The 288358-nt window shown below is 41.2% G+C and overlaps 12 protein-coding genes and 1 long non-coding RNA gene across 29 annotated transcripts in view; 7 read left to right on the top strand and 6 right to left on the bottom strand.

The window, feature by feature from the left end:
- The first annotated feature begins 9537 nt into the window (after positions 1-9537).
- Positions 9538-10755, top strand: LOC143476108 (uncharacterized). Its single transcript, XR_013121228.1, has 2 exons — positions 9538-9651; positions 10256-10755. It is a non-coding gene; the product is annotated as an uncharacterized LOC143476108 (long non-coding RNA).
- Positions 10756-19606: 8851 nt separating this feature from the next.
- Positions 19607-26991, bottom strand: LOC143476107 (uncharacterized). 2 transcript variants are annotated; one of them, XR_013121227.1, is made up of 3 exons: positions 26750-26991; positions 25860-26508; positions 19607-25784 (listed from the first exon to the last, which is right to left on the bottom strand). XR_013121227.1 is itself a non-coding variant. In XM_076974094.1 (2 exons), exons 1-2 carry the CDS (start codon positions 26001-26003, stop codon positions 25524-25526), a joined length of 405 nt encoding a protein of 134 aa, XP_076830209.1. In that variant the 5' UTR covers positions 26004-26989; the 3' UTR covers positions 19607-25523. The 2 variants fall into 2 exon arrangements, 1 of the variants encoding a protein (XP_076830209.1); XM_076974094.1 differs by having other exon boundaries at positions 25860-26989.
- A 5860-nt stretch (positions 26992-32851) lies between these two features.
- On the bottom strand, positions 32852-130529 carry eif2ak2 (eukaryotic translation initiation factor 2-alpha kinase 2). 9 transcript variants are annotated; one of them, XM_076974076.1, is made up of 20 exons: positions 130037-130526; positions 118388-118529; positions 118057-118190; positions 117794-117929; positions 117651-117703; positions 117325-117477; positions 117108-117240; positions 116955-117010; positions 116728-116839; positions 111808-111996; positions 96139-96179; positions 96019-96061; positions 94198-94280; positions 66569-66688; positions 66339-66464; positions 62273-62477; positions 59220-59363; positions 59006-59107; positions 34578-34640; positions 32852-34306 (listed from the first exon to the last, which is right to left on the bottom strand). In XM_076974076.1, the coding sequence occupies exons 1-20, from the start codon at positions 130147-130149 to the stop codon at positions 34181-34183; spliced, it is 2274 nt and encodes a 757-aa protein (XP_076830191.1). In that variant the 5' UTR covers positions 130150-130526; the 3' UTR covers positions 32852-34180. The 9 variants fall into 9 exon arrangements, with proteins under 9 accessions (XP_076830191.1, XP_076830190.1, XP_076830192.1 ...); XM_076974075.1 differs by having other exon boundaries at positions 116955-117022; XM_076974077.1 differs by having other exon boundaries at positions 111808-111930; positions 116955-117022; positions 130037-130525.
- On the top strand, positions 103628-109446 carry LOC143476767 (uncharacterized). The gene is made up of 4 exons (XM_076975108.1): positions 103628-104085; positions 104181-104366; positions 105305-105535; positions 105815-109446. Exons 1-4 carry the CDS (start codon positions 103628-103630, stop codon positions 107139-107141), a joined length of 2202 nt encoding a protein of 733 aa, XP_076831223.1. The 3' UTR covers positions 107142-109446.
- A 3570-nt stretch (positions 130530-134099) lies between the features above and the next one.
- LOC143475956 (uncharacterized) lies at positions 134100-150152 on the bottom strand. The gene is made up of 21 exons (XM_076973836.1): positions 149528-150152; positions 145734-145833; positions 145517-145647; positions 145245-145292; positions 139018-139214; positions 138633-138704; positions 138326-138559; positions 138132-138209; positions 137942-138058; positions 137627-137785; positions 137273-137552; positions 136979-137106; positions 136781-136900; positions 136632-136679; positions 136461-136492; positions 135518-135578; positions 135346-135396; positions 135210-135254; positions 135068-135132; positions 134817-134970; positions 134100-134709 (listed from the first exon to the last, which is right to left on the bottom strand). The coding sequence occupies exons 1-21, from the start codon at positions 150150-150152 to the stop codon at positions 134437-134439; spliced, it is 3018 nt and encodes a 1005-aa protein (XP_076829951.1). The 3' UTR covers positions 134100-134436.
- A 29170-nt stretch (positions 150153-179322) lies between these two features.
- On the top strand, positions 179323-184199 carry gpatch11 (G patch domain containing 11). Its single transcript, XM_076974093.1, has 8 exons — positions 179323-179437; positions 181490-181716; positions 181940-181981; positions 182088-182208; positions 182975-183065; positions 183150-183260; positions 183890-183971; positions 184062-184199. The coding sequence occupies exons 1-8, from the start codon at positions 179388-179390 to the stop codon at positions 184118-184120; spliced, it is 783 nt and encodes a 260-aa protein (XP_076830208.1). The 5' UTR covers positions 179323-179387; the 3' UTR covers positions 184121-184199.
- Positions 184200-184350: 151 nt separating this feature from the next.
- On the top strand, positions 184351-236575 carry LOC143476104 (uncharacterized). Of its 4 annotated transcripts, XM_076974091.1 has the most exons (8): positions 184351-185405; positions 186738-186884; positions 186970-188664; positions 189211-189348; positions 196517-196657; positions 206943-207036; positions 207138-207340; positions 207427-208361. In XM_076974091.1, exons 3-8 carry the CDS (start codon positions 188532-188534, stop codon positions 207618-207620), a joined length of 903 nt encoding a protein of 300 aa, XP_076830206.1. In that variant the 5' UTR covers positions 184351-185405; positions 186738-186884; positions 186970-188531; the 3' UTR covers positions 207621-208361. The 4 variants fall into 4 exon arrangements, 2 of the variants coding, with proteins under 2 accessions (XP_076830206.1, XP_076830207.1); XR_013121225.1 differs by lacking the exon at positions 196517-196657 and having other exon boundaries at positions 186738-188664; positions 207427-207762; XM_076974092.1 differs by lacking the exon at positions 196517-196657 and having other exon boundaries at positions 186738-188664; positions 207427-208356.
- On the bottom strand, positions 207966-210159 carry LOC143476101 (uncharacterized). The gene is made up of 6 exons (XM_076974089.1): positions 209932-210159; positions 209714-209842; positions 209414-209607; positions 209162-209309; positions 208868-209072; positions 207966-208605 (listed from the first exon to the last, which is right to left on the bottom strand). The coding sequence occupies exons 1-6, from the start codon at positions 210145-210147 to the stop codon at positions 208301-208303; spliced, it is 1197 nt and encodes a 398-aa protein (XP_076830204.1). The 5' UTR covers positions 210148-210159; the 3' UTR covers positions 207966-208300.
- LOC143476972 (uncharacterized) lies at positions 218046-226614 on the top strand. 2 transcript variants are annotated; one of them, XM_076975396.1, is made up of 5 exons: positions 218046-219746; positions 219833-219893; positions 219966-220006; positions 220098-220262; positions 220560-226614. In XM_076975396.1, exons 2-5 carry the CDS (start codon positions 219856-219858, stop codon positions 224828-224830), a joined length of 4515 nt encoding a protein of 1504 aa, XP_076831511.1. In that variant the 5' UTR covers positions 218046-219746; positions 219833-219855; the 3' UTR covers positions 224831-226614. The 2 variants fall into 2 exon arrangements, with proteins under 2 accessions (XP_076831511.1, XP_076831510.1); XM_076975395.1 differs by having other exon boundaries at positions 219833-220006.
- Positions 227254-228546, bottom strand: LOC143475957 (uncharacterized protein F54H12.2-like). The gene has a single exon (XM_076973837.1). It carries the CDS (start codon positions 228544-228546, stop codon positions 227254-227256), a length of 1293 nt encoding a protein of 430 aa, XP_076829952.1.
- A 7448-nt stretch (positions 236576-244023) lies between the features above and the next one.
- Positions 244024-248622, bottom strand: dnajc12 (DnaJ (Hsp40) homolog, subfamily C, member 12). 3 transcript variants are annotated; one of them, XM_076973915.1, is made up of 6 exons: positions 248508-248622; positions 246635-246766; positions 246248-246326; positions 245930-246069; positions 245451-245598; positions 244024-245303 (listed from the first exon to the last, which is right to left on the bottom strand). In XM_076973915.1, the coding sequence occupies exons 2-6, from the start codon at positions 246710-246712 to the stop codon at positions 245221-245223; spliced, it is 528 nt and encodes a 175-aa protein (XP_076830030.1). In that variant the 5' UTR covers positions 246713-246766; positions 248508-248622; the 3' UTR covers positions 244024-245220. The 3 variants fall into 3 exon arrangements, with proteins under 3 accessions (XP_076830030.1, XP_076830032.1, XP_076830031.1); XM_076973917.1 differs by lacking the exon at positions 248508-248622 and adding an exon at positions 248305-248469; XM_076973916.1 differs by lacking the exon at positions 248508-248622 and adding an exon at positions 247337-247471.
- On the top strand, positions 247501-285424 carry sirt1 (sirtuin 1). 2 transcript variants are annotated; one of them, XM_076973914.1, is made up of 10 exons: positions 247501-247825; positions 248466-248579; positions 249026-249264; positions 250900-251052; positions 251759-251906; positions 268123-268202; positions 279028-279211; positions 283572-283795; positions 283871-284231; positions 284389-285424. In XM_076973914.1, exons 1-10 carry the CDS (start codon positions 247501-247503, stop codon positions 284664-284666), a joined length of 2106 nt encoding a protein of 701 aa, XP_076830029.1. In that variant the 3' UTR covers positions 284667-285424. The 2 variants fall into 2 exon arrangements, with proteins under 2 accessions (XP_076830029.1, XP_076830028.1); XM_076973913.1 differs by having other exon boundaries at positions 283572-284231.
- Positions 285425-287486: 2062 nt separating this feature from the next.
- The window catches only part of LOC143476705 (uncharacterized), a 26013-nt gene continuing 25141 nt past the window's right edge, over positions 287487-288358 (top strand). The window contains exon 1 of the mRNA XM_076975024.1: positions 287487-288107. The gene's annotated coding sequence lies outside the window, so the exon portion shown is untranslated. The remainder of the gene's footprint in view (positions 288108-288358) is intronic.

Raw genomic sequence — 288358 nt, forward strand, 5'->3', positions numbered from 1 at the left:
ATAGGAATAACAGGGCTATATGTTTTAAAAATCTAATTAAAATTAAATTAAATAATCAACATGAAGTGAGCAGCAATATTAAGCTAAGGCTAGGACTTCTAAACATTAGATCGCTTGCATCAAAAGCTGTGATAGTAAACGAAATAATCTCAGATAACAGACTAAATGCACTCTGTTTAACAGAGACATGGGCTAGAGTAAACGAATATGTAAGTTTTAATGAAGCAGCTCCTCCTGGATACAGTTATGTTCATCAGCCCCGTATCACAGGGCGTGGAGGTGGAGTAGCCACAATATATGACACAGATATAGGTTTTACTGTAATACCAACCACTTCTATTAACTCATTCGAAGCTTTGATAGGTGAAATAGGCAATAATCTCATAGGCAATAAAACAAAGATTAAACTAGTGACCATCTATCGACCACCGGGTCCTTACTCAGAATTTCTTAAGGAATTTGCTGAGTTTCTTTCGGAATTAGTCCTAACAATTGAAATATTTGTAATTGTGGGTGATTTCAACATTAATTATAAAAATGAATCAGACCCACTGAAAACCGTGTTCGATTCCATCCTAAACTCAGTAGATATAGCCCAAAATGTGACAGGACCTACTCACCGCTACTCACCAAAATGACACCATTTCAGATTATTCCCTACTGATATATGAAATAGCTTTATACGATTTACATCAGATGCGCCATATAAAAACCACACGCACCATCACATCCGACACCGCAGCAACATTTATTAACATACTACCAAAGCTACCGAGCACTATGCCATTGCAGCCCAATGAATTACAACAGGCAACACAACAGTTTTATTCCACACTCAGCAATACCTTAGACAGTGTAGCTCCAGTTAAAACAAAATTAATTAGGGAGAAAAAGCTTGCACCATGGTATGACGACCACACTCGTCTTCTAAAACAGGCAGCTCGAGCAGCGGAGCGCAAATGGAGCTCCACCTCACTAGAAGTTTTTAGAATCGCATGGAAAGACGCTGTAGTCAAATATAAACATGCCCTAATAAAAGCTAGAGCCTCATATTATTCGACACTAATAGAAAACAACAAAAATAACCCTCGATTTCTCTTCGCGACTGTATCAAAACTAACAAGAAATATCAATGACCCTAGTTCTAATACTGCACTTACACACACTAGTGATGAATTTTTAAACTTTTTTAGTAATAAAATAGATATTATCCGACTACAGAGTCATAATACATCACAGCCTAACCTCCAATCCAACCCCAGTAGTATAGGTATTAGTAACCACGCATCCGAAAATATTACTGAGCTAAATGGCTTCGATCCTACACTGTAAAAAAAAATCCGTTAAATTTACGGTAAAAGACTGGCAGCTGTGGTTGCCAGAACTTCACCATAAAAAAATGGTGACAATGTAAAAAACACTACGGTATCTTTTTTGACAACCGTAAATTTCATCATTTAGAACTGTTCTTTTTACAGAAAATGACTTTACAGCTTACAATAATTCGCTGTAAAATTAACAACTTTTTTAAATAAACCTATTTACGGTGAATAATTTTAAAAACAACTGTTTTACTGTTTATGTCACGTTGAGGACCCCGGCCCCTCCCTTTTGGGTGTGTGTCAATCAATCAATCAATCAATCAAATTTTATTTATATAGCGCTTTTTACAACAGTTGTTGTCACAAAGCAGCTTTACAAGTGCCGAGTCCTAGCCCCCAGTGAGCAAGCCAAGGGCGACAGTGGCAAGGAAAAACTCCCTAGTTTTTTGCATGAGGAAGAAACCTTGAGAGGAACCAAGACTCAGGGGGGGAACCCATCCTCCTCTGGCCGACACCGGTCACCATGACAACAACAACAACAATTTAGACAGAAAGAAGAGAAAGAAAATGAAAAATATGTAATAATGTCCATCATGATGTATGCATCCGGTTAGGCAGGAGGTGGCTGGCTCAGGATGGATCGCTGGTCTCCTCATCTCATTATTCCTCAAACAGGCGGGCAGCCATGTGGAGAAATGAAACAGGGAAAATTAGCTCTGTATGAGGACATATACAGGACAGGTAAAATTATAAACATTTCCGGAGTGTGGCAGCAACTCCGGCATTTAGTTAAATTATTACAGCCTAGCTAAAAAGGCAGAACCAGAAGGTAACATAGGCTTGGGGGTATTCTGAGACAATGGCATCCGTCCACTGCACTGTCAACAAACTTGAGTGACCACGAGCAGTGACAGGACGACAGCACCAGCGCCCCAGTCTACCATAAAACCCTTTGTCTATGAACCCCTGGATCTGTACTTTTATCTAAGGGGGATATTAATTATCAAACGCTAAACTAAATAAGTGGGTTTTCAACCTAGACTTAAAGATTGTGACTGTGTCGGAGTCCCGGACGCATTTAGGAAGATTATTCCAAAGCTGGGGGGCCTTACAAGAAAAGGCTCTTCCCCCTGCGGTTACCTTATTAATTTTTGGAACTAATAAAAGACCAGCACCCTGTGATCTTAGTGGGCGTGGGGGTTCGTAATAGGAAATAAGTTCCTGAAGGTACTCAGGAGCAAGCCCGTGCAATGCTTTATAAGTTAATAAAAGAATTTTAAAGTCAATACGGAATTTAACTGGGAGCCAATGCAGGGCTGATAGGACTGGACTGATATGCTGAAATTTTCTAGTTCTGGTCAGAACCCTGGCTGCGGCATTTTGATGCATTTTGGCTGTGTCAACGTTGTCCACGTGCTTTGTCTGCGTCAGTGGATATTCGTGGTTAGGGTTATGGCGTGTGATTAATAAGTCTCACCTGTGAATCGTCTCGTGATCACGTGGGGCTAATGTGGTTTGTCTATTTAATGTGCGCTCGCGCAGTGTCCTGTGCTCGTCGGTGTCTATGTCTACACGTTGCTGTGTGTGTGTTTTGCTGTTCAACGTGTGCTATTGCGCAATATCAGTGGAATAAAGCGTGACGTCTGTCGCAAACACGGATTCTGTGTCTCGTCCGTCTGTCGCCGCCCAGCGTCACACAACGATGAGCCGTTTTGAGACACCGAAAGAATGCCAGGCTATGCCACCCGGCCGAAGAGGGCACAGCGCCCCAGCAGGCGGCATCACCGCGCGTCTTCCTCCCCGCCGACTCTGGCGCAGCTCCAAGAAGATCCGGAGTGCGCCTACCTGTTCTGCGCGGCTCGGGAGACGGCTATTCCCGAGTTAGCGGAGGAATACCGCCGGACAGCTGTGCGGGTGTGGCTGGAAAAGCGCCCCTCTCCCTCCCGGGAACTCTCGCCCCTGCGGGTGGGCGTCCACGAGGTGGAGGTGGAGCCTCCCCATCGTGAGGAGAGGAAGAGGACTCCCTCCCACGCCAAGAAGCAACGCCTACGTTGAAGCAGCTGGAGAGGGACCCGTCATGTGCCAAACTGCTGAAGTTGGCTCGGGAAACCTCCAGCCCCGAGTGGGCTGTGGTGTTCCGACAGGAGGCGGTGAGGGGTTGGCTAGAGCGACACCCCTCTCCTTCCCGCGACATCTCGCCTCTGGGGGTGGGTGCCTGCACGGTCGGCACCACGGCGTCCACCCCAGAGAACGAGTTCGGAGAGGGGGAGTCTGAGGAAGAGGAGGAGTACCTCCCTCCGTCCGTGGATCCCTCTCCTACCTTGGACCACGGCGGGGAGGAGGCGGAAGACCCGTCTCCCTCGGTCTGTCACACCCCCACTGTGGATTATGGAGGGGGCGACGAGGACGATGCTTCTACCGTATACTACGGTGGAGGGGAGCAGGAGAACTATCCCCCGTCTGAGGACGATGCTTCTACCGTATACTACGGTGAAGGGGAGCAGGAGGACTATCCCCCGTCCGTGTGCTCGGGAGTGTTCGAGCTCACGGACAGCGACTTCTACACGGAGGAGGAGGGCTCCTACACGGAAGATGACGAGGAGAGCCTTCCCTCCTCCGTGGGAACTGTGAAGGGGCGGGGGATTCCTGGCGAGAACGCGTCCTCCAGACCCTCCAGGGCTAACTCCATGGACTATTCTCGGGGTGAGAGCCCGGTAGAGTCCATGGAGGGGATCCTGGATGGTGAAGAGGAGCCTATGGAGACCGACGGAGGAGTCTCGCGCGCTGCACCGGGCACGTCTGCCCGCCGCGCTGCACTGGGCACGTCTGCCCGCCACGCTGCACCGGGCACGTCTGCCCGCCCCGCTGCACCGGGCACGTCTGCCAGCCGCGCTGCACCTGGTGGAGGGTTCGCAGGGGGACTACACAATGCAGCACCCGCAGCTCCGGACCTCTCTCCCCTACTCGCTCTCCTCCTGGCGCGAAGCCTGGCGCCTGTTATGTGTTTGTCCGTCCCAGTGTTCGTAAGTCTGCCCGTGTGTCTACCTAATCCCCTTTTCCCGTTTGTGCCTTTGTGTGTGAGTGTACCCGTTTGTGTGTTTGTAACTGTCCCGTTTAGTGTGTCTAACGTCTTTTCCCCGTCTTCCCAGGGAGGGTGTGCTAGGCGATTCGTAACGGACGCTTCGCCAAGGGCAGTCACCTCCCAGACGCAGGACTGAGCACGTCGGATCCGCCCATCATCGTGGGTTCGGGGCACTCAGTCCTGTTGGCACCCCGGGACGGGACGTCTGTCACGTTGAGGACCCCGGCCCCTCCTTTTTGGGCGTGTGTCAACGTTGTCCACGTGCTTTGTCTGCGTCAGTCGATATTCGTGGTTAGGGTTATGTCGTGTGATTAATAAGTCTCACCTGTGATCACATGGTGCTAATGTGGTTTGTCTATTTAATGTGCGCTCGCGCAGTGTCCTGTGCTCGTCGTTGTCCATGTCTACACGTTGCTGTGTGTGTGTTTTGCTGTTCAACGTGCGCTATTGCGCAATATCAGTGGAATAAAGCGTGACGTCTGTCGCAAACACGGATTCTGTGTCTCGTCCGTCTGTCGCCGCCCAGCGTCACAGTTTATCACTATGATGAACACATTACAACCATTATTATTTTACAGTATTTGATTATAAAGTCCAAATTCACAGTAAATTACTGGCAGGCCGCCATCACTCGGGCCTCCCAGTTGTTGCCACATTTTAAGACAATATGGCACTTTTATTTTGCCTTAGCAACGTAATCACGCATGAAGCCGTGATCACGCGTATTAAAGACAATACGTGAAACATGAGGGCAGGTCATTAGCACTATAACATTACACAAACACGGTAGGTAGACTCAGACAATGTACAACTACATAAACTAATACACGGAGACTTAAACTAACAAAACATATAATCAAATACATAATCAACAACAGCATGTCCTAACACTTACACATAACGTGTATCAATAACGGAGCCGCGGGGGCTCATGGGAAGTAGCGCCGCCCCCAGTGGACCGACGCTACACAATTTTCCAGACTTTAAGAAGAAAAGCCTTAAATTTTCTCAAAAATCAGCAGTGCGCCTTGTATGTGCACTGAATTCAAAAATCTGTCCCTGACACAGATACGTAATGTGTACGCTGGCAGCGATAAACTAACCAGAGAACATTACGTAAAACAGTAAAGAACAGCCCGGAGAAGCGTCTCTACAGTCACCATTCGACTGAAGGCAGCAATGATAGCACAAGACTTGAATATCGAAAACTTTTAAGTGCACCTTATGGTCCAGAAAATACGGTATTCCTTATATGTATAAATATTTGACCCATACTTACAAAGACAATTTCTAAAATGGCAGTACATTCAGCACTGGCCATATTTTTAGCATTTTCTTTCTGTAGAAATCAAGGTGCGATTTTGCTGATTGATGAATGGTTTTCACTGTAAATTGAAATTTAGGCTAAATCTGTAATTTAGACTGAATATTTTTTTTTAGGGTAATTCCTTGTTTACTACATTACGGGATTTTTCAATATATTTTGCCTAAAATATTGAAATTAACATAAAAAATGTGTGCTTTCTACATATTATGACTGTAAAAATAAATTTTATATACTGTTTATTTTTTTTAAATAAACTATTGCATCTGTTACAGTAATATACTGTTTTCTACTTCATGATATTTTACTGTTGCTATTTTATAGTTTATTACCGTAAATTCAACAAACATTTTTTACAGTGTATATCGCAAAAGAGCTCATAACACTAATTCATTCGTCTAAGCCTACGTCATGTATATTCGACCCAGTTCCAACCCATCTATTCAAAGACATACTCACTATTGCAGGGCCCTTACTTAATATGATTAACAGTTCCCTTAACCTAGGATATGTGCCCAAACAATTAAAATGCGCCGTAATTAGACCCTTGATTAAAAAACAGAATCTCGATCTGCAGATTCTAGCTAACGATAGACCAATTTCTAATCTCCCATTTGGGTCATTCTACAAAAATGTCTACTTTTGACAGGTGGAAATTTTTCCTACATACATTTCTTTTTTTAGGATTTTAAATTATACTACATTATTACTGTACTAATTGGCTATAAGAACATACATAAGGTACACCTAAATGGCTTTTTGCCTTTTTTGAAGATTTCATGTACCCTTACCCATCAGGATTGTTACACCAGTGACGGTAATACCAGTGACAACTGTTATAACAAACCTATTTTACAAAATAGCTGCCACAGGGAATCAAACCACATGTTGACAGTCATGAACTACTCACTGAATTATGTATAAATTAATCAATTTTTTTAAAATTCTATATTCATTTTCCAAAGAATAAAGTAGGGCATACCAGTGACTTGCACTAAAGCTTCGAAGGAAATCTTAGGGTAGATGATAAAATTTATAAAAAATGAAAAATGACATTGAACTTACAATGTGTCTGTTTTCAATAAACTTCAGAGAGGAAACAAAATGACTTCCTGTGATGTCATCAACATGGCTTTGTATATTAAAATAATAGTCTTTTGTCATACGGTAACACCAGTGACATGAATATTGGGGACGTACACATTTATTATGTATTTTATTATATTTATTTGCAATATTGTATTTTTTAATATTTTGTGTGATACATTGGACCTTTATGGACACATAACCACAGCTGAGTTAATAAAGTATATGTTTTCCATTAAGAAATAAAGCCCTTCGTTTCCCAGCATGACAGCGAGGACAGGTATTTTTGGGCATACTTGGAAAACCACCCAAATGTTTGAAAAGAAAAACTGACTCATAAGTGGTTCAAAACGGTATAATTGTTCAAATATCATGTTGTTTTGTCTTAAAATGTAAATAAATCCCTAAATGTGAGGGCTTTTAAAATGCAACAGCCCTTTAAAGTCTAGGGACACAAGACTGGACATTTCTGTAGAATGACCCATTTATCTCTAAAATTCTAGAAAAAGCAGTTTACAATCAGTTAAACCATTATCTCCAATCAAATAGTATCCACGAAAAGTTCCAATCAGGATTTAGACCGAACCACAGCACTGAAACAGTTTTACTCAGGGTAGTGAATGATTTACTCATATCGTCAGATAATGGGCTCATCTCGTTCATTATACTGTTAGATCTTAGCACAGCTTTTGATACTGTAGACCACAACATTTTGCTGGATTGACTAGAAAACACAGTAGGTATTAAAGGAGTTGCACTCTCCTAGTTTAGCTCATATCTGACCGACCGCTTCCAATGTGTTAATAATAAAACATCTAAATCTGTTCAGGTTAAATATGGTGTCCCACAAGGGACAGTCCTAGGACCACTTCTATTTACACTTTACATGTTACCCTTAGGCGAGATTATGCATAAGCACGACATCAGTTTCCACTCCTACGCAGACGACACCCAACTATATTTATCGGCTAAACCCGATGATTCAGGTGTAAACAGTAAAATCGAGAAGTGTGTAGAAGAGATAAAACATTGGATGGCGTGTAACTTTCTAGCACTAAATCCAGATAAAACAGAGCTAATAATAGTTGGGTCTAGGGCAGCGAGAGACAAGATACGTAATGTAGCATTGAATCTACATTCCTTTACTATAACCCCCAGCGCAGAGGTAAAGAACTTAGGCGTCACAATAGACCCAGATCTCTCGTTCGATTCACACATTAATAATATAACTAGGGTAGCGTTCTTTCACTTATGCAACATTGCTAAAATTAGAAACATATTAAATACTAGTGATGCAGAAAAACTAATCCATGCATTCATATCCTCTCGCCTAGATTATTGCAATAGTCTTCTAGCTGGATGTTCTGGTAAAAATCGATAAACAAACTCCAGCTGGTTCAGAACGCAGCAGCACGAGTTTTAACGAAAACTAAAAAATTTTTATCACATTAGTCCCGTACTATCGTCATTACATTGGTTGCCATGTAATGGCAATACTTTTATTAACATATAAAACACTGCATGGCTTAGCTCCAGAGTATCTTAGTGAACTTATTGATCATTACAATCCAGCACGTTCACTTCGTTCACAGGACGCAGGCTTATTAACTTTTCCTAGGATCAAAAAGATCACAGCAGGTGGAAGAGCCTTTTCTTTTAAAGCTCCACAACTGTGGAATAATCTTCCTGCCTTTATTCAGGACTCAGACACAATGTCTCAATGTTTAAAACTCAACTAAAGACTTATCTGTTTAGTTTGGCCTTTGAATAATCTGTTAATATTTACCACATCACATATCTTTTTTTCTCTGAGGTTCACTTGGGGAGTAACACTGCAGTTGGAGCCTACAATTCCAGTATCATCGCGCCGACACGAAATGAAAACCTGGCGTTCATCATAAGACATTTACTTGAACAATATCAACACCCAGAACTTTCATTCTAGTTACCTTATACTTAGCCTGATTGTGTGATTTATTTGTAATTTGTGTATTAGTCTGTATAATTTGTTTTTGTGTAATTTGTGTGTTAACTGGCCGCCCAATGGAGGATGGATTCCCTTTTGAGTCTTGGTCTTCCCAAGGTTTCTTCCTATTCCCTACCATCTAGGGAGTTTTTCCTTGCCACTGTCGCCTTTGGCTTGCTCATTAGGGATTTGGACCCATAGTATTGTTAACCTTGTAAATCCTGCAAAGCGCTTTGTGACAACATATGTTGTGAAGGTTGATTTTGACCAGAAGTCTTATAGAGCCTCTCTCCCGAGCCCAGGAGGTCAGATAAGGTCAGAATTCTAAGCTAGGGGAGACAAGCACCATTGTGAATGTGGAACCTTTGGAGTCTGTTGCTGGGTAAATAATCAGTGTTTATCTTTACCTACAATCAAAGAGACTTGGGTGAGTCAGTCTCTCACGTTCAGCAGGCAAAGATTCCACTTTGGGTGTCATAGTGAAATGGCTTTTAGCTGTCTCCACTACAAGCTGCAGAGGTTACTCACTGAATGAACAATGTAGGTTTCAGTAGCTTTCCAGTTGTTTTTCCCCTCTATTTTGTCAGGGTCAAGCTGTTAGGTTTGTTAGTTATTTTATGTCACTATGCGGTTTTGTAATCCTATTATTGCTGGAAGTAATATAGTAATATTGTCCATATGACAATAAAAGCTGTCATATACACCACAGCCCTATAGAGAGAGAGTCGCGTCAACTCCGTTCACTCCAATGGACCAGTTTTTACAGCAATGGCGGATCGTGGAGCCTGTCAATAGTTCCCGGAAGTTAGCAGCAAATACGAGCAGCGCAGTCAAACTGGAGCAGTGGACCATCTGTGATACACTTTTACAGGTTAGTACGCTTAAAAAATCACATTGTGTATTATAAGGACATCAGAATCAAATTAGCATGTGCATTAAAATGTGAATTAAAGCATTTTAGTGAATTATCCACCTCTTAATAAGCAGATTTAGGGAACTAAATCTATGCTAAGACAACGCGAATACGGTTAGCGAGATTTCACATTAACGACCGACAGCCTATTAATTGTAAATTCCTCTCTTAATGTCATTTCACCTAAACGCGATGTTTTTGCGGGGTAGCTAGTATTGGTTAAATATAACATTTGAATGTGATTGTTGGGTCGAGGAGGTGAAATGAGGATATCCATTTTGGAGTACCAGCTAACGTTTTATTTCCTTTTATTTTATTTATTTATCCTTTTATTTATTTTATTTTCCTTTTTATTTCATTTTATTTATTTTTATTTTATTAACGTATTTCCTCAGTTTTTGAAACTGCTGGATATAAAAGACGTATAGCCTACTATTTAGTGTGATTAAGTTTTAAATATTCTATCACTTAAAGTAATAATATAATTATTAGGAGTTCATACTTATTATACCTGTGTCAACACTATAGCTGTGATCAGCAGCTAAGGGCCCTGTCTTTACAGGTCCAGTGGTGCGTCGTATTGCAGGGGGCTTCCTCTTTCTGAGTGCGGGGCGATGCACAAAAATGGTGGGAACAGCATCTGCTCTCAGTCTAGTCTTGCCCTGTTTGGTTTTGATGAACTGGTCTGCCTCAAAATGTGCCTGCAGAGTGATGTGAGTTTACTCCTCACACATGACAACTCAGTTTTGTCTACCCATATACATATCCCATAGTGGGTGAATACACAGTATTAGAGAACACTTACTGGATACGTATACACTCATTACACGTATAAAAAACAACCAAGGATGTGCAACAAGTTCAAATTCATATCACATCAATACTCATAATAATCATTTTCTCCTGTCTTTTTCTCCTCTCTCTCTTTAAGCCAAAGAACCATAGGGGATTCAATGGAGCCTGCAACTAGATAGCACCCTCACCCTGCACCCGAGTCTGTCTGGAGTCTTTGATTTTTTTTGTTCACTATTCTGTATTTTAATAAATCAGGCATTAAGCTTTCCAATAGTGTGTTTATTGTGAAAAGTGCAAATGCAGTGTTTGATGATTACCTCACATATATATTTGCTGTTGTAATCTTTAGTGAGGGTAAGATTGCTCCTGCTTAGTTGAGACAACCATTTTTTTCTCCTCTCAGTATCAGTGGGGAAACCATACATTTTTGCTCGATTGGAGCATCCCCATGCAACACAGCAAACCATGGTGGACACTACACAAACAACATGGAGGAAAGGACACAGAAAAACTGCTTGACATGATATTCATATTTGAGATTATTAGAGATTTATTTAATGAATTAATTGCTGTAAATAAGTGTGTATTAAAAAGACAAGATATATATATAATTTATCAATGTATTTTAATGTCATATACTGTCTGGATGTAAATGTAATGTGTTTTAATGTACCCTTTTAAAGCATATTTCTGCACAATGAAGTCAAAGAAAATTTTCCTTCTGTCAGAAAATGTACATTAGTCATTTAGATTACTTAGGTCACCAATACCTATCTACATATCTAATCTGAATTTCTCACCCCTTCCTGTCCCTCTAAATATATAAATGTATAACAATTATAAAACAATCAAAGCATTAAACAGCAATGTGCTCTAAAATTAGCCTAAAGTTGGTCGTTATATGTTCACAATAATCCTCAAATCGCAGTTCTGTCTCTGTGTTTATGCACTCAAATTGAACTTCCTGGTTCATGTCAGTGTCTCATGCGTTAAATGCGTTAATTTTTTTAGTTCGTTAATTTTCCTGTAATTAATTAATCGAAATTAATGTGTTAAAGTCCCACCACTAATATATATATAGAGTGTGGCAGTCTGTCGGGATATAGTGGGCCAGTCTGTCAGGAACTCCCGAGCCACTTTTTTTCCCCAGTCCGCCCCTGCCACCCCCTGCTTCTCTCACAGAGCTGAATAGGAATCTAAATAAACTTCAAATAGTTCAAAATACCGCAGCCATAGTTCTGACTAGAACTAGAAAATTTGATCATATCAGACCTGTCCTATCAGCCCTGCATTGGCTCCCATTAAAATTCCATATTGATTTTAAAATTATTTTATTGACTTATAAAGCATTGCACGGGCTTTCTCCTGAATAACTCCAGGAACTTATTTCCTATTATGAACCCCCACGTCCACTAAGATCACAGGGTGCTGGTCTTTTATTAGTTCCAACAATTAATAAGGTAACAGCAGGGGGAAGAGCCTTTTCTTGTAAGGCCCCCCCCAGCTTTGGAATAACATTCCAAAATGCGTCCAGGACTCTGACACAGTCTCAATCTTTAAGTCTAGGTTAAAAACCCACTTATTTAGTTTAGCATTTGATAACTAACTGATCCAGGGGTTCATAGGCGAAGGGTTTTATGGTAGACTGGGGTGCTGGTGCTGTGGTCCTGTCACTGCATGTGGTCACTCAAGTTTGTTGATGGTGCAGTGGATGTTTGCCAATGTCTCAGATGCTCCCAAGTCTATGTTACCTTCTGGTTCTGCCTTTTTCAAGTTCAAGTTTTCAAGTTCAAAGTGTTTATTGTCATATGCACAGAGAAAACAGGTTTTCTTTGATACAATGAAAATCTTACATTGCTCCTAGCTAAGAATGCCAAATATGTCCTTATCAAATACCTAAGAAAATATATATACAAGCACACATAAAACATAAATAAAAGAATAAATATAAGCTACTACAGGATCTTAAATTTACACCAGGGATGAATGAATTACAGTAAAAAAAAATTACAATGTATAAATGTATAAATTACAGTGATATGGATAGTGTTGTAAAGTTCAGCTAGGCTGTAATAATTTAACCTAATGTCGGAGTTGCTGCCACACTCCAGAAATGTTTATAATCTCATCTGTCCTGTATATGTCCTTATACAGAGCTAATTTTCCTGTTTTATCTTCTCCACATGGCTGCCCACCTACTCGAGGAACACTGAGATGAGGAAAGACGAGCCTTTCCAGAGATCCATCCTGGGCCGGCCACCTCCTGCCTAACCAGATATGATGGAGGACCAACCCACTGTCCTGACTAACCAGATATGATGGAGGACCAACCCACTGCCCTGACTAACCAGTGTGGATGATGGATAAAGGATGATGGATAGGACTAAACAGGAATTACATAAAGGACTCATGTATAACATTACCAACCATCAAGACGTTTGGGACTGTACAGGAATTACATAAAGAACTCATGTTTATAAATCTACACCAAGATGGACTTTATTCCTCACATCTTTTCCTTTTTTCTCTCTCGCTCTTTAAATTGTTGTCATGGTGACCGGCATTGGCCAAAGGAGGATGGGTTCCCCCCCTGAGTCTTGGTTCCTCTCAAGGTTTCTTCCTCATGCAAAAAACTAGGGAGTTTTTCCTTGCCACTGTCACCTTTGGTTGCTTTGTAACAACAACTGTTGTAAAATCGCTATATAAATAAAATTTGATGATTTGAGCTGTTGAGATGAAACATTTTGCTTTGGCTTTAAGGGTTTCTGACCTCTTACAGCTCTCAGACAAAAGCAAACTTGTGACATTTGCAGGGAGAAAACCTTGCTTTGTTTTTGTCATGTTAGTTATTACTTAGTAATTGACATGTTTAATTTCCAATATTTTCAGATGAATTTGGCAGATTATTTAAAATGTATTTTAAAATGATATATTTTTCAATTTAAGGTACAGTTTTTAGTTAATAAATGATTATTAAATCTGCTGTAGGAAATATCTATATGATGATATGAACCTATATGATATATTTTTTTTACATTTGAACTGCTATAAGGTAAATCCTATGGCCATTTATAGTTTTTATTTGTTTTCTGAGAGGGTGTTGCAATTTTTTTCAGAAACAGTGCAGCATTTTCACTGCTGTTTGTAACAATTACAAAATATGATTTTGGCAATTTTTTGTAAAAGGAAAAAGATTTTTCCTTGTTACTTTGGGAAACCATGTTGCTATGTTGAACTCAATATAACTCCCTCACTATTATTAAGAAGTTAATGTGGCCCTAGTGGCCAAACAAACCTCTATGACTGCATATTGTTTAAAGGGAAAGGACAAGTATAGGGAAGAGACTTGCATATTTGCACTTCACTCAGTTGGCAGTTAACATGCAAAACACATGCGGGCAGTTATGTGTAATCATTAATCTAACGACTGACTATAACAAAAAATGGCATATATACAAAGAGAATAAAAATTTTTTTATACACCTTAATGATATAACATTAACATTTATTTCCATACCATAGTTGGTTAAAAAAATTGTAATAAAGGCTATTTTAGCATTTGTCATAAGATAACATACCACAGATGCTGGCTCGACTCTAAATATTAAAACAAACGTGCAGTAAACCAAAGTTCAAAGGAGAGATGTCTAAAAGGTCTACCAGAGGGAAGTCAATAATACATAGAAATATACACACAATATTACCACCATAACAATAAGGAGAAAAATAAAAAGTGCCTGACTCCTCTCAAATGAGTCATGGCTCTTCAGTTCAGTAGAACTCCCCTTCTTCTTTTTCATCATAATTCTACCTGTTGAGCTTTACAAATTTGGAAACGCGATCCGGCTTGACAGCAACTCCAAAAAAACCCTGATACCCAGCTCCTGATCTGCTTTTGGTTCCTTCTTCTTTTGCCAATTTCAGTCTTAGTGAAGTCTCAAAGGAAGAACAGCTTCTGGAATTAGCTTGAGAGAAAAAAAAATCAGAAAAGGGAGAAAGAAAGAAAGAAGTTCTATGCTGGTTACGTTAGCATTTTGTATAGACTGTATTCAGAACAGGTATGGTGTTTACAATGGCTGTAAATAAGAGCTCCAGAGGATATCTATTCCCACATGATCCTGAGGCATGGCTGATGCAATGCAGTTCATTTATGGATTTGTCAGACCTATTGCTGTAAACTAATGTAATCTATACATTCAGGGAGTTTCTGTGTCATCCTTCTGGACTGTACACAACGTATAAGCTTTATATGCTACTAACTTATAAGCTTTAATGGTGTGGTGATTAAAACCAGGTATTTTGTTAACCCAGTGTGTTAGAAATTCTGAAACCCTTAAATGGTGAGTACAATAAAAGTCAGAAGCAGTTGGGTTAAATAATAAAGTACAATGATTTATTTTAACAAAGCATGGATTAACCCCTGAGATCCCCGTTACAAACACGCCAGGTGTCTGTCACAGAGAGAGCTCAGAGACCCTTCTCCAAGAGATCCCTGCTACAAACGCACAAGGCGTCTGCAAGAGAGAGCTAATTCCCCATTCCGAACTCTCATCTTTTATACGTTTAATCATCAACACACACGGTGTCCACGAGGTGAACACGAGGTGATCAACCAAATGTGATTGGACAATACAGGAAATAATTAACGTTGATTTGACAGATGCATGTGACGCATGCCCCCTCCACGAACACACACACACACATCTGAGGCCTACTGAAGTCATGAGAATGGCTTCAGTGCCATGATCAACACATGTATATGTAAAAAGATCTCTAACCCCTATATCTAATGTGTTTAATGTATACTAAGAAAGCCTGACATAAATGGAAATCATCAAATTTCCACCACACCCAGCATTTAAAGATTTGTTATTTCAACATATCATGTTTTAATTTAATCTGAGTATATATTTATGAGTAAACATTTTTACCTATATTAAAATGTATAAGTTTGCTAGGGCAATGTGTTATATCAAGACCAAAGTGAGCGCAGCCATCTACCAGGAAATTTTAAGCACTTCATGCTACCTTCTCTCGATAAGCTATTTGGAGATGGACATATAATTTTCCAGCAGGACTTGGCACGAAAGGCTTGATGATATTGTCCCAACTTCAGACACCGGTTCATGCCTTTATTAATAAAGAACATGTCTTTTTTTCCACATTTACGCTAGTTTTGTGACTTTTTTAAGGACCGGAACCAATTACAATACTTTACATTGTTAAATTGCTTCCAGAACCGAGCAGTTCGAGATACGAGCACGGGTCTGGAACGGATTAAACTCGTATCTCGAGGTACCACTGTGTGTGTATATATATATATATATATATATATATATATATATATATGATATCTCCTGAATTTTATATTTAGCCTACTGTGTTCTTGGGCCAGGACCCCTTCATCAGAAACATGCAGATGAAATGGAAGTTCATAGATTTAGTGTAGGCCCAGAGGTGGGCAGACATGGCCTGGTGGTTAGGGAACTGGTCTTGTGACCGGAGGGTCGTGGGTTTGATCCCCAGACCTGAGGACATGACTGAGGTGCCCCTGAGCAAGGCCCTAACCCTCAATTGCTCACTTGTATAAAAAAATAAGATAAAAATGTAAGTCACTCTGGATAAGGGCGTCTACAAATTGCCATAAATGTAGTAACACATTTAATTATATTCAGACATATTATGTGTAATACCTTATTGGGAGAGATCTGTTCAAAGTGTTTCCATACAGGGGAAACTCTTCTCTTCTTACCAGTCTCCATGAAAACAAGTTCATCTATATCACGGACAAATTGGAGAAACTCCAACATGAATACTAACACGCAACTTTTGCGGGAATCCATTGCGCTTTATATATGTTTAAAAATCACGCCAATACTCGAATCACGTTCTGAACCGGCGAGGCCGTCACTCGCCCTAAACGAAGCAAGCCTCGATACGCGCTTCATAAACGACTTCCTGGATTTCTCGACACAAGCTCCGAAGCTTCGGTATCATTTTGCCCATCACTAGTATAAACGCCTCCACCATTCGCGCAGGTTCATAGATGTATATTTCTATTAGTGATGTTACCCTTGAACCTGAAGCTTCGAAGCTTGTGTCACAAAAGCGACACCCACTGCTTCGAACCACTGTATCGATGCTTGAGTCGTTCCACAATGATCACGTGACCGCTGACGTCTGAAGCTTCGTTTCGGCACACAACCCCGTGACTGCTTCAGGGACTGATTTAAAAGAGCAAATCTTCGCGGGCACTTCGAGGGTCGTTCGAGGATTGGGAGACAGCGATAGACAGAGACAGCGCGAGAGAGAGAGAGAGAGAGAAAGAGAGAGAGGGAGAAAGAAAAAGAGAGAGAAATAGAGTGTGTGTGTGTGTGTGTGAGAGAGAGAGAGAGAAATTAGCGAGTAGAATGAAACCATTGCCAAAAAGAGGCCGTTCTGAAGTCTGGAAACACTTCGAACTTTTGCCATCAAATAAGGTTATTAAAAAAATTATAATAAAGACAATTACCTTATTAATAGCAATTAATGACACTTTGTAAGTCTGTTAGATAAATAGGCTGTGCACCAATTATGAATTATATTTTAAATGTATAAAATCCATCATATTTTTGTGTGTAGTGTTTCATGTCATCAAATCACTAAAACATTTTTAATTGTTTTGGATACTAAGATGTGCACCATTATCAAATGTTCTCTTTCATACTTTTAAAATCATTGTGTGAATTTTAAGTTGTAAAATGTTCTGTTTCAGGTGAAGTGCCTGGTCTGCTCTCAGCAGTTGGCTTACAACAATAACACCTCATCAATGCTAAGACATTTTCGAGCAAAACATGAAAACATCACTTGCCAAAGCCAAGCAGCCTTGTCAAGTAGCCAAGGTATTATCTGCATTGTTTTATCAGCTTACGTATTCTTTCCTCTTTCCTGTCAGTGCTGTGCAAAACCAGTACACTGTTTGAAAAAGTTAAAGCATATTACGTTGGTGGGTATGCACATATTAAGCCAAAATTTCCTGGATGTCTTATATAATTGGACTATGCATATGGAACAACAACTTTTTTGTTCCAGGACCCAGACAACAAATGATTGACAAGGCTTTGGTGAATATGATTGTTAAAGATTCACAGCCTTTCACAATTGTAGATGATGCTGGATTTAGGGAGTTTGTAGGTATTTTAGATCCTACTTACATCCTCCCATCTCGAAAAGCATTGAAAGGTATGGTGGAATCTTATGAAGAGGCAAAAGAAAAGGCCAAAGATGAGGTGCAGAAAGCAGAAGCTGTGAGCCTTACTGCTGATATGTGGACATCTATACACATGTATGCATACTTAGCCATCACTGGTCACTTTATTAATGAGAATGATGAGCTGTCAACTGTTCTGTTGGGAGTGAGAAAATTCCCAAAGGCTCATTCTGCTGAGAACTTGGCTGAAGCGAAGACAGCTGTGATGGCAGAGTGGGGCGTTCAGAAGAAGGTGAGATGTCTTGTAACGGATGCTGCACCTAACATGGTGGCATGTGCAGGTATATTAAAAATGCGGCACGCAGTCTGCATTGCTCATGCCTTAAATTTGGTTGTAAAAAAAGCCATTGATCAAACACCTGGTTTTGAAGACATCAGATTAAAGGCCAGAAAGATAGCTGGATACTTCAGGTCCAGCACTACAGCCAAAGAGAGACTATTTCAAGTCCAAGAGCAGATGGGTAGGTCTACACTTAAACTCATTCAAGAAGTGGAGACCCGCTGGAACAGTACTTTTGCCATGCTGCAGAGATTATATCAAGAACGAGAGCCAGTAGGTGCTGCTTTAGTCACTTTGAAGACAGATCTGACACTTTTAACCTCTGAGGAATACCACACCATAAACGAGTGTCTGGGGAATACCACACCATAAACGAGTGTCTGAGGAATACCACACCATAAACGAGTGTCTGGGAGTGCTATCTACTTTCCATGAGGCAAAAACCGAATTATCAGAGGAAAGGAGAGTATCTGGATCAAAAGTTATTCCTCTCGTTCGTATGCTGAGACATGCCATTAACATAAAGCAGTCACAAATGCACCATGAAAAGGCTTTGCAATTGTGCAGCAACCTTTTAATACTGTTAACTGAAAGGCTGTCTTCATATGAGACAATGAGCATCATGACACTGGCCACACTTTTAGATCCATGATATAAAACTGTGGGTTTCTGTAGCCAAACAAATGTACAAACTGCTGTAAAACGTCTCACAGCAGAATGTACAATATGAATCAAGATTAAAGAAGCACAAATCACCCCTTCAACGTCAACTGATATGAATCAGCCACAGTCAGAAGCAGCAGGAACCTCATCCCATACTGCATCTTCCTCAGGTACTCATTTTTATGTGACTTTTGTTTCCATTGACAACTTAACTTTGATGTGGAAAGGGATATATAAATAGCAAATTGCTGTAATCTGTTATTTGACCATTATGTTTGTTCATTCTTTCTGTTGAAGGTCTGTGGGATTTATTGGACAGCCATATGGTAGAAACCAGGAGAGTAAGAAATGCCACAGCAGATGCCACTGTAGAGGTTCAGAGGTACCTCGCTGACCCAATAATCCCACGGTCTGAGGATCCGTTGAAATTCTGGTCTTCACAGAAGACTGTTTATCCCCACCTTTACCAGCTTGCCCTTGAGTTTTTATGCACTCCAGCCTCCTCAGTCCCATGTGAGCGGGTATTTTCAAAGGCTGGAGAAATTGTTAATAAAAAAAGAAACCAACTTAGCCCCAGCACAGTAGAAAAACTTTTGTTCCTGAATAAAAACTGAGTTATGCACAATCATGACCCATGTTCACAATCATGACCACCCACCATAAAATAAAATGTTCAATGCCCCACTGAAAAAGCACTGACTACTTCCACATCCATGATCATAAAATTGTTAACAACCTCATACAGCAAACCCACATGAGTGATAAATATAAATAAGTTATCAAAAGACCTGCTCAAATGTATTTCTAAGATGTTTTGAAGTTTACAGTGTGATGGAATGCATTTTATTATTCAGCCATCATTCCTTTTTCTCAGCATTCTGCTCAACCCAGCAGTTAGATTTGGAAAACATGCACAACAAACAATGTAGTTTTATCAGTTGCCTTTATTGAAACAACAAATCTAAAAATTTTAATGCATTTAAACAGTTTATGCTGTAAAAAAAACAGTTCCCTTGTCTTCAAACCACAAGATACATGAAGCACTTCAAACCACATAAACCCCACGTGATGACGAGACGAGCCACAGGTGAGACGAATTATCACAAGACGCACCCGCACCCACGGAGATCCACAGATGCAGACAACGTAAACACACACCCAAAAGGGAGGAGTCGGGGACTGTAACAGTTCTGTTCTTATATTCTCACTTTAAAGAAAAATACACGTTTACATTTTATCCTTTCAGTTTATTAAGTGTAAGCACTTTGAAATAATTAAGAATTCACCTAAAAGCTGTTGCTACTAAATGCATTTTTATTTTTAATCATAATAATAATGCACTGGTTAGTGTCCCAGTAGGAGTCCACTGTTGCAGATATAGACACCTCAAAGATGTCCTTTGTTTATTGTCCTGGATTACCTTTCTTGAAGGTAGATTTATGATTACCCTTTTCACCAGTCTTCCAGCCATCAGTAACAACCAACTACCAGTAACTATTTGCTGATTAATATCGATATAATGCTAGTTTTAACATGTTGCTTCTGTACAGTCAGGAAACAGCTCAAATACATTTTTAACACTAGAAGCGCCAAAGCTCCGGTCATTTGACCGCTGTGACGTCTACTAGAAGCGCCGCCTCTGGTCGACCTACTTATACCTAGAAGCGCCGAGCACCGGTCACTTGACCGCAGCAGCACAAAAAAAAAAAAATCTCTTTGCACTGGATCCAATTTCAGAACCCTTCTTTCATGACTTTCCCCAGAATTGTCCTTTTAATAAACTAGTATTTTTACATTGTTAAAAGAAACCCTGCACATGCTAGTTTCAATCGATTTCGCTCGTATCTCTGTAATATTGTCGTCGTCGCCTACACTTCAAGACTGTGATTCTCTTTTCTGCCAGCGGGTGTTGCAAAGATTCGTATGTGATTTAATATTTAGTATAACTAAATAAAGATCAATAGTTTTCAAAACTAAATTATTCACAAAGTTCAAACTGATTATTGTGTAAAGACAAAACGGAATTCGTCCGTTGAACGAAAGTGAAAGTGTTTCACTTTCCAAAGTCTTAAAATACATACTTTATTTATTAATATTATTTAATATATACTATATATAAGTTTACATTAGGGATGCACCGAAATGAAAATTCTTAGCCGAAACCGAAAACCGAAAATGAGGAAACCAAGGCCGAAAGCCGAAAACCGAAACACATTATGCCAATTATTAGTAACATTGGATTTATGGCTAACCTCACTAAAATCAAGGCATTGCTATTCAAAGAATAAATCAACTACAAAATTTGATTTGAAAATATTTATTTAGCACTGACATTACAGTAATGCATATTATAAAATAAAATTAGTGGTGGGCCGTTAACAGCGATACCGCTGACAACGGCCGACCACTAATTAAATTAAACTCGCTTGCAGACCGTTTTTATCTGAGAGGATAAATATATGTATTTTATACGAGTTAAATTTAATTATAACTGACTGGCCTGAAAGATAAATATAAATTCTCTCATAAAAACGTGACGCGAGTTGCAACAACATTAAACAGCTCAGGTAAACACACTTCTGAGAAATGTCGTCTGCTCGGCAAAACATAACGGGGCTCAATGTGCTCTATTAGCCTACGAAATCCCTACGACAGAGAACGGCTGATCGTCTAAGGCAACGAGTTCCATAATGTTTGGTGTAATGTCCTTTGCCTCGGCGCCATCAATGGAAATTTTTTTTGCTAGCTTTATCCAAATAAGCGCGTGCAGGTGGCGATTTTTGCTTGCGTCATCACAGCACACTGTTTCGGCCGTGTTGTTTCGGTGATGAAAGTATTTCGGCCGAAAACCGAAAATGCAAATTTAAGCCATTTCGGCCGAAAATTTTCGGTGGCCGAATTTTCGGTGCATCCCTAGTTTACATCAATGGTTTCAAACCGTGAGAGAGTCTTGCTTTGCCTAATTAATGCTTTAGTAGTTTGCAGGAATTCTGCGAATGGTAATTAGCCTACCTATCAAGTCAATATCTCAAAGGAATGATCTTTCGGGTATAATCCCTCTTCGCCAGGGCTAGCTGTTAGATACATACATTATGTATGGCTGCTTTTGACACACTGGCATTACAAATGAATGAATTAGAATGCGTATGTAAATGCATACCTTTGCGAGCGAAACTGAGATGATGGCATGGGCGGTGCTGTTATGAACACTATTCACAATAGCATTCATGAGGCAACGCGAGCTATAAATTCGTCGGGATGCGGCTACACAGTTTGAGTGAAAACTCTGCTTGGGCGATCGAACAGCAACACAGTTTGCTTGAAAGCTCGGTTTTGGCGTTTGAACAGCAACATAGTTTGCGTGACTCCTCGGTTTGGGCGTTTGAACAGAAACACAGTTTCCTTGAGAGCTCGGTTTGCGTGACTCCTCGGTTTGGGCGTTTGAAAGGTTGCATAGTGCATTATAAAAATGGCACAGAGAATCATGTACACCCCAAAGCAAGTGCTGGACATGCTGTGCAATATTGATGAGATGGAATCGGAGGGCGAACAATATGAGGTGTCTGATGGAGAGGGCGAAAGTGAAATGGATCTGAATCTTGAATCTGATTCAGAATCGGACTCTGAAACAGAGTGTGGTGGTGACTCATTTCAGGCCAAAGACGGTACGGTGTGGTTTGAACAAACTGCTGGCAAACCTCGGAGTAGAGCACAAGAGTGCAATATTGTGAGAGAAACCCCAGGGCCTACGTGTTATGCCAAGGACAAAATTAAAAGTCCACTGACCAGCTTACTGTGTTTGATTGACACAGAAATGTGGGGCGCAATTCTGAAATACACAGAGGCAGAGGCTGAACGAAATAATGCTCAGTTCAAACTAACAGCTGACGAACTGAAAGCATTTGTGGGTCTCGTTTATTTGAGAGGTATAACAGCCGGTAAAAGCATGAAACTTGATGAATACTGGTCTGCTGACTTAGGAAATCCCATTTTCAAAGAGACAATGTCTAGACAGACATTCAGAGATATCATGCGCTCTCTGCGCTTTGATGACAAGAGCACAAGGGCTGCCCGCCTTGCGACTGATAAATTTGCTATGATCTCGGAGATATTTGATAAATTTGTGAAAAACAGTATTGCTTCTTACACGCCCGGTGAGAACATAACTGTTGATGAGCAACTGTTCCCAACTAAAGCTCGCTGTCGTTTCACTCAGTACATGGCCAATAAACCCGATAAATTTGGGATTAAGTTCTGGGTGGCCGCTGATGTTGAAACAAAATATATGTTGAACGCCATTCCCTATCTAGGGAAAGATGAAAGCAGGCCGGCTGGTCAACGGTTGTCTGAAAATATTGTGTTGCGTTTGATGGAGCCTTTCACGGGTAAAGGAAGAAATGTAACGACTGACAATTTCTTCACTTCATTGGCACTTGCAAACACCCTTTTGGCGAACAAAACCACTATTGTTGGAACGATGAATAAAATCAGACGTGAAATGCCCCCATGTACACAGGCACAGTCTGAAAGATTTTCCACCAAGGTATTGCGGGCTGGAAAAATAACTAACAATTTACCAGGCAAAACCTAAAAAAAATGTATGCATCCTGAGCTCAATGCATCAGACAGTTTCAATTGATAATGGCGCAAAGAAACTGCCTGAAACTGTTTCATATTACAACACGACTAAATGTGGCGTTGATGTTATGGATCAAATGGCACGACTGTATTCGGTGAAAGGAGGCACCCGTCGTTGGCCTGTCGCGGTTTTCTACAACCTCCTAGACCTGGCTGCAATAAATGCACATATATTGTTCAAACAGTGCATGAACGTTAACCTGAGCAGACGAAGGTTTATTCTCGAGTTGGTAAAGGAGCTGTGTGCACAGCAGAAAATGGCGAAAGCGGCTAGGGCAGTGGCACAAAAGCGAATTTTACCTGAAGCTCCTTGCCCGCCCTCAAAAAGAAAACAATGCCAAGTCGGCAGATGTTCAGGGAACAAAACATATGACATCTGCCAGACATGTAAGCGACTGGTCTGTGGCAAATGTGCAAAGACTGCACCTAAGCTGTGTTTTGAATGTTGAGTTGTGTGAAGCTGACACACAAATCAAAACAAAGGGAACTTAATTTGAGGTGGTGAACGAAACTTATTCAATATACGCTAAAGAGAGACGGGATGCACCCGTTGTTGGCCTGTAGCTGTGTTCTACAACCTCCAAAACCTGGCTGTAATTAATAAATATTGTTCAAACAGTGCATGAACATTAACCACAGCGGTGGAGGTTTATTCTCAAGTTCACAATTCACTACATAAATGGAACTTAATTTGAGGTAGGGAACGAAATTTATTCAATATACGCTAAAGAGAGACGGGATGCACCCGTTGTTGGCCTGTAGCTGTGTTCTACAACCTCCAAAACCTGGCTGTAATTAATAAATATTGTTCAAACAGTGCATGAACATTAACCACAGCGGTGGAGGTTTATTCTCAAGTTCACAATTCACTACATAAATGAAACTTAATTTGAGGTGGTGAACGAAACTTATTCAATATACGCTAAAGAGAGACGGGATGCACCCGTTGTTGGCCTGTAGCTGTGTTCTACAACCTCCAAAACCTGGCTGTAATTAATAAATATTGTTCAAACAGTGCATGAACACTAACCACAGCGGTGGAGGTTTATTCTCAAGTTCACAATTCACTACATAAATGGAACTTAATTTGAGGTGGGGAACGAAACTTATGCAATATACGCTACATGTAAATCACCGAATGGTGATAACACGGTCGTTAGGACGTGGGATCACACATCGGCTATTCACCGATCAAACACCTCATTTGAAACGGCAACACAATACGCCAAGATAAAAAAGTGAACATTAGAGAGGAGAAAGGCAACTATATTCGTGAAGCCATCCGTATCATTTTAATAAGTTTGCGTTTTGTTACGCAAAGGTACATAGCCTACCTTTTATAATGATATTTTTGTAATTATTTTGCCTATTTATGCTTTTTTTCTTTGTCTAACACAAAACATTATAGACATTTATTTGTAGATTTGTTATGTTCACCATAGCCTACAATTCACTAACATACAACTTTTAGACATTAAAACTTGAAATGGCGTAACATTGAGTATACAAACAAACTTGCTTTAGCTCGGTCTACGGGCTTCACTTTGCTACTCTGAGTATCGAACAAGCTTTCTGTGGATGTGGGGGTGGAAGGCTGCAGCGCAGTCTGTTGCATTAGCAAGACAAAAGACGTGAACGCTTCACAGTGGGGGTGCGGGCCAGTGGGTTAGTGGTGTGGCGAACGAACATGATAATCTAGTGACATATATGCCAACAGAATAACACACAGACAAATAAGCAAACTATTAAACTAACCAAGCAAACTATTACACTAACCAAGAAACAAAACTGAAACTATATTTTGCATTTGCGTTTTCGCACAAACCAGGAAATGCAATATTAAACTAAACAAAACTGGCAATGGGGAAGCTACTGAGAACAAGGTCACAAGGCACTGATTCTAAAAGGTTTAGTCATTAATTTGTTAACATATTGACGTTACGTGCAAATGTCACCATTACGAATATTTTGTTTGGGCAGCTCATTCTTCCTTTTGTGCAAAACGCCATCTAGCGTTAATTATGTGTCAGTACCAGCTCCCCTGTGTAAAGACTCAGCGGTCTTTTGACCGCCCGAGGCGCGCTTTAAGTAGGTGAAAACAACACGGCGCTAGTAGGAGGTGGTGAAAGCGGTCAGATGACCGGCCCTCCGCGCTTCTAGGTATAAGTATGTAAATGAGGCGCGGCGCTTCTAGTGTTAATAACACTAAACCCCGAATTGGATCGAATCGATTAGATAGGACTCAAACCACTTCCATGCAGAGCCCGCGATTCCCAGGTCAGCGAGGACAGATAGGAGGATCTTGTGGTTCACCGTGTCGAAAGCTGCAGAGAGGTCCAGAAGGATCAGAACCGATGACAATTTGGATGCTCTTGCAGTCTGGAGCTTCTCAGTCACCGCTATGAGGGCCGTTTCTGTTGAGTGTGCTGGTTTGAAGCCCGACTGGTTGGGGTCCTGGAGCAGGTTCTGAGTGAGAAAGAGAGACAGTTGGTTGTATAAAGCATGCTCAAGAATTTTTGATAGGTAAGAAAGGAGTGATACCGGTCGGTAGTTGCAGACATCTGAGCTGTCCAGGGTGGGCTTCTTCAGAATTGGGACCACTCTGGCAGTCTTGAATGCAGCTGGGACCTGGCCTGATGACAAGGAGCTGTTCATGATGAACATGATGAAGGGTAACAGATCCATGGAGACTGTCTGGAAGAGTGTGCATGGAATGGGATCCAGTGGGCAGGTTGTTTGGTTGCTGGATTTAAGTAGCTGTAGGACCTCATCTGTGGAAAGAGGAGAAAAACATGTTAAGGAATTAATGGCAAGAGGATGAGTATTGGTGAAGGAAGTAGAGAAAGAGGAAAATGACTGACGGATTTTGTTAACCTTCTCCTCAAAGAAGGTAACAAAATCCTCCGGGGTAAGTGAAGAGGGTGGTGGGGGAGAGGGGGGTTTGAGAAGAGAGGAAAAGATCCTAAAGAGCCTGCGTGGATCCGACGCTGATTCTTCCAGTTTCTCTTTGTAGAAGGATGACTTTGCAGCAGTAACCTCTGTTGAGAACTTGTAGAGGAGAGCTTGATAGGAGTGTAAGTCAGAGTCAAGCTGGGACTTCCTCCACTTCCTCTCTGCCTTTCTTAGCTCTCTCCGGTTGCTGCGTAGGACTTCAGTCAGCCACGGGGCAGGTGGGGAGGATCTGGCTGGCCTGGAGGAAAGAGGACAAAGAAAGAAAGAAATGTATCTGTGGCTGTATCCAAGGAAAGAGATAGAAAGGAATCAGGATGTGGAAGGGTAGTAAGGATAGTTGAAGCTAGAGATGAGTGAGAGATGGAGTGCAGGTTACATCGATAGAATGATGAGCCTGAAGGAGATGCATTGACAGGGAGAGCAGTAAGGCAGAATGTGAAAGATAGAAAGTGATGATCTGAGCAGTGCATGGGGGTTACTGTCATATCCAGCGCTGGGGCCGGTCTGCTGAAGATCAGGTCTAGGATGTTGCCTGCTCTGTGCGTTGGAGGGGTCAGGTTGAGATAGGGCTGAACGATTTTGGAAAATAATCTAATTGCAATTTTTTATCTATAAATTGCGATTGCGATTTAAAATCGCGATTTTTTCCCATTGTTCCACTTCAGGAAACTCCGTTTCGGCATTTTTTATACAGCTCAGATACAGGGTTGCGGGGGGGGGGGGGGGGGGGGGGTGTAAACAAAGGCGGTCTTTGCATAGAGGCGTTGCTAGGCAATTGCCTTGGGCCCCTCCCACTGTAGGGCCCCCTTGTCTAGCTAAAGCCAGGTTCACACTACACGACTTTTCAGTCATCAGGTTTTTGTGCCGTTCGCACTACACGACTGGTTGTGCTGTAATCGCAAGTCTTTCAGTTGTTGTGGCTTTCACACTACATGACTGATCGGTGATGTGGGCTCACGAATTAAACGACTGGGGAATCGCCGACTCATCTGGCTGCCGTCCAAAAACACGAGAACACGAAAATGAAACACTCGCGAGAACCAGCAACACCACGAAGAAAATAAAAACAACGTACATGTGCTCCACGTTTTCGTTATTATTATTATTTTTTTTACCGTTTAACCACTCTATAGTCCCAAATTGCCAGAATTATTTCATCTCTCCGTTGCGGTGAACATAGATATAGTCAATCGCACTTCATAAAGTTGTATGAAGCTAGACGCTGCTGTTGACTCACAGTCGCCGACTGGGCTAGATATGAAACATGCTAGATATCTGCCGGTCGTCTGCGATGAGTTGGCGGCCACTCGGCGACGGCTCGGCGAGCGTCTTTCAGCAGTTCACACTACACGACTGAGCGAGCGCCGAATGATCCCCGATTTGCGTCCGACCACAGTTTCTGTCGGCGATCTACAAAAACAGTCGGTGACTGAAAAACCAGCCTAAAATCTTGTAGTGTGAACCTGAACTTATTTCTCGCATATTAATGTTGATGGGCCCCCTAGCTAAATTCGCCTTGAGCCTCCAAATTGCTAAGTCCGCCACTGGGTGTAAAATGGACTAAATTTAAGTATTATTATTATATCGTGATCGATCGATCGCCTGTGGTTGGCGCCAGAGCGAACTACTAATTTTTTAGTCTAAGACGCTCAATGCGTGAGAGTTGGCAGCCCTGCAGGTATAGCAACTTGGCTAAAATATGTGCATATCCAGTGTGTTTAACAAAGCCATGAAGCCGGGCTTGTTCACTATATTAACGGGCATCATGTCTTTCAATATGAACTCCGTTACTGCCCGAGTTATTTCAGCGTGCCGCTTCGAATTACATCCATAAGGAGTTACACTTTCAAACGGTTCGGTCAGTGAACCCTGTCTGCTGGACCGCGGTCAAGCTATCCGCGCTTTCGCGATTCATCCGTGCTTTAAATCTTATTGTGCCTATATGCGTGATTTTACGGTATTTCGCTGCTCACCGCATACTAAAGCTGTATAAGCGCAGAGAAACACTTTGGCGTATTTGAAGATGCAGCACTGGTCGTTGGCATTTTAGCCTTACAAATATCATACGAGGCTTTGTGGTGTTTTTTTAATGCTGAAGGTTTGTAGTGTTTCCTCGCGTAGTAGCGACAGTAGCATGGCATGTTTTGCAGGGTACCTGACGTTGAGCAGCATCTTTTTAAAAGCCAAAGTAATTTCACACAACTTATGTGCTGCCCCTCTTTGGTATTAGACTTTCAGTTGTGTCAGCTTCTGTCGAGCCTGAAGCCGTTGTGCAACAAGTTAAAGTGCGCTGTGTTAACTTCACTTCTCCACCTCCCTGCCTCCTGCTCGGGTTTGCTCCGTTCGTCCTCGGCTCGGCTCGCTCCCAAGTCACGTGACCAGTTTAAATCGCAGCCTGTGCGATTAGACAATCGCGTTTTAAAAAATCGCGAAATTATCGCAAATGCAATTAATCGTTCAGCTCTAGGTTGAGAGCAAGGTTGAAGGATGAGAGCAGCGGTTCGAGACATGATGACTGCAGCTTGTTCGATGGAAGATTGAAGTCACCAAGGAGAATCAATGGGGTTCCATCAATGGGGAAGAGACTCAGAAGAACATCCAACTCGTCTAGGAAGTTACCTAGAAGAGAAGGAGGGCGGTAAATGACAATTATATGCAGTTTAGTGGGGAAAGATACAGTAACAGCATGATATTCAAAAGAAGATATAGAGAGATGTGAGAATGAAAGTGAAGTGAAGTTCCACTTCCTAGACAAGAGCAAACCTGTACCACCACCCCTGCCAGTCTGTCTCGAAGAGTGGGAGAAGTTAAAGGCAGAGGATAGGGCTGCTGGAGTCGCAGAGTTCTCAGGAGTGATCCAGGTCTCAGTCAAAGCCAGGAAGTGCAGTGAATGATGAGATGCTAAGGCTGAGATGAAGTCAGCTTTCCGAACCGCAGATTGGCAATTCCAGAGTCCACCCATCACCCTGGTCTGAGAATGTGACGACCTTGGGGGATGGATGAGATTCCTTGCATTACGCTTCTTGCAGTAACAATGGGAACGTCTGGCTCTGTGGGATGAAAGAGCAGGTATTGAAAAACACGTTTAAAGTGCAGCAGTGAAGTAACTTGATGGTAAAGTAGTAGAGTGAGAGAAAGAAATACTTAGCCAAATTTGAAGGAGATTGCCTCTGTGTTGATGTAGAATGGGACGAGGTAGAAGAAGTAACCTGTCTAGTCGCTGTATACCGCTACAGGTAGCGGACACCTCTCAATATATCTGCCTGGTGGCTAGTAAGGCCACTCCCAGCAGTTTCACACCTTGGGCTAACCTGAAACCACACCTGAAACTAGTAATAGCAATTAGCTCTATAACCAGCAAAACAACCTGGTAACAAGCAGTCTAAGCCCAAAAGTAAATTGGAATACTCAAGCCTACCTTACCAGCAGAGAAGACAAATCTAATCAGGACACACTTGCACAACAAACACACAATGTAACTCCTTCTGTCCTTCCCTATACTTTTCCATTAACACTCTCAAAGCAAACATAGCATCTGTGGTGCATTTAGCTGGCATGAAACCATACTGCTGCTCACAGATCTCTAGCTCTCCTCTATCAATCAATCAATCAAAGTTTATTTGTATAGCGCTTTTAACAACTCAAGTTGTCGCAAAGCAGCTTTACAGGGTTTACAAGGTTAACAATACTATGGGTCCAGAACCCTAATGAGCAAGCAAAAGGCGACAGTGGCGAGGAAAAACTCCCTATGATGGTGGGGAATAGGAAGAAACCTCGGGAGAACCAAGACTAAAAAGGGAACCCATCCTCCATTGGGCGGCCCGTTAACACACAAATACACAAGCCACACATAATTCCACAATCAGACTAGGTAAAAGGTAGAATTGAAAGTTCTGGGTTTTGATGTTGTCACTGTAAATGTCTGTTGATGAATGCCAGGCTTTCATTCAGTGTCGGAGCAGTGATGCTGGTATTGTAGGCTCCGACTGCAGTGTTACTCCCCAGGTGAACCCCGGCATCAGCACATCCACCGGCAGCCAGACCATCCCCCAGGTGCCTGTATCCAATCGTCTTGGGTAGAGCCATGCAAGAAGATAGACAATACAGACTGAGTGGACATGAATTTAAACCACCATTGATTTAAATGTACGTGGCTCCGGCAGACTAATCTATAGCAGCATAACTAAAGGGAGGGGTTCAGAGGTGACCACAGGCATGAGGGCTCACTAAGACATTGCTTTCCAGTCAAGTCATAGTCACAAATAGACTACATACAACGACCACATACAAATAATTAAGGTAGAGTTTGCAAATCTATGTGTTAAGCTGAACGTCTTCTGTTGTATAGGTTTTGCTAGGCAACATAAATTAACACATTCGTTTGTGAAAGAAGAAACGGGAAGTTCCCCATTACATGTGAACAATGCCCATCTGCATTCATGTAATGACAACACTCAGAAGCCTATAACTCCTTCTCCTACTTTTTGGTCTTTTTACTGTCCTAATTGTAGGCATATATTGATTTACTAATTGCAAAATATATGCAACAAGGCCTGCAGACAGTGGAGGGTAAACAGAAGTTAACTGAAGGACATGACTGTATATAGTTAATATTGGATATGAATTTTATCAGTTGGCTGCGTGACTTTTCTCCATTGAAAACTCATGTTTAGAGAATGTTACAAATAAAATGTAACAAGCCACTGGGCTTGAGCGTCACCTGATCTGAAAGCGGTGTCATGAGCCTAAAGTAATAATAATCTATAATAATAATCATCTTTATTTGTATAGCACCTTTCATACATACATGCAATTCAAAGTGCTTTACAGAATAAATAAAAAAAGAAACGTTAAAAGGAAGCAAAGATAAGAAGACAAAAGGAAAATATTAAGACATTTAAGATAAAAAGGAAACAAACAATAAAACAATGTAATAAAGAGAATAAAGTAAATAAGATGGAACAGATTTAGGGTTGCTTTTAACTAAAAGAAGATCTAAACAGGAAGGTTTTGTGTCACGGTGGGTCAGCCCAGACGCCACCAGAGGGCGCGCGCACACACTCCTTTCCTCTCACACGCCCACTCTGACTTTGCGCACACCCTCTCACTCCTGGACACTCCCTCAATCCCAATCACCAGAGTATTAGGGCCTGGCACTATTGGACTCGGGCTCTTTAAATCCTCACAGGTCGCACCGTCCAGTGCTACGCATTCAGCCTGCACCCCTTGCCTCGCTAGGTGGGATAGCCTGCTCTGTACTGGACCTGCCATATGCCTGTGGCTGCGTTACTTACCTGCATTGCCTTAAGTATTCTGTTATGTTTGATCTGCCTAGTGACCTGAGTATTTCTGTTCCAACCATGGATAATAAAGCCTTTTCCTCACAGCCTCTGCCTCCTGCTGCCTCTGTCATCACTTGAGGTCCTGGCGATCCAAGGTAGGACGATCGGGAAGCAACAACAAGACATACTCGAAATGAGGAATCTGAGGCAAGTAATGTCCAGTTGTCTGCAAAGCCTCTCTTCACAGGCGAGTACCTCTTCTTCCGCTGTAAGGGAGGATAAAGTTCACATTGCACCACCAGAAGCCTACAGAGGGGACCCAAACAAATGTGAGGGCTTCCTTGTACAGTGTGGTCTGTACTTCAAGTACCACTCACATTTGAGGAGAGGTGGGTAGAGTATTCAACAATTTTACTCAAGTAAAAGTACTGTTACTTGAACCAAATGTTACTCAAGTAAAAGTATGCATCCAAAAATTTACTTGAGTAAAAGTAAAAAAGTACTTTGATAAAAAGCTACTCAAGTAGTGAGTAAATGCATGAGTATTGTCTCGTGTCAATAAATTACATCATGGGAAATTGAATTACTGGAAACAATGACTTTTAATGATAACAAAAATAATTTATTATAAATAAATATAATATATAAAATTTATTTATTAGAAATAATTTGTATTTTTGTTTGGTCCTAATTATTAGGCCTGTGTATCTTTAAAGGCACAAAGGCACTAACTGATGAGACCGTCAGCCAATACGTGTAGCTACAACTTGATGCCAACTGAATCAATTTGTAGCAAACTTTGGTTCAACTAAATCATCATATATTGCTAGTGTGTACACTCAGAGTGTGAATTGGTTTTTAGTATTGCACTGCGTTACATTTAATACATCATACAAAAGTATACCTCAGAGATATAGCATTACACAAAATTATACATACGGCAAACTTATCGCATCGTGTTTCCTCAAATTTGATGAGTTCTTGTAGGCTGAAATGTCCACACGTTGGCATGACTGAAATTGGCAGACACAACTGACAGCGCATTATATAACTGTCTTTTTTCCACTCCTATCTACGTACGACAGTTTCATCAACGAACTCAAAGAAGTGTTTCACCATCCGAGGCAGGGAAGGGCCTGCGGACAGAGCCTTCTGAGGATGCGTCAGTAAAATTAAGTAAAGTAAAATTACCCATCTCAAAATTTACTCGAGTAAAAGTACAAAATTACTTCATTTAAAATGAAATTTGAGTAAAAGTTACTTTCAGTTATTTAATGCATGGATGAATCATGAACCAAATTCAGCACCAAATTAAAGTTGTTTTAATCAATTTTAAAGTGTATTTAAGTGCACATCCACACTTGCAAAAAGATCAGCTGGGCTCAGGAACATACTTCCTCACAGCACAAGGACAGTCACAACCTGTACCATAAAGTGAAAACAATTTTCAGTCCTATTGTCCAACGGACAACACCAGGATAAGAATAAAGAAATTTAAATTACAAATTATTCAAAAAACAAAATGCACACAAAATTAAGTGCCCACAAGATGCCACAAATCAAACTAAAATGCAACAGGATCCCACTAATCACAATGAAATGCCCACAGGATCCCACATCAAAAATTTAAAAATGCTCATAGGATCCCACAATTTAAAAGTAAGTGCTCACAGGATCTAACTATTCAAAATACAGTGCCCACTACTATTCACAATAAAATGCCCAAAGGTTGCCACAACTCAAAATAAAATATAAAATGACCACAGGATCACACATCTAAAAATAAAACAAAATGCGCACAGGATTCCACTATTCAAAATTCAGTGCCCACAGGATTCCACTTTTCACAATAAAATGTCCACAGGATCCCAATCTCATCCTTTTGGAAATAAGTGCACCAGATTACGACCCGATTATGAGACAATGGAAAGGGCGCGCACAAGGCAAGGCCATGCAATTGGCCTTCAGTTCTGGGACTCAGAAGTTTAAATTTCTGCCTGCATTTAATTTTTCACCATCAATATTTCTTTACTCAGTAATGTGAGGGCATTCAAATGTAGTGAAGTAAAACTACTTGGGTCAAAATGTACTCAAGTAAAAGTAAAAATTACATATTTCAAAAACTACTCAGAAAATTACAAATTACTCATAAAAAGTACTCAATTACAGTAATGTGAGTAAATGTAATTAGTTACTTTACACCCCTGTGGGGGAGCCAAACTTGACATAACCATTTAGACACTTTTTGTTAATTTAACTGCTTGAGTTTGACTAATTTATTCAATGCTTAGGCTTTTTTTTTAAACATGTTGAAGAATTAACAAAATAAAAATATAAAGATTATAAAAAGATAAATAATAAGTAATTTTTTTCACTGTATGTTCCATGTTTAAAAAATGTTCACTAAACCACCTTTTCTAACATGAAGTAACATGAAGTGAACATTTGGTCCATAATTTGGATATATTCAGATATCTCATTTTTACCTTTTTACCTGGGATATGTTTTATCTGTTTTGTTTGTAATGGTTTTAATGTTACAATATAATGTATATTTGTATAAGATTTGCAGATGTACACTTCTTCAAATATTCTGAAGTGTTGTTCAGATGACAACAAAATCTGTTAATCAGCATGTCATGTTTTGTTTGTGTGTACTGTAGTCCATGGTTATCTGTTCCAGCTCTGATAACAGCTCATTGGCGTCCGGTCGCTCCTCAGGATTTGTGGAGAGCATTTGCTGAATTAGCTTGTCCTGTTTTACATCAGTGTTGACAAACGGATTAGTTACATAAACAAACCTTTAGTTATTCTACAGATAAGAAAATTTTACTGCAAAAAAGACTATTTACACAACCAAAATAATTTAAAATAAATTATCATAAATTACCAGTCAGAAAACATGCAAAACAGTCAGAGCATACAACAAAGTCAGAGTATACAACAATATATTTTTTTATACAAAAACAAAAAAAAGAATTTTAAAATTATTCAAAAACAAAAATTATGAGAGGAAAGACACTGACCTCAAAGCCAAACATCTGATGGAATGCTTTTGGAAGGTCCTTACTTCTTATATTTGCCCAGATCTAAAGATTATGGTAGATGTAAAAATAAAAGGGCTTTAATGGTATCATAACTGAAACCAATATTTAACTTTTGTGCAGAGGCCATTTTGAGCCTATTTTGAGATATTTTGAGTCATGTGTACACTTTAACAGTAGTTATCTCAAGTAGGCCTGTCACGATAACAAAATTTTCAGAACGATATATTGTCCCAGAAATTATTGCGATAAATGATAATATTGTCATTTTAAAGTGCCATTATAGAATTTTTTCTTGCTTCTGGGCTCCCCAAAAGAGCTTTAAGACAATGTGCCACAGTAATAATATAGTAGCATAATAATACAATTACACCAGTTTGCAGTAATGTAATGTAAAGCTCATGTATGGAGTCATATTTGAGCTTGACCACATATCTGTAGTGGCAGAGTAAAATGAGATGTCTTTAATCTCCTTCAGAATGCCATCTTTCACTTCATTATATAAGGTTGGAATGGCAGTTTGGGAGATATAGGTTTTCTTTGGCAGTTCATACTGCTTGTCAAATATTTGCGTGTCAAACATTAATTGTTTATAAATGTTTTCTTTTTGACCGTATTAACGGCAGCAACTATTTGGCTATATTGCAAGTTAAGCCTGGTTTATACTTGACGTGTTGCGAGGGTCCGTGCGGCAAAAATTATGTAATCGCGGTGGCCCCACACGTGCGCGAGGGTCTCGTGCGCCGAGATGTCGTGCACCTCTCGAATTTTGTAACTTCGCGCACGCCGCTCCTCAGCGCAATGAACAAAGTCACGTTTGCAGGGTTCATACACCTTTACAAGGTGGAATTCAAGCACTTGTACGTCACTTTCAAGGTCCATTTCAATATTTCCCAGCACGTTAGACTTAATGAAGTTAAATATTTATACATATACTCAAAAGGATTCGAAATAATTAGCTTTTTATCACATTATTTTATTTAATGGTTGTTTATTTTCAAAACGCCCAATCTTAATGTCTTCATGTTCTCTCATGTTTCGTCCTGGAATTACAAGAGGCTCATATATGTTAACGTAATACAAGAGAACTGTTCAGTCAGACAGCTATTTGTTATGAAACGCACAAATTCCTGCACTTTTCAAACCTGAAACACAAGGCAACATTAAAATTTGTCATGTAAATGTTCAGTCCCCCGTTTCTGAGGGGTATTTCTTTATACTACCACATATCGTTTTGAGCAACACTGCGAAAAATGTGATGCGGCAAGTATAAACGCTTCCACTGTTCGCGGAGGTTCGCGCGAGGTGGACGTATTCGTGCGCTACAGTCACAATAATAAACAACCATTAAATAATGTGAAAAAAGTGAATTATTTCGAATCATTTCGAGTCCTATTAGCCTCGAATAAGTTCACGAGCTAACACATCTCCACCAGTGTTGCGAATAGCCCTGCCCAGGCTAGTGAGGAGTAACAGATCTCGATAGGTCACAGTTCTCGGTGTAACACCTGTTTAACACTAATGCTCCAAGAGCTACGGAAAAGTTCGTAAGGTTTCCTATGGAGCTATTTTAGTGTCACCAGAACCTGAACCTGAAATCATTATTAAGTTGGCTTGACAAAGCCAACTTACTGTTCTTCTTATTCTTCTTATTATTATTCCTCCTCCAAAAAGTTTGTCCGCCTATTTCGTCCACAGCTTTTAAGATAGAACCACCAAACTTTGTAGGAACCTCCGCCCCATAGCAGAATAGTGTGCTTGTGCTTTATAGAAAGATACACCACCTGCATCCACCCTTTTTATGCCTCCAACCAAGCCATTTTTCCGATAGACTTGCATTGGGCCAATTTTCAAACTGCTCTCATTTTGTCAGATTTCAAGATAAATCCACCAAACTTGATATACATGGTCCAGTGATGGAAAAAACGAAAACAACAACTTTTCACAACTCTATCACTCTTTTATCCCTTCTTTTTCATCCCTTCTTTTTCACCCATTCACTTCCATTCATTTTTCACTGCCTTGTAGCTCGTATGTTTTACATGCTATTACCACCAAAATTACTAGATATAGTACATCTGGTCTGATATCAGTAAAGATAAAACTATTTTTCACCACTCATTTTGTATTCATCCTTTTTTCATCCCTCCATTCTCCCATAGAAATACATTGATTTTATAACTACATCAGCTTTATAGCTAGTACAACTAGATCTGCTGTACTGACTAACCTGTATATATGCTACACATGGTGGTATATGGACTTATATGGTCTAAAACAGCTTTTTATTTTCTTCTATTCATTCTTTTTTCATTCCTTCATCCCTCCATCCTCCCATTGGAAACAACTAATATAACTCAATCAGCTGTTTAGATAGAACAACTAAAAATGCTATACAATTTCAACTGTATATATGCTGTTATATGGTCTAAAACAACTTTTTATTTTCTTCCCTTTGTTCTTTTTTCATTCCTTCATCCCTCCATCCTCCCATAGGATCACATTGATTTCATAACTACCTTAATTTTCAAGATACAGTGATCAAACTTGGTGAAATGACTCAGTAGCTGATCCCTAGCACCGCACTGAATAGCATATTGATGCCATTTGTCTATCCTCCCATTCTATCATTTCATTCATCCCTCCATCCTCCCATTGGAAACCATTGATTTAATCAAATCCTTAATTTTCAAGATACAGTGATCAAACCTTGTGACATGACTCAGTAGCTGATCCCTAGCACCGCACTGAATAGCATATTGATGCCATTTGTCTATCCTCCCATTCTATCATTTCATTCATCCCTCCATCCTTCCATTGGAAACCATTGATTTAATCAAATCCCTAATTCTCAAGATACAGTGATCAAACCTTGTGACATGACTCAGTAGCTGATCCCTAGCACCGCACTGAATAGCATATTGATGCCATTTGTCTATCCTCCCATTCTATCATTTCATTCATCCCTCCATCCTCCCATTGGAAACCATTGATTTAATCAAATCCTTAATTCTCAAGATACAGTGATCAAACCTTGTGACATGACTCAGTAGCTGATCCCTAGCACCGCACTGAATATCATATTGGAGGGATGAATGAAATGATAGAATGGGAGGATAGGCAAATGGCATCAATATGCTATTCAGTGCGGTGCTAGGGATCAGCTACTGAGTCATTTCACCAAGTTTGATCAATGTATCTTGAAATTTAAGGATTTGATTAAATCAATGGTTTCCAATGGGAGGATGGAGGGATGTCTATCCTCCCATTCCATCATTTCATTCATCCCTCCATCATCCCATTGGAAACCATTGATTTAATCAAATCCTTAATTTTCAAGATACAGTGATCAAACTTGGTGAAATGACTCAGTAGCTGATCCCTAGCACCGCACTGAATAGCATATTGATGCCATTTGTCTATCCTCCCATTCTATCATTTCATTCATCCCTCCATCCTCCCATTGGAAACCATTGATTTAATCAAATCCTTAAATTTCAAGATACATTGATCAAACTTGGTGAAATGACTCAGTAGCTGATCCCTAGCACCGCACTGAAAAGCATATTGATGCCATTTGCCTATCCTCCCATTCTATCATTTCATTCATCCCTCCATCCACCCATTGGAAACCATTGATTTAATCAAATCCTTAATTTTCAAGATACAGTGATCAAACTTGGTGAAATGACTCAGTAGCTGATCCCTAGCACCGCACTGAATAGCATATTGATGCCATTTGTCTATCCTCCCATTCTATCATTTCATTCATCCCTCCATACTCTCATAGTAACCCATTGATTTACTAACTGCTTTTAATTTTCAAGATACAGTGATCAAACTTGGTAAAATTACTCAATAGCTGATGCCTGTCACTGTATTGAAGATCATATTGATGCCATTTGTCTATCCTTCCCTTCTATCATTTCATTCATCCCTCCATCCTCCCTTATGATTCAATTGGTTTTATAACTCCACCAGATGTATAGATAGAACAACTAAAACTGCTGTACTCACTCAACTGTAAATATACTAAATATGGTCTTACATGGTTTTAAACAGTTTTTTCTTCTATTCATTCGTTTTCATCCCTCCATCCTCCCATAGGAAACCATTGATTTTTTAACTGTTTCAGCGGGTAAGATAAAACAACTATATTTGCTGTCCTTATTGAACTACTATGCTTTTCTGGGACCAACTAATATCATTTAACATACTTAACATTGTTTTCATGCTGTTACAACAAGCTTTGTCAAGCCAACTTAAAGTTTGTTCACAAACTTTACTTTCTAGTTACTTGATGATATTACTTGATGTCTCGCAGGTATGCAAAAATTCAAGTTAAAATTCAGGTTCAGGTCGAAATTCAGGTTCGGGTCGAAATTCAGGTTCGGGTCGAAATGCGGTTCATCCGGGATACGTAGGATGAGCAAACAAACTCAGAGCTAATCGAACTGCATCTGGCCAATCACAAAACATATCAGAGGTCATTGGGAGGCGCGTCTTTCTGCTTAATTTCCTGTAAGAGTGCGGTCCCTGTTTGGCGTGTAAGTAGCATGTAAGCAGCACGAAAGTGACCACTGTGCCACCCAGAAATGGCACCTTGTGGCATCTGCCACATAATCGTGGCACTTAGTGTGGCCAGTGCTGCGTGACTGTGGTCTCCGTTGTCCAGAAACGCCGCCTGTCTCTGCTGACAGACATCTAAAGACTCTTGGGTGACTCTGCGTATCGGCCACTCGCTTCAATCATTCCGACGAGCTCCAAATCGCCATTTGTTGAAATGAAGATGGTTCATAACTTTTGTTTGAAAATTATGTTGAGTGAAATACTAGCCGACATCCAGCTAGACAGCTCTATATTACTAGTTCAGAATACTGTTTAGCGGTAACGTCGAATTAAGATTATAGGAGGGTACGTGAATCTACAGTGGTAGACCGTTAACAACAGCACTAAATTTAAAGGGTTTATTATTATAGATGTATGGTTATCAGTGAATGTTCCTTCACGCCATCAGCGTCATTTAAACCTCTGCGAGCGAGTGGCATCGCATTTAGTATTTGTGCAATTTGTAGTATATTTCGCTTTGTATTGGTTTCTATTGTTAGTCTAGATTGTCAGCCGAGCGACTCCCGACAATCGTTAAACAGCATCCTGAACTCGTAGTTTGGAGCTGTCGGTTAGCTCAGAATCGTTCACCCAACATAAATTAACAACAAAAAATATAAACCATCTTCATTTCCACGAATCCTACAAATGCGATGTCACTCGCTCGCAATGGTTTAAATGACGCTGATGGCGTGATGAACGTTCACTGATGAACAATCTGTAATAAATCTGTTTTATGTTGTGACGTGGGGGTGAAGTGTTATCAATGGGAGGACACACTTGCTGAGAAGAGCATTTTATTTAACTTAACTATGTTAATATAATAGAAGACACACGGACAGCACGATCATGATGAGGCATGACTATACTAGACGACACCACAAACCACTACAGCGACACAACACGGATGACTAAAGCGAACATACCAGAGAACGAGTACAGATAAACATGAAAACACTCAAACTTACCCATGCACAGTGGCGTGCACACTTAGTGCACGTCGTGCTAAAGCACCATCAACTCTGCCCTTTATCAACGAAAGTGCCCTTTTGAAACTTCGTTTTTTATTATTATTATTATCATTTTACTGAGGTCGGTTTGAAATGATCTTTTGAAAACCTGAGCGATTAAAAACAATGCCCTGAAATGAGCCACCACCTCACACACATCCGACCTCTCTCTTCCTTTAACACCAGATGTGCTGCAGCAGCAGTTCAGTTCAGCGAGTGGAAGGAAGCGTCTTCAGCACAGCACGACCGGTCACAGATAGACTTCTTCTCCCGTCCACACCAGCCAGGTCACATACACATCAAGTAAAAACGTACAGTTTGCCCTCTAAGACCAACGTGAAATCATTTTGTTGTGCAGTAAAATGTCTCATACAGCACCAAACTACTAAGCATTTTTAGCCGATGGTCACCTGATAAACTAGTCGCTCTAACCCAAATCAATGATAGATAACGTGAGGACGACCACATACAAATAATTAAGGTAGAGTTTGCAAATCTATATGTTAAGCTGAACGTTTTCTGATGTATAGGTTTTGTTAGGCAACATAAATTAACACATTCGTTTGTGAAAGAAGAAACGGATCAATCAATCGATCAAATTTTATTTATATAGCGCTTTTTACAACAGTTGATTTCACAAAGCAGCTTTACAAGTGCCGGGTCCTAGCCCCCAGTGAGCAAGCCAATGACAACAGTCAGTAGCCTATAACTCCTTCTCGTACTTTTTGGTCTTTTTACTGTCTTAATTGTAGGCCTATGATTTACTAATTGCAAAATATATGCAACAGTGCCTGCAGACAGTGGAGGGTAAACAGAAAAGTTAACTGAAGGACATGACTGTATATAGTTAATATTGGATATGGATTTTATCAGTTGGCAGTGTGACTTTTTCCATTGAAAACTCACGTTTAGAGAATGCGCTTGTAATTTTTTTTATAATGAATTGTTCCACGTGCGCAAAAAAGTGCCCCCCCCCCCGAGCACTTGCCCCCCAAAATGTCTGTGCACGCCACTGCCCATGCACACACCACATACTCTCATACAGAACACATACTCTTTAACGATAATGTCGAATTTAGATTAGTGGTAGACAATGAGTGGCAGTAGCCGCTCGGTGGTTGATGGCTGATGCTGCGGTGTTACGTGAACTGTGGATTTTGGGGAGGTTGTTTTCTCTTTCGGTTAATTTTGGTTTAACAGATGGATTGCCTCGTTACGGGTGGATTCTGTCGGCCAATCGAAGATCGTGATTTGGATGAGGGGGCGGATCTTCGACTTCATAATCTGCATGACAGAGTTGCTGGAAGTTGCCGGGAGGCGACACAAGCATTTTCTGCCTTTACGGTTGTGTGTGTGACTTTTGAGAAACTGTAGTTCATGATTCTCATGTGAGAGGTGAGGGTTTGTGCGATGGCCTTTGTCATGAATTGTCATGAATAGCGGTGTGAAAATCGCCACCATAGAGTAAGAACGTAGTAGCATGTGCACACTTATATAGACACCCATGCAGATACGTATTATAAGAAACACCAGTATAGGAGGTGTGCACCGTGTATATATATTTGTTTGAGATTATCGTCGTAGATATATTTTCTTTATTTATGTTAGTAAGGTGTGAGTCTTGCTTTGTTAACTTAGTGTAGTATATTTAGTTTTCTTTTCTTTGGTGCCGTCTACTGCTCCTTTCCTTGGTTGGTTTATGGTTAATCGTGTATTTTTGTACGTACGTGTCTGTTCAGTGTTTTGCCATTACCACTCTGCAGTAAAGAGTTTTCTTACGTATCCGTCTGGTTTTCGCTTCTTCTTTAATTTCATCTTGTCCACTATGCACATGCTACTACCCCACACCCCAAACCTAGACCCATGACATCGTGGGGTCGTAATCTAGACTAACATTAGAAACCAATACAAAGCGAAATATATTACAAATTGCACAAATACTAAATGCGATGCCACTCGCTCGCAGAGGTTTAAATGACGCTGATGACGTGAAGGTACATTCACTGATAACCATACATCTATAATAATAAACCCTTTAAATTTAGTGCTGTCATTAACGGTCTACCACTGTAGATTCACGTACCCTCCTATAATCTTAATTCGACGTTACCGCTAAACAGTATTCTGAACTAGTAATATAGAGCTGTCTAGCTGGATGTCGGCTAGTATTTCACTCAACATAATTTTCAAACAAAAGTTATGAACCATCTTCATTTCAACAAATGGCGATTCGGAGCTCGTCGGGATGATTGAAGCGAGTGGCCGATACGCAGAGTCACCCAAGAGTCTTTAGATGTCTGTCAGCAGAGACAGGCGGCGTTTCTGGACAACGGAGACCACAGTCACGCAGCACTGGCCACACTAATTATGTGGCAGATGCCACAAGGTGCCATTTCTGAGTGGCACAGTGGTCACTTTCGTGCTGCTTACACGCCAAACAGGGACCGCACTCTTACAGGAAATTTAGCAGAAAGACGCGCCTCCCAATGACCTCTAATATGTTTTGTGATTGGCCAGATGCAGTTCGATTAGCTCCGAGTTTGTTTGCTCATCCTACGTATCCCGGATGAACCGCATTTCAACCTGAACCTGAAATTCGACCCGAACCTGAATTGCGACCCGAACCTGAATTTTAACTCAAATTTTTGCACACCTGCGAGGATTTTACAGACTGTTTTTTTCAAGTAATAATGATTTCAGGTTCAGGTTCTGGTGACACTAAAATAGCCCCATAGTTTCCTAAGGTCCATGTAGACCACTCCCCTGCTGTGAAGCGATTAACGCCCATTGTTTTGGTAATGATCTAGAATGCGGTAGAAGCGGCTCACCCCCCAAGCTCAGACGACTCCTAAAGCACCTAACGTGATACAACTTCACGATAAACGAAGTTACAAGCAGACTGTATATGTTACCGATCCTACAACAAACAGCAGAAAATTTGTAACTCGTGTTTCAAAAGTTAAAATTCAAGCGCACGTAGCAGCAGACGTAGAGACGACTGTTTCTCTAATGAGTCCTGTAAAACAATAAAAATAAATAAATAAAATTGTTTGAATCTTGCTCTTTGTATATTTAACAATTGGCTAAGGCAGCGTTATGGTAGCCAATCAGAGCCAGTGTTTTTACACGCGTGCCGAAGCACACCAGTGACACACGACACAAATGGAGAAGAGGCAGAAATGGTGAGTCAGGAGCAAGCCGAAAAAAAATTAGCATTTTCAAGGTGGCAATATAAACATTATTTAGGAAAATACTTGAAGTTCCTGAATGTCTACCAGACTGGGTATTTGATTTAATTAAGAATAGAGGTTTTATTGTTAAGTTTACTTCTGTTGTGAACAAACCAGTTGTCTCAGGTTGCAAGAATTTAATTTAATTTGATAGATGCAAATGCACTTTATATAGTGTAACTGTTTACTTTTGCTTTTTTATACAAAGATTTGGGATTTTAAAGGATTTTATCCTGCACTGGTCTGTTGATGTGCAATAAATATCAAAAGTTAAACACCTTTCTGATCTACTCATTTCAACTGACCATGAAAACTGCTTTTTCAAAAAAATCCTTATTCATTGGCATATAACTTTTTTTAACTAATGCAAATAGTTACTTTCCCTGGTAACGAGTTTGTTATAGAGTAATTCAGTTAATTTTTTTGAACAAGTAGTGAGTAACTATAACTCATTACATTTTTAAAGTAACATTCCCAACACTGATCTCCACCTGTGTGTGTGGAGGCACTGTTATTGATGCATACACTCTCCATGTACTGCACTCATTTCCTAACCGGTAGATGTCGCTTTCTGATCATAGATTCATCTTCCCTTGCAAGAGGGGTACAAGAGAGCAGCACTGCGTGCCTTTCTGAAATCTAACGTAGTTGCGGTTTATTCTCATGTAAACAAATTTGTGTGGAAACCCAATGGCCAATTATCGACATCAGACATCAGCGGTTAAAAAAATTATCATAAGTCGATAATGTGAGTGCAGTACACGGAGAGTGTATGCATCAATAACAGTGCCTCCACACACACAGGTGGAGATCAGTGTTGGGAATGTTACTTTAAAAATGTAATGAGTTATAGTTACTCACTACTTGTTCAAAAAATTAACTGAATTACTCTATAACAAACTCGTTACCAGGGAAAGTAACTATTTGCATTAGTTAAAAAAAGTTATATGCCAATGAATGAGGATTTTTTTCTCCAACACACAGAGCAGGCAATGTCTTAGACCTGGTCTTCACCAGACCACCTGCAGTGATGGACATTGCAGTAACTCCTCTCCACTGTTCAGATCATCACCTTGTATGTTTTTCCTTATCTCTTCCTCCCCACCGTCACACCCTTACTGCTACAGGCACTACCACCATCCGTCGTAACCTTCATTCCATCTCTCCATCAGTACTTGCCTCTATCACCACAGCCCTCCCGTCCCATGACTCTTTCTCTTGTCTCTCCACAGACACTACCACTGACACTTTATTGTCCTCCCTCTCTTCATCTATTGACCTCTTATGTCCCCTCTCTTCCAAACCCACAAGATCCTCCCCACCTGCTCCTTGGCTCTCGGACACCCTACGTAACAACCGAGGGGGACTGAGGATGGTTGAGAGGCGATGGAGGAAATCGAAGCCTACTGCTGATCTTAGCATGTATCAGTCTCTCCTGTCCCTATTCTCCATGGAACTAACTGCTGCCAAGACATCATTCTACAGAAGTAGAATACAGTAGAAGCTGGAGGCATCTACATCAGATCCACGCAAGATGTTCAAAATCTTCTCTTCTCTCCTCAAACCCTCCCCCCTCCAACTCCCACTTCTCTTACTGCAGATGATTTTGTCACCTTCTTTGAAGAGGTCAATATGATTTGCAGCACCTTTTCCCTAGTCCCTGTGCCCACTGTGTCCCCTCCTACTCCTCCCTTTTCTCTAACCACCTCTTCTCTTCTCTCAGCTGAGATGGTGCTTCAGCTGCTGACATCCAGCAGTCCCACCACATGTCCTCTGGACCCCATCCCATCCACACTCCTCCAGACAATCTCCCACGAACTCCTCCCTTTCATCTCGACCATTATCAACAACTCCTTATCTTCAGAAATTGTGCCATCATCATTCAAGGCGGCTAGGGTGGTGCCAATCCTAAAGAAACCCAACCTTGACGCCACCAACATCAGCAACTACAGACCGATATCTCTCCTCTCATTCCTTTCTAAGATCCTTGAACGGGCTGTACACAACCAGCTATCCTCTTTTCTCTCACAGAACCAGCTTCAGGACCCCAACCAATCTGGCTTCAAGCCAGCACATTCTACGGAAACTGCACTCATTGCAGTAACTGAGAAACTCCATGCGGCTAAAGCAACTGGACTATCATCAGTTCTGATTCTGCTTGACCTTTCGGCGGCCTTTGACACAGTCAATCACGAGATCCTCCTGTCCATCCTCTCAGGCCTTGGTATCACTGGCAATGCATGGACGTGGTTTGTATCCTACCTGGAGGGTCGTTCCTACCAAGTAACATGGGGAGGATCAACATCCATGCCATGCAAACTCTCCACTGGTGTTCCACAAGGCTCAGTGCTGGGTCCACTTCTTTTTTCCCTTTATACCCGCTCACTGGGTGAGTCAATCTCTGCACATGGCTTCTCTTATCACTGTTATGCGGATGACACTCAGCTCTTCTTTTACTTCTTACCTTCTGACACACAGGTTTCAGCTTGAATCTCTGCATGTCTAAAAGACATTGCCTCTTGGATGGCAGCTCACCATCTAAAGCTTAACCCAAGCAAGACAGAGATGCTGTACATCCCTGCAAGAGCCAGTCCTCATCGTGATCTTTCTATCTCATTCGAGAACACCGTGATCACTCCATCCATGGAAGCGCGTAGTCTTGGTGTAGTTGTCGACAATCAACTCTCCTTCACGGCCCACGTTGCTAACACAACACGATCATGCAGATTCGCCCTTCACAACATTCGGAGGATTCGACCATTTCTCTCTAGGGAGGCCACTCAGGTCCTTGTCCAGTCCCTTGTCATCTCAAGACTGGACTACTGCAACTCCCTACTGGCTGGTCTTCCTATGCATGCCATCAAACCCCTGCAACTGATCCAGAACGCTGCAGCTTTCTAGTTGAGAAATAGAGCTCTTTGGAAGAACAGATAGAAAAGCGTTACAATAATCTAGCCTTGATGTGATAAATGCATGGACAAGTTTTTCACTATCAGCAGGAGAGAGAATATCTCGGACCTTAGCGATGTTTCGGAGGAAATATAAATGAAAATAAGCTGTCTTGCATGTAGTCATGATGTGTGATTTGAACCTGAGCTCATTATCAAAGGTGAAGCCCAGGTTCTTAACACATTGCCTGGCATTCAGATTCATTTGATTTAAATAAGTCTGGACATCATTTCTTTGTGAATCACTGCCAAGAACAAGAACCTCTGTCTTCTCTTTATTTAATTGCAGAAAATTGTCAGACATCCATGTCTGTATATCATCTATGCAGTCAAACAGTGAGCAAATAGATTTTAGGGCTTTAGGTTCTAGAGAAATATAAAGTTGAGTGTCATCTGCATATTGATGATAACTAATACCATGTTTATTAATGATATGTGGTAACGGAAGCATATATAGGTTGAATAGTAACGGCCCAAGAATTGATCCTTGGGGGACGCCACAAGTTATTTTTTGACGTGTGGAGGAAGAGGTACCTAATGCTACATAGTAATCAAGCCCATTTAGATACGATCTAAACCAGTCTAAGACTAAGCCACTAAGGCCTACCCAGCTCTGTAGTCGATCAAGAAGTATTTCATGATCAACCGTGTCAAAAGCGGCGCTTAAATCCAGCAAAAAAAGGACTGAGAGTTTGCCTGCATCCTTATTTCAATCTCAAGTCATTTACTACCTTAACTAGGGCTGTTTCAGTGCTGTGGAGAGCTCTGAAACCAGATTGAAAAGTGTCATTTATTTTATTTACTTTTACATAATCATTCAACTGGATTGACACAACTTTTTCAATGATTTTGCTAAGAAAGGAAAGGTTAGATATAGGTTGATAATTATTGAGAATTGTGGGATCAAGATTTCTGTTCTTTAATAGTGGTTTAACCATTGCTGTTTTAAAAAAGTTAGGGAATTCACCCAATTGCAGAGACTGATTAACAATCGTTAGAACTTCATTTGCTAATGAGCTCAGAACCTGCTTGAAAAAGCATGTAGGTAAAGGGTCCAGTTCACAAGTAGAGGATTTTAGTGATGAAATCACATCAAGTAGTGTTACCATGTCAACTTCTTGGAAATAAGACATATTAAAGTTAGGCTGAGTAACTGATGTAAGGTTTGATAGTCTATTAGTGCTTGTTGCTATGTTCTGCCTTATACTAGTAATCTTGTCCCTAAAAAATATAGCAAACTCCTCACATTTTTCAACTGAAACCGTCTCAGGGAAGACACAGGAGGTGGGGTTTACTAGCTGATCAATACTTCTGAACAGGACAGCCGAGTTATTATTTGATGAATTGATTAAGGTAGAGAAATAGTTTTTCCTTGCTGATTTCACTTCACTGTTGTAATTGTGCAATGTTGTTTTATAAATATCAAAATGTACTTGCAATTTTGACCTTCGCCAACATCTCTCAGCCTGCCTACAATCTTGCCTAAATTTTACAATAGAAGGAGTGTTTCTCCAGGGCATCCTAATTTTACCAGAGATAATTTTAGTTACCTTTGGTGCCACAGCATCAATACAGTTCTTAACTCTCTGTGTGAATGTTTCAACTAGCTCATCCCCATTTTCTGAGAGGGGAGGGAGGGACTGTATCATGTCTGTGAAGGCCACGGCACTGCCAGCACTGAGATAACGCTTGGTTATTGTGCGCTTTTCACTGAGTCTTCTAGTAGATAATGACATATTGAAAAATACACCAAAATGGTCAGAGATTGCAACATCAATAATTTCAGTATTATTAACCTCTATGCTTTTAGAAATGATCAAATCTAAAATGTGGCCATGTTTATGAGTTGGGCCTGATACATGCTGTATGAGATCAAAAGAGTTAAGCATCCTCATGAACTCTGAAGTGATTGGATTTGTGGATATATCCATGTGAATATTAAAATCCCCAGCAATTAAAACATAATCAAAATCAATTAAAATCCTTGAGAGCATTTCTTCAAAATCTTCAAGAAAGTCTGCATGTAGGCTGGGAGGATGATAGATAACAATCAAAAGAACTGAATAAGTACTGTTGAGTTGTACTGCCAGATATTCAAACGTAGGATGTTCCCCTAATGAGATCTGCTTACAGCGGAATGCTTTATGGTAAAAACATGTAACACCACCACCTCTCTTATTTACTCTAGAGAATTTAAAATAGTTAAAGTCAGGAGGCAAAGCTTCATTTAGCACTATTGCTCCATTGCTATCAAGCCAAGTCTCTGTTAGAAAAAGAAAGTCCAGACAATAATCTTCAATTAATTTAGCTATTATAAAAGACTTGTTTGTGAGTGAGTGGACGTTTAGTAAGGAGACTTTGAAGACTTGATGTGTTTGATCGGCATCACTTACATCACTTGTGCATTTCACTGGGATCAAATTTTGTTTGTTACAATGTTTTGTGCCCTTGTGTTTTCTTCTGATTACATTTTTATTTCGATTCTGAGAGCCATGCCACCGGCTATTTAAAATAACTGGAATGTAGCACTGACTAGGAGCATGGGTTCCAGTGTGTCAGACCTGAGTCACTGAGTGTGCAGGAGAAGTAAGTGAGTTCCTACAAGACTGCAGACTGTAGTGTTGCGGAACCTCATCAATCTCCTGGAGTTTACCTCTGAGACTGTGGACAGATTCTCTGACAGGAGATGGTGGGCTCCTGGCTCCTTGACTGACATTACTGACGTTGCTACTGGCGGTTGGGTGCAGGTTCCGCATGTGAGTGATTCCATGCATTAGATTATCCACAAGCATTTGAGTCCCAACCCTGCAGAGAAACGTCTCTTTCTTTGCCAGTTACAGGGACGGTTTTATCAGCAGCTTGTGTGGCAAGAATCGAGTCCAGATATTCCTCATCCTCCCTTATAGAATGTAAGGTATGGATTCTTTCCTGAAGTTCTGCGACCCTCTGAGACAGTTTGATACACTCAGAGCAAATAGATGATGTGGAAGCATGAGCCATAATCGAGGCAATATCAAGAGAACCGGGCACACAAGGCTCAAATATCCAAGTTAAAAATCCAAGTGCAAAATTAACACCCAAGAAGTTCTGGCAGATATTTCACAGCTGGAAAAATATCAGCTACTGATAAAACGGTGCACTAAAACCACTAACTCACAAGGTTGAGGCACAAAAACAGTTCACTCGCAGTGTCGGACTGTCAGAGTATCAAAAATGCTAAATTATCCTTTACAGATAAATGTAAAAAAGCTTACTAAGTGAAGTAATGAGTAATGGATCCTTTTAACTTGTAAAAATAACTTAACTTGTAGATATAACTCCAATAAATGAAAAAAACAGTAAAGGACAGGCAGAGCTAGCAGAAAAGCTTCTGTACAGGAGGAAAGCAGGAAGCAGCAATCATAAAAGCTAGAGCCGCATACTATTCGACACCAATAGAAAACAACAAAAATAACCCTAGATTTCTCTTCGCGACGGTATCTAAACTAACAAGAAATATCAACGACACTAGTTCTAATACAGCACTTACACACACTAGCGATGAATTTTTAAACTTTTTAAATAATAAAATAGATAATATCCGACTAGAGTCATAATACATCGCAGCCTAACCTCCAATCCTGAGCTAAATGTCTTCGATCCTATATCGTCAAAAAGAGCTCACAACACTGATTAATTCGTCTAAGCCTACATCATGTATATTCGACCCAGTTCCAACCCGTCTATTCAAAGACCTACTCCCAACTATTGCAGGGCCCTTACTTAATATGATTAACAGTTCCCTTAACCTAGGATATGTGCCCAAACAATTAAAATACGCCGTAATTAGACTAAAATTAATTCTGATTAAAAAACAGAATTTCAATCTGCAGATTCTAGCCAACTATAGACCCATTTCTAATCTCCCATTTATCTCTAAAATTTTAGAAAAAGCAGTTTCCAATCAGTTAAACCACTATCTCCAATCAAATAGTATCCATGAAAAGTTCCAATCAGGATTTAGACCAAACCACAGCACTGAAACAGCTTTACTCAGGGTAGTGAATGATCTACTAATATCGGCCGATAATGGGCTCGTCTCGTTCCTTATACTGTTAGATCTTAGTGCAGCTTTTGATACTGTAGACCACAACATTTTGCTGGATAGACTAGAAAACACGGTAGGTATTAAAGGAGTCGCACTCTCCTGGTTTAGATCATATTTAACTGACCGCTTCCAATGTGTAAGTGTTAATAATAAAACCTCTAAATCTGTGCAGGTTAAATATGGTGTCCCACAAGGGACAGTCCTAGGACCACTTCTATTCACACTGTACATGTTACCCTTAGGTGAGATTATGCATAAGCACGACAGTTAGCACATCAGTTTCCATTCCTACGCAGACTACACTCAGCTATATTTATCGGCAAAACCCGATGATTTAGGCGCAAACAGTAAGATTGAGAAATGTGTAGAAGAGATAAAACACTGGATGGCGTGTAACTTTCTAGCACTAAATCCCGATAAAACAGAATTAATAATAGTTGGGTCTAGGGCTGCGAGAGACAAGATAAATAATGTAGCATTGAATCTACATTCTTTTACTATAACGCCCAGCGCAGAGGTAAAGAACTTGGGCATCACAATAGACCCAGATCTCTCATTCGATACACATATTAATAATATAACTAGGGTAGCGTTCTTTCACTTGCGCAACATTGCCAAAATTAGAAACGTATTAAATATTAGTGATGCAGAAAAATTTATCCATGCATTCATATCCTCTCGTTTAGATTATTGCAACAGTCTCCTAGCTGGATGTTCTAGTAAATCGATAAACAAACTCCAGCTGGTTCAAAACGCAGCAGCATGAGTTTTAACAAAAAGTAAAAAGTTTGATCACATTAGTCCCGTACTATCGTCATTACACTGGCTGCCAATTAGATTCCGTATTGACTATAAAATACTTTTATTAACATATAAAACGCTGCATGGCTTAGCTCCAGACTATCTTAGTGAACTTATTGAACAATATAACCCAGCGCGTTCACTTCGCTCGCAGGACGCAGGGTTATTAACTGTTCCTAGGATCAAAAAGATCACAGCAGGTGGAAGAGCCTTTTCTTTTAAAGCTCCACAATTGTGGAATAATCTTCCTGCCTCTATTCGGGACTCAGACACAGTCTCAATGTTTAAAACTCGATTAAAGACTCATCTGTTTAGTTTGGCCTTTGATTAATCTGTTACATATTTACTACATCTCTTTTCTCCGAGGTTCACCTGGAGAGTAACATTGCAGTCAGAGCCTACAATACCAGCATCGCTGCTCCGACACGGAATAAAAGCCTGGCGTTCATCAACAGACATTTACAGTGACAATATCATAACCCAGAACTTTCATTTTTACCTTTACTTAGTCTGATTGTGTGATTTGTCTGTGACTTGTGTATTTGTCTGTATTTTGTGTAATTTGTGTGTTAACGGGCCGCCCAATGGAGGATGGGTTCCCTTTTGAGTCTTGGTTCTCCCGAGGTTTCTTCCTATTCCCCACCATCATAGGGAGTTTTTCCTCTCCACTGTCGCCTTTGGCTTGCTCATTAGGGATATGGACCCATAGTATTGTTAACCTTTTAAATCCTGTAAAGCGCTTTGTGACAACATGTGTTGTGAAAAGTGCTACACAAATAAACTTTGATTGATTGATTGGTCTGATATTCCCTTTACCCTAGATGCTTTTTCAGTAACACCTAAATCTACAGCAAAAAGCTTAGGTGTCACTATTGATTCAGATCTTTCATTTGACACACATATATGCAATGTCACTAAGGCTGCCTTTTTCCATTTACGTAATATCGCCAAGCTGAGACACTTACTTTCATTAGCTGATGCAGAGAAGTTGGTCCATGCTTTTGTCTTGTCAAAATTGGACTACTGTAATGGTCTTCTAATTGGATGCTCTAAATAGTTCATAAAGAAGCTACAACTTGTACAAACTAAGGCTAGAAAATGTGATCATATTAGTCCCACTCTCACGGCATTACACTGGCTTCCAATTAAATATCGAATAGAATTTTAAATTCTTCTTGTAACCTATAAGGCATTAAATGGTCTTGCCCCACAAAATCTGAGTGAACTCATTGGTTACTAAATCCCATCTCGCCCTTTGCGCTCCAAAAATGCTGGATTACTCCTAGTTCCAAAAATGTGCAAGACTACAGCCGGAGGCAGTATAAATATTTAAATCTAGACTTAAGACTCACCTATTTAATCAAGCCTTCAGTTAATATTCCCCTTGTAAGGGGTGGGGCTCTGGGGGCCCCCAGACGTTGAGATTTCTGGTAATCTGAGATGTTGATGTTGTCATCCAGCTGTATCATGGCATCACTCTAATTGTGACAATTACTTGACTGGAAAGCAATGTCTCATTGAGCCCTCATGACTGTGGTCAACTCTGAACCCTTCCCTTTAGTTATGCTGCTATAGATTAGCCTGCTGGAGCCACATGCTAATCAATGGCATGTGAGCTATTTACGTTTAAATCAATGGTGGTTTAAATTGATGTCCACAAACTCAACCTGTATTGTCTATCTTTTTGCATGCTTCTACCCAAGACGATTGCATGCAAGCACCTACAAACACCTGGGAGATGGTCTGGCTTGCCGGGGTTGGATGTGCCATTGCCGCAAGAGGACGTGCTGATGCTATCTACCACCTGAGGCTCACCATCTGCACTGAAGGGACTGTGACTTGGCGGGGGAACAAGAACCTTAACTATAAATGTAGAACCACCTTTTGTCCACAAATACGGGCTTGTGCTAACGGGCCGCCCAATGGAGGATGGATTCCCTTATGAGTCTTGGTCCTCCCGAGGTTTCTTCCTAATCCCCACCATCATAGGGAGTTTTTCCTTGCCACTGTCGCCTTTGGCTTGCTCATTAGCGATCTGAACCCATACAATTTTAACTCTGCTTTGTGACAAAAAAAGCACTATATAAAAAATATATATATTTTTAAAGACCTTTTGTTTGTTTCACTGTCACACACTCAGAGAAGGGAATTTCGCATCCTTTCAGATGCTTCAACAATGGCAATAACAGCTGTAGCATACCTTAAGGTCAACATAAATACAGGTAAAGTAGCTTGGATCACACCAGTTTGGACATTTTTCAAGCTGGAAGTACCTGGTTAGAATATTTTAATACTTCACTTTGCTAAGTCATTCTCAAAAGCTTCAAGCTCATGTAAAGGTTGGTACAGTTGCAATCTTACATATACTATGGAAATCAAAAACAGCAATAATTCAGTACATTCAAACTGAAAGGAGAAAATTGAGTGCCTTAAAAAAGGAGAAGAGATCCCATCTCACAGTCCTCTTGAAAGACTGGACCCCTTTGTTGACAGTGAGGTGCGGGATGCCTGCAGTCAGCAGATCTTTCAGAAAGGTTGAAACACCCCTTGGTAATTCCAGATCCTCAGCATGTAGCCATTCTTTTAGTTACATATTACCACAATCACGTATCTCACCAAAACTGACTGACGGTTCACTGAAGGTGCTCCACGCACAGGAGGACTATGGGTAATTGGGGGCAAGAGACAGATTTCCAGCACACTCCACAAATGTGTAAAATGTAGCAAACTCGATGCCATGTAGCGCAACAAAAAAATGGCCAGTTTGCAGTCGACACGCCATTTGCTCATGTAGGCCTGGGTGTTTTTGAAACGTCACATCCCACTTCACAAGAGCAAATTGTGCTACTAAGAAAATGTTGCGCTGATAGCAAAAGGGCTATAATGTTTACCTGTCTGTGTATCAGGGCTGTGCATATAGAAGTTACAGAGACAATGTCAACCTCTGTTCATAAATGGCTTATGTTGTTTCCTGTTAATCAGAGGACATCTGGCACTATCTTCATCAGTGGTCAAAAAGGGCTATTTACAAAGCTGCACCTGGACATTCAATGTCCCACATTCATCCCACATGGGAGGAGTGTGTATGAGAGAATGATTCATGACACATCCTTGATGGGTTGCTATTAACAACCTCAACCACCCGCCTCTCTCACGAGGTATTGGTCACCCTTATGGCAGAGGTCAGGTAACAAGAGCCAGGTATTGACTGATTGGCAACCCTGACATTTAACAGATGCTTGTTGGGGTCACATTGGGCTATTACCTCATATAACGTTAGTTAGTCCAGCTAACAGCAACCAAGAGACAATGCGAAGCAATGAACATTCAGACAAAAAGGCTTGTTTCAGAAGTAAATGCACTCGCAATCATCAGATAAATCAAGAAAGAAGTGGAATGCAGCACAATCTACATGATTCAGGCAAATACATGTTTCAATTAGAGAGGGCAACAGTTTGCATAGTGCAACTTGCCTATTGCAGCTTTAAATAACTACACTGTAAAAAATTTCAAGTCTCACCAACACAAAAAATCTTAGTGACCTGTTGGACCTATTTTTTTTAGTTGGTCTAATTTAAGGTCTGCAAATTGCAAATTTTAAGTTCTGCTGACAGATTAGAATTCAGTCTAATTAAAGAAAATAAGTTGAGTCAACAAAATGTTATATATTAACCAAATACACCTAGTGAGTCCAACAAAATGTTTTATGTTGTTCCAGCTACAATTGTTTAGTTCAGGTAATTATTTATTAGTATCCAAGTTGCCTAAACTATACATTTAATGCTTTATGAAGTAAATAAAAAATATACATAATATAATTAAGTGCATTTTATTTGCATGTCAAAAAGTAAACATAAAACATCACCAAACAGGCATATGAGAGCTGCTTTATAAATGTAATAAAAATCGAAACGGTGCTGAGTCAGGAGGACAAGAATGAGCCATGATACCAACGTTAGCTCAATGTTATTTTATTAGCAATACGCTAACGGCAAAAACACACTGATTCTAAGGGAGGGGGACACACTAGCATGCATACAGCACACATCCATGGAAATGGGGAACTTACCACTGAGCTGTATGTGGTTGGAAAAAGCATTAAATTAAGCATCTAATTAAGTACTTAATTAGAAATCAGTGGTGGACAGTAACAAAGTAAATGTAATTTGTTACTGTACTTAAGTAACATTTCCATGTATCTGTACCTCACTCAAGTGCTTTTATTTGGTAAGACTTTATACTTTTACTTCACTACATTTAAAAGTGAAACTTTTTACTTTTCACTTCGTTACTTTTACAGAAAGATCTTGTTCCTTTTTATTTTTAAATCAACACTTAATAAAATCCGAAAGGTCAAAATGTACCATGTTACAGATTATAACCAATCAGCGCTCAGTAAGAGATTAAGATTTGTACGCTGAATTGCTGAGGATCTGACATGGCTGCAACAGATGGCTTTCCCCCAACTGCATTCCGAAGAACACATCGCTGTCATCATTTATAAACTCGCCGTCAAACTTGAAAAAACACATTGAGGTAAGTTCACCATTAGATGAGTACTACAAACAGGGTGGTTTATATACCCTGGTTAATTATATCACATTGAAATACACTACATTTAAGGACCCGTGGGTACCCTGCTAAGACAGGCTTTTCTGATAGTTCAGCCGATTGCGAGGTGACCTTTGTATGCTGGAATGTAAAGTCCTTGAACCACCTCATCAAACAAAAAAAGTATTAACCCATTTGAGTAAATTAAAGGTGGGAATCGCCTTTCTCCAGGAGACACACCTCTGAACCTCTGACCATTTTCGACTCAGAGAAGGATGGATTGGACAATCATATCACTCTAAATTTCACTCCAAATCTAGAGGGGTGGCATCCTTATTAATAAGAACATCCCATTTGTTATGTCAAAGGTTGAAACAAACTCCTCAGGCCAATACATAATCTTAGTAGGCAGACTGTACAACACACCGGTTGTCCTGGCCAATGTATATGCACCACACTGGGATGACAACTTCTTTTTATCACCCCTGGCGTTTTAACACTTTACTTCTTTCAGATGCAGAATTCACTAAATTTATTTCCTCTGAAATAGCCTTCTTCCTGCAACATAATCAAACTCCAGGAACGTCCTCTTTAATGGTGTGGGAATCCATGAAGGCGTATCTGATAGGACAAATAATATCATATAGCGCACAACAAAGGAAACGTCACAATATGAGACTTGAATAGCTAAATGACATTCTTAAATGATATAAAATGATATAAAGGGAATACAGAGATATGACTCAGATAATAAGGTGTCCTTGTATGCTGACGACATGCTTCTATATCTGTCTCAACCTTCGACTAGTCTACCTATTACTCTGAACCTTCTTGAAGAATTCAGCAAAATATCAGGATACAAAATCAACCTAAAATTTCTGAAATTATGCCAGTGAATTTAACAGCAAAGCAAATTGACTTTATTGTGTTCCCCCTTTAAAGTCAGTTCACACAAACTCAAATACCTAGGAATCTGGATAATGCATGACTTCAAAGACATATTCAAAACCAATTTTTTGCAGCTATTAAACCACCTTAAGAAAGACTTACAATGCTGGAGTTTTCTTTCCCTGTCACTGGGAGGCAGAATTAACATAATTAAAATGAATGTATTGCCTAAATTTTTTTATGTATTCCAGGCTTTATATGGAATAAGAAAACCCCTCGTATACTGAAGAGATTCCTACAACAACATCGCCGCCATGGAGGATTATCCCTCCCTAACTTCCAGTTTTACTATTGGGCAGCTAACATAAGGACCATGTTGTGGTGGAAGGATCCTCTATCTGCCACTAACCCTGAGTGGTTATGAATGGAAGCCTCCTCGTGTCTCCATACCTCTTTACATTCACTTCTATCCTCAAAACTCCCCCTCCTGGAATCAATACCTAAATACACCTCGAATTCAATTGTGAAGCATTCTTTTAAAATACTGACACAATTCAGACGCAGCTTTGTTCATAAGGATTTGCCCATATGTGCCCCTATAATAAAAAACCACCAGTTGACACCATCAGTTATGGACGGGGCTTTTCATGAATGGACTAATAGAGGAGTTGCCACAATAGAGGATCTATAGATAATATCTTTGCAACCTTTGATCAGTTAAAGTCCAAATTCAACATCCCAAACTCTCCATTCTTCAGATTTCTGCAGCTCCATAATTTTATATCAAAAACACTTACACATTTCCCATTCCAGTCTCCTGACTCCCTCTTAAATCACATTTTGAAGTTTAAATCAGGCTCCAAAGGGGTGATTGGGAGCATATACTCCCTACTAAACTCACACAACTTAGAACCGTTGACATCAAGACTCAGTGGGAGGCTGATTTGGGGTCTCAACTTCCTGATAATATCTGGGAAAGGGCCTTAGATAGAATACATTCTTCCTCAATCTGTCTACGACATACAGTCATCCAGTTCAAACTTGTACATCGCCTTCATTGGTCCAAAGTGAGGTTAGCAAAATTCACATCTAATGTTGACCCCATTTGTGATCGATGCAGACAAATGCCAGCCACCCTCTCACATATGTTTTGGTCTTGTTCGAAATTAGACAACTTCTGGCAGTCGGTGTTTAAAACGTTTTCAGATGTTTTACGAATACCAGTAGAGCCTTCTGCCATTACAGCCGTATTTGGAACAACTCCTTATGACACTCACCTTAATCATAAGATGACAAACATGATAGCCTTTGGAACTCTCATAGCCAGGCAACTGATACTATTTAAGTGGAAGGAGAAACTTCAAAATGTGGATCAATGACCTTCTACACCATTTGGTATTTGAGAAGATTCGTTACTCCACAAGAGGGTGTATTCAAAAATTTTATTCAATATGGGAACCATTTTTGAGTCATATAGAAAAATTGGATGTCTGACATTGGTGGTGTTGTATGTGATGGATGCTGACCTGAAATGATCTGGAGCTTGTTTATTTATTTATCCCCCTTTCCCCCCTTTTTTTTTCTTCTTGTATATGGATGATGGTACAGGGCTATTGTTGTAGGAATGGGGCTCTGTTGGAGCGAGGGGGGGTGTTGTTTATATTTGTAATGTTTGTAATCATCTGGATTTTCGTACTCTGTACATTATTAATGCATAAACATCAATAAAAAGACTTGGAGTAAAAAAAAAAACACTGAAAAACAACTTGTTGGCTAAGTTGGCGCTAGTTTTGATAGCTATACATTTGGAAAATATGTTGAAATACGACCTAGTTCAACAAGTTAGTTGTGTTACCTTAGTAAAGTTAACTTCACTCAGTGAACGTTTGAAGTCTTCTAGATAAATGGTGAAATGCTGGGTCTTCATTTTAGTTTTGGTGCAGAAGGCGGCAAGAAAATCGCCTCTCTTTAACATGCGCATTAGTTTCACCACTAGCACTATTGCTCGTTGCTCGAGTTTTTTTCTTTGGACTTGACATGTTGACTGAGAACCATAATGCTCATTAACTGAACACGAAAAATTAAGTTGAATGATAAAAATGCAGCAGTTGATGGCATAACCCATTTTTTGTTTTTGGAGTAACTATTTTTATGTTTCATGCTTTGCCCACATTTATTTTTATATTCACAGAACATAAGCAAACAAATTTTTTTTACAGTGTATACAGTATTTTGGTACAGTATTTTATTAAATATTTCACAATGAGAGTTCTTTAATTTCACTAACCTTTTGCTTTTCAGTCTTTGTTCCAAAGTGCCAAAGAAGCTCAAAGTAAATAAGGCCTAAAGCAAAAATATCCACTTTGCTGTCATAGGAAGATTGGTTAATCTAGTCACATAAAAGAGAGTATAATTACAATCTTTGTTTTTACCTACCAACCTGAATTTGTATAGAGTACATAATACACAGTGACTCACAATTATCTAAATGACCTACTCACTTGTTCTGGGCTCATGTAAGAACGGGTTCCTGTCCTGATAGTCCGTTCCAGTGGACCTCCATCATTGTCTGCATCTGCTGCAGTAACAAGTCCAAAGTCCACAACTTTCACTCCTTCCTCATGCCCAATCATGATGTTTTCTGGCTGATATAAATGAATGTACCTTGTGAGTAACAAATCAGTAATCTGAACAACAGAAAGTTTGGTGGACCTAGCTTAATAAACTGTAGACCAGGGGTATCAAACATACGGAACAAACCTGCATTATTAAGGAAGAATAAACTACATTTTATTTAATTTATTTATTTAATTAAATATTTATTTAATATCTACAGTTCCTATATTTGCGTGTTTTAGTCAGAATTGCTTCCCAGATGTAGAAAATGTCACTGTGATCAGTTTTTATGCATAATGCACTGAAATAAATGTTTAACTGAGAAAAAGTGAGGTTGAAATTGCACATAATTGCACTTTTTTCTTAAAAAAGTAAAAAGTTGTTCATAATAATATTAGTAAAAGGACAATTCATTTCATATAAAGCTTTTTTTCCTATCGTGTTGTGGGTCAATTTGACCCTACAAGTTTGAAGATGTAGGAAAACTATTTAAAATAATTTTTTCAGTATGAAACTTCTTCTGCTTGGGTTAATTAGTGTAATCAACATATTATATGAAAATAATTCATGTCAGTTATTTGCAACCACCCCCTGCATGTTTATATCACATAGATACTGTTCGGGTAAATTTGACCCTTTTTTAAATTTTTGACCCTTTAAAAAAAAAAATTATTTTTATTTTTTTTATTTGTGTGTGCGTGTGTGTACAATTGTGTGTGTGTGTGTATGTGTGTACAATTGTGTGTGTGTGTGTATGTGTGTACAATTGTGTGTGTGTGTGTATGTGTGTACAATTGTGTGTGTGTGTGTATGTGTGTACAATTGTGTGTGTGTGTGTATGTGTGTACAATTGTGTGTGTGTGTGTATGTGTGTACAATTGTGTGTGTGTGTGTGTATGTGTGTACAATTGTGTGTGTACAATTGTGTGCGTGTTTGAGTGTGCGTGTTTGAGTGTGCGTGTGTATGAGAGTGTGCGTGTGTATGAGAGTGTGCGTGTGTATGAGAGTGTGCGTGTGTATGAGTGTGTGCGTGTGTATGAGTGTGTGTTTGTGTGTGTGTTTTTGTGTGTGTGTGTTTTTGTGTGTGTGTGTTTTTGTGTGTGTGTGTATAAGTGTATGAGAGTGTTGTGTGTGTTTGGTATCATAGTTTGAACATGGAAATTTTCACATTTTTATGAAAAACGATCCTAATTGAACCATTACCTGTTACAAGTAAGGAACACCATTGCACTAAATATTGATAGAATAATTAGTAATGTAGTTAGTAATTAAATATTCACACTGTTTATCAGGATTTTTTTGGTTTCAGACATCTTTTGAACAATTAAACATGCACCAGGGTTAAAGTGACCCTAAAGAGTACGGCTGTTTTACAAGGATGCACATAATAGGAGGGTTAACTTCTTTGCAAAGAAATACAAAGGAAAAAAGTGGACTTAATCTGCTCTGGCCCCATCCCAATACGGCGCGGCGATGAGCAATACAGCAGGCTTATGTCGCTAAACCGCTGGATGTCCAAGTGGTGCTCCGAAAATCAAGTGGGCTTTAATAATAATTGTAAAGAGTTCGAGGGCAAGCCTGGTCTTTTAGGCAGGGACGGTGTCCACCCCACCCGGGATGGCGCCGCCTTGTTATCCTGCAGCATAGCCCATAGCCTGTTAGTTAGTGGGCAGAGTAGTACTAGGAGCTGCTGACTGTCCAGAGTCGTGACCAGGCCGCAGACAAACAGGCTAAACCTGTCTGCGAGCTGCTTAGAAGCGTCACCAAGTTCCCACAGAATTGAGACCGTGTCTGTGTCCCGGGTCAAATTCAATCATAGGAAAATAATCCGTCCTAAGATCTTAACTAATATTCAAACCTCACATCCGATTATTGTTCCTGCCGGAACAGGATCCGGGAACTCTTTAATTTTGAAGCGTGCGTTCCGGTAACTGTCTGCCTCAATCCGGTAACATTTTATGTTGTCCGCTGTTTGCGTTCCGGCATCGTTTGATTTCCAAATTAAGCACTGGCTATAGCTATATACATAAACCTAGATTGTCAGGCAGAGGTGGAGGAATATGTATAATCTATCGAAATTGTTTAGAAATTCATCAGAAATATCTCTAATTCATTTGAGATGATAATTAATGTAATTAGTCCATCCGTAAATAAAAGCACATTTTCCCTGACAAATGTATACAGACCACCAGGGCCTTACTCAGACTTCTTAAACGATTTCACCGATTTTGCAGCAAATTTTGCAGTATGTAGTGACAAAAATAATAATGGTAGGAGATTAACATAATTAGACAACAGAATTAGAGAAAATAATTTCTTCCTTAAATTGTACTACTTGCACACTAGACTCAGTTCCCTCAAAGTTATTAAAAGAGGTATTAGCAATTGTAACTGAACCTCTTCTAACTATAGTTAACTCATCCATTACAATAGGTCACATGCCCAAATCATGTAAATTAGCAGCTATTAAACATCTGATCAAGAAACCAAATCTTGATCAGACTGTGCTATCTAATTATAGACCCATTTTGAACCCATCATTTATATCCAAGATCATAGAAAAAGTTGTTGCCCAGCAATTATGCCTATATCTGCATAGGAATCACATATTTGAAAAGTTCCAATCTGGATTTAGGCCCCATCACAGTACTTATTTACATTATATATGCTACCATTGTGGACAGTTATAAACAAACATGGTGTTGGTGAAAAAATTACCATGTTATGTACAAGTCTACTGGAAAAAGAGAATATAGAAGGATGAAAAAGCTGGATATTAAAGGATCACTTTAAAAAGTACCTTTCAGGCACAAAATGTTTCTGAAAGGTTTGTTCTATAAAAAAAACTGAAGATGCAACATTTGGAAACTTTTGTGTAGGAAAATAAATTATATATAATACACACATGCAGGCACAGTGAAGTTAGTGAGTGCTCTACCTTGAGGTCTCTGTGTATACGATTCTTGAAATGGACATATTTCACTGCCTCCAGGACCTGTTTCATGATGCATAATGCTTCTTGTTTTCGTGTTTTGTTATGGTTTGGTTGAGAGTTCCTTTCCTCAATCCACACACTCAGAGTTTTCCCCTCACAGAACTCCATCTGAATATAGAGGAACTTCGGTACTACATCACTGCCTGAACTAAAACAGAAAACATTTTTTGTTACATCCTGTATTAGGTAATACAGAGTCCCTATTTGTAATATCAGATATGTAATTCATGCCATGTGTTTTAAAATGTCAAACATATAACACAGAACAGATACAGAGCAACACACAGTGAAATCAACAAAGATGAGCATGGAACACAACCAAGATGCACATTAAATACTTACCACATAACAAGGCCAGTGTGTGACACATTCGTATAATGAGACAAAGTGAACACACACCCACAAACCGCGTCCGTAAGTGGTACAATTCTGGTTACGGACAGACACAAACTACACTTAAACATACCCAAAAGGAGGAGTCCGGGGCTGTAGCATGACATTCAAATGATTAACTCATAATTTCGTCTTGGTTTTTCATTATTTTGATTAATAAACAGCAGCATTTTAAATAGCCTTAAATATTCCTTATGTCACTACTGATTATAATGGTCTCCCTTGCTTTGAAGTTCCTATACTGTTCATGCCATGCATATCTAACAAAATAAACCCAGTTTTTTACTGTAACAGGCAGAAATTAAGAAATATGAACTGGAAAAATGTGCTAAATTACAGAAATTTAGGTGAAGATCTTAGTTGTAAATCTTGTGAAGGTGTTGAATATTACATCATTATGTAATGATAGTTTGTCGCAGGGATGATAAACATTAAACAGTCTCATTAGCATGCCTATTTGGCAATAAGAGCATAGATGGACATTTGACAGCAATTCTAGGACAAACAGGAACATAGGTCTAATGGCATGGCTTGTACACTTACTAACATTTCAAATTGCACCACACAACCCTCAGCTACCATCCACTACAATTCCCAGAATGTCAACCTTAACCACTGGCGTAGGGGAGGGGCACGCAAGGCACGCACTGCGGGGGGGGCCCCGAACACAGATGGGCCCCGCCTTAAGCCTGGTTTATACTTTCGGGAGCGACCGTAGCGCGCGACCCTGCACGAGCGGTGTAGGCGTTTATACTTTCGCAAGCGTCACTGCAGTGTTCTCCGACACTATAGGTGGCAATAGGTGGCAGTCGAGAATAAAAAACCCCTGCAAAACCGGTGAAAGAACATTTTTACCTGACCAGAGACCGTATATATACACATCAGGCATCAAACGTAAATTTGGCTTTGCAGTGTTGTCCGAAACGATACGTTAACAAATACGAGCCTCTTGTAATTCCAGGACGAAACATGAGAGAACGTGAAGACGTTAAGATTGGCCGTTTTGAAAATAAACAACCATTAAATAATGTGATAAAAAAGCAAATTATTTCGAATCATTTCGAGTATATGTATAAATATTTAACTTAATTAAGTTTAACGTGCTGGGAAATATTGAAATGGACCTTTAAAGTGACGTTCAAGTGCTTTAATTCCACCTTATAAAGCTGTATGAACCCGGCAAACACGACTTTGTCCATTGCGCTGAAGCGCGGCGCGCGCGCGAAGTTAGGACGAGTTTGTTGTTTAGTCTTCCTCCTGGGTGATGTTAGGGCGCTAAAACTCTAATCTTAAGATGTTTTTAACTATCCCCGTCACTGTGGCTAGTGCAGAAAGGTCATTTTCAAAACTGAAAATGATCAAAAACTATCTGAGAAGCACAATGTCTCAGGACAGACTTTCCGGACTTGCTATTCTCAGTGTGCTCGTCGAATGGATCTGACAGACATTGTAAAGGAATTTGCACAGAAAAATGTCAGAAGGAGAGGACGTTTTGGGCATTGTTAAAGGTAAGAACCTTTTTATTGCATTGTATCTATTAGTAAGCTTGAATACAGATCACTGCATATTACTAAGTGCTAGCTTGAGCTATGAAGCATATGCCAGGCATGTCAGTGAGATTTTAGCTCACGCACGGGCCTCCTCATTGCCTCCTTGTGGTGGGGCCCCAGAATTTTGCGCTACGCCTCTGACCTTAACCCAGAAGATCTCTCAGCCAATCACTGAACATTCACATGCTGAGCAATCATTTTGATCTAATAGAGTAACTGAGAAAGGAACGTGCCACGTGAATCATGGAACATAAATGGCGAAATTCTAAATTAGAAGTATAAAGAATCATAGAAAAACAGCCTTACTAGATATAAGCAGGTCCTCAATAAGTCTTTATACTTTTTATGCAGAAGCACCCTCTGCTGGGGCCACCGAATTTGACTTCAAATCAGGTATTAAACATCAAAAACTTATCAAAAAGATAAATTGAAAAATTCCTATGCCGTCTACATGCAGCCGATCATGAGAAATCCGGCTTTGAAGTGGTCCACGTTGGTTTCTTTTAATGTCCGTTTAAAAAGCAGATTTACGATGTAAGATGAATTCATATTTCATCACCTAAAATTAATTTACTAACAAAGCTTCAATATCACACTATAAAATATCACACTTTATTTGCATGTTCACTTCATTGCAAAAAAATTGCACAATCCTCTCCTTTGCTGAGAACAACAAACAATTCTTGACCTCTCAGCGACATCACAGCGTTGTTACACGTCATCTGTTCTCGAATTGCAAAGCTACATGTGTCTATGCTTGAAATTCATCGTTTTTATTGGAGCGCGAATGTGCTTGTCAATTTGAATGACAGCTTTTCTCACCTCTGCCTGGCGAGGTGTGAAAGGGGGAGGGGTAGTGGGCCAACCAAGAAGCCTCGACAGCAACAAGCTGATCCCTTTGAAGAGATTGAAAGCTGTTCTAACCAATAGTTCACTCAAAGCTGAAACTTCACTTGCCATGATTCGTGAACGTATGTCTTTGACAAGGACATGTGCAAAACAACGAGGCAGTTGGGTTGTAAACATGCTAGCCTAAGGTAGGCTAAGCCAAGATTAGCTATGTACTCCAGAACAATGGGCGAAACTGAAGCAGTTGTGGATTATTTTGTTAGTTGATATTTTGATTGCGTATACTTTTGGAGATCACATAAAAGAAAAAGCTTACTTTGGATGGAGTTTATGTAGTTGTTTGGGTACAGCATTGAACCGGAAGTTAGCATGAACAAGATCTACGAAGGACTTGTTTGTGAGTATAAATAAACAGTTGTGCATACGACAACTCATACTAAATATCACCTAAATATTAGATGATAAACAGTTTTAGAGCATTCAAGTACTGCATCATTTAGGGTCTTAGCTTAGCTAAGCCATCGTTCATGATTAGCTTAGCTAGCCTCTTAGACTCTGACATCGCTATACTATTATTAACAATTTTTTTCTGGTCTTTCTGTAAGATGTCCAACATTGTTGTTTTGTTTTAGCAAAAAAATATATGTTGCTGTCGTGGAAATTTCCTGAAATAGATGAGGACTCAGACATGGTTAAAAGAGAAATGTATTAAAAAATAAAAAAGCATGAAAGTCTCATCTAGAACAAGAACTCTGAGGAGAGAGGGAAGTTCTATCTCCTTCTTATACCCAATTCTAGCAGGCAGGTTAAAATGTCTTATCTAAGCACAGCATGTTCCAACATATTGACACACAGTAGGTTGTTTTCATTTCACATGTGTATTCCTCCTAATATGGAGCATTCCTGTTTTTAGCAGAAGAAACCAACGTATCAGTTGTACACATAAATAGCTGATGGTTCAGCTCTTAGCAGAGGGATGAAAGGCAGATAACATAGTGCTTTCTGTCTCTGCACATTCTTCTGACACCAGTTACAATAATGAGATATTACATGAAAACTACAGGATATGTTGAAATATGTTTTAAGTTGTTAGATATTAAGAAATAATATCTCATTTTAGAAATGTTAAGGAATAATGATGCACCAAAGATTTGTAGTTGAGGGTTTATGTAAAATGAGATGATGAAGGAAGATTCATATTAAAGTTCATTCATTACTTTGAAGTGCTGGAGCTGTCTGGGGCTTCATCACCGTATGCAGTGTCTTCAATCCATGCGGTATAGTATCGCACTATGTTAGTGTGCTCAAGACTTGCCAAAGCATTCACCTCTCTGGGAGCTTTGCTGTGGAATTTTTTAGCACATAAATAAATCACATGAAAAAAAGACACATACGAAACATAAAATATACAATTATAATGACAAATAAAAAGTATGTATTTGCTTACCTTGTATACTTCACCATCTTAACAGCATAATATTTATCTTCCAGTTTTCGTTTAGCCTTAAAAACACGACCAAAACCTCCTTTCCCAATTCGTGTTATTGAATCAAACTCTTCTAAAAACCTACAAAAGAACATACGCATGTTGGGGTCATATATGTAAGATCAAAAGTTAATGAAATACTGAAAATAATCTATAATAAGGAAGTAATTTTGTGGTAAGGTTTTACAGTGATCTAAAATCAATGATTATAACAATTGTAATAACTGACTATCTTGTTAGAACAGATGAAAATACAGCTTCAAAAACAGAGCATGCTGTTGTGGACATTTGTGTCTATACACCATATGCATATGTACTGAAAATTGTAAGTGACAAAGTATATTTACTTTGCCTAAATCATGGGTTAAAGTTCTGTGTCACTACGACGGATTTCCGTCATGTTTTTTTGGGGGAAAAAAATCCGTCAAATCATAATAAACCACACAAGAGCGTGCTATCTGTTTTGAGGCCGAAATATGATCCTGTCACTGGCGCTCATCAGCGCTGGATGGATGACGGCGGTGTCATTTGATTGACTTGCAGGTCATCCCACCTTCTGATTTTCGGACATTACGTAGAAAAGTTACCTCCCTCCTGCCTGCGTGATTATACTTTCGCGAGTGACCGTAGTGCGTGACTCCGCACAAGAGTGCTGGAATTTAGGCTAAAGTACTTGAAAATGCTTGAAATTGTAACTACTTCGTTTCACAACACATATCTGTCTGACTGAACAGTTCTCTTGTATTACGTTGTAATTCCAGGACGAAACATGAGAGAACGTGAAGACGTTAAGATTGGGCGTTTTGAAAGTAAACAACCATTAAATAATGTGATAAAAAAGCGAATTATCTCGAATCATTTTGAGTATATGTATAAATATTTAACTTAATTAAGTTTAACGTGCTGGGAAATATTGAAATGGACCTTGAAAGTGACGTACAAGTGCTTGAATTCCACCTTGTAAAGGTGTATAAACTCCGCAAACATGATGCGCATTGTCAATTCGCAAGGTCATGCACCTCTCCAATTTTGTAACTTTGTGCACGCCACGCCTCAGCGCAATGAACAAAGTCATGTTTTCAGGGTGCGTTTCTTCCATTTAAAATGTCAACTTTTTATTTCTAAACCAATTTAACATGGATGGTACAGTTTGTATTTAAAAGCTCTATCCAGGTGTGAGATTTAATTTGCCATTTTTGGACATTTAATTTTTTTGTAACATACCTACTTAGCAGGTAATCTTATGGCTTATGTTTTTGCGATAGTGAATCTGATAAAAACAAGAGAGCTTCATACCTTTTAAAACTCACCAGTTTTAAAACCACTAAATTTGACTTGATCTTTAAATAATTTTCTGGAAGAGGACCCCCAGATACAGTGGGGAAAATAAGTATTTAGTCAGTCACCAATTGTGCAAGTTCTCCCACTTAAAAAGATGAGAGAGGCCGGTAATTGACATCATAGGTAGACCTCAACTATGAGAGACAAAATGTGAAAAAAAAATTGAGAAAATCATTTTGTCTGACTTTTAAAGAATTTATATGCAAATAATGGTGGAAAATAAGTATTTGGTCAATAACAAAAGTTCATCAATACTTTGTTGTATATCCTCTGTTGGCAATGACAGAGATCAATCGTTTTCTGTAAGTCTTCACAAGGTTGGCACACACTGTTGCTGGTATGTTGGCCCATTCCTCCATGCAGATCTCCTCTAGAGCAGTGATGTTTTGGGGCTGTCGGCGGGCAACACGGACTTTTAACTCCCTCCAAAGGTTTTCGATGGGGTTGAGATCGGGAGACTGGCTAGGCCACTCCAGGACTTTCAAATGTTTCTTACGAAGCCACTCCTTTGTTGCCCTGGCAGTGTGCTTGGGATCACTGTCATGCTGAAAGACCCAGCCACGTTTCATCTTCATTGCCCTTGCTGATGGAAGGAGGTTTGCACCCAAAATCTCACAATACATGGCCCCATTCATTCTTTCATGTACACGGACCAGTCGTCCTGGTCCCTTTGCAGAGAAACAGCCCCAAAGCATGATGTTGCCACCCCCATGCTTGACATTCACTAGATCCCCCCTTGTGGTTCTGGGATTTTTCCTCACCGTTCTTGTGATCATTTTGATCCCACGGGCTGAGATCTTGCGTGGAGCCCCAGATCGAGGGAGATTAGTAGTGGTCTTGTAGGTCTTCCATTTCCTGATTATTGCTCACACAGTAGATTTCTTCACACCAAGCTGCTTGCCTATTGCAGATTCAGTCTTCCCAGCCTGGTGCAGGTCTACAATTCGGTTTCTGGTGTCCTCCGACAGCTCTTTCGTCTTCACCATAGTGAAGTTTGGAGTGTGACTGAGGTTGTGGGCAGGTGTCTTTTATACTGTTAACGACTTCAAACAGGTGCCATTAATACAGGTAATGAGTGGGGGAAAGAGGAGCCTCTTAAAAAAGAAGTTACAGGTCTGTGACAGCCAGAAATCTTGCTTGTTTGTAGGTGACCAAATACATATTTTCCACCATTATTTGCAAATAAATTCTTTAAAAGTCAGACAAAATGATTTTCTCAATTTTTTTTCACATTTTGTCTCTCATAGTTGAGGTCTACCTATGATGTCAATTACAGGCCTCTCTCCTCTTTTTAAGTGGGAGAACTTGCACAATTGGTGACTGACTAAATACTTATTTTCCCCACTGTAACTCCATTATATAAACATTTATGTACATTTATTGCTCAGGTGTTGCATTTTGTCGCTTCATAGATTCTCTCTTCTCACACAGGCTGTTTAGATAAATATATTTTATAAATGTGTTTATTGTGTAGAGTTAGGCAAAAGAGGCCTTGACCCAACTACACCACATTGTCAGTAATTGCTGGCATTGTCTTTTGCTAGGAAAGATTTTCAGTCAAATGAAAATTTCTTGCTTTAACCCATGGCCTAAATTCTACTCAGAGTAAAAGTAAAATTACCCATCTGAAAATTTACTCGAGTAAAAGTACAAAATTACTTCATTTAAAATGTAATTTGAGTACAAGTTACTTAGTTACTTTCAGTTATTTAATGCAAAAAAAGGATGTCATGAATCATATTCAGCACAAGTTTGTTAAATGTTTTAATGTTTAAATGTTTTAATCGATTTCAAAGCATATTTAAGTGCACATCCACACTCAGGAACATACTTCCTCACAGCACAAGGACAATCACAACCTGTACCATAAAGTGCCACGCATGTAACGTTGAGTGTACCAACAAGTACACACCACATCAAAACCAAGAGAGTAGTAGACCCAAGTGCCGACAAAATGCAAAGAGCAAAATGTGCGTGCGTCCACACACACACACACACACACACACACACACACACACAAGCAGCAAAACCAAATCACACAAGACGCGGAATAAACTCAACGCGTAGAAAATAAACTCTACTACAAAACACGGGAGAAAATGCAACAGAAAAGACGAGGAGACAACTCAACGTGAGAAAACGAAACTTGCCTGGATGCCTGGGGAAGTAACTGGGGCAGCAGGCAGAACACCACGATGAAACAAAAACCCTTCCCAAAATAAACGAAGAATGGATAGGAAGAAATAAAGCAGGGGGGAAACTTGAGGTAGGCTAGTAAGCAGCGCAGGAGATAGTTACTCGAATAAGTAGTAGAAAAGCAAGAGAGGAGAGAGAGAGAGAGAGAGAGAGAGAGAGAGAGAGAGAGAGAGAGCATAAGGTGGTGAGACACCTAAACACAAGAAACGCAACCAGAGATCACAGAGAAAGGGCTGAGGATGTGAAGACGAGCCAAAACGATTCAGCAGTGATCCGTTTCACTAAGCTTCCTTAAGAAGCCATAGAGACGGCTAAAACGGCTCACTGCTGATTGCGCCTGGAGAGTCTAGGACTGACTCGGGTGCCTCTAGTGTTGTTAGGAGGAGCAGCAGCCGAGCCAGCCCTGACAACGCAATTGACTTTGAGTTCCGGGACTCAGAAGTTTAAATTTCTGTCTGCATTTAATTTATCACCATCAATATTTTTTTACTCAGTAATGTGAGAGAGTTCAAATGTAGCGAAGTAAAACTACTTAGGTCAAAATTTACTCGAGTAAAATAAAAAATTACATATTCTAAAAACTACTCAGTAAATTACAAATTACTCATTAAAAGTACTCAATTACAGTAACATTGTGACGCTCGAAATATGAGGCATGACGAACTTCGAACTGTGCAACACGTAACGTTTAATGTGACAAAACAAACACGTGAAGCTCCGTGCGGAGTGCAAACAGAAAACACACCTCTCACACAGGCATGAAACTTTAGACAAAGACGAGCACAAGACATTGCGCGAACGCACATTTTATAGGTGATTAACACAGACCCTCGTGATCTCGAGACAAGGCACAGGTGCGACTACGAACACGCTCACAAACAACCCACACCCACGGAACTACAAACAAGGACATAACTGCACGCAGACGACATAATGACACGCCCACAGGGAAGGGTCTGGAGCCGTGACCGTGACAAACATGAGTAAATGTAATTCGTTACTTTCCACCCCTGATCAATATACAGTATAGTTTTGAATACACATTAACCACAGAAAAGCAGAAATGGACATTACAGTTACACAGTAACTATTTCCATTCAGTGGAGATGAACATTTATGGCATTTGGCAGACGCCCTTATCCAGAGCAACTTACATTTTATCTCATTTTTATACAAGTGAGCAATTGAGGGTTAAGGGCCTTGCTCAGGGGCACCTCAGTCATGGCCTCAGGTCTGGGAATCGAACCTACGACCCTCCGGTCACAAGACCAGTTCCCTACCACCAGGCCATGACTGCCATGAACACAACTTAAGAATTTGTTTTGTCTTTTAAAAATCTACACAGTAGAGTGAATATGAAGTAGTTAAATTGAGCCTTTCTGAAATGTCCCATGAGACAGACAATAGCTTTGGAGACCTGTGAGTAATACTTTGAAACATGTGCTGAGTTGGGACTGGATAGTGTAGGGGTTTCACCCACTAATCCTTTAAAAGTAGATACAATTTGTTTCACCTTAATTATTAAATCAGTCTCATTATTTTAGAATCAGTCTCATATTCTAATTATACCAGAACCACAGTGTTTAGTTATCAACTAAAGACAATTAATGGTTTGGTATCTGAATGATTTAACTATGAATTCTTTGGAGATTTTGGCAACAACCACTTTTGAATGACATCAACACAGACAATTTGGTGAAAATAAATGATACATTTATTTAAAACCAACTATTCTAAAACAGCATCAACAAGGCACTGGCGTAGGGGAGGGGCACGCACTGCGGGGGGGGCCCGAACACAGGTGGGCCCCGCCTTAAGCCTGGTTTATACTTTCGCGAGCGACCTTAGCGCGCAACTCCGCGCAACTCCGCCCACCTCGCGCGAGCGGTGTAGGCGTTTATACTTTCGCGAGCGTCACTGCAGTGTTCTCCGAAACGATAGGTGGCGATAGGTGGCAGTCGAGAAAAAAAACCCCTGCAAAACCGGTGAAAGAACATTTTTACCTGACCAGAGACCATATATATATACACACATCAGGCATCAAACGTAAATATGGCTTTGCAGTGTTGTCCGAAACGATACGTTAACAAATACGAGCCTTTTGTAATTCCAGGACGAAACATGAGAGAACGTGAAGACGTTAAGATTGGGCGTTTTGAAAATAAACAACCATTAAATAATGTGATAAAAAAGCATTTCGAGTATATGTATAAATATTTAACTTAATTAAGTTTAACGTGCTGGGAAATATTGAAATGGACTTTTAAAGTGACGTTCAAGTGCTTTAATTCCACCTTATAAAGCTGTATGAACCCGGCAAACACGACTTTGTCCATTGCGCTGAAGCGCGGCACGCGCGCGAAGTTAGGACGAGTTTGTTGTTTAGTCTTCCTCCTGGGTGATGTTAGGGCGCTAAAACTCTAATCTTAAGATGTTTTTAACTATCCCCGTCACTGTGGCTAGTGCAGAAAGGTCATTTTCAAAACTGAAAATGATCAAAAACTATCTGAGAAGCACAATGTCTCAGGACAGACTTTCCGGACTTGCTATTCTCAGTGCGCTCGTCGAATGGATCCGACAGACATTGTAAAGGAATTTGCACAGAAAAATGTCAGAAGGAGAGGACGTTTTGGGCATTGTTAAAGGTAAGAACCTTTTTATTGCATTGTATCTATTAGTAAGCTTGAATACAGATCACTGCATATTACTAAGTGCTAGCTTGAGCTATGAAGCATATGCCAGGCGCGTCAGTGAGATTTTAGCTCACGCACGGGCCTCCTCATTGCCTCCTTGCGGTGGGGCCCCAGAATTTTGCACTACGCCTCTGCAACAAGGATCAGTATATTTACAGTGAAGACTGGGTATCTAGTGTGTGTGTGTGTGTGTGTGTGTAAAAAGGGGAGGAGAATAAATGTGTGCGTGAGCTTGTGCGCGCGTGAGGATGGAGTTGTAGTCTCAGTTCTCCTATGGAGAACAAAGCAACTAAAATGGCGCCGACTTTAAACAGTAGAGCAGCGCGACTGTATGTTAATGAGCTCAGCTGGTTTATTCCAACATGGTCAGAACAAAGAGTAATGGCCCTGGCTTAATAACTAAAAATTAATGTAGTGTGTCTGAGAATGGGCACTACAAGTTGTCAAATAATCAGAAGATAAAAACATGGAGAGATTGCATGCAAGGTGGAGAACTTGTGTACAAATCTTAATGAAGATTATGAAAATAAAGTTAAACACATTCACAGGGTTGCCAACTTTTGACGTTCGCTTGGAGTGAGATTTTAACCTGGAGCCGGGGGGGTGGGGTGGCGAACGTAAAATGGACACAGATTCAGTAGTGTTATATTGCCGGTGGATGGCGCCAGAGCTAGCGAACTAGTAACGTATTGAATCATATATGTGGATCTGAGGTAAATAAACTGGATATTTTTTTTCGGCGTGAGATATCGGAAGTGTGGCGTGAGAGCGTGTGAAAACGGTCAAATGCGTGTGTCTCACGCTCAATGCGTGAGAGTTGGCAACCCTGCATTCAGAATGTATTAACAGAAAATGTAGTTAACTCTACAGTTCAAGTAACTATGCCCATTTACTAAACTAAGCCCAGCAGTAAGAGTCTCACGTGTTGAGGGTTTTTGGGTGGTTTCGTCGTCCTCTCTGAATTATCCTGGAATTAGGAATTAATTTCCACCACAGGTTCCTCGTTGATAAAAAGCGACGTCGTCCAGGTGTGCTGGGAATCGTCCTTCTGGATATGAAGTGCAGGAATGAGAGTCTCGTTCATGGTATAACAGGGAATTGATCGCCTTTGTTTCAGTCTGTGTGGCCGCGTCATCAAGCTTGATTGAAATAAATCGGTGAATCTGTTGTCGCGGTACCGTTGATCAGCTGATGGTTAGATTGCACCGTAACTCGGGCTCGTTAATGAAGTAATACAACTTTCAGCTGTTTGCTGTTAGTCGTACCAATGTTCACGTGCTCTCAATAAAGAGAACCGGATAGAGAGAAATGGCGGAGCCTCTCTTTAATAGGTCTAACCTTGTTGTCAGTCAAACCAGAGAGCAATTCTCATATGCTCTCTCCGGTCACTAGAGGGCAGTAAATGACAGCATGCAGCACCGACACGAGTTAGTCACTGTGGCAGACGCAGCAATCCAACTGTAACACCGCGCATTTCTCTTGTCTCAGAGCTGTGCGTCCGAAGGCACCGGAACTTCCCGATAATGATTTGGATAATTATAAAGACAACATAACAGATCTGCTGCGAGAGTGTGAGCAGAGGTTTCAGGTATTCAGTAAACTTCAGAACAAATTTGCCTTTTTTCGTTCGCCATTTACAGTGAAGCCTTCTGATATGCAGTGTTGGGGAGTAACAAATTACGTAATTTAATTACAAAAAAAGTGTAACTAATTCAGTTACAGTTACTTCTGGAAAAATTAAGAATTACAATTTTAGTAAAACTTTTTAAATATAAGCAAAAACCTTTGTGAAATATTTAATGATATTTTTATTGCTTTGCGCCCTATATCGCCGTTTCCCGCTTGTTTCTGTGCTGGAGCAGCAGGCGCGCGTTTCAGTTTCAGCTCAAGCAGCAATTAGGGCTGCACGATGAATCGTATTTTTATCGTTATCGCGATGTGATGTTTCACGATAAACACATCGAAAGAGCCACGATAACTCCTTGAATAACAGCAAACTCAAATTGCATTATCCTCGTCCAGCAATAGAGGGAGCTATTCGCGCTGCAGACTATGATCACGTGACGTAAGTAGGCAAGAGGCAGAGTGAGGTGAACACGCTCATCAGACACGCAATTTGGTTTAAGCCTGGTTTACACTTGATGCAGCGCGAGGGTCCGCAAGGCGAAAATAACGTAATCACGGTGGCTTCGCCCTTGCACGATGGTCTCGCTCGCTGTCGATTCACGAGGTCGTGCACCTCTCGAATTTTGTAAGTTCGCGCGCGCCGCGTCTCAGCGCAATGAGAACAGTCATATTTGCCGGGTTCATACACCTATACAAGGTGGAATTAAAGCACTTGTACGTCACTTTCAAGGTCCATTTCAATAATTCCCAGCTCAATAAACTTAATTGAGTTAAATATTTATACATATACTGTACTCTAAATGATTCGAAATAATTCGCTTTTTTTATCACATTTTTTAATGGTTGTTTATTTTCAAAACGCCCAATCTTAACGTCTTCACGTTCTTTCATGTTTCGTCCTGGAATTACAAGAGGCTCATATTTGTTAATGTAATTACAAGAGAACTGTTCAGTCAGACAGATATTTGTTGTGAAACGAAGTAGTTACAATTTCAAGTACTTTAGCCTAAATTCCAGCACTTTTCAAACCTGATACACAAAGCAACATTAAAATTGGTCAGGTAAATGTTCATTCCCCTGTATTTGAGGGGTGTTTTTTCTATACTACTAGGCCTACATATCGTTTCGGACAACACTGCAAAGATAGTGACATGGCAAGATTAAACGCTTCCGTCGTTCGCGGAGGTTTACGCGAGGTGTGCGGAGTCGCGCTACAGTCACTCGTGAAAGTATAAACCTAGATTGAATCTATTGTTGAATAAACCTGCAAAATATTTGGAATTATTCTGGATTCATTACACAGTAAAAAAAAACTAATTAACGTGCTGCTGTTCAGAGAGACACTACATCTCTGTATTTTAATCTTAATTTATCGTGGTTCACATCGATATCGGGATATCCAACAATGTTATCGCACATCGTAATTCTAGTCCATATCGTGCACCCCTAGCAGCAATAATGACAGACGCCTTCAAGCACTGGACATTTAAGGAGCATTTGTTTTGTTTTCGTGTTGTCAATAAATGTGAACCATGTGCCACCATCAGCAACTATTTTTGATTATGCCAAGCCTTTGTGTAAATTTCGGAGTTTGGAGGTTTATTTCCAAACAGAAGGCAATAGGGTTGCCACCTAGGTCTGACAAAAAACAAGGACACTGTCATACGCGAACGTAAATTGTTGATGGGGGGCGAACGTAAAATGGACACAGCGAGAAAAAAAGACGGATTTAAAGTGTGCAGAAACAGTCTAAATCAGCATTTCTCAACCGGGGTGCCGTCTGTCTTCATCGGGGGTGCCATCAAAATATTCTGATGTGAAATAAAAAACTATAGTTTTAAAAATTGAAGTTATTATACGCTTTAAAAATCATTAAAATGTATTTCATATGACCAGATCTCTCAAGTTTGGTGGGCGTGAGCTTTTTTTCAGGCGGGGGGGATTGGAATCTGTCGCGATGGTTAGTGTAGCGGCTGTGTATGTGTGTGTGTGTGTGGTTGGGGAGCGGGCTGGCTAAAGTCTACCAAGAAACAGCGCAATCTATATTCTGATTGGTTCAACCTGTTATAATATACAACTAGAGCTGGGCGATATGGCCCTCCAAAAAAATCTTCGATTAATTTTTTTTTAATCCGATTTTCGATTTTAATAGATTTATTTTCCTCTACTAAAAAACTACAGATGATAAAGGAATGGTAAAAAAAAGTTTTAATTTATTTTTCACTTAAATTTCCCCTTTGAGGTTAAAGTGCAAGCAGAAACAAATTGTAAACAAGTGAGAACATTCAGTAACTTTTAGAAGGTTTTCTCCAACATACTTTAAGCATTGACACAATGCAACCTCAAACTTAAAATAAATAAATAAAACACACCCTCAAAAAATAAATAGATATAAATAATTTGGTGCCCTTTAATAAAATGGAAAACAAATACAATTGAACAATTCTTGCATGTTGTACTGACAGTCACGCTGTCTACATTCTGATTAAGAACAGGGCTCCCCTCACTTTAGCCTAAATTCCAGCACTTTTCAAACCTGAAACACAATGTAACATTAAAATTCGTCAGGTAAATGTTCCTTCCACTGTTTCTTTATACTACCACAGTTTATACTTTATACTACAATAGTTGCCAGGTTCGCTTTTTCACGCCAAATTGGGCTTGTTTGGAAAATCCAGCCGCGGGTAAAAATTATGGGGTCGCGGGGTGCGGTTTTTTGGTCTACTTTTGAGTTGGGCTACCGCAGGAGTTACAAGTCAACACTAATAATGGATCGCGATATAATACTTAATTTGTCTCCATTTTACACACTCGCGAGGTGCCCGGAGCCGCGCGCTACGGTCACTCGCGAAAGTATAATCCATTGAAGCGGGTTCGGTGACCGAGGCAGAAACTGCTTAATCCAAAATATCCCGCGGAGGGAAACTTTATTGACAGCGCAACTGAATAGCACTCTTCGCTCTCTCCCTCTATCGGTTTCAAACACCTTACAGCGAGGACTTGTTTGGTCTACATCTGACGCCGCAAAACCGAACCAACTCCAGATCACGGAGCTAGTTGCTCTTTTCTTGGACACAAGTTCCGCCGTCATGTTTGTGTGTGTGTGTTTTGAGGGTGGATGGGTGGGAGGTGCTAAACTCACTGAACTACGGGAGCCCACAGTGCAGCGTCGGTGGTGAAAATTAAATCTCAGAAAATCGATTTTCTTAAAAACACATCGTCCTTAACTGTAAATTCGAATTAATAGATAATATCGATTAATCGCCCAGCTCTATATACAACCGATGGATTGGCTGAATATGCTGCGGTGTGCGGCGATTAGATTATTTAAAAAATAAATTAATAATAATAATATTCAAGCATGAGAAATTCCATGTGTGGCGTGAGAGAGTGTGAAATCGCTAAATATGCGTGAGTCTCACGCTCAAAGCGTGCATATGACTTGCATATGACCAAGGTCAGCACGTGATTACGCAGGTTTCCCACTGACTGTAAGTCACATTTATCTGCTCTCTTAATAATCACTTTTTTTGTGTTATGTTGGCCGGGAGATGGTTGCAGAGAACGCTCACGCATTTAGCATGAGACACACGCATTTGACCGTTTTCACACGCTCTCACGGCACACTTCCGATATCTCACATCCGAAAAAAAAATCTTGTTTATTTATCTGATCCATATCTATGATTCAATGAGTTACTAGTTCGCTTTGGCGCCAACCACCCGCGATCGATAGATTGCGATATAATACTTAATTTGTGTCTATTTTACGTTCACACCCCCCCCCCCCCCCCCCCCCCGTCAACAACTTACGTCTCCACCCCCCCACCCCCCAAAGCCTGTGTTTGTAACGCATTGTAAACTGGGGTGCCTTAAAATTTTGCATGCATATAAAAGGGTGCCACAACTGAAAAAAGGTTGAGAAACACTGGTCTAAATAGTCGTTTGAACTAACTTAGTGAAAACCGGGACATTAAATGATTTTTTTTTTTTGCCGGGACCGAATATTAAAAAGAAGGAAAACCGAGACAAACTGGGACAGCCTGGGAAAACCGGGACAGCGAGGTGCAAACCAGGACAGTCCCGGGATAACCGGGACAGGTGGCAACCCTAGAAGGCCACCAGTATTGAGGTTGTAAGCGAGCTAACAGCAAGGTATGCTGACCGTCACACACACACACACACACACACACACACACACACACAGTGGTTTCCATAGTTAGCTACCTGCTGAGCTAGCTACTACCATTCACTTGAATGTGTTTGTCCTTTAGCATGCAAGCTTGATTTACAGGCTAACCAAATTAGCTGTTTAAAGTTCTAAACAGGTATTCGTTGGAATCATACATGACTATTATAGACAATGACAGATGGTATCAAATGAGTATTTATGACTGTTTGGTGTTGGAAAAACATTTGTTGATGTCTATGACACGACCTAGCCTACCTAATTGGTTTCATTGGACCCATCTTAGACCTACCGTTCGACAAGCAATACATTTAAATGAAATTTGTATGAAGTAATGAAATGCAGTTTGGTATCTAATCAAGTGCAACACATGCAGATTGTATAGAATGCAGTATTTAGAGATACAATGCAGTTATTTACAGCTAGTCTAAGTAAAGATGGTTAATAGATATGTGCAGAGTAGATACATTACCTAGGGAAATGCATGTGTGTGTAATGTAGTTATGGCAGCACAATGCACAGGGCAAAGAAAAATATATGATATAAATGTGATAAATACAGATGGAATCATACAGATAATATACAGATTATCCTATACCACTGTAGATAGGGCTATACAGACGTGGATTGAAGAGGAACACTATTCAGATTTTGTGTGGATGGTAAGGTATGGATAGAGAAGGAAAGAATGGTCTTTGGGAAGAGTTCAATAAGGTGACCGCTGTGGGAAGGAAATGGTTTCTGAACCTGCTTGTGTTAGTCTGCAAACTGTGAAAATGGTAGAGTATGGCCCGATGACAGTAGTCTGAGAATCTTACATGCCTGGTGCAGGCATCTCTTCTTGTGGACCTCCTGTGATTGCCTGTCAGCAATTCCCTCTCAGCTCTTTTAAGTTTCACACTGTCAGTTCTCAAAAATTAAATGTTGATCATGGGTCAATACTCATTTAAACCTTAAAGTAATCAAAAAGTAATCCAAAAGTAATTAGTTACATTACTTTTCAAAAGTAATCAGAAAAGTTACACTACAATTACATTTTAACCTTATACTGCATCGTTACTAGCCTTTGACGCTTGACACTTGTTGGCAGCCATCTTTGAGCGAATGGTACTAGTACACTTCAACACTAGATATCTCAAGTTGAAAATTATCATTCATGGCTCAAACTGAAGTAGACAGTTGGGGGAACATACTGATTCACTTCAATATCATATTCACATAATTTGGTTTATTTTAGAGCCTCTATTAGAAATGCTAATATGCCAGGAATGTCAAAAATGTTGACTTGAACATGAACATGACTGGAATGTATATTCACATAGTTATTCAAATCTCTTATTGGAAATTGCAAAAAGTTTCGCTAGGGTCTTTTCTAACAACACAGAAAAAATGAAGCAAATCCATGCAAGCATTGCAAAGTTATTCCACTTTGTTCCAAGGAATGTCAAGTTCACCACACCCTGTCCAAATGTGCCAAGTATGTGCCACACCCGGTACACACCCTTAGCCAACCAAGCTAACATCCTAACAAATTCCATACACGAAACCGATGAGCCATTTCAAACAACAACGTTGCACATATTACAGAAAGACCAGAAAATTCCAATGAATAAATTCCATGTCCAAATATGGACGTTATGATATCATATTTATGTCCAATATAGTCCGAAAGCATAAGCTAGGTTACCGTAGCCAACTCCGGTAGCATTCAACACGATACAGAGTACTCCAGCACTCAAAAGCTCCAAAACTGTTTATAACCTAACGCTTAGTTAATGTTTAGTATTAGAATATATATTTTGTACAATATCGCTTATGAAAAATTATCCATTGTTACTCACAGTACGTAGAATCGCGTCGTAGCCGGTGTACCGTCTCACTTCCGGGTTGGCGAAAATTCCGAAAATTGCCCATATGTTCCACACAAAGTAATCCGTTTATGTTCAAGAGTAATCCGTTTATGTTCAAAAGTATCCACAATCCGCATAAAAACGAACAAAATAATCCATGGCTGCTTCAGTTTCGCCGAACAGTGTGTTCTGGGGAGCTTAGCTTAGGTTAGCAAAGGGTTAGCTTATGTTGCTATGCTAGCGGCCGAAATTGGAAATGAAGCGCCAGTTTCCGAGGGCTCAATTTAAAAATATACTTGACCAATCATGTCATATGAGGGCTGGTTAGCTTCGGAAGGAAGTAAACTATTGGTTAGAACAGCTTTCAATCACTTCTGAGGCTCCAGCTTGTCTCTGTGGGCTTATTGGTTCACCCTCCCCCCTCCCCTTCGCACCTCGCCGTGGGAGAGGTTGTAAAACCTGTCATTCAAAGTCACTACCCCACTTTAGACCAATAAAAACCACTCAAATCAAAGCAGAACCGCTGCAGCTTTGTAATGAGGGGTCAAATCAGTGTTAAGAATGCTTCTGTGACGCTTAGGGGGCAGATTTGTCGGAGTGTCTCATTCAGGAAGCGGATTTCAGAAAATTTTGCAGTGAGGTGAGCAAGCTTTTTAAGGTACTTAACCACAACGGATCTACGCTGTTAACACTAGAAGTCCCTGAAATTTCAACCACCCCCCTGAAGTCCCAAAAGAGGGTCCAAAGAACCTTAGTCCAAACTGACACCTCTGGTGGCTCCAATTAACATCCATTCATTTGCAAAAGTGCCCATTGCCTGAGGAATCAGCAGGGGGGAGAAGAGCTGAACTTGCCTCCAGTGTTATGTAAATGAGGCGTGTGTCAGGTATGGGTGGTTGCTGCTGAAAGCTTGCACCTCCTTGGCTGCCATATGAGACTGTGCAAGATCTCTTGCAAGAAGTCTCCTCATCTACAGAACCATATGTTTGAGATTTGATTTGTGAAAGGTTGAAATAATGTGAAATTGACACAAACATAATATTTGAATTATAATGGCATATAAGTGGCATATTGATTAGTCAAAATGGCTCTGATATTTTAACCTTATTTTAAGTAGTTTTGTCTTTTGAAAAACTGCTAATAGGTAAAAATGTTTTTACATAAATGTATACAAAAAACCCTCAGCTACTTGAAATAGAATAATATTATTGAGCAATTTTAACTTCAAGATCAAGATTTCGCATGTGTGTCTCTTCCAAACACAGCCATAACCAGCAAACAAAAATAGGAAATTTAGGAAATCTTACCAAAAGAGATATCACTACTACAGAATTTCACTACTCTTTGAAAACTAACAATGTGTTGTGTGTGACGTTTGTGACCCTAGGCTTGAAAATTGCTTCATATGGGCTTTTCAAACTTTTTTTTTGGCCCACCTCCACCCTTTCACCTTTGGAGGACAACTTTGTTTTCATGTAAGGATCAAAAGAAAACAATTCTGTATAATACAGTACAATAGTGATAAAAACAATTGGGGTTAGGTGAACCATACAGGACAGGAGAGAAAAGAGGGGGAGAGAAACTAAAAAGGGAAAAGACAGAAGAGCAGAAAAAACAGCTCAAATGATTCACCAACTGCTGCTACTAAATGAAGAGCAGAAAGTAAGACATACAGCACAAATGACTGATGTATGTGTGTGTGAGTGTGTGTGTTTATGTAAGTGCAACATAGGATAAATGTACAGAATGTACTTATTAGCAAGGCCCCAGAGGCAGGCAGAGAAAGACCAGGGAACCCCACCCGCCCACAGCCCCTCCAGGATCATGTCCAAAGCCTGCTGTGTACTGGAAACCTTTGCTATCCTTGCTTCTCAGTCAACAGAGTAAGTGAAATGTGTGGTGACATGAATTTTCATCCACATGTAGGTGGCTACAGTCATCTTTCTCTTTATTATAAAACTGACAGACATTATTTGAACTATAATTCCAAAACATCTCAAGTCTGCCTCCTTTGTACTAATTTTGGATTTTTTTCTCACTGCAAAAGGTGACATGATTATTGGTCAAAATAGCTAAAGTTCAGATTTCTCTGAAAGGGTCTTTTCTTCTCCGTCTGAGTCAATGGATCAACATAGCTCACACTATCACCCATCCCCCCGTCTACCTAGAAGTGGCTGCATGACAAAGGATGGCCTCATGGCCTCATGATCCAAAATACCTCAGCACTGGCTTTTGGCAGGCTCAGGTAGAAATGTAGTAATGTTAGTAATGTTTTTCTTTCAAAAAAAGATAAGTGGGTTCAAAATAACAATTTTGAAAAAAATTACCAAATTAATTGTGTTGATCCACCTCAAAAAAGGTCATGCAAAAGTCTGTAAGCTGGTCCTGAGTGTGTCTGCCCATCCCCCAGCTGCATTGTTGTGCAGGGGACATGCATAAGGTGAGAGAGGCAGTCAGAGGGCCTGGCTGAGAGCAGAAGCTACAGAGGACATGATGTAAGTTTAGAAATATATACAATAAAGTTGAAATGTTCTCAACAGAGCACTCACATACAATTATCCACTCAGTCTGCCACTCCCTCATTTGGGGAGAAACCTACACTATTGTGGCTATTACCAACTTTAGACAATTTAGACAATTTTTAATCATGGAGGGGTCTGAAATTTTCGTCTTAGGTGCATGTCCTCACTGTATTGGAATATTTTATTGTCTGAGTGAAAGAGAAACAAAATGGGGTCACTAAAGTGGGAATAGCCACAATACTGTAGCTTTCTCCCCAAATGAGGGACTGGCAGACTGGGTAGATAGTTGTATGTGAATGCTCTGATGAGAACACTCATGAACAATTGTGCAAATGTGACATGTGTGGACTGGTACAGATACACGTGTGGCAAATGTACCAGGGATATACCCTGGCAGTGCCAGGCATGTTCTGACAGACTGCTGAGTGACTGCTAAAGTGCTAGTCACACAAGAAGGACATGCCACTCACACACACACACACACACACACACACACACACACACACACACACAGCCCTGCACTGCAGCCTATTGTAAATATGTGTGGAATTGTTTTATTCCTTGTATTTTTTGTATAATTTTATGGCAATAATAAAAAGCATGGAACATAAAAAAGCATGGAAACATAACAGTTGTTCTTTTGTATGTTTCTCATGCTGAAATTTCAGTCCTCCTGACTTAGACACAAATGCTTCTGGTCATTACTCACATGTACCTGGCTATAAAATTTCTAATTTTCTATTTAAAATATAAAAAAATAATTTATTGTTTGTGCTTTGTTGCTCAGATAAAACTAAACTAAATACAATATATATAACCTTTATATTATAAAATACAATAAACTGAATAGAACTAACTAGAAACTAAATGGCCAAACTCAATGAAAAACAACAATTAGTTGTGAGCTGAAGCATGCCCCCTCCTGTGGTGCGCCAGTAATGGCCTTATTTACAGAACAAAAGTGCCTGCTTACAGCTGATAATAGGGTGTTAGCTAAAATCCTTCAGTTCTCTCGACCCTTCTCTGGGTTCCGATAGTAGAAGTGTTGAAAGACCCTTCTCTGGGACTTCTAGTGTTAAGGTCTTAAATTAAAGCCTTATTAGTAAACGATTTTTAGGTGACAAAACATTAAGACATTTCACAACATAAATATGTTTTGTAAACGGATATGTCGGGAGACCCCCTCGCGGGGTGCACTTTTGTAGTCAACTTCAAAGCCGGATATCTCGCGATCGGCAGCACGTAGACGGCTGAAACTCGGTAGGCATGTAGATGGGATAGGAAATTTTGATTTAAGCGCTTTTGTTCGGAGATTCATTAATGTTTAAAATGTTTTATATCGCCGTAAAGGAGCTGGGGGCGCTTCTGCATAATAGGGTAAACAAGGTAACTTGTAACTGTAACGAATTACTTTTTTTAAGTAACTTACCCAACACTGCTGATATGCCAGCTGACATTCAACTCGAGCTTATTGACGTGCAGTGCGATTCCGCTATGAAGGATAAATTTGGGTTCGTGGAATTGAATACGTTTTATCAATACGTCATGCCAGGTTACCCCAAATTAATAGCCTTGGCTGCAAAAGTTCTATCTATGTTTGGGACTACTTATCTTTGTCAACAGGTGTTCTCCATAATGAACTATAATAAAACAAAGCAGCGCTCAAGGTTAACAAACACTTGAATGACATTGTTAAATGTGCTGCTACTCAGGATTTGACACCTAATATCGATGCACTTGTGAAGGCAAAAAGATGCCAAGTTTCAGGAGCCAGCAACAGCAAGTAGACTGCAGGAATGCAGTGAGAGAGAGAAAAAAAAGTGTGATGACACGAAATTTGTTTGCACTCATGAATACAGATCATTAAAAATAAGATTAATCTGGTTTCATATTAAAGATAATTAATATTGTGCAGTATGTTCACAGCTTCAGTAGGCCCAGCCTAGATCTGATGTAGTCTAATCTTATTGCCCATGCACTGCTATAACTTTTATTTTACTTTTACTGATCCGAGCCAAACTGAGTTTGACATGCCTGCTCTAGACAATCTCTGTTCAACCCTGCTCCAGCTTGGCATGACAGCGTTTTTAGTTGCTTGAAGGCAGGGCATATCTTTCTGATGGAGCAGCGGTGTGGCATAACAGACACCTTCTACATCCACTCGTGAAGTACGCATCTCAAGGAGACTTACTGCCTTGTGATCCCATTTGGAGCAGGTCACCAGCTTCTCACTTCAAAAATTAGTGTAGGGGTTTCGACTACTAATCCTTTAAAGTAGATATAATTTGTTTTACCTTAATTATTAATCAGTCTCATTAACTTAGAATCATATTCTAATTATACCAGAACCACAACTTTAATTATCAACTAAAGGTAATTAATGGTTTGGTATCTGAAGGATTTAACTATGAATTTATTGAAGGTTTTGGCAACAACCACTTTTGGGTGACATCAATACTTTGGTGAAATTTGGTGAAAATAAACAATACATTTATTTACAACCAACTATTCTAAAACACAAACAGCATCAACAAGGACCAGTATATTTACAGTGAAGACTCGCTAGAGCATCTAGTGTGTGTGTGTGTGTAGAAAGGGGAGGTGAGTAAATGTGTGCGCGCTAGGGATGGGGAGATTCACCGATTCACATCGGTGATTCGGCACACATGTCTGCAATTCGACTGCACCGGTAGATTCAACGTGCATCGGGTTTAATTTGTGGGTGAATTTACGGTGCATCTCCTCTAGCCTTTTTGCATCGGCAAATACCATGGTTAAATCGGGTGTTTTGTTTTCCAGTATCTATTCCTTATTCTAACGTATTTACAGAGGCAAGATACTTATTTTTATTGATTTCTTTTTTTTTCGAGGCAACATAAATGCACCATCGTGTCCTCAGGTACTAACGCAAACACGCAGACGTACACAACAAAGATGGAGGGATACGAGAGCATTAGCAACGACAAAGATATTTAATGCACCAAAAAAGACACACAAAACAAACGTGTGGCAATATTTCGGGTTTTTTAAGCGAGGTGGTCAACTTGACAAGACGCACGCAATCTGCAAACAATGCCGTGGGGCTATGAAATACGTTAGTAGCACAACGAACCTGGCGACACACATTAAAAGACAGCACGGTGTGGACATCTCTGCGGCCGCTACCTCCTCGTAAGTCTAGCAGACAGTAGTGTTGCAGATTTTCACTATGTTAATACAGTACTTTAAAAAACTGTTCATCTTATGTTTTAAACGTTTTGTATAAATTTAGATGGAGAAAATAACTGAATAATAAACCAGGGGTGAGTTTCCCGAAACGTTCGCGCTAAGTACTTCTTAACCTCATACGTTTCATACGAGGTTACAAAGTACTTAGCGCTACGAACGTTTCGGGAAACCCACCCCAGATGCATACATCCCTTAAATTGTTAGAGAGTAAAGTAGAATTGTGCTATTGAGTTAAGAAAACTGATGGGTTAGGCCAATACATCCTCAAACCTCAACTAACCTCAATTCGATAAGTGTATCGAATGATCACTTATCAAACCGAATCCTCATATAATAAGTCATATCGTTATCAAATCATTTTGAATCACATCATATCGTGAACAGGAGTGATTTGTATCGCATCGTATCGACAAGGGGTTTCAGAGTATCGCAGTTATATCGTTTCAGTGACAGTGTATCGAGATGTGTATCGAATCTACATTAGTGGTGAAGATGTACATCCTTAGTGCGTGAAGGATATCTTAATAGTTGTAATTTCAATGCATCACCTCTAAGTGTTGCTAATTGACGAAAACACATTAGAAACATGCGTACGCCTGAAGTGAAAGTGTCGGGGGTGTACGCACTTTCTCACGTTCAACTCACATTTCGTACATTGACCGTTTGTGTGAAACATAGCGTACGCAATGGTTTTGTGCGTATGCACCGTTCGTACATGAGGCCCCTGGATACCACGTACTATAGACACACCCCTTCCATCAAAGCAAGCTAGTTTAATGTGTTGCCAGTGGTACTCCCACCTGCTGGTTTAGCATGGTACACACAACAGTATCAACTTGCCATCATTTTTCCATGCAGCCCATTAGCTCATTCACTTGAGTCTGTACTGATGGCACCAAGCACTTGCATGGGCAGGCCATTTGGTGTGGTCTATTCTAGCAGGCCCCTGTAGCACGAATTGCAGCAGGACCTCCCGGAGGCCCTAACTGGACTGGCTCCACAGGAATAATGAGGTGTAGGTGGTCACTCCCAATGAGCAGAAGGGGTCTGATGGTCTTGAAGGGCTATATTGGCAGACCAACCAAGTGCTTGTATTTCTGCTGAAGCTGCTCCATGAGGTAGGTATGATCTGCTAGATCTATGCTGCAGTGAATGCTCATGTAATGCACTACTTCCTCTTGGAGTTGGCAGGATAGAGAAGGACACTGATGTACCACGGAGAGTCTGCACATCTCGTCATATGGTATGCAGTGCTAAGATTTCTGGGACACCCTGCAGACTAAGCCAGTCTGTGGCAACAGGTAACAGCAACAGTCCAACATCATCTAAAACAGTGAAACAGCAAAAGTATCAAGTACACGGACAACCTTTAACAGGACTCTAGACCCACTGCAGGCAGTATCGATGTAGAGTACCTTGGTGGTCAAACTCTCACTATGTTTCTGCCTTGCTGCGAGCTTGGCTGGTCCCTTTAATGATCTGGCATTGACATCATGAAGTACCAGTAACGCAAGCCTTCTTCATGTTACACTGCACTGCCTGATGCTGGCATGCACATCGCCAGCATCTCCTGTTGGTCCTTATCCAGTCTGCTACCTACCCTGCGGTGAGCTTAGATATCACAGTACACTGACTAAAGTAATGCTCTGAATTGTCACAGAAGGAGCAGTATGGCTGGCTCTTGCAAGGGAGCTCGCTTGGAAGTTGAAGATCTCTCTTTCTTCCTCTTCGCCAGCGCCATGCAGCACTGTGACTGACTGCCTTCCCTGACATGGCTCCAACCTTGGCTTCTGTCCTTCCTTGGTCCCCTTTGCCGGTAGCTGGCCGTCAAAGTCTTGACACCGGGCCTCGTAGTTCAGCCACGCTGCAAGATCATGCAGGGTTAAGCTGGTCCTGGAGTGGTGAAACATGCGATGGTGAAATACTGCCTACCAGTGACTGGATCTGGAGTGCAAACTTCTCAAAGGCAGTGGTGTCCCCATGTCTCATGTCTGGGGAGTCCATCACTGCAGTTATCCACTTCAGTGCTACCTGATGTGGCTGGCTGAACTTTACACTCAGCACTGCCACAGTCTCTGTGTAGGGCGTTATGGAGTGCAAATAGGCATCTGCAATAAGCATAGCTTCCTCCAGTTTCAGGTAATCTACCAATACCTGATATTTGAATAGCTCAGTCCGACTCACTAGGGTTCCGGTTTGTGAAGTTGGGGATAGTGGGATGAGGCACAGACAGATAGTAAGATGTCTCCGACATGGAGGAGCTGTGGGGGAGGGACTGTATGTGAGGAGGTGGCTGCGATCAGGTGGGAACTGAAGGCTGTGGGACTGTTGTCGTTCAAGGTGTTGCTGCCTCATCATTAGAGTCCAAGAACTAGTAGAGGGTACTGAGTCCTTCGCAGTTAATACCAGAGGTGAGTGAGTAGTCCCACGTGTTCATGTGATGAACTGGAGCATGGGTAGATGTCTTCTCCTCAAAGTGTATACTTTTGTCAGTTGCTGGTGCCTCCATCTTAATGGCCTGAAGCTCTCTCATTATCTGTTCGAGGCAGTCCGTTAGCGCTTGGTCACTAGGTTGTTGCACCTCTTCTGAGTTGTCTGGCCAGGGAGGCAGCACAGGCCAGTCATCTTCCTCACTATCTGGTTAGCTTTTGCAGGATAGCCACATCTGTGTTGTGGTTGGGTCCTGCTGTCTAGCACGGGTGTCTTGTTTCAATTGTGTGCTATGAACAGGACCTCAGTCAGACTGGAGGTGACTAGCTGTATCCACAAGCTCCTTCATATCTGCTCTGATTGAGCAAAGTTCAACTAGGTTAGATGGATGTAGTGTTGGTGTGACTGACGTAGTAGGAGGCGTTCATGTTGAATCTCCTCCAGCTCTCCTCTGTAGTCTCGCAGCGCTCCCCTATATCCTTGATCTGAGCGTAGCAGAGATGCCCATTGGTTCTCTACTTCGAGCATCAGTCTGCTGCCAGGATAGCATGCATCTGCCTCTGTCCAGGCCTCATCACATCCCATGGGCTGGTGGGATGGTGAACCGTGATTGAATTTAAGGGGGGTCATTTTGGTCCCTCCCTCTTATTGCTGATTCTGCCCATCATGCCCATGCCTGTTGGGATGATAATCGGCTAAGGCTACCTCCATAATCCTCATAATCTGCTTGAGCTTCTCTGTAGCTTCTGGTGTGTATTCAGGTTTTTCAACTTGTCCTGATGTTTTTCTCGAAGTGCCATCTTAGATTAAATTCCTTAATTACAGCCACATTAGCTCCACAAATAAGACACACAGGTTTACCCGAAATGTCAATCAACATATTGTGGCGAAGTGAAGAAGCCAGAGGCATTGCTAATTTTAATGTTTTTTTAACCCACCACAATACCAGCTCTTATAAATAAAGATCAATAGTTTTCAAAACAAAATTAATCACAAAGTTCAAACTGATTATGTGTAAAGAAAAAACGGAATTAGTCCGTTTAACAAAAGTGAAAGTGTTTTACTTTCCAAAGTCTTAAAATATATACTTTATTTATTAATATTATTTAATATATACCAGGCGTACTCAACTAAATTTGTCTGCGGTCCAATTTTGGCAGATACCTGTGACCTGAGGTCCGTTGCGGGGGTGGCGAACGTAAGTTGTTGAGCGGGGGGGGTGGCGAACGTAAAGCCTGGTACTTTCGCGAGTGACTGTATCGCGCGACTCCACCCACCTCGCGCGATCACCCAAACCAAGATTTCAAGCAAACTACGTTGCTGTTCGATCACCAGCAGAGTTTTCACTCAAACTGTTTAGCCGCCACGACGAATTTATAGTTCGCATTGCCTCATGAATGCTATTGTGAATAAAGTGTTCATAACCTGCGCGAACGGTGGAGGCGTTTATTTTTTATACTTTCGCGAGCGTCACTGCAGTGTTCTTCGAAACGATAGGTGTTTTGTCCGAAACGATATGTGGTAGAAACACCCCTCAAAACAGGGGAATGAACATTTACCTGACCAATTTCTATGTTGCTATGTGTTTCAGGTTTGAAAAGAGTACTTTAAAATGCTTGAAATTGTAACTACTTGGTTTCACAACAAATATCTGTCTGACTGAATAGTTCTCTTGTATTAGGTTAACAAATACGAGCCTCTTGTAATTCCAGGACGAAACATGAGAGAACGTGAAGACTGGGCGTTTTTAAAATAAACAACCATTAAATAATGTGATAAAAAGCGAATTATTTCGAGTATATGTATAAATATTTAACTTAATTATGTTTAACATGCTGGGAAATATTGAAATGGACCTTGAAAGTGACGTACAAGTGCTTGAATTCCACCTTATAAAGGTGTATGAACCCTGAAAACGTGACTTTGTTCATTGCGCTGAAGCGCGGCGCGCGCAAAGTTACAAAATTCGAGAGGTGCACGACCTCGCAAACCGACAGCACGCGAGGCACACGCGGAGCCACAACGATTACGTCATTTTCGCCGCGCGGACCCTCGCGCCGCTCGCGAAGCGTCAACTAGGCAGGCTTATTTTAAGTTGTTGAGGGGGTGGCGAACATAAGTTGTTGAGCGGGGGTGGCAAACGTAACACTCGTGACGGAGTGTTTTGTCAATAGCCCTGAAATAAATGCTCCAGTTTTGTTTTGGTCCGTATCCAGTTAATCAGGAATGAGATTGGGTCAGGACAGGACTGCGTTCGGGTCCGGATCCGGACCGCGGTCCGCCAGTTGAGTACCCCTGATATATACTATATAAGTTTACATCAATGGTTTTCAAATCATGAGTGAGTCTTGTTTTGCCTAATAAATGCTTTAGTAATTTGCAGGGATTCTGCCAATGGTAACCTACTTATCAAGTCAACATCTCAAAGGAATTATCTCTCGGGTATAATCCTTCTTCACCAGGGCTAGCTGTTAGATACATACATTATGTATGGCTGCTTTTGACACACATTACAAATGAATGAATTAGACTGCAAGTTACACATATAAATGCATATCTTTGCGAGCGATGTAAAACTGAGATTACGACATGGGCGGTGTGGTTATGAACACTTTATTCACAATAGCATTCATGAGGCAATGCGAACTATAAATTCGTCGTGGCGGCTAAACAGTTTGAGTGAAAACTCTGCTGGTGATCGAACAGCAACGTAGTTTGCTTGAAATCTTGGTTTGGGTGATCCGTTGTGTTGCGTTTGATGGAGCCTTTCATGGGTAAAGGAAGAAATGTAACGACTGACAATTTCTTCACTTCATTGGCACTTGCAAACACCCTTTTGGCGAACAAAACCACTATTGTTGGTACGATTAATAAAATCAGACGTGAGATGCCCCCATGTACACAGGCACAGTCTGAAAGATTTTCCACCAAAGTGTTGCGGGCTGGAAAAATAACTAACAATTTACAAGGCAAAACCTAAAAAAATGTATGCATCCTGAGCTCAATGCATCAGACAGTTTCAATTGATAATGGCGCAAAGAAACTGCCTGAAACTGTTTCATATTACAACACGACTAAATGTGGCGTTGATGTTATGGATCAAATGGCTCGACTGTATTCGGTAAAGGGAGGCACCCGTCGTTGGCCTGTAGCGGTGTTCTACAACCTCCTATGGCTGCAATAAATGCACATATATTGTTCAAACAGTGCATGAACGTTAACCTGAGCAGACAAAGGCTTATTCTTGAGTAGTTAAAGGAGCTGTGTGCACAGCAGAAAATGGCGACAGCGGCAAGGGCAGTGGCACAAAAGCGAATTTTACCTGAAACGCCTTGCCCGCCCTCAAAAAGAAAACAATGCCAAGTCGGCAGATGTTCAGGGAACAAAACATATGACATCTGCCAGACATGTAAGTGACTGGTCTGTGGCAAATGTGCAAAGACTGCACCTAATTGAGTTGTGTGAAGCTGACACACAAATCAAAACAAAGGGAACTTGACTTGAGGTGGGGAATGAAACTTATGTAATATACGCTAAAGAGAGAAGGGCAGTCATGGCCTGGTGGTTAGGGAACTGGTCTTATGACCAGAGGGTCCTGGTTCAATGACCAGACCTGAGGCCATGACTGAGGTGCCCCTGAGCAAGGCCCTTAACCCTCAATTGCTCACTTGTATAAAAAATGAGATAAAAATGTAAGTCGCTCTGGATAAGGGCGTCTGCCAAATGCCATAAATGTAAATGTAGATGTAAGGGAGGCACCCGTCGTTGGCCTGTAGCTGTGTTCTACAACCTCCTAAACCTGGCTGTAATAAATAAACAAATATTGTTCAAACAGTGCATGAACGTTAACCACAGCGACGGAGGTTTATTCTCAAGTTCACAATTCACTACATAAATGGAACTTAATTTGAGGTGGGGAACGAAACTTATATATATGCAATATAAGCTAAATGTAAATCGCCGAATGGTGATAACGCTGCTTGTAAACCTCTATACTGTAATGGAAACATCTTCAAACAACTGGTCGTTAGGACGTGGGATCACACATCAGCTATTCACCGATCAAACACCTCTCCATTTGAAATGGCAACACAATACGGCAAAAGAACAAAGTGAACATTAGAGAGGAGAGGCAACTATAATCGTGAAGCCATCAAAAGTATCAAGTACATAGCCTACCTTTTATAATGATACTTTTGTAATTAATTTTGCCTATTTGTGCTTTTTGTTCTTTGTCTAACACAAAACATTATAGACATTTATTTGTAGATTTGTTATGTTCACTATAGCTTGCAATTCACTAACATACACAACTTTTAGACATTAAAACTTGAAATGGCGTAACATTGAGTATACAAATAAACTTGCTTTGGCTCAGTCTCCAGGCTTCACGTTTGGTACTTTGAGTACTGAATAAGCTTTCTGTGGATGTGGGGGTTGAAGGCTCCAGCGCAGTCTGTTGCATTAGCAAGACAAAAGACGTTAATGCTTCACAGTGGGGGGTGCGGGCCAGTGGGTTAGTGGTGTGCCGTACGAATATGATAATCTAGTGACATATATGCCAACAGAATAACACACAGAGAAAACAAGAAACAAAACAAACAATACAATATTTTGCAATTACGTTTTTGCACAAACCAGGAAATGCAATATGAAACTAAACAAAACTGACAATGGGGAAGTTACTGAGAACAAGGACCTGATTCTAAAAGGTTATTTAGTCACATTAATTTGTTAACATATTGACGTTACGTGCAAATGTCACCATTACGAATATTTTGTTTGGGCGGCTCATTCTTCCTTTTGTGCAAAACGCCATCTAGCTTTAATTATGTGTCAGTACCAGCTTCCCTGTGTAAAAACTCAGCGGTCTTTTGACCGCCTGAGGTGCACTTTAAATAATGTGATGAAAAAGCAAATTATTTCGAATCATTATGAGTATATGTATAAATATTTAACTTAATTAGGTGCTTTAATTCCACCTTCTAAAGGTGTATGAGCCCAGAAAACATGACTTGGTTCATTGTGTTGAAGCACGGCACATGCGAAGTTACAAAAACTCTGCACGGGCGGAGCCACCACGATTACGTCATTTTCAGCACGCAGGCCCTTGCATCGTATCTAGTTTAAACCAGGCTTTACTTTGCATAGTGTGGGTGCTTGCGTAGCTTAGAGGGCGGGATCGTCGATCCTCTTTTTGACTTCAAGGCTCGAGATCGTGACAATTTCGATCGATTTCGATTTAATATTGAAATCGTGACACCCCTAATGTTCATTGATTCATTCATCATTCAAACTTAAATTAATATTTCTCATGTTAAATACTGAAATGCGATTAATTTCGATTGATTAATTAATTACAAAGCTTCTAATTAATTCGAAAAAATTTTTTTTTCGCGTCCCACCCCTATTAAATACATATAATAAAATAATAATATCAAGTTTATAATATCTTGAAAATATATACAGATACAAGAGACTAACTAATTTGTGTATTTGAATTCAGAGAACTTCACCTTGATTTTGCTGGTTGGTTGAAAGCAGAGTTTTCTTTTGTTGATGGCTTCACAATGTCTTGAGTATTCATACTGGGTGTCTCCTTTGAGGATTGGAGGCAGGGGATGAATAAAAAAAGGTAATGAACTGTAATGAAATTTCCTACCTTTAACGCATGGCCCAACCTCCCTGTCAATCATTCCTCACTTTCCCATCACTTCCGAGTTTTTCGATTCCCACGTACTCCCTGTCTTGGTCCTACCCTTCGTTTCTGTCATGTGTTTCGCCTTTGTTTTGTCCCCACCCCCATTGTGTATTTAAACCCTTCATTCCACCCAGAGCCGGCCCTGACCAATGTGGTACCCCCTGCATCATCAATCGTTGGGTTGATTGTATCACTATTAAAGAAACAAATAAAAAGCAAATTACTTAATAATTGTCCATTTGTAAAAAAAAAAATAAAATAAAAAAATAAATTTTTAATAAAAAAACACATTCACGTGAGCGCACCCGCTGGACTGACGGAGCCCCTAGCAATTGCCTATATTGCCTAATGGAAGGGCCGGCCCTGATTCCACCACAGTCTTTGTCTGTCTCCCTGTGTTTTTCCTCTAGCCTGGCGATTCCTATGCCCACGTCCATCACCGAGTTCCTGTTCTCTGTTCCTGGATGGTTCTTCTCTCCTTCCCTGTCGTTGTTCTCCCCATTTCCTAAGTTGGCTCCCAGTTAAATTTCGTATTGATTTTAAAATTCTATTATTAGCATATAAAGCACTACACGGGCTTGCTCCTGAATACCTCCAGGAACTTATTTCCTACTATGAACCCCCACGTCAACTAAGATCACAGGGTGCTGGTCTGTTATTAGTTCCACAAATTAACAAGGTAACAGCAGGGGGAAGAGCCTTTTCTTATTAGGCCCCCCAGCTTTGGAATAATCTTCCTAAATGTGTCCGGGACTCTGACACAGTCACAATCTTTAAATCTAGGTTGAAAACCCACTTATTTAGTCTAGCGTTTGATAATTAATATCCCCCTTAGATAAAGGTACAGATCCAGGGGTTCATAGACGAAGGGTTTTATGGTAGACTGGGGTGCTGGTGCTGTCATCCTGTCACTGCTCGTGGTCACTCAAGTTTGTTGACAGTGCAGTGGACGGATGCCATTGTCTCAGAATGCCCCCAAGCCTATGTTACCTTCTGCCTTTTTTTAGCTAGGCTGTAATAATTTAACTTAGTGCCGGAGTTGCTGCCACACTCCAGAAATGTTTATAATTTTACCTGTCCTGTACATGTCCTCATACAGAGCTAATTTTCCCTGTTTCATTTCTCCACATGGCTGCCCGCCTGCTTGAGGAATAATGAGATGAGGAGAGACAAGCGATCCATCCTGGGCCGGCCACCTCCTGCCTAACCGGATGCCTACACCATGATGGACATTATTACATCTTTTATATTCTGTCTAAATGGACATTATTGCATCTTTTACATTGTCTACATTCTGTCTATATTGTTGTTGTTGTCATGGTGACCGGTGTCGGCCAGAGGAGGATGGGTTCCCCCCCTGAGTCTTGGTTACTCTCAAGGTTTCTTCCTCATGCAAAAAACTAGGGAGTTTTTCCTTGCCACTGTCGCCCTTGGCTTGCTCACTGGGGGCTAGGACTCGGCACTTGTAAAGCTGCTTTGTGACAACAACTGTTGTAAAAAGCGCTATATAAATAAAATTTGATTTGATTTGAAGTTCATTTAGGGGTTGCCACAGCGGATCAAACTTATTTTCTATTAAATTTATTAAGAACACAAAAGTAGCTGTTCAGTTTGTAAATAGGTAATGACATAATACCTCTTTACTCCTGTTTGGTGACATTTGGAAATTTGCTGCCAATCTAAAACAAAATGGAAAACAAGACTTATTTAATGGGACTGTGAATCTCAAAAAGGGGGTAAAAATACATATACTTACTTTCGTTTTGGCCTTACATCCACAAGGTGTTGTTCTGACACCTAAAGATTGCATAAAGATATAAAAATCACATCATCCGTAAAACTTTCCAGTAAAAATGATGGTAAAAAAAAGTACTGGGAATGGACACGGTCTCAAGAAAGTGAAAATCTAGTTCTTACTCTGTGCCCCTGAACCTTTCTGTGTGTATATACTGTGTGTGTATATTCGGCATATGTAACATGTAAGCAAATGTCAAAATGTTTTTGCTGATTATTAAGGTTCAAAGTTATGCAAATTTTATTTATTTATTTATTTATTTGGAACTTCTTTTTATTTTCAGGTATAAATTGCAGTCATACATTACATTGAATCCACAGCACAGAACAAAACAGAGCAGGTATATCCACAGGTATAAATATCTTTAGGGTATTTTCAGTCTCTTGATTGCTGGTCTTGGTTATGTTTGACTTCCAATCAGTATGTCAACCGTAGTTGAGTCACAACTCACAACATACCATTGCAGATGGGGGAGATGGAGAAGATGGGGCAGATAGAGCAGAGGGGGAGATTGGGCAGAGGGGCAGATGGGGCAGATAGAACAGAGGGGCAGATGGAGAAGATGAATCTCATTTAGCAGTGATAACATTTAAACAAACTTTACCATCATTTAGCAGATTATCAACATTTAAACAGCCTTCAACATAATTTAGCAGGATGTCAACATTTAAACAACCTTTAACATAATTTAACATTAATAACATTAAAACAACCTTTAACATTAGGTCATCAACATTCAAAACAGCCTTTTAGCTGCTTTGTCAAGCCAACAAAGTTTGTTCACGAACTTTGCCTTTCTAGTTATTCTTCTATTCCACTTTTCGGTAACTTTCACAGGTCGCAGTTTTTGAGCTAGAGCCTTGAAAATTGGCAGGTTCACAGATCCCATATGGAAGAAGTGTGCTTGTGCTTTTGGGACATGTCGGACATACGGTGTCCTCAGGACAAGTCCTCAAAGTTGACTTTTTCCCATAGAGAATGAATGGTAAGGGAGATCCCCACAGGCTCACACAACACACGCACGGAACCTCTTCTCTCCCTCAGTCCCTGCAGCAGTATTAACTGTATAACTGAACAACCACTCAATTTTAACTAACCCACAACTAATTACCCCTCAACAGTAATTGCCCCATAACAGTAATTACCCCACCACAGGCAAATACCCCCTCAACAAAAAAATCCACATCTAAGCAAGCTTTTAACAGGAACTACACAGAAATCTTAATAGCTATCAACAACAATAACCCCAACAGGTCAATAACCCCTCAATATCAACTACCCCACAGCCAATTACCCCTCAGCAGTAATTGGCCCAAACAGCTAAATTACCTCTTAACCGCAAATAATACCCATCAACAACAATAACCCCAACAGGTAAATAACCCCTCAATATCAACTACCCCACAGCCAATTTCCCCAGGTTATCAACATTTAAACAACCTTTAACATTTAACAACAACCTTTAACATTAGGTCAATGGAGCAGAGGGGCAGATGGAGCAGAGGGGCAGATGAAGCAGGGGGCGATGGGGCAGAGGGAGCAGATGGGGCGAAGGGGCAGATGGAACAGAGGGGGCAGAGGGAGCAGATGGGGCAGAGGGGCGAAGGGGCAGATGAAGCAGGGGGCGATGGGGCAGAGGGGCAGATGGGGTAGATGGAGCAGAGGGGCAGATGGAGCAGAGGGGAAGATGGAGCAGAGGGGCAGATGGAGCAGAGGGGCAGATGGAGCAGAGGGGAAGATGGGGCAGAGGGGCGATGGGGAATCAGAATCATAATAAGAATCCGGCTTTATTGGCCAAGTATGCTCACACATACAAGGAATTTGTGTTTGGTTACAGTAGCTCCCAGTGCACAATAACTAACAATAACGTCACCGACATAAAACATTTACTCACACAAACACAAAACATAGCCTTCAATTGTAAACTGTGTGCAAAGTAGTATATCTACAATAAAGTGTTGCTGTAGTGTATATAGTATAGTTATACTACTATAGTAGTATATCTACAGTAAAGTGCTGAGTGCAGCAGTAAAAAGGCACTGAGGTGCAGACTGAGTTAAACAGATAAATTAAACTGAATTAATATAAGGCATGTAAGTAAGAGGAAACTACTGGCAGAGACAATAGGTGCAGTGGTTCTTAGGGACTATCACCAGATTAATAAAGTGCAGTACAGGAGGTGAACAGGGTGAGAGGGACGAGCTGCATGTGGATTGTAAGTAACAGTCTTGTGTGTGTATGTGACAGACTGTATCCTGTATGTTGTGTTGTAGTGTTCAGCTGTTCATAAGAGTGATGGCATGTGGGAAGAAGCTTCTCTTTAGTCTGGTGGTCTTAGTCTTCAGTTGTCTAAAACGCCGTCCTGAGGGGAGACAATGGAACAGGTGGTGTCCAGGGTGTGAAGCATCAGACACAATGTTCTCTGCATGCTTCCTGGTTCTGGAGGTGTGTAGGTCTGGCAGGGTGGGTAGTGTCACACCGATGGTCCTCTCTGCAGACCTGATGATGCGATGCAGTCGGTGGGTGTCGTGTTTGGTAGCTGAGCTGCCCCATACTGTGATGGATGCAGTGAGGACAGACTCAATGGTGGCGGTGTAGAACTGCACCATCAGCTCCTGGGGCAGGTTGAACTTCCTCAGCTGATGCAGGAAGTACAGTCTCTGCTGAGCTTTCTTGATGATGGTGCTGATGTTGTAGTCCCATTTCAGGTCCTTGGAGATTGTTGTGCCAAGGAACTTGTTGGAGTCCACAGCCATCACAGTACTGTCCAGGATGGTGAGTGCTGGAAGGGTTGGGGGGCTTCTCCTGAAGTTCACTTTCATCTCCACTGTTTTTGTTGTGTTCAGCTCCAGGTTGTTGTATTTGCTCCAGAGGACCACCTGCTCAACAGCCCGTCTGTAAGCAGACTCATCGCTGTCAAATCATCTGCAAACTTCAGGATTTTGACTGGGTGGTCTGTGGAGGTACACTCGTTTATGTAGAGTGAGAAGAGCAGAGGGGAGAGAACACAACCTTGTGGAGCTCCTGTGCTGGTGGTCCTGGTTCCTGAGGTGATCTTTCCCAGCCTCACCCGCTGCTCTCTGCTAGTGAGGAAGCTGGTGATCCACTGGCAGGTGGAGGCTGGCACACTGAGTTGGGTCAGTTTGGTGTGTAGATGTCCGGGGATGATCGTGTTGAACGCAGAGCTGAAGTCCAAGAACAGAACTCTTGCGTATGTACTTGGATGGTCAAGGTGCTGGAGGATGTGATGAAGACCCATGTTCACCCATGTCCACTGACCTGTTGGCTCGATAAGTGAACTGCAGGGGGTCTAGCTGGGGGTTGGTGATCTCCTTCAAGTGGGTGAGAACCAGCCTCTCAAAGGATTTCATGACCACAGAGGTCAGTGCATCGGGTTTGTAATCGTTCAGTCCTGTGATGGTGGGCTTTTGGGGATGGGTATTATTGTGGAGCATTTGAAGCACAATGGTACGGCACACAGCTACAGTGATTTGTTGAAGATCTCTGTGAAGACAGGAGCCAGCTGGTCTGCGCAGATCCTCAGGCAGGAAGGTGACACTCTGTCTGGGCCTGGTGCCTTCCTCACTCTTTGTTTTTTGAAGAGTCGGTGCACGTCTCCTTCACTGATCTTCAGGGCAGGCTGGATGGGTGGCTGAGAGTCAGGGGGGTGTGAATTGGTGCTGTCCGGTTGGGTGGAGCTGGGCTTTTCAAACCTGCAGTAAAAGCTGGTAAGGTCATCAGCCAGTTGAAGACCCCCCATTGTCTGGTGGGGGGTTCTTTTGTAGCCTGAGAGACTGTGCAGGCAACTCCAAACGGCTGATGGCTCATTAGTGGACATCAGTCTGCTCAGCTTGGTGCAGTAGCTCTTCTTAGCAGCTCTGATCTCTATGTTGAGTGTGTTCCTAGCCTTGTTGTAGAGTGCTTGGTCCCCGCTCCTAAATGCTTCCTCTTTAGACCGGTGCAGCTGCTTCAAATTGGTATTGAACCAGGGCTTGTCATTATTGTATCTAATGCGAGTCCTGGTTGGAACACAGATGTCCTCACAGAAGCTGATGTAGGACGTCCCTGTGTCAGTGTATTCATCCAGGCTGCTTGTAGCGTCGTCAAACACACACCAGTCTGTTGACTCCATGCAGTCCTGAAGACTTTCTTTTGCCTCACTGGTCCACTTCTTCAAAGTACTAGCCTCAGGATTGGCCCGCTTGAGCATCTGTCTGTAGGTTGGGAGAAGGTAGACCATAGAGTGGTCAGATAGGCCCAGAGCAGCTCGGGGAACAGAGTGATATGCACCCTTTAACATTACTCCTCTGACAGCCGCGGAAAATGTCGTAAGGTCCATGTAGCCCAAATGTAGTTTTGGTAATGATCTGGAATGCAGCGGAAGCGGATCAACCGCCATGCGACACAACCTCACGGTAAACTCAGTTACAAGCAGACTGTATATGATACCGATCCTACAACAAACAGCAGAACATTTGTAGACTCGTGTTTCAAAAGTTAAAATTCAAGCGCACGTAGCAGCAGACGTAGAGACGACTGTTTCTCTAATGAGTCCCGCCAAACAATAAAAATAAATAAATAAAATAGTTTGAATCTTGCTCTTTGTATATTTCCTTTACTACACTATACTATATAATATTTGTAGTAATCAAACACTTTCTGTTTCCGTGTAATTAGCTAAGAAATTATATGGCACGATTAGCTTGATGCTAATGTTATATAGGAAATCCCATAGACTTGCTAGTGGAAATTAGCATTATGATGCCGTTGCTAATTTACTTTCTAAAACATCAAGTACACCTTACTTTCTCATGTAGGAGCATCAAAGCACTTGAATCTTGCTCTTTGTACATTTCTTATACTATCTATCTATCTACCTATATTCAGTGTTCTCTATCTATCTATCTACCTATATTCAGCATTGAGCGTGTGACACACGCATTTCACCGTCTTCACACGCCACACTTCCGATTTCTCACGCCGAAAAAAAAATCTAGTTTATTTACCTCTGATCCATATCTATATCGCCCTCCACTGGTGATCGATCGCGATATACAACTTACGTTCGCCACACCCCCCGCTCAACAAACGTTCGCCACCTCCCCGCTCAACAACTTAAACTCGCCACCGACTCCAGGTTCAAATCTTACCCTGACAAGATCTCACTCTGAAATGAATTCTAAACTTGAGAGCCCTGCTATATTTGTGTTAGAAGCATTTGTTTCTGCTTGTTTGTGATCTAAACAGCAGGCTTGAATCTTGCTCTTTGTACATTTCTTATACTATCTATCTATCTATCTATCTATCTATCTATCTATCTATATTTGTGTTAGAAGCATTTGATAGAAGCATTTGTGTTTCTGCTTGTTTGTGATCTAAACAGCAGGCTTGAATCTTGCTCTTTGTACATTTCTTAAAGAAGCATTTGATAGAAGCATTTGTATATAATATATTTACAGAGGATATTAGTAGCAGTAGTTTTAGACTTTCTGGGTGCAGAGACTTTCTGGGTGAGGCTTCTGCCTCAGTCTTGCTCTGTGAATTAACATAATAAAGCGTGATGTTTGGTCTTGCTAATTGCTGCCAAGAAGGAGGGGTGATGTCCTGAGAATCCTGAAATCTCAGGAGGACAAGTGTTAATACAGTATAGCAGTGATCGAGGATATTGCTGTCTGTATTTAGGCAGCTCACTAGTGAGTTTCGCTCTGTTGAAGTCCCCTAAAATTATGAAAATGGAGTCTGTGTGTTTATGCTCCGCGCTGATGATCTGGTCAGTGAGAGCGCGCAGTGCCTCGCGCACACACGAGCTTGGCGGGATGTAAACTCCGCCGAGCACCACAGAGGAGAACTCGCGCGAGCGGTAGAACGGTTTACAGTTGATGAACACAGACTCCAGATCAGGACTGCAGGTCTTCATGAACACAGTGACATCTGTACACCAGCCGCGGTTAATATAAAAACAGATTCCGCCGCCTCTGAGTTTTCCCGAGGTCTCCGCGCTGCGGTCTGCTCTGTAGAGGTGGAAGCCGGCGAACTGCAGCGTGCTGTCTAGGGTGTCCTCGGTGAGCCAGGTCTCGGTGAAGCACAGCACCGCAGAGAGAGAAAAGTCCTTGGTCCGGTTCAGAAGTAAAAGTTCGTCCATTTTGTTGCCTAGCGAGCGGAGGTTGGCCATATGAATGCTTGGTAGCGCTGTGCGGTGTCCGCGCTGACGTAGTTTAATGAGCGCTCCCCCGCATCTCCCATGCCTTCGCGTCCGCCTGTGTCTCCGGCCGAGCGCGGCTGCTCCGCTCACTAAAACTTCCAAAAAGCAGTCCGAAAACGGGAAATCAGTAGTAATGCCGTATGGCATGGACTGCCTGATGTAGAGGAGATCCTCTGCACTGTATGTGGACGTATTAGGTTCACATGTAGCGGCACAAACAAACAAAAACAGACAAAGCGCAACGGAGCTTCTGACCAGTGTCGCCGTCTGCGGCGCCATCTTGATCTTGATTTGATTGGAAGATGGGGCAGATGGAGCAGAGGGGCAGATGAGGTGCAAATGACATTTGATATGAAACCGATCATGTCATTTTTTTCCTCGCCCTCCTGTATTCTGTAGATTTGAAGATTATACCATCTTGCCCTCGACTCCAAGTCCTTGCATTTAGCTACAAGATTAGCCTCTCTGTGTAATAAGTAGCAGAGGGCTCGTTGGTGCCTTTGTGTTGTATTTTCTGTATCGCAAAGTCTCTGCTCGGCTTCTGTCACACGGCCCTCCAGTTCGGTTGTTCTTTCTGTCACTTCTTTCAATGCGGATTCAACTCTTGCTAAGGCAGCTTTAGTTTCTTTAGAGGCCTCTGCATGCTCTCTTCGCAGTGCGTGTTAACTCCACCACGCCCGCCATGTTGTCTACATCAACGTTTATGTCGTTCTGGATTTGGTCTTTTTCGGTTATTTTTCCACGTCCTTTCGAGTGCTAGACATCCTATTTATTTCCTGTGAGCAGTAAAACTCATATTTCTTAAAAACAAGAGTTTGGCTGTGTTATGGCTGTGCTCTGTGTGTGTTTGCTGTCTTGTTGTTGTGTCTGCCTGTTTGTTCCTCCGTGTCCCTAGGTGGTGCTGTCCTGGAGGTCATACCCTGCCATCCAGGAAATCCCCAAAAGGGCATGGCAAGAGGCCAGAAAAAGAGAGAGAGAGGAAGGGGGAGCAGGCTGGAGAGATGGCTTGGTGTGCATATGTGTTATCTTTGTATATTATATATAAATGTAAATACACGATTGACTAAATACCCTTGTGTGTTGGTTCTTGTTAACTTTCCTGGTCTGGTTCCCTTTGGAGGGGAAAACGTAACATTTGGGGGCTCATCCTAAGCCTTTGGTGTGTGAGTCTCGGTCTTCCTTCTTTTTTGGGTGTGGGCAGGTGTGGTGTGTTTTGTCGTGTTTGGTTTGCATTTCCTTTGTTTTAAGATGGAATTTGATTTGGAGCAGTTTGTGTTGTCTCCATCTGTTGAAGCTCTAGCGCAGTGTAGAAAGGCCGACCTATTGTCAGTGGCTGGGTTTTACAATGTTTCAGTGGCACGTTCTGCCAGAAAGGCAGAGATCAGAAAGACTATACTTGAGAGGCTGCGTGAGGAGCGGAGGTTGCCTGTGTCCCCTGATACAAGGATTCCTGCTGTGGCCCAGGCTGCGAGGTTACATGGGTTGGAGAGGGCTAGTGTTGCTGTAGGGGGTGGTGGTTTACTGTTTGCTGCGGAGGTTACAGGGCATTCACCAGGCACTTCCCCAGGCATGGATGTAGATTCTCCACCAGCAGCTGGTTCTCTCAGTGACATTGATTTGAACATGGCTGTAAGGCTGAAGGAGTTGGACCTCGCTATTAAGCAGGAGGAATGGCAGACCCAGTTGTTGCGTGTCCGGGCTCTTGAGTTAGAGGCCAGCAGGAGTGCTTCTTCCAGACAACCTGCCTTGCGCTCTTCTGAGTTTGATATAAGCAAAATGTTTCTCTTATGCCCCCTTTCAGGGAATCAGAGGTCGATTCCTATTTTACTGCTTTTGAGCGTGTAGCAGCCACTCTGCACTGGCCCAAAGACATGTGGTCTTTACTGCTACAATGCAAACTGGTGGGTAAGGTGCAGGAAGTATGCTCTTCCTTAACTATTGAGCAGAGCCTGGATTATGACAGAGTCAAAGCAGCTGTACTACGAGCGTACGAGTTGATACCTGAGGCTTATAGGCAACATATAAAGTAACTAGAATGAGAGTTCTGGGTGTTGATATTGTCAATGTAAATGTCTTGTGATGAACGCCAGGTTTTCATTCCGTGTTGGAGCGATGATACTGGAATTATAGGCTCCGACTGCAGTGTTACTCCCCAAGTGAACCTCGGAGAAGAAAGAAAGGTGTGTTTCCTGTGACGACACTCCTGTTTCCTGTTTCACCGGCGCACGGCAGCACGCTCGCACGCAAACGCGGATTCACGTATCACATTAGCATAGCTTAGCTATAGCCTAATACACTTACATTAAACACTACAATTCTAAATGAGTATAATACACTTACCGACATCTAATTATTTTATCTCGTTTCTGTTTTCTCCCCGTCTCTTTCTTTCTCCCTCTGTTTTCTCCCCCTGTTTCTTTCTTTCTCCCTCTGTTTTGTCTCCCCTGTTTTTCATGGCTACCGCGGAGGAACGGGCTCTCGTCAAGCACGGCTCGGAGCTGGACAAGTTGGGTCGGCAGATCCAGCGTCTTCTGGAGAAGCAAGCGGAGCTCACCCAGGAGAAGACCAGGCTCGAGGCCGCCCGCAACGCTGCCTACTCGGCCGTCTCCACTCCCTCGTCACGGCGGCTCAGCGCGACCGCCATCTTGACCCGGGCACCAGGCTGGGAGCGCCAGCGAGGACGCAGAAGGCAGCCAGCGTCGTCACCCCTACCTCAGCCGGACTTCTCCTCTGCGAATCCGTTCGAGGTGCTCAGCTCCAGGTCCTCCGCTTCGCCCTCACCCCTGCGTCCGACACCACCCTCACAACCGCCGGCACCGAAGAAGAATAAGGGCGGTATCCTTGTTATCGGCGACTTGATAACACGGCACATAAAGATTAGCCTGCCAGGCGATAAAAGAACCCCCACTGTGTCCTGTTTTCCAGGCGCTCGTGTCCTGGACGTGGCCAGGCGGCTTCCCTCGGCGCTGAAGCAGCGAGACGACTTCGGCACCGTCAATGCCGAACAGCCCCCAACCTTCACGTGGGGGCTGTCGACACCTTCGCCCGGCGCAGCAAGATCCTGAAGGAGCACTACCGCTCGCTTCTGGACACCGCGCGGAAGAAGCCGTCGGCCAGGCTTGTTGTCTCCGGTCCGTTTCCAACATTCCGGCGAGGGTGCGAGTTATTTAGCCGTCTTTTCTGTCTTCACAGCTGGCTCCGGGACACCTGTAGCAGCGCCGGCGTGGACTACGTCGACAACTGGTAGAGTTTCCGAGAGCGTCCATCACTCTACCGCCGAGATGGACTTCACCCCAGTCGCCTAGGCTCGGCAGTCCTCTCCAGGAACATCGAGGACGTGCTACGCCGGGCCTGACCAGCCACAACAAACCACGCAAATCAGCTAAGTAGAACTTACTTCCATAACTACCAAACCATTGAGACTGTGTCTGTTAGCCGTGGCAGGTATAAGAATAACAGGGCGATACGTTTTAAAAATCTAATTAAAATTAAATTAAATAATCAACATGAAGTGAGCAGCAATATTAAGCTAAGGCTAGGACTTTTAAACATTAGATCGCTTGCATCAAAAGCTGTGATAGTAAACAAAATAATCTCAGATAACAGACTAAATGCACTCTGTTTAACAGAGACATGGGCTAGAGTAGACGAATATGTAAGTTTTAATGAAGCAGCTCCTCCTGGATACAGTTATGTTCATCAGCCCCGTATCACAGGGCGTGGAGGTGGAGTAGCCACAATATATGACACAGATATAGGTTTTACTGTAAAACCAACCACCTCTATTAACTCATTCGAGGCTTTGATAGGTGAAATAGGCAATAATCTTATAGGCAATAAAACAAAGCTTAAATTAGTGACCATCTATCGACCGCCGGGTCCCTACTCAGAATTTCTTCAGGAATTTGCTGAGTTTCTTTCGGAACTAGTCTTAACCATCGAGAGATTTGTAATTGTGGGTGATTTCAACATTCATTATGAAAATGAATCAGACCCACTGAAAATTGCGTTCGACTCCATACTAGATTCAGTAGGTATAGCCCAAAATGTGACAGGGCCTACCCACCGCTGTAAACACACCTTAGACTTAATACTTACTTACGAATTAAACATAGAACATTTGGCAGTCATCCCCCAAAATGACGCCATTTCAGATCATTCCCTACTAATATATGAAATGGCTTTATACGATGTACATCAGATGCGCCATACAAAAACCACGTGCACTATCACATCCGACACTGCAGCAACATTTATAAACTTACTGCCAGAGCTACCAAACACTATGCCACTGCAGCCCAATGAATTGGAACAGGCAACACAACAGTTTTATTCCACACTCAGTAATACCTTAGACAGTGTAGCTCCAGTTAAAACAAAATTAATTAGTGAGAAAAAGCTTGCACCATGGTATGATGACCATACTCGTCTTTTAAAACAGGCAGCTCGAGCAGCGGAGCGAAAATGGAAATCCACCTCATTAGAAGTGTTTAGAATCACATGGAAAGACACCATAGTCAAATATAAACATGCTCTAATAAAAGCTAGAGCCGCATACTATTCGACACTAATAGAAAACAACAAAAATAACCCTAGATTTCTCTTCGCAACGGTATCTAAACTAACAAGAAATATCAACGACACTAGTTCTAATACAGCACTTACACACACTAGCGATGAATTTTTAAACTTTTTTAATAATAAAATAGATAATATCCGACTACAGAGTCATAATACATCGCAGCCTAACCTCCAATCCTGAGCTAAATGTCTTCGATCCTATATTGCAAAAAGAGCTCACAACACTGATTAATTCGTCTAAGCCTACATTATGTATATTCGACCCAGTTCCAACCCGTCTATTCAAAGACCTACTCCCAACTATTGCAGGGCCCTTACTTAATATGATTAACAGTTCCCTTAACCTAGGATATGTGCCCAAACAATTAAAATACGCCGTAATTAGACTAAAATTAATTCTGATTAAAAAACAGAATTTTAATCTGCAGATTCTAGCCAACTATAGACCCATTTCTAATCTCCATTTATCTCTAAAATTTTAGAAAAAGCAGTTTCCAATCAGTTAAACCACTATCTCCAATCAAATAGTATCCATGAAAAGTTCCAATCAGGATTTAGACCAAACCACAGCACTGAAACAGCTTTACTCAGGGTAGTGAATGATCTACTAATATCGGCCGATAATGGGCTCGTCTCGTTCCTTATACTGTTAGATCTTAGTGCAGCTTTTGATACTGTAGACCACAACATTTTGCTGGATAGACTAGAAAACACGGTAGGTATTAAAGGAGTCGCACTCTCCTGGTTTAGATCATATTTAACTGACTGCTTCCAATGTGTAAGTGTTAATAATAAAACCTCTAAATCTGCAGGTTAAATATGGTGTCCCACAAGGGACAGTCCTAGGACCACTTCTATTCACACTGTACATGTTACCCTTAGGTGAAATTATGCATAAGCACGACAGTTAGCACATCAGTTTCCATTCCTACGCAGACGACACTCAGCTATATTTATCGGCAAAACCCGATGATTTAGGCGCAAACAGTAAGATTGAGAAATGTGTAGAAGAGATAAAACATTGGATGGCGTGTAACTTTCTAGCACTAAATCCCGATAAAACAGAATTAATAATAGTTGGGTCTAGGGCTGCGAGAGACAAGATACATAATGTAGCATTGAATCTACATTCTTTTACTATAACGCCCAGCGCAGAGGTAAAGAACTTGGGCATCACAATAGACCCAGATATCTTGTTCGATACACATATTAATAATATAACTAGGGTAGCGTTCTTTCACTTGTGCAACATTGCCAAAATTAGAAACATATTAAATATTAGTGATGCAGAAAAATTAATCCATGCATTCATATCCTCTCGTTTAGATTATTGCAACAGTCTCCTAGCTGGATGTTCTGGTAAATCGATAAACAAACTCCAGCTGGGTCAGAACGCATCAGCACGAGTTTTAACAAAAACTAAAAAGTTTGATCACATTAGTCCCGTACTATCGTCATTACACTGGCTGCCAATTAGATTCCGTATTGACTATAAAATACTTTTATTAACATATAAAACGCTGCATGGCTTAGCTCCAGACTATCTTAGTGAACTTATTGAACAATATAACCCAGCGCGTTCACTTCGCTCGCAGGACGCAGGGTTATTAACTGTTCCTAGGATCAAAAAGATCACAGCAGGTGGAAGAGCCTTTTCTTTTAAAGCTCCACAATTGTGGAATAATCTTCCTGCCTCTATTCGGGACTCAGACACAGTCTCAATGTTTAAAACTCGATTAAAGACTCATCTGTTTAGTTTGGCCTTTGATTAATCTGTTACATATTTACTACATCTCTTTTCTCCGAGGTTCACCTGGAGAGTAACATTGCAGTCAGAGCCTACAATACCAGCATCGCTGCTCCGACACGGAATAAAAGCCTGGCGTTCATCAACAGACATTTACAGTGACAATATCATAACCCAGAACTTTCATTTTTACCTTTACTTAGTCTGATTGTGTGATTTGTCTGTGACTTGTGTATTTGTCTGTATTTTGTGTAATTTGTGTGTTAACGGGCCGCCCAATGGAGGATGGGTTCCCTTTTGAGTCTTGGTTCTCCCGAGGTTTCTTCCTATTCCCCACCATCATAGGGAGTTTTTCCTCTCCACTGTCGCCTTTGGCTTGCTCATTAGGGTTCTGGACCCATAGTATTGTTAACCTTTTAAATCCTGTAAAGCGCTTTGTGACAACATGTGTTGTGAAAAGCGCTATACAAATAAACTTTGATTGATTGATTGATTGATATGTGATGTGGTAAATATGTAACAGATTATTCAAAGGCCAAACTAAACAGATAAGTCTTTAGTTGAGTTTTAAACATTGAGATTGTGTCTGAGTCCCGAATAAAGGCAGGAAGATTATTCCACAGATTCAAATCACATTTCGTACATCTGACCGTTTGCGTGAAACATAGCGTACGCAATGTTTTTGTGCGTATGCACCATTCGTACATGAGGCCCCTGGTGGTCGATAGATGGTCACTAGTTTAAGCTTTGTTTTATTGCCTATGAGATTATTGCCTATTTCACCTATCAAAGCTTCGAATGAGTTAATAGAGGTGGTTGGTTTTACAGTAAAACCTATATCTGTGTCATATATTGTGGCTACTCCACCTCCACGCCCTGTGATACGGGGCTGATGAACATAACTGTATCCAGGAGGAGCTGCTTCATTAAAACTTACATGTTCGTTTACTCTAGCCCATGTCTCTGTTAAACAGAGTGCATTTAGTCTGTTATCTGAGATTATTTTGTTTACTGTCACAGCTTTTGATGCAAGTGATCTAATGTTTAGAAGTCCTAGCTTTAGCTTAATATTGCTGCTCACTTCATGTTGATTATTTAATTTAATTTTAATTAGATTTTTAAAACATATCGCCCTGTTATTCCTATATCTGCCACGGTTAACAGACACAGTCTCAATGGTTTGGTTGGTAGGGAAGCAAGTTGTACTTAACGAATGGCCGTTGGAAACCGTTTTTTTTTTTTTCATTTTTGGGTGATATTGTCCTTAACCGTCTGTCTGTTGTCAGTTGTATGTATCGGCACCGTTATTTTGTTGTTTTTGTTTTGTTGTGTTAGCGCTTGCTAACAACTGTCCGGTCGCTGCTACTTTGTTGCCGTTAGAAACGCAGAGCCGTTGCTCTGCCTTACCGTTGCGCTGCTGAAGTTCCGCTCAGTTTCGGCTATAGTTAAAAATAAACTCTCTGTTTTGTTCTTGGAAGATGCTCTGGTGTTTCTTCTATCCTTATCACATCGATATATCTTTCAAATTTCTCTAGGTGAAAATCTCCTTCTCCCGTATGTTCTCCTCCACAGCGCGGGGTCTTGCACCCTCACACGCCGCGAGTCAACCATAGAATTTTCGGACTCACCAGAGATTTGCAGACCAAATGTTTGTTGAGTTTACTCATGAGAAAACAGTTTTATTTGAGAAGTGGTGTTCTGCCTCAAAAAACAACTAGCTTTCAAAAGAGCTAGTCTTGCTAGAAGATTTTAAACATTCTGTGCCTGAGATGGTGGTAGTCCATCTGAATGAGCAAAAGGTTGCCACCCTTTCAGAAGCGGCAGTGTTGACGGATGAATATGTCTTGACTCATAAGACAGTGTTTCCTGTGAAAGCTTCATGTTTGCCTTCATGTTTGCCTAATGGTGCCTTTCCACTAGGGCCTGCTTGGTGCGCAACGGTTTGCGAGTGTTTCCATTAGTACCAGGTACCAGTTTGCCGGTACCTTCAGGTACTTTTTTCGTACCTACTCGCTCGAGGTTCTAATCGTTCCAAAGTGGTACAGTTCTGTGACGTGGAAGAACAGCATGACACTGATTGGCCAGGGAGTGTCGTCACAGGTTGCGTCACAGGAGAGCGACTCCTCCGCTATCGACTCCTCAGCCATTTTTAAAACCCAAGGAGAGAAGAATGGAGGACCAAAAGAATGTTCCCTGGTCAAACGCCGAGGTACAAACCTTTCTGTTAATAATCGGTGATCAAAAAATCCAGGGCGAACTGGACGGAGCCACTAGAAATGTAAAGGTTTTTAGCGAGGTTTCCGCGCTAATGGCCACTCATGGCTACCAGCAGTCCGTTATGCAGTGCTGGTCCAAGCTTAAAAAGCTTAAAAGCGATTACCGGGCGGTGAAGGACCACAATGGGAGCATTGCATTTGCGGAGCAAACCGCAAAGACTGGAAGTGGTTCCAGCAAATGGATGCCATATACGGTCACCGGCCAGCCAGTAACGGAAGAGAAAACGTGCTGGACACGGCAATGTTGGTGCTGGAGGCCACGGAGAATGGTGAGTGTATTGTGATTTCGCAGTTTTACTAGGCTCGTAAAAGATGTAATATGAACGTAATATGAACGCATCTATTGTAAGCGCAGGAATTTAGAGCTGTGTTTGTAGTTAATGTTACCACCACAGTCACTACTGTACAATAGCTAGCTCTTAGCCACAGCGTGGAGCCTTGCTAGTTGCTAGTTAGCTGTAGCCATAAACAAAGCATGAGCAGCAAAGACGTGCTACACATTTTGTGCAGTTACGCTATATTGTTGCTTTCACAGGAATGCTTGTGTTTAATATTTGTTATTTTTACGTTCAAGATTCCCCTTCCACTGACAAGGCGAGCACCCCTTTGGAACCACCCGCCTCCCCCGCATCATACACGGAACCAGCTGTCTCTACACCGGCTGGATCACAAACGCCTGTCCGGCGGCACAATACAGGTGAGGAACACAAAAAAACATGTGAAGCACCGGAGTAGCATGAGTACAGAGTGCATTTCAGTTTCACTAATCAACTCCCATTACCCTCTTTTTTTGTCAAGGCAAGCGAAAAAGGACCCAGACGGACCTGGATATCGGCGCACATCTCCTGGAGATGCAGGCGCAGGATGTGCGGATGCACGAACAGCGTGAGGAGCACATCCAGCTGCTGCTCCATGATTGTCGCGAGGCCCGTGAACAGGAAGCCGAGCTGAGGAGAGCGGAGTTGGCAGAAAATGTTTCTTTCAACCGGGTTTTCCTCGGGGTGTTTGGCGAACTTGTAAAAACCATGCAAGACAGACGCCAGTAAAAAAAAATTTACAGTATTTTTGGGTAATTTGCTTTTTGCACTTTTTTAAACTATATATTATTTACATATTTTGTAAATATTTATATTTTTCTTAATAAAGTGATTTCATTTGATTGTATGACTGATGCTTTTTATGCAGGGTGTGTTCAGCCTGTTTAATTGTCTTAACAATCAGCAGCGGATAATGAGTTTGACAATCACAGCTTTATTGCTTTGTGTACGTGAAACAGGCAAGGGCAACAATTTAACTGTTATGACAGATATATTGCATCAGTGCATTGCGAGCATCTCTACCACCACACTCCTCCACACCCTGTCCCATTGCTGCCACTGGCTGATGTGCAGCAGTAGCTGGCACATCCCATGTAGTGTCATATGTCTCTCCATAACTTTCACACAAATTATGCAGAGCGCAGCATACCAACACCATTGATTTCAGAAGTTGAATGTCACAGTCATTCCTTTTCAGAAGGCAGCGCCATCTACCCTTAAGTCTGCCAAAAGCATTCTCAACAACAACACGTGTGTGACTGATATGTTTATTGAAGATCTGCTGCTCTTTTGTTAGGTTTCCGGTGTCCTGAAATGGCTTCAAAAGCCACTTTTGTAAGGGGTAGGCAGAGTCTCCAAGGATGTAATAGCCAGCGGGCATGGCATTGGTTCCCCTAATACTTGCTGGAAATAGATTTCCCCGGGTGGCCAACTCCCACAGCATGGACAGTCTCAGCACACGATCATCATGCATACTCCCGGGCAGTCCAGCAATTACATTCCAGAAGAGGCCCTTTCTGTCGACTACACCTTGGAGGATTATTGAGTGCCAGCCTTTGCGGTTGAAGTAGTCGGTGTGACACAGTCATGGGGCAATGATGGGTATGTGGGAGCCATCAATAGCACCCACACAATGTGGGAGTCCCCATCTAGTCTGTATGTACTCTGCCATATCCCTGAATCGCCGTTCATCTGGATAACGAATCTGCTCAGGTGCCAGTAGTGTCTCTGCTGCAGCACAGAAATCCTGCACACAGTTGTAGTGCTGACTCCAAACAGATGGCCTATGCTTCTGTACTCCGAGCCCGTAGCAAGCTTCCACAGTGCTATTGCCACTCATTTGTGTACGGGCACACACTCTCGAAAAGTTGTGTCTTGTCGCTCCAGGGCTGGATGCAATTTGTTGCTGAGGGAGTCAAACGCTTCTCGGGACATCCTGAAGTTCTGTAACCACTGTGTGCACGTGAACTCAGGAACAATAACATCCCACCACTGAGACGCTCGTCGGAATGTCCACACTGAGGGTCCACACTGAAGCCATCTGAAACGCACACACGCAGAATGCATTTTTTTTACTGCGTTAGCTTTACACGCTTTACACATTTATCTCGGGGAGAAAGACCGATGTTAACTAGCGTTAGCTTAGCTTACCAGCCTGCGTCTTTTTCTCCCTCTCCTGTCGTCCTCGTCCTGATACTGCTGTATGGTCTCAAGGAGTCTCCGCTCCTTTTCTTGTGTCGTGCATCTCGCAAACTGCAACCTTCTCTTGCTCGCTTCATTTGCACGTTTCCGGAATAAAAGCCATAACCCTAGCACAAGGTACACAAGTCCTTCCATCGCCATCTCGTCCATTGTTGTACGGTGTTGTGGTCGCATACAAATGATGTCATGACACTACAACCCGCGTGCCAACAGCGACTCCACCCACATTGTGGTAGTCCACCATTGTAATGGAAACACAACGCGACCGTACCGTTCCGTTGCGAATCAATTCGTATCGAACCGTACCGCGCCAAGCAAGCACGATTGAAAAAGAAATTCTTGCTTTGCTCCTAGCTCTACAGCACTTTGAGGTGTATCTAAATTCTCATTACTTGCCCACTATGGTGTAAACCAACCACAACCCATTGTTTTTCTTATCCCAGATGTGCAACAAGAACCAGCGGTTGATGCGTTGGGCATTACTTCTACAGCCATTCCACATTGTCATTAAACATAAAAGAGGCTCAGACAACTTGGTGGCTGATGCCTTGTCTCGCTCACTCTGAACAGTTTAGTTACTAAACTTTTTTTGGTGGGGGATTGTTACGCCTGTGCTCTGTGTGTGTTTGCTGTCTTGTTGTTGTGTCTGCCTGTTTGTTCCTCCGTGTCTCTAGGTGGTGCTGTCCTGGAGGTCATACCCTGCCATCCAGGAAATCCCCAAAAGGGCATGGCAAGAGGCCAGAAAAAGAGAGAGAGAGGAAGGAGGAGCAGGCTCTTTGTGATTGTTGGCTGGTTGTATCCAAGTTGTGTTACTGTTGTACCCTGAGTGTTCTGTGTGGGTGGCTCAGGGTTGAACTGTGTGTTCTGATTTATTGTATGTTGCCAGAAGGGGGTAAGTTCCATTTTCTTTGGAATGTATGTTATTTTCTCCTGTTTTTTGTGTGGGTTAGGGAGTTAGCATAGTTGCCTGTTCTTTGGTTGTTTTGTACTTGTTTTGTTTTTTGTTGTAGCTAGTTTTGGTATCTGGAGTTAGAGTGGGATTTACTTTGGTTTGTTTGATATTGTTGGCCTGGCTTACCCCTGGAGAGATGGCTTGGTGTGCATATGTGTTATCTTTGTATATTATATATAAATGTAAATACACGATTGACTAAATACCCTTGTGTGTCTTGTTAACTTTCCTGGTCTGGTTGCCTTTGGAGGGAAAAACGTAACAGTCTATTTATTTCAAAGTTCTCCTCTGGAGCAAAAAACTAAGCTGCCGTCTCCTCCATAGCACCACTGGAAGTCCCAGTTATGAACATTCTTGCACCAATTTTGTGTAGATTTAATGAAAACCCTAGGGCTGGTTTACAAATGTAGGTTTTGCATATTATACTAATTAGAAGGAATTTCTTATTCACTGCAGAGATTAATAGGCCCATTTCACAACAAAGCGGAAATACGTTACCGCCAGGTAAAACAAGTTCCTGTACTCGCAGAAGATAGTTGTTGTCAATTCACCTCAGCATGGAGAGTATATTTACTTCATCCCTGTCGTCGCTGCCGAGACTGAATTTTGTAGACGTTTTCAGGATCGTTGAAGAACATTCAACAACGAAGGGTTCCAAGTTGAATAGAGGCTACAAATTGTTTGTAGAAGAATTCATTCACTCATACCAGGGTAAGGTGACACCAGCTAACACTAGCGAGGTAACTAACTAACTATTATTTAACCTATAGCTAGTTCCATTAGTCATCCTACGGAGTGGTAAAACAGTCTATATTATTATGATATATATTATAATATTACGAATGATATTGACAGCTTTAGTTAACAATATTTAGCTAGGTTAGCAAGCCGAGTAACGTCAGCTATTGATTGTTTGGTTTACATCAGTATCAGTCAAGTTCATGACACACACCAAGTTATTAAGTGTTGTTGTTTATTCAGTGTCCAATATAGTCGACAGCAAAGTGATGGTCAGAGCTGGATGATCTAGATGCTAGCGGATCAGAGCTAGTTTGAGCCGGTTTCAGTGTAACAGTTGCTGTCCGCATTTGAAAGAGCAAGCTCTCAGCTGGGAGTACACGTACGTCCACCACGAACGTGTACTCCTAGCCGAGAGCTTGCTCTTTTCTAGCTAGATGCTAGCGGATCAGAGCTCGATGCTAGCGGATCGGGGCTAGATGCTAGCTAGACATCGGGGCTAGACATCAGAGCTAGATGCTAGCGGCCCAGAGCTAGATGCTAGCGGCCCAGAGCTAGATGCTAGCGGCCCAGAGCTAGATGCTAGCGGCCCGGAGCTAGATGCTAGCGGACCGGAGCTAGATGCTAGCGGATCGGAGCTAGATGCTAGCGGATCGGAGCTAGATGCTAGCGAATCGGGGCTAGATGCTAGCAGATCGGGTCTAGATGCTAGCAGATCGGGGCTAGATGCTAGCGGATCGGGGCTAGATGCTAGCGGATCAGAGCTAGATGCTACAGATCAGAGCTAGATGCTACCGCAAATGCTCAAATCTTCCACAACCTCCGACTCTGGTGGACGAGCGTCTACCCCCAGCCGAGAGCTTGATCTTTCAAATGCGGACAGCAACTGTTCCACTGAACCCAGCTGGGAACAGCACCAACTTTTAGTCGCGAACTTCCTGCTATGTAGTCTGCAGCAGTGAAATGCTGCCTACACACAAAGATGCTCCGTATCACAAAGTTTTCCCCTTCTTCTCCCCTAATTGCACAAACCCATTTTCTTTTTTGCTCGTCGTCAGCCAGTAAACCATGGAAACTGAGATTTCTTCTGTTTTTGCTTAGAAATCGAGCACCCTGGTGCACTGCAAAAGCTCTTGTTATTGGACTCTGCCATTGTTTAATGTGTAACAGAAGTAACTTTACCCTGCGACGAGAGCTTCCGGAAGAAAAAATGCGAGAGTGTGAAAAGGGCCTATGGGCAGAGAAGTCAGGAGAACTCAGGAGAAGTCAATGATTCATTGGAAAAAATTATTTTGAGCCAATGATTTACCATTCGGAAATCAAAAGAATTGTTCAAAATTTTTATGTTGCACAACTGAACTATGTTGATTATTTATGTAGATGGTAGAAGGTTGGACCTATTTACCAAGTTACATTTTTCCATTATTTACAGTTTGATCTCTACAATTGATTTTTAAGTGTAGAATCAGAAGAAGAAAACCTCTAAAACATTTTCTATATTTTTTAAATTAAAGTGTACCAAACATACTACTTACAGGGCTAGTGAGTTTTTGCCTGTCGACAGAAGAGTCTCTGAAGATAACAGACTCACTTGTGTTCTGGTTTTTCAAAATACTCTTTGATGAATTGAAGTGATCATTAGGATCACTGGGTAGAGAACACACACCACAAAACAGTTACGAGGACAACTCATGTTTTCTACTTTCGAGTGACGCATCATTAATTCCTTGTAAAATGCAGAGCAATCAATTTGTTAACATACATATTTGAGGTCCGAGATGATGAATCATCTTCAGGACTAGTTGAGTGATCTGAACTCTGTGAAGAACACTGGGATCAAAGTACATACGATATAGGCTATGTTAAGATGGAATTGAATTTACCTTTGTAATTGAAAACACACTGAATTAGGTACCTGACTGTTTAAGAGAGACTGCTCATTAATTTTATACCAAGCCTTCTGAGCTGCATTCTTTTTAGCCTCTTTTGCAGTCTTTCCCCATCCTTCAGGATATACCATTTTGTTTATAACAACTGTATACCCAAATCTGGTAGATAAAAAGATTTTTGTTCATATTAAATATAGCCAGAAACAAACAATGCATTAATGTTCTAAGGATTTCAGGACTTACTCAGGATTGTGTGCAGGCCCTCTCCTGTCCACCAATTTAAATTCATGTACAAATTTAGCTTTTTGGCAGTATTGGTTGATCATTCCTATGAAATTCTGGCCTGCTGTAGTGCTCTCAAGTGTGTTGAGCTTTAGATCCATCTGAGTATAAATTCTGAGTATAACACAAGATTTAAAGAAAACTATTTTCATATCAACTGGTGATAAGTCACATTTTTTAACTAGTGAAATAATATCCTAAAATGTTTAGGATATTTTGTGTAGGGTTAGTCATGAAAAAATTGTTCTAGATCAAGACAAGTAATATGGAAACATTGTAATACTTACCCAAGGCATGAGATATTACGATTTTGTACCCCATTACTATTTTCGTCAAGGACCTTCAATACAAATTTGATTGTCAAATCAGCCTAAAAATTTATAATGGTTGTAAATATAAGTAAGGTTCGGAAAACATGTTTCCACCTTACCTCTGTTTTCTGCTCCTTAACAAGCTCTTCATAAACTAATTTAGCTGCTGCCTCCTTGGCCTCTTTCTTTCCTTTGCCAAGAGCTTGTGGGAATTCCTTATCATCACATACATACTGACATGCATATACATTACATCTGAGGAAAAATACCACAGTACCACAATATCATATTTTGACAACACCACACTGTCACATTATCACAATTCCAGAATACTGGAATGTGGTAACCCCACAAAATAATGTGCAAACACTGTGATACTTGCTGATTATTCAAGTATGAACTTGTCTCCTTGGCCTCGAAATCTAATTTGGTCTTTTGGCCATATTCATTGAGCCAGCAGGTGTAGTTGGGCTGAGTCAACTTTGCAGATATGCCAGATGAACTGTACGTTGTTCCCTGAAAATATACATATATAAATATGTGCAAGATGTAGCAGCAGGGAAAAGAAAGCCTATATACCCTCTTTAAACTAGCAGTACACCTTATTCATAATGTGCATGGGTAGGCCAAGTAGAAATTTTTTTGTGAATATGATTATTAAAGTATGACTACAAATTTGTAAATGAAAGGACTGATTATATGAGTCATCTTACTGAATTAACAGGCTGCTCCTTTTCCAAACAGCTAAAGGCATTCTTTGCAGCATTTTGCTTAGCTTCTCTCTTGTTCCGCCCAGTTCCACCAGGAAAGGGCCTAAGTCCAGATGAGGTCTTCACTACTACTCTTATCGTAAATCTAGTATAAAAATTAAACAAAATTTTATCCTTTTCCAGTTGTGTTAGCCACGCAGTATTCTACTATTGTGTTGTGTATCTGCAATGGATGTCGTGGGTATTTTCGATTAATTCATAAAGTAGCACAAATATTATGTAGCCTAGAGCAAACCAAAATTACCCTAGATCCTTGGACTGTGGTAAAGTTGCCTCAGCGTTCTATATATATAAAAATATAAAAACAGATAGTGTATGTGATAAATACCATATTGTGAGTTTATTTCCACACAATAGCTTTCAATAAAGATAGATTTAGGAGATCACATCCATGAATTAATGACAAATTCCTGCTAGGTGGTAAGCACTTCAGTGCCAAGACCTTTTAATCTGTTAACACAAATTTATCATGTACAAACAAGGAGAAATTCATTTCATGTGCAAGTGGACTTGGGAGAAACATTTCTCACATTTGTGAAAATGAGCATCAAAGCTTAGATTTCCTATATTTTGCATTGGTGGAGTAGAAAAGATGGGGCTCACTATGTAGTCACTTGACCCAGAGTCCCCATTTCAGCCCTGTGAACACAAGAACACAGTGCTGGGCGGTATACCGGTTTGCACCGAAAACCGTTGTTTATTTTTGTTATTATAAGAATTTTTCATATACTGGCCACACCGGTTTAAATAGCTTAAACGTGTCCTGAACACAGCACGGTCATTAATTGCTTCTCAAGGGACACTTTTTAATGCTGTGTCGCTAAGCACTGTTGGGAATTATATTTTAATCCCTTTATATTTTGCTTACATTACAGTATTAATCAAATTGCTTATTATCAAGTGTCTGAGAATATGCTTATCAGCTCTTTTACATATTTTAAGTGCTTGCCATTTACAAAAAACTGGATGTTTCAAAATAGCCTCCGTAGGTGCACTTGACATTTGCAAACCAAGAAGTGAAAACATCGCTTTTACCTCTAAAGAAGAAATGTATGTGTTTTTTTATTTTTTTTATTAAATGTTTTATTTGGGACAATGGTAGACGTGCATACAACAGATACAGTGGGGAAAATAAGTATTTAGTCAGTCACCAATTGTGCAAGTTCTCCCACTTAAAAAGATGAGAAAGGCCAGTAATTTACATCATAGGTAGACCTCAACTATGAGAGACAAAATGTGAAAAAAATTTGAGAAAATCATTTTGTCTGACTTTATTTGATTAAAAGTTAATTCAAAATATAAGAATTTATTTGCAAATAATGGTGGAAAATAAGTATTTGGTCAATAACAAAAGTTCATCTCAATACTTTGTTGTATATCCTCTGTTGGCAATGACAGAGGTCAATCGTTTTCTGTAAGTCTTCACAAGGTTGGCACACACTGTTGCTGGTATGTTGGCCCATTCCTCCATGCAGATCTCCTCTAGAGCAGTGATGTTTTGGGGCTGTCAGCGGGCAACACGGACTTTTAACTCCCTCCAAAGGGGTTGAGATCGGGAGACTGGCTAGGCCACTCCAGGACTTTCAAATGTTTCTTACGAAGCCACTCCTTTGTTGCCCTGGCAGTTGGGATCATTGTCATGCTGAAAGACCCAGCCACGTTTCATCTTCATTGCCCTTGCTGATGGAAGGAGGTTTGCACCCAAAATCTCACAATACATGGTCCCATTCATTCTTTCATGTACACGGACCAGTCGTCCTGGTCCCTTTGCAGAGAAACAGCCCCAAAGCATGATGTTGCCACCCCCATGCTTCACAGTTGGTATGGTGTTCTTTGGATGCAACTCAGCATTCACTGTCCTCCAAACACGACGAGTTGTGTTTTTACCAAATAGTTCTACTTTGGTTTCATCTGACCATATGACATTCTCCCAATACTCTTCTGAAACATCCAAATGCTCTCTAGCAAACTTCAGACGTGCCTGGCTTAAGCAGGGGGACACGTCTGGCACTGCAAGATCTGAGTCCCTGGCGTCGTAGTGTGTTGCTGATGGTAGCCTTTGTAACGTTGGTCCCAGCTTTCTGCAGGTCATTCACTAGATCCCCCCTTGTGGTTCTGGGATTTTTCCTCACCGTTCTTGTGATCATTTTGACCCCACGGGCTAAGATCTTGCGTGGAGCCCCAGATCGAGGGAGATTAGTAGTGGTCTTGTAGGTCTTCCATTTTCTGATTATTGCTCCCACAGTAGATTTCTTCACACCAAGCTGCTTGCCTATTGCAGATTCAGTCTTCCCAGCCTGGTGCAGGTCTACAATTCAGTTTCTGGTGTCCTCCGACAGCTCTTTCGTCTTCACCATAGTGGAGTTTGGAGTGTGACTGTTTGAGGTTGTGGGCAGGTGTCTTTTATACTGTTAATGACTTCAAACAGGTGGCATTAATACAGGTAATGAGTGGGGGAAAGAGGAGCCTCTTAAAAAAGAAGTTACAGGTCTGTGACCGCCAGAAATCTTGCTTGTTTGTAGGTGACCAAATACTTATTTTCCACCATTATTTGCAAATAAATTCTTTAAAAGTCAGATAAAATGATTTTCTCAATTTTTTTTCACATTTTGTCTCTCATAGTTGAGGTCTACCTATGATGTCAATTACAGGCCTCTCTTCTTTTTAAGTGGGAGAACTTGCACAATTGGTGACTGACTAAATACTTATTTTCCCCACTGTACACAGAATATAAAAAGTAGTAAATAACTAGGATCATATATAATAGCATTCGACCAGTGCCCAAATTTGCCGTGTAACACAAATAGACAGACAGACGAAAGACAAAAACAACCAAGCAAAACAACAAAAACAAAAAAGAATAATAATAATAAATAAATAAAATTAAAAAGGGGGGGGGGGGGGGGGGAGTAAAGAGTCATTCAGTCATCAAAACCGTAAGTGAAGCAACATATGACAGAAGTGAATTCCATTTACGGTAGAATGTGGTCGTGTTACCTTTTGTTGTAAATGTTATCTTTTCCCATTTTAAAAAGTAAATTACATCCTGAAACCAAGAGGAAATTGTTGGAGGAGTTGGGGACTTCCATAGTAGAAGAATACATCGCCTCGCTAATAAAGAAGTAAAAGCTAAGACCTGATATTGAAGTGTGGTCAGCGCAGGAATATATTTGGAAAAATCAAATATAGCCACTAATGGATTCATGGAAATATTAACACCTAGTATTTTAGACATTGTATTAAAGAATTCAGTCCAGAATCTGTTCAGGGAGGGACAGAAAAAATACATATGGCTCAGGTTGCAGGGGCTAGCACCACACCAGTCACATTCGTCAATAATATTTAGATGGAATTTTGCTAGATGATGTTTTGAGCGATGAACTCTGTGAAGGACCTTAAACTGTATTAGTTGGAGTTTAGCCCACGGCGCGCTGGAACATACAATGCCCATGGCCTCGTCCCACCACTGCTCTGAAAATCAGTCCCACCAGGATTTCGCGGGCCTTTTTTGTGATTGTTGCGGGCTAAAATGTTTGATGTTGCGGGTGTTTTTCAAAAAAATTGCGATGGAAGTTGCGGTGTGTTTTTGCTTTTTTGTGAGTACATTACAATAGGGAGTAAATGTTGTATGGTTTCCTCTATTTAGTAGTCCATTTTAATTATCTATTTACCTATTTATTCAGGGTTGCCAACTTTTCAAGATCGCTTGAAGTGAAATTTGAACCTGGAGGGTGTGGCGAACGTAAGTTGTTACAGGGCGGCCTGTAAAATGGACACAAATTAAGTATTATATCGAGATCAATCGCCAGTGGTTGGCGCCAGAGTGAACTAGTAACTCATAGATATGGATCAGAGATAAATAAACTCTATCTCTGACTTTAAACTTTATCTGTTTAAAGTTTAAACTTATAAACTATCTCAGACCCTCGCCGCTTGCGTGCGCTGCAGTGACTTCGCGGGCTACCGTTGCATTGTGGGCAATGTAGTGTTTGTGCGTGCAAAACACCATCGGGCGGCTGTGGCCTGCGGCCCAGTTCTAATAGTAATTAAATATCATCCAGGGGGCCATAGATAATCAATTCGCGGGTCGAATCTGGACAGTTTATCCCGTCTATAGTATAGTGTACCGGGATACTGCTTTTCCCGATCTTTTTGCCGTTATTTTCGTCGCTCATGCTGCTTTCAGTCTGCTCCTCTTGAACGTATATATACACGGAAGTAAGGCGGGAGTTTGTCGACGTCACATCAAGATGACATCAGTGATTGGTCAAATTTGCGGGAAAGTTGCGGTGATTGGCTGAAGTTGCAACACCGCCCTGAATTTGCGGGGTTTGCTTGAAGTTGCGTTGAAGTTGCAAATCGCAACATCGCGACTTTCTGGAGGATCTGGAAAATGTAGTACCGAGCTCACTCTCCCAAGACCTTCTATATTTGTCCAGTGTGTGACCATCTGTGCTTAGTAAGTGTGAATAGATCTTAGAGATGACTGATTTCTGAGAAGAAGCAATGGATAGAAGATCATCACACAAAGTCTTGGCAGGAAGTGAGAAGTAATTTGAGAAAAGCGAGGATATGCAGTGTCTAACCTGAAAGTAACAAAACATATGTGACATTGTCAGGTCAAAATCTGAAACTAACTGCTGAAAACTTGAAAACTACAGAAAGTGCCAGCTTTGTAAAGATCTTGAAAAGAGCAGATACCTCTGTCCTGCCATATATTAAAAGCTGTGTCAGTCAGAGCAGGTGGGAACAGGTGGTTATTTAACAGGGGCATAGCTGGAGAGGGTAGCTTTAAATTAAAGTGACACCTGAATTGGGCCCAGATGCGAAGTGTGGAGAGAACCAGCGGGTTATGCGTAAATTTGGAAATGTTTAGTGGTAAGGAAGACGTAAGCAGTGAAAGCAGTGAGGACGAAGAACAGGCCCGCGATTCAAATCTGCACCACAGCAGTTTGGGCGAATGAAGCCAGTAAAGAGTTTTGTGTATGTGAGCAGACCAGTAGTAAAACTTGAAATTGGGACGAGCCAGGCCTCCGTCAGACCTAAATCTTTGAAGAATGGAGTATCTTACTCTAGGAACTTTTCCATTCCATATAAATGTGCTAATAAGTTGATCCAATGTTTTAAAAAAGTGTTTGGATAAAAATAAAGGGATTGTTTGTAATAAAAAGAGGAACCTGGGCAGTACGCTCATTTTTACAATGTTAATTTTACCAATCAACGATAATGGCAGAGACCTCCACACCTGTAAATCTTGCCTAAGTTTATTAATTAAAGGGGAGAAGTTTGTGTGAAAAAGGGATGATACAGTACGTGTAACCTGGATCCCTAAGTAGTTAAAACCATTAAAGGCAAATTTGAATGTGATTGTGGATTGATTAAGGGAAGTTAGTTAGCTAGTGAGTTCACCGGGAAGCACTCACTTTTCTGCAAGTTCACTTTAACAGTGTTGTATAGTAACAAAGTAAAAATACTTCACTAATGTACTTAAGTATATTTTGGAATACTTTGTATTTTCCTCGAGTAAAAGTTTTTTTGACAACTTTCACTTTTACTTCACTATATTTCTGAATTTAATTGCATACTTTTACTCCGATACATTTTCACTATTCGGTTTAGTTACTTGTTACAAAAAAAAGAGAAAGAGAGAGAAAACGCAATGTTTTGACCCCACCTACTGACTGACCGCAAAGAAGTCAGAGTCATGCCTGGGCTTGTTCATCACCACCAATAAGATACACCTGTTTGGTGCCCATTAAGCACAAAGTCAGCTCGCAATCAGCAGCCACATGGAAGATGAGATGGAGACAATGACGACAACAGCAGCAGCAGCAGCAGCAACGACAACGACGACTACAGGGGAACCACCAGCAAATCATGAGAACCCGTGGCCTTATTTAAACACAATGTTTGATTTCTTGGGTGGTAAATATTCATCGTACCGCATGAAGTGCATGTTATGCCTGCCCAAAGGCGTGGAAATTCTATCTTACAGAAACTCCCCGTCCAACCTGAAGAAACACATTGAGGTAACTTCTTATGAAATTGTTATAATCCTCCTGTTTCAGTAACATTAGCATGCTCATTAGGCACTATTGTAGAATCTTGAATATAACGTTACCTGTACAAATGAACTTTTTGTTTGGCATTTGTAGGTACCATGCTAAACCAGCAGGTGGCAGTACCACTTGCAACACATGGAACAAGCTTGCTTTGACGGAAGTAAGGGTGTGTCTAAAGTATGTGGTTTCCAGGTACTTAAAAACCCTGATCAGCCATCCATCTCTCTCTCTCTCTGGTTTGACTGACACCGAGGTTAGACCTATTAAAGAGAGGCTCCGCCATTTCTGTCCGGTTTTCTTTATTGAGAGCACGCGAACTTTGCTATGACTAACAGCAAACATCTGAAGGTCATATTACTTAATTAACGAGCCCGAGTTACTGTGTAATCTAATCAGCAACTGATCAACATTACCGCGGCAACAGATTTACCAAATTACTTCAATCAAGCTTGATGACGCGGCTACACGGACTGAAACAAAGGCGATCAATTCCATGTGGTTAAACCGTGAACGAGACTCACATTCCTGGACTTCATATCCAGAAGGACGATTCCCAGCACACCTGGATGACGTCGCTTTTATCAACGAGGAGCCTGTGGTGGAAATTCCCTCCTAATTCAGGGAGGATGACCACACTACCCAAAAATCCTCAACACGTGAGAGTCTTACCACTGGGCATAGTTACTTGAACTGCAGACTTATCCAAGTTTAACTAAAACCTCAGTGTTTTGTGTTCAACTTTGTTTAGATAGTCTTCATCAAGATTTGTATATACAAAGTTCTCTTTGCTGTGCATGTAATCTCCATGTTTTTATCTTCTGATTATTTGACAACTTGTAGTCCCCATTCTCAGACACACCACATTAATTTTTAGTTATTAAGTCAGCTCCATTACTCTTTGTTCTGACCACGTTGGAATAAACCAGCTGAGCTCATTAACATACAGCCGCGCTGCTCTACTGTTTAAAGTTGGCGCCATTTTAGTTGCTTTGTTCTCCATAGGAGAACTGAGACTACAACTCCCGCCTCCTCACGCGTGCACAAGCGCACACACACATTTAACTTTCCTCCCCTTTTCACACACACACACACACACACACACACACACACACTAAAGACCCAGTCTTCACTGTAAATATACTGATCCCTGTTGATGCTGTTTGTTTTAGAATAGTTGGTTTTAAATAAATGTATCATTTATTTTCACCAAATTGTCTGTGTTGTCATTCAAAAGTGGTTGATGCCAAAACCTCCAAAGAATTCACAGTTAATCCTTCAGATACCAAACCAATAATTACCTTTAGTTGATAACTAAACTTGTGGTTCTAATTAGAATATGAGACTGATTCTTAATTAATGAGACTGATTAATAATTAAGGTTGAACAAAAGTTGTTCGGGGTGGGCGGGGTATATGATAATTAAATGACTCGTGCGCTAGGTTTATTTTCATTAATTTTCATATGGAAAACTGTATTCTGAGCTTGTTATTAGGCGGGCCCAGCTGCCAATCAGGGTGGGCTTGGCCCACCCAGGCCCAGCCGTAGATCCGCCCCTGATCACAGGCTTTCAAGCCATTAGAATAGGACCATCTCCAAATTCGCCAGAAGAGGGTGTCAGAGCACTTCCTAAGTCTTCCTATAGAGGAAAGCTAATACTTGGTAACTACAGTTTGGTGATACCGTGTTCTAATTTGTTTACCATTTGGTTACTATTCACATTCATTGACCAATCAACTGAAGATCAGTATATTTATTTTACTCATTTAATTTCTGATTACTTCAATAGTAATTCAGTTGCTTTATCTTGTGTGGCATCCCACTGATTTCCCCTGTACTGCAGAAGTATTGGGATAATTATTTAGCACAGTTATCAGACTTCACTGTCTTTGTATAACTTCACTGTTGCAGTCTTTGGTCCAGTGTGCTAGTGGTTAGTTTCAGTTTTCATTTGGGAAATTTAGTTTCCCAAATTCCGAAACAACATGGACGAAGGACAACGCTATCATTAAAATGGGTACGCTTATACATTAATGAGTACACCCATCTGCTTCAGTAGTGACTGTACATGTTGACATAAATGCTGAAATTCAGCTTCACAATGTTGACAGCATTTATGCAGCCCAAATCCATGTCAGTACCACTACCATGCTTTACTGTAAGCATGGGATACTTTTCTTTACTAACTTGGTCACCATCACACATTTGACACCATCAAAAACAAAGTTGTTTATTTTGTCAGAGCACATGACATGCTTCCAGCAATCCATAGTCTGTTTTTTTGAGACCCTGATAAACAAATTTGCTTTAGATTGCATGTGATGGTGACCAAGTGAGAAGTACAAAGAAAAGTGTCATGTTTGCAGTCAATAATGTTAGTGGTACTGACTTGGTTTGGGATTGCATGAATGGTTGGTTTCCAGATGGCTCAGATGGCTCAGACAAAACCATTACATCTTAATGAACCAATAAATACATCAGCGGCGAAAATGAGTGTAAAAATACCAGGCTTCACATGTTTTTATTTTCTAACATGAGCTAAAGCACAGGGTAGACTCAAACGACAAGAGTTTACAACTTCATCTTCAACCTTTTCAGCCCTGGCGCGAATGTGATCCTCACACGTCCCTGGATTCACCAGTTACAACTACAGACACAATAGAAAAAACAATCTTGTTTATTACTTTATGTCACCGTTAACTAAACGGGGTTGACGCGAACGTAATATGCCCATCTATCTACCTATTTATCACAAGAGCTTGTGGCTCTGACAGTGTTCAACGCTGTAGCGAACGGCAGTAACTTTGTTTTATTGGAAAATATGATATTGAAACCATTGAAACCATTAATAACCCAATTAAATCCACTGGGAAATGTACGATCTGGTAAATGTAGTTGTAGATGTACGATTTGGTAAATGTAGTGGTAAATGTACGATGTGGTAAATGTAGTGGTAAATATACGATGTGGTAAATGTAGTGGTAAATGTACGATGTGGTAAATGTAGTGGGAAATGTACGATGTGGTAAATGTAGTGGGTCCCTCGGTTCAGGCTCAGCTCTATGGGTGGTCGGTCCTTTAGTGTTGCGGCCCCTTTGCTCTGGAACTCTCTCCTCTCCTCTCTTCACTCTACTTCTTCCCTGCCTCAGTTTAAAACTTTATTGAAAACTCATCTTTTTTCCCTTCATTTTTCCCCTGCACCTTCTTCGGGCTGTGTAATTTGCTTTTTATTTGTAAAGTGACCTTGGGATTTGTAAAGGCGGTATATAAGCTTAACTTATTATTATTATTATTATTATTATTATTATTATTATTATTATTATTAATTATTATTATTGGACTCGCATAGTATACCAGAGGAGACAGCCAGACTAACCAGCGCTAGGAAGCAAAAGCGGGGCTACCGGTCCAGCCTTGTGGCTAGGCTAAAGAAACAACCACACGAGCCAGCACTACCCAGCATCTTTCTCACCAGTGCCAGAGCAATCACCAACAAACTGGATAATCAGAGTCTGCTGATTTCCACAGATTAATCTAGGACTGTTGCATTTTGGTGATCACAGAGACGTGGCTACGTCACAGATGTAGCCATTAAGCTAGCAGCCCACACAGTGTAGGTACCATGCCAAACCAGTACCACTGCTAGTACCACTGGCAACACATTGAACAAGCTTGCTTCGACAAAAGAAAGGGTGTATCTGACATACATGGAATCCAGGTGTACTGCTTATATTCTTATATTGTATTCACAACTGTTTATTCATACTCTCAAACGCAACTGGGTCCTTCGTAGCTGAGAATAAGAAATCTGGCCTGTGACTTAAATTGTGCTTGAGTTTGGGCACTGGTGAATATTGAGTTTGACACCCCTGCCTTAGGTCATAGTTGGGTCAAAGCTATTTTTAAACAACTGCTTCCCACTAGGGTCATACTTAGGTCAAAGCTGATGAATGAGGGACAATTACATCATGACAATTCAGCTACCAGGTGAGGGAAGAGCAAGAAGGTAAGAGAAAGGGACATGATTGGAGGATTGTTACCTCACATATATAAAGGATAAGAATATGAAAACTTCAAACTTAAGGTTTCATGTTGTTCTCAAGATGACTTTTTCCATTTTAAACCCTGTTGGTGTCAATCAATTTAATAATCTGTTTTTTCAATTACCTGACTCTGTCTGCTGAGCACTTTGATTTTCTGTATTATTCTTTAGACTATCAAACAACCACTGAGCATATGGAAGATTAGTTATGAGTGTTGTTATATCATCCATGTATTCATGTATAGAAGGGATTTGAGTGCTATCTTGCAAGTTTTCTTCCATTCCTATGGTAAATGCAAAAATTAAATTGTACGAACTGCCTTTATGTCCATGTCAACAGACTGTCATGCACCTGTTTTAAAGGAAAATGGAATATCTTCGCAATATTATCTCACCACATATGCCACAAGTGGGCACGGAAGTTATATCCTTGTTACAGAGTGGGTAAGTACTTGATTTTTTGTAATGGCTTTTGTTTTTGCCTATAAATAACATAGACTGACAGTTTTTTTTACTGTATAGATACAGTGCAGTCTTTGCAACTGTCGGCTACGCCAGAAATGTCTCACAATGACACCTGAAGAATTGGTGACTATTGTTCAAACTAACATTGTCCACACTGCACTGTGTGTGAAAAACCATGACCAAACAAAATTGTTTATAAATCCGTCTGCTATCCGCCTGTCCGTCATCACTGTCTGGATACTATAAATGGAATGTACAGTGAAACAAATAAAAATGTTCCAAGTTCACAGGAAATGTACTGATACGTGTATGCATGCAAATACTGGACTGAAACAAGTCTTTATCACATGGCTGGACAGTCAGCCTCATCTTTTGCCAGTGTGAAATATAGGAAATCCGAGTTTGTTTTTTACAAGTCCAGTTGCACATGAAAAGTATTTCTCCTTATGTGTTCTTGTTCATAGACCTGAAATGGGGTCTCTGGGTGATGTTATTTAAGTGTGAGCCATGTCTATTATAGTCCACCAGTTGTAAAAATTGTAAATCTGAGCTAAAATGTGTGAGAAATGTCTCATAAGTCCAGATGCACATGAAATGCATTGCTCCTTGTATGTAGCTGATATCTGTGTGTTAACAGGTTCACATGGTCAGTTGTATAGCCATGAAGTCTTGGCACTGAAGCATTTACATGAACTCGTCGTTAATTTATGGATGTGATCTCTTCACATCTTATAAATCTCTTTATTGAAAGCCATTGTGTTCGAATAAATTCACGAAATGTAGTGCATAATAGGTAGGCCTATTTATCACATACACCTATCTGTTTTTTATTACGAGACGATTCTTACATCAAAGTCTGGCGAATATAGGACGCTGACAAAATTTTATCGCGGCGCTCCATGGTAACTGTCCCATATCTCTAGAAATTATCTCTAACAAGTGACCACGGCTGTCAGAACAAATTTACTTTTTACACTGTAATGATACCAACATGTAGCATAGATGTCAGACGTCACCATAACTTACGTTTTAATGTGATCTGGCCCGTTCATGTCCACCTCCTGATATTCCACAGCCCAGCCATATTTCTGTGAAAGTTCGTTAAGCGAGGCAACGTAATTTATTTGCCCAGCTTCCATTGGCAAAAACACAAAATAGCCAAAGTAGATTTTTTTGTAGATCGTGACAAATAGCAGCAAATTAACGTAATCTTTTCTAAAACATAGTCTATTTGAAGGTACTCGCCAGGTACTCTCTTCTAGGTTCTAGGTTTTGGCTGGCATCAGGAAGTAACAGCAAAAGATTATTGAGCCCTCGATTTGAAAATCATAATCTTAAACCAGCCTCGCGAATCTCAAACAAATCTGTTGCCTTCCCAGTTAGATACCACCCATATTTTGTGTTGCATTAGAATTGTCGTCTAGCAATACGGTAAAACAGAGTCTGGAAACTTGTGAATCGAAAGTAACACGCGTAAATGACGGTATAGGAAGGCCTGTCTTGTTGTTTTCATGGAATATTGAAAGCCCAAATCACAACAGAGCGACATCTGGTGGTTTGCCGAAATGATGACAGTCAATTTTTTTCGTTTTGTTTTATATTCATGACATTGCAAACCAATAAAACAGTATTGAGATGGGTCTGCTCTAGGGATGGGGAGATTCACCGATTCACATCGGTGATTCGGCACACATGTCTGCGGTTCGACTGCACCGGTAGATTCAACGTGCATCGGGTTTAATTTGCGGGCGAATTTACGGTGCATCTCCTCTTAGGCCGTAAGGTGAACCCCGTTTTCGTTCTGATCCGCTCCGCGATCTCCGAACTACATGCCCGTTAGCTGATAAAAATGATCAAGTTATATTGCACTTACCAAAAAAGTTTCGCGTCACAGAATCCTGTACTTTGTTTGAACCGAGACGTTTTCTGAAGAACTATTTTCCTCACGCTGAATGACGATTTTGACGTCAAAAGACACCGCGTGACCGCGCTAAACCAATCACGTAACCGATTTACGACAACAAACGGGAAAAAATGACAACCTGCCTAGTGCTGTCAAATATAACCTACAGAAAGAAATCTCCTAAAATATAATTTTATAGTGGGCATAAATAATTATCAACAATATCGTTGATTAATATTATTTTATGCCCACTTTATATACAATAACGCACTATTTAGTATTTATTTGGCCCTCAGAAATACATGAATGAGCATTGTCGCTACCCAATCCAAACCGGAAACCCAATTTTGACTGCGCATGCGCGGAATTGTACGTCATTTCCGATAAGTCTTACGGCTGCTGCTGCACGAATACGGCATATCCAATTTGGACTACGCATGCGCGTCAAACTAGACACTTGAATTGGAATATTTTACAATAAAAACGCGTGAAAACCAATGCTATGATAAATGCTTATATGTGCATTCGTTATAATTATTAACTTAGTTTTAAAAATATATTTTTAAGTACTTATAAAATCAGCATTCCAAATAATTTTGTAATAATTTTGTTGCTTTAACCCAGGGGTCGGCAACCTATGGCACGCGTGCCACCGTTGGCACGCCGAGGCATAATCACTGGCACGCAGCACGCTGGACCAGCATCAGCAAAAAAATGATAAATTAATATAAATTATTATATTAATGGATTATACTTTCGCGAGTGACCGTAGCGCGCGACTCCGCACGCACACCTCGCGCGAACGGCGGAGGCGTTTATACTTGTCGATCGATCGCGATATAATGCTTAATTTGTGTCCATTTACACCTCCCCTCCGCTAACAATTTACACTCGCCACACAACCCCCCCCCCCCCCCCCCCCCCCACCCGGTCAACAATTTAAATTCGCCGCCACAGTGGCACACTCATTGACTAGACATGTTATAGTTGGCACGTCATGTCTCAAAGGTTGTCGACCCCTGCTTTAACCCATTGAGAACGTGCTTCTCAATAATTTGACATTATTTCTAGATTAAATACCATAAATCATAACCTATACTACCCAAAGTTACAGAAATGTTGCATATTTAGCTTTGTTTATTCATGCTTACTAAAAGAGTTTGTTTGTTTATTTGGTTTCATTTAACATCACTATTAATGGCCACTAATTTAACCTAAAGCATGTCCTAAACATCTATACTAAAAAAGTATAATCTGTATCAGGAGGAGTGTTTGGTCACTAGGGAACAATACAAAAAAAACAGACAGTACCTTATTAACATTTAGATATTGTGTGTGTGTGTGTGTGTGTGTGTGTGTGTGTGTGTGTGTGTGTGTGTGTGTGTGTGTGTGTGTGTGTAGTTTAAAAGCTCATTCAGGATTCAAAAGTGTTTATTGTCACAGAAGTCCATCATATGTAATACACTGCTCAAAAAATAAAGAGAACACTTAAACAACACAATATAACTCCAAGTCAACCACACTTCTGTGAAACCAACCTGTTCAGTTAGGAAGCAACACTGATTGTGAATCAATTTCAACTGCTGTTGTGCAAATGGAATAGACAACAGGTAGAAATGAGAGGCAATTAGCAAGACCCCCCCCCCCCCCCCCCCTATAAAGGAGTGGTTCTGCAGGTGGGGACCACAGACCACTTCTCAGTACCTATGCTTTCTGGCTGATGTTTTGGTCACTTTTGAATGTTGGTGATCCTTTCACACTCGTGGTAGCATGAGACGGACTCTACAACCCACACAAGTGGCTCAGGTAGTGCAGCTCATCCAGGATGGCACATCAATGCGAGCTGTGGCAAGAAGGTTTGCTGTGTCTGTCAGCGTAGTGTCCAGAGGCTGGAGGCGCTACCAGGAGACAGGCCAGTACACCAGGAGACGTGGGGGAGGCCGTAGGAGGGCAACAACCCAGCAGCAGGACTGCTACCTCCGCCTTTGTGCAAGAAGGAACAGGAGGAGCACTGCCAGAGCCCTGCAAAATGACGTCCAGCAGGCCACAAATGTGCATGTGTCTGCACAAACAGTTAGAAACCGACTCCATGAGGATGGTATGAGGGCCTGACGTCCACAGATGGGGGTTGTGCTCACAGCCCAACACCGTGCAGGACGCTTGGCATTTGCCAGAGAACACCAGGATTGGCAAATTCGCCACTGGCACCTTTTGCTCTTCACAGATGAAAGCAGGTTCACAATGAGCACATGTGACAGACGTGACAGTCTGGAGACGCCGTGGAGAGCGATCTGCTGCCTGCAACATCCTTCAGCATGACCGGTTTGTCAGTGGGTCAGTAATGGTGTGGAGTGGCATTTCTTTGGAGGGACGCACAGCCCTCCATATGCTCACCAGAGGTAGCCTGACTGCCATTAGGTACTGAGATGAGATCCTCAGACCCCTTGTGAGACCATGTGCTGGTGCGGTTGGCCCTGGGTTCCTCCTAATGCAGGACAATGCTAGACCTCATGTGGCTGGAGTGTGTCAGCAGTTCCTGCAAGATGAAGGCATTGAAGCTATGGACTGGCCCGCCCGTTCCCCAGACCTGAATCCGATTGAGCACATCTGGGACATCATGTCTCGCTCCATCCACCAACGTCACGTTGCACCACAGACTGTCCAGGAGTTGGCGGATGCTTTAGTCCAGGTCTGGGAGGAGATCCCTCAGGAGACCATCCGCCACCTCATCAGGAGCATGCCCAGGCATTGTAGGGAGGTCATACAGGCACGTGGAGGCCACACACAATACTGAGCCTCATTTTGACTTGTTTTAAGGACATTACATCAAAGTTGGATCAGCCTGTAGTGTGTTTTTCCACTTTAATTTTGTGTGTGGCTCCAAATCAAGGCCTCCATTGGTTAATACATTTGATTTCCATTGATGATTTTTGTGTGATTTTGTTGTCAGCACATTCAACTTTGTACAGAACAAAGTATTCAATGAGAATATTTCATTCATTCAGATCTAGGATGTGTTATTTGAGTGTTCCCTTTATTTTATTGAGCAGTGTACAACTGTGTTTAATCTATTAACTTGTATAACAATACATGTGTAACTGCAATGTGTTTTGGAGAAAAAAATTGGCATTTATGTTGGTGTGACGGGCAGGGTGAGCGAAATAAAATGGAAGCGATCACGCCAAGTGTCAGGGAAAAAGTATGGTTTAATGAAGAAAGTGTGCAAACCAAAAACCCGTGACTTGGATCCGAATTAAGGATATAATAACCAGCGGTCAACTGGTACAAAGACAAGACATATATAGACGAACAAACGACCCCCAGGTGGGACGGATCACGGGCTCCGCCCACCTGAGGGACGCACACAACACAACGATTACAGGACAGCTGCCGCTGTAGACGGGGGCGACCAGTAGGGGGCCTGCCGTACCGTGACAGTGGGGTTTAAAAAAAAAAAAAAGCCATGACTTTATAATAAAACACAAAAACAAAAAAGCTTTTTGAAAACAACAACAAAATACAACTACAAAAACATTGAATTAACCTTAAGGCCCATTAGATCAGCACAATTACAAAGAAACTTTTCCATGTCCTCCTGGAGTTCAAAAGTAAAGGTAAATGGATCCCTTGACTCCTCACATCCATTCTCAAGCTCACTCAAAGCCTCAAGAGCATTCTGTTGATCCTCAGCACTCATTTTCATCACAGCAGGCTCAGTCACCTTCCCAGCAAAGAGTTCTGTGTGGCTGTGAATCCAACACAAAGCTCTTTTGAGGTCCCTCATGATGCGTGGTTGCTATATGAAATAAAGAAAATCCCCAAAAGCAATACGTTAAAAAGAATATTTGGTAGGTGACTTTTATATACTTTTATATTCAATAAGTCAAATAAAACATAACTTACGTTGCTGTTATTTTTTGCAGTGCTGTCACTTTCAGCTAGTCCATCTGACTGAAGTGGACCAACAGTGGACCTTGGCACCCTGAAGAGAGGCTCCAAGTTCCCCTTTAGTAAAAGAGGGGCTTCTTCTGCCCAGTAGGCAAACCTCTGTCCATGTCTTGGAGTAAAATTAACATCATTTTAAACAACCAAAAATTTACATAAATAAAAACTTACATAAATACTAAAAACATTACCACTATTGTAATTCATACCCCTCTATGGAAAATCTCTCCATTAGCTGAACACACCACCATCGACGGATTAGTGGCATATCACTCTTTAAACAAAAGCATGGCAACAGACAAATTTATTAGTAGTTTGATTACGGAGTTGGTTAAATGTGCTTAGACTTACCTCTGTGAAGGTACATGGGGCAGAGGTGCAGAGGCACAGTGCATACTAATATATATTAAAAAAACCCAATAAATTTACAGTAACGGTAAACAGTAACTTTAATACATGAAAGTGTAGAAAAATTACACATTTTTACCATCAACATAAAGATGCCACAGGAATCTGGTCCAGTCTGTCGTGGAAAGTTCTGGAGAAATGGATGTCGCTTTTATATGAGTTAGTTAAAGCTACAGCATTAAGTAATAAAATGGATGAAATAAGAAATGTGTAACCACATGATTTCCACAGTTATACACATTAAAACTTACTTTAATGTCTTTTCCTGTTTTCTCAGTCCAGGGGTTAGGATCAATTAAGCTTGCAATTGTTCTGGCAATACAGAAAAAAACACAATCATTTTATCTGTAAATAAATGATCATTGTGGAAGCCTAAGAACGAGGCTTTGCATGAATGCTGTAGCGTTTGAACAAGGCTGTGCTCGAAACCTAATGCCTGAGAACAAGGCTGCACATAAACCTAGAGCCTAAGAACAAGGCTCTGTCTGAAATCTGTTTCCTAAGAATGAGGCTCTGCTTGAAACGCAGAACAAGAACCACCTAAAACTCGGAGCCTGAGAACGAGGCTCTCGCAAAACCTTAGACACACGAACAAGTTTGTCTCCAAAACAGTGTTTTTTCACTGCATAGCTGTTGAGCTACTAGCTTCTCGCTAACTGGCAATTTCTGTAAGATGCTTTTAAATATTGGTTAATTAATGTTTAAATTTTTTTCCCCACCTGACCCCCCCACCCCCTTCCCTCCTTTAATGTCACTTTTTGGGCAAAAATATGAAAAACACTGCCTTAGGACAAAGTCAAAACAGTTATTCTTAATTTCAACCTAAATACTGTTTTGTAGATATCATGTCCAAAGCCATTTGGACGAAGAGAATCAAGAAAAAAAATTTCCCTCTGTGGTACTAATATCACCTGAAATTCATATTTCCAAAATAAATATAAAACAATAAACCAACTTCCAACAAAAGCTAAAATCAATGTTTCAAAACTGCACTCAACACAGAGTAAATAGTGATCTGCTTGATCCTGCTGCCTACTCCAGGAAGGAAAAAGAATGGCATCTTTTGACCTGATGCTTTCCTGGTAGTAAAGGGAAAGTACAAACATTGGCACGGTCAGATGCAACACTGCATACACATCTTATCCTAAAAATAGATCTCATTAGTAGTAAAAGAAATACCGCAACTAAACCTACCGGCAAACTGAGCTGTGGGTCTGCATGTTTGTCTTTCCATGTAGGAACAACGTAGAGGTCCGAAATATAAACAACTTTTCTTTATACAGTACAAAGATTACAAATATGTCCAAATGCAAAATAAAGAGATATTTAGGGAGCCTCAGTATTAAAAATAGGACAAGCAGTTACGTGTTTCCGTGCTGCTTCTTCCACAATCCTAAGGCATGCATTTCCAATCTGGAAATTATCACAGACAACAGTTTTGATGATACAAGTCATGTGTATAGGATAAATTTATAATGTAATACACCAAGATGTGTCACATTTAAAATGCTCACATTTGACTCCATGCACCGACTCAATCCCAGGCTCCAAAAGTCCTCACGTGTCAGACAGGTAACACCATCCTTCACGATCAGTTCATTTGATGGACGGTTAATATCCAGGACATAGTGAAGCTAAATATCAAGATCAACAACTGTAAGTCATCAACATGACAATAAAATGTAACACTGCAGAATGGACACACTGCTAACCAGCTCATCTTGAAGAGGGTTCAGGTCTTTCTCCCAATGCAGACCCGAGAGAGCATATGGGTGTTCCACCTGCCATTCCAGCTGAGGATAGCAATGGTCCCGCAAATATGTCCTCTCAGTCGGTACATCTGATAGTACGAAAAGTGACACTGTGTATCCATGTTGCCTCATGCAAGATAATCAGTCAATGGAATGGTTCTGTATTTAATAATGTCTTAACTCTCATCTTGTTTTGTAATATACACGATTCATATTTTTTCCATAAAATTTTCATTTTGTATTTCTAACACTTACTTGTTAATCTGTTATATGGTCGAAGTCTAGATATGTTGACCTTCTGGACCGAAGAGACACCCTTTTGCAGAGTGGCTACACCTTTTGATGAAACGTCCAACACAGTATATGGTCCTTGGTGCAGACTTCCAAGACTGTCTCCAGTGCGGCGCTTCTTAGAGTCGTGGGAAATAAGAACCTCGTCCCCAGTGTTGGCTGCAAATACCTTGGCAGACTTTTGCTTCCGGTCTCCAAAGGTCTTTTGCTGCTTCCTCTGCACTGCCTCTATATTGCTAAGGACCTACAAAAATAATCACTCATAAAACAACACATGTACAACAGTAACAAAGATTATGCTAAAGTTTTCATGCAAACCTTTTCATTAAGGATCTTCATTTCTGTAACTTTCCCATTAATGTCATCTTCTGGGTCAGCAACCTCAAAGTCATCTCCCATAGGAGAGGCATTGATGACTTCAGGCAGACGAGGGTGCCGGAGAAACATCAGAAAATAGGGGCTGTACCTGGTAGAGCTCTGGAAATAAAATTGCAATAAAAAAAGAAAGAAAAAAAAAAAACACAAAAAAGTTTACACTGTTATTTGCTATAATAATTAACTTTTAATTCACAGACTTATAATCATTCCATCCTTTTAGGTTGATATTATAGACATAATTTTATGTATGCAAACCTGCTTGGCAGTGTTGATGCCATATACCACAGCTGGTAGGTGAATGTCCCAGTCATTGTGATTCTCATTTACATATTTTCTCAGAGCACGTTTGATGTTTTGGTTTGTCCGTTCATCCTGTACATATTAATCTGTGAGTAAATACTGTAGCAACAATACATAAAAAGCACACAAATATAGTACAAGTTACCTGGCCATTGGTCTGAGGATGATAGGCACTGGACACAGCGTGTTTAATATTCATCATTGTGAATATTTGATCATTGAGCTGTGGACAAATTAGATTTAATATATTTTCAGATTTAAACATTGCACTGCATGTAAAGCAAAGACAATATAGGTAAAGGAAAACAATTTATATTTAAAGTGTGACAAAGTCCTTACCCCATTGACAAACTCTTTGCCTTGGTCTGTGATAATTTTCCTGGGCATACCAAACATGTACAACTTGTTGATCATCACCAAGGACACCTCACTCGCTGTTTTTGATTGCAGAGGCTCAGCAATAACCCCTTTTGTATATAGGTCAGTCATGGTCAAAGCATAAATGTTGCCATGTGCAGTTTTGGGTAGTGGTCCAATTAAATCCAAGCCAAGTACCTCCCAGGCTTCCTTCATCTATACAAATATGAGTTTTTAGCCTATTTAAATAATTGTAAAACCTTGACTGCAATGATGTTGTAAACAGCACCTTAATAGAATGTAAAACAGGGACAACAGTTTTAATGGGATCATTCATCTGGCAGCGATGGCAACATTTAACCTAAAAACAAAATGCAGAACAAGTGGTTTTTAAAATGCATCTTTAATAAGGGAGTGCAATATAATCAAAATATTGCAGTAGTCCTATGATCTATTGATTACTAAAACAAAAATTAACCTTTTTTGCTTACTGAGCAAATACCTCTTATGTAATGATCAGCATTTACACTTAATTTACTTACTAACAATTAAGTTAATGAAGATGTTCACTAAATGTTCACAGAGAACTTAATACAGATAGAAAACTGTTTGCCAAATTGAAACACTTGGATTGCAAGTGTAAGTACTAAAACATAATAGCTGCAATACATTACCCAATCAGTGACATCTTTATTTAGCGTAGACCAGTAATAGCCAGCAATGACCCTGTTTCTGGTACCCCTGACGCCATTATGGTTTCCAGTATCAGGGTTATTGTGGCACTCCATCAGAACAGATCTTTTCTCGTCCTCCGACAGCACGACCAAGCGCATGTAACGCCTGCTCGGGCCTGTGTAGAAAAGTCTGTTCTCTGTAGAAAAAAATTAAGTAACGAACACATTTCTGTTTAAATAAAAAGCATTTGCGGTTAGAACTATGTATAAAGGTTCATTTGTGGAAAACAAGTCTAGGTAACTTAAACCTGCCGCATGAAGCTGGAAGATGCTAACCGTATTCTCATTCCAAGCAGTGCTTTATAGAACAAACAACTGGAGCAGGTGGATGATACGGTTACCTTCTCATGTTGTCATTTTATAAATAAATGGAAATAATTGTAATTATCAATAATTATCAATAAGGACCCTTCAGGTATTCATTTATTCACTAACAACACATAAAAAAACTATCAAAACAATGAGGGCATACACATCAACTGGCATAAACTTATATACGTATATACATAACCATAATAAAAGGAATGACACAAATAGAATAGAGATAAAATCACACACACACACACACACACACACACACACACACACACACACACACACACACGCACAGTGTGTGACATGTAGAACAGAATGAGGGGCTGGATTTCCTGTCATCATGTCACTTGAAGGTTTCCATCTTCCAGTCTCTGTCCTTGATGTGAATGAGGATGCTCTGGTCATCCTTCACTTCACACACACACACACACACACACACACACACACACACTCTGTCCTTGATGTGAATGAGGATGCTCTGGTCATCCTTCACTTCACACACACACACACACACACACACACACACTCTGTCCTTGATGTGAATGAGGATGCTCCACACACACACACACACACACACACACACACACACACACACACACACACACACACACACACACACACACACGCCTTGTACAAAAGAAAAGAACAAAGGATGAATAAATATGCAGGTGAAATAATCAACAAAAACAAGAATGTACATGTTCCCGCAGGGCGTGCGGGGTAAAGGACCTACAAAATCTACTCCTGCGTACTCCCATGGCTTCTTGGGCCGAATAGGTACCATAAGGCCGGCAGGCTTCCTCTGACAGGGTTTTGAAAGTTGACAAACCGTGCAGGAAGCAACATATTTTTTGACATCCGCAGGCATCTTGGGCCAGAAGAATCTGAGACGAAGCCGGGCTAAGGTCTTTGTTGTCCCTAAGTGCCCAGCTGTTGGGTGATCATGGTAGTACTTCATCAGCATACCTCTTAGGGCCAAAGGGGCAAAGAGTTTCAGCTGCTTCATGGGGTGTAGCACACATGCTGCCTTCGGGTCATTGTAGTAGAGCAGACCATCATGGACACTGTAACTTCGGGTCTCATCCCCTTCATGCACATCAGGAGCACTTTCAAGGTTGCGTAGTAATTCGCCAGTAGTTGGGTCTTCCAACTGCAAGTGTCGTAGGTGCTCCTTATTAGTGGGCATGACTGGCGTTAGGGCACGGAGATCCAGGCTGCCAATAACAGCAAAGTCAGGTAGGATTTTCATTTCTTCACCTTCACAGGGCATAGGGTTGCGCGACAAAGCATCAGGCACTTTGTTTTGCGGACCCGGTTTGTGGACCACACTAAAGTCAAAATCTTGGAGCCGTAAGGACCACCTGGCGAGTCTCGCTGATGGATTGGGCCGAGACATTAGCCACCTTAGGCTGCTGTGGTCCGTGATGATGGTCACGTGAAGACCTTCAACATATGGCCTAAAATATTCTAGTGCCCAAATAACAGCTAAACACTCCTTTTCTGGGGTGGAGTATGGCTTTTCAGCTTTGTGGAGGGCACGGCTCGCATATGCGACTGCAACGTCACGCCCTTCCTCATCTCTCTGCATCAATGCGGCGCCAAGGCCAGCATCAGATGCATCCGTGTGGATGAAAAAGGGGCTGTCAAAATCAGGGAACCTTAAAATGGGCGCAGAAGTTAAGCAGCTTTTTAGGAAGTTAATAGCTGCATCGCACTTTCTGTCCCAGACGAATGGGGAGTCATGTCTTGTGAGAGCAAACAGAGGCTCAGCGTGCCGCGCATAGTCCTGGATGAAGCGACGATAGTAGCTTGTAAGCCCCAGGAACTGCCTGACTTGTCTCACTGTGCTTGGAGTTTTGAAGTCAACCACCGCCTTCACTTTTTCCCGGTCCGGTAAAATGCCTGAAGGGGTAACACGGTACCCAAGGAAAGTGAGTTCTTTTAGGCAAAACTGACACTTCTTCAATTTCAGGGAAAGACCTGCGGAGTCGAGTCTAGTGAGAACCTCCCGCAAATCCTCCAGATGTTGTTCAAACGTTGGAGAGGCGATGACAATGTCATCCAGGTAAACAACGCAGCTCTTGTATGTGAGTCCAGCAAGAACGTTGTTCATTAGCCTTTGGAACGTTGCGGGGGCGTTTCGCAAGCCGAATGGGAGGACCCGGAACTGGAATAGGCCACAATGCGAGATGAACGCTGTCTTGGGTCTTGACTCCTTTTCAACAGAAACTTGCCAGTAGCCTCGGGCAAGGTCTAGGGTGGTGATAAACCTCCCCCTGGCAAGGAAATCTAGAGATTCATCAACTCTAGGGAGTGGGTATGAGTCTTTAACTGTTAGTTGGTTAAGGCCCCTGTAATCCACACAAAATCTGGGTTCTGAACCCGGTCGATTTACAATAACTACAGGTGCTGCCCAAGGACCAGAAGCTGGTTCTATTATTCCATCATGTAGCATTGTTTTGACTAGTTCTTCAATTATGTGCTTCTTTGCCGGGGAGGAACGATATGGTGGTAGGTTAACTGGTTTTGCATCAGCTGTATCAATAGTGTGTTCGGTCAGTGATGTGTGCCCGAGATGGCCGTCAAACATATGGCTAAAGCTCTCCATGAGATTCTGTAGTTTGACTTTGTCATCTGCTTCCAAGCAGGCACTCTCGATTTTCTCAAGTAGAGCTTCCGGTGAGACGTCCATGTTCATTAAATTTTCCACTTCAAGGTCGTCCTCCACAAAATCTTCTACTTCAGAGCCGTCAGAGTACCTGGGTGAACCATCTAAAACAACAGTTCTGGACGGGATATGTACGCTAACAGAGGCTCGCTGCATAAAATCCATGCCCAATATTAAAGGGGCGGAGAGGGCTGGGAGGATGACGAAGCGATGATAGAAACGTTTGCCCATGAAGCCTATTGTCAGCCATGTGATGCCAATGGGATCGCAGAATGTGCCATCTGCAAGTTGAATTGGCGAGGCTGACCAAGTTTGAGTCTTATTATGTGATTGTTGTATAAGGTCTGCTCTTACTGCTGACAGTGAAGCCCCTGTGTCTAGAGTAGCATCCAGAGCCTTAGCATTAAAGTTGACTTTCACCCTGAATGGTGTGTTCCAGGATGCTGTAGAAGAAATGTCTTCCACATGACCAAGAATAGGCAAGCTTGGTGGTGAATCAAGGCTTGAGAGAGGCAGACTTAAGTTCTGGAGAGAGGATTGCCTCTGCGAAATGTCCTCCCTCCTCTGAAGTTTTCCGGCTGTTTACCAGGAGGTCTATTTGCTCTTACATCAGCACCATGCATAGCAACCCCATGATCAGGATGGTCAGATTCACCTTCTGCTTGCCTTCGAGCAACCCTATCTGTTGAATCATGATTGGAGTAGGACAATGCGTCTGATGTAGTATTGCAGTTGGGGCAGGTACGAGACGTAAAGCCGGGCAAGGAGCAGTTAAAGCAGAATCTATCTCTGCCGGGTTTACCTTTCCCCCGCACTGTGGGTTGTTCTGTATAGCATGGTCCGAGGACTGAGTGCAATTCATGAGCTCGCATCAGCAGATCAACCACCGAGGAAATGGTTGTGCCGTAAAGTGCAACTCTGAATTTTTCGTGGGCTCGTCTGCAGATAATCGTAATCTGCTCCTGTTCAGGTGGTGGGCATCTTAGTTTGTCAAACTCACCGAGCATATGAGCCACGAAAGTTGGGAGAGGCTCGTTATGCGACTGGAAACGGTCCAGTATGTTCCGTAGGATGCGTTCTTGAAGGTCAGCAGGAAGAAAAACCTTGAATAAGTCGCAGAACTGGTCCCATAAAACAATGTGTTTCCTAAGGACAGTGAACCATTTCCTAGGATCTTTAGCAAGGAATCTCGGAAGTTCAAGCAGCAACTGATCGTCACTCAAATCAAGAGAGGATTTGTAGATGTTCACTAGCTGCAACCATTCTTCTGGCTGAACATCACCTTCCCCATTGAATACGGGAGGCTCAAGTTTTGTCTGGTGAAGGACTGCCGTAAGGGCTTTGGTCGTATGACTCAAGTCTAGCGAATAGTTTGGAAGAATTGGAGCCATGTTCTGGTGCTGATTGTCTCTCTCTATCCTAGTATAGTGTGGAGTAGAAGTAGCCACTCGAGGTCTAGCTCCGGAAGTAGCAGCGCAAGGTGGTTTCGTGGAGCTAACAGCCTGTTCTCGCTGACTAAGGAGAGTCTGATGCATGTCGAGTGATTTGTCAAGACAGTCATGCAATGTCGCTATTTCAGCTTCTAATTGTTTTACTTGTGCTTTGAGTTCTGCCTTGGTCAGGTGTGACACTCTATGCTTATACTCAGAATCACACTCTGTAGGCCAGTCATCTGGGGTGAAATAGTCCGGGTGAGATGCCATTTTCCACACAAATAAATGAAATGTCGTAGTTTACAACTAGCATTCACGGTAGTAAAACAATACACAACCTACTGTTTACACACACAGCCAGTCAAGCATTAAATCTCAAAATAATAAATACAGTACAGTAGCGTAACAGTATATCAAGTGAATAATGCTATAGAATTAATACTTTAACTAGATAGTTGCATTGAATTTCATGTCACTTTACCCTTCCTACTTTTCTGGATGACAGGAGTTTTTTGTGGAGACCTACGTAATGAATGCTGAATGCCGTTGTTGGTTCAGTCCGTTTGCAGCTGGTGTCTTACAGTAGCTACTCACTGTTCACACATAAGCAGGAGAAACGGTATATTTTCAGTTCTTTCGACGTCGTTCGCGAAGCCTTTCTAATAAAAGTTTGCGCTCTTGTTCGTTCCCGCGCAGCGAAAAGTTCAGCGAGTCCACAATCGCTCACAGGGCAGACTGTAATATTAGTCTCTGAACAGTCCACGGGAAAAATTAAAAGAAAAAAAATGATTTGAAGTGAATGTCCGGTAGCTGATATTCTGTTTCGTTATCAGAGAGAGGGAAAACTCACGCTAAACACTCCGAAACCTCAGTAGTGAAAAATAGCGTGGGGAAAAAGAAAAAAAAATCCATCCGCCATTTCGTTGTACCATCCAGAATTAGCATAGGTCGCTTTAGTTCAGCACGTCGCTCAATTTCCAACAGTTCGTACTCACCAATAAGACCAAGTTCACGGATAAAAACAATGTTCGGGCGCCAGTTGTAACGCTTTGGTGGTGGGTATATCAGTATCCACTCCAACCCGGATAGAACAGAGCCTTGCAACGGAGTTCAGGGGATGAGTCGTGGAGGACGGAGGAGGCCGGAGACAAACGCGGCAGTCGTGTTTACTGCAAGAAGCTAGTTTATTTAGCACAGTCTGGGCTCCAGCTCGACGGGACCATCCATACATGAACGAAACACCGTTACACCGTTACAAGCTCTCTTGCGTTACTTAAGGAAGAAATAACATAAATGAGCGAGGGCCAATGCAGTCTGTGGTGAGCCGTACCGAGGGAAGAACTAACTAACTCTCTCTGTGCACTGCGTACTGATGCAGGCGCATTCGCTGTGTCTTAAAGAGACAGTGTACAGTTCTGACTGTTACACGCTGAACCTTTCTCCAGGACACACTACAGGCAGTACAAGAAATGGGTGACAGTACATATAGAGAGAGTTAAAATGGGCAGAAAGTTTCCAACTATACTAAATTTGGTCTTTTTCAACACAAATTTGGTTTTTTCAACACATGTTGAACCATAGATTGGTTTCTTAAATGTACATTTTTCAAATAAATATTTTGATATACTGTAGCTTTTATAAACCTGACAATAGTTTATGTAAACATTAAAAAAGCTCAAAAATTTCAGTCTTTTCAGGTGCAATGTAAAGCAAATACAGTAAATGATAAGGTTCAAAAGGTAACCACTCACTGCCAACATCTTCAGATGAAAACCTCTGTCCACGGGGATTCAGACCAGCTGATTGATGAATTAGAAGACTATTAAACAGACTTTAAAAGTACTTACAGTGTCTATGATTACACATCAAATGAGAATTACTAGTTACTATTAGAAATAAACAGTTTATACATTCTGACTGAAATACTGACTGGCGTTCCTCCATTTAAAGCTATAGACACAAGCATGTATGGGTTATTCAAACAATGAAAAATAACACAAATTGACATATTAGATGTTCTTACATTGTGAATGCATGGAGCGCGAGAGAGACAGCATCTTTGAAGTTGCCAGTACTGGAGGTTTGGGAAGTGTGGATGTTTTCTCTCTCTCACTTTCACTGTCCTCAAAATCCTGAAGGATTGGATTCTTCTTCCTGAATTACAAAAAAAAAATTAACTAGGAAAGAATGAATGACATGAGATTCACACAGACGTTTGCTTTGATCCCTCTCTAACATACAGCCTTCTTCGTTTGCGTTTGTGTAGAGAGCCTTCTGAATCTGTCAAATCTGTGAATCGTTCAGCTTCTGGAAGTTTGATTCTTGCTTCCTCATATGTAGCTGTGAAAGTAAAAATGAATGCAGTGAATATAAAAAGAGAAAATTTTAAATACATTGGCTGTATTTAGTAAATTAAATATAGATCTTCATACCTTTACATAATATTGTGCGCACTTTGTACGGAATCCAACTTACTCCAGGTGGTTCTTGTGATCGTACTGCTTTTACAATTTCTTCCCGTTTGTATGGTGGCCAAAAACAGGTGTTCTTTTTCACCCATATTTCAGGCACTACTTCTACGTCGTTTGTAGACTCAAAAATAACAATGTGAAACATCTCCTAATATAAGATGAGAATACAAAATGAGAATATAGGATAATGATGTAACAATTGTACAACTTAATTGTACTTTAATAAATGAATGTGCAGGAGCTAGCAAAAACCTAAAATAACGAAGGACAACATTAATACTGCACTTAAAAGTTGCAGGCTAACAACTATATTCAACTATGTACAAAAACAAAAAAGTGAATGGGATTAATTTGTGTGAGGAAGAGGGAACACTGCAAACTTGTCTCCCAAAGGCAATCGCACACACTTTTGCATAGGCCTTACAATCTCTACACAGTGAATCACAGGGGACAAGTGGGATACAAGGAATATTCCCAGCTCCCTAGTAAACTTTCATGGTCGGTATTCATATTTTCACCACTACAGCCACTGCAGTTTCCATCAAGACATCCTTCCCTATTGAGCACCATGTCTTTCATCGGGTTATCGAGGGGTTCTCTAATATCTTCAAGACAGCCTTCCCTGTTAGGCTCTGTCCAATTAATGACCTCATTGCTAAAATCATCAGTGTCCTGGTGTTGTTCTTCCATTCTTATTTTTTGCAATACATTTTCCACTCTTTTCTTAGCCCTCCTCCTTAAATTACCATAATTGTTATAATTCATATCACCTGATTCTGCAGAACAATCTGTCAGTGACGTTCTCAAGTGGATTTTCTAATCTGTTCAGAAAGAGAAGAGACACAGATTACCACCAAGAGTCAACATTTTTCTTTTAGACTACTTCAAACATTTCACTCAGATAAGTTCATGGGTTTAGTGGCGAGTTAGTTTCTTCCATTTTTACGTATGCGTATGATCTGTTGAACCGATTGTTGCACGTGCTTCCCACTTCTTTTGTTGTGCCGTTAACCGTCTCTTAACAAGTGGAAAAATGCGGCGAGCTTTCCCGCCCAAAACAAAAACTAAAACCTCTAAAAAGAACACCATTTCTGTCCCAGTTTAAAACAAATTCATGAAAACACAAAGATAATCGTCAGAATACAATTACAAAAATAGCAGACTGGAATTATTTATTTTTGCAAATGGCTATCATTAGCCTATGGATAGCATTATCCAAGGGCTAGCGGTTTATGCTAACTAGCCATGTTTAAAAATGTTTAATGTTTTATATTATTATAATGTTTAATATTATTACAGCAGATATAAAGGGACTTGATTCCATATGATCAACTGTGCACAACTACATTAGCTTAATGTTGGCTAATAGCCTAACGGTGGCAGTTTTCAAAAACCGTAACGGGCTCATATGGGCTTCAAGTCTACATGCTTTCTTTATTCACTGTCAGACTTACAGAAAAACAATCAGCTGTATCATGTATGTAGTTAACGTAATTAGATTAAGTTTACTTACCTAAGTTAGTCCTGTTAGTCCTGTAGTCCTCGCTGTTCTCTCTATATATATATTTTTTCTCTCCGACGTCGAGCCAATTTGACGCATACACAGCATTATATAAGAATGTAGTTCCGGCAAAACTATTGGGCAAGAAGCGTTCCGCGCTGTATGGAGTATTTCCGCACAATGCCAGTTCAGTTACGCAAAACTACGTTGTGCACCACTTAAAATTTTTCAGCGTTTTAAACATAATTTTTGCTTATGGGAGGACTCCAACAGATTTTAACACTCTGCTCCAATACAAATTTGACATCTAAATATCTACCAATTTTAATAAACATCTACAACAAGTCATCGAAGAGGACTATGGAATACAGGGAAAAAGTAGATGTGGCGCGTCCTAATCTATCAGTAGCGAACTGTGACCATTACACATGGGCCCTACCCCCCCTCCTAACTCTAAATAATATTGTTTAATATGTAAGTGCTGACATAAAACACAGGAAAACTTCCTTGATGTCACTTGTATGAACTGGTGATACTGGGGCAACGCGCTGTGGATGTCTGAAGTGCGAGTTAATAAAGGGTTTATAGTAATAACTGCCTTCCATGTGGTGTTTCGCTGTTACAATACGAAACTCGGCGGCGCGTGCAGTTATTGGATGGACATAACGTTTTGCGTGTCGTGATCATATGTCAATGTTAAACAGTCGGAATCTGAGCTGTAAAAAAATAGTCACTAGCAACATACACATAAATCAGAAAAGTAAATCAATGTCATAATGTCGTTTTATTAATTAGGGGAGACACGGGCTCACAGCTTCCACTTAACTTAAGCCTTCACATTCCAAGATTGAATAGACACATTTGAATAATTTATTTACTTGTATTTTTGTAATTGTTTAGATGACGATTGTCAAACTGTAAGTAGTTGTAAGTAAGTTTTAAGAACATTATATAATTATATATAATGTTTTAAGAATATTTTAGGCCCTCATGTGTCACCAAGATTTACACCTGCCACTCCCCTCATGTGATTGTGAGATGTGTTATTTATTACATGACCAATTCATCATCATGACATCACTAGTAGCAGTATCGGAAGAAGGCAGATTCTGTTCTCATTCGATATTTGGTTGGCTGGCGAGCTGAATTGTTTTGCAGATCATATTTTGCGTCTGTTCCATTTGGATTGCTCTTATTGGTCTTATCGAGTTGCAGATGTCTATGCATATACATCTTTACACCTTCTACTAAAAAAAACAGTGCATGCATTATAAAATGAAAATGCATTATTGTGCTGCTCTATGATCCTACCGATCACTGCTTTCAAATAATAAAATAATCAAATAAAAAATAAATCAAATCAGTTGTATTCTTTCTCAAGGCTTTTATTTGAAAATTTTCTTAGATTATATTCTTTCATTACAGCCAAACTTTCTCCACTCAGAAAACACACAGGTTTGCCTTTTACCTCCGTGAACATGTACTCTGCCTCCCTGTAACGACGGTGGTAGGGACGCACACACCGTGTTAGAGAGAGCGAGAGAGAGGTGGAACCAAGTGCCACAATAAATAACAGAACTAAAAGGAGCGCCTGAATAAACACGGACTGCTCAACGCGTAAAAAGAAATAAGGCAAAAACAAGGACGTCAGGGGAAGGAGCTGACTAATAGCAAAAAGGCTATTCAAACAAAAAACCCTTCCCATACGAACAGCAACGGGATAGGAAGGTAAACAGGTTGAGGAAAACTTGAGGGAGGTCAGTAAGGGACGCAGGCGAGGACTTGAAAAAAGACAGAGAAGAGAGATAGGTGGCGAGACACCTAAAGAGGCAAACGCTGCAAAACAGAGTAAGAGAGAGGCTGAGAGCGTAACGGCATAACCACAACGAATCAGCAATGATCTGTCTCCACTGGCTTCCTTAAGAAGCCATGGCAACAGGTGAGACAGATCATTGCTGATTGCGTTGCCGGAGTCTAGGACTGGCTCGGGTGCCCCTTGTGGATGTAGACGGCACGGCATCCGAGCCAGCCCTGACAGAGCCCCCCCCTCTAGGCCCGAGACCCCGCGGGCCCAGAGCGACAGCCCTGTCACGACGGAAGTCACGAATAAGAGAGCGGTCGACAACCCGAGAGGCGGGGACCCATGACCGTTCCTCGGGCCCGTAACCCGCCCAGTCCACGAGGTACTGGTCCCGACCACGAACACGGCGGTGATCCAACAACCGAGAAACGGTGTACACCGGACCGCCGTCAACCATGCGGGGAGGCGGCGGGGCCGGAGCACGGGGCATGTGACACAAAACAGGGCGGAGACGCGAGACGTGGAACACCGGATGGACCCTCATGGAAGGAGGGAGCAGCAGCCGATAAGAGACGGGATTGATCCGCCTGTCCACCTTGAAGGGACCCAGGAACCGAGGGGCCAGCTTCTTGGTTCCACCACGGACCGGCAGATCCTTGGCGGAAAGCCAGACCCGCTGCCCGGGGCGGAAAGACAAAGCCGGAAGACGGTGCTTGTCAGCGTTGCGACGGTAACCGGCTGAGGCAGACAGAAGGGCCCTACGGGCCTTACTCCACGCCAACCGGCACCGCCGCACCAAGGCACGGGCACCCGGAACCGCCACCTCGTCCTCCTGGTCAGCAAACATAGGAGGGGCATAGCCATAGAGACACTCAAAAGGTGACATCCCGAGGGCAGAGTGCCATAGGGTGTTGTGGGCGTATTCGGCCCAGAGGAGCTGGTCAGCCCAGGAGGAGGGGTTGGAGGACGCCAGGCACCTGAGAGTCTGCTCCAGGTCCTGATTGGTCCTCTCGGTCTGACCGTTGGTTTGGGGATGGAAACCCGAGGACAGACTGGCCTTGGCGTTAAGCAGACCCAGAAAAGCCCCCCAAAACCGGCTAGTGAATTGCGGCCCACGATCGGAAACCACGTCGACGGGGAACCCAAAATGCCTGACAATATGGTGCAGGAAGAGCGAGGCGGTCTCTTTGGCAGACGGGAGCTTGGGGAGGGCTACGAACCTAGCTACCTTGGAGAACCTGTCCACGATAACTAATATGGTAGTGTTGCCACGGGAGGGTGGCAACCCCGTAACAAAGTCTAAAGAGGCGTGAGTCCAGGGCCTGGATGGAATAGGCAGGGGGCGAAGAAGACCCGAGGGCTTAGAGTGGGTCGTTTTATTTTGTACGCACGTGGCACAGGTCGAAACGAAGTCGCTAACGTCCTTATCAATCCCCGGCCACCAAAACCGTCTACGAATAAGTTCTGCCGTACGACGAGAGCCAGGATGCGCAGCAAAGGGTGAGTTGTGACCCCATTCCATGACTTTCTTTCGCAGGTTAGGGTGGACAAAGAGACGACCCGATGGCTCACCACCTGGGCCAGGCCAGGATCGGCTGCTAACGCCCGTTTAACGGCGGTCTCGACCTCCCATTGAATGGGCGCAACGATTTTCGAGGCGGGAATGACCGTACCGGGCTCGGTGGAGTCGGGGGGTGTCTCCCATTGACGAGAGAGAGCATCGGGCTTAACGTTTTTAGTCCCTGGGCGATAGGAGAGGGTAAACTCGAAGCGCCCAAAGAAAAGCGACCACCTGGCCTGACGGGGATTGAGCCTCTTGGCTTGCTGGAGGTAGGCCAAGTTCTTGTGGTCTGTCCACACAAGAAACGGGTGCTTGGCCCCCTCCAGCCAATGCCGCCATTCTTCCAGGGCTAGCTTTACAGCCAAGAGTTCCTTATCACCCACATTGTAATTACGCTCGGCAGGAGACATACGGTGTGAGTAATAAGCACAAGGGTGGAGCTTAAGTGGCATACCCGTTCTCTGGGAAAGGACGGCCCCAATCCCGTAGTCAGACGCATCGACTTCCACCACAAACGGTAGGTCAGGGTTAGGCATGCACAGAACAGGTGCCGAGGTGAACCGCTCCTTGAGCTTATCAAAAGACTCCTGGGCAGCAGGAGACCAGACAAAGGGACCCGGGGTTTTCTTGGTAAGCGCAATGAGGGGACCAGCCAGAGTGCTGTAGTTCTTAATAAAGCGACGGTAGAAATTAGCAAACCCCAAGAACCGTTGAACCAAACGAAGCGATGTGGGAGTGGGCCAGTCGGCGACTGCTCTGATCTTAGCAGGATCCATAGCAAGAACGTTTTGGGCTATTCTGTAGCCCAAAAAGGCCACCTCCTGGACGTGAAACAGGGATTTTTCTAATTTAACGAACAGGTGGTTCTCCAACAGAAGTTGGAGAACCCTCCTGACGTGTTTGACGTGCTCAGAACGTGAACTACTGTAAATAAGGATGTCGTCAAGATACACGAAGGCGTACCGGTCGAGAGCCTCACGCAACACTTCATTAATAAGTCTCTGGAAGACAGCCGGGGTGTTCATCAGACCAAACGGCATCACAAGGTACTCGTAGTGACCCGATGGTGTGATGAAGGCTGTCTTCCACTCATCCCCCTCTCTGACCCTCACTAGGTTGTAGGCACTCCGAAGGTCTAGCTTAGTGAAAATGGTAGCTTGTTGGAGTGCCTCAAAGGCCGTTGACATAAGTGGCAGGGGGTGACGGTCTTTGACAGTGATCTTATTGAGACCCCTGTAATCAATGCATGGCCTCAACCCACCATCTTTCTTGCCGACAAAGAAAAAACCAGCACCGGCTGGAGACGTGGAGGGCCGTATGAACCCAGCGGCTAACGCCTCCTGGATGTACGTTTCCATGGCTCTTCGCTCGGGGGCGGCCAAAGAGAAGAGACGACCCCTAGGAGGACTAGACCCGGGAAGTAGGTCAATGGCGATGTCGTAAGACCTGTGAGGCGGAAGAAAACTGGCCTTCTTTTTGCTGAACACCGCTTGGAGGTCGTGGTATTCAGTAGGGACAGAGGACAGGTCAACGATCTCGACCGGCTTTTCAGCAGAAGAAGCAGGGAGGCTCTTACGACATGTGTTTTTGCACATAGCACCCCAAGACCCGATACTGCGCGAGAGCCAGTCTATGTCAGGGTTGTGTCGTTGCAGCCATGGAAACCCTAGTATGAGCGGCATGTGAGGGGCGCTGATAACATATAGGGTGACTAACTCAAAGTGCTCCCCGACGTGCATCTCCAGCGGTATGGTTTGGCGGTCGATACCGCCGGAGATAAGGGCGCGGCCGTCCACCGCGGCGACAGCGAGGGGTTTTTCAAGGCGAACCAGAGGGATTTGTAATTCCTGCGCTAAAGAGCTGTCGATAAAATTTGCCGCGGCACCAGAATCAACAAAAGCCATAAGGCGCTTTTCCTGTGTTTTATGCCACGACAACGAAACGTGGATGGATAAACCGGTTGTGGGAGGACTTGTGTTACGACCCGCCAGAGCCTTCCCGTCTACTGGTGGGTCGTGTCTTTTCCCTGCAGCTCGGGGCATTTGGTACGTTGGTGTCCCCCGCCCCCGCAATACAGACACCGCCCCTCCTGTAAACGCGCCTGTCTTTCCTGCCGTGACAGGCGTGTATGACCGAGCTGCATGGGTTGCGGTTCACTACTGGGATTATCGGTTTCACCGGACTGCACAACGTCAGGCATGCGGGGTGTTTCGCGATGGAAATGCTTTTTGGTGTTTTTGCGCGCTGGCGGTTATCGAGCCGTACCGTCAGGCTGATCAGCGTTTCTAGATCAGACGGAGGGTCGCGGAGAGCTAGTTCGTCCTTCAACTCCTCCGTTAGCCCTTCCAAAAACACGGACATGAGGGAGTCCGAACCCCAACCACTTTCGGCTGCCAACGTGCGAAACTCTATGGAGTACTCTGCTACGGACCGCTTTCCCTGCTTGAGACGCAGAAGCCGCTGACCGACAACCCCGCCCGACGAGGGATGGTAGAAGGCTCCTTTCATGGCCCGGGAGAAGCTATCGTAAGTAGCACAAACTTCGTTCTGTTTTTCCCATACCGGGGTTGCCCAAGCCAGGGCTTTGTCTGTAAGTAAGGCTATCACGTATGCTATTTTTGCGCGCTCGGTAGGGAAGCGTAGAGGTTGCTGTTCGAATACAAGCGAACACTGTAGTAGAAAACCCCTACACCCTTCGGGATCCCCTGAATAGCGAGCCGGGGCGGGGAGAGTAGGCTCGAAGTGCCGCGGGGCTGCTGCGGGTTCGGCTGGGCTTGCGGGAGGCGGATCCCGATGAGCGGGAGACGGGTTACTTAACAACGTGACCACTGCCATTCGGGCTTTGAGCTGATCCATGATCTGGCGGAGGACCTGGTCATGGCTGCCTAACAACTGACCCTGCTGGGAGAGGGCTGCCCTTAGTTCTGCTGCTTCGTTAGAAGCGGCTGGTTCCATGTCACTGGCTGATTCGTTCTGTAACGACGGTGGTAGGGACGCACACACCGTGTTAGAGAGAGCGAGAGAGAGGTGGAACCAAGTGCCACAATAAATAACAGAACTAAAAGGAGCGCCTGAATAAACACGGACTGCTCAACGCGTAAAAAGAAATAAGGCAAAAACAAGGACGTCAGGGGAAGGAGCTGACTAATAGCAAAAAGGCTATTCAAACAAAAAACCCTTCCCATACGAACAGCAACGGGATAGGAAGGTAAACAGGTTGAGGAAAACTTGAGGGAGGTCAGTAAGGGACGCAGGAGAGGACTTGAAAAAAGACAGAGAAGAGAGATAGGTGGCGAGACACCTAAAGAGGCAAACGCTGCAAAACAGAGTAAGAGAGAGGCTGAGAGCGTAACGGCATAACCACAACGAATCAGCAATGATCTGTCTCCACTGGCTTCCTTAAGAAGCCATGGCAACAGGTGAGACAGATCATTGCTGATTGCGTTGCCGGAGTCTAGGACTGGCTCGGGTGCCCCTTGTGGATGTAGACGGCACGGCATCCGAGCCAGCCCTGACACTCCCACCTGGCTTGAAAACCCCTGTTCTCAGTGTGTAGCTTACATTTAGCCATTTTTGAGGAGGGAGGTAGCTAAAAGTAGATATCTGCTCTGACTCCTGATGAATAATGAAGCTGCTTGTGTGCACTGCAGTGACTTCGCGGGCTACCGTTGCATTGTTTATGCATTATTTTTTACACATTTCTATACTAGTTAATTCAAATATTTCACTATTTTTGTGAAGCCAACACCTTTGCTATGATATCTGATCCGGCTCATGATATTTGGCCCATATATGGCCCACATGACATTTGCCACAACACAAGTCTGACCCGGCTCATGACATCTGGCCCATATCTGGCCCACATGACATTTGCCATAACACAAGTCTGACCCGGCTCATGACATCTGGCCCATATCTGGCCCACAGGGTTCGTACGGTCATGAAAAACCTGGAAAAGTTATGAAATTTGAAAATAGCAATTTCCAGGCCTGGATAAGTTTTGGAAAAATAAAAAATACTCAAATGTTTTGGAAAAGTCATGGAAATTTGCTTGACACAATAAATGTATGTTGTTCTGATAACCGGAAGAAAAAATTAATAAATATAATATAGCCATTTTTTTTCATTGTGCGGACCGCTAACGTAACTTCACACATTAGTTCACTGCGTTAGCGTCGGACTCCAAGCGGAGCTGTAGATTGTACTTTGATGTAAATCAGCGTAATGCTGGTAAATGCCGATTAAACAATGACTGCTTCAGTTGGACAAATACAAGCTATGGCTTGTGAAAGACAAGGACACGGGGCGTGCAAAATGTGCACGGTTAACGATGGGGTTAGAGACTGAAAAGTCCGTCATAAAGCAGTTTTCGTCGTTAAGCACGACCCTAGATTTAGATACGTTTTGATCGTAAACACAGTATAGAAAAAAAACTAACGATGTCCTCGTGCGTACAACGCGAGAAAGAGCGATCGTGTTGCCGAGATGGGCTGCAGTGGAGCCTGTGCTGCCTCAGCTTATCGTACACAACACTCCACAACACTCCACTGTGCTGCCACTGCTCCTCCGTGCACGCGCGGAAAAAAAAAAGTAGGTCGTAACTCCGGTTTATATTGATATTGAAAATATGGTAAATGTTTATTTTTTCAATTAAACCACGTGGCTTGTCATTAATTTATGATATACTGTGGAATTTTGGCCTGGATTTTTTCTTATTTTTCATGTCTACACATATGTTTAGAGAATGTATAGTCATTAAAATTTGCCTCAAAGTCATGGAAAAGTCATGGAAAAGTCATGGAAATTGATTGTCAAAAAAGTGTATGAACCCTGGGCCCACATGACATTTGCCATAACACAAGTCTGACCCGGCTCATGATATTTGGCCCATATCTGGCCCACATGACATTTGCCACAACACATGTCTAGCCCGGCTCATGACATCTGGCCCATATATGTCCCACATGACATTTGCCACAACACAAGTCTGATCCGGCTCATGTTATTTGGCCCATATCTGGCCCACATGACATTTGCCACAACACATGTCTAGCCCGGCTCATAATATTTGGCCCATATATGTCCCACATGACATTTGCCACAACACAAGTCTGATCCGGTTCATGATATTTGGCCCATGTCTGGCCCACGTGACATTTGCCACAACACATATCTGACCCGGCTTATGATATTTGGCCCATATATGGCCCACATGACATTTGCCATAACACAAGTCTGACCCGGCTCATGATATTTGGCCCTTATCTGGCCCACATGACATTTGCCATAACACAAGTCTGACCCGGCTCATGATATTTGGCCCATATCTGGCCCACATGACATTTGCCACAACACATGTCTAGCCCGGCTCATGACATCTGGCCCATATATGTCCCACATGACATTTGCCACAACACAAGTCTGACCCGGCTCATGACATCTGGCCCATATCTGGCCCACATGACATTTGCCACAACACAAGTCTGACCCGGCTCATGACATCTGGCCCATGTCTGGCCCACATGACATTTGCCACAACACAAGTCTGACCCGGCTTATGATATTTGGCCCATATCTGGCCCACATGGCACTTGGCACCGTAAGTGCCAAAAGTGGCCCAGATTAGGCCCAAATATGTCTGCTATGTGGGATGGAGAAAATAACTGAATAATTAACTTGAATAAATTAATGCTCTGTCTGAATATACTGAATTATGCATTTTTTTATATTATGTATTGGTTTTGCTCCATTGAAAACAACCAGGGGTGAGTTTCCCGAAACGTTCGCGCTAAGTACTTCTTAACCTCATACGTTTCATACAAGGTTACGAAGTACTTAGCGCTACGAACGTTTCGGGAAACCCACCTCAGATGCATACATCCCTTAAATTGTTAGAGAGTAAAGTAGAATTGTGCTATTGAGTTAAGAAAACTGATGGGTTAGGCCAGTGGTTCTCAAACTTTTTCTATCATTCCCCACCTCAGAAGAACTGCGGTAAAGTTGGTTTCACGTTCGCATATTCAGAATTAGTTTTAAGACAGTTATAGCAAAAGTGCCAAAATATAAAAATTCTAATTTCTGGCAACATAAACAACCACCTACAACTCTGTTTACGTCAGGAATATGCGTATTTTAATTGTAGATAACGTTATTTTAAATGTACTGCTGTCACCTCTGCAACGTCTAAGGCACCATCTACAAATTACCTTAACACGGTTAACACGGATTCAAGTGGCGGTCTTAAAGGTTCCAGAGCACTGCGCACTGTTTTTTTTCTTTCTATAATTTCAATAGCTTTTCACCATAGGTCCACCATAAGACCACCAAACAAGTTGTTTTCCACAAAGTGCATTCTAAAGAACAACCTACAACTCAGATATGGGTATTTCAGAGGCATAGCGCAAAATTCTGGGGCCCCACCGCAAGGAGGCAATGAGGAGGCCCGTGCGTGAGCTAAATTCTCACTGACCGCCTGGCATATGCTTCATAGCTCAAGCTAGCACTTAGTAATATGCAGTGATCTGTATTCAAGCTTACTAACAGATACAATGCAATAAAAAGGTTCTTACCTTTAACAATGCCCAAAACGTCCTCTCCTTCTGACATTTTTCTGTGCAAATTCCTTTACAATGTCTGTCAGATCCATTCGACGAGCACACTGAGAATAGCAAGTCCGGAAAGTCTGTCCTGAGACATTGTGCTTCTCAGATAGTTTTTGATCATTTTCAGTTTTGAAAATGACCTTTCTGCACTAGCCACAGTGACGGGGATAGTTAAAAACATCTTAAGATTAGAGTTTTAGCGCCCTAACATCACCCAGGAGGAAGACTAAACAACAAACTCGTCCTAACTTCGCGCGCGAGCCGCGCTTCAGCGCGATGGACAAAATCATGTTTGCCGGGTTCATACAGCTTTATAAGGACTTGAACGTCACTTTAAAAGTCCATTTCAATATTTCCCAGCACGTTAAACTTAATTAAGTTAAATATTTATACATATACTCGAAATGCTTTTTTGTCACATAATTTAATGGTTGTTTATTTTCAAAACGCCCAATCTTAACGTCTTCACGTTCTCTCATGTTTCGTCCTGGAATTACAAGAGGCTCGTATTTGTTAACGTATCGTTTCGGACAACACTGCAAAGCCATATTTACGTTTGATGCCTGATGTGTATATATATGGTCTCTGGTCAGGTAAAAATGTTCTTTCACCGGTTTTGCAGGGGTTTTTTATTCTCGACTGCCACCTATCGCCACCTATAGTGTCGGAGAACACTGCAGTGACGCTTGCGAAAGTATAAACGCCTACACCGCTTGTGCAGGGTCGCGCGCTACGGTCGCTCCCGAAAGTATAAACCAGGCTTAAGGCGGGGCCCACCTGTGTTCAGGGCCCCCCCGCAGTGCGTGCCTTGCGTGCCCCTCCCCTATGCCAGCTCTTACCTATTTATTTGTGGTGAGTTTCTTTCTAACAATTTCAGAAGCTTTTAAATGGTCCATCATAAGACCATAAAACAATATATTAAAGGCATCTAAAACAACAACCTACAACGCTTATATGTGTATTTCTACCTCTTGTCTAGTTGTGGTTGGGAGTTTTTATGTTATCATTTCAATAGCTTTTAAGTGGTCCATCATAAGACCACCAAACAAGTTGTATTACACAAAGGGCATCCTAAAGAACAACCTACAAGATTCAAGATTTAAAGTGTTTATTTTCATATGCACAGAGGGAACAGGTTTCCTAAGATACAATGAAAATCTTACTTTGCTACTCGCTTAGAATGCCACAGGAAATATACACTAAATAAAATAATAATATAATAATAATAAACCTAAGCTACTACAATAGAGAATTTTAAATTTACACCAGAGAATAAATTACAGCGGAACAAAATGTACAATGTATAAATTACAGTGATGTGTTGTAAAGTGCAACAGTGCGACTGTAGACATTGTGACAGTGGAGTGTCAATATGAAGCAGTAAGGTGCAAGTTATTCATGAGGATGAGTTCTTTATCAGTGATTACGCATCACACTTCTGTACCTATGTTTGGACAGTCTAAAGTGTGAGGAGTCATTTCTGATTCAGAACTCTGATTGCGGTGGGGAAGAAGGAGTTCTTTAGTCTGGAGGTCTTGCACATCATGCTTCTGTACCTCCGGCCTGAGGGCAGAGGTTTGAACAGTCCGTGCTGGGGGTGGGTGGGGTTCTTGATGATAATGGCAGCTTTCCTTCGGACTCTGTGGTTGTATATGCTTTGCAGAGAGTGCAGTGGAGAATTGGTGATCCTCTCTGCAGTCTTCACCACTCTCTGTAAGCATTTGCGGTCCATCTCGGTCAGGCTTCCGTACCACACGGTGATGCAGCTGGTTAGGAGGCTCTCAATGATGCAACTGTAGAAGTTGGTGAGGATCACAGGAGACATCCCAAACTTCTTCAGCCTCCTCAGGAAATACAGCCACTGTTGAGCCTTCCTGACTAGCTGCCTGGTGTTCAGTGACCATGTGAGATCCTCACTGATCTCAAGATGGCGCCTGTGGTGGCATGCCATCAACTTCGTCTCTCTCGCCTATTTGATTTATTGATTATAATTACTTTATTGCTATGTGTATTTTGCCAAAATGTATTTGCTATGATTGTTTATAATCGCCAGGACCTTCTTAATATTAGGGGCTCTTAGTGAGTCGCTAATATCAATAAATCCTGGCTTAGGCAAGAAACATATCATTCTTCCACCTGTGCTTGCTGAAGTTCCTGCTCATTTACTGTACTCTCCCTGCTTACAACCTTGGAAAAAGCGTTCTAAAAAACGAGGGAAACGAGGTGGCATTATTGTGAAACTCAAGGCCTACCTAGCGGCTTCTCTTGGAGTACATGGTGCTCACCGGTTATGTCGTGGACGCCCTATTCCCGCAATATGGCGAGCACTGCACACGAGAGACTGCTGGATTCGTCCTGTTTCCCCTGAACCCTCGAGTACTCCGAGTGTTAGCTTCCTGTCTTCTCTCGACCAGTGTGCAAATGTTTCTCAGTTACTACGATATTGCTGCTATCCTAGGGGCCAGAAAGGTGCTACACCTGGGCTGGTTCGACCGCTGAAACGTGCCGTGGTGTCGGCGTCCGAGGAGTCTAAACTTTGTGTGGCATTACTAAATACCAGGTCATTGGTAAATAAAACATTTTTATTGAATGATTTCTTTACTGCACCGAACTTGGATCTTATGCTACTGACAGAGACTTGGCTTCGGGATGGTGAGTGTACACCACTGTCTGAACTCCTTCCACCAGGCTGCTTATTTTTTAATTGCCCTCGGAGTACCGGCAAAGGTGGCGGTTTGGCCTCAGTATATAAATCTTGCCTTCAGTGTCGTCTTCTTCCTTCTGTCACCTACCCCAGTTTTGAACTGCAAATGTATGAGCTACAATTTTATTCTATTTCGGTCATGTTTGCGGTTGTTTACCGTCCTCCAAAATTTAATAAGGACTATATAAGGTCTTTGGGTTTGAGAAAGGCGCTATATAAAATAAACATATTATTATTATTATTATTATGTAAGTGACTTTGCAGATTTTTTGTCTGAAGCCTCTGTGAAATATGATCATTTTCTTATCTCAGGGGATTTTAATATACATGTTTGTTGTAGATCAAGACCATTGGTAACTGATTTTTTAAATCTCATCGAATCTTTTAATCTTGTTCAATGGGTTAAAGACCCAACACATGAGAGAGGGCATATTTTGGATCTTATAATTGATCTGTGATCTGTAAACATAAATGAAATATGTGAATCAGCGGCTATTTCTGACCATCTACCGGTGCTTTTTACTGTTTTAATTCCATGTCCTAAGGTAAAAACACCTGCCTCTACGCGTCGTTTGCGTTCAGTTAATGCCCAAACTGCTGTACAGTTCTCAGCCATGTACAATGATTATTGACTCCGTGGATAATAACGCTCTCAATACCGAAGATCTCTTAAACAATCTTAATTCTATTTGTACAGATATCTTAGACTCCGTTGCACCTATTAGATCAATGCGTAACAAAGTACTTATAGAACCGTGGTTTAATGACTCTACACGTGCCCTTAGGCGCGTATGTCGAAGAGCTGAGAGGAAGTGGAAGAAAGATAAGTTGCATGTTTCTAAAGACGCTCTTCGTGAAAGCCTGTTGGCGTATCAGAATCCTGTTAAGGCTGCTAAAATGCAATATTTTTCCAATCTTGTTTTCTGTAATAGACATAAGCCCCAAGTTCTTTTTAAAATTTTTAACTCTCTTGTTAACCCCAGTGATAACTCTTCAGTGGTACCTTCACTTACGCTCTGTGATAGTTTTCTTAAATTTTTCATTGAAAAAATTTCTGCTCTTAGGCCACCTACCTCTCTATCTGCAGGCATTATCTCTGATTTTAACATCCCTTCTTCATATAATTTATTTTATCAATTTGAGCCGGTAACTCTATCCTCACTGACCAATGTAGTTCAGCATTTACGACCTACAAATTGTTCTACAGATAGCATTCCTTCTCGTCTGTTTAAAGAAGTATTTAGTACAGTGTCCTCCAATATACTTTTGTTTATTAATTCTTCTCTTAGTACCGGATGTGTTCCAGCTGCTCTCAAACATGCGGTTGTACAGCCTCTTATTAAAAAGAAAAACCTTGATCCCTCTGTGTTGTCAAATTTTAGGCCAATTTCTAAATTACCATTCTTATCTAAAATTTTAGAAAAGTGGTTTTTAATCAGATTCAATCATTCCTAGCAGCTAATGATATTTACAAGAAGTTTCATTCTGGCTTTAAACCTTTACATAGCACTGAGACAGCACTATTGAGAGTTTGTAATGACCTAATGGTAACTATTGACTCAGGTAGCCCAACTATGTTAGTGCTTCTCGATATGACAGCTGCTTTTGATAAAGTGGATCATGAGATCCTCTTATCACGGCTAGAGCAGTGGGTGGGTATTACGGGATCTGCTCTTTTATGGTTTAAATCCTATTTAACTGATCGTAGTTTTTCTGTGCAGTTAGGGGAATTCACTTCATCCACCGCTCCCCTTACTTTTGGGGTCCCCCAGGGTTCTATCCTTGGACCGATTCTCTTTTTACTCTATATGTTACCATTAGGGTCAATTTTCAAGAAATATCATCTTTCTTTCCATTTTTATGCTGATGAGTCCAGATTTACTTGCCTTTGAATTCTCAATCTGTTAACCCTGTACAGACATTACTTGATTGTTTGACTGATGTTAAAGCCTGGATGTCTGCAAATTTTTTAAACCTCAATGATAAAAAGACTGAAATTATTAAGTTTGGATGTGGCCCAGCAGATATAGCCGCTGGCTCGTTAGGCCCCCTATCAGCAAAGCTACAGTCTTCCGTTAAAAATCCTAGGGTGATATTGGATGATAGGCTGAAATTTGATCGCCAGGTTAGCTCAGTTGTGAAAAATAGTTTTTATCATTTAAGGGTTTTATCTAAAGTTAAAGGATATCTGCCATATAGAGAGTTTGAAACTGTAATTCATGCTTTTATTACTACAAGATTGGACTATTGCAACACTCTCTATTCTGGCCTTGACCAGTCATTGGTGCGCCGTTTACAGCTTGTGCAAAATGCAGCAGCCCGTCTCCTTACTGGTAAACGTAAACGGGATCATATATCCCCGGTTCTAGCCTCTCTTCATTGGCTTCCAGTTGCTTTTAGAATAGATTTTAAAATTTTAATGTTTACTTTTAAAGCCCTTAATGGACTAGCCCCTCAATATTTGATAGAGCTTCTTCATATTCATGCTCCTGCTAGACTCTTGAGATCATCAAGTCAGCTTCTTTTGGTCCCTCCTAGAACAAAACTTAAAACCAAAGGTGACAGAGCCTTTGTAGCAGTAGCTCCTAGGCTCTGGAATAATTTACCTGAGCACATTCGATCTGCTGATTCCCTTGAGACTTTTAAATCTTCTTTAAAAACATATTTATTTTCATTGGCATACAATCATAGTTAAGTACATTTTTAATAGATTCTATTTCATTTTAACTCTGCCTATTTGGGCTATTGTATTTCATGTATTTTATGCTACTGTTATTGTTATTGTATTCTTTTTTCGTTCATTGATTTTAACTACTTGAAAGTTGTAATACTGCTGAATTTACCTTAGCTTTGATATCGCTTCTCATTTGTACAGCACTTTGGTCAACCTCGGTTGTTTTAAATGTGCTATATAAATAAAGCTTGACTTGACTTGACTTGACCCCCAGGTACTTAAAGCTGCCCACCCTCTCCACCTCGAGCTCCCAGATGAAAAGTGGCCGATGAGATCTCCTCTTTTTCCTCATGTGCACTATCAGCTCCTTCGTCTTGTCCGTGTTAAGGGTAAAGTTGTTTTCATCACACCATGACACCAGTCTGGTCACCTCCCTCCTGTAAGCTGCTTCATCTCCCCCAGTGATACGTCCTATCACTGCGGTGTCATCAGCAAATTTCAGGATGTTGTCTTTGTGGGAGGCGACGCAGTCATGGGTGAACAGGGTGTAATAATAGGGCTGAGGACGCAACCCTGTGGAGTGCCGGTGTAGGTGGTGATGCTGGCTGAAGTCCAGGTGGACCTGTTGTGACGGTAGGCGTACTGTAGGGGGTCCAGGTGGACCTGTTGTGACAGTAGGTGTACTGCAGGGGGTCCAGGTGGACCTGTTGTGATGGTAGGTGTACTGCAGGGGGTCCAGGTGGACCTGTTGTGATGGTAGGCGTACTGTAGGGGTTCCAGAGTGTCCGGTATGCTGTCTTGGATGTGGGCCAGCACCACTCTCTCAAAGCACTTCATAATGATTGGAGTGAGTGCTACTGGCCTGTAGTCGTTCAGGCAGGTGGGGGGGCTCTTCTTGGGGATGGGGACGATGGCTGTTGTTTTGTAGCAGGTGGGAACAATGCTCTGGCTGAGAGAGAGATTGAAGATGGAGGTCAATACAATAGCCAGCTCGTTCTCACATGCTCTGAGGGCCCGCCCAGGAATGTTGTCTGGTCCTGATGCCTTGCGGGGGTTGATCTTCTTCAGAGCTCTGCAAACCTGGTCTGTTGATACTGACAGAGGGGGGGCAGGGGTTGTGTGGGCTGTGTGTGTGTGGACCTCCCTGTGCCAGTGCTGGAGGTATCGAAGCGGGTGTAGAAGGTGTTGAGGTTGTCGGGTTGGCTGTCTGGAGCTGATGTTGCTGGTGGTAGTCCTGTAATCCGTGATGTGTTGTAGGCCTTGCCGCATCTGCCTGGAGTCAGCAGTGGAGTAGAAGCCATCCAGTTTCTCCCTGTACTGCCTCTTGGCTGCTGTGATGGCTTTCCTTAGTATGTACTTCGCAGCTTTGTACTCTGTCTTGTTGCCTGACCTGTATGCAAGAGAGCGTGCACGTAGCATGAGCGTGCATGTAGCATGAGCGTGCACGTAGCATGTGTTGTACTTGACTGTTAATCCAGGGCTTCTGATTGGGAAACCTCTTCCTTTGTGTGGTGGGCACGATGTTATTCACACACGTGCTGATGTAACCAGACACATATTCAGCATATTCCTGAATGCTAACAGAAGAGTCCTCCATAGTGGCTGCAGCTTTGAACACCTCCCAGTCTGTCATAGCAAAGCAGTCCTGTAGTATGCTCTCAGTTTCCGGAGACCATACTTGTACTGTTTTGCTAACCGGATTTGTTTCTTTCAGTCTTTGTCTGTAAGCCGGGTACATAAACAAGGAGATGTGGTCTGAGTGTCCAAAGTGGGGGCGGGGTGCAGCCCTGTATGCACCGCGTACATTACTGTACACATGATCCAGGGTGTGTATAACTAAGATATGGGTATTTCTACCTCTTTCCTATTTGTGGTGGTGAGTTTTAATCTAAGAATTTCAATAGCTTTTAAATGGTGCATCATAAGTGCACCAGTCAAGTTCTACTACATGTAACCCGGTTGATTTTGAGTTTTTATTGTTGTTTATTGTTTAATTTAATCTGTCCTGTATATGTCCTCATACAGAGCTAATTTTCCCTGTTTTATTTTCTCCACATGGCTGCCCGCCTGCTCGAGGAAATAGGAGATGAGGAGAGACAAGCGATCCATCCAGTGCCAGCCACCTACTGCCTGACCGGATGAGCCTACACCATGATGGACATTACTACATCTTTTCCTTTTCTTTATTTCTTTCTGTTTAAATTGTTGTTGTCATGGTGACCAGTGTCGGCCAGAGGAGGATGGGTTCCCCCCCCGAGTCTTGGTTCCTCTCAAGGTTTCTTCCTCATGCAAAAAAAATAGGGAGTTTTTCCTTGCCACTGTCGCCCTTGGCTTGCTCACTGGGGGCTAGGACTTGGCACTTGTAAAGCTGCTTTGTGACAACAACTGTTGTAAAAAGCGCTATATAAATAAAATTTGATTGATTGATTGATTGATTGATTGGTCCATATGTACTGTTGTTTGTTGTTTGTTGTTCTTGGAGAATGTGGAGTGGAGTGGGATTGGTGGGCTGGCCTATTAGGGAGTGACTGAGAAGAACGAGAGTGTGGTTTTTGAACCCTGTGGTAGGTTTGGGTAGCGAGTTTTTGCTGAGACGGACAGTTGTTAACGGACAGTTATACCACTTGGGACACTGTTTGCGCTCATCGTTTGGAATACTGATCGTTTTCCTGGATGGCCGAGTGACCCTCGCTGACAACTGATTGCATTTCCCTGCCTGGACAGGCGTCTGTTGTAAGCGCGTCGTATTGGGCCTCGTGGACATCCATCAGGGGGGTATTCCACAAAAGCGGGTTTAACAAACTCTAAACTTAACCCTGAACTCTGAGTTGTCTTACCCTGATCTGACATACTCAGAGTATTCAGTTCCAAAACGGCTGATCAGAGTTAAAGTAAAGTCGCTTTAAAGTAGTCGCTCAACTCTAAGTAGGTTGACCCAGACAGAAGTGTGTTCACGCGTAACTAAAAGGCATTCTTAATGGAACGCAAATAAATAGGATTTATCATGGACTTAAACGCGAAAATCAGCCGAGCATCGTATTTCACACCACTGTAGCTTGAAGTATTAATGATTGCGTATGCAGAATATTTAGATATTATTAAACGTAAATGTAATACTGCGGTAGCTGCTAGAGAAAGGCAGTCAGCATGTCAAAAAATTTCCAACAGAATTAATGCGGAGTGAAAATGATATTTTTATATTTAGCAGAAGGGTGCGATTATATTATTATATTCTCCACATTTGTGTTACGGAACAGCTCCGGACCCTTCCCTGTGGGCGTGCCGTTACGTTGTCTGCGTGTTATGTCCATGTTTGTACTTCCGTGGGTGTGGGTTGTCTGTGAGCGTGTTCGTTAGTTACACCTGTGCCTTGTCTCGAGGTCACGTGGGTCTGTGTAAATCACCTATTTAATGTGCGTTAGGAAAATAACCGAACTTGATTTTACACCTCACCGACACATCCTTGATTGCTGATAGGCTGTCACCTGTGAAAATACTATCGGGGGAGGGGAGGAGAGTTGTGTGTGGAAGTAACGAGTAACGAGAGCTGGACAGAAATGTAGTGGAGTGATAAGTACTGTATTTGTTATTCAACTGTAGTGAAGTGAAAGTCATAAGTATAAAAAAAAATCAACTTAAGTAAAGTACAAATACTCAAGAACTGTACTTAAGTACAGTACTTAAGTAAATGTACTTCGTTACTGCCCACCTCTGCCCACCGTGTACTACGGCGAAGGGGAGAACAACGTTAGCCCCCCTCCGTCAGTGTCTTCGGCTCCGACGGAGCACTCCAGCGAGGAGGAGGGTAACCTCAGCCCTCCGCCATCGGAGTGTTCAGAGTTCACCGAGCGATCCGACAAACAGGAGAAAGCCAGTCCCTCTCCCTCCGTTCGCCTGCTTCCCTCCGAGCAAGATAGCGAGAGCGAGGAAGACCGCGACGCTCAGTGCTCGGAGGCTACCATGAAGTCCGCGCGGGAAGAACATCGGGTTCCTTCGGAGGAAAGCGGTATGGACTGTTCTCGCTGCCCGACCCCGGAGGAGCCTATGTCGCTTGGTCGCAGCGTCTCCGAGAGTGAGGAGGAGATGGAGACGGCGACTGGCGAGGCGTCGGCGTCCTCGGGAGTGCGAAGAGGTTCTGGTATAGCCAGCGGTTCAAAGCGGGCGTTCAGCGCGCCCTTGGAGACGAGGCGGACCCCAGCCAGTGCGCGGCAGAGAGCCAGGACTCCGGTGGCGCCCAGAAGAAGGGCAGACGCTCCCCGAGGGAAGCCATCGGGAGCAAGGCAAGCGGGAGCCCCGAGCAGCGCAACGCGCGCGCGGAGTCAAGCCCCGCAGTCCGGAGGGACTCCGCCGCCTGTACCGCCCGCTGAGTCTGTGCCCCTAGGACAGACCGCACCTCCGCTTGCGCTTTGGCAGGCAGCCGGAGCGCTGTCATGGCTGCCTATACCTGTCTGTTTGTCTGTCCCATTGTTATTCCCTAATCTCCTTTTCCCTCTTGTGCCTCTTGTGTTTCATGTTCCTGTGTGCGTGTTTGTGCTTGTGCCCGTGTTTAATGTTTTCTCCCCTGTCTTCCCAGGGAGGGTGTGCTAGGGCTGTTCGCGGCGGTTCCCGCCGTCGGGGGTGACTGCTCTCGGAGGCTCGTGATCCCGGAGGCTCGTGATCCCGGCGGCGCGGGACGCTGATTTCCAGCTGCGCGGGACGCTCCGGGAGTAGCGAGCCCCTGGTGGGGGGTTCTGTTACGGAACAGCTCCGGACCCTTCCCTGTGGGCGTGCCGTTACGTTGTCTGCGTGTTATGTCCATGTTTGTACTTCCGTGGGTGTGGGTTGTCTGTGAGCGTGTTCGTTAGTTACACCTGTGCCTTGTCTCGAGGTCACGTGGGTCTGTGTAAATCACCTATTTAATGTGCATTCGCGCAGTGTCGTGTGCTCGTCTTTGTCTAAAGTTTCGTGTCAGCGTGAGTGTGTCTGTTGGGCTTGCGCTTCGCACGGAGCTTTCACGTCAAGAAGTGTTTAATAAACGTCTTGTGTTGCACCGTTCTCGCTCGTCGTGCCTCCTCCATCGAGCGTGACAATTTGTAATACTGTATTGAGTTTTTAAATATTTTTTAATTGAACACATACTAATTCCAGGTCTAATCTGAGGCATCAGATAAAAATGAAGTATAAGAATATAGTACAAAGTGGTATGGCTGTACGTAACTATATCTTATTCTTAAAATATATTCTAAAATATATTTATTTACAGGAAAAATGAAATAATGAAACATTACAGTGAATGTGACTGTAATGTATATTAAAAGGTTACAGAGTGGATGGTGGGGTGGGTGGTGGTGCATGATTTAATGTGAAAAGCAGTGATTGCAGATGGAGTCTCTGACAACTCCACCATCTCTGTTGTCACCCACATGCATGTAAGGTTCCTCATCTGTGGGCATGTCAGAGATGGTAGGCTGTCGCTCTTCCTGGATGGTTGCAATGTTGTGTAATACCACATATGCCATTATTATGTGGCACGCCCTCTCAGGGGTTACTCTGAGCCCCTTCAGGCACTGGAACCTGGCCTTGAGGATTCCTAGGGTCATTTCAATTCTTGCCCTGGTTTTGCTGTGGGCCTGATTGTAGCGGGACTGTGGTCCAGGTGCAGGATCTGAATAGGGAGTCATAAGGTATAGGACAGGCAGGGATACCCTCTGTCTCCATGAAGGAGGCCGTCATAGTGTCCTATAATCGCACTAGGGTTTGCAATGATTTAACTATTACACTGCATATGAACAACTAGCAAAACTACCACAGGCCTACTCTGTTCAGATTTGTTGTACAGTGTGGAATCATACACGGATCCTGGCCATCTGGCATCAACATTTGTGATGAGGTGGGAAGCATCACATATGATTTTGATGGGGAGAACGGTCAGTTACAATAGCTACGTTATTTTTGTTACCATTAAACATTATTCATTAAGGATTATAAAGGTTAGTACCTGTACATTAATGCTATGGATGGATTTTCTGTTTATGTAATCGCCTTCATGTTCTAATGGTGCTGTAATAGGTAGCAGTTAATTCTGGGCCCTGTACACTCTTAATGTCAGTGGGCCCCTATAAATGCCAGAAAATGAGGCACATGAGCAAAATGGGCCCCTCTCACTACTCGGGCACTGGGTAGCCAGGTCCACTTTTCCCCCCACTACCACGCCCATGTATGTAGGTTCCATCAATGCAACCAATCACTCTAGGGAATCCTTAAAATATAAATGGAATGAAGTTTGTTATATATTGCTTCTCCTTTGCTTTATTTCTTTATTGTCCGTGTGAATTAAAGACAAACCAACGATGCTGTGGAATTCCTCTTTGATGTCAATAGCTGGCTTATGCCCAGGAAACACCACAAAACTGGGCACTAGTCGTTTTAATGCCAGACATACTTTACAGACCGACATACAGTAGCTTTGTTGACAGATCCCGCATCTCCAACACTATAAAGAAAACTTCCACTAGCAAAAAAACGAAGAGCGATGTATAACAATCTGGAGAGAATTGAGGGCTGATCCGCGATGTGTAATATTTGAAATTTGACGCTTAATAATGTTATTGATGTAAGTAATGGATTGTGCTGAAAAACGATAACGTTCATTAAAAAATAATCCGAAAATGATAGTAGGCCTCTATTCAGGGTTTTATAAGGCGTTCCCGACGAAGAGCTCGGCGAATAAACAGAGCTTCAATATCCACATGATCTTCGAGGAAAGGACACGTCATGATGACGTGTTTGTAACTCTGGGTCAGGTCCAAGTTAACCTGCCAGCGAGCAGGTTAGCTTCAGAGCATAAGTTGCTATAGTAACTGACTCCGGTTCTCTCTAAGCTCGATTTCTGGAACGTAAAACCTCGAGTTTCCATGAACTCTGAGTTAACTCACCCGGTTTTCTCGCTTAACCCGCTTCTTGGAATACCCCCCTGATCTTTGTTAAAGGTCCTGTCTGGTTGTAGTCACCTTTTTTTTTAATGTCATGTGATCCCACTTAGATATGTAAACTGTCTGTGGCTATTAGATGTTTCTAAAAATATCAAATACAGGTGTCACTCCCAGTGGCGGAGCTAGACTTTTATCCTTGGGGTGGCCAGAGGGTGGCCAAAGCTATTTTAGGGGGTCCATAGACTATGACAATGTATATTTAAGAAAAGCATTCAATTGCAATCAAAATCTGTAAATGTTATACTTTTCATATCAAGTACAGCTTAAGCACGCAGTAGATCAGATTTGTGTATGAAATTTGCAGTTTTTTTTAACAATGTGCAAAATGTACAACATGTAAAAGTAAAAACACAGATGTGCTACTTCTGGCATATCTGGCAGTTAAATGTGTTCAGTTCAGTCCAAATATACGAAATAGGAAAGCTGGTTTCAGCATTCCCTCGATCAGTGAGTGCACTTGAGTACATATTTTCAGTAACTTACATCACTGATGGGCCTACGGTTACACAAACTTAAGTCGGGGCAAAGAAACCACTGTAGATGTAATGTGTAGTATAATATTATTTTTCCTAGAAAAGGGTCTTTTTTTACTAATTATTTATTTGCAATATGTAAAATTATAATATAATTCATTCATAATATTACCCGCACCTACAAAGTAAAAAAAAAAAGAAAATGCCTGTAGCATTTCACGTGCGACAGTTTTTGCTTTCAGCCGGTGTTGTGGGGCATTCGAGAAGCCTCTCGCTGCAGCCTGCAGGAAGGCGGGGTTGGATGTCCACATCCAACTCCACCCTCTTCTCAAGTCCGAAGCCACGCCCATGTTACGTTCGAAACTCGGACTGTTTTTGCTTCCAGTAAACAGAACTTCCAGATTTTAATTAGTTTAACAGATGCCAAGAAAAACACTCACATGTTATTGACCAAAATGTATGTTTTTCTTTATTATCCCACATGAATAATTTAAGTCTTAGAACAATCTTTTTAGATGTTTCTTGAATAGTTTAATTGACAGTTCTGAATATGTACAGGACATACAAATGATTGAAATTACATTACTCTCTTACCCAAAGGCAGGGTTGCCAACTCTCACGCATTGAGCGTGAGACACACGCATTTGACTGTCTTCACACGCTCTCACGCCACACTTCCGATATCTCACGCCGAAAAAAATTTAGTTTATTTACCTGTGATCCACATCTATAATTCAACGAGTTACTAGTTCGCTCTGGCGCCAACCACTGGTGATCGATCGATCGCGATATAATACTTAACTTGTGTCCATTTTACACCCCGCCCGGTAACAACTTACGTTCGCTACGACCCCCCCCCCCCCCCCCCCCCACAACAATTTTACACTCGCCACCTCCTCCAGGTTCAAATCTCACTCCAAGCGATCTTGAAAAGTTGGCAACCCTGCAAAGGTACAGCAATAAAATAAATATTAATGTAGCAACAGTGGTTGTAAAGTTCCTTTACAACTTTACTAAAACAAGGCACAGGGAAAGGCACATGATAAGACACTGAGCCATCGTCAGTGTCCCTGGGGTGCGTGGTGGCAACATCATAATGTGCTTAGCCATTAGTCAGAATAGTGTTCATCGTGCCACTCTTGGTCTCTACAACACTGCCATATCACTAGAGTTGCTCAGGTGTGTCACCATTTGCGAAAGTGGGCTGGGCTGCTTGAGTACACTAAACACCAACATTACTATTACACCCAGTGCTTAATTTGTAAATCAAACGATGCCGGAACGCAAACAGCGGCATGAGACAAGGGGTCACTGAGGCCAACAATGTCACCGGATCGCACACAAAGCCCAACGCTTAGGCGCACAAATGTCAAAATAACAAGCCAATTCGTATATATATAAATTACTTTTAAATTATTGTTTAGTGTTTTAGTTTAGTGTATTAATTAGTGTTTTATAAGTGTTTTAAGTGCAGAAGTGCATTTTAATAATAATAATAATAATCTTTATTTGTATAGCACCTTTCATACATACATGTAACTCAAAGTGCTTTACAGTATAAATAAAAGAAACATTAAAAGGAGATAAGACAAAGACAAAAAGACAAAAAGAAAATGTTAAAAGAAATTAAAGATAAAAATATTAAGATAACATAAAAAGTAAAAAGTGAAGTAAGATAATAAAAAGTAAAGTAAATAAGATAAAACTATTAAGACAGAGTTTCTTAACTAAAAGCGGATCTAAACAGGAATGTTTTGAGACTGCTCTTAAAACTATGCAAGGATGAAATGCCTCTGAGCTCTTCAGGAAGAGAATTCCAGAGCTTTGGGCCATAGTGGCTAAAAGCACCCTCGCCAATCTTTAATCGGCTTTTAGGAATCACCAGTAGATTACTGTTTGAAGACCTGAGAGACCTGACTGGAACATATCTAACCATCATTTCACTTAGGTAAAGAGGGGCAAGACCATGAAGACATTTAAAAACCATGACTAGAACCTTAAAATCTATTCTAAAGCTGACAGGTAACCAGTGCAGTGAGTGGAGTGCAGGTGTAATATGATCTCTCTTTCTCCTGCGGGTCAGAACCCTTGCAGCCGCGTTCTGAACTCGCTGTAGGTGCGAAATAGAGCTCTTTGGAAGAGCAGATAGAACAGCGTTACAATAATCTAGCCTTGATGTGATAAATGCATGGACAAGTTTTTCACTGTCAGCAGGAGAGAGCATATCTCGGACCTTAGCGATGTTTCGAAGATGAAAGTAAGCTGTCTTGCATGTAGTCATGATGTGTGATTTGAAGCTGAGCTCATTATCAAAGGTGACGCCCAGGTTCTTAACACATTGTCTGGCTTTCAGATTCATTTGATTTAAATAAGTCTGGACATCATTCCTTTGTGAATCACTGCCAAGAACAAGAACCTGTCTTCTGTTTATTTAACTGCAGAAAATTGTCAGACATCCATGTCTGTATATCATCTATGCAGTCAAACAGTGAGCAAATTGATTTTAGGGCTTTAGGTTCTAGCGAAATATAAAGTTGAGTGTCATCTGCATATTGATGATAACTAATACCATGTTTATTAATGATGTGTGGTAACGGAAGCATATATAGGTTGAATAGTAACGGCCCAAGAATTGATCCTTGGGGGACGCCACAAGTTATTTTTTGACGTCTGGAGGAAGAGGTACCTAATGCTACATAGTAATCACGCCCAGTTAGGTACGATCTAAACCAGTCTAAGACTAAGCCACTAAGGCCTACCCAGCTCTGTAGTCGATCAAGAAGTATTTCATGATCAACGGTGTCAAAAGCGGCGCTTAAATCTAGCAGAAAAAGGACTGAGAGTTTGCCTGCATCCTTATTCAATCTCAAGTCATTTACTACCTTAACTAGGGCTGTTTCAGTGCTGTGGAGAGCTCTGAAACCAGATTGAAAAGTGTCATTTATTTGATTTACTTTGACATAGTCATTCAACTGAATTGACACTACTTTTTCAATGATTTTGCTAAGAAAGGAAAGGTTAGATATAGGTCGATAATTATTAAGAATTGTGGGATCAAGATTTCTGTTCTTTAATAGTGGTTTAACCATTGCAGTTTTAAAAATTTTAGGGAATTCACCCAATTGCAGAGACTGATTAACAATCGTTAGAACTTCATTTGCTAATGAGCTCAGAACCTGCTTGAAAAAGCTTGTTGGTAAAGGGTCCAGTTCACAAGTAGAGGATTTTAGTGATGAAATCACATCAAGTAGTGTTACCATGTCAACTTCTTGGAAATAAGACATATTAAAGTTAGGCTGAGTAACTGATATAAGGGTTGATGGTCTATTAGTGCTTGTTGCTATGTTCTGCCTTATACTAGTAATCTTGTCCCTAAAAAATATAGCAAACTCCTCACATTTTTCAACTGAAACAGTCTCAGGGAAGCCACAGGAGGTGGGGTTTACTAGCTGATCTATGCTTCTGAACAAGACAGCTGAGTTATTATTGGATGAATTGATTAAGGTAGAGAAATAGTTTTTCCTTGCTGATTTCACTTCACTGTTGTAATTCTGCAATGTTGTTTTATAAATATCAAAATGTACTTGCAATTTTGACTTTCGCCAACGTCTCTCAGCCTGCCTACAATCTTGCCTAAATTTTACAATAGATGGAGTGTTTCTCCAGGGCATCTTAATTTTACCAGAGATTATTTTAGTTACCTTTGGTGCCACAGCATCAATACAGTTCCTAACTCTGTGTGTGAATGTTTCAACTAGCTCATACCCATTTTCTGAGAGGGGAGGGAGGGACTGTATCATGTCTGTGAAGGCCACGGCACTGCCAGCACTGAGATAACGCTTGGTTATTGTGCGCTTTTCACTGAGTGTTCTAGTAGATAATGACATGTTGAAAAATACACCAAAATGGTCAGAGATTGCAACATCAGTAATTTTAGTATTATTAACCTCTATACGTTTAGAAATGACCAAATCTAAAATGTGGCCATGCTTATGAGTTGGGCCTGATACATGCTGTATGAGATCAAAAGAGTTAAGCATCCTCATGAATTCTGAAGTGATTGGATTTGTGGATATATCCATGTGAATATTAAAATCCCCAGCAATTAAAACATAATCAAAATCAATTAAAATCCTTGAAAGCATTTCTTCAAAATCTTCAAGAAAATCTGCATGTAGTCTGGGAGGATGATAGATAACAATAAAAAGAACTGAATAAGTACTGTTGAGTTGCACTGCCAGATATTCAAATGTAGGATGTTCCCCTAATGAGATCTGCTTACATCGGAATGCTTTATGGTAAAAACATGCAACACCACCACCTCTCTTATTTACTCTAGAGACATTAAAATAGTTAAAGTCGGGAGGTGAAGCTTCATTTAGCACTATTGCTCCATTGCTATCAAGCCAAGTCTCTGTTAGAAAAAGAAAGTCCAGACAGTAATCTTCAATTAATTTAGCTATTATAAAAGACTTGTTTGTGAGTGAGCGGACGTTTAGTAAGGAGACTTTGAAGACTTGATGTGTTTGATCAGCATCGCTTACATCACTTGTGCATTTCACTGGGATCAAATTTTGTTTGTTACAATGTTTTGTACCCTTATGTTTTCTTTTGATTACATTTTTATTTCGATTCTGAGAGCCATGCCACCGGCTATTTAAAATAACTGGAATGTAGCACTGACTAGGAGCATGGGTTCCAGCGTGTCAGACCTGAGAATTCACTGAGTGTGCAGGAGAAGTGGGTGAGTTCCTGCAAGACAGCAGACTGTAGTGTTGCAGAACCTCTTCAATCTCCTGGAGTTTACCTCTGAGACTGTGGACAGATTCTCTGACAGGAGATGGTGGGCTCCTTTGACTGACATTACTGACGTTACTGCTTGCGGTTTGGTGCAGATTCCGCATGTGAGTGATTCCATACATTAGATTATCCACAAGCATTTGAGTCCCAGCCCTGTTAGGGTGAAGCTGATCAGGTTTAAAAAGCTCAGGACGCCTCCAAAAAATGTTGAAATTGTCAATGAAGTTTACCTTCCGATGTGCACAGGCTGTAGTGAGCCAGCTGTTTAGAGCCAGCAGTCTGGTAAAGTGACCACTGCCTCGACGTGCAGTTGGTATCGGTCCAGAAATGAACACTTCACACCGGGAAAACTCCAGAATGTCGAACAGATGGTTAAAATCCTGTTTCAGTATCTCAGACTGTTGTTTGTAAACATCGCTAGAGCCGACATGTACAATCAGTCTTTCCGTAGCTGGATGGTCATGCAATATGTGTGGAATCATGGGTATCACTTCACAGACAGTAACACGAGGAAAGCAAAAGACCTTAATACTGTTACTCCATACATCTCTGATGACTGAGTCCCCAATTAGCAGCGTTTTGGGCTGTGGCGGTGTTCCTCGTCTTCTTTCACCATTAATGCCTCGGCGGCTAACATGGTTAGCATCCCGATGGCCAACATGGTTACCACCCCGATGGCCAACATGGTTACCACCCCGATGGCCAGCATGGTTACCACCCCGATGGCCAACATGGTTACCACCCCGATGGCCAACATGGTTACCACCCCGATGGCCAACATGGTTACCACCCCGATGGCCAACATGGTTAGCATCCCGATGGCTAACCCTCTTAGCATGCTTGTTAGCATGCTGCTGGCTAACACAGTTGGCAGCCTGGTGGTTGGTCCGCGAATGGCCAGAGTTATTTGCAAGCTTAGCAGCCAGACTGGAGTCGGATCTCTGATGCTGATTGGGGTGCGTTTGATGTCCTTGATGTCCTGGAGAGGGAGGCAGTATGTTGTGATGAGACTGCTCAGTTTCTGCTACTTCAGTTGAGGCAAGAGCTTCATATCTGTTATCGAGAAGAATGTTCTGTTCTGAAGATTGCTGCTTGCCGCCGCTGCTGTACTGGTTTCTGCTACGTTCCTTCCCCCGAACAAGAGTCCAGCCCTTATCATTGTTGTTGTTAACAGGATTAGGAGTTGAGGCCAAGATGAGCTTAGGCTTTGCCCCCAGTACATCCCAGCGACAATGGAGAGAAACGTCTCTTTCTTTGCCAGTCACAGGGACGGTTTTGTCAGCGGTTTGTGTGGCAAGAATCGAGTCCAGATATTCTTCCTCCTCCCTTATAGAATGTAAGGTATGGATTCTTTCCTGAAGTTCTGCAACCCTCTGAGACAGTTTGATACACTCAGAGCAAATAGATGATGTGGAAGCATGAGCCATAATCGCAAAAGCACCGGGCACAAGGCTCAAATATCAAAGTTAAAAATCCAAAGTGCAAAAATAACACCCAATAAGTTCTGGCAGGTATTTCACAGCTGAAAACAATATCAGCTGCTGATAAAACAGTGCACAAAAACCACTCACAAGGATGAGGCGCAAAAAACAGTTCACTCGCAGTGTCGGACTGTCGAATGTAAAAATGCTAAATAATCCTTTATAGATGAATGTAAAAAAGCTTACCAAGTGAAGTAACGAGTAATGGATCCTTTTAACTTGTAAAAATAACTTGAACTTGTAGATATAACTCAAATAAATGAAAGGACAGGCAGAGCTGACAGAAAAGCGTCTGTACAGGAGGAAAGCAGGAAGTGCATTTTCAAGTACTTTAGCCTAAATTCCAGCACCTGAAACACAAAGCAACATTAAAATTGGTCAGGTAAATGTTCCTTCCCCTGTTTTTGAGGGGTGTTTCTTTATACTACCACACATCGTTTCAGGAGGACACTAAAAAATGTGACGCGCGCGATGTGTGCGGAGTCGCGCGCTACGGTCACTCACGAAAGTATAACTAGCTTTATGGGAGACACGGAAAGGCATAGCTAAAAAGGAGAGCTCTTATGTGATTTAGGAATGTGGATTTTGTGTTTAAAAATGTCTTTTATAGAATTATTTGTTCAATTAATTGGTTCAACGCAGACAGATTTCTTCATAACTTATAATTGGTACGCTTCAAAGTTACCGGATCGAGGCAGACAGTTCCCGGAACGCACCCTTCAAAATGAAAGAGTTCCCGGATCCTGTTCCGGCAGGATCCAGCTCAAATTAAGCCCTGATTACACCCCTTCTCCATTACCAACATTACCAACATACCCCTTCTCCATCACCAACATTATCAGTAAACAGTAAACATTACCATTTTAATTGTGTACTTATAGTAGCAGGGTTGCCAACTCTCACGCACTGAGCGTGAGACACACGCATTTGACCGTCTTCACACGCTCTCACGCCACACATCCGATTTCTCACGCCGAAAAAATCTATTTACCTCTGATCTACATCTATGATTCAATGAGTTACTAGTTCGCTCTGGCGCCAACCACCCGCGAGCGATAGATCGCGATATAATACTTAATTTGTGTCCATTTTACATCCCCCCCGTCAACATTTTACGTTCGCCACCCAATAAATAAAAATAATGAATAAAATACGTGGAACAATACACAAAGTAAACGAGGTATGTGTAATTTAAACGCAACGACGTGTCTCTTGAACACTTGTGAGTTATTATGCGTATTTTCAAGTGCCACACAGTTATTCTCGAATGAAGAAGTAGTGGGTTGGCGCACGACAGCGCATTAGAGGGTGGAGTTGGATGTGGGCGGGGTTGGATGTCCAACTCCGCCTTCCTGCAGGCTGCAGCGAGACATACTTGGGGCATTCCGACAACCCTCGTTTATCCGCATAAAGACGCTACAGATTATATTGTCGATTTATACATAAATAAGAGCTAGACTTTCATTATCAATCACAGCAAACGGCATTATCTATGTCCAAAGACACACTGGCTCAAGGGTGTTGATTATTTAAAATAAAATACACACTGGCTATACCGAAGTTCACCTCTGACCACGACATCGCAGTATTACATCTAAATATCTAGTTAGGACAAAACTAGAGTGCTCAATGAACTTAGTCACTGTAACTCCCGAATATCATCTGTAGCGTCTTTATGCGTGTGCAAACGAGGGGACTCGGAATTTGTCACAACACGTTCGTTTGAAAATAATTCTCCGTCGTGCCTGCTGCTTGCATGTGCTAAATGAAATTGAGCATTGAGTATTATTACCGATTACAAAACGCAACAGGCTCTCAACAAGATGTTCGGTGCGGTGACATGTCAGTCATCTGGGGGGGCACTTGGGGTGGCCAATCAGAATACAGGGGGGTCCAGTGCCACCCCGGCCCCTGCTTTGGCTCCGCCTATGGTCACTCCAGAGCTATATCTCTATATTCAGTGTTTAACTAACTGGGTCTTAATTGTTTGTCATGCTTATAGTAGCAGTTGTTTTCATAATTTCAGTGGCATGCACAATCCTTGGGTCTCAACAGTGTTTTTTATTGGTGACGTAAGGTGAAAAGCCTGTTTACAACAAAATTGTGCAGCATAATTTACAGCAATGGGGCAATACAGACATTTTCAGTTTCAGTTGTTTCTTTTCCGGGACAATGTATATCCAGCATACAATTGAATCCATGTTAATTTTTGCTCATCTGAATGCCAAACTTAGTGTACATATAGAATACTCACATTAAGGCATTATTGTCATAAAAATAATTAAAAATATATATAATATCATAATAATAAAGTAATATAAAAATGAATAAATAAAACTCTCTTCTGCACGACCATGGCCAGTTCACTTTTCCTACTCGTCTCATCACTGCACTTGTGCACAATACATTAGGAATATTAAGGTAAGAATAATAGGATTCAGAAAGAAGAATCAGAAAATAAGTTGATTATATAATTATTTTCTGCCCTATTCTGGAAAATTTCAAATGCTTATTTTCAAATAAAATATACTATTACCTTTGCCTGAACATTCATTTTCAGAACAATTGTTGTTGAGTTATAACATTATTAACAGCTGTTAATGAAAATTTTTCCATTATTTTACCCTGAATGCCAGACTCATTTCACTGTGTATTAACAGCCTAAATTTTGTGCCAGTGCTGCCTGAACAGTAATGTAAACTGTTGTTAATTGTAATGTTTAATACCAACCTCGCCCTTTAAAAAGTTGGGTTTTCGCAATAGGACATATATTTTGTATTGCAGAATGCGACGGAAGTCAATCCCATTGGTAACATGTAGTTTGTTTCACGTCGCGATTGCGTAATCAAGAAAAAATGGCGGACGATGAAGACGATTATATGTCTGAAGCTTTCCTTAACCAAATGTAAGTTGTTTCAGTGTGGCAGTTTAACGGTCTTATGGACGAATAGAAATTAAATGGCTAGCAGAGTAGCATTTTTATAGTTAGTGCTGTAGCGTTGTAAGCCCGAGTGAACTGGCGGGGAGATAGGTTAGCTAGCTAGGGTAGTTATGTGCGTGCCAAACACTAGTTAGATGTGTATTTACTGGCAAGCTATGTTGATATTTAGAATAACTGCCGGTGTTGTGACATATTGCGCATGAATATGTGGAAGAGAGATGCAGCCTCTTCTCTTAAGCAGGCACACTTGTATCGGTCATGTAAGAGGACCCTTTGCATTTAAATCAGCAACGAAGGGTGCACTTACTTTATTTTTTAAAAGAGAATAAAATGTTAATTAAAATACGTTGATTTGCCAATACTAAACGTAATAGTGCACATACATAATTTTCTATACAGTAATTGTTTTATTCCATGATTGACTGGCATTTTCTAATATTGTTTCTCTCTGTGCAGATCTGTCTGCGTCTGCAATTGCATTTATAGTCTATACGTTCGACATTATGGGATTGTACATTTACAATTCATACTGGTGCTAATACGTCAACCTTTTTTTTTTTTACCAAACCTTGAAAAAACAGTATCAACTCAATAAACATAGACTACAAGTTATTTCTGAAATCTATACTGCAGCCAGGAAGGGACTTGGAAGGTCAGTCTAAGAAAAAAATATGTAATCAGAAAGACATCACTGTTGCAACTGCACTGAAATGCTTGAGCAACAAAATTACAAATATTCAAATTACAGGTCTGGGTCCTACATATTTTCCCTCTATTTGCCTAGGATTCAGCTGTGACCACAATGTGGCCAAGCAGTTCTATGAATCATTTTATCTACTACAAGTGATTTCAAAATCCAGGACCAGATTTGGATAAGAGGTTCAGATATGAATACCACCGAACTAAAATTGTGAAGTGTTTACATCCTGGAATAAAAAAGGGAAAATAATGTTTTTAAACATTTAGTTCTACAGAAAGAAGACTTTTTGACACCGTTGTTCTGTATGCAATTGTTTTAACAAATTTGACACATTAATTGATATTTTTCATTATTTAAACAAAATTGCATGGAGAAATTAAACACTCAGTCATTCGATGAGTCCTGGCCATTATCAGAAATCAATATTTTGTTATGGTTTGCAGGAATCTAAGCCTCAGATGACATTGGATGCTATTTAGTATATTGCATTCAAAGTTGGCTATAACTATTCAAATCTTAAATTTGTCTCAGTATGTAGCATACTGCTGAGACTGTTCTAAGTAACAGAAGAAAATGAGCTGTCAGAAACCACTGCAGTTTTTAAATTTGCTAGTGCAAATAGGATAATTGGCTAAATTGGATAAATTGACCTTAACTTACCAGGATTCTTCTAATTGAAATATTCTTCTAGCAATTCACCCAGCCACTAGCAGGAAGACTAGGAGGCAGCCTCATATAACAAAAGAATTAGACATATTATGCAGTTTTGTTGCAGATAAAAAAACAGTCATACAATATTAAAGCTTGTTTAATGTACAATATAAGGGTTCTTAACTACAAGTGAACATGCTTACACTGTTACATACACTTTTGCATGCATGATTTCTGAATTATGTAATGAATAAGAGAACTGATGAGGTTTTTATTGTTAATATTTTTTAGCTATTTTATGGACAATAATTTTTTTATGTAGCAAAATATACAAAAAACGGACTAACGATGACTCATATGTAACTTTCATACACAATTTTTTCTAATGATGTGGTTTGTTAATGCTTGTATATAATGACAGTGTGTACCCAAGTGCTAAATCAGACATACCAACTGCTTCTGATGTATATTGGTAATTTCTTCAATTAATTCACAAGTGAGAAATGCTATTTCACTCAGCTGCAGTACAGTAGTACACCACCACAAAGTGCATTCTGAAGACATCACAGATTTAAGCATTTGTTAAAGTTAAAAAGTATAATGTGCAGCATGAATATTAGTATAGATGACTTTCCTTAGTTAACTTATTTTTGACACCCTGGCAGAGTGGATGTTAGGCCTGGCGTGCCAATGGTGAAACGTGCAAAGGAAGCTTTAAGGAGAGAGGCACTTCACAAAGAGAAAAATATTCAGAATGTTCGGAAAAGCTACAAGGAGCAGGAGCAGAATAGAAGAGATGCAGCTCTGGGGACTTCAATAAGTTGTGAAAATAAAGGTTTTACACTGTTATCCAAGATGGGATACAAAGCAGGACAAGGACTAGGAAAAGAAGGTCAGTGCTACTGTGCATATGGACATTTAAATAAAAAAAAAAAAACCCTACATGCTATGGTAGAGTAGGATCACAGATTTCTAACCAGGTTAAACTGCTGGTATCTAGTCCCTTTGCCAGAATAAATATTTGGCCTTTTGGCTATCAGAATATGTGGTGCCTGATTTTGTTTTTGCTGTCATTGTTAAACTTTACATTTAAAGATTTATATTTAATGTCTTAGGTGCTGGACGAGTTGAACCAATTCCCCTCAGCATCAAAACAGGTTAGTGCAATTATGCCTAATTATTTAGGGCAAATAATGTATATGCCATTGTTATTACATAGAATATTTTAAGAGTGGAGAACTTAACATGTTTATTGTTTATTAGATAGAGGGGGTATTGGAATGATGGAGCTCAAGAAAAGGAAGGCAGAAGAAAAACTAGAAAATTACAGAAAAAAGGAGAAGATGAAACATCAGATAGAGAATAAATCTTTTGAGGATTTCAGGTATGCCTACATGCTCCTAAAGCAATTAATAAATGAGGGTCAAGTTAAGTACATCTATGTTGTGTGATAGTCAGCTATTGACATGTTTGGTAAAATCTTTTTATATTCCTCTTAAGGTTTATCTGTGGCTTTTAACAATAAATAAATAAATGGAGTCTCATTCCATCTTCTCTTATTCATCTGGGAACATATGTGAATGTTCAAAAAGAAGTTCACTTTGACATTTGTAAATAAGACATGCATTATAGTCATTTTTTGAGCAATAATTAAGTTTGATTTTTCATATATTTTACAACCATGTAGATGTGAGGACTCTGCCTGAAAGGTGTCTGTAGTTAGTGTGAAAGATAGTCCAAGAGGTACATATATTGTCATAAATAGAGGAATGCAGATATTGGTTGCATTCTGTTGTAAACAAGTTTATTTTAAAACAGATCTACATATAAATATCTTATAGCAGGGCCTGTCCAAGCCTTTACTACATTGACAAGAATATTGACTCTTGTCAATGCTTGATCATTCGCAAAGTTCCTGTAAACCTAACATACCTCATCAATATTATTAGCTTGCTTACATGTGTGTAGCCAGTTAAGTTTATTATAAATACTTTAATTAACAGTGAGACAGACAACAACATTATTTTATTTTTGTGTATTTTTTTTATTGTAACAATAATGGGAATTGTATTACTCATGCTATTTTTACTAACTGATGGTGGCAGTAAATCTAGAGACCACAGTTTTCTATTTATTTACTTATATCACAGAGAGCGCATGAGAACAGAAAAAGACAAGCACCAAACAGAGCAGGACCTGAGAAAGAGCCAGCGGGCCTGTGAACAGCTTGACACTCAAAAGGTCACCTCTACTAAAGAAATGTTGTGTGTGTGTGTCTGTGTGTCTGTCTGTGTTTACATAGAAGTTATCTTATTTTTTGGCTAGGGTATGATTATACCAAGGGACAGCTGGTACTGGCCTGAAGTAAATAAGGATGAAGATGAACGTAGTGATGAGTCTGACAATGAAGGGAGTAACGAGAAGGAGGAACTAACAGTAAGTATTAAGAAAGCAATCCTGAGCTAAATAACTGAGATTAGAAAATTGAGCCAGAATGTAAAGGAGAAACATTGCTATTTAACATAACAAAGAATTTTGTCTGGAGAACAAATACCTGTTGCTAATGGCTAATTGTGGTCATGGTGGTGGATTTTAATTAGTGGTGGTAAATCAAAAATTAAGTAACTAAACTGATGCTAATGCTTGTCTGTCTACAGAAATCAGAGAACAAAATAAACGTGCTGTATCATTAGCTAATGCTTTGAATTTAGCGTTATTCATTTGTGGACTTTAATGCACTACTGTGGCAGTTGTGGTTATTAGTAGTAGTACACAAACCCAACAGCCAAAAATAACCCTTTTTTCCTTTGTTGATAGAAATTGCAACACAAGCTGTTTTTGAGTGTGCTTTTCAAAGAGCACACAAGTTTTTATTTCTAAAAAAAAAAATCAAATGTATGTCTTTATCGCCTGTATCTCTTTAACGCCTGTGTTGAGTGCAGTTTTTTTCTGTCAACCATGTGAAAATGTACTCATTCCTTTTTTGTATATATAAACACACCAATTGTATCTGCTTGGGATTGCAACATTCCATGTTAAAATTGTGACCATGTTTAATTTTTCAGCCATTAGACAAGCTTCAGTTTATCACGTCATATCTAAGAAGCGTGCATTTCTACTGTTTATGGTGTGGGACAACGTATAGTGGTAAGTTTATTTTGTTTTCATTTTATGTTTGTTAGAGATAAAAATGCACAAAGGTACAATTATGATTTTGCAATCTGTTTATTTTCACAGATGAGGAGGATTTAAAATTGAATTGTCCTGGAGATACAGCAGCAGATCACAATGACTAAAATGTCAAGATGATTTTGTTACAATACCAAATTTATTTTTTATTTCTTCTGAAATTAAAACTCATGAGAGTTAAAACACTTTTGAGTCACCTTTCACATTTCATTCAACACTATTGAGAGCAAGTGGATGTCAGTATTCAGTGACAAAACAAGTTGATTGTTTTATTTTTAATAAATATGCATGACTTAATATTGTTTTAAAAACAGAACATGAATGTTATGCAAAGAACATCAAAGTAGTCATTTACAGTAATAATAATAAATTTTATTTATAAAGCGCCTTTCATGAGACCCAACTGTACAATAAAAAAAAAAAAATATTCTAAAATAATAAAATACACTGTAAAAAAATATTTTTTAACAAATATTTACTGTAAATAAATACAGTATTTTTCTGTCTTTTTCATAAGAGACTATACCTGTAAAATACAGGAAAATTACTTTTTTAAGAAAACTCCTTTAAAAAAGTCTGTAAATTTAAATTACAAGAATTTCTTGTTTTATAACAGGATTGTATATTTTTTTAAGGGTCTTGAGTGTTAATTTAGTTGTAAAAATGCAGTGTAAAAATGCAGTTGTCAGTGTAAAAACACAGAACAATGCCTATTGTAACTGTCACGGTGGGTCAGTCAGGACGCCACCAGAGGATGCGCACACGCACTCCTTCCCTCACACGCACGCCCACAACATCACAGAGCACACCCTCTCATTCCCGAACACTCCCACCATCACAATCACCCGAATACTGACGTCTGTCACTTAATGAGGTTCGGGTTGTATTTATTCTCACAGGTCGTGCCGTTCAGTGCTGCGCATTGTACTTGCACCCTCGCATCGCTTTGGAGAAGACCTGCCCTGCACATCAGATTGCTGCTTCTAAGTTTACTTTCTTCTTTGTTGCGTTTATTTCATTGTCCTGCCAAGTGGTCTGAGTTTTTACGTTCCTTTTGCAATGGAGAATAAAACCAGTCTCACTCAGCCTCTGCCTCCAGCTGCTTCTGTCCCGGCGTCACAGAATGTGCAGCCTGTGGCAGCTGGAGCAGAGGAGCTGTCGCCAGTAGAAATACTTGCACTTCAAGGTAGGACCATCGGAAAGCAACAACAGGAGATGGAGGAAAGGAGGAATTTAATGCATGTAATGTCAAGTTCTTTGCAGAGCCTTTCCTCTCAAGCGACAGCCTCCTCAACACCCGAGCTAGAGGAGAAGGTCCACATTGCACCACCGCAACCATATGGAGGAGACCCTGAGAAGTGCGACGGGTTCCTTGTGCAATGTGGACTAGAGGTGAAACGATTCTTCGAGTAACTCGAGTAATTCGATTACAAAAAATACTCGAGGCATATTCTTTGCCTCGAGGCTTCGTTTAATTTATGTCACCATCTATTTTAAATGTTTAAAATCCCGCTTTGTACTACTACGCAGCTCCGGTATCATTGTTTTACACTGACTGTTATAACTGACGCACAGGTTTAAGGCAGTGGATCCTGGCGGAACCAATAGTTATTGAACAAATAATTATTTCTATAAAAGACATTTTTTAAACACAAGATCCACATTCAGGCTTCCTAAATCACATAAGAGCTCTCCCTTTTAGCGATGCCTTTCTGCGTCTCCATAAAGCTAAAAGCTAGTTATACTTTCACGAGTGACCGTAGCGTGCAACTCCGCGAACGGCGGAAGCGTTCATACTTGACGTGTCACAATTCTGTGCAGTGTTGTCCGTAACGATATGTGATAGTATAAAGAAACACCCCTCAAAAAAAGGAATGAACATTTACCTGATGAATTTTAATGTTGCATTGTGTTTCAGGTTTGAAAAGTGCTGGAATTTAGGCTTAAAATGCACTTTTGCACTTAAAACACTTGTTGGCCTCAGTGATCCCTTGTCTCATGCCGCTGTTTGCGTTCCGGCATCGTTTGATTTACAAATTAAGCACTGGGCCTACCATAACACTAGCTACTTCCTCAATGCTTCAGCACCTAAACTGAAAGCATCCGCACGTGAACTGCGCTTCTCCAAGCGGAATAACAGCCAATTGCTTGCTCATTTTAAGAGAACTTTCATGTTGCATTACACACTATCAATATTATTGTGTTAAAAACACAAAAGTGTGATTTTATCCGATTACTCGATTAATCGATGAAAAAATCGACAGAATACTCGATTTAAAAAATATTCGATAGTTGCAGCCCTAATGTGGACTGTACTTTACGTACCGCTCAAAGCTGAGCGATAATGTGAGGGTGGCATATGTCATATCCCGCCTAACCGGTAAGGCGTTAGAGTGGGGAGCAGCCCTGCTCAAGAGCGAATCACCCCTTCTGTCGTCCTATGACTTCTTCATCGCAGAGATGCGTGAGGTGTTTCACCACCCTCGGCAGGGCAGTACGTGCGGTCAGAGCCTGCTAAGAATGAAGCAAGGCACGCGGCCCGCAGCAGAGTACGCATTGGATTTTCGTATTTTGGCAGCCACGAAATGGAACGATGCCGCCTTGGTGGACGTCTTTATAGCCAGCTTACGGCCAGAGTTGCGCGCCGAGCTAGCTTGTCGTCAGGAGGGGCAAAGCTTTAATCAGATGGTACGCTTAGCGGACACCTATGACCGTCTGATACAGGAGAGAGGCGCCCGCAGTTCGCCTATCCCCCCTCCGGTGAGTCCTACGCAGACGACCCCGAGGGAGAACACAGCTGTGGAACCGATGCAGTTGGGAGAGACGACCACAGCCAAGGAGACCGCTCGCCCGGGCGGTGGCAGAGCTCGGGTGAGTAACTCCTTGACTAGAAAATTGCTCTCCATACAAGCCACGGTGTCTTACAGGGATTGTTCTGTGGGGGTTTGTGCCCTAGTGGACTTGGGAGCATCGGGCAACCTGATGGACCGGAGCCTGGCAGAGCGGTTGAGAGTGCCCCTTAAACAGCTGGAGGAACCGCGGCATGTGCAGGCGCTGGACGGCCGGCCTGTGGGCGGGGGTGTCATACAACATCGCACAGCTTACCTCCGTCTCACTGTTCAAGGTCATACTGAGCACATTTCGTTCTTTATTTTGTCACACTTGCGTTACCCCATCACTCTCTGTTTGCCCTGGCTCCGTCTGCATAACCCACACATAAGGTGGTCCACCGGTCGTGTCCTCCGCTGGTCCACTCCGTTCAGACGCACACATCGCAGAGCTCCGGTTAGAGTGCTGACCACCAGTGTAGAGACCCCAATATAGCCAACTCCCAAGCGATCCTCAGCCAGTACCGGGACCTCGCGGAGGTATTCAGCGCCACAAAGTCAGCTCGTCTCCCGCCACATCGCCCGTGGGACTGCACCATCACCCTGAAAGAGGGCACCACTCCCCCCAAGGGCAGAGTTTACCCTCTCTCGCAGGAAGAGGAGACAGTCATGAGCCAGTATATCAGGGAGGCCTTTGCGCAGGGCTACATCACTCCATCCACCTCGTCCGCCTCGGCCAGCGTTTTCTTCGTTAAGAAGAAGGACTGTGGTTTGAGACCGTGCGTGGATTACCGAGGGCTCAATTCCCTCTTGGTGGGCTACTCCTACCCGCTCCCTCTAATGCCGTCTGCGCTGGAGCAGTTGCGGGCAGCAAGGGTGTTCACCAAGCTCGATCTACGCAGCGCCTATAACCTCATCCGCATCCGAGAGGGGGATGAGTGGAAAACGGCATTTAGTACGTCCACGGGACACTACCAGTACTGAGTCCTGCCTTACGGCTTAAAAAAAAAAAGTGTCATATTTTGTCAATTGTGATTTTTACACCCCAATCGAAATTTGTCCTCCGCTTTTAACCTATCTGTGCAGTTAGAATACACACACACTAGTGATTAGGGGGCTGTGGATCACACGTGCCCAGAGCGGTGGGCAGCCCTAGCCCGGCGCCCGGGGAGCAGTTGGGGTTAGGTGCCTTGCTCAAGGGCAACTCAGTCATGGCCTCAGGTCTGGGAATTGAACCCACGACCCTCCGGTCACAAGACCAGTTCCCTACCACCAGGCCATGACTGCTCCATGACGGCTTGGCTTCGGCCCTGTCGTTTTTCCAGGCGTTTATTAATGAGGTTGTACGGGAGTATCTGAATAGGTGTGTCGTACCTTACATCGATGACACCCTCATCTATTCACCCTCCTCGGACCAACATGTGCATGACGTACGTGCTGTTCTGGGCACTCTCCTGCGCAATAGGCTCTATTGCAAGCTTGAGAAGTGTGAGTTTCACCTCACCTCTAGCACTGGCTAGAGGGAGCTAGACATCCCTTCGTTGTAATCACGTAATATGTAATCACAAAAACCTGAAATACCTGAAAACCACGAAGAGGATGAACGCATGTCAGGCCCGCTGGTCTTTGTTCTTCTCCAGGTTTCGTTTCCAGGTTACCTACCGCCCAGGGGTGAAGAACACACGAGCCGATGCCCTCTCTCGCTCCTTCCCCGAGAGCAGGGATTCCACTGAGGAGGAACCGGTTCTCCCAGCGGATTGCTTCCTCGGTGCAGTGGAATGGGAGCTCGACAGGGCAATGTCCGCGGCTAATACACATCCCAGGTGTCCGCCTCATCGTATAATAATAATAATAATTGTTATTTGTATAGCACCTTTCATACATACATGCAACTCAAAGTGCTTTACAGTATAAATAAAATAAACATTAAAAGGAGATAAGACAAAAAGAACATGTTAAAAGAAATTAAAGATAAAAATATTAAAATAACACAAAAAGTAAAAAAGTAAAGTAAATAAGATAATAAAAAGTAAAGTAAATAAGATAAAACTATTAAGATAATTGGATTTAGAAAATAATAGACAACATAATGTAATAAAGTAAATAAGATTGAGAATTTCTTAACTAAAAGCGGATCTAACCAGGAATGTTTTGAGACTGTTCTTAAAACTATGCAGGGATGAAATGCCTCTGAGCTCTTCAGGAAGAGAATTCCAGAGCTTTGGGCCATAGTGGCTAAAAGCACCCTCGCCAATCTTTAATCGGCTTTTAGGAATCACCAGTAGATTACTGTTTGAATTACTGTATGTATGTACCCCTGGCGTAGCGCACTCCACTCATCAGCTGGGCACACACGTCTCTTGGTACAGGTCATCCCGGATCCACGAGGACGTCACAAGTGCTAGGAGCCCGTTACTGGTGGCCGGGTATGCACCGAGACGTCATGCGACATGTAGTTTCGTGTGCAGAGTGCGCGCGGAGCAAAGTACCGCGCACCCCACCAGCTGGTAAGCTACTACCTCTTCCGATTCTCAAGCAGCCCTGTGTAACCGGTGGATGTCTGTCGTGCTACCACCATCACCAAACAGTCTGCGTTGTGTTTCGTTATTCTTTAATTCTGGCAAAAGAACAATCCAACCTTTAGTGCTGGATAGGTGCTCCTGCCTCTTCTCTGCTCTCCTCCTCATACAATGCAGAATTACAATGCGGTCCACAGAGGGGATAAACAGGACTAAACTACATGCAACTATAACAATAACGGTTATTTATTTATTTATTTTTTAAATGGCCCACCTCTACCCCCCCTCTTTGGAGGACAACTTTGTTTTTATGTACAGTTCAAATGACAATTATAACAATATGCAAAGTGATAATTATTGGGGTTAGGTGGACCAAGAAAAGAGGGGGAGAGAAAGAATAAAAAGGGAAAAGACAGAAGGGCAGGGGGAAAAAATAAATAAATAAATAATAATAATTATATATAAAGAAAAAGAAAAAAATATATAGCCGCAAGCGGCGATTGGCAGGTTCACACACAAATAGGCATTTTGGCCCCAATAAGCAAAAGGAAGCCCAAAAAGGTCCTTTAGACCTAAAAGTGAAAAGAAGCTGTTTGGGATTGGCCAGTGTGTGCTCTACCGAGTGTGTGATGACATCTGCGTGTGTCAGAAAAGGAGACACAGAAATAGCACATCTGGCTAGGGCTGCATCTATGTGAACAATATAGGAAGGCCTGCACGTGTCTATACATGATTGGGCCTGTATATTACAGACAGAGAGAGATTGAGGGAGCCAGAGACTTTGGGTGCTTTGTTAATTCACTCTTAGCACGCCTAACATGACTGCCCGTGTATTCAAAGTATGAATGTAGTCTGCAAAGCCTGGCATAACATGACTGACATAACTGACATGACTGGAATGACTGACATATACTATACATATACTATAGATATGCATACAAACTATACATACATTTAGGTAGAAGTGTGTGTGTGTGTGTGTGTGTGTGTGTGTGTGTGTGTGTGTGTGTGTGTGTGTGTGTGTGTGGTAGTGTATGTACTCAAACTATGACAACATATACTAATACCTATATATACATAAGCATACATAGAAACTATACATACATATAGGTAGGGGTGCACGATATGACGATATAAAATCGTGAATGGCGATAACGAGTGGAGAATCGCAGGCGATCTACCAAATTAGAGAAATCGTATAGATCGCCTTTGCCAATCAGCGCAATGACTTTTTTATGCTGGTTCCCACCGATGCGTCAGACGTAGGGCGTAGGACGGACCAATCACAGCGAACTGTGCGTCTTCCACGCCTCCTTGTTGTGTTTGTAAAAACTAAAAACTGCGTGGACAACGACGGCTGAAAGCCAAACCGAGGAGCTGGTAAAGAAGAGGAAATCCACCTCTGTAATCTGAAATTGATTCGGATTTTCTTCCACTGACCAAGACCAAACTACAGCGATATGTAAAGTGTGCAAAGAACACGTGAAAACGTCCGATGCCAGTACAACAAATGTATTCAATGACTTGAGACATAGACATCCCAAGTAATATGCCGAAAGTGAAACAATACGGGCAGCCGCCTCACAAGTGACCATAGCGCGCGACTCCGCCATACCTCGCGTGAACGATATGTGGTAGTATAAAGAACCATCCCTCAAAAACAGGGGAAGGAACATTTACTTGATGAAGTTTAAAGTTGCTTTGTGTTTCAGGTTTGAAAAGTGCTGGAATTTAGGCTAAAGTACTTGAAAATGGTTGAAATTGTAACTACTTCGTTTCACAACAAATAGCTGTCTGACTGAACAGTTCTCTTTACGTTAACATACGAGCCTCTTGTAATTCCAGGACGAAACATGAGAGAACGTGAAGACGTTAAGATTGGGCGTTTTGAAAATAAACAACCATTAAATAATGTGAATAAAAAGCGAATTATATCGAATCATTTCGACTATATGTATAAATATTAGGGGTGACCTGCAATAGTCGCTGATTCGACTATAGTCGACTATGCCCCCTATTCGACCATGAACGTCATAGTCGAATGTACCATTCTAACTGCATGGGGGTGCCCAAGGACGCTGCTAAGCATTAGTTGTTACATTAAATGTCTTTGTTTTCGTTATATATAGCCCTTTGTCAAATAAAATCATCCTAATTTCCGTTAATAAATATTTTTAAATGATGTGTGCGCATTAACAATAGGCATCTTCCTTACTACACATTAGAAAATCACACCCTGCAGTTGCACAATCCAAATGAGCGGAGCTGAACACGCTACAGATTATAACGGCTACTAAAAAAACTTCAAAAGTATTTTGAAAAAGATAAATATGAATCAAACAAAGTAAAGTGCAAGTTATGTCATCAGCGCCTTTTATTTCGCACGACAACAACCAACCTGGCATACCATTTAAAACGCGTAAGGCGAAAAAAACTGTTCAGCCGTTTGTCATTTCTGTGTGTCATCTCATCGCGGTGCGTCTCGGCAAGTAAGCCTATAAACATTTTTTGTTGCTGTTTGCTTTTTAAACCTTTCCTTGAACCTTTCCTTATAATTTGTTTGCTGTTGTGTGGCAATTTTTTAAATATATTTTCAGGCAGGCATATTTTATTTTAAATATTTTTGACATTTTGCACAGTGCCAGTTCGATATGTGCACTGACGGTTAATGTTCTCTAACGTTTCATAAAAAAATAAATAAGTAATAAATAAAAGCGGAATAAAGCCAACCTACCATGTTTATTCATTTATCTGAGTGTTTTTGGTTTTTACTTTGAAGTGGAAAAAAGTCCTGAATGAGAACGAGATCCCGTTTAAGGTGCTCTTAAAAAAAACCTGATTCGACTATTAGTCGACTAAAGGGAAAATTGGACGAATCAGATTCGACTATGAAAATCCTTAGTTGAATACACCTCTAATAAATATTTAACTAAGTTTAAAGTGCTGGGAAATATTTAGTGCAATAGTGCGCTTTAACAGTGTAAGGAACTGCATGACGCAGAGCAGGGAGGCGGACACAAACACTGAGGAGAGCGAGATTTAATGAATGGACAGAGTCGTAATACCGGGCGGGGTCATAACAGGTAGGCAGTCCGAACATGAAATATAAACGGGCATGGTGGCACAAAGAACAAAACAAGGCAGGGGAAACAAAACTAGGCTGAACGGCACTTACGACGAAGACAAAACAGAAACAGTTAAATACACTAGAGCACGAACGAGGCAAGAGAATAAACAGGTAAGTAGCACAAAATAACCGATACCGACATGGGAGACACGGGGACTATAAATACATTGAACTAGACTAGAAACAGGCAGGGTTGCCAGGTCCTACAAAAATATCCCGCAAAAGTCAGTGTAAAACCCACCCTTCAGCAGCCTAAACTAGCCCAAAGTCGTTGACGGGGGGATGGGGGTGGCGAGTGTTTAAAATGGAGACAAATTAAGTATTATATCGCAATCGATTCTTTGTGTTGACTTGTAACCCCCGTGGTGGCCCAACTCAAAAGTAGCCCAAAGAACCGCACCCCGCGACCCCAGAATTTTTACCCGCGGCTGGATTTTCAAACAAGCCCAATTTGGCGTGAAACCGCAAACCTGGCAACTATGGAAACAGATGAAGACAATAACGACATGGGCGTGGCAGATGTGGGGAAACCATAGAAACACACAACAAGGCGGGCTCAAGGAGCAGGGAACAACAGACACGAGGAACAGGGAAACCGGAGTGACAGCTAGGAGAGGGGGGCGTAGCCCTACGTGACACAGTGGCACGTGTGTTGTTTACATTTTTTGTTTACAATGTTTGCACATGGAAAATTGCAATATCATTAATTTAAATCTGCTTAAAAAGAAAGCTTTGTATTTTTCACGAAATCGTGATTTTATGAAAAAAATCGTGATACTATTTTTTTTCCCATATCGCCCACCCCTACATATAGGTATAAAGGTGTGTGTTTGAGAGAGAGACAAAAAAGAAGCCAAATATCAGTTTGTATGAGCATGTGTTAGTCACTGAGATATGGATGGGTATGGCTAGGGAAGTGTTATTGTGAATGCTATAGGAAGGCCTGCTTGTGCCTGTGCCTCTATATTAGACACAGAGAGATCTAGGTAGCCAGAGCAATGTTTACTTAGGGCACAGAGATGGGAGGGGGAATGTGGGTGAGAGTGTGAGAGACACTGAGTGTGTGTGAAGTTTCAGTTTCAGGGAGAAGGTGACAGAGGCACTTTAACATGCATTTTAATGCATTGTATATAATATTGCACTGTAGAGCCATACGATAACCGATTTGGATGAAACTTGGCAAATTTGTTCAAGATGAGATTGTGAATGGGCTTGTGCATTTTGGTCAGAATTGGATAAAATATGAAAGAGCTTTAAGAATATGAATATTCTATGTATCGATGCTGTCCATTAAAAAATACTTAGCAGGTATAAGTGTCCTAAAATCCAAAACCTTCGGATTGTTTTTTGATTTCACAGTCTGTAGAGTATTATAAGACTTTGCTTGACATGATAGTATGAAAATCCTAGGAGCAGTATGAAAAGTGATGATTTCAAACTATTATTAACTGTAAATAAACTGTGCATTTTTTAATAGGACATGTAATGGAAAAGTTGTTTGCACTACTACAAGGAATCAAGAGTCCAATTGCATGTTCCCAAGTGGAATTATGTAGGGGATATACTTGCTTTTTTTGCAATAGCGCCCCCGGTGGCCAATCGACACCCAGATGGAGTACGTCATAGGGCGCGTGCACTTGCCCACACCCAAGAGGTTTCGTGCAGATTGACCAATGTTCAGCCTGTCAAACCCGTGCTGATCTCATTGCATGCAAGTTTTCTTCCGTTAGAGCTCCAAAACGCAAAATTTACAATTGAGTTTACGCCCCCTCATTTGATTGGCTTATACTGATTAGGTAGTGAGGAAATTAGCATTTTTGCTAGATACATTTTAAAGTTCAGACTCTTCTGAACGTTTGGATACCACATATGTGCATGTGTGTAAAAAAATCCAGGGACTAGTTTGCGCTCAAAAATGTGCGCGATTTTGCACATTATGCAAATGAACTCGAAATCTAAGTGGGCGGAGCTAAATGGTTTTTGAGGCTTTTTTGTTTGGCTTGAGCCAAGGAATCCATGAGAAGTGGAATTTCGTTTCTAGGACCTACGGTGTAGGAGATATGGACCAAAACGCAAAATGCTGCGCTATAGCGCCACCATCAGGCCAATGTGGGTCATTGTCTGGGCTTCCCTCATTGCACCTCTGGTGCACCTGTCTGCCAAGTTTGGTGTTTCTGGGCCTGACGGTCTAGGCTGCAGTATGCGTTTTACAGCCTGAAAAATAATAATAAGAAGAAGAAAAACTCGAGCAATTACAATAGGGTTCCCACACTATGTGTGTGAACCCTAAAAAAAAAAACCCCAACCAGCTCGAATGACCACAGCAAAGTAAAGCAGAAAGTGTACCAAAGACATTTAGCACAAATGACGTGATGTATGTGTGAGTGTGTGTTTGTGTAACCTAGTTACATTTTACATTTTTACATTTTACATTTTTACATGCAGTTGTGCAACATAGGATAAATGTACGGAATGTACTTACCAGCAAGGGTAGAAAGCTGCGACAACATTCCCCCAGAGGCCAGAGGTAGGCAGAGAAAGACCCGGGAATCCCACCCGCCCTCGGCCCCCCAGGAGCTGTGGAGCCCCAGGGCAGCACTTCCCAGTGATCCCTTGCATGCCCGCCCCCACAGGCGGAAAAGTGAGAACTCCGGACTGCGCCCCCACAGCCAAGGAGTGCAGATCCAGGGGAACCAGAGGAAACGGAGCCTCCCCCAGGACCATGGCAGCAGGCCCACCTCATCAACCTCTGGTTACACGCCTGCCCCCCAGGATCCTAAATGTACAAGGACTGTGTGCGTGCGTGCGTGCGTGTATATGTGTGGGGGGTGGGTGGGTGGAAATGCGTAGGTCCAGAGGAAATGGTCCTCTGGAAGAGGAGAGCCAGCTAGCTGGCTCATTGAGCACCGAGCTTCACTGCCCCACCGTCTCGAGGCAGGGAGCGGTCGACCCGGGGAGACCGGGCGGGCAGCTCCCTCCGTCACCACATCCAAGCCCAGATCCCCACCGCCCCCACCACAGAGAACAGCCAGTCTAGACATCCACATACACCTAAACACATATTCTCTATCGCATACGTATACACCCACACATTCATCTCTTATATATATCTCCACCCACATATACACCCACACACCTTGTCCCATATACACAACACACCTATGTAAGCACCCACAGCCATACCAATCGCACATCAAACGACAGCAGACATACACAGGATTGAAGACAATCTGGTCTGAGTCCAGAACCCAGCGCCCCCGGCCCGCCCCAGACACCCCCGACAGCCACCGCCCCACCCCCACCAGCCATGCCCCTCAGAGCCCCAAGGCCCAGACCCGACGCCCCCAGCGGTGCGCCCGCAGCAGCACAGGCCCCCCCGTGCAGGCAGGGCCCCAGCACGGGGTCGGGTGGCCCCAGGCACCGGGCCCCGCCACCTGGCCCCGCAGGGGAGGCCAGCCACCCCCCCTGGGGCCAGCACCTGCTCCCCCCGCACCCCCGGCCCCGCACCCCAGAGCCCAGAGGCAGCGCCATCCAAGGACCCTCCCCACCGCCCGCTAGGACAAACACACAAACATCCCAGGTCGGCAGCCCCGGCCCCCCAGCCCAGAAAGTGGCCGGCATGAGCAGTCCCCCCGGAGTCGACCCCCAGCCACCAACCGGCCACCCGGGAGTTGTGGCCCCAGCCAGCCTCCCCAACTAGCTAATGGAACTGATCAGTGAGAACCAAAGAGAGTTAAATTCTTCCAACTGGTCTTTAGAGGAAGCAGACATTCTCTCCAGACAGATGTGATCGAGTAATACATTTTTGTAATGAGTAATATGCAGGTCCTTTATTGCTTTCCAATTGATAAGAATGGTTTTCTTGGCGATGCATAGGGCAGTAAGAACTATGTGTGATGTGTTTGCCTCTATAGCCAGTTCACTGACGTCTCCTAGGATGCACAGTCTGGGTGACGTTGGGATGTAGCATTTAAACCACGTTGTTACGACCACTGGTGGTCGTTGTGGTGTTCGTGTCTGACGTTACAGGTCCAGATGTGTGTCTCCTCCCACCGTGTATGTCATTCGCTTCCTGGTTGTTGTGGATTGGCTGTCCACCGCCCAAGACCCACAATCCCGCCTTTAAAAGACCATCAAATCGGCAAGACGAGGAGATTATTCTCCAGATTGGTGTGTGGTGTGTTATAGCGTTCGTTTGATTGTTTGGTTGGTTTTCTGGTTTCATTGACTTTGTATTATTTCGTCCCTGAACTTGAGTCTAGATTTGCCCCTTTTGGTCTTGGTAGCTGGTGTATATATTGTATGTGTTTATGTATATAATTTATGTGTATATATATATGTAAATAGTGTATAAGTATAAATATCCTGCTTGTTAGTTCGGCCCAGACGGGAAGAAAGGACACGACGCTCTTTTGGTTATACCGTTCTCTTTGTTTTGTCATAGGTAGTTAGGGTAGGTTATTGTTATTTACTTTCATTTCTTTAAATCGCATCAGGTTAGGTAGTTGATATTATTTTGGTTAGAGACGTTTTTGTTTGTTATTTTGAGCATTGTGTTGTGTCCTGGAGTTACATCCCTTGGCCATACTTTGAATAAATTCGTCATTTCATTCATATCTATCTCACTCCCTCTTTTCCATATCATACTCATTCTCTGTTAGGGCTATAGCCTAGAGTAGTCGTAACAACGTGGACAAGTCTACACATACCTTCTGCCAGAATTCCTGGACAGGCCTACAGTCCCATATAGCATGCATATAGTGATCAATTACATTGCCTGTACACTGGGTGCATATGTTTGACTGTGCTAGGCCCATTTGGAACATCCTTTGTCCTGTATAATGTGTTCTATGAAGGACTTTGTATTGTATAAGTTGTAAGTTGGGGCTTTTACTTATTTTGAAAATGTTTGTGCATACGTCTGTCCAAAAATGTTGATCTGGATTAATAGATAGATCTCGTTCCCATTTGGCTATTGGAAGGGATATTGAATCATCAAATTTTAACAATAATTTATACAGTTTTGATAATAATTTAGGAGTATCTAGATTTAAAAATTCAGTTACCCATGCTGATATTTCTAAATTCAGTTGATTGCGGTTAAATTTCTGTTGAATGATGGATTTTAATTGTTGATATTCAAGAAATCTACTGTTATTTATACCATACTCTGATATAAGTTCCTGAAATTTGACAAAGTTTCCTTTTTTAATAATATGTTCTAAATTTTTTATTCCCTTATCATGCCATGATGTGAAATGTAATACTTTCTTGTTCTGACAGATGTCTGGATTGTTCCAAATGGGTGTTAGTTTGCATGGGATAAGTGGAGACCGAGTTAATTTAAGGAATTCCCACCAGGCTGTCAGTGAAGTACTTATACTGAGGCTTTTAAAACAGTCCTGACGCTTAATATTAGGGCTAATGTAAGGGAGGTCTGAGAGTTTTAATTTCCCGCAGAATGCTTGTTCTAGGTCCAACCATGGGCTGTCTATTAAGACGTATTTCATCATCATCATCGTTTTAACGTCCGTTGTCCCCTAGCGGAGGTTGGACGCGTAGTTTATGTCGCCAGCTCACTCTATCCAAAGCATCAGCTTCCTTTAGCCCAGTAGTTTTCAGGTCTCCTCGAATAGTTGTCAACCATGTTGTCCTTGGGCGTCCTTTTGGTCGTTTCCCGTCAACTTCTAGGTTCATAATGGTTTTTATTGCAGTATTTTCACTGCGTTTTACATGACCAAACCAGCGCAACCGATGCTTTTGCAGTGCTTCACTTATTCCACCTAGCCCACTACGATGTAGTATCTCAGTGGACTCAATGTGATCAGCAAGGTTTACACGTTGTAACCATCGCAGCATTTTCATGTCAGTTCTGTGTAGTTGCTGTTCAAGTCTTTTGGTCATGGGCCATGTTTCTGCACCATACAGCAATACAGGCCTCATCACTGAGCTGTACAGTTTTGTTCGCAGCTGTAAAGGAATATCGCGTCGAGTGAATATAGAAGCAAGGGGTCTCCATTTGCTCCAAGCGGCTCGGATGAGAGTACGAACTGCCGCATCAGCAGTTCCGGCAGTATTAATCATGTCCCCCAGGTATTGAAATGTCGTTACATGTTCAATCCCTAGCTTGTCCAATAGTTGTGTTTGCTTTACAGGCTGGTTAGGATTCTGACAAGTTGGGCAAACAAAGTTTGCTGTGGCTATTGAAGACAATGCACCAGTTATCTTCGAGCACTTTTTATGACACCATTTTTTACAATGATGACATAGAATCGAGTTGCTGCCAACACCAGTATTGCACACTGAGCACGGCCACTGACCAGTGGGAGCATTTTGGGCGGTTTCTCCAGTAATCAGGGCTTTTGTCTTTCCTATGTTCACTTTGAACCCATGTTTGCCTAAATGTCGATTCCACACTTCAAACTTTTACGCCGCTTCTTTTTCAGATGAAGCCGTCAGTACTATGTCATCAGCGTACATAATTTCCCATATGTCATTTGTGCGTAGTGGTTTTGTTATTTCTTCCATCACCGCTATGAACAACAATGGGCTGAGAATTGATCCTTGATGCACACCAACACCAATCTCGAATTCACATGTGTTTCCAGCCGGTGTGCTGACTAATGTCGTTGTGTGCTCATATGTAGCCATGACAAGGTGCACTAAATACTCAGGAACACCTTGCCTGCGCAGGCACCAGCTTATCGCTTCTCGTGGGATGCGGTCAAAGGCTTTTTCTAAGTCGACAAAAACGTGAAAAAGTTTTTGTTGCTTAGCGTGGTATTTTTCTTGCAATTGTCGTATAATGAAGATTGCATCGATGGTCGATTTCCCAGCCATAAACCCATATTGATAGTTTCCAATCGAAAGGTAGGTTAATAGTCTCCTTTCGATGATTTTCTCGACAATCTTCAGGCTGTGCTCTAGTAGTCGAATTCCTCGGTAGGATGAACAGTTTAGTGGATCGCCTTTGCCTTTATATAAGGGCAATGTTGTGCTTGAGCTCCATTCCTTTGGCATCTTCCCGCAGCTCCAAAACTCGCGACAGAGCTGTAGTAGTTTCTGGATACCGGGTTCGCCAGATGCTTTTATAATATCAACTGATAGACCCGTTGGGCCAGCAGCCTTTCCATTCTTCATAATTTTCAAGGCAAAAGTTAGTTCAGTTGCAGAGACATCCAGGATAGGTCCTTCAACTGCATCAGCAGTAAACTCCGCACTAATCGGATTTGTTTCATTCAACAGGCCTTGAAAATATGATCGCCACTGGTTTTTAATGCCATCTTGTTCAAATATAATTTTTTCATTGCTGTCTTTGATGCATGATGCGCCAACAATGTCTTTTTTCGACCTTGCTGCTTGCTTTGCTATGCGATACAAAGACTTGATTTGCTCTCCTTTGCTTTTTCCAAGCCATTCTTGACATTGATTGGATCGAGCTATTGATACTTGTCTTTTTGCAGCTGAGTTCTTTTTACGGTATGCATTCCTATCAACTTCAAGTTTCGAATGTTGCCACTGCTTGAAGGCAACTTTCTTTTCTGCTATAGCTTTTTGAACATCAGCGTTCCACCACCACGTTTCACGTTCGTTTTGTCGCTTTCCACTAGTTTTTCCACATACTGTTACAGCAGCTTCGAGTAGACATGTTTTGTACTCTTGCCAACCTATATTGGATTGGCAACTAAGTGTATCTGCAACAAGATCTTCAAACTTTTTCTTATGTTCCATGCTTTTCAGTTTCCACGTTTTTATTTTAGACATGTTTCGTTTAGCCGTTTTACGGCTATTAAGTCGTATTTGTTCCATTTTAAAATGTACTGTAATCTATTGGCTAAGAAATATTGATAAAAATTTGGTAGTTCTAAGCCACCATTGAGTTTTTGCTTTTGCAAGGTTTTCAGACTTATTCTTGATGGCTTGTTTTTCCATAGGAATTTTGAGATGTTTGAGTCTAAGGATTTAAACCAAGCGGCAGAGGGTTTATTTGGGATTAGTGAGAATAAATAATTGACTTTGGGTAGAACCATCATTTTAATGGTAGCGACTCTCCCTATGAGTGATATAGGTATAGCGTTCCAGCGTGTGAGATCATCTTCTATTGTTTATAATAGAGGGATATGATTTAACTGCACTAATTCTAAAAGTTTAGCAGAGACATGTATGCCTAAATATCTAATATTACCTGATTGTAGTGGTTATTTTTTTTAACATGGACCTCGACTCTCCATTAACGAACTGTACAGACACATAAAACAGCAGTATGACCGCTATACTCTGTTACCTTAGCATAGCCTGCACATTACAGAATTATACATGTCTACATATAAAATCATGCATACCTGGCAAAAGAACAATCCAACCTTTAATGCTGGATAGGTGCTCCTGCCTCTTCTCTGCTCTCTCCTCATATAAAAAGGATGAAAATAATAACTCACTCCGCTAGTTTAGCAGACAGACATGCTGTGTAATGCTAGCTATCTGTATAGAACTATAACTAAACTTAAATTAGTCAATGAGAACAAAAGTAACAAAACAGCTAATAAAGAATTCAATAATTTATTCAAGGGCCCAGTGATGTGTCTGTGTTAACTAAACTGAAGGATTACAATGGATTTGGTATGGAGTAATTTACAATACCTACCTCCTCATACAATGCAGAATTACAATGAAGGAGGTACAGTTGTGATCAAATTTATTCAACCCCCACTGAAATAAAGTGTTTTGGCCAGTTTGACATTGATTTTGATCATTTCAGTCATCTTATTTACAATTATATCAAAGAGGCACTTATAAATTAGACAAACATAACATAATATTTATGATGGAATAACCACAAATGTCTTTACTGTGCTCACATCATTATCAGTTTTATTCAACCCCCTAGTGACATTACTTTTTAGTACTTAGTACAACATCCTTTTCCAGTTATGACAGCTTTCAAGCGTGAAGCATAGCTTGACACAAGTGTCTTGCAGCGACCTATGGGTATCTTAGCCCATTCTTCATGGGCAAAAGCCTCCAGTTCAGTCACATTCTTAGGCTTGCGCACTGCAACTGCCTTCTTTAGGTCCCACCAGAGGTTCTCAATTGGATTTAAGTCTGGTGATTGCGATGGCCACTCTAGAATGTTCCAGCCTTTCATGTTCAACCATGCTCTAGTGGACTTGGATGTGTGCTTCGGATCATTGTCCTGTTGGAAGGTCCAACGTCTCCCAAGCCGCAGGTTTGTGACTGACTCCATCACATTTTCCTCCAAGATCTCCTGGTACTGAAGGGAATTCATGGTACCCTGCACACGTTGAAGCTTTCCTGTACCATTAGAAGCAAAACAGCCCCAAAGCATAATTGACCCCCCGCCATGCTTCACAGTAGGCAAGGTGTTCTTTTGTTCATAAGCCTGGTTCTTCCTTCTCCAAACATAGCGCTGGTCCATTGTCCCAAACAGTTCTAATTTAGTTTCATCTGACCACAGTACACTGTTCCAAAACCTTTGTGGCTTGTCCACATGACTTTTGGCATACTGCAGTCGACTTTTCTTGTTCTTTGGAGTCAGCAAGGGGGTGCGTCTGGGCGTTCTGGCATGAAGGTCTTCGTTATGCAGTGCGCGCCTTATTGTCTGAGCTGAAACTTCAGTGCCCACATCTGACAGGTCTTTTTTCAGTTCCTTAGCAGTCACACAGGGATTTTTCTCCACATTACGCTTCAAGTAGCGCACAGCAGTCGCGGTCAGGATCTTCTTTCTGCCACGACCAGGTAACGTTTCCACTGTGCCCTTTAACTTGAACTTGCGAATGATACTTCTTTTTATATCCATTGCCATTCTTGTGAAGAGCAATAACCTCTTCTCTTGTCTTCTGGGACCATTCTCTTGCCTTCACCATGCTTGGAAACACACCAGTAGATGTCTAGAAGGAGCTGAGTATCACAGTCCTTTTAAATCTGCCTAATTGGTGCTTATCATGCTTGATTGCTGCTCGTTGACATCCACAGATGTTTTCAATACCTGATGGAAAACACTGGAATGAACCTCTGTTCTTAGGAGTGGTAGTCGTAAAGGGGTTGAATAATTGTGTCAATGAAGAAATCACAAAAAGGCCATTTAATACTTTATGACAAAAAAAATTGATGCTATCTTAGTTGCATTTAGTTCTTTAACAAGTCCTTGTAAGATTTCATTATGAACACAATTACAAATGTGCACTGAATTCCATAAAACCCTTCGCAGCATTGGGGGTTGAATAAATTTGATCACAACTGTAAAGTGAGGGGAGGAGACTTTAATGCAGAGCGAAAGGGCGGGGCTTCCCAAGATAACTGGCCAGCACATATAAAGGTTGAATTAAAAGGAGAATTTTGTGTGATTATAACTTTATTACAATGTTACACCTGAACGCACATCGCTATAGATTTCGTCACCACCTCCCTACGTCTGAGGGGAATACCACCATCCTTAACGTCGTAGATCGGTTTTCTAAAATGGTACGATTCATAGCACTTCCAGGGCTGCCTACAGCGTGGGAGACGGCGGAGGCTCTGTTTCGCAAGGTGTTTCGCCAGTTCGGGCTACCGGAGGACATCGTATCCGATCGAGGACCGCAGTCTCTACGGTCAGTCTCGAAAGTATAAACATAGATTAGTCCGGGAAAAAATGAGCACAGCCAGGCCAAGTGTTTAATCAACTTTAAATAAATACTTTTAATGTCTTTTTTTAGGTTGTACAGATAAACAGCATTTTACAGAGTCAAATTCAGTCAACTTTATTGTCAATAGTACAATATTAACAGTATAAAATATATAACTGAGTATGTGTGTATGTTTATACAGTGAGTCCAAGAAGTATTTGATCCCTTGCTGATTTTCTTCGTTGGTCCACTAATAAAGACATGATCATTCTATACTTTTAATGGTAGATGTATTCTTACATGGAGAGACAGAATATTAAAAAGAATATCCAGAAAATAAATCTAAGGAATATATATTAATTGATTTGTATTTCATGGAGTGAAATAAGTATTTGATCCTTTAGTATTCATTAGCAGTTCTGGCTTTTACAGACCAGTTAGACACTCCCAATCAACTTGTTACCTGACCTGAAGCCACCTGTTCTCACTAATCACTTGTGAAGTCTCCAACATGGGTAAAACCAAAGAGCTGTCACAGGACCTCAGAGTCAGAATTGTTGACCTTCACAAAGCTGGAATGGGCTACAAAAAGATTAGTAAGGTGTTGGATGTGAAAGTAACAACTATTGGTGCAATTATCAGAAAGTTTAAAGAGTATAACATGACAATAAACAGACCTCGGCCCGATGCCCAAAGAAGATTTCGCCTCGTGGGGTGGCAATGATGCTGAGAACGGTCAGAAATCGTCCTGCAACCACTCGGCAGGAGTTAGCAAATGATCTGAAGGCAGCTAGGACCACAGTTTGCAATGAAACAATTGTCAACACTTTGCGCAACAATGGATTCACATCCTGCAGTGCCCGAAAGGTACCTGTGCTGAAGAGAGCACATGTGGAGGCGCGCCTCAAGTATGCCAATGATCATTTGAAAGATGAACCAAGTTATTGGGAGAAGGTTTTGTGGTCAGACGAGACCAAAATTGAACTTTTTGGCCTCAACTCCACCCGCCATGTGTGGAGAAAGAAAAATGCTGCCTATGACCCCAAGAACACTGTGCCCACCGTCAAGCATGGAGGTGGAAGCATAATGTTTTGGGGGTGTTTCTCTGCCAAGGGTACAGGGCTACTACACCGCATCACTGGGAAGATGGATGGAGCCATGTACCGCACAATCCTGAGGGACAACCTCCTCCCCTCTGCCAGGGATCTGAAAATGGGCCGTGGTTGGGTCTTCCAACATGATAACGACCCTAAACATACAGCAAAGGCAACAAAGGATTGGCTCAAGAAACATCACATTAAGGTCATGGAGTAGCCCAGCCAGTCGCCAGACCTCAATCCGATCGAAAATCTATGGAGGGAGCTGAAGGTCAGAGTTGCCAAGCGACAGCACCAACCTTCATGATTTAGAGAGGATCTGCAAAGAAGAGTGGGCCAAAATTCCCCCTGGTGTGTGTGCTAAACTTGTGGTTAACTACAACAAACGTCTCACTGCTGTGCTTGCAAACAAAGGCTTTGCCACGAAGTATTGAGTGTGTTTGGCAAGAGGGATCAAATACTTATTTTCCTCATTGAAATACAAATTAATTAAAATATATTCTTTAAAATTATATTCTGGATTTTTGTCTTGATATTCTGTCTCTCCATGTAAGAAAATATCCACCATTAAAAGTATAGAATGATCATGTCTTTATTAGTGGGCCAACGAAGAAAATCAGCAAGGGATCAAATACTTCTTGGACTCACTGTATACAGTATATAATAAAATAAATAGAAGGTCTCTGACATTTTAATTCCAAGTAAAGTGGCCTGTGCAGCAGTAAGTAAACATACTGTATGTGCAAAGTGTATGAGGAATCGGGAGTAAAATTAGGATTAAAGTGAACGTATGCAATGGGGTCCGTGTACCTTTGGTCATTGGATTTTCGTTTCAGAATCCATTATTGAAAAATGGGAAAACGGGGCGTTTCTCGTTGTTTGGTTTTTTATTGTTCATAGAAAACATGAGAAATAGCTTCGTTTTACAGTTTTAGAAATCGAACGGAAAATCAAATAAGAAATAAACAGAAATGGAAAATATAAATCGTATTTTACTTATCCTAAGTTGCTTCAACAGGAAGTAAACCTGTGCACGGGTCGACGCGGTAGCTGCTAAGTACACCAGGGCGCAGGGCATAGCAGCACAAACCGCGATGGAGCATGATGGAGAAACACACTATATTGTGTACAAAGGCAACAGAAGAGTGTCTCTTAATCGGACATGAGTTCTGAGAAGATAGGGCGAATATTTCAGGTGATTTTGACGTAATTAAGCTGGTTAGCAAGTTTTTAGCAAGTTAACTAGCGTTAGCGGCATGGAGGCGCATTTATTTAATATTAACGTCATCATGCTCATGGATGAGCATTCGAAACTAATTAATATTTAAGTAAGTCAAACACTTAACAGACAAGATTTAGCTATATATGTTTTTCTATCCATTTATAACCGAAGGCAGTATCAGAAGGCATTAGTTAAATTGAAGAAGGGAATTTGGATGAAATGTAAATGCTGGTGCAAAACTGAAGGAATGCATACCGTTTGTTTATATTTGTTAAAGTACACAAACACAATTAATGCAAATAATACATTCTTTAGTGTCTTAATTTCTCGTTAATGAAAGAGCAATGATTTTGAATTCCCCCCCCTTCCCTTTAACTTTAAATATTTTGAACAAAACCTGACCAACAAAAAATTATAAATGAATGAATGAACAAAAATGAAAGTGAGTTATTATATATACCTATATCAAAAAATATTGTTTAAATAAAAATAAATAATTGCCCAACCTGAGGTTGAGTGATGCACTCTTAACCCCCACTTAATCGTTGTTGGAGCATCAGTGGTGTGATAGTGATTTGTATGATAAAAAGGAGGAGATGTATATGATTGTGGTTCATTCTAGTAGTTTGACATTATTAAACAGGTCTATTGGAGAGAGACAGTATAAAGGAGAAGGCTCAGAGAAGCGACCAAACTTTATAAAAAAAACAAAAATGTGAATCCCCTGGCCCTGACTACCAATAATTGCCTGAAGGATCGGGTACTTTATACGTATTTTGTTAAACTCAACTGTAAACTATACTAAATAAGCATTTATTAGTACAACATAAACCCCTATACTTCTTTACAGCAAGGTTAAATAAGTTTTACAGTGTAGTTAACAAGCTGGTTCAGAAGGAAATACAATAACACTAAACTTCATCCTATGTTTTTGCAGGTCTCATCTCAGTCATTGTACGTAACAAATGACATGAATGTGGCAATATTTCCTGCGTCCTCTGGCTTTTTTAACTCTTTGGATCTCAGCGCAAGGTGTCACTATGAAGTACATGGGGAGAGTATGGAGTCTTCGGCTACCCCATCTGCTAACTCCAGCCACCCTTTTCAACACATTTTCAACCCTTTATTAGCCAAACTTTCAATGTAATCAATAGAAATGTCAATGTAAAAGACTGTTTGCTCTAAATTGGCATTGTAAATTTATCAGTGAAAAATGCCTGTTTAAATAATAGGAATGAAATACACTTTACAACACTAACCGGCAACAGGCACTATGAGTTGTGTATAATTATGCTGCAATATTGTAGTACAAGCATAGAAGCAACATGCATATACAGCATAAGAGTGCACTACTATCCCTCAGGTTGTTACCATATAAAGGTTCAACACAGATCAGCCAAAAAAAAAAAAATGAAATGGCCAATTGCATATCAGAAAAAAAATCTCTCAATTCTGACTTTGGCCTGTTTTCATTTATTTATGTTGCTTACTGAAAGCATGGTCTTTTTAAGGGTCTCAGTACTGGAAGCAGAATGCAAGAAAGATCCTAGCAGTGACCGAACGAGACTTTCAGAGCCTTCAAGGAACAAAAAGAAAAAGAATGGGGTAAAAAACATTTTATTCCATATATGGATTATGTTCTTTCAAATAAGAGATACTGTATAATTGTACAAACTGTACAACTGTGTATGTTTTTACATGGTCAGTCGAAAAGATGAGGAGACCTCAGCCTTAGGTGATGTCACTGAGAAGATTGAGGAATTGTTGCTGGCATCTCAAGGCTTAGACACTGTTACAGCTACAATCCGAGAGTTATCTGAACTGGCCCTGACCAACAGCAACATGGTTATCCTGACATCTGCCCAGTCAAAAACAATAAAGGATGCCCTAAGTTGTGCTGTGTGTAAGGGTAAGTGGGTATTTCATAACTTTGAAAGCAGCATTTACACAAAAAAAAATAGGTAAAGTTCTTTATACATGTCTTTAATCTTGCAGGTCCCATGGTTGTTCCTATGTTTGCTGTTTGCTGCCAGAGCCTGATTGGCTGCAAATTGTGCATTGAAGAGTGGCTACGGACATCCACACAGTGTCTGAGGTGTAGAGCTGAAAACTTCGCCAGCCATGTCCATGTGGTTCTAGGACTATGTGATGTATTACTTGCCCTCAGAGATGCCTTTGGAGATGACTAATGTTTACAAAATTCACAATATTTTGGAGTATACTAGTAGTCTAAAAAGTATTCCCCACATTCAGTGTTTACATGTTTTTTCTCTAGTGTTCAGTTAATGGAGAAAATACACAATAGTGTTCAGTTAAAGGAAAATACAAAAATAAAAAACAGATGATTGATATTCCAACAGGACAGTGCAGTGCCACACACTAAGCTGTAGTTCCTCATATTAAAAGCCTTAGGAAATTGTGATAAAATGGTGTGAGATTGTCTTCAAGACAAGAGGAGCTATCACGTGTTGATATATTCTACATGGTCAAAAATAACTGCTCAAATGTTTGAGTTTTTTTTTTTCCGGTAATGAAAACTGACAAAGTGAAAATGGAGCCAAAATAGGACACATACTACCAGTTTGTAGTGTTTTATCAGCATTATGTAGCTCCTGTAGTCTTGAACACTATATCACACATTCCTAAAGTTTTAACAAATTATTTAAAGCAATTGCTTCTCACCAATTCTTCACTGCTGTCCATAAACTATCCAGAGTGATATGATTTTTGTTGTCTGCATTTCCCAGCATAGCCCCACATGCTCTTATTTAGTTTTGTTTCTTTCCTAAATTTACTTGTACATGAGCAGTTAATTTAAGCCAGTGTAGCAAGATTTGTTTAAAGCTGGCATCTGATTTAATGTTATATTTCATGCAAATCTTTTTGTTAAATTGATCAGATGTAGTAATGCATCTTTGAAATGGGTGAAGTCATTGTTAACAGTTTTTTCTAATAAATAAGAAATGTTTGGATAAGTCTCTGCAAATTGTCTCTCTACGCTTGCCCTGTCCTCTGTTGTTGAAAAAGGGTCCATCCCAAATATGGAATTTCTTGTAAGGAAGGATCCCAGTTGCTCTCTGTACAGGTCTGCTGCTTGTGATGCATGTGGAAGTAGCTCCTCTGCTATTTGTTTAGGACACCCACTTGCAGCAAAGTGGTTTGGAACACCCTTCCCTGTTGCAAGAATGAACAAAATGTTTTGATTAGTAGGGTTTTACTTCACTCATATTGTCTATGCCAAATAGCCTGTATCTTTAAAATGGTGACTTAAGCAGAAAAATTGTTTATTTAAAAGTTATTTAATTACTTTCTACTGATCATCATGAAATGCTAATATAAATGGTAGCTGGTAATATCAAATTATTTAAAAAGAAGAAAGAAATTAATGAATATTGAATATAAGTGTGTAGACTGGATCTGGAGTGTTGTTTTATACCTGGAATCCTGTGTGCATTCCAGGTGTCTACAACTCTGCTAACACCAATGTGGGACAATCTGCAGGTGAGGTTGGATACACAGTATTGCTCTACACTGTCCTCCATGTCTATTGCTTCCTGATCCACCAACTGGACAAGAGCAGTTTTAAGTGGGTAGTTGATGCGTCCGTTAATCTCTGGCCAAATGCGTTCCACAATGTGGTTCTGAGTTTGGAATAAAAATATTAAGGTGATACAATCCACCAGGGGTTGAAAAAATTATATAGACATAAACATTAAGGTCAAATTCATACCCTAGTTGATGCGGTTTGTAGGTAGGGCATCCGTATTGTGTTATGCCTGAATGATGACAGCATCTCCTGGATGAATAATGACAAGTAAAACTCCTTGCCATGATCGACTCTAATCTGATCCCACATGCCATAAGCAAGGACGGCAGGTCTGGATGAATGGGAATCATCAAAATACAGCATGTTTAAGAAACTTTTTTTTTTGTTTTTTAATATATATATATATATAAACACAAGTTTTAACTGAAATTATACCTGTACACTTCCTCGTAAATTATGAGGTTGTTTTTTATGGGCATAGTGGAATGAGAAACAACCTTGCGGCTGAAACCATCAACTGCCACAACGTGAGTAACCCCAAACATTACGAGTTTCTCATTCTGATCCATGTGAAGCTTGTGGCCCACATATTCCGCATGGTATGGAACGGGATTGAGGTTACGTGCCCCCTTGAAAAGCAAAGTGAGACCATTCACTGTGTCTGTTTTAAACAGAAAGACATTGTAAGCAAAGCATAAACAAGCACTGGTAACTGGCAATATGCTTTATCTTTACTTGACGCCTGGCTTCGTGATAAGGTGGATGCGTTGTCCTCAGTACTTCCCCAACACGTCGCTCTGCAACGTGAATTCCCTTTGTAAACAGATAGCCTGTCATCATCTTACGTCCGAAAGATGGCCCTGTCTAGAAAACATATATAAGCAGTCAATTTAGTTATTGATTCTGCTAATATAAGCCATATTGTCTATGTTACTGTTTCATACATCACAAACCTCATTAATCGCTCTGGCCATCTCCAGTTCCAAATGAGAATCTGATAGTCGACTTGTACGGAAAAATCCATGTTCCACGCAAAACCTTCTGACACTCCTGGCCGAAATCCCTCTCTGGACCCCAAACTGAGAACTAAGCACATCACTGATATCAATGGAGGACATGCCCTGTTTTGCCATGTCTAAAATAAAACCAGCGTGAAGCTGCAAAGTCATTTTTGGGAGCTTGTAATGTTTATTTTGGGCGGCAAAACTGTATAAACTCCTTTGCACAGTGGCGTCACTTTTTGTGGAGATGGGTGTAGTTTTTAGCGTCATACCCCCTGACCTGCATATGGTGACATTAAGTGACAAGTACTTTTTATTGTTTTTTTTTTCTTATTCAAAGAAAAATATACAGCTACAGACTAGACCTTCATAGACATACAATTACAAAAAAAGTAAGGAATTTATTCGAGACATACAAGAGCTTATTATTATATTGTTACACATATCAACAAGTATTATTATTATTGTTATAATTATTTTTATTATTATTGTCATCATCAGGATGTTTATTTTTATTTGTACTTTCATGTTAACAGGTGGAAACACACAAATTTCCCAGTGTGTCAATTTTTTTTTCATAATTTGTTCTGTCCTCTTAACATTCCTGCCCGAGTTTCCATGTTTTTATCATTTTTAATGATACTTCAATGAGGGATTTCAAATTAGGATAAATAAAATACAACTCCGCCCTATAGGGGACTGTACCGCATCGACCTGTGCACAGCAGTTTTACTTCCGGTTGAAGCAACTTAGGATAAGTAAAATACAACTTGTTTTTTCCATTTCTGTTTATTTCTTATTTGATTTTCCGTTCGATTTCTAAAACTGTAAAACGAAGCTAATAAAAAACCAAAAAACGAGAAACGCCCCGTTTTCCCATTTTTCAATAATGGATTCTGAAACGAAAATTCAATGACCAAAGGTATACGGACCCAATGAATATAAATATAATGTGCAAATGTAACAGGAGTGCAAATTAAGTGTGTGTAACTTCTACAGTGATGGGTGTAGAACCAGTTTCTCTCAGTTTTTATTGAACTTAAGTGGTTGTCATTGGTTTTGAGATGTATCTTGTTATTTAGGTTGAAAAAGTGGAAGAGCAGGGAGTGAGTTGTCTCTCCTGACTGCCTGGTGAACAAAGCTTTCCCTCAGGCTACTGGTTCTGGCTCGTAGACTTCGTAGTCTCCTCCCTGATGGCAGTAGGTTGAAGTGGCTGTGCATAGGGTGTGTCGGATCACCCACTATGTTTAGGGCTTTCTGAGTGAGGCGGGAGTTGTAAAGGTCTTGTAGAAAAGGGAGTGAGGTGCCCACGATGTGAAGGCAGCATTCCTGGCTCTCAGAAGCCTGTGGACATCCTTTGTCAGCCATGGCTTTTGATTTGCCCTCACAGTGATGGTCTTGAGCTCAGTGACATCGTCAGCACACTTGTGGCGCATTTCCACACAGGCCTGCTTGGCGCGGTACGGTTCGATTCGCGACGGTTTGTGAGTGTTTCCATTAGTTCCAGGTACAAGTTTGCCGATACCTTCAGGTACTTTTTTCGTACCTACTCACTCGAGGTTCTAACCGTTCCAAAGCGGAAAACTTCTGTGACGTGGAGGAACAGCATGACACTGATTGGCCAGGGAGTGTCGTTACAGGTTGCGTCACAGGAGAGCGACTCCTCTGCTATCGCCATCTCGTCCATTGTTGTACGGTGTTGTGGACGCATACAAATGATGTCACGACACTACAACCCGCGCACCAACAGTGACTCCACCCACATTGTGATGGTCCACCATTGTAATGGAAATACAACGCGACCGTACCGCTCCGTTGCGAATCGATCCGTATCGAACCGTACCGCGCCAAGCAGGCCCGTGTGGAAATGCGCCATTGGTGATATATGAACAGACGGTATCTGAGTACTCTTGGAGATCGGTGGTGGTGGTGTTGTCTGTAGCAACTTCTTTGAACATGTTCCAATCGGTGGTGGCGAAACAGTCTTGAAGAGCTTCTGAAGAACCCTCTGGCCACACTTGTACCTGCTTGCAAATTGGTTTAGTGACTTTAACCAGAGGTCTGTATGCTGGCATTAGCATGACACTGATGTGGTCAGAGGTGCCGATGTGGGGGAGGGGAACAGCTTTGTAGGCTCCTCTCCTGGTTGTGAAGACTTGGTCCAGTGTATTGTTTCCTCTTGTTGGAAAGTCTATCTGTTTGTACACTACCGTTCAAAAGTTTGGGGTCACCTAGACAATTTTGTGTTTTCCCTGAAATCTCATACTTTTATTTATCAAATGAGTTGCAAAATGAATAGAAATATAGTCCAGACATTGACAAGGTAGAAATAATGTTTTTTTTAATTTATTTGAAATAATTTTCTACTTTCTAATTTGCTTTCGTCAAAGAATGCTCCCTTAGCAGCAATTACAGCATTGCAGAGCTTTGGCATTCTAGCTGTTAATTTGCTGAGGTAATCTGGAGAAATATCACCCCATGCTTCCAGAAGCCGCTCCCACAAGTTTGATTGGGTTAATGGGCACTTTTTTCATACCATACGGTCAAGCTGCTCCCACAACAGCTCAATGGGGTTGAGATCTGGTGACTGCGCTGGCCACTCCATTACCGATAAAACACCAGCTGCCTGCTTCTTCTCTAAATAGTTTGTGCATAATTTGGAGGTGTGCTTTGGGTCATTGTCCTGTTGCAGGATGAAATTGGCTCCAATCAAGCGCTATCCACAGGGTATGGCATGGTATTGCAAAATGGAGTGATAGCCTTACTTATTCAAAATCCCTTTTACCTTGTTCAAATCTACCACTTTCCAGCATCTTTTCAGTTGTTCTGCGTCTCACAAATGTTCGTCTGTGTGATCCAAACACCTCAAACTTTGATTCATCTGTCCATAACACTTTTTTCCAATCTTCCTCTGTCCAATGTCTGTGTTCTTTTGCCCATATTAATCTTTTTCTTTTATTAGCCAGTCTCAGATCTGGCTTTTTCTTTGCCACTCTGCCCTGAAGGCCAGCATCCCGGAGTCGCCTCTTCACTGTAGACGTTGACACTGGCGTTTTGCGGGTACTATTTAATGAAGCTGCCAGTTGAGGACCTGTGAGGCGTCGATTTCTCAAACTGGAGACTCTAATGTACTTGTCTTCTTGCTCAGTTGTGCAGCTGGGCCTTCCACTTCTCCTTCTACTCTGGTTAGAGCCTGTCTGTGCTCTCCTCTGAAGGGAGTAGTACACACCATTGTAGGAAATCTTCAGTTTCTTGGCAATGTCTCGCATGGAATAGACTTAATTTCTCAGAACAAGAATAGACTGTCAAGTTTCAATTGAAAGTTGTTTTTTTCTGGCCATTTTGTGAGTTTAATCGAACCAACAATTGTAATGCTCCAGATTCTCAACTAGCTCAAAGGAAGGTCAGTTTTATAGCTTATCTAATCAGCAAAACTGTTTTCAGCTGTGCTAACCTACTTGCACAAGGGTTTTCAAAATATCCAATAGCCTCCTTACAGAGTTAGCAAACACAATGTACCATTAGAACACTGGAGTGATGGTTGTTGGAAATGGGTCTCCATACATCAGGGATGCACAACTTGAAGGAGGAGCAGGGCCACAAATAAAGGTAAAGCTGCTTGAAGGACCACCATGGCAAGCATGACAGTGTGACCTTGTATTTGGGGGTCTGGGGTCGGCGACCTTTTATTTTTATGTACAATTGTACATTGTGCACAATAATTCTTACTTTTTACAGTTATAATAGCATCAACTATTTATCAAATCGTCTTCATGCTGCTTTTTAGGAATCTTGACAATGAACAATTGTAAAAACCAGTACCAGTAGTTCAGAAATGTTTGTGCTAACTACCTTCACTGCAAATGACTGTGAAATGAGATAATAAACTTTACTTTTAAGTACGTAAAATGAAGCAAAAACTCTGACCACAGTGATTACTGAATACTGTTGGTACAAAACTACAAACAAACTGTTCTCTTAACCATCAACTTCGTCAGGTGACAGAGACAGACAAACAAAAAGAAAGTTAATGCGAAACATCTTGTTGGCAGCTAGCTGTTCAAAGTTTGGTGACAACTGCGAGCATGAAATCCGCAGTACTGAGTGTAAATTGCTGTCTGTTAAACGAGATCTAAGTTTTGATTTGTTCAAGTTCATCACTGAAAACGCCTGCTCACAAATGTAACTAGAACCAAACACTGACACAAGTTTCAGTGCATTTTTGACAACTGCAGGATATTTGTCCTTGTCAATGCACTTGTACAATTCTAACACCCCTTTCTTACGTAGCACAGTAAGTAGAGCTGATGAGTTCTGCATTTCAATGATTTCAAGCTGCATTTCTGATGGCACATCATTAACATCAACACCCAGTGGATCAGCGAAGACAGCATACAGTGGCTTCTTTGCTCGAAAGTCATGGAATCTCTCTGTAATACCTGTGTAACTTAACAAGTCAGTAAGCGAATCAGAGCCAGTGTTTTTACACGCGCCGAAGCATGCCAGTGACACGGAGAGACACACGACACAAACGGAGAAGAGGCAGAAATGACGAGTCAGGAGCAAACCGAAGAAAATTTTGCATTTTCAAGGTGGTGATATAAACATTATTTAAGAAAATACTTGTGAAGTTCCTGAATGTCTACCAGACTGGGTATTTGATTTATTTAATTAAGGATAGAGGTTTTATTGTTAAGTTAACTTCTGTTGTGAACAAACCAGTTGTCTCATCGGCGTATAACTTTTTTTTAACTGTAACGCAAATAGTTACTTTCCCTGGTAACGAGTTACTTTTATTATAGAGTAATTCAGTTACTAACTCGGTTACTTTTTTGAACAAGTAGTGAGTAACTATAACTAATTACTTTTTTAAAGTAACGTTCCCAACACTGCTGGTGACACATGGGGAAATGGCTCAAATTTGAAACCTTCAGGTGAGCTGTGAAGTTTCAGCTGCCGTTCAAACGAAACAATCTTTTCGAACAAGTCACAAACAAGGTTATTGTTGCCCTGCAGCTTCTGATTGAGCTCATTCAGGTGGCCTGTAATGTCAATCAGGAAACTTAGATCTGCCAACCAAGTGTCGTCACTCATGACGCTGGTGTCGTGTCCGTTGGCATTCAAGAACTGTTGTATTTCGACTCTGAGTGCTATAAATCGTTTCAGGACTGATCCTCGACTTAACCACACTGTAAAAAAAAAGTCGTAAAAAAACGGTAACATGTCCGGCAGCAAAAGTTGCCAAACAGTTACCGTAAAATTGCAGTAAAATACCACACATAATTCAACAATGAATTACTGTAAAATTACAAATTTTCCCTGTATTTATTCTTTGTAATTTCACAGCCAAATTTGAGTAAAATTACAAATTTTTGTTGTAAGAAAACACAGCTAGAATGTTAAAATAACAGCATAATTAGGTTACTTTATGGTATTATTTAAACAATCTACAAATGAACTTGTCAAAGTACAGAGGTAATCTGTGAATATATGTTCATATCCTATAAACTTACAGTGGATAACTGTTAAATGTTGGTTGATCAACGCACAAACTCTTACAATGTACTGTTTATCAATGAGATTTCAACATTAAAATAATTAGATTCTGCTTTTTAAATACACAAAAATAATGTAAAATTATATATTTTTAACCCTATATAAAAGTAGTTTCAAAACTTGTGTTTAATTTAACATCCAATGGTCCAATAAATATGCTACTCTTTCCTATTAATTTACGGTGCTTGGGATGTAGTAACATCTTAAGTTTCTGTTAAAACTACCAATATTACAATACATTTCTGTAAACATAAATATTTTTGTGGTTATTTTGGTCTTTAAATTCCAGCTTACATGAACATCAGCAGATAAAAGAATGGTGTACTTACATAAATTAACAAACAACTGTCACATTGAGGACCCCGGCCCCTCCCTTTTGGGCGTGTGTCAACGTTGTCCACGTGCTTTGTCTGCGTCAGTGGATATCCGTGGTTAGGGTTATGTCGTGTGATTAATAAGTCTCACCTGTGAATCGTCTCGTGATCACGTGGGGCTAATGTGGTTTGTCTATTTAATGTGCGCTTGCGCAGTGTCCTGTGCTCGTCTAAAGTCTACACGTTGCTGAGTGAGTGTGTTTGTTATCCGTGCGCTATTGCGCAATCTTTGTTATTAAAGTGACGTCTGCTTCGCTAAGCAAGGATTCCCGTGTCTCGTCCTTCGCCCTGCCCGCACGTCACAACAACATTTAAAACAATGTAAAAACATTAACCAAAACAATAAAAGCAATAATAAAAGCTCAGCCATAATACATACTTTCAATCTCTTTATTTTGACAGTTGAACTTCAACAATCATGACAACTGAACTGACTCTAAAAAAATTATAAAAAACACAAAAAGATGGTTACTATGGATTTTTACAATGTTCTCGAAGTTGAAAAGATTTATATTAAATGGGATTCTAAAATATAAACAATAATGTGAACTAACAGCACTAGTTATCCTATATCATTCTCAGTTTATTGTGTAGTATGGACTGTAGCAGCATGTGTGCAAATTAAAAGATTCAGATTAGGATTGCTTGGGAAAAATGTTTCTTTGTTTCATTTACACACCCAGTAGAAAATCAACAACTTGAAAAATTTTGCTACACTGAATATGCTTCTACAACGAGAACTTTTAATTGGCTAATACAAAGCACAAGGATCAATCACAGAATCTAATACTTCAATAATTGTTACAGATCATAAAAGGGCTTACACACAGTTGTTTAAGGCATTTTCAACAGTAACAGTAAGATGGTAAGGGTGCTGAAATTATTTTAAGAATTGCGCCTAGCTATATGAAACGATCACATCAAATATCTCATAGAACAACATCACTTCATTAACTTTATCAAAAAAGATGTCGTATTAGGACACATCCAGAAGGAAGAAAATTCCATAACTCCAATGATCTTGATCTCCAATGAAAAAATTATCTTGTTAGGCATCTGTCACGTAGGGCTACACCCCCTCTCCTAGCTGTCACTCCAGTTTCCCTGTTCCTCGTGTCTGTAGTTCCTTGCCCGTTTGTCCCACCCAGTTTGTCTGTTTCTATGGTTTCCCATTGTCTTCCACGCCCTTGTCATCAGTGTTGTCACCTGGGGGGTGTTCCACAAAGCGGGTTAAGCGAGAAAACCCGGGTAAGTTAACTCAGAGTTCACGGAAACTCGAGGTTTTCCGTTCCAGAAACCGAGCTTAAAGAGAACCGGAGTCAGTTACTGTAGCAACTTATGCTCTGAAGCTAACCTGCTCGCTGGCAGGTTAACTTGGACCTGACCCAGAGTTACAAACACGTCATCATGACGTGTCCTTTCCTCTAGGATCATGTGGATATTGAAACTCAGTTTATTCGCTGAGTTCTTCGTCGGGAACGCCTTATAAAACCCCGAATAGACATAGGCCTATCATTTTCGGATTATTTTTTTAATGAACGTTATCGTTTTTCAGCACAATCCAATACTTACGTCAATAAAATTATTAAGCGTCACATTTCAAATATTACACATCGCGGATCAGCCCTAAATTCTCTCCAGATTGTTATACGTCGCTCTTCGTTTTTTGCTAGTGGAATTTTTTTTTATAGTGTAGGAGATGCGGGATCTGTCAGCAAAGCTACTGTATGTCGGTCTGTCCAAAAACTATGTCTGGCATCAAAATGACTAGTGCCCAGTTTTGTGGTGTTTCCTGGGCTTAAGCCAGTTATGGACATCAAAGAGGAATTCCACAGCATCGTAGGTTTGTCTTTAATTCACACGGACAATAAAGAAATTAAGCAAAGGAGAAGCAGTAGGCTATATAACAAACTTCATTCCATTTACATTTTAAGGATTTCCTAGAGTAGAGAGATTATAGGACGGCATATTCCAAAAAAAGTGATTTACGACTTTGACCTCTAGTTGACCACCCCCCCCCCCCCCTCCACCACCCCCCCCCCCCCACCCACCCCCCACCCCCCTCCCCCTACCCCTCCCCACCCCTCCCCCTCCTCCCCCTCTGCCCCTCCACCCCACCCCAACTCATGACATCATCACATTAATCACGTCAAGACGACCAAAGAGTATTAAGTTGTGCTTTGAAATTTTGCTTGATAAGGTTATTTAAATCATTATTTTGATCTTCTTTGATGGTGACTCACCGGAGCCGTATAACCCTAGACACCTGCGACACACACACACACACACACACACACACATACATAAACAAACACATGCACAAACACGTGCACAAACCCTAGTCGCACAGACCAGCGCTAAAAGATAGGGATCTCAGACACACACACACACCTGTAGTCTCACACACACACACACACACACCCACTCCCCTGAACAGGAGGATCTCAGACACACACACTCCCCTGAACAGCGCACACACCCCTAGTCACACACACCCACCCCCTGAACAGAACAGCGCACACACACACACACACACCCCCTAGTCACACACACCCACTCCCCTGAACAGCACACACACACACACACACACACACACACACACACACACACACACACACACACACAGAACCGCGCATGCGCACACAAATATGCTTACTTTGAGTAACTTCAAACAGTTAACAAAACTCTGATGAACCAATGAGGAGGCAATCTCAACAGACCAATCCGGGGTGCGTGTTTAGCGCACGAGCATTTAAAGGGAGAGAGGGGGAACGTTTCCTTGAGGAGTCACCATGCAGTCTATGGTGGTATTGTCCATACAAACCATTTTTTCCTGAGAGAGGCCTCATACTGACTTAAAGCTGTAACTCTGAGGGTCCTCGGTGTCTCAGGCACACATTCTCTATATGACCTTGGCGCCTTTCTCCAATGAATTAACCCCCTGTCACTGATTACAGAGCATATACCCAGGTCTCCCATACACATGCACACACACACACACACACACACACACACACACACACGCATGCATACACACACACACACAGACACACACAGAGTAATATATCAAAATACATCTCCCCCACGTTAAAGAAATGTACAAAAAGGTGCTTCTAGCATCGTAGGAAGTTAGATGTTTCACTCCGTGACCAGGACCCGTCCAAGCAAGCAAGCCGACATTTAATATGAACACGTCTCGAGCAGGAGGTAAGACTTAGGAGTTATTTTGAATGTATTAAATTACTATAGTATTATTATGAAAGTAATAAAACGTAGCTAAACCTTAAATGTACTCATTTAAACATTTATACTATATTTCACAAATGATGTATAATAAGTTAACATTATAATAAGTTAACACAATAATATGTATAATTATATGTATAATAAGGTAACACAATAAGTTAAAATTGCATATTGATTGAACGTTACATTTAAAACTGTCTTCCATGCAATGTAGGAGTTCAAAGAGCATATTGAATGAACCTCGGTTTTCACAGAAAACTTTCGTTAGTTATCCTACACTGCCTTCTAGCGGACATTTAATGTATTGATTTCATAAAAAGATTTCTGAGAACGGTTTTCACAGAAAACTTCTATCATTCTTCCATTAGTTATCCTACACTGCCATCTAGCGACCATTTAATGTAATGATTTTATAAAAAAAGATTTCAGGTTTTGAAATGTTTTTCAGATAATTTCCTACCGAAATAATATATGTCTATTGTTCATAATATCTAGATAATGAAGATGAATTTGAATACCAAGAGATTTCATTATATACTGATCTGGACGTCGAACATATAGCGATTGTACATCCTTTTCGTGCATCTCCGGGTATGTTTTATTTTAATATTATTATTTTGAATCATTATTATTCTCATTTGACTAAATTATTCTCATTTGTCTAAATTTTTTCAAAGATGATGACATCATTAATCAAGCGATGAACGACTGGGAGCCCGCTCCAGCGTTAGAATCTCAGTCAGTAATTACTGAACAGGGTCCGAACGCTTGGGAAACGCTGTCTGAAGCCAGTTCTTTGCGTTTCGACAGTGGGGAACATGCTTCACCGCTCAGAGGACCTCCTCCGTCACGTAAGTTTTTTGAATGTTTTACCGAACATGATGATGTGAAAAAATGATTTCACAATTCGATAGTAAGATTGTTTACTCATCTGTACTTTAGCCGCCAGCGCAACTTCAAATCAGGAAGACGGAGCGGGTCATCTTCAGGAACATGAACCGAATCGATATGTCATGGAGGAGGAGGACCTCATGACTGCTGATCTCATTCGAAGGGCAAGAGACGCTCTTGCAGCCGCTGAACATCTGAAAGTCGCGCGTATCCACGGTACGCAGAGCCAAGTGAATTCTGCCGCGTACGCAGTGTTAAGCTCAGCTAATTTGCTTATGAACGAAGCCGTTATTAGCGTCAGGGAGCCCCTTTCATGAACCAATGTGTCTAATAAAGCATTTACACGAGTTCACTCATGATATATAACAACGTGTCTAATAAAGCATTTACACGAGTTCACTCATGATATATAACATGTCTAATAAAGCATTTACACAAGTTCACTCATGATATATAACCAACGTGACTAATAAAGCATTTATGATTTACACGACTTCATTCATTGTCTTACAGAAATAAATCACAACCTGCCTGAAGACGCGACGAACCCTCACGTTTTAGAAGCCGTAAATTCTCTGAATGAAGGATTGGCAATACCTATCGATTACAATGCTCAGAGCCCCGATGCCAGATCCGAGATTACACAACCAGAACAACAATACGATTGTTTCCAAGAACTAGAACAATATCTTAGAGGTTTAAATGATACAGTAAATCCTTACGTTTTAGAAGCCGTAAATTCTCTGAATGGAGGATTGGCAATACCTATCGATTACAATGCTCAGAGCCCCGATGCCAGATCCGAGATTACACAACCAGAACAACAATACGATTGTTTCCAAGAACTAGAACAATATCTTAGAGGTTTAAATGATACAGTAAATCCTTACGTTTTAGAAGCCGTAAATTCTCTGAATGGAGGATTGGCAATACCTATCGATTACAATGCTCAGAGCCCCGATGCCAGAACCGAGATTACACAACCAGAACAACAATACGATTGTTTCCAAGAACTAGAGCAATATCTTAGAGAATTAAATAGCCAAACCTCTGATAATCAAAATAACGTACCGATTGAAATTGATGAGGAGAGACCAAATTATTCTCACCCCATGATCAATATTGACGCCGAACAAGTAGGCTGTGGAGCGGCTACAGACCCGAGCATTAGAATTAAAAAGAGGGAAAAGTTCAATAACACAGAAATTAGAAGGAAAGTAAATTTCTCCTCATTAGAGGACATCAGCAGTTTCTCTGATTTTCACAACCACGTTTTAGGGATTATAGATGAGATGGTAGACGTTGCTCGCGAAGCCGTAGAACCGAACGACGTCATGATTTTTCAAATTCACGGACCTAATCTGAGCGTTTCAGAACCTATTGAAGTGACCTCTGAGGGAGTAGCGTTAGATTCGTTTCTATCACCTCTCGAGAAAGCTATGCAGAGCAACCATGAAGTGTTGATGAGCGACGCCGTTGATTTGGTGATTCAATTAGTGCACGCTCCGAGGGGAGGGGGTGGGGACAGGAGAAAATTATCAGGCCTCCTCCATTCCGAAGTTGTAAGGAAAAAGCTCAAGCATTTATACGTTTTTCTAAACGAGGGTAATAATTTGTGTTTCGCGCTGTGCGTCGCTAAGCTGTTGAATCCTGGGAGGAGTCATTTTGAGATATGTAGGATAGCGGAACAGTTACAGAGAGATGCGGGATTAAGACCCCAAGACGAAGTCGGGTTTGCGGACGTACATCGATTTGAGAGTCATCTCAACTGTAAAATTGTAGTATTGCACCGTACCGTCTCCAAAAAAGGATATTCATTTTTTCAAACCTCTGAAATCCCCAATGATCGGACTTTGTTCATATTTTTACACGATAAACATTACTATGGTGTAAAAAACATAAAAGGACTTCTAGGCGCGGCTTACTTCTGCAATTACTGCTACGCTACTTACAATGACCGCAGGAGTCACAGTTGTAAATACGCGTGCGGCGTCTGTAACGATTCCGAATGTCACAAACACAAACAGAAGAGTCTCTTACAATGCCCGGACTGTCTAAGACTGTGCAGATCTCAGTACTGTTATGACAAACACAAGGAGTCGAAAAAGACGAATGAAAACATTACGTACACATTATGCGAAAGAGCGTACTATTGCGCACAATGTAACACGATGGTTAAAACATCATTCGCTGGGCAGAAGTCTCATAAATGCATCGGTCAAAGCTGTAGTCTCTGTGGGGAGAAGATGGATAAACTGTTTAATCACCAGTGTTTTATCGAACCTCTAGAGAAAGAAAAGCGGAGCAACAAACTCATCTTCTACGATCTAGAATGCCATCAAGCGACGGGTGTGCACGTTGCAAATTTTTTATGTTGCATGGATTTTAAAGGAGAAACGTGGACGTGGTCCGGGGAAGACTGCGTCAAAAAATTCTTTGCAAAATTCCGCAAGCCCGCATACAGCAACTATATTTTCATAGCACACAACGCTAGAGGATACGATTCCTATCTCCTGCTTAACTACCTGGTGAAAGAAGGCGTAGTTCCTAACATCGTAGCACAAGGCAGCAAAATTCTGTGTTTTACCGACCCCGAGTTTAATCAGAGGTTTATCGACAGCCTATGCTTCATGCCTATGAAACTCTCCGCAATGCCTAAAGCTATGGGGTTCGAGTCAGACGCTAAAGGATACTTTCCACACTATTGGAACATCCCGGAACATCAGGACTATGTAGGGCCTTACCCCGCTCCCGAATTCTACGGTGCCGACAGCATGATGCCCAAAGATCGCGAGGAGTTCTTCCGATGGTACGAAGGGGTCAAAGGAGGAATCTTTCTATTCAAGAAAGAGATGGCCAAGTACTGTAAGAACGACGTAAAGATTTTGAGGCGAGCCTGTCTGATATTCAGGGAAGAGATCTTGGAAAGCACACAAGTCGACCCCTTTAGTTGCATCACCATAGCCAGCGTGTGCATGAAAATCTTTAGAACAAAGTTTCTTTCTCCACACACGTTGGCCATTCCACCGTTGGATCATTACGTCAGCGGGCAGAAATCTTTTTCGTCTTCTTCTATCCAATGGTTGGAGTATGTGGCGCAAAAGCGGAAGATAAACATTCAGCACGCTCTGAACGGTGGGGAAGTGAAATTTGGTAAATACGCCGTGGACGGATACAGCGAGCACAAAGGCGTGCGGAGAGCGTACGAGTTTTTAGGGTGTTTTTATCACGGTTGTGATAAATGCTTCGCTTCGCACGAGCATCACCCTCTGACCCAAGGTACGACATACGGGAGTCTACTCGAGAGAACGAAGACGAGAATTCAACACTTGAAGCACACTTACGATCTGCGAGTGACCTCGATATGGGAACACGAGTGGAGCGAGATGAAAAAGACCGACGAGGATGTGAAAAGTTTTCTGAAATCATTTGACTTTCCAGAAAGGTTAAATCCCCGCGATGCTTTGTTTGGGGGGAGGACCAACGCGTTAAATCTGCACTACGTGGCTCAACCCGAGGAGAGGATCGATTACTACGACTTCACATCTCTCTACCCATTCGTCAACAAAACAAAGACCTACCCCCTCGGACACCCCGTGGTTGTATTCAAGGACTTCCTACCGATAGAACAATATTTCGGTATAGTCAGAGTCAAAGTTCTGCCCCCCAGAGGCTTGTGGGCGCCTGTTCTGCCCTACAGAGTAAACGGCAAACTCACCTTCCCTCTCTGTAGAACCTGCGTGCTACATCGGCTGTCGGAGTGCGAGCATAGCGACGACGAAAGAGCCCTGACGGGTACTTGGTGCACTCAAGAAGTGATCAAAGCCGTCGAAAAAGGCTACGTGGTGCAGAAAATCTTTGAAGTCTGGCATTTCCCCTTACGCTCCGACACCCTGTTTGCGGATTACATTAAAATGTTTTTGAAAACTAAACAGGAGAGCAGCGGGTACCCCTCCTGGGTAAAATGTGCGGCGGACGAGGAGGAATACCTGAGAGGGTACGAGGAACATGAAGGAATTCGTCTGGACGCTGGGAAAATAACGCATAACCCCGCCAAGAGATCTGTGGCTAAACTAGCTCTAAATTCTCTCTGGGGAAAAATGTGTCAGCGGCCCGACAGACTGAACACGACTCTGATCACGCAGCCTGAAATGTTTTTAAAGTTTATTTTTTCAACGAGCATCAAAGTCAGGGACTTGTCGTTCTTGAACGACGATGTAGCGCTTGTGCAGTGGCGACAGGCCGACGTCAGATGCATGGACCCCGGCGTCTCAAACGTTTTCATAGGCGTTTTCACGACCGCCTACGCCAGACTGGAGCTTTACGAGCTCATGGACAAATTGCAAAGAAGGGTTCTTTACACAGACACAGATTCGGTGGTGTTTGTCTCCCGTGACGGAGATTGGATGCCGCCGTTGAGCGATTATTTGGGGGGACTCACCAGCGAGCTCTCTGAAGGCGACAGCATTGTAGAGTTTGTCAGCGGAGGGCCAAAAACGTACGGTTTCCGTACATTAAAGGGTGAGAACGTTATGAAGGTTAAGGGGCTCACGTTAAATTACACCAACGATAAACTAGTCAACCTGAAATCTTTGACGGAACTGGTCAACGAACACGTTAAAAACCCCTCCCGTTCTAGGGAGATAATGACGTCCCGCAACATGATTGTCAGGGATAAAATAGGCTTCCTCCTAAAAAACAAAACACAACAGAAAAGGTTCAGGATCGTGTACGATAAGCGCATTTTGCTGCCCGATTTCAGGACTCTGCCCTACGGGTATTAAGCTTTAACATTTTTGGGTCTCCGGTCATGGAGCATTTTGATGCTAGGTTTCAGCTACCATTTTCTTGTATAGTTTGCGGACCCAGTAACTGTGGAAAATCTTTTTTTATTAAAAAGTTGTTGGAAAAATGTAATGAAACGATGTCTAAAGTCCCGGATAATATCGTTTGGTGTTATACATGTTGGCAACCTCTGTACGATGATTTGATGAACAAAATAAATGTTCGTTTTGTTCAAGGAATACCCGAATCTCTGTGTGACGACCAACTGTTTCCTATAGATAGGACTAACCTTCTCATTTTGGACGATCTCATGAACGATGCCAGCAAAAACGACGAGATTGAAAAAGCGTTTACAAAATACACGCATCACAGAAACTTGAGCGTTTTGTATTTGGTGCAAAATCTTTTCTTTCAAGGTAAGACTAGTAGAACCATCAACCTGAATGCAAACTACATGGTTTTATTTAAAAATCCCAGAGACAAGTCGCAGATCAGCGTACTGGCGCGTCAAATGTACCCCGGAAACTCAAAATACTTTATAGAGTGCTTTCAAGACGCCGCCTCTAAACCTTACGGCTATTTATTAGTAGACTTGAAAGCTCAAACGCCAGAGGAGCTCCGTCTTAGGTCAAGCGCGTTTTCCTGGGAGAACCCCGCCGTGTACGTCCCCAAGAAGAAAAAATTCAAATAACGCCGGGAAAGAAAATGTCGGCTCGACTAAGGACGAACCTACCCGCGTTGAAAACCTTATATAAGTCACAACCCCGACGTAGGAAGGTTATATTACACGAAGCTTCGCCGGAACTCATACTTTCTATATGCGAATTGGCTTTTAATCTGCTCCGCGGGAACATTCCTCTGACCGCTAAACAGTACCGTGTTTTGAAAAGACAGAAAAAGTGGATAAAACTTTTTGCGAATAAAAGAGCTTCTGTAGCTACAAAGAGAAAAGCTATTAACCAGCACGGAGGTTTCCTTCTCCCTCTGCTCAGCGTAGCCGTTCCCTTTATAAGCAGCCTGCTATCGGGCAAAGGATAAAAAAATGGAGACTGCTGAGAAGATGTATTTGGTTCCTCAACATCAATTAGATATGCTTAAAAATGCGTCGACGGGTAAAGAAAATATAAGACGGACCGTTGAAAATGATTTAGACGCGGTTATGCGTCACATTTTATCTAGGACGGACATGAATCCCTACGACAAGGCTAAACTTTACTCCGCGGCTTTGCAAAGATTTTTAAACGTCGTTAAAAGAGGCGAAGAAGAAGAAACGTCGCGATTAACCCTATCCCTCCCCAAGGAACCGATCAGCCAGATACAGGATCAACCGGTAGATCTAAGCGTGACCAAGGACGAGATGGTAAAAGAGGTTATCGAAAACGTACCGGCGAGAGCCAGAAAAAACGCCTCCTACATTCTGGACAAAATAGCTAAATCGGGTCAAACGGCATCGTGGAATGATGAGGGAGAGCTTGTTTTCCAAGGAAAAACGATTAAAGGCTCGCACATGCTGGACTTGATTAAAAACCTCACGGCTACCCACAAGATACCCGACAACAGACGCCCCCTAGGTTGGAATGAAATACTACACGCGGTAGCTACATTAAATGTACCGTATTCCACCATTCCTAATGACGCCGTACGTCAAAAAGTGTCGACCATTAAAAACTCGACGAGTTTCGCCCCTGCTAGTTCCGATTCATCTAGTTCTGATTCAACTAGCTTGAGTTCTGATTATGCTTTTAACTCTTCGGCGTGGGTGAATTTTGATTAAGGACATAAAGACAACAATAGGCGGTTGTATCGTTTATTTGTTCATTGTAATTACAATTTATTAATAAAAAATACTAAAAGACAAAATGGCGTCCGTCTAATCTTTTACAGAGCATTTAAACTTTTCGCCGGAACACGCTCGCTGATTACAAGTAACGGAACATCTCTTATTCAGTCTAGTGTACATTTTTTTGACAAAAGCTACAACCATTTTATCGTTGATTTTTACATCGTCCTTATAATTCGATATAACTTGATTAAACGATCTTCCTTTAGCCCTTTGACATAAAAAGAAAACGCAGTGAGGGCCGCAGCAAACGGAATCAAAGCTCTGAACTTGTGTAGAGTTATGTCTTATTTCTTTGCAGTTCTTTTTCATAAATGAATAAATAGATTTAGGAAAGAGTTCGTAGTCTGGAGGGTTACCGTAAGAATCAAAAAATTCTCCGGACCTTTCGTCGTTCAGACACAGGGCCAACCAGTGCTCCCCGGGCATATGACTGGGGTGCGTGTTTACGACAAACATGGCGGGAAAGCGTTTCAGCTTAATGCTAGGTAGCCGGTCGCAGGGAACCACTCCCGAAAAGACTTTCTCCAAAGCGCGGCAGCTTCTCATCACCTCGGTAAGTTCTCCGGTGTCCATGCGTTTTTATTGGTAGTCGATGAGCACGTTACGGTGGTTATTTATTTGCAGTATGGTATCGAACGTTGCGTAAATAACGAGATTTATGGTCCTCGGCAGAGGATTTTTAAACCGGAGTTCCATTCTCATATTTCCGGACTTTATCAGCGACAGATGCTGCCCTCCTTCATCGTCGGGGGATAGATTGAAAGCCAGCAATGTGTAGCCTCCTATGTACTCTTCACGACCGATGGAAAGAGCTTGATCTTTAAGGTGTTTTCCCGAAGCCAGAATTAGCGAGTGATATTTGCGAACGGCGTTACCGGCTTGAAAATTCGGTTGAAAAGGCTTAGCGGGATGTTGGGTTCCGTCCACGTAGAGTGCGATAAACTCCGTGTCGTAGTGTTTGAAATTAAAGGGGTTTTTATTGTAGGCTCCTACGTACGCGTCGTTATCCACCATTCCTATAACGACGGTTTTTGGAAGAGGGCCCAGGAACAGATTTTCTTGGGTGCATACGCGGCTCCCCGCGGGTAAACTGAAGGTCTTCATGCACACCCTTTCCATGGGGTACTTGGCTGTGGCGTTCAGAAGCGCGTGCGCGTGGCCCAACTTCACAGCGGGAGACACGGTGACTTTTTTCACAAAAAGAGAAGCCGTGAGTATTTTTATAACGTAGTCCGTCTGTCCTTCTTTCATCAGACAAAACTCGTCTTTACTCCTTACAAATTTAATTTTCAGGTCCACTCCGTTCAGTAAAAATTTATCCTGAAAAAATATATCGGAGTGAATGTATCCGATCAGGTCAAAGGGACTACTTTCGCCGCTAAACGCGGCTCTGCTTCTGAGACCCATGTTCCGGCCCGCCGGGTCCGTAGCATCCATATGCTCCGCAGTGTCCTTGTAAAACATACCGCTTGAAAACTGAGTCTCCAGCGTGTCCTTGCCGTAATTCATGAGGCATTCCATGACTGCTCTGTAAGGGTACGTATTACTCGACTGACTGATGAGTCGGTCTCCTAGCATAACGTCCACTTGTGAAAAAAGGGAGGCTATCGGGTAGTTCACGACGCCGACCTTTGCGTCGGCGGCTATGTCGGTTCCGTCAGGGTTTGTGATTTTACATCTTAGGTATAAAAAAGTGTTGTTGAGATCCAGGTAATCGTCGCTATTACCCGCTACGTAAAAATCTATCGGCGCTCCTCCGTCTGCAACGGATGAAAGCGGCGGTATTTCCACGTACGCGTACTTTTCGATACTCGTTTGAGTATAAGGCAGAGTGAAGATATCCAGTTCCGTTTTGGCGCATTCGGCCGACATACTATGTAGAAAGGCCATAGCTGTTCTAGAAGATGTTCAGTTTTCTTTTGTTGTCGGAGGAAGGACGTTTACCGCTTCTTCGTTTGGTTTTATTCTTCACTTTGACCTTACTCGCGACGACGTTGCGTTTTTTATACGATGACGCGAGGCGTCTTCCGGGAGGACACCTAGCGTTCCTGCGGGCAATGGCGGCGAGTCCCGATCCCTCTTGCTTCTTGGCCACAAAGTTGCTAATCACGTCGCCTACTATCCCTTTCGCGGCGGTTTTTAAATGAGGCGTTGCAATAGAGAATCCTCTTTTGATAAGGGGAACCGCCATCCTAAAAAGCGATTTGAACATACCACCGAGTCCCGCCCCATACATGACCGGGGACCCTTGGAACCCCGGAAGACCATTTCCGGCTTGATGCTTATAGTAGTCCACATAGATCTGAGGATCTCCGTAACTCGTTCGATGCATTTTTTTTACTTCTTTCTTTTCTTCAAATGCAGAATGAATGTTTTACCGGTCTAAAGTGAAGTTTAGCTATAACTTTCCCGTATTGAAAAGGTACTTCGATATTTTGATCGGATTTGATTTCGACGGTTATATCGTTTATGAGAGCTTTGGTAACACGTACGTAGTGTGGCTTATCATACGTTACTGTGACGAAATCGTGTTTATTCCCCCCTATATGTACGCATCTCAACAGAGGCACAAAGCTGTCCCCCACTCTCTGATATTGTATAATATCGGTATACATGAACAATGAGTAAATCCCTCCGCGAAGATCCGTAGGGAAGGGTGCCTCCGGCTCTTCCTGCATGAGGTGTTTGGATGCCAGACCGAGAATAAGCGAAAGGTTACCTTTAGCCTCCAAACAATAGGGTTTGGTGGAGGCCGCAAGTCGGATTTTGTTTATCAACGGACGGTATTCTAACTTTAGTTCGGGGTCAAAAGATTTCATCTTCTTATTCATTTCCTTTACGATGAGGTTTATGTCATCGTAATACCCTTGCGAAATAAAAAACCTCTTGCTCTCGACGCCTTCCCTTCTAACTATAAAGGTAGGTTCCATGCCGTTCTTCTCATGCAGATTGAACCACGTGTTAGGATATTGCACCTCCGCGAGTGCTACCTCCCACTCACCAGACAACTCTATAGGTTTTAAGAAATGCGTCCTGTAGCTCGAAATTCTGTTATTGGGGTATACGCCTCTCGAAGCGTTGCTCGGGAGAGTAACGAAGAATCCGCTTTCCTCCATGATTACGGAGTTATAATTTTATGCAAAAGTACAACGCCTCCTTTTATCCTTTCACGATGTCGCGGATTTCCTCGGCAGGAATCCACGAGTTAAACTTGTCCGGCCATCCGACCCACTTGACCAGACAAATCTTCTTTCGGTTCCTAGTCTTTTCAGATATAATCTTTTCTATTTTAAAAGCCTTATCTTTACCGAGTATAATCTTTTGCAGCTCCTGCTCGTAAAAGGTTCCTTGTAAATTTTCACCGTCGTAATCTTGCAGTTTGTATACGGGAGGATCTCTCCCTATTCGTTCAGAAACGGTAAAATATTCATCCGTAAAGTTCTGTACGTAACCTTTCTCAAACTGATGTTTTAATCGCGAAATTCTAACGGTATCGCCGACTTTAAACTTGAAACTCAATTTTTTTCTTTGCTCTCTCGGCGCAAACAATCCATACAGGGTTTTAAAAACTTTGAAAGAGTTTCCCTCGTTCACTTCTGAGGGCTTCATTTTGATGCTGCTATGATAGCTGCGGTTGTAGGCGTGAACCAGGTCTTGCACCACGTCTACGTATTTTCTCGTATTGACGGCCGTGAAGTATCTCCACATTCTGGTTTTTAACGTCCTGTTGAACCGCTCACACACGCAGGCTTTCTGTCCGGTCCCGGTAGCAAAGTGAACGATGTTATTGTTTTTCATTAATGCCTGGAATCTGTTGTTAAAGAATTCTTTCCCTTCGTCGGTCTGAAGTTTTTTAGGAACCCTCCTCTCCTTGAGAATCGATTCGAAGGCCTTGGTAACCTCGACGCCGGTCTTGTTCTTTAGGACGCGCACCCACGCGTATTTGGATAGTATATCTATACAGGTTAGCATGAACTTTGCACCGTCGTTATGCTCCGATAAGCCGGACATATCTACCAGATCGGCTTGCCATTGCTCGTCAATGTGTTTCACGACTACTCTGTTTCTTTTAAATTTCCCTGAGACCGGTTTATGTAGAGTGTAAGCATCCTGCGCCGCTAACCAGGTTTTGATTTTTTCAGCATCTACTTTTTTACCGGTCTTCTCCTCAACGCTCCTTTGCAGACCCGCTACCCCACCGTAAGACCCGGGGTTTGAGGGGTTATAGTAAATCTTTTTCAGCAAACGTTCGGTCATGTTGATCCGAATACAATGATGCAACAAATACGTTGTTTCGTGGTTTTATTATCAAACTTGGCACATGAGATTACATTGCTTAATAGTTTTTATAAAACAAAACTTGACATGAGATTACATTGCTTAATAGTTTTTATAAAAAGAAAATGGCAAATGAGGATACATTGCTTAATAGTTTTTATAAAAAGAAATTGGCAAATGAGGTTACAATGCTTTATGGTTTCATAAACAAACTTTTGGCAAAAGAGATTACATTTATATTATGTTCATTTAATAATGAAAGAGTATGTTCAAAGGCTTCTTTTACATCAACCTTTTCATCTTTACTTAGTTTCAAAACACACACGTCGGTTACAAAGGTGAAAATGCATAATAGGTGAGCGTCTTTACATACAAAGGGTTTTTCAAACATGCAAGAAAGAATGCGTGATATATACGTATGCGCCGGATAACTAGTATTATTGGCTTCGGTGATCAGAGAACTCCATAGACCGCTAGATTCCCGTACTACACACATCAGTTTTTTTAAAGCAGATAATCTCTCATCGGCGAGATCGTAAGCTGTGACGTCGACGGTGTTGCTGAACAAAGAGATCATGTCCCTTATTAATTGATTGTTCTCGGATGTAGAACCGTCACGCCTGCTGACCAGGTTTCCCATAGTTTAGAACATTTCCTCTCAATTTTCAGACTGTTGAGGCTTCTTTTTCAGACGACTCGTCAAGGGCCATGGTTTCTTGCAGCGTCCAAATGTCCTTAAGGCGCTCCTGCAGGTCCTCGCACAGATCCTGACTTTGCTCTTCAATCTCTCTCAGAGCATCTTTGATGTTACTTTCGTGTTTTAGCTCCATCATCATCGCCTCAGCAGCGGCGGAGATCTTGCTGTGAGGAGGTGGATTTGAGACACCGCACATATTCAGCGCTACGGTCACCGTTTGCGGGAACCACGGCTTGAACACCTTCTTAAGCAGCTTGGGTAGGTTCAGACAGAAATAGCTAGGGCCAGGGTCGCTCAGGCATTGGTGCTGACGTTGACTCGGGTGATCGATAGCGCATCCGTTGCAGTTTTCCTTGATATCCTTATCGATAATCCCATCCAGCAGGGTTCCGATCACGGTTCGAATGATCTTTAGCACCTTCGTGCTGAGAACGCCGTCTATCTCATCGGCTGTTTTTTCGACTGAAGGTGTTTCGGGAGGCACGTTCTCTTTATCTTCAGGATCTGAAGGAGGCTGTTCTTCGTCGTCATTAGAGCTCGACGAGGAAGAGGTCTCGAGATCCTCCTCTAGGCTCGCCATGTCGATGATGACCAGTTTGTCGATGATGACCAGTTTGTCTTGCTCGGCTATGGTCGGCTCATTTATATCGGATGATGAGGAGTGGGAGGAGTCCTCCTCGTAGGGTTCCTCGATGATTTGCGACGGAGGCACGACTTTTTCTTCTTTGCACTCCTCAAACATGCCGTACAGATTCGTCTTAATAGTTTCAATGCCCATGTTTTTCATCATATTCTTGAACAGATTATCGACCAAGGCGAAATACTTTAGCAAGTGGTACCAGTTGAGACGCCCGTACTTCACCTCACCATTTTTCCCAGCGTCATCTCCGGGAGCCCCGCGTTTACGCGAGCAGGTCACCGCCAAACAGAGGTCTACTACTCCCTCGGCGAGCATACACGCTCGGATGTTGAAAACGTGGTACGGGCTTCTGTAACCTTTCCATTCGTGCTCCTTAATAGTATGAAGTGGCACTTCTCCTCTCTCCACAAGGTATTCAAACTCTGTACGCCATCTTCTGAACTCCTTCCAGTCGTACAGATCGTATTCCACTTTCTCTGTAGCATTCTCAAATACAAGGCCGGCCGTTCTTGGGATCGTGAAGAAGGTAACCGTGCAGGTGTTCTCGTCAAAAAAGTACCCTCCGGCACCCCTTTCATCTTTCAGAGGCCAGTAGCGTTGAGTGTCGCCCTGCGCCATCGGATCGATTCTTCTTTTCCACTTGAAACTTTTTTTAGGAGCGTACGGACAATCGCTTACCACCATAGACTGCATGGTGACTCCTCAAGGAAACGTTCCCCCTCTCTCCCTTTAAATGCTCGTGCGCTAAACACGCACCCCGGATTGGTCTGTTGAGATTGCCTCCTCATTGGTTCATCAGAGTTTTGTTAACTGTTTGAAGTTACTCAAAGTAAGCATGCGCGGTTCTGTGTGTGTGTGTGTGTGTGTGTGTGTGTGTGTGTGTGTGTGTGTGTGTGTGTGTGTGTGTGTGTGTGTGCTGTTCAGGGGAGTGGGTGTGTGTGACTAGGGGTGTGTGTGCGCTGTTCAGGGGAGTGTGTGTGTCTGAGATCCTCCTGTTCAGGGGAGTGGGTGTGTGTGTGTGTGTGTGAGACTACAGGTGTGTGTGTGTGTCTGAGATCCCTATCTTTTAGCACTGGTCTGTGTGACTAGGGTTTGTGCACGTGTTTGTGCATGTGTTTGTTTATGTATGTGTGTGTGTGTGTGTCGCAGGTGTCTAGGGTTATACGGCTCCGGTGAGTCAACATCAAAGAAGATCAAAATAATGATTTAAATAACCTTATCAAGCAAAATTTCAAAGCACAACTTAATACTCTTTGGTCGTCTTGACGTGATTAATGTGATGATGATGTCATGAGTTGGGGTGGGGTGGAGGGGCAGAGGGGGGAGGAGGGGGGAGGGGTGGGGAGGGGTAGGGGGAGGGGGGTGGAGGGGGGGTGGAGGGGGGGGGGGGGTGGTCAACTAGAGGTCAAAGTCGTAAATCACTTTTTTTTTTTAAGTTTTGGAATATGCCGTCCTATAATCTCTCTTAGAGTGATTGGCTGCATTGATGGAACCTACATATGCTACCTATTCCAGCACCATTAGAACATAAAGGCGATTACATAAACAGAAAATCCATTCATAGCATTAATGTACAGGTACTAACCTTTATAATCCTTAATGAATAATGTACTTATCTTTAATGGTAACAAAACTAACGTAGCTATTGCCACCAGCCACTTTCCCTCAAACTGGACATATATAGACTTACCTCCCCCTGACTATATCTCAGATTTGCCACCAGTCCAGAGACCAGTCCACCAGCCCTTTGGCACCATGCACCATGCACTTTATCCCTGTCCCATTTACCTACCTCACACACACTGTACATACTGTACTTATATTTTTATATTTCATACCTTATACTGTTATCTATTTTACATTTTTTTACCTTGCTTATTTAATGTCTATTGCCTGGCTTGCACCATGACCGTCTTGCACTATGTTGTATGTAATTGCTGCTGTGATATTTTGTAGTATGTAATTGCACTGAGGCCTAGCCTAAAAGTGTTTCATTGTGCTGTACAACCCTGTTTCAGCATAATGATAATAAAGTTGAATTGAATTGAACTGACCGTTCTCCCCATCAAGATCATATGTGATGCTTCTCACCTCATCACAAATGTTGAAGCCAGATGGCCAGGATCCGTGTATGATTCCACACTGTACAACAAATCTGAATAGAGTAGGCCTGAGGTAGTGCAGTGTAATAGTTAAATCAGTGTAATGCAGTGTAATAGTTAAATCATTGCAAACCCTAGTGTGATTATAGGACACTATGACGGCCTCCTTCATGGAGACAGAGGGTATCCCTGCCTGTCCTATAGGCCTACCTTATGACTCCCTATTCAGATCCTGCACCTGGACCACAGTCCCGCTACAATCAGGCCCACAGCAAAACCAGGGCAAGAATTTAAATGACCCTAGGAATCCTCGAGGCCAGGTTCCAGTGCCTGAAGGGGCTCAGAGTAACCCCTGATAGGGTGTGCCACATAATAATGGCATATGTGGTATTACACAACATTGCAACCATCCAGGAAGAGCGACAGCCTACCATCTTTGACATGCCCACAGATGAGGAACCTTACATGCATGTGGGTGACAACAGAGATGGTGGAGTTGTCAGAGACTCCATCTGCAATCACTGCTTTCCACATTAAATCATGCACCACCACCCACCCCACCCCACCATCCACCCTGTAACCTTTTAATATACATTACAGTCAAATTCACTGTTATGTTTCATTATTTCATTTTTCTTGTAAATAAATATATTTTAGAATATATTTTAAGAATAAGATATAGTTATATACAGCCATACCACTTTGTACTATATTCTTATACTTCATTTTTATCTGATGCCATGTGTGTTTCACACCACTCAGATTAGACCTGGAATCAATAAGTGTTCAATTAAAAAATATTTAAAAACTCAATACAGTATTATAAAGGTGGAGAAAATAATAATATAATCGCACCCTTCTGCTAAATATAAAAATATCATTTTCACTCACGCATTAACTCTGTTGGCAATTTTTTGACATGCTGACTGCCTTTCTCTAGCAGCTACCGCAGTATTACATTTACGTTTAATAATATCTAAATATTCTGCATACGCAGTCATTAATACTTCAAGCTACAGTGGTGTGAAATACGATGCTCGGCTGATTTTCGCGTTTAAGTCCATGATAAATCCTATTTATCTGCGTTCCATTAAGAATGCCTTTTATAGTTACGCGTGAACGCGCTTCTGTCTGGGTCAACCTACTCAGAGTTGAGCGACCCTGATTACTTTAACTCCGATCCGCCGTTTTGGAACCGAAAACTCTGAGTATGTCAGATCGGGGTAAGACAACTCAGAGTTCAGGGTTAAGTTTAGAGTTTGTTAACCCCGCTTTCTGGAATACCCCCCTGGTCCTAGTCTAGTCCTGTGTATTTATAGTCCTTGTATTTCCCATCTCTGGTTATCGGTTGTTTTGTGCATTCATGTTCCTTGTGATCTCTAACGTTCGTAGTTTTCGCAGATCTCTGCCGCATCTGTGAAAAGAGAAAATCAAATATTTGTTTTAACCTGCAACCTGTAGGCTATATAGTAATTCTGGGACATCGTGTGCACTTTTTAATCAATTTAGAATGCATAACATTGTAACGTAAAAGGCAAAACAATTCTGAAATCACAATAACCCCAAATATCAGACAGTTTTGTTTGACATCCAGGAAGATACGAGGCATGTTGGTCAGAATTGGGCCTGATTTTGGCAGCTGTGTATGGTTTTGACTTTTTGACATTTTTACAGGGCTTGCAGCTGTAGAGTTCTTGCCCCATTATTCAGTTTCTAAAGTAAACCCATCCATTTCTGACCAGGCTTTTATTGGAGTTTGTGATTGCTTAAAGTGGAACAACTTTCAAAAGTCAACTTTCAACTTTCAAACTTTTAAAAGTCATACAAATGTTTGTATACATAACCAGAAAACATAGCTGTTTATCAAGTTAAGTAGTGAAATAGTATTACTCATACTGGTGCCTTGATTTGTGTGCACATACTAGTCTTGAAAGAGGAGTTAGCAAAGAACGTAGTAGAGGTGAAACAAGTGTAAATAGGGTGATGTGTCTGAAGATAGAAGTAGAAGGTCTGACATTGAATGTTGCCAGTGGTTATGCTCCACAGGTTGGATGTGAGGAAGAGGAAAAAGAGAAGTTTTGGAAGGATCTAGATGAAGTGAAAGTATTCCCATTGAGGAGAGAGTGGTGATTGTAACAGACCTATATGGACATGGTGAAGGAAACAGATGATGAGGAAGCAATAGGTAGGTTTTTTTTATTTTATTTTATTTTTTTTTGGGCCCACCTCCACCCCCCCATCTTTGGAGGACAACTTTGTTTTAATATCAAATAATAGATCAAATAATAACAATTCTGTATAATAAAGTGATGACAGTTATTGGGGTTAGGTGGACCATGAGAGGATAGAATATTGTGACGCAGAAGGCGTTGGAACAGAGGCAACCGGAGGCGTGGGTGAGACAGAGGGACGTTTATTCTCCATGGCTTTTAAACGGCAGCTCAAGTAAAACTCGTAGCGCATACAGGGATGCAGAAGTAATGCTCGTAGCGCAAACACAACACAGTGATGCCCAAGTAATGCTCTTAGCACACACAATATGTGTATAGGATCTCTTGGATCAGTAACGCTCGTAGTGGCAATGTGCAGCACTGGACCAGACGACCTGCGGGCTTAAGAAGTGCAAAGTAAACAAGAAACAGGTGCTCAGTATGATGGCTCAGTATGATGACAAACTCAGTTTAAGAAAAATTGAGGCCTGTGTAAAAGATATTAAATGCTGGATGTCTCTAAACTTCCTCCAACTTAATGAGGACAAAACAGAAGTTCTCCTTCTGGGCCCTAAGGCCTCAAAACAGAAAATTCCAGATCTAATGCTTAATCTCGCAGGCTACCCCATTACACCTGGAACAGTAGCCAAAAACCTAGGCGTCATACTCGACTCTGACCTATCATTTGATAAATACATAGATAATACTACTAGGATAGCTTTTCTACATCTCCGTAACATTGCTAAATTAAGAAATGCATTATCACAGGATGATGCGGAAAAATTGGTGCACGCCTTTGTTAGCTCTAGATTAGACTACTGCAATGCACTACTGTCAGGATGTTCAAATAGGAATCTAAATAAACTTCAAATAGTTCAAAATGCTGCAGCCAGGGTTCTGACCAGAACTAGAAAATTTCAGCATATCAGTCCAGTCCTATCAGCCCTGCATTGGCTCCCAGTTAAATTCCGTATTGACTTTAAAATTCTTTTATTAACTTATAAAGCATTGCACGAGCTTGCTCCTGAGTACCTTCAGGAACTTATTTCCTATTACGAACCCCCACGCCCACTAAGATCACAGGGTGCTGGTCTTTTATTAGTTCCAAAAATTAATAAGGTAACAGCAGGGGGAAGAGCCTTTTCTTGTAAGGCCCCCCAGCTTTGGAATAATCTTCCTAAATGCGTCCGGGACTCCGACACAGTCACAATCTTTAAGTCTAGGTTGAAAACCCACTTATTTAGTTTAGCGTTTGATAATTAATATCCCCCCTTAGATAAAAGTACAGATCCAGGGGTTCATAGACGAAGGGTTTTATGGTAGACTGGGGCGCTGGTGCTGTCATCCTGTCACTGCTCGTGGTCACTCAAGTTTGTTGACAGTGCAGTGGACGGATGCCATTGTCTCAGAATGCCCCCAAGCCTATGTTACCTTCTGGTTCTGCCTTTTTAGCTAGGCTGTAATAATTAAACTAAATGCAGGAGTTGCTGCCACACTCTGGAAATGTTTATAATTTTACCTGTATATGTCCTCATACGTAGCTAATTTTCCCTGTTTCATTTCTCCACATGGCTGCCCGCCTGCTTGAGGAATAATGAGATGAGGAGACCAGCGATCCATCCTGAGCCAGCCACCTCCTGCCTAACCGGATGCATACATCATGATGGACATTATTACATATTTTTCCTTTTCTTTCTCTTCTTTCTGTCTAAATTGTTGTTGTTGTTGTCATGGTGACCGGTGTCGGCCAGAGGAGGATGGGTTCCCCCCCTGAGTCTTGGTTCCTCTCAAGGTTTCTTCCTCATGCAAAAAAAAACTAGGGAGTTTTTCCTTGCCACTGTCACCCTTGGCTTGCTCACTGGGGGCTAGGACTCGGCACTTGTAAAGCTGCTTTGTGACAACAACTGTTGTAAAAAGTGCTATATAAATAAAATTTGATTGATTGATTGATTGGTGATTGCGACTGTGGGAGTGGCTGCGTGCGCGGGGGTGTGTGCTGGGATCGGCTGCTGGCCGGGTTGCGCGCCTTCTGGTGGCGACCCGGCCCCCTCACCGTGACAGAGCCCTCCCCCAAGGACCCCTCCCGTCGACTCCCACGCGGTCTTCCCCGTCGCCGCGGAGCTGGCTGGTCTGGATGTTCCCTGTGGAAGTCGGCGATAAGGGAGGGGCCTACCACTTGAGAGGCCGGTATCCAGGAGCGCTCCTCCGGTCCGTATCCGACCCAGTCCACCAGGTACTGTAAGCCACCTTTTCTGCGCCTCGAGTCCAGTAACCTCTCCACGAGGTACGCGGGTCCGTCCGACAACTGCAGCGGCGAGGGCGGCCGTGACGTCGAGGCCTCCTCCAATGCACCTGCTCTGTATGGCTTGAGAGCGGACACATGAAATGCACGCGACACACGTCTGTCTTCGGGCAGACTGATGCGATAAGTAACTGGGTTAAGCCGCCTCAAGATGACGTACGGGCCGGCATATCTCTCCCCCAGTTTACCTCTCCTGCCCAGGCGTCCATCTTCGGTGGAGACCCACACCATATCCCCTACCTGATAAGATGGATGGGGTCTCTCCCCTCCGACGGTCGGCTTTCCGCTTGAATCGCCGGATCGCCCCTCTCAGCCGCTGATGGGTGTCCTCCCACACCCGCTCGCTCCTCTTGCACCACTCCTCGACGATGGGCTGGTCTGAGGACGCGGCGTTCCAAGGATAGAGCGGCGGCTGGCGACCGAGCACGCACTCGAACGGTGTCATCCCCGTGCTGGAATGTGTGAGGGAGTTCTGTGCGTACTCGGCCCAGGGCAGAAGGGCGCACCATGTGTCCGCGTGCTCGCTGCAGTACGCGCGCAGGAACTTTCCCACCTCCTGGTTCGCTTGCTCCACCTGTCCGTTAGCCTGCGGATGGTAACCAGAGGTTAGGCTAACCGTGATGTTGAGCTTGGATAGGAACTCCCGCCACACACGCGAGGTGAACTGCGGTCCCCTGTCTGACACGATATCCTCAGGCAGACCGAACTGCCGGAATATGTGCCGAAACAAGAGATCCGCAGTCTCCCAAGCGGTGGGCAGGCCCCGCAGGGGAAGGAAGCGAACCATCTTCGAGAACCGGTCTATTACCACCATGATGACCGTGTTCTCCTCGGACGGGGGGAGGTCCGTGACGAAGTCCAAAGCGATGTGCGTCCATGGTTGCTTGAGTGCAGGGAGAGGGAGGAGCTTACCCGCAGGAGGAGTGTGTGGCACCTTGCACCGCGCACACACCGCGCAGGATGCCACCTGCTGCAGTACGTCCCGGTGCAGCCCCGGCCACCAGTAGCGAGCCCCCAACAACTGAGCCGTTTTTGACACCCCTGGGTGCCCCGTCCCCACTGACGTATGAGCCCAGCTAATGAGGGCACTACGGTGCGCGGGGGGAACGTACTTACGGTGCGGCCAGTGCCCAAGCAAAGACACCAACCGGGGCCCCCCCAACCTCCACACCAGAAATCTCATGCCCAAACCCCCTTCCGGCCAAAAAAAAAAAAACATATCTGGCCGCGGTCCACCTTCAAGAACCACAGCATATACACCTCAAACTAACTACTTTACAAATTTACTACTTGTAGCTGAACATAGCAGATTTAAGTATGAGATTACCCGGGACGTATATATTGTTTTTAGCCTACCCGCTGCTAAATTACACCATTTGTACAGGTAGGCCTAATTTATCCAGTGTAAATCATCACTTACCACTGTCTTGTGTTTTTTTTAGGGGTGGGCATAGATTAATTTTTTAAATCTAGATTAATCTCACTGAAATCTTGAAATTAATCTAGATTAATCTATATTAAAATGGCTCATATGTGTGCTACCCAAGTAATAACTAAAAGTCAGCTTTTGAGATAGGGTTTCTTAATACAGAGGGTGCATTAGACCAGGGGCTCATCTCGTTTCCAAAATGCATCAATGACTGCTTGAGGAAGCTGTTCTCCTTTGATACTTGAAGAAAAAAAACATGCTCAATAAAATGTAGGCTACTCGTGTTCAACGGTTTATACAGTTAAACATGAATTTGTAAGCCTACATACTGTACATTAAAAGGGGTTGATAACATGTTTATTCAGCTAAACATGATATTTGAAATGTAAGCCAACATTTAGTACATTTAACCTCACGGACATAATTTGGGGAGGACTTTTTCAAAAGCCGGTTTGGTCCTCTGCAGTTTTAACGGTTAAAAAGAAATATTTAAATAGCGACGAATCTAGCGCTAGGACCATGCAGAAAACGACCGCTCCGAGCTCCGCTCCGGTAACACTTTACATTCCTAAAAATGAATTTTCCATGAAGCAAACCTAGCGACTTCGTGGCTGCATCCATGTAAACACACGTACGATTTTTAATTCACAGGTTTGAAAACTCGTTCTTGCCCCTACTGTGCAATTTGGTTAGGAATATAGCCGAGCTAAACTGTCAAGTTGAAAGTCATCATAGTTTGCTTACCCATTTAGTAGATAGATTAATGGCGATAATTTTTATATCGCCCGATAAGAGTATCAAATTAACGAACGCCGTTAACGGCCCACCACTAGTTTTTTTGTGTTCCTCTTCCTTCTTTTGTTTTCTCTTTTGGCTTCCTGATGGATAAATTCGCTTCATGGTTAAGTTTCATATTTGCCGGCGTCTAAAACTTGGCTGTCTGCCAGGACAGTGTCTGCCTGCCTTCAGCAGCTGGTGGGAGGGGCCCCCTTGAGGGGGATTCTGAGAACAGTGTCATTGCTCATGACTTTGAGAATGTAAAGGGGGGCTCACACAGTTTGTCGCTGCATTTAATTCTTAACCTGTTGTTGTCTGGGGGCCCCAGGCCAGCTTGGCCCCAGGCCCCATCGCGACGGGCCTGCCCCAGACCCTCACAGGGAAGCTGTCTGTGAAGTGCCATCTCATTACATGCAAGTTTTCTTAAGTTAGAGCTCCATATGTGCAAAATTTACTATTGAATTTACGCCCCCTCATTTGATTGGCTTATACTGACTAGGTAGTGAAGAAATTAGCATTTTTGTTGGATACATTTTAAAGTTCAGACTCTTCTGAACGTTTTGATACCACATATGTGCATGTATGTGAAAAATCCAGGGACTAGTTCGCGCTCAAAGATGTGTGTGATTTTGCACATTATGCAAATTAACTCGAAATCTAAGTGGGCGGAGCTTAATGGTTGTATATTAATTGTCCTATTGAATTTAGTCAAGGAATGTATAGGAACTGGAATTTTGGTTCTAGGACCTACGGTGTAGGAGATATGGACAAAAAGTCAATGTGGTCTGCTATAGCGCCACCATCAGGCCAATTTGGGTCCCTGTATGGGAATCTGGTCCTTGGAGTTAACTGAACCTTTTTGCCAAGTTTGGGGTTTCTAGGCATTACGGTCTAGGCTGCACAATGCGTTTTAGGTCAAAAAATGGGACAAAGAATAAGAAAAATACCAGCAATTACAATAGGTTTCCCACACTACGTGTGTGAACCCTAATAAAAAATAAAAAAAAACCCCAAAGTTTCAAAAGGGCACTTTCATTGATAAAGGGCAGAGTTGGTGGTGCTTTAGCACGCCACTGATTTCCTCATCAGTAGTTTCATTTTAATTATTGTATGTACACACCATAAAAATCATTACATTTCAAAAATTGTTGAATTTATTAATTTTGTCTTACCTCCCCCACTAGTGATCGCATGCTGAGATGTTGTCAGCATTACGTTTTTTCTTGCTGTCAAAGTCAATCTGTATACACGGAGTAGTAATTTGCTTGCCATCCTGATACCTTTCACTCCTTGGTGCGGATTTGATCGTGTGTTAGCTGAATTTAACCTGTGTCCTCAGAAAACAGGACTAAATGACTGACACAGACAAATATCCACTTTTCTGACCAATGAGTTTACAGCGACCGCAGGAAGGACGTGCGTAGAAAACCGGTTGTTTTGTTGCAGATTCTGTGAAGCATGCCATCAAGCAAAACACCGATCATAAGAACTTAACCAGTCTCACGCACTGTGTAATATACAGTTATTGAACATAATATGTGTCGTAGCCTTTTGAAAGAATAAATCTGCTACTGTGTTCACTTCCACGGCGCATATTAATGGTACACTAAAGGTTGCTAACTATCATATCCCTTCTACAGAGGTTTAACACAGCCATTGGCTGCATCTTGAACCATACATACTTCGAAAAAAATAGAATGTTTGTGCAAAAATAGAACGTCAATCAGAGTTTATGTTAACTCGTTCAAACAAAGTTTTGGGGTAATATTCGGTAATATCGAACAGTGGCGTGCACACATAGACATCAGGTGGTGCTAAAGCACCACCAACTCTGCCCTTTATCAACGAAAGTGCCCTTTTGAAACTTCGTTTTTTTTTTATCATTTTACTGAGGTCGGTTGAAATGATCTTTTGAAAACGTGAGCGATTAAAAACAATGCCCTGAAATGAGCCACGACCTCGCACACACCCAACCTCTCTCTTCCTTTAACAACAGATGCGCTGCAGCAGCAGTTCAGTTCAGCGAGGTGAAGGAAGCGTCTTCAGCACAGCACGCACGGTCACAGATAGACTTCTTCTCCCGTCCCCACCAGCCAGGTCACACATCAAGTAAAATCTACCGTTTGCCCTCTAAGCCCAACATGAAATCATTTTCTTGTGCAGTAAAATGTCTCATACAGCACCAAACCAATACAAATAATTAAGGTAGAGTTTGCAAATCTATGTATTAAGCTGAACATCTTCTGTTGTATAGGTTTTGTTAGGCAACATAAATTAACACAATCGTTTGTGAAAGAAGAAATGGGAAGTTCCCCATTACCTGTGAAAAATGCACATCTGCATTCATGTAATAACACTCAGTAGCCTATAACTCCTTCTCCTACTTTTTGGTCTTTTTACTGTATTAATTGTAGGCCTATATTGATTTACTAATTGCAAAATATATGCAACAAGGCCTGCAGACAGTGGAGGGTAAACAGAAGTTAACTGAAGGACATGACTCTATATAGTTAATATTGGATATGAATTTTATCAGTTGGCTGCGTGACTTTTCTCCATTGAAAACTCACGTTTAGAGAATGTTACAAATAAAATGTCAAATTTCATTCAACGTGTGCTTGTAATTTTTTTAATAATTAAGTTCTCCACGTGCGCAAAAAAAAAAAGAGCCCTTCACCCTCCCATCCCCCCCGAGCACTTGCCCCCCAAAATGTCTGTGCACGCCACTGATATCGAAGATATTAGCTATTAGCACAATACATTTGTAGATAGATTTGTAGTTTTGCCACAGTTCTAATTATCTTGATAGTGCCGCGTCTTTGGAATAACAAGTGTTTTTATTTAAACCAGTGTAAATTACGATCTATACTATTTCACCAGCCTTACGTTCTATAGTAAGCTATATAGAGTCAAATTCCCAAAAGGAGGATATTTTTAATACATGACACAAAAACTGGACAAATCCACAATTTATGACCCAAAAATGTTCACAACATGAACTGTAGGGTGTTTCTTATTTTTGAAGATTCGATTTTTGCATGGGCCACCCTGCCATTTGGTTCATTATCATAAAAAAGTAATACCTTTTTTTTTTTTTTAGAATGATTTTTAGGGGTCGCTACCGACCCTACAGTATTGCGCAAATGTACCCTAAAAATGCTTATGTTGCATATGATGTTATGCAACAAAAGTGGTTGGTGCTTAGCATACAAACCTCTTTTAACTAGTAATTTTTTTACTTTTAGTATGCAGAATTGTGTCTATAATGCTTAATTGTTCCTTTTGCAGGTTAAACTAGTGTAACTACTGTACAATGATGGCTTCATCAGCCAGTGCAACGATAGCTACCAGAAAGAAAACTGAGATATGGCTTATTGGACAGATGTCCTCTTTAGACAGTGTTATGCTTCCTTCAAAAAGGGAAGTGTTGGCCCTTTTCTTCCATTATAAGCAGATTGCCAAGCAAAGCATTAGGGAAGCATTACATTCCACAGCAAATGATGTTTTTGAAGTTTGGTCAAAGGCCCGAATACCAGTGCAATTAAAGAAGCACGTTGTCCCTAAAATCGAAAACATTTACAAGGAATGGGAAAAGTTGAAGAAAAATAAAGAGAATAAAGCTAAGCGTTCAGATTATTTGAAACAAAAGGAAGACCAATGGAATGAAGGGTTAGAAGAACTATTCGATATTGCCCATGTCAACGCAACGTCTTTTAATAAATAAGTAGAAATGCAATGACAGAAAATGGATGTTTTTAATGCATGTAATAAGTAAATAAATGTGTACCAAGTAAATGAGTCATTATCACCAGTCTCCATCGGTTTTATGATTTTTTCCTATGTTAATGACTAAGAGCGCATAGTAAAATATGCCTTAAATTTCAATGACTGGTAGCGCCCAGTAAAAATGTTTTTTTCCCCTTGAAATTTTTACACATTTATTTTCTCACCAAAATGAACCATTTCAGTGGGTGGCCCACTGGAAAAAAAAATAAATTTTAACCCCAAATAAGAAACACCCTAATGAACTGGATACACAAACTTGTTTTTTCTTAAACAAAATCTCAGCTTTCAGCAAGAGAGCAAATAGTAAAAGTGTCAATTAAATGTATCATATTTCATAATTTCTAAACTTTTGCAGGAGGCTAGAAGGATTGTCAGCTGTCCAAAGAAATTGGTGATGCCCATTGTTACCTGAGAGAAATAAACATGAGCATAACATCAGAAAAAAGCACACAAGACATTTTATACCAAACTGCTAATTGTTTTTCCTCAGTGTAAGTGCTAGAATAATCCACAAGGTTTCCAAAGAAAATGGATGTTCAATCCCAGTTTTCTTACCTGAAGAAAGTTTCTCATCAGATGACATCACCTCCACTGGCCACTGACTTTCTGCCTCACTAGTTTCGTTTTCAGTGCTGTTTGCAGTTGTATCTTTTGTTGCTTCTAGCATTGGCTTCTTTTTGGCCCTAACAGCCCAATGCATTGACTGAAATATTGAGGCTAGTTGTTAACAGGTCAATGCAGTGAAAAAATATGGCTAATCTTCAAGTAGCACATTTTTATTAGCAAATGTATTAGTGCTCGTTTGGTTAAACATGTTTGTGTAAATGTGCTTGATTTTTTTTAATTTCATTGTCTATGCTTTAAACTATAAATTTGTGCATAAACACTTAAAATTTCATTACATCACATATAAGCACTTATATAATCAATAATTGGCCAGTTACATTCAAAATTATTATTTTTAATCAAATTAAATGTAGTTAATTTTGTGTATAAAAAGGAGAATCAATGTCATGTCAGAAAATGGCACTCACAGTTTTAACTGAGTCGCTCAGGGCCTGCCATTTGCTGAATGGCATAGTGATCCTACTCCTCAACCAGAAATCATATTTTTTTCTTTTCGTTTCATTTGTAAGAACCTCCTTTGCCTCTTGCAATTTTTGAAACTCTTCCACTGTAAAGAAAAAAAAGACCAAATACAATTAAGCTACCCACATAATACCCCATAAATAATTATACTTTTTTGAAACAAAAATCCAACAGCTGAAGAGTAGGCGTACATGCACTCTTTAATACTTTAAACTATTTCTTCATAAAGCACGTGTGTCGGTTTTTCATTTGATTGCACTTACCTGCTTTAAGGTTTTGTGGGTGTTTGTCTGGATGGCAAGCAAGGGCCCTCACTTTAAATTCGCTTACAATTTGTTCAGTCTGATACATCCAAACAGAAATAAAGCATACAAGCAAAAAAGAAAAGCGATCACGGAGGCTGCTTGCAAATCACAACTGCCCTAACGGACTTTAAAAAAAAACTATAGGCTATAGGCCTACATGTGAAAAAAGGACGAAATGATATAGCATTTTTATTCAAATAGCCTTCATTTAAGCCATAGCCTATATGACCAGCGTCGAAAATCGTTTAGTGAGAAATCATATGTGCTCTCACCACATAGGTTACCATCTTCTAAAGGTTTGATCACAGACTGAAGAGTGTCATACCAGTATGCCAACAATCTTACCGTTGACAGCTCGTCGCACCCAAGCAATCCGTAATAATCTTCCAGCTCTTCCAGTTTACAATTTAGTATCGTCTCCATACGTGCCTGGTCTTAGCGATCTTTTCACCCTGGTTCGCCAATATCTACAATAGTCTAAACACAGCACCGTAAAATGGTCTTATCGCTCCATGCAGGTCTCCAGTGTCAGCTACACGTAGACAGTGGTTATGTATGCGCGAATATACAAGACACAACGGTACTGAATGTTTTTAATTTAATGTCTTAGCCTAATTCAGCGTACTAGCCCTTATAACCAGGCCGAGTCAGAAATGTACGCTAACTGTAAATAAGTATTGACACAGTGTGTACACACACACACACACATACATTACAAGAGTAAGGTACTTGTATAAACTAATGTCCTTCATATCTGCAAGCAAAGTGCTTCATCATGCTTCATTCATTCATGCCTATATAGGCCTATATATCCTGCTATTGCTCAATATTTGCCACTGTATCATACAGAAGCTTTGCTTTTCGGGGTTTTTTTCGTTATTGTTTCACTGAATACACATTTCCTGTATTTTCAGATTGTATTCTAATAAAGAGGCTGACGAAAGGTGATCCAAGACATTATATATTTTATGTATATTTGTGTGTTTAGCGAATACGAGCAAAATTTTAAATTCACATCAGTTAAATAAATTTACGGCTTTCAATTACCCGTTATGCCTGACGTCATATCATATTACGAGGTGAGGAAGAGCAGCTAGATGAGGAAGAGCAGCTAGGTGGCGGTTTAAATATCTACCCAGCTGTGCTCGAAAGATTTTACAGCCCTTGTGTCCATTACATTAGGAAAACACCTCCTAATAACGCAACTGAAGATGGCGGACGGGGAAAATAAATTGGTCGGAACCATAGCCGGCTGTGATGGAATGGAAGAACCGGTCGTTAAGAAACCACGGAGTAGCCTTCATCAAAGTCGTGGTCTGGATGTTATTCGCGGAGAGCAAAGAACATGTAAAGCCGAGTCGGGTGAGACTTGGGCGGCCGCGATTTTAACGCGGGCCGAGGGTGCGGAGACGGCGGTGAGTCAGGCCACGGCGTTGGCTCAAGAAGAAAACAAAGTGTCGGGGATTTGGGAGCCCAGTGAAGATGCCTATAGACCAGAGCAGACTTCCGTGTCTGGACCTGAAACTGAGCTTTCAGGTAGTTGTCTAGTTAGAGATCACACACACGTTTTTGTTTTCTTGTGGGGTTTTAATGACGCTGAACTGTATGTGTAACTAGCGAACGCTAGGTTATTTCACTTTACAATCAAGCTAGCATACTAATCCATTTGTGTAAATGGGCTTCAAGAGCGAATTAGCTAGCTGCAAACCTAGCTGGAAAATGTACGTACCCTGGTAGTTAAGACATTGTGCACTTTGAGAGTAATTTGTTTGTGAAATGCCTAACCATACTGAGCTAAATGGGCATCTCATTTGAGACATTTAGAATGTTTTTTACTGCAAAAGTCAGCACGCTGCTAATAGCTATCTTAGGTTAACTAGCTAACTACTTTACCCGAAAATATTACGCTCTGCCTTGAACTTGACTGCAGCTAGCTAGGTTAGCTTTCTACATTGTTTTCCTATGTGCGGTGCGTTGAGCTTCATATGTTTCCACACCTCATTTAAAATCAGTACTTGTTTGCTAGTTGTAATGCAGAAGAAGACATGCAATCCTGGTTTCTTATAGCTAGATAACTATCGTTTAAAGAAAGGATGAGTATTGAAATTGGTATTTTTATTTTGAAAGGAGAAGCAGGTAAAGGTAGGTCAGATCTGAAATTCGGGTTTATTGACAGGATTAATGGACGATGGTGTCCACTCCAATGGGTTTTACTCACCTGACGGTAATGACGACGATGACTGTTCCTCCCATGCCAGTTCCAGTGACTGGACTCCCCAGCCTCAGCTTGGTATGTGTAGACCACTTACGAGAACAAACCTTTTGTATGGAAGTCTAGAAAAACCATGAGTTGCTCATCTCTGTACTGTTTTCTCGAGATCTCAAGCTAACAAACGTGTTTTCTTTACATCATGGATGAAATTTATTTTTACTTTATACTATATATATGTATATACATTTATATTTATATAAATCATGTCACATGAATGCAGGCATTCACATGCATGCACAGAGACCCTTTAGATAAACATATGTCTCTTGAAGAAAAGTACCCTTGAGAACTTATTTTGAGTTCACAGGAAAAACATATAATCTCATTTAAACAACTTTTATCAAGTAAAATACTTAAAAGCAACATAAAGAAAGGTATGCTACACTTAAAATGTTGTATGGTGTTATGCTAACTGACAATATAGCTTGTAGTTTAAACTTCAAATTAATTTGTCTTTTTGTTAGGTTCTTATCGCTTCATTCAGCAACACATAATGAGAGAGACTGATCCTCGGACTATTCTAAGAGACCTGCTTCCAGAAACTGCCCTTTCACCTGATCTTGATGACATGACACTATGGCAGATTATCATCAACATCTCAGAGCCTCCGAAGAGAAAGAAACGCAAGGATATTAATACCCTGGAGGATGTCGTCAGACTCCTTAATGATGGCAAAAAGATACTTGTCCTAACTGGTGCTGGGGTATGTTTCAATTGTCATTTATTACAGTTTAGTCTGTCATGTTTACCTCAATCTGACTGACATATAAATAAATACATTTAATATTGGTAACTGACATGTTTGCATTTTCCAAAATACAGATGGTTATTTTGAGCTTCGTAGGCTACTGTCTACATTTGACTAAATTTATTCTACTTTTTTGTGACCTGCATAGCTACTGTAATTTTTTTGATTGTCATCTGCAGCTGGTAATGACTCATAGATTACTTTTAAAGCTAAAAATAATTTATTTACAGGAGTAAGCATTATCTACAGTTAATGAAATGACAGAAAATTGCGTGTTTTCTTTTTTCAATGTGCAGTATATCCTTTGCAGTTTTTTTAAATACAGCAAATGTGACTTTTTTTTGTTAGAATATGCATTAAAAGATTCTAATTTCAATGCAAGCATATGTCACATTTAGCTTTGATATTTTGGAGAAGACCTCATTGTTGAGGAAATATACAGAACTTTTTGGGTAGGGTTTTGCCACTTTACTGTACATATATATTTTTATATTTTATATACTGTATTGTAGGGGTGTATTCAACTAAGGATTTTCATAGTCGAATCTGACTCGTCAGCTTTTACCTTTAGTCGACTAATAGTCAAATCGGGTTTTTTATTTTTATTTTATTTAGAGCACCTTAAACGGGATCCCGTTCTCATTCAGGACTTTTTTCCTCTTCAAAGTAAAAACCTAAAACACTCAGATAAATGAATAAACACGGTAGGTTGGTTTTATTCAGCTTTTATTTATTTACTTATTTTTTTTATGAAACATTGGAGAACATCAACCGTCAGTGCGCATTGCGCATATGCCTGCCTCAAAATATAAAGAAATTGCCATACAACAGCAAAAAATATAAGGAAAGGTTCAAGTAATGGGGTTTAAAAGCAAACAACAACAAAAAACAAACGGCTGAACTGTTTTTTTTTTTTCGCCTTACGCATTTTAAATGGTATGCCATGTTGGTTGTTGTCGTGCGAAATTAAAAACGTTGATGACATAACTTGCACTTTACTTTGTTTGATTCATCTTTATCTTTTTCAAAATACTTTTGAAGTTTTTTAGTAGCCATTATAATCTCGGCAGATGTTGCGTATTCTGTAGTGTGTTTAGCTCCGCTCGTTTGGATTGTGCAACTGCAGGGTGTGATTTATTAATGTGTAGTAAGGAAGATGCCTATTGTTAATGCACAAACATCATTAAAAAATATTTAATAACAGAAATTAGGATGATTTTATTTGACAAAAGGCTATATATAATGAATACATTCTTGGGCACCCCCATGCAGTTAGAATGGTACATTCGACTATGACGTTCATAGTCGACTAGGGGGTATAGTCGACTATAGTCGAATCAGCAACTATTGCAGGTCACCCCTACTGTATTGTATACCTTTTTGTTTTTGTATTTTTCATACTTTATTGGCTTTGTTCTGTGTCACTGCTGCTGGCTGCAAAATTTCCTTTCGGGATCAATAAAGTATCTGTCTATCTATCTATAGGCAACCTGATGCACACCTATTAAGTGTTCAACGAAGGAAGCTTGCTGACTTATTTTCCCTATGCCAAGACACATTTGAGACCACTCTTTCTGTATTTTCCTCCAGGTGTCTGTCTCTTGTGGAATCCCTGACTTCAGATCTAGAGATGGGATTTATGCTCGACTTGCTATTGACTTTCCAGACCTTCCAGATCCTCAAGCAATGTTTGATATAGAATATTTCCGAAGGGACCCAAGACCGTTTTTCAAATTTGCAAAGGTTTGTATTATGCTTTACAGAAAATGGTCTGCACAGACTGTACCTCTGCAGTCTCTAGCTATTCTCATGCTTCCTCTGAAGACACACAAACGAAAACATACATTGTTGTTCTAAGTAGTTTATGTCCCTTATCCTGTGTGATTGTCACTGTACAGTGTGTTTAATCTCCTGCTTATTGTCCACTGTATTTATTTACCCCTCAGCACTCAAGTCCTGTGTGGGGTGCCTGAGTGGCACAATAGAAAAAACATATCTCCTATCATGAGATCATGAAGTTGATCCATGATGATGCCACAGCTATCTGTGGCTGGGAGCCCAAGAGAGCAAAATTGGCCATGTTCTCAGGAAAGGCACACTCACTCTTCCTCATCAATTACAAGTGATGTTGAGGGCATCTGTGAGCTAACGCATCAGAAGAGAGTGAATCACATGCAGAATCCTCTGAGCATGTTACTCCACCCCCTGATGTTGAATGAGATACAGCTTGAAAAGATATGGTGATTGGCTACACGTTTTTTAGAGGAAGCACTGAAGACTGGCTTTGCAGTCCCTAGTTTGCAGCTGTTGTGTGACAGGGGGTTGGTGGTAATTGACTATTTGCAATTACTACCCAACCTCCACCCAACTATTTGTGTGTGTGGTGGTGGTGGGGGGGTGTCCTGAAGTAAGAATTAAAATCAACACTCAGATTTGTATTTTATTGTAGGAGATCTACCCTGGGCAGTTTCAGCCATCTCTTTGTCACAAATTCATCGCAATGCTGGATAAGAAGGAAAAACTTCTAAGGAATTACACTCAGAATATTGACACACTGGAGCAGGTTGCAGGAGTCCAAAAGATCATTCAGTGTCATGGTATGTTGATTTCATATTGTACACAAAATAAGGCTTCAGTTAAGTCTAAAGTAGATGACTTCGGGCACTGATGTGAGTAGCAGTCTTCTCGTATATCTATACAAAATGTGCGTTTTTACAGTTCTTAAATATCCATTTGGGATTAATAAAATACACTGCTCAAAAAAATAAAGAACACTTAAACAACACAATGTAACTCCAAGTCTTCCACACTTCGTGTTCAGATAGGAAGCAACACTGATTGTGAATCAATTTCAATTGCTCTTGTGCAAATGGAACAGGCAACAGGTAGAAATGAGAGATTTTCAACTGATTTCAAAGATTTTTATTAATTGAGATCTAGGATGTTATTTTAGTGTTCCCTTATTTTTTTGAGCAGTATATATCTACTGTATTTTCTCAACTGTAGAGCGCACCTCAATATAAGCCGCACCTACAAAGTATAAAAAAAAAAAAAGAAAATGTTGTATAAGCTGTACCGAGCTAAAAGCCGCATATATCTACTGAACTGAATACATTTAACTGAACTGATCAGTTTCCGAACAGTGCCTGTAGCATTTCACGTGCAACAGATTTGGCTTTCAGCCAGTGTTGTCACGAATTCCTAGAGAAAACTAGAGTGCGCAATGAACTAGGTTATAATCACTGAAACTCCCAAATAACATCTGTAGCCTCTTTATTCGTGTGCAAACGAGGCGAGTTGGATACTGCAGGGGAGTCGGAATTTGGCATAACACATGTTGGTTTGAAAAAAATTCTCCGTCGTACCTGGGCTAAATGAAAATGAGCACTTTCTTCTTTGATTTAAAACTTTGACCTACCACCAGATAAACTTTCTGCTCCACCCCTGATGGGTGAAGAAAAATCTACAGAAAAGTTGCCCCTCATTATAAGCCACATGGTTCAAAGCCTGGGGAAAATAGTAGCGACTTATAGTCTGGAAATTATGGTACTTTATTCTGTCATTGGCTATAAAATAATTCCTTGTCTGATTGTACAGTTATCAATCCCAACTTTTACATTTACGGCATTTGGCAGACGCCCTTATCCAGAGCGACTTACATTTTTAACTCATTTTTATACAAGTGAGCAAATGAGGGTTAAGGGCCTTGCTCAGGGGCACCTCAGTCATGGCCTCAGGTCTGGGAATTGAACCCACGACCCTCCGGGCACAAGACCAGTTCCCTAACCGGCAGGCCATGACTGCCCAACTTCTATATGCTTCTTCCTCGAATAAGCAAAGCTGTTTTGTATTCAGTAGTCAGCTTATTATTGAAGTTGGCTTCTTATTGCTTTATTTAATGCAATTGCTGTTGAGAACACAGATGTCTGTGCAAAAGCTAATATAGGATGTCTGTGCCTACAGGTTGAACTTCTGCCTGTACGTCTCACAGCAGCAAACAGGATATAGCAATATACATTATAGCATTTACTCTACCTGATGCCTTGGGTCAGTTGGTTAAAAATAATTTAAAATTAAATTTTTACAGTGTAGTACAGTGCTGAAATCATATTCATAGTAACTTTTTTGCGCAATATTAGATTTATATTAGAAAAATAATAAAATCTATTTTATGTAAATGTATCACAATATAGATTTGGTGTTAATCTATCAAATCCATCTTACATAGCCTAGACCAGGGGTACTCAAATAGAAATGATGACGGGCCACATTTTATTTTTTCAATCACTGAGGGGGCCGGTTACGGGAGGGTTGGGGAGGGGGTAGCGAACGTAAACTGTCGACGGGCGGGGAGGGGTGAACGCATTTGGGCGTCTGCTACCTGTTTGTTGTTGCCATAAAGGCAATCCCCGGCATCGTCTTGAGATTGCGGTGCGCGATTTCAAAATAAGAGCGGATAGCGCGATTGGGAAAAAAAGATTCCTAAAAAAAAAAAAACACTTTTCAAAACAGCTCGCTGGCCAGAAATAGATAGCGGCCCGCTATTTGAGTATGGAGGGCCTAGACCTTTTGAAAGTAGTACACTGCAGCAAGAATAAAACAAATACAGCTGATAACATTTTCCAATAAGCCAAACATTTAAATACAAAATAGTCAACATTCAGATTCAGGGGAAGGAATACCTGACTAATTTTAATGTTGCATTGTGTTCCAGGTTTGAAAAGTGCTAGAATTTAGGCTAAAGTAGGCTACTTGAAAATGCTTGAAATTACAATTAATTACAAATACCAGACCCTCCAGAAATTCGCGATGTTGCGATTTGCAACTTCAACGCAAATTCAAGCAAACCCCGCGAATTCAGGGCGGTGTTGCAACTTCAGGCAATCACCGCAACTTTCCCGCAAATTTGACCAATCACTGATGTCGTCTTGATGTGACGTCGACAAACTCCTGCCTTACTTCCGTATATACGTTCAAGAGGAGCAGACTGAAAGCAGCATGAGCGACGAAAATCCGGCACGCGATCCGGCCTGCGAATTGATTATCTATGGCCCCCTGGATGAACGCACAAACACTACATTCCCCACAATGCAACGGTAGCCCGCGAAGTCACTGTAGTGCACACAAGCGGCGAGGGTCTGCGCGGCGAAAATGACGTAATCGCAGTGGCTCCGCCCGTGCGCGAGGGCGTCGCGCGCTGTCGATTCGCAAGGTCGTGCACCTCTCAAATTTTGTAACTGCGCGCACCAGTTAAACTTAATCAAGTTAAATATTTATACATATAGTCGAAATGATTCGAAATAATTCACTTTTTTATTCACATTATTTAATGGTTGTTTATTTTCAAAACGCCCAATCTTAACGTCTTCACGTTCTCTCATGTTTCGTCCTGGAATTACAAGAGGCTCGTATTTGTTAACGTAATACAAGAGAACTGTTCAGTCAGACAGATATTTGTTGTGAAACGAAGTCGTTACAATTTCAAGCATTTTCAAGTACTTTAGCCTAAATTCCAGCACTTTTCAAACCTTTATTACTTTATTCATTTAATGTACAGGACATGTTTTCTGTGAAGGAAGTTTGTTTTTATGTTTGCTTGTTGAAAAATGTTTTCACTTGAAATTACTGACAGATCCATAAGAAAATATTGCTTTATTTATTTAAGCATTAAATAATATACACTGTCTTAGGTCTTGGTTTAATAGGCTATGTGCAAACATTTCAGTATGTTTTAATAAACATTGAACCAGTCCGGCCCTCGGCTTGTAGCAAATTTGGTTTTTTGGCCCTCGGTGTATTTGACTTTGACATCCCTGACATAGAGTAAGAGAAATAAAATCATTGCCTGAAGTGTTAAAACCAGGGGTTTTATAAGAAGCATAATACCCATAAATAAATAAATCACTGTTGCCAACTCTCACACATTGAGCGTGAGACACATTTGACCGTCTTCACACATCCGTTTTCTCACGCCAAAAAAAAAAATCTAGTTTATTTATGTTCGCTCTGGCACCAATCACTGGCGATCGATCTCGATATAATACTTAATTTGTCCATTTTACAGGCCGCACGGTAACAACTTACGTTCGCTAACCCCCCGTCAACAATTAACGTTCGCCACCCCCTCCAGGTTCAAATCTCACTCCAAGCGATCTTGAAAAGTTGGCAACCCTGAATAAATAGGTAAATGGATAATTAAAACAGACTACTAAATAGAGGAAACCATACAACATTTACTCCCTCTTGCAATGTACTCACAAAAAAGCATAAACACACCGCAACTTTCATCGCAATTTTTTTAAAAACACCCGCAACATCAAACATTTTAGCCCGCAACAATCACAAAAAAGGCCCGCAAAATCCTGGTGGGACTGAAATACAACAAATGGCTGTCAGTTCTCTTGTATTACTTTAACAAATACGAGCCTCTTGTAATTCCAGGACAAAACATGAGAGAATGTGAAGACGTTAAGATTGGGCGTTTTGAAAATAAACAACAATTAATTAATGTGATAAAGCGGATCACAGTATCACATAATGTGATACTTCGAATCATTTTGAGTATATGTATAAATATTTAACTTGATTAGTTTTAATGTGCTGGGAGTTATTGAAATGGACCTTGAAAGTGACGTACAATGACTTGGTTCATTGCACCCAAGTGTGGCATGTGCGAAGTTACAAAATTCAAGAGGTGCATGACCTCACGAATCGCCAGTGCACGAGGCCCTCGCGCACAGGCGGAGCCACCGCGATTACATCATTTTCGGCGCACAGACCCTCATGACGCGTCAAGTATAAACCTAGCTTACTTTGCGTAGCATGGGTGCTTGCGTAGCTTAGAGGGAGAGATCGTCGATCCTCTTTTTGACTTTGAGGATCCAGTCAAATTGTGATTGACATAATTTCGATTAATATCGAAATCGTGACACCCCTAGTATTGAGTAACTGTATAGTTTGTTTAGCAGGCATATGGTCTCTCAAAAGGCTTGTCCTTGGTTTGAGGTGTCTGTAACGTTTGCCAGAGGGCAGCAGTTCTAAGCAGTTTTAAGGGTTTTTGGGAAATGGAGAGGCTGCTGGGCCTTCTTCACTATGGCTGAGGTGTTAGAATCTCATTGGAGATCTACATCCATATACACCCTGAGGAACTTGAAGCTGGACACCCTCTCCACATACTGTTCATTAATGTAAATTGACTGCAAGTTGGACTTCCTCCTTCTGAAGTCTACAATCAGATATTTAGTCTTGGAGGTGTTAATGACCAAGTTGAGCACCACTTAACTAGCCTTTGAACCTCCTCCCTGTATGCCGTTTCATTGCCATCGGAGATCAGTCCAATCAGGGTGGTGTCATCAGCTAACTTAATTGTGAGTGGCTGCTGACACAGTCATAGGTGTACAGAATGTAGAGGAGTGGGCTCAGCACACAGCCCTGTGGAGAGCCGGTGTTAATGCTGAGAGCTGTGGAGAGATGTGAGCCAACTCTAACTCTCTGTACACGGTCTCAGAGGAAGTTTCTTGTCCAACTGCAGATGGTGTAAGTAAGACCAATGTACATTAGTTTGACAAAGTCTGTCTGGGAGTATGGTGTTGAAAGCAGAGCTAAAATCAACCCAGAGCAGCCTGGCATGGTGCCCCTGCAGTTCCAGGTGAGAGATGGTGGCATGGAGCGCTGTTGCTATGGCATCTTCTGTTGATCTGTTTGCTCTGTCTGCAAACTGAAGTGGGTCGAGGGTAACTGGGAGGCAAGACCTGATGTGGTGCCTCACCAGTTTCTCAAAACACTTCATGATGACTGGTGTCAGGGTGACACCGCCGATGCTGGCCTGTTTTGGGATCGGTACAATTGTAGCTGATTTCAGACATGGCAAGACTGGGATAGGGATACATTGAAGATCTTGGTAAAGACTCCAGCCAGCTGGTCTGCACATTTTCTGAGGACCCATCCAGCAGCCTTCAATGTTCTCCTCACCCTCATGTTTCTTCACCATGAAGCTATAACCACTGCAGTTAAATTTCAGTACAGTAAGAACAATTCATACAACAATTCACCGTATTAATCATATTGCATTAAAAACAATCAAAATCCCTGTTCTTCAGCCCTGCTCTATGTTTGCTGGTACTTTTCTGCACTACCCTCACATGAGAGAAGGATGTCTGTGGTCTCTTTAAACTGCACATAGTCGTGATCAGCAACATACACTATGGGCTCTGGAGGGCCATTAAAAGCTGCTCATCTGCTGTTGAATACATGTAAATGTGCCATATTTTGTCAATTGTGATTTTTTTTACACCCCAATCAAAATTTGTCCTCCGCTTTTAACCCATCTGTGCAGTCAGAACACACACACACACACACACACACACACACACACACACACACACACTAGTGATTACTAGGGGGCTGTGGTGCACACATGCCCAGAGCGGTGGGCAGCCCTAGCCCGGCGTCTGGGGAGCAGTTGGGGTTAGGTGCCTTGCTCAAGGGCACCTCAGTCATGGCCTTAGGTCTGGGAATCGAACCCACGACCCTCCTGTCACAAGACCAGTTCCCTACCACCAGGCCATGAATACAGTGATGGAGTAAGGATCAAAACTTCAGCAAGCACCCTTTTCTTCTTCTCTTCTCTCTGTACTGTATCTGATACTGCTTCCACTCTTCCCTCATCTGCACCTGTGTTTCCCTGGGCAGATCTGTGACTGGATATTTGTGATCTTTCCCTGTCTCTTTCTTTGATAGCTAAAGTACAGAAGATGACTGAAACTGTCGAATATCCAGGTCCTTAATTCGTCTCCCATTTTGACTATAAACCTCTTAATAAAACTACTTTTAGGATTTTACTTTCTCACGAAACACTAGCATGTGTATGTGCGGGTGTATATAGTCTATCTTTGCCTTATTTTAACAAGGTAATTTGCCCTTGCAGCAGGATCCGCATTAACACGCGCTTTGTGGTGAGCCACATTTTCTTTACTTGTGAGAGGAATCTGTTAGAAGAGGAGAGAGTTTGTTGTTTGCACAGGTTTCCACCTACATACTTCTTGTTTATGTGCACTATCCTATAGAAATGTGAAATTAAAAACAGATTTCATTTAGAAATCATTTAAAAATTCTTTTGAGACTACATTTCAAGTTGCATATTATGGTATATTATTTTAATAACAATAATTTTTATAATCTTATTATTAATAATAACAATAATACAAATATAATACAAAAAAACTACAAAAGTAGAAATATTGGCCATAAATGGATAAACTTTGTCTCATCATGGAAATGGTGCAATGGTGTAACTCGGTTACTCCACAGGACATTTCAAATTGAAACCAAATTTTGCATGCGTTATTGTGGATGACTATGTAAACACTTAACTTTGGTTTGAATATTTCAAACTGTTTCATATTAACTTGAATAATTTATGATTTATATTTATTAACATTTTACTTAGTGCTGGGTGGTATGACCAAAATTCTATGTCACTGTATTTTTCGAAATTATATCTGTTTCATGGTATTCATCATTTTTTTCCCCCCATGCGTGATGAGTTAACTGCATTGATTATGAAAATAATTACTGCAGTAGAGTGGTTGAGTACCTTATTCCACTGTTATAAAAATGTCTCCATCTAAGTATTAGGGTAAGTGTACCCTTTAAGCCCACAAATATCTAAGTTTTGCCATTTTTTCTAGATATTGACATAATTTGTAAGTGACATCATTTAAAGATTTAACTCTCATTTGAATATTTATTAATTAGTTGATGTACATTTTAGGGAAAACGTCAAAAGTCTGGCATGCGCTTAATTGGTACCATAGTACCATTTAAGCCCATGTATGTTCCTAATAAGCCCATAACATAATGTATTGATTAAATAAACTTGTTTTATGATTTATTTTAAAGTAAACAGCAATATATTTAATCAATAACAGTGAAAATGTTTTTTTAAATCCCTTTTGAACAAGATTATCTGAACAAATAACATTTACCATGACAAACAGTGTAGTACACAACATGGAACAATGAATCGTTTAATTTAGATCCATTTCAGGCAATTCAATAAAAAATATTGTGTTTGCTCAGTTAGAATGGGCCAGCTCCCTCCAGGTTTGCCCTGCAAAGAATGAGCTTCCGTTCAACATCTTCAACCTTATCTCTTGAAGGGAGATGGTAGGTGTTATTTGGGCCACGGTCAAGAAACAGATGAAGTCTCACCTTCTGGTGGAGTGGTCTCGTTCAGGACATGTGCTACATAGTATGCCGCAGGCTTAGTAAACATCACAGCGTAGTACATGTCGCATTCTACTGCAAAGTCTTCTGCATCACTTGTATTGGCCTCTTTCACATAATTGATATCAGGGTTCTCGTAAAGCCTGGTTTATACTTTTGCGAGTGACCATAGCGCGTGACCCTGCCCGAACGGTGGAAGCGTTTATACTTTCTGCGTGCAGTGTTCTCTGAAACGATATGTGGTAGTATAAAGAAACACCCCTCAAAAACGGGGGAATGAACATTTACCTGATGAATTTTTATGTTGCATTGTGTTCCATGTTTGAAAGTGCTGGAAGTAGGCTAAAGTACTTGAAAATGCTTGAAATTGTAATTACTTCGTTTCACATCAAGCTGTCTGACTGAACAGTTCTCTTGTATTACTTTAACAAATACAAGCCTCTTGTAATTCCAGGGTGAAACATGAGGGAATGTGAAGAAGTTAAGATTGGGTGTTTTGAAAATAAACCACCATTAAATAATGTGATTAAAAGCGAATTATTTCGAATCATTTCGAGTATATGTATAAATATTTAACTTAATTAAGTTTAACGTTCTGGGAAACATTGAAATGGACCTTTTAAAGTGACGTACAAGTGCTTTAATTCCACCTTTTAAAGGTGTATGAACGCAGCAAACATGACTTTGTTCATTGCGCTGAGGCGCGGCGCGCGCAAAGTTACAAAATTCGAGAGGTGCGCGACCTTGCGAATCGACAGCACGCGAGCTCGCGATGCGTCAAGTATAAACCAGGCTTAAGTCTTACCGTCTTCCTTGTTGTGGTTGGCTCCTTTTATTTTCTTCTTTTCCTTGTTTTTGTGTGTTCAATTTCTTTCAACCTCATTTAATCTTTCTAAAGCCTGCTCTGAGGTAAGAGACTCTCCATACTTTAAGTTTGAGATTCTCTTTTTTTTGTTTGCAGGAACTTTTTCCTTTGGCATAATGTGTTTCAGAAAATACTCCTTTATTCCAGTGTTTGAGGTGGGAGTAGGGCTGTCGCGGTGTAAGAATTTCCACTGCGGTAAATTAACAGGGCTCCACACCGCGATATGCGGTATTATCGCCATTTTTGTTGTTTTCACAAACATATCCTGATTTAAGTGCTATTATAAACACGTTTTTATTGCAGTTGTTATTAAGAATATTATATTTTTATAACAAAGCCGACACAGTTGTAGGACAAATTAAACAGTCCTTATTGTTAAATGCAGAGCACGTAAGGCTAATGACGTGCAATAAGAACGCTCCTTTACTCTTTCATGGAAACAAAGTCCAGCTTATAGCCTACGATTGATCTGCGCTGTGCAAAGAAGGCAAAAAAACTTGAGCACATGAGATCAGAATTCGTTTAAAAAAAAGAAGGAAAACGAAACCCTTCCTTTAGTAATAAAGTCTAGGTTTAGTCCGGCGTTATCATGTCCTTGTTACGTGCTAGGAAACCAACATGTTCACCTTATGTGGTTTCAGAGAGGATCTAAGTGGGGTAACAATGTTTCCGGCAGCACTAAAAACTCTCTCTGGTGGTGTGGGCGTTGCACAAATACACATGTACTTGCGGGACACTTTAGAAAGCAGAGGAAATCTAACCTGGTTGTCGCGCCACCAGGCGATGGGATCTGCGTTAGGGCTCGTGCAGGTAGCTCGAGCTCGGCATGTGCGCGAGCTCTCTTAGTTTCCCCGTTTCACAACAACCTTTCGCGCACAGATTTTGCATATTGCCTCGTCTAAATTGTCCGGCTCTCTCTTTTCATTCGGTTGAAAGCCGAAATGCTCCCAAACTGGCGGTCACATTTGGTTTTGCGACCAGAGTAGCCGCAATTGTTTCCATAAAAAGGCCACTCAGAAGCAACGGATACGAAAGTTTTTAAATAGTAATTAACATCCACCACACACGCAGCGAAGTGGCTTACGTGTAAAACAAGAAGAACCTTGTGGAAAAAAAGAAAACACGAACATCGCGGTGTGACGGTTGCTTGGAATTCCCTGCGGTTGGCAGGTGAATATCGCGGTATTACAATATTGCGGTTATTGCGACAGCCCTAGGTGGGAGAAGCATTTGAGGACGTGCCTGGGTTAGAGGATGACTGACTCTGGTGGTTAGACACTTCGATGTTGGCGATGTTCAATATGTTAGAGCCTGGTATCATTTCAACACTTAGGATGATCTGAGAGGCTGACTCAACACACACCGTCATCAGAAGTGGAGGATTGATTGTTGATTCGATTGTCGATTCGTTTGTTGATGCTGCAAGCACAGGTAATGGCATAGCTGGAGGCACATCTGGAAGTGTGGTCAGTGAGATGGTTGGAGGATCTTCAGTTGTGTTGGAATTATGTTCTGCTGCGAATGGTGTTTGTCTTCACCCCCTCGAGTGCGCGCCTTGGGTTTAATGGATAAATCCCTGTACTTTCAAACCTGCTGATGATATTTTTATACTTTAAGCCAGCATCCAGCACATCTTTCAGTTTTCGACGAAAATCCTCCTCTTTAATTTGGTCCATGCTGACCCTTGCATGGCAACGAAGTTTTGTTCGCCACTGTTTCTTCACTTCTCCAAACACAGCTTTATCCAAAGGCTGCAGATCATGTGTCAGGTGAGAGGGGAGACGAAGTTCCCTACATTACTACATTATTTTCCTTTGCCTTCACTGCAAGACTGAGGGACACTGTTAAGGTATGGCCATCAAATATTAAAAGACGAGGTGAGGTCAGATCTGAGAGCCGAGCAGATTCTGGTAGGAACAGATTTGTAAAGTAATCTAAAAAGACGATCTTTTCCATCCAGCCCTATTGAGATACATGAGGTGGGCTTAAATGGAGCATACTGGGCTTAAATGGTTCCGCAGAGAAGAATGCTGAAAAAAGACAATGATTTCCTTTCAAAATGTAAGATATGCTCACAAACCCATGCATGAAGCTTAAATATAGTTTGCATCAAACATTAAAGCAGTTACTACTGTGCCCACATTCAAAAATAAAAAGTTTTTGTCATTGAATATTAACATGTGCTTGCTGCAGTTTGCATGCATTTTGATGGGATGTACCATTTAAGCCCACCAGTAAAAAAAAAAAAAAGCCAATTTATTAAATTAATATGCTTCACAGAACAATTTATGATGCATTTATCTAAATATCAATGTTAAATGTATAACAAAATGCTTACTATTTGTAGCTGACAACCTTAATTCTTGTGGAAGTATAGCATTAACAGGGCTATATGTATATAATTATATACATATCAGAATTGGTACATTTAGCTCTTATTTTACATAATATTAATGTACTTACCAAAGATGCGGCTGAAAATTGGTGAAAATTGATGATTCCTGACAGGTCTCAAAACACCAAAGTTTTTGAGTGTCGTCTTGTCAGGGGTCTCGAGACTGTATATACTTGGGCTAGGCTAACTCAACAATGCAAAATGTGATTTCAATGCAAGAAAAAATGTTATGGAAGTTTTCGTTTGTTTGTAAATTGACATCAAAGTTGAAAGTGGGCTTAAAGGGTGCATGGGCTTAATGGGTACACTTACCCTACATGTAATACAGGTTTGCATGGCCCCACATCAAAACTATAGGTTTATACAACTTATGTGAACGAGCTACATTTAATATTATAAATTGCACACCAGGCTGTTAATAACAAATAAGACATAAAGTAGACAGGGCTGTTTGTCAATGGTTGTATTGTAAGTTCCAAATATCTTGCATTTAATTAAATAACATAATATTTAAACTAATAAATAATAACAGTGGTCAAATACTGGGGAGACTATACCATCTCTTAATGTGATAAAAAGCGAATTATTTCGAATCATTTCGACCATATGTGTATTTGTATAAACATGTAACTTAATTAAGCTTAAGGTGCTGGAAAATATTGAAAATGCTTGAATTCCACCTTCCACAAGTGCTTGAATTCCACCTTGTAAAGGTGTATGAACCCAACAAACATAACTTGGCGCAAAATACAGCGCTGAAGAGCAGCACGCGCAAAGTACAAAAATTGAGAGGTGCGTGAGCTCCACATGCGATGCGGTTGTGTAATTTTTGCCGTGCGGACCATTGTGCCAGTTGCGACGCGTCAAGTATAAGCTAGCTTTATGGGTGCTGCAGCAGATTGCTTGGTAGAATTTCTGGTTCAGAATGTCCCTCGTTTTCAGCAAGCTAGATATCCGCTCTCTTGCATGTGTGCTTAGCGGCACAGCAATAAAAAGCTTTCCTTGAGAAACAATTAACGACAGTGCTGCATTCCAGACACATGAAGGCTATTTAAACCAGTGTGGTTCAACAACTTGTATTCTTGGTGCTGCATTTTTATGGCTATACCATTTAGACAATTTTAACCCTTTTCTCTCAATATTGTCTCAGAACATAATAAAATCAGGCATGTCAAGATATGGGCTCAAGAAAAACATTTCAAAGTAAATTATAGCTTTATTTTGGAGCTATATACTTGGAGCATCGATACTTGGAACACATGAGGTGCTTATTACACTGATGGCAGAAGTGGTAGCAATTATCAAATACAAGGCCTCTCCTACCAGTGTCTACTGATCCAAGTGACCCAATTATACTCACCCCAGCTACCCTCCGAACTCAAAGGGTGGGTATTCCATCAGTTCCACCTGAAGACTAATGTTAAAGACATCTGTAAACAGCAATGGTGTCAGGTCCAGCATCTCGCCCAACCTTTCTGGAGCAAATGGAGATGACCGTATCTTTCAACACTGTAGCCAAGAAGATTGTGGCAGAACAACAAGCCAATTCTGGAGATTGGAGCATTGTGCTTTTTGGAGATAAGCAAATCAAGAGAAATGAATGGCCCCTGGAAATAATCACTCAAGTTTTCCCCAGTCAAGACAACAAAGTTAAAAAAGCAGAGGTCAAATTGTCCAGGCAGGATGGAACAAAAGTATTTCTGAGACCAGTGTCGGAGCTCATTCTTCTGTTACCGCCAAACCAGAACTGAAATGTTTTGGAAGTATGTTATTCAATGTTAGTAGTGGCATCTATTTGTGCCAGATGGGGAGTGTGCTGTTGACTCCTGCTGTTTGTTGTTGGTGCAAGTGTATCTTTAGCACCCCCTATTGGTTATTTTGCAAAGGTCACATCACAGGAATTAGTAAGTTTATGGATAAGGTACTTTAATATTCTTGCCTAGCATGTCAATAACCCAAATTGGAAATAAACTTTTGCCTCATGTAAGCTAACCCGTTGGCTTGTAAACATGGCAGGTTCGTCTCAATTTAAATATAACGTTTATTTAAAAAGTGAAATGTGTATGTTAAACGGAAAGAAACGAAAGTAACTTAGCTAGCATAGTTAACTGTTACTTACATTTCAAGCTAGTGACCACTAATATGGCAAAAGAAAAAACTTAAGAAAAATGTTTTCAGTTTCTTCTCACAAAAAGAAAAAATTACAAAAGCATTGTAATTACTTTGGCATTTAGACTAAAATTTACAAATGTATTTGAAGACAATTCCAAAACACCAAGTGAATATAAATTTATATGAAATTCTTATGTAACTAGACTGTTCTAGATTATTCTTGATAGTATTTAATTATATTTACAATGTCAATCATTTTTTACAGTGTGATCAATACTGTAAAATAACATTCATTTAGCCAATCTTTTATTTTCGTATTCACCTTCATCAAAGGAATCAAAGGTTTTAAGCTCCCTTATCTTCATCCTTCACCCTTATCTACAAGACTACTAGCGTTGGCTAGCTAGCAAGTAACAGACATTGTGCCTAAATGCGAACCTAGCTGTGTACGTCCACCATTATAGTGAGCAATATTGTAAAATGGCATTCATTTAGCCATCAATCTTTTATGCTTCTTCATCAAACCTCTCAGGATATCAAGCTACATTAATCTCTGCTATGTACTGTATATCACTAGACACGTTACCTATGTAGCTAGCTACTAGAAGGTGTTGCTTCAGCAGCTGTTTGCAAAATATGATCTGCAAAATTATTCAGCTCCCCAGCTAACCAGATATCAAATGAGAACAGAAAGTTCTGTCTTTAGATACTAGTGATGTCATCATGATGGATTGGTCACGTAATAAATGATACACAAGTCTCCCAAACACATGAGGGGAGTGGCAGGTGTAAATCTTAGTGACACATGAACATACAAATCAAACCTCTATTCATTGGTTGATAACTCCTACTATGGCCAAAATTTAAAGGGCCCGATTATTTCAGTTTCATGAAATGTTTTGAACCACGTTGCTACAACAGGGTGGCCGCGGGTCCTTAAAAAGTCTTAAATGGTAGTAAATTTCATTTTTGCCAAATAAGGCCTTGAAAAGTCTTATTTTGTCTTACATTTTCAACCAAAATGTCAAATTTGCAGAGCTAAATTTAGGGAGGAATAATCCCGTCAGCCATGTGTTGAACTTCGGGGGCGGAAATCGGTAGCCATTCAGTGCACAACCTTGGCAGTATTACGAACACCCGTAGCGTAGTTGTTGGACTGGTGGGATCGAATTTTCATGTGTGTACGTTAACGTCTGTTCGGAGAGATGGGGAAATGCAAATTTAGCCAGAAATGAAAAATATTTTAAAATATATTCTTGGTGGCTCAGAGCTGTCAAAGATACCAGCGAGGCTCGTCAGCAGCAGCCTGTAATATCAATGTTTTGCCCTGCTGCTAGCACTACTGCAACGGCTAGCGGTGCAACAAGAGAATCCATTCAATCGAGCACTGCTCAACAAAGCATTCAAGCTGTATGCTTTGAAGGCTGAGGTAAAATGGGCGCTAAAAACTGGTTACGAGTCACCAGTCCTACAGATCCAACGAAGGAATTGACCCATTGTTTAAAACCATATGTTCCCTGATTCTATACTTGTATTAGTATTTACCAGGCTTAAAGAAAAAACCCCTCAAAACAGAGGAAGGAACATTTACCTGACGAATCTTAATGTTGCTTTGTGTTTCAGGTTTGAAAAGTGCAGGAATTTAGGCTAAAGTACTTGAAAATGCTTGAAATTGTAACTTTGTTTCACAACAAATATCTGTCTGACTGAACAGTTCTCTTGTATTTCGTTAATTCCAGGACGAAACATGAGAGAACGTGAAGATGTTAAGAATGGGCGTTTTGAAAATAAACAGCGATTAATTTATGTGATAAAGCGAATTACTTTGAATCATTTCGAGTATATGTATTTAACTTAATTAAGTTTAAGGTTCTGGGAAATATTGAAATGGACCTTGACAGTGACGTACATATGCTTAAATCCACCATGTAAAGGTGTATGAACGCAGTACACATGACTATGTTCATTGCGCTGAAGCGTGGCGCGCGCAAAGTTACAAAATTCAAGAGGTGCACAACCTCGCGAATCGACAGCGTGCGAGGCTCTCGCGCACGGCCAGAGCCACCGCGATTACGTTATTTTCGCCGCGCGTACCCTCGTGCCGCGTCAAGTATAAACCAGGCTTAAACCAGGCTTTAGATAAATTATTTACTTGCTGAACAAGCCAAAGGGAAAGCAGGAACCCTGATGGCCCAAGTGATCAGTTGGTTTTTGCGCTTTATTTTAACGTGTATGATCTTGCGAGTTGGTATTAATTTTATTTGGAAAAGGGTATTAAAAAGTCTTAAAATGTCTTAATTTTCACATGGTCAAACCTGTAGACACCCTGTACAATGTCTTTGCGTAGAGATATTAATAAAAAACAGATTAAAACGTAACCAGTACTTTTACACTTTTAGTTGAGTAAAAAGGTGCATGACATCAGGAGTATGTATAACTCTGCAGAAAGTTAAAAGCTTATTAGCCATGTCCAAGTATGAAGGAGTGTAAATTAGGGAACTATATGTATGCAAGGATGCACTGTGGTGGTTCTAGCTATGTGAGCACAGATTCATCAGATGGCGGGTACATGGCATCTACGAAAAGCTGCAAATCATCACCAAGCAGCTGTCAATGAAGGGTTTGAAGTGAACCCAACCCATTGCATGCCACAAAATATGGAACCACCACCAGCCTGCTCAGTACTTTGTTCAAAGCTGGGGTCTTTGACTTCATGGGGTCTGTGGTATTATATTGGAGTCTCTATATTTGAGCCTTTGAGTCTTGGTTCCTCACAACGTTTCTTCAACATGTTTTAGGGAGTTTTTCCTTGCCCCTATTGCCTTTTGTTTGCTCACTGGGGGTGATGATACAGCCCAGTTACTGAATAAGTCTCATTTGACCAATCAGAATAGTTTTGTAGTAGTTATTGTAGTTATTTGAAGCAAGTTCAGGATTAAGATTTGAATTTGTATGAATGTATAATCTGAATATTCAAGATGTTTGGGTCATCAGTCATTAAAAAATGTATTATATCTGTGTAATACACATATGGTGACATAATGGTGACTAGCAATGTTTATACTCACAATGCTAACAATGTTTTGTAAAGACCTTTGAAACTTTTGTATTGTGATTATATAGCTGGTTTGATTGTTATAAAATGTTCCTGCTCTTGATTAATGCCACCCTCCCCCGTTTTTTTCTATTCTTTCTTTATATTTCATTTTTTTAGGTTCCTTTGCAACAGCATCCTGTCTTCTTTGTAAACACAAAGTTGATTGTGAGGCCATAAGGGAAGATGTATTCAAACAGGTATAGTTCAGTTCTTTGCACATGTACATATAGTACTAGCCCATTTATGTACACTTATGTTTATCACTGTAGCAGCTGACATCATGGTTGGTTAATTTTCATTTAGTCTTGGTTAATGCTGTGCATACAAATAGAATACAAGTGAAAATAAGCAAGGGTTTAACCGCTAAGCAAAGTTGCTTAAAATGTCAGCATTCTGCTAGTGTTGACGGAACATGTCTACCTGCCTAATCATAGGCAATAAATATATAAAGATAATCTGCCTTATGATCTGATGTATAATTCAACATAAATATTTTCTTGTTTTGTTAAAATGACTGCATTGAAGTTTGTGCACAATGCTAGCCAAGTTTTTTTTATTTTATTTTTTTTCTCGAGCTCCCCACACCCCTCAGTTATTTGGTAAAGAATCAAGAAGAAACTCCAGGTTTTTCTTTAAATTAAACTTTTTCGCTTTTGATTAGTCTAGAAAAATCACAGCAGTGTCCTGACAAAGGTCCCCTCACCCCCCGCCCCCACAATTTTTTACCGGCAAAACTAAAAATCCATGTAAGCTATTTATTCTGCTAGGGTTTCTAGATTACTAAATGCTAGCTATCTAACTATGGGTTGTTGTAGCCCTTCAAGAAATATACCATACCATTTTTCCTATATACAACATTCTTACCATACATTAGTAGAACCAATTTTTATGTATTTATAGGTGTTAATTAGTATATGAATTTGTCATGTCAAAAGAATCAACACTGCTGACACAATGTTGGTTACTACAGTGCCTCCAAGTAGTATTCAACCTTCTGCGGATTTTACTAATTTAAAAAATTGCAAATAAATTAGAGCCTTCAAACTTTGAACAAGAGCAGCATTCATTAAGTTTTACAAACCAAAAAGTTGCTCAGTTAAATTATAATAAAGTTAAATCTCCAAATATGTAAACCTCCAAAATCTTGGACATTGTATTTGAAACAAAATATTTGTTACTCCTGTAACAATACTACACTGTACTACAATACTTTGCTAGCATAGTCTTGATAAAATTACTGACAATTATGCCAAATGGGATGATGTACAAAAACAGTTTGCACTATAGCTTTGTGTTTAATCCTGAGTCCATTTGCTTAGTAAATATTGTTGTCTACAAAACATGCATTGATTAAACATAAATTAATAACATTGTTAGCAAATCAATATTTACTGTGACTGTCACGAAAGTAATATCAGCTTCTACTTGGCATACTTCTATACATAATATATAAATTGAATCATTCAGTTAACTTTATGTTTAACTAGTATCAATATAAAGTTACTTGTGAGGCAATATTATGTTCTGTACTGTGATGCACAAACACGTACATTTTATTATCTAAGGCTTTATGAGGATAAATAATGAAGTTGGTTAATGACCTGCATCTCTAATAAACTACTTGCTTAAAAATTATGCTATCACAAACTAAGCCATTATTGTGGTTCATGCCATCATTGCTTCTTGGGATCATACTCTGTATACTTTATCTGGGGCAGTGCAGAATTTTAACAGACCCTGCTGGAAGAAGATATACTACATCTCATATTTTGAAACACTTTCTTTCTACAATGTATGTATTCTTACTGTGGGACAGATTTTCATTAAATTGTACTTATTAGTGCGTGACCAACTTTTCAAAAACCCAGCTTATTTTCTCTGCTAACTGCAAATGTAATCAGGTTATTAGTTACACATCAGGATATCTAGCAGATGGTGAGGTTTGTAAATGGCAAAAAAGAAAACTGACCTTTCTGTGCTTTCTTAACCCTTTAAAGTAGATATAATTTGTTTTGCCTTAATTATTAATCGGTCTCATTAATTTAGAATCTGTCTCATATTCTAATTATACCAGAACCACAAGTTTAGTTATCAACTAAAGGTAATTAATGGTTTGGTATCTGAAGGATTTAACAATGAATTCTTTGGAGGTTTTGGCAACAACCACTTTTGAATGACATCAACACAGACAATTTGGTAAAAATAAAGTCAAATTTATTTATATAGCGCTTTTCACAACACATGTTGTAACAAAGCAGCTTTACAATCGTATGGGTTCAGATCCCTAATTAGCAAGTCAAAGGCGACAGTGGCAAGGAAAAAATCCCTATGATGGTGGGGATTAGGAAGAAACCTCTGGAGGACCAAGACTCAAAAGGGAACCCATCCTCCATTGGGCAGCACGTTATCGCAAGTCCGTGGTGCGCAGGATGGTTCTACAGATAAAGTTAAGGTCCTTGTTCCCCGACCAAGTAGTCACAGTCCCTTCGGTGTAGATGGTGAGCCTCAGGTAGGAGCTAGCATCAGCACATTCTCTTGCGGAAATGGCACATCCAACCACGGCATCAGTACATCCACTGGCAAGCCTGACCATCTCCTATGTGCTTGTAGGTGCTTGCATGCAATTGACTTGGGTAGAAGCATGCAAAAAGATGGATAATACAGGTTGAGTGTGTGGACATCAATTTAAACATAGCTCACGTGACCACAGTCATGAGGGCTCACTGAGACATTGCTTTCAAGCAAAGTCATCGTCACAACTAGAGTGATGCCATGACACAGCTGGATGACAGCATCAACATTTCAGATTACCAGAAGTCTGAACGTCTGGGGACCCCTGAGCCCCACACCTTACAAGGGGAATATTTGGCTTGATTTAAATTGGTTCAAAAATTGGAACTGTGTCAGAATCTCGGATTGGAGCTGGAAGGCTATTCCAAAATTGAGGGGCTTTAAAGGAGAAAGCTCTGTCTCCGGCTATAGACTTACAAATTTTTGGAACTAGGAGAAATCCAGCTTTTTAGGAGCGCAAAGGGCGAGATGGGTTGTAGTAATCAATGACCCTTTTACTCTAATCTACCATTAATGCTGTGTAATGGGAATCGCCAATGTCTCATGATCCATCCTCTGAATCAGAGAGTGCCTGCTCGCAGGAAAGGAGGCGTTGATTTCCAAAACCTGTGGCCTCTTGAGTTTACACCACGGCCTGCATGTGAGCGTCTCTCTATAGTGAAAATAGCACTGGCCAATGTAAGGTCAGTTTCGAACAAAGCTTTTATTTTAAATGACTTTTTTATATCTCAAGAATTGGACTTCTTATACTTAGTTGAAACGTGGCTGCGGGTGGATGACCCAAGTCTATTTTCAGATCTCTGTCCTACAGACTGCAGCTTTCTTAACTCTCCGGGCGAGATTGAGGACTTGCAGTCATATTCAGAAATGGATTTAAATGCACTGCTCTTACTAGTGAGGCTTATACCAGTTTTGAATCACTTAAGTTCTCTGACTTGTTATCCTCAGTAGTCATGATATCCGACAATATCTGGATTATGGGGGATTTGAATATCCATATCTGCTGCCCTAATATGCAGAATTTATTCACTTATTGGATTCTTCTGATTTTTATGCAATATGTAAATGGCCCTACTCATGAGCATGATCTTGTTTTATTCAGTGGTTTTAATGTCAGCGATATGAAAATTGAAGACTCAGCATTTTCTGATCATATGCCTGTTATATTCAACTCACTACTAGCTGCACAAGCTAAGCCAGTCAGAGCCTCAGAGCTGCGTTCTAGGAAGTTTAGCCCCACTGCAGTGGTTCAGTTCTCAGCTGTATACAGAAACAGTTTTTCTTCCACTGTTCCTCGCCTGAACATTGATAACCTAACTGCTTCTTTTAAATCTTCTTGTACTAATGCACTCGATGTGGTTGACCCTCTCAGAGTGAGAAAGACTACATTTTAATCTCAACCATGACTGAATGAGTCCATTAGAACTGTTAGAAAGTGGAAAAAGCATAGGCTTGTAATGTCTTGAGATTCTTAAATCATGTTTGCTCAGATTCCAGGAAATTGGATCTATAAAAGCAAATTATTTTTCAGAAATCGTCTAAAAAATCAGCATAAGCCAAAATTTCTGTTTATCACAATAAATTCTGTATTAAGTCCTGTTTCATATCATGGTCCTGACCTATCCCAGGAAAATTGTGAAGTTTTTCAGGATTTCTTTTTGACCAAGATTGAAAATATTAGAGCTAATATATCGATTTCCATGACTAGTCCGGTCTATGAGCTGGATATCCCAATATTCGAGAAATTTGAATGTTCCTTTATCCCAGCTATCTGACATTGTTTCCCATATGAAGAGCTCTACCTCTTCAGTTGATTTTCTTCCATCTTGGTTATTTAAAGAATCATTTGATACCATTGGCCTTGATGTTTTATCAATCATAAATACAAGCTTGGCCTCTAGAATAGTTCCTGCATATCTAAAGCATGCACTAGTTCAGCCACTTTTAAAAAAGCATAATCTAGATACTGGGGTTCTGAGTAACTTTCAGCCCATATCAAAACTGCCCCTTTTAGCAAAGGTTCTGGAAAAAGTTGTTTTTGGTCAGTTAGCATCTTTTCTAGACAGCAACAACATTTATGAGATCTTTCAATCAGGTTTTAGGGAACTACATAGTACTGAGTCTACTCTTTTAAAAGTCACTAATGACCTTTTACTTAATGCCGATTCTGGTGATTCTATCCTGGTTTTACTGGACATGAGTGCACAATTCGACACTGTGGATCATGATTTACTCATCGAACGTCTGGAACATTGTGTTGGACTTTAAGGTTTAGTTCTTAATAATAATAATAATAATCTTTATTTGTATAGCACAGGGGTACTCAACTGGCGGACCGCGATCCGGACCCGAACGCAGGCCTGTCCGGACCCAATCTCATTCCTGATTAACTGGATACGGACCAAAAAAAAGCATTTATTAATTTTGACGGGAGAATTAATTTTAAACCGGAACATTTATTTCAGGGCTATTGAAAAAACACTCCGTCACGAGTGTTACGTTTGCCACCCCCGCTCAACAACTTACGTTCGTCACCCCCCGGACCTCAGGTGACAGCTATCTGCCAAAATTGGACCGCGGACAAATTTTGTTGAGTACCTCTGGTATAGCACCTTTCATACGTACATGCAACTCAAAGTGCTTTACAGTATAAATAAAAAGAAACATTAAAAGGAGATAAGACAAAAAGAAAATGTTAAAAGAAATTAAAGATAAAAATATTAAAATAACAAAAGTAAAAAGTAAATTAAATAAGATAATAAAAAAAAGTAAAGTAAGTAAGATAAAACTATTAAGATAATTAGATTTAGAAAATAATAGACAACATAATGTAATAAAGTAAATAAGATTGAGAGTTTCTTAACTAAAAGCAGATCTAAACAGGATTGTTTTGAGACTGTTCTTAAAACTATGCAGGGATGAAATGCCTCTAATTGGTTCACTTCTTATATTAAACAAAGAACTTTTTCTGTTAATATTGGTAAATACTCCTCTGCCACCACCACTCTGGCCTCTGGGGTTCCGCAAGGGTCTGTTTTAGGCCCAGCATTTTTTTCATTATATATGCTCTCCCTTGGTCAAATAATTTGGGAACATAACACCTCCTTTCATTGTTATGCAGATGATTTACAACTATACCTACCTTTGAGTTTATGAGATTGTTCCTCCCTGGATAGACTTCATGAGTGTATCATTGACATTACGAATTGGATGACCAATAGCTTTCTCCAACTGAATGTCGCTAAAACAGAGGTCATATTAATTGGTTCCTCTATGTCAGGGCTATTCAGCTATATTTTTCTGCGGGCCAGGGCCCGTATTTATCAAACTTCTTAGAGTGGAATTTTTGGCTTAAGTGCTGAAAAATTCTTAGATTTGCTCCCACTCACAGAGTTAAGTGTAAGTGCCAGTTATCAAAACTCTTAAGTATAAAAATCACTCTTACTCTCCTGAAAAGTTAAGACTGCTCCAGAGGACTCTTAAGTTGTTAAGAGTTGCCACTAGGGGGCTGAGATGGCACCGAGAAGACAGAGACGAGTGCGAACCTTCATTTTAGGTACACATTTCAATTTTATATATATAAATATGCACAATAATTAGGCATTAAGATAAGCATGGGTTAAACATTTTTTTTCTTCCTTTCATTTGTTTCGTGCAAGAGTGTAATATTCATGCTGCGATTTTAATACTTAAATTTTAAGCTTTGTCGTCTGCCTTGTCAGTTATTTTATGTGATTTGGGAGTGAGTCCTCTGCCAGACGTCTTTCAGATGCTCACTTTTCCTCCAGCCATTCATGACTGGAGGTGTTTGGAAGCGCTGTCAGAGAGGGAGGGGCAGATGGAGAATCTGCGCTCAAGCCAGCAGGGTCGGGAGCACCAGCAAATCTAAATAAATGATAAAAACCTTTGTCTTTGAGATGTTTTAGAATTTAGAAGAGGCTTGCCCGGTGGTCCTCCGCCTGAACGTGATTCGGTTAGAATGTATGCAGTATCCAAAATAAATCTGAGAAATTATATGAATAACAAAAGAAAGAAGGGAAAATTATACATACCAGTGCGTGTCACATACTTAAAGGTAGATATTAAATATTTTTTTTATGGATTATTTATTAACTATGTAAATACGCTGTTATTTCACATAAATTATGACTGCAACATTATTAACTTAAATATGAAGGTATTTCAACATTTTCTGAATTTTATCTTGACATTTCTCAGGAAATATTATTGAACATGAAATCTGATCCAGTGATTGGTTCTTGCAGGGGGTTTTGAAACAACGTCATCCAGGATCAGCTTTGCGGCACAGCCAGGTGTCGTAAATCAGCTCTGAGACTGACACTTAATAATTACTTCTACACTTCGCTTAAAGTGAGACTGAGAAGTGATAAATACGGGCCCAGATTTGGCAGAGAGCTCTGACCTGTGGGCCAGACAATTTTCAGACCTATACCAATACTATCATAGTGGATGTAAAATTGAAGCAAACACTACATTAAAATTTTCTCCATTTTATTAATCAGAAGATCATCTTCACCAGAGTCACAACAGTAACATCTGTTTTTAGCGAAAAAAAAGCCTACTTTTGGCTTAAAGTGCAAAAAAGAAAAATTTAAATAAATAACGACTTCAAGTTCCATTGCATCACAGTAACAAGTAACAGTCTCAGTGCAAAACATCGCTTGTAGTTTGTAATAAGTGATTGTATTTTTGTTTGACAATCACCAGAACCTGGTGGATATTCATTGTCAAAGTGAGAGTGAGTAGTAGTAAAGTGCCTCCACACATTGTACTCCTTTATCACCGCACAACACTCGTAACAGAGCAGGCACATAGGATTGCCTTCGGGGTATGTGTGCATATTTATCTGTCCAGTCGTTATTATATTGTCTGTTTTCGGTATCAATCTTGCGTCTCTTCTTTGACAGCGCCATGCTTCTCAAGTGAGTCTGTTTTGGAAACCATGGAAACGTGCCGCACAGAGACACGACGTGCCGTAAAACGTCAAACAGTGTTGTAAAATGTTGCAAATAAAATGTTATTTATTTTTATGGTGGTTTATCAAATATTTATTATTATTTATGGGGGAGATGGGCCACGGGCCGGTACAAATTCATTAAAGGGCCGATTCTGCCCTGCGGGCCGCCAGTTGAATAGCCCTGCTCTATGTTAACCAAAACTTTTAAAACAAATCTGGGTTCTTTAGTCCCTTTTTTAAAAACACACGTTAAAAATCTTGAAGTAATTTTCGACAAACAAATAAATGCAACGATCAAGGCCAGTTTCTTCCAGCTTAGAACAATTGCCAAATTGAAGTCATTTCTTAATGTTTTAGATATGGAAAAAGTCATCCATGCTTTTATTACTTCTAGACTGGACTATTGTAATGCACTGTATATTGGGATGCACGAACAGTTTGTTCAAAATGGAGCAGCCAGATTATTAACTGGAGCCAAGAAAAGGGATCACATTACTCCTATCTTGGCATCCTTGCATTGGCTCCCAGGGCATTTCAGGATCCTGTATAAAGTAGTGCTGATGGTTTTTAAAGCTTTGAACGGATATGACTACTAACTTAGGATTTCGCCATTTACGCTCCAGGATTCACGCAGCTCATTTGAGACTATGCGTGTTATCATTGTACTAAGGCGTGATTCTTCTCTCAGTGGCTCTCTTATATCGCAACGGCTCAACCTTGTTTAGAGCTGTACGAAGAGAAGTCTCGACGTGCTCGGTACAATGCTCTAGTCCTTCTGGAGCTACAGGTGGATCAATGTATGTCAGACCCGGTAAAATATCAGTGAACGCGACTATGGTACTAGATGTTATAGTTTGTGTAATTTGGTAGCGGGGTGGCCGATGAAGACGTTCAAACGCAACTCATACGTTATGAGGCTGTGGTCAGAAACTGCTTCGCTCTGAGGAAGTACTGCTAAACTGGATATGGTAATACCAAATGATAAGACCAAGTCTAAAGTATGACTACAATTATTGAATCAAGAATTGCTTGAAGGGAAGGAAAAGATGTGGTAGAAAAGTGTACAAGCAATAGGGATAACCACACCCTGGAGTGGATTGTGAAACAAAACCCATTCAAAAATGTGGGGGAAATTCACAATGACTGGACTGCAGCTGGAGTCTGTGCTTCAAGAACCACCACACACAGATGTATACAAGATGTGGGTTTCAGCTGTTGCATTCCTTGTGTCAAGCCACTCTTAAACAAGAGACAATGTCAGAAGCGTCTCACCTGGTTAATGACCAAAAGGACTGGGCTGCTGCTGAGTGGTCCGAAGTTATGTTCTCTGATGAAAGTAAATTTTGCATTTGCATTGCACATGGGCTACAACTATTGCATTCCTTGTGTCAAGCCATTCATGACCAAGAGATAGCACCAGAGGTGTCTTACCTGGGCCAAGGAGAAAAAGACCTGGACTGATGCTCAGTGGTCCAAGATGTGGTTTTCAGATTAATAAAATTTAGCATTTTACAAAATTTCATTTGGAAATCAAGGTCCCAGGGTCTGGAGGTCTCCCTCCAGACCCTGGGACCTTGTCTCTTGACAAGATGCACAGAATCCACGTTGCTTGAGGTCCAGTGTAATGTTTCTACAGTCAGCGATGGTTTGGGGTGCCATGTAATCTGCTGGTTTTGCTCCACTGTATTTTCTGAGGGCCAAGGTCAACTCGGCCTTCTACCAGCAAGTTTTAGAGCACTTCAGCCTTCCTGCTGCTGACCAACCTTATGGAGATGCAGATTTCATTTTCCAACAGGACTTGGTACCTGCACACAGTGCCAAAACTACCAGTACCCAGTTTAAGGAACATGGTATCCCTGTTCTTAATTGGCCAGCAAACTCCCCGGACCTTAACCCCAAAGAAATTCTATATCGACTCCATGACATGCCCCATTGCTGCAGTAATTCAGGCAAAAGGAGCTCCAACTAAGTATTGAGTGCTGTATATGATCATACTTTTCATGTTTATACTTTTCATTTGTCCAGCATTTCTAAAAATCCTTTTTTATATTGGTCTTAAGTAAGATTATAATTTTCTGAGATACTGAATTTGGGGTTTTCTTTGGTTCAGTTATAATAATCAAATTAAAAGAAATTAACACTTGTATAATGGAATTACTGAAATAAATCATCTTTTTCATGATACTCTAATTTTATGACCAGCACCTGTATGTTCTGGAACATTTTTCCCTCTCTGCTCATTTCCTGATTACATTACTTTTCTTGTTACTTTGTCTTTTACAGATTAAGGTACAGTCACAGAATAAACAAAGTATTCCAGTGCTGTTGTACTTTACCTTGAGCTGTGTTCCATGTTTACCTTCCATGTTGCAAAATGTCTTTTTTGTTTATTCTCTTGGTTGATTTCGAGTCCTAAACAGTTTTTCCACAAACTGTTGTTGCATTGGATTGTACTCATTTGTTAGTGTAATTGGGGGCCATTAAGGTCACTATTTTGTAATTAAATAAATGTAAATGTTTCTAATTTATTTTCATTTAAAGGTTTGTTGGGAGCAGATTTATGCACTGGCGTACCTAGGCTGCAGGCAGGATAGTAGTTCTGAAACCACTAGAGACTTTTGATTGAGAGCCAAAGAAGAAACTTTGAGTGCACAGTTAATGATTTCCACAGCGATCATATTATTGAAGTTCACACTCCAACTTGTATCTGATTTAAGGCTATATTTTTAAAGTCTCATTGAGATTTCATCTCAGTAATCACATTCCTAAGTACATGTACTGCACATGCATGAAAAAATACTTGGATAGATGATGTACCAGAAAGTGCAAGCATTATTTGAACAGCTGGAAAAAAGGAAAATTGCTTACATGAAACGTAACAATTTGATGTTTTCATCTGCCATTAAATGGCTCAAGGATTTTAAAAAAGTATCATATACTAAATTTTCTGTGAGTTGATTCGCATGTGGCAAATAAGAAATTGGATTGGACTTGTTTAGAGTCAGTTTTCACATTACAGTTGCTGCAGTGCATATAACAATATAACAATGTTAACAAATTAATTGGATTAGTGACCATCTGCTTTCTTTCAATTTTAAGAATAAGTGCATGTAAATTCACCATTTAATTGGCAGTTTTGTGAAGGAGATGCCCTTTAAGGTACCCTGGTAAAGTTAAAGTAGTGGTTTCTGTAGAATCGGAAGAATTTGATTCTTGAATTTTTAACTATTCCGGAAGTGGGGGTCGGTGCTCTCAATGCACTCTGTCATTACCAACAAAATAGGCACTAATTGCTTTACTTCTGGGAAGTGGGATACTGGATGGCAAATTTACATTGTGAAAAATGTTTGTAAATTTTATCGTGTTATCATTAGTGACTAAGTGGAACTGTTTCATGAAATCTGTGGAGATTTTTGAGATACAGGTGCTTTCCCCCTTGTAAAATGGCTTTAACCAGTATAATTCTTTTACAGGTTGTTCCTCATTGCCCAAGGTGTTGTGATGTCCCTTTTGCTATTATGAAACCAGACATTGTCTTCTTTGGAGAGAATCTTCCTGAATTGTTTCACAGAGCCATGAAACAAGACAAGAATGAGGTGGACCTCCTCATAGTCATCGGATCATCTTTGAAAGTGCGACCAGTGGCTCTTATCCCAAGTATGTTTTAAGTTGGATATACATTATGAATGTTGTCATTCATTTTGTTCATTTTTATGTGGGTCTTGTTTCAAGCCTTCTAACAATATTGAGAATACAGTATACTCTCTCCACATCTGCTATAACTCTGTACTTGCACTCTCCCCTTGCTCAGAATTTTAGATTTTCTACATATATTTTATTTCAGATGAATGCAAACAAAGCTAGCTTGAATAGATGATAATCTTTGTGGTTAGCATGGCCAGTAACCTTACTAAAACGTATTGCAACTCCCTGTATTTGTGATATCAGTGAAGTATGAAGTCACTTTACTATAGTGCTTGAATAGGAAATCACTAGAGAAATTGTGGCCATTAGAAGTTCCCCAATGTTCGTAAATGTTGGCAGTCTTCTGAAAGTGGTAAAGCCTAATGTATTCTAGAATTCACTGTTTAAAGCCACTATGAAACAGAATAAACCTGAAGCTAATATGAAACAGAATAACAGATACGATTCAGCAGGTTCATTATGTATATGGTAGATTGTATGAGTTGAGGAACAAGTGTGCAGGTTTGCTATCAATCGGTGATTTTAATGTTCTCTCTAGATGCAGGCAATAGTGTTGTCACGATACTAAGAATTACAACTTCGATACGATACTTAAAAAAATATTGAAATTCGATACCATTTTGTATACCAAAGTCAGATACTGTGCTCATTTCCATTTTAAAGCCTTTTTATTTTTATAAACAAATGAATATTGTATTTTGTTTCACAAATGTCAAATAAATAAAAGGTATAGTCCCTACCCTACAGAAAAATTAATAATTGCACGTTAATATAAATTAACATAAATAATATTGCATTCTGGAATTCACATTTAGAAGTCAAAAAAGGCTAGTGCAAAAAGTGTATTTTAAGTAAATTTTAAACAACTTTAAGTAAATTTAAGTCTTTAAGTAACTAAAACTTCAGTATTAGAGTTCAACATTCATAGATGATTGATCTGTTGTAGTACGATCACTCTTTTTTTTTTTTCCCTCCCTGTATGCTGTCGCACTTACGGCTCTTAAACCAAGAATATGACAAACATTTGCTAGGATACCATAATCAGACACAATTTTGTGTGCTATAATACTAGAAATGGGAATAATCACCAACCTCTTGGAATGTTTTGTACAAATCTGCGTGCCTTCAGGTGTTTGGCCAGATTCGTTGTGTTAAGCTAGGTTCATACTTTCGCGAGTGACCGTAGCGTGCCAGTCCGCACACCTCGCGCGACCCTGCTCCAATGGTGGAGGCGTTTATACTTCCCGCGTCTCACATTCTTTGCAGTGTTGTCCAAAACGATATGTGGTAGTATAAAGAAACACCCCTCAAAAACAGGGGAAGGAACATTTACCTGACCAATTTTAACAGGCATGAAAATCTGTCACCTTTCGGCGAAATTCGCCGTTTTGAAGTTGAAAAGGGTGACCTACGTGAATCGTGTAGATCCGATGAGTTTTTTGGTGGGGGGGGGGGGTCGGGAGATTATATGTATATATTTTAATTATCATATTGACTTAATAAGCAAACAGAGCACTTCCGAAATTGGCAATTTCAATGGCAGTGGCCAGCAGTTTCCGCCCAGAACCTTCATAGAGGCCAAATAGCGTTTCAATTATACGAACGTTCTTCATTCATGTTATTCATTTACTGCTAAGCGGGACGAGAAGCAGGACCTTGTGCTACACCGGGGACAAGGCAGAAGAGCGTACATTTACCACTACATTTACCAGATCGTACATTTACCACTACATTTACCAGATCGTACATTTACCACTACATTTACCAGATCGTACATTTTTTATTGGGTGGATTAAATTGGGTTATTAATGGTTTCAATCGTTTTCATATTTTGCGGTAAAACAAAGTTACTGCCGTTCGCTACAGCGTTGAACACTGTCAGATCTAGCCATAAGCTCTTGTGATAAATAGGTAGATAGATGGGCCTATTAAGTTCGCGTCAACCCCGTGTAGTTAACGGTGACATAAAATAAGAAACAAGATTTTTTTTTTCTAGTGTGTCTGTAGTTGTAACTGGTGAATCCAGGGACATGTGAGGATCACATTCGCACCAGGGCTGAAAAGGTTGAAGATGAAGTTGTAAACTCTTGTCGTTTGAGTCTACCCTGTGCTTTAGCTCATGTTAGAACATAAAAACACGTGAACCCTGGTATTTTTACAATCATTTTCGCCGCTGATGTATTTATTGGTTCATTAAGACGTAATGGTTTTGACTGAGCCATCCGGAATGGCGAAAGCGGCTTCTTGCGTTTACAGATCTGGCTCCATACATTGAATCCATTGACATGACAGTCAAAAAAAATTTTTTTTATGGATTTTACTATATTTTACGGAGCCCGTAAGGTGACATCATGTAAAAAATAAATAAATAACGCGTGGCCATGACTTATTAACGCGTGGGAACGAGATACTAATGTCGCCTTTCACACGCGGCAACAAAGTTTATTTTTTCACAGCAAAGCAAGCAGATCCCAGGGATGTTCGCGAACTGACTGCCCAAGGAAGGTAAACCTGGCTTTATATAAAGTAATACTTAATTATCTTGTTCGCACGCATTAGTAAGTCGTGGCCACGCGTTATTATATTTTTTACATGATGTCACCTTACGGGCCGTAAAATTTGGCATCACCTGTCGCTGTATCCCCGTACACCAGCAGCCACCACCCCCACCCCCCACCCCCCGGTCGCAGTATACCCATGACGTCACATGTCAATGACCCGTCGCCGTATCCCCATGATGTCACATGCCCCGCCCCCCGGTCTTCTCACCTTTTTAACCCCTGACCCGTTTTCATGCCTGTTTTAATGTTGCTTTGTGTTTCAGGTTTGAAAAGTGCTGGAATTTAGGTTAAAGTAAACAATATGATAAAAAAAGCGAATAATTTTGAGTATATGTATAAATATTTAACTAAAATATAACGTGCTGGGAAATATTGAAATCGATCTTGAAAGTGACGTACAAATGCTTGAATTCCAACTTGTTATGGTGTATGAACCTTGCAAACATGAGTATGTTCATTGCGCTGCGGCGCGCGCCAAGTTACAAAATTCGAGAGGTCCACGACCTCGCGAATCGACAGCGCGACCACGATTACATCATTTTTACCGCGCGGAAATGTTCCGAAAGCACCGCTTGCAAACTGGCTTGTTCATGTCCTTCGGTTTTCCATCTGTATCTGCTTTTATGTTCTGTGCATTACGGCAGCTTGGGTGGGTCAAACGAAAGCGCATTTTATGTAAAAAGAATCAATTAGCTCCTTTGGTTGGTACAGCTTTAAAGCACCGTTTGCAGACCGGTTTTGATGTCTCCACGGGGTTGCCATGACTGTCTGAAATGTATGCAAATTAATTCCATATTTCACTTCGTGCATGTAGTTTTTCAACAAGCTGAGGACGGTCTGCAATATTGCTTGTATTAACAGCCATCCTACACGTTTTCTTCTTATTCTGCAGAGAGGAGGCAAGCGCTGCACTGCTGTACGCGCACACTGCCCCCGTGTGGCACTCTTTGGAAATACTTTTACTCTTTAAAAAAAAAAACACACTCAGTCCTATAGCACCGATACTAAGCAAATTGGGTATTGTACCGTTTTTAATGACAAAGTATCGCGATACTACTCTAGTATCGGTATACCGTGCAACACTAGCATGAAAAGAAATTAACATTTCAGTTTTGTTAGCTTTGGTGAGTTAGTCGTGTGGCATTTCAACAGATTGTTTTGTTGCATTTTTCACAATTTTTAAAGGGTAATTGGCAATGTAATACATTTCTGAATTGCTTATATGTACATCATTGTGATAGAGAGAGTCTTAGAATTGTTAAATGTTTACTCAAAACTTGTCCTTTCAGCCCTTGATTCAAGTCCTGAGTGGGGTGGCTGTCTTCAGCCTTCATTACAATCATTACATCTGTTTGTTGCTCAGATCTACAAAATATTTGTCACTTTAGTGTTTTCTTTCAGAATATGCACAAAAAACTTTTTTATTATGTAGTAAACAGCTATTAAAAAGGGTGGATAATTGGCTGGTGATAATGTGAAGATCATGTAAATTAAGATAATGTGAATTAGTAGATTTATTGCCATCTAATCTCAGTTATCGCTAAGTTGATGTCAAGCATTGAGAACATCTGCCCTAGATCCTTGCATTTGATTGCTGTGGATCAGGGTATTCATCCCAATTTATTTGACTTTTTGTTGGTCTTTAGAGGCAAACTGTATTTCTTTGAGAATAACAAAGTTGAGTCAAGTTTGCCTATCAATACATGTGCATTACGGATTTGAGTACTGATCATTTCTTTGCTTCCATTAAGGTTCTATTCCCCATGAGGTGCCTCAAGTTTTGATCAACCGTGAGCCACTGCCCCACCTGAACTTCGATGTAGAGTTGCTGGGAGATTGTGATGTTATTGTCAATGAACTGTGTCATCAGCTTGGTGGTGACTTTGAACAGTTTTGCTACAACTCCTCACCACTTAGTGAGATCACAGAGAAACTTCCTCTGTCGGAAAAGTACACTGAAGTCCAATCATTTGAGGTACAAAACAAGGATACAGATGAGACGGCTAATGAGTCTTCACAAACTATTACAAGTATACTCTCCTGTCCAAAGGTAAAGTTGCCCAGAGATGGTGAAATCAACTTATCCCCTTCTGCAGCTACAGAGGCAAGATCCTATGTGGAGTCTGGAAACCTCAATACAAATTTACCATCACTGTTGGGAGAAAGGGACATTCCCCCAAATGTAACCCCCCAAAAAAGCCCATGTCCGGGGAGCTCAGACACCTGTGAGAAAGCAGCAATAGAGGTAGATGATGCTAGTTTAAATAAACAGTACCAAAAGGGAGACATACCAGATAGATTAGAACCTAAAACTGAAGAGATCAAAAAGCACAGAAACCACAACAATGAAGTTTGGAAAAAATGCTGGTCAAGTCAAATTAATCGAAACCCAATCAGTAAACGGCTTGGGGGTAAGTTCTCTTTTTATTATTTATTTATTTATTTATTTATGTGAAATGACAAATTATTTTGTTAGATTTGTTTACAAAAACGGTTATTCAAATGTTATTGTTTAATTCTTAAGATAATTACAGTACTTAAAATTTGGTAATATTGATTGTTTTGCAGCTCACCAATATTTATTTCAAGCACCAAATCGCTACATCTTCCATGGAGCTGAGGTGTACTCCTGTTCAGACGATGAGACGTCCAGCTCCTGTGACAGTGAGGGCTCATGCTGTAGTGAGAATGGTTTGGAGGAAGAAGAAAGTGATGCAGAGGCAGATTGTGCACCAGGACAGAGTTTGGGATATGGAGAAAATGATGTCAGGCGGACAATATGTGACAATAAATGCCTTTCCTCAGACAATATGACGGACAGTCTGCACACTACCACAGACATTTAAGCCACTCTGTTAACTTGTCTATAAGCACTATGTGTATTTAATGTGCTCAGTACTGTTTTAGACATAGTATATTTTTGTACTCTTAGCCCTTTCTTATATTGTTACAGTGCCCTCCAAAATTGACACTTTGGGATCAAATTTAGATCAGAATAGCAAATTTTCTCCCTATTCAAGCAGTTTTGAAGGATAATGAGAAATGTGAAGTTTATTTCTGGATATACTTGCTATCATTTTGGAATAATAGCAATTTTTATCCACATTTTTTGAGTAAAAATTGATTAACCAAACGATGATGGTCTGATCCCAGACCAACAAGGTCAAGAGCTATAAGAACAAAACAATTGTTCAGCATTAGAATTATTAAACATTTAGAGCAGGACAAATGTTTTACCAGTTGACAGAGATGAACTTCCACACGGTTTATGTTTATGTCCAGATTAGGTTAATGGAACATGTGGACAAAGGAAATATACAACCAGTTAAAGCAAACTACCTCTTTTATTGCAGCATGTTGGAAGTGTTTAGCAATGGTTTTGGAGGGGCACTGTAATTTTCATTTCTGCATGAAAGAACTTGCAAAGTTGAAAGTTGGCTCATTAAATTGGTCTTTCGTTTTTCATTTTCTCTTTCTGTATATGTTTGCAGTTTTTAAGTGTAAAATTGAAATTTAATGATCAATGTTTCAATACAAAGAGATGGTGGAAATTGAGACTTTTAATTAAAAGAAGGGAAAGAAGGTCACTCTAGACCAAAGAGCATTTTCTGCTTTATTAACATTTATTTTATTTTTTAAAAGTGTTTCACATTTAGCACCCACCATATTGCAATATGTTTTGTTTATATTTCCATTTGTTTAAAGGAGCAAGAAGTATTTTTTTCCAGTTAATCTTCACATTATGAAATGGCCTTTGTACTGACACCTAGTGTCTTGGATGTTGGTACTTAAGCTTTTTAAAATGTAGTTGCCTCCAGGTGGGGGTCCACACGTAGCATGAATTGGTTCATTTGAGTACTGCAAAGCAAAGTTTCATTTGAGTTGCACCTCAGTGACAAAATATATTTAAAAATATCACTTTCATAAAAATAGTTTCCTTCTGTTTGGTATGCTTTCACAGACGTGCATTTAAGGGATAGTAAAGACTTTCTTAAATTTCCATCTGGACACTTGGTGACTTGTCTGTTTTGAACCAAACGCATAGATTAAGTGGGAAACCTTGAATGGCCCAACACTTTAGTCATTCCAGGAGGTTGGAGCATGCAATGTGAGGCTCAAAACATTTTCTCCAAAAAATAACTAACAGAAACAAGTTCTTTGTGCTTGGCTAATATGGTAGTTCTCAAGCCATTGAGTTTTGTTAGAAGGTACAAAATGCACAGTGTTTGGAGTCTAGGTCTATAGCTGAGAACCAGGGTAATAAAGACACTATCCTGCATATGTAACCCCACAGAACATTGGACACATTTTGCAAACCAATTCAGCTAGCTAGCTAGACAGATTTTTGAATGAGCAAAGAAAGGTTTCTGCCATCCTCTATGAGGGATAAATATTTAGAGATGTCATGATTATGTATTGGTAATGTTGTAATAAATTATGCATGAATCTCCCAATATCTGAGCTGAGTGGCAGGTGTGAATGTTAGTGACAAATGTACGAATCAAATGTAGGCATGATTTTAAACCCCTATTCATTGGTTCATAACTACTATGGACAAAATTTTAAGGGCAGACTTCAGATTCAGGAAATTCTTTGGACCACGTTGCTACGATGTCTTTGCATAGAGATATTAATAAAAACATCAATGACTATGCATCAGCAGACCTCAGAGGGTTTTAATGATCTTTGCAGAGGGCTTAAAAACATTAATGGGACATGAACATACAAAACTTCATAGTTCATAGTTTCCAAATTAGTTGGCTTATATCCAAAATAAATGTTTTTAATTGTGGTTTCATTTGTGTAACTGAAGGTGTTTATTAGTGGTACAGCTGACGTACAATTTTGTGATAAAGAACTGCTTATGCACAAGCCTCTGCTAAAATTGCTATTATACTTTTCTCAACAGTTTTGATTAAACGTTTCCACATTCAACAACTTTTTGAAACACTTATTGCACTCTCAGTCTGACTCAAGAATGTAGCCTTACAGGTGCATTCAATAAATTAGAATATCAAAAAGTTAATTTATTTAAATAATTCAATACAAAAAGTGAAATGCACACATTATATAGATTCATGACAAAGTGGTCTATTTCAAGTGTTTATTTCTGTTAATGTTAATAATAATAACATTTTATTTGTAAAGCGCCTTTCTGGACACCCAAGGACACTGTACAACACAAGAAAATAAGATACAATTAAGAGATACAAATAAATATGCATAAAAATACAATATAACAAAAATCTCATCCATATGCTAATTTAAAAAGATCAACAAGGTCAGAGGAGGCAAGCTATGGGTAGGTTTGGTGTAGATATAAATCTGCACATCATCAGCATAGCAGTGAAACTGCAGCCCATGCTGCCTAATGATGTCCCCCAGAGGAAGCAGGTACAGAATGAAAAGCAAAGGTCCAAGGACTGAGCCCTGGGGGACTTCATGTAAAACAGAACAAGTGTCCGATTTAAAACCTCCAATAGAAACAAACTGCTGCCTGTCAATAAGGCCGGGTTTCCATGATAGTCTATACACTTCTAATTTTGAATTTCACCATTTATGCTCCAGGATCCGCGCGGCTCGTTTGAGACTACGCGTGTGCTCATTGTTACATGGCGCTATTAGTCCTTCCGGACCTACAGGTGGATCAGTGTTTGTCAGACCCGGTAAAGTATCAGTGAGCGCGGCTTTGGTACTGGGTGTTATAGTTCATTTAATTTGGTAGCGGGGTAGCCGATGAATACCGTCAGTCAAACACAACTCATACGTTATGAGGCTGTGGTCAGAAACAGCCTAACTCTGAGGAAGTGTCAGGAATAGCACATGATTTCCCTGCAGATGCGGTTCACCTGCTACTAATTGCCCCTCCCCTTCACAACTACTTAAGCTTCCTCCTCTCTCTTCCGGGTTGCGAAGTATTGTTGCCATGCCACGTACCAAGCATTCCTTTCGTGTTACTGCCTTTCTGTGTACTGACCTCTGATCTCCCCCTAGACCTCGTTCCCTGCCTAGTCCCTCTGTACCTCCTGGCTTCTGTCTCACCGGCGTGACCCTGGACTGTCCTGACTACGTTTGCAATACTCCTGCACAGCGCACCCTGAATGGAGTATCTCACCAGTTTGATTGCTCTGATTGTTGTTTCAATAAAACAATTATCTGCAGGTTTGTCATTGTCTATTTTGATGACATCCTGATATATTCCACCTCAGTTACAGACCATGTCCGTCACGTCATTGCAGTACTGGCCCGTCTGCGGCAGCACCGCCTCTATGCCAAAGCTGAGAAATGTGAGTTTCATCGGGCGTCTGTGACCTTCCTCGGTTGCACTTTATCCCCTGGGCAGATATCGTTGAACAATGTGTCGGCCGTCACGCAATGACCCATGCCCCAAACGCTAAAAGAACTACAGCGTTTCCTGGGGTTTGCCAACTTTTATCGCCGCTTTATTAGGGGTTTTGGTTCACTGGCCACTCTACTTACTAACCTCCTTCGGGGCATCTGCGGCTGAACTGCACCTGGAGCTGATTGGGCGTTTTTG

Source organism: Brachyhypopomus gauderio, chromosome 15 (assembly GCF_052324685.1).
Source record: "Brachyhypopomus gauderio isolate BG-103 chromosome 15, BGAUD_0.2, whole genome shotgun sequence".
Lineage (NCBI taxonomy): Eukaryota > Metazoa > Chordata > Actinopteri > Gymnotiformes > Hypopomidae > Brachyhypopomus > Brachyhypopomus gauderio.

Bases quoted from the DNA above. Each gene is read 5' to 3' on its own strand.
- LOC143476767 (XM_076975108.1), top strand. From the start codon at position 103,628: ATGGAATTTGATTTGGAGCAGTTTGTGTTGTCTCCATCTGTTGAAGCT. The intron at 104,086-104,180 runs GTTAGAGGCCAG...GCCCCCTTTCAG, and splicing joins TTGCGTGTCCGGGCTCTTGA to GGAATCAGAGGTCGATTCCT. The intron at 105,536-105,814 runs GTGCGAGTTATT...TGTGTCTGTTAG, and splicing joins TTTCCAACATTCCGGCGAGG to CCGTGGCAGGTATAAGAATA.
- dnajc12 (XM_076973915.1), bottom strand. From the start codon at position 246,712: ATGGAGACGATACTAAATTGTAAACTGGAAGAGCTGGAAGATTATTAC. The intron at 246,327-246,634 runs GTAAGATTGTTG...TGGATGTATCAG, and splicing joins GGTGCGACGAGCTGTCAACG to ACTGAACAAATTGTAAGCGA. The intron at 245,599-245,929 runs GTGAGTGCCATT...TCAATATTTCAG, and splicing joins TGAGCGACTCAGTTAAAACT to TCAATGCATTGGGCTGTTAG.
- LOC143476104 (XM_076974091.1), top strand. From the start codon at position 188,532: ATGCCCTCTCTCGCTCCTTCCCCGAGAGCAGGGATTCCACTGAGGAGG. The intron at 188,665-189,210 runs GTGTCCGCCTCA...CTCTTGGTACAG, and splicing joins GCGGCTAATACACATCCCAG to GTCATCCCGGATCCACGAGG. The intron at 207,341-207,426 runs GTAAGTGGGTAT...TTAATCTTGCAG, and splicing joins AAGTTGTGCTGTGTGTAAGG to GTCCCATGGTTGTTCCTATG.
- LOC143476107 (XM_076974094.1), bottom strand. From the start codon at position 26,003: ATGGATCTGTTACCCTTCATCATGTTCATCATGAACAGCTCCTTGTCA. The intron at 25,785-25,859 runs GTATCACTCCTT...TTTCTCACTCAG, and splicing joins ATGTCTGCAACTACCGACCG to AACCTGCTCCAGGACCCCAA.
- gpatch11 (XM_076974093.1), top strand. From the start codon at position 179,388: ATGGCGGACGATGAAGACGATTATATGTCTGAAGCTTTCCTTAACCAA. The intron at 181,717-181,939 runs GTCAGTGCTACT...TTAATGTCTTAG, and splicing joins ACAAGGACTAGGAAAAGAAG to GTGCTGGACGAGTTGAACCA. The intron at 182,209-182,974 runs GTATGCCTACAT...CTTATATCACAG, and splicing joins AAATCTTTTGAGGATTTCAG to AGAGCGCATGAGAACAGAAA.
- LOC143475957 (XM_076973837.1), bottom strand. From the start codon at position 228,546: ATGTCGGCCGAATGCGCCAAAACGGAACTGGATATCTTCACTCTGCCT.
- sirt1 (XM_076973913.1), top strand. From the start codon at position 247,501: ATGGCGGACGGGGAAAATAAATTGGTCGGAACCATAGCCGGCTGTGAT. The intron at 248,580-249,025 runs GTATGTGTAGAC...TCTTTTTGTTAG, and splicing joins GACTCCCCAGCCTCAGCTTG to GTTCTTATCGCTTCATTCAG. The intron at 251,907-268,122 runs GTATGTTGATTT...TCATTTTTTTAG, and splicing joins AAAGATCATTCAGTGTCATG to GTTCCTTTGCAACAGCATCC.
- eif2ak2 (XM_076974075.1), bottom strand. From the start codon at position 130,149: ATGGAAGCTGGGCAAATAAATTACGTTGCCTCGCTTAACGAACTTTCA. The intron at 111,997-116,727 runs GTAAGTAGTATG...GGTTTTTACAAG, and splicing joins GGCAAAAACTCACTAGCCCT to TTCGCCAAACACCCCGAGGA. The intron at 96,180-111,807 runs GTCCGTCTGGGT...TGCAATCTTTAG, and splicing joins AGATGTGCGCCGATATCCAG to GTGTCAGAACAACACCTTGT.
- LOC143476972 (XM_076975395.1), top strand. From the start codon at position 219,856: ATGAACGACTGGGAGCCCGCTCCAGCGTTAGAATCTCAGTCAGTAATT. The intron at 220,007-220,097 runs GTAAGTTTTTTG...TCTGTACTTTAG, and splicing joins CAGAGGACCTCCTCCGTCAC to CCGCCAGCGCAACTTCAAAT. The intron at 220,263-220,559 runs GTACGCAGAGCC...ATTGTCTTACAG, and splicing joins GAAAGTCGCGCGTATCCACG to AAATAAATCACAACCTGCCT.
- LOC143476101 (XM_076974089.1), bottom strand. From the start codon at position 210,147: ATGACTTTGCAGCTTCACGCTGGTTTTATTTTAGACATGGCAAAACAG. The intron at 209,310-209,413 runs GTATAATTTCAG...CCATTCATCCAG, and splicing joins ATTTACGAGGAAGTGTACAG to ACCTGCCGTCCTTGCTTATG. The intron at 209,073-209,161 runs GTATGAATTTGA...TTCCAAACTCAG, and splicing joins TACAAACCGCATCAACTAGG to AACCACATTGTGGAACGCAT.
- LOC143475956 (XM_076973836.1), bottom strand. From the start codon at position 150,152: ATGTCACCTTTTGAGTGTCTCTATGGCTATGCCCCTCCTATGTTTGCT. The intron at 139,215-145,244 runs GTGAGTGGTTAC...TTTTTTCTACAG, and splicing joins TTCATCTGAAGATGTTGGCA to AGAACAGACTTTTCTACACA. The intron at 136,493-136,631 runs GTAACTGCTTGT...CTACATGGAAAG, and splicing joins AAGAAGCAGCACGGAAACAC to ACAAACATGCAGACCCACAG.